This window comes from Dromiciops gliroides, chromosome 4 (genome assembly GCF_019393635.1).
Source record: "Dromiciops gliroides isolate mDroGli1 chromosome 4, mDroGli1.pri, whole genome shotgun sequence".
In the NCBI taxonomy this organism is placed as follows: Eukaryota; Metazoa; Chordata; class Mammalia; order Microbiotheria; family Microbiotheriidae; genus Dromiciops; species Dromiciops gliroides.
In genome coordinates, this window is record NC_057864.1 from 382,655,802 (window position 1) to 382,903,596 (window position 247,795).

Here is a 247,795-nt window from a genome sequence, read left to right on the forward strand (position 1 = left end):
ATGCTGCCTCATTATTTCCTACCATGAAACCTTTGCCCTCATAAGGTTAGTTTTCTCATGGTCTTATTCATATGTTATAACCATTCTTACCTTCTGATCTTTTCCCACCATTTTGAATGTACTCCTCCTGCCTAACTATATACCCTGTCCCATTTTCTAGGCTTTACAACACCAAGTGCCATGAAGTTAAAAGGAAGTTGCATATCAATCAAGGCCTCAACAGACATACCTCTCTCTCTCTCTATATATATATATATATTTAGTGAGGCAATTGGGGTTAAGTGACTTGCCCAGGGTCACACAGCTAGTAAGTGTTAAGTGTCTGAGGCCAGATTTGAACTCAGGTACTCCTGACTCCAGGGCCAGTGCTCTATCCACTGCGCCACCTAGCTGCCCCTAGACATACCTATATTAATAAGAAAGTGATAGAAGAGGCTTCAGTTAGCAACCATTATAGATATTATACACAAGGCTGTTCATAATTCCAGGGCCCCAGGGGCAGCTAGGTGGCACAGTAGATAAAGCACCGGCCCTGGATTCAGGAGGACCTGAGTTCAAATCCAGCCTCAAACACTTGACACTTACTAGCTGTGTGACCCTGGGCAAGTCACTTAACCCTCATTGCCCTGCCAATAATAATAATAATAATAATAATAATAATTCCTGGCCCCTGGTAAGACTCTACGTATAAATATAGTCAGCATGATCTACAGGTATTAGTGGCCTGCAAGCTCAATATAAATCAATATCTTGACTTGCCAACCCCAAAGGCTAATGTGGCCTTGGGCTGCATTGAGAAAGGCATCACTTCCTACCATACTGTAGACTGGTTAGACTACAGCTGCAGTATTGTTTTCAGTTCTGTGTATCACACTTGAAGAAAACTCTTGATAAATTGGAGAATATGAAGAAGAAGGCAACCAGAATGGTGAAAGACCTGGAGTTCCTATCAGTCAGAAGAACTACAGATGTTTAGCCTGTAAAAGAGAGTACTCAGGAGGCTGGATATGATAGCTCCTTTCAAGTAACTGAAGGCCCATCATGGAGAAGATAGATCAGGCTACTAGTATTTGGCTCAGAGGGTAGAAGTAGGGGCAATGAGTGGAATTTTCTCAGAGTCAAATTTATGCTTGATTTCAGAAAAAAACAAGAGAAAACCAAACCCCAACAACCCAACTTTCTAGCCATTAGAGTTATCCAAAAGTGTAAGGAGATCCTATCACTTGAGAGTCTTCCCTCCAATTCTTTTAACCAGCTCCAAGTCTCCAAGGAAGACCTGAGTTCAAATCTGGCCTCAGACACTTACTAGCTGTGTGACCCTGGGCAAGTCACTTAACCCTATTTGACTCAGTTTCCTCATATGTAAAATGAGCCAGAGAAGGAAATGACAAATTACTCCAGTATCTTTCCCAAGAAAACCCAAATAGGGTCATGAAGAGTCAAATATTACTGAAACATCACTTAAGTGATTGCTAAATGTTTGTTGAATTGAATTCACCTAGGACTGAGGAGTGGTGAGATGAACATGGTCAAAGAACAAAGATTCTAAGATGATAGCTAAATGGTTACATTTTTAAAAAGTGGCTGGCCAGGCTGAAAAAAAGCAAATGAAGCCAGTAGGGGGAATCTTAGACTGGGAGAAATGATGGGATCAATGAGGACAAAGAGAACTCTGAAGCATGGTAGTCTGAGCCTATTTAGTAAAGAGTCAAACAATGTTCCATCACTCAGTAGCCTCTGAGGCTATCACTATATTACAATGCAGTGTGATAATTGATGAGAGGCAGAGATGGCATGGTATGCAGAATGCCAGCCTTGGGTTCAGAAAAACCTGGGTTAAGACTTGCTTCTGATCCATCATAGTTACATTTCCTTAGACTTCTCACTGCCTCAGGGAGCATTCTAAGATTATAAATTATAGAGGAGTTGCAGATCTTCATTAAGGGAAGGAGTTTTCTTTCGGGGGGGGGGGGGCAATGAGGGTTAAGTGACTTGCCCAGGGTCACACAGCTAGTAAGTGTCAAATGTCTGAAGCCACATTTGAACTCAGGTGCTCCTGAATTCAGGGTGATGCTTTATCCACTGCACCACCTCGCTGTCCCGATGGAAGGAGTTTTCACATAGGATGTTTCCCTGCACTAATGAAACCTTGAGTCTAAACCCAAAAAAGATGATTGATATTCATAATATAAACTCCAAATCATCTAGAAAAAAGTTAAATGTTCGAGTAGTGTCCACTGTTAGGAATGCAGGTAGTTGTAATGCATTTCAGAAAAATTTACATCCAACATGGTAGAAAGAAAACTTTAATTTACTTCTCAAAAGGGATAACTTTCAGTAATCAGAAAAATGTATTTATGAGAAATATTTCCTAATGATGCTGAATAAATTAGGTGCCACAATAATATTACTGGGAAAATAAGAACAATAGATTTGTGCTTTGAATCATTAAATATGGTTTCATACTTTAGTTCACAAGCAAAATGAAATGAATACAACTGTTTTCTCCTGAAAAAAATTCCTACATATATGCATATATATTATATGTGTGTGTGTGTGCACGCACGTATGTATGTGTATTCAGAGAGAGAGAGAGAGAGAGAGAGAGAGATTTTGAGGAAACTGGATGACTAAGTGGATAGTGTTGGACTTGAAGGCAGGAAGACCAGAATTTGAATCTTGGCTCAAACAGCAGTTATGTATCTCAGCCTCATTTTCATCATCTGTAAAGCTGGAATAATAATAGAACCTACTTCACAAGATTACTACGGTCAAATGAACTAAACACATGTAAAGTTCTTTTCAAACTTTACTATGTAAAGGAACTATTATTATCTTAGAATTGTGCATGGCTGGATTGACATTTGGCATGGCGAGCTCTTCATGGGCTGGCTAATTGCCACCTAGATACTCAACTGAGGTGCATTTCAAATATCCCTGAAATATTCTCAGTATGTAATTAAATTACACATAGAAAAGAAAAGACAGAGCCCCAGGGGGAAAATAAATAAATAAACAAACAGATGAATGAATGAACAAATAAATAAATCAATAAATGGATGAATGGATGAATAAATAAATAAATGAATGAATAATTAAATAAATAAATAGATAAAGATCAGCAATTACATTTAAGCCAGCACTCAACAACACAGAATACAGTAAGTGCTTAATACATGCTTGTTGACTTGTTGGTTTGAATTTCTTCTCAGTTTCATCATGTGTGCAAAAATAGAGCTTGTAGTCCTGCAGTAGTTTCACAATTCACAGAACTGTGAGAAATAAGCAATGTTTGGAAGCATTTTGAAGATGAAAGGAACATTATTTAAATGCATCCATTATTCTGAAAGGAGAGAATTATTTGCTTCCTACTACTGCATTCAAGCCCTATTTGGTTGAGTTTTGTTCTGTTCTGCAGATCTCCCCAAATGTGCTTCAGGTTTTTACTTAGAGCACTATGAACAATTTCCTTAGAGTTTCTGGGCCAAAGTACATATTTGTTAGTATAAAAAAGGGCTTTGTTTATAGAAAGTAAAGTCTGTGACACAAACTGACACAAGCCAGGAAATTCAAAAGTTAAAGTTGGCGCTTGGTTCTGAATGTACAACCCAGTTCTCCTGGTCTCCCACAAAGTCTGTACTAAGGACAATGTCGGCTCTTGTTTTTACCTGCCTGGTTTTTTTCAGTGGGTGTCACAGCCTTAATGTTCTTTGTAAACATTTTTCTTTTTATTTTCTTAATTTTTAAAAGTAGACCACACCAGTGATGACTGTGGAATGTGTATTTCTTGAAAAAATGAAATGGCTTCATCCACTGAGACTCATTCTGTAAATATTATTCTAGATTTATAGAACTAAAATCATATTTAAATTCCGTAAAGAAAGCCTTCTGAAACCTATTCATTACCTGTATCATGCCTTTCTCTTTTTAGAGACCAAGGTTGATGGTTTCTCATTTCCTTCTTCTTTTCAAGCCTTAGTTCAAGTATCACCTTGTATATGAAGCCTTTCCCAAGTCTCCCAGATTCTGGAGCCCTTTCCCCCAAATCATAATGCATCTTTGAGGTGTGATAGCATACTCTCCCAGCTACTGAGGACACTGGGGCTGCCATAGATCTCTTGAGCTTTGGAGTTCTGATCTACAGTGGGTTCTGCTGACTGAGTGCTGGCACGCAGTTCAGAATCCGTGTGATAAACTCAAGGGAACAGGAAGCCAACCAGGTTGCCTGAAGAAAGATGTATTAGTCTAAGTCAAAAACAGAGTGGGTCAAAGCTCCCAAGCCAATCAATAGTGCGTGCTTGCACTTCCAGCCTGAGCAAGAAGATATGGAGACCCAATCAAAAAATAAATCATGTTTTAGGGTGGTGTAGTAGATGGAGTGCCAGGCTTGGAGTCAGGGAAATGAATCTTCCTGAGTTCAAATCTGGTCTCAGACACTTAACTAGCCGTGTGACTCAGGACAAGTCACTTAACCCTGTTTGCCTCAGTTTTCTCATCTATAAAATGAGTTGGAGAAGGAAATGGCAAGCCATTCCAGTATCTTTGGCAAGAAAACCTCAAACAGGGTCATGAAAAGTCAGACACAAGTGAACAACCAAGACAATATATTTTACATATACCTGTGCAGGTATCCGTTGTTTCCCCCGACTTGATTTAAACACCTTACATACAGTCTATTTCATTTTTGTCTTTGTATCTCCAGCACCTAGCACAGTTCTAGCCAGTCAATAAACATTTATTAAGTATATACGAAGTATATACTTATTTAAGTATATATTATATGCTTAATATATAATTTATCATAACTATATATTATATATTACTATATACCATCAACATAATACTATTGTATTGTATTATATTATTAATATATTGTATAAAATAGATAATATATACTTAATTAAGTATATATTAAATATATAAATTTACTAACTATATACCAAGCACCACGCCAAGCTCCAAGGATACAAATAAGAAAAGCTGAAGGAAGGCAATATACAAAAGAATCCTCAAAGAGGGAAGGGGGTGGTAGAGAGAAGGTGCTTAGAACTGGGTCTTGGTGAAGTCCAGTCCATGGAGTTCAGCTGGTAGGAAATGAAGAGCTGGCTGCTCCAGGAGCCTTCTTTAAATGGAGGCTTTGGGAGGAGTCCTTTGCTCCACCCTCTAGCCCTCTGATCAGAGGGGCAGAAGGTCCTAAAGAGATGTTAGGACCAGAACTGATGTGTTCTCATGGGATGATGAGTTTAATGATGAAGAAGATTTCTGGGAGCATGATGGTGATAGAGTTCAAGTCCAAGGAATGCAGTTTGTGAGAAATGAGGGGTTGTCTAGTCTGTGAGACCTCTTTAAATATAGGCTTTGGCACATGATAGATGATGAATAAATATTAATTGATTGGTAGATGTCTAATGTAGATGGATAATATCATAAAATGTGAGAGCTGAGAGGATGCTTAAAGATCCTTTGTTTACTCCCTTGATTTTTCATACAAGGGAATTCTCTTATTACCATAGACTCTTCTAAACATATTTGTATTAGTTATTCTTATGTTAATCTTGCATTGCTGTGTGTTTGTATAAAGACTACAATGCGTTAAAAAATTTTTTTTTAAATTTAAGATAAACTGGCAAAGCATGCCTACAGTAATATGATCACTTTAAGACAATTTAAAATTCAGATCTAAATCCCAGCCCTTCATCTACTATTAGTTTGCTGTGTGACTTTGGGTAAGGCACTTAAATGTCTCAGGGCCTCAGTTTTCTCATCTGTAAAATGAAGGGTTTGAACTAAATTATCTCTAAAGTCTCACACAATCTTAACAATTAGTTATTTTGATGTGGAGAAAGAAGACTTAAAAATTTCATTTTTAAAAAATTTAGGTCTATTGCTTTTGCATATTACTAACATTAGGACATTAGTATAGCAAATATTTAGTAATAATAATAATATCTGGCATTTGTCTAGTGCTTTAAAGTTTGCAAACCCTTTACATGTGTTATCTCAGTTGATCTTCACAACAACTCTGTGAGACAGGTGAGAGGGAAGGAAATAAGCATTTATATAGCACCTCTTATGGGCTAGACATTGTGCACAGTGCTAAGTGCTTTTTTTTTCCTTATTTGAGATAATGAGATTATTATTGTTGTTGTTCAGTTGTATTTGATTCTTTGTGACCCCATTTGGGGTTTTCTTGGCAAAGACACTGAACTGGCTTGCATTTCCTTCTCCAGCTCATTTTACAGATGAGGAAACTGAGGGAAACAGGTTTATGTGACTTCCCTGGAGTTACACAACTAGTAAGAATCTGGAGCCAGGTTTGAACTCAGGAAAATGAGTCTTCCTGACTCCACTATTCACTGTGCCACCTAGCTGCCCCTGTACATATATCGTGGACAATTAATACATTTTTGTTGAATTGTAGAAAGATTGAATGGGTCACTTTTGAGATTTAAGGATTTATTGCTCTAACCTATGTATAACTCTTAATAAAAATAATTTCAGGACTATTAATTATTAGACTTAATTATCTATTTAACAGTGAAAACTCACCTTTTAATTCTCCCTGGAAACAGTCTTTCCCATAGGAGTTAAATCATTTTCCTTAAAACTTGAGGTTTGGGGGAACAAAATTTGTGGATTTTGGTGATGGGAGCACTCTTACACAGACCCTGCCTACAAAATCAGAATATATAGTTCATATTACATTTTTACTTATTTAAAAATAAGTTTTGTTTATGCCTTTTTTAAGTCATAATCATTTCCAGGTAACTACCACCTTCCACTAACAATGAACCTTTTCCATATGACAGAAAAAAACAACTAAACAATAAGTGATAAACATTACAGTGAGCAGGTTCCATTGCATATATAGCATTCAGTCCTTATGATGCCCCATTTCTTAATTGATGATAATATTTTCTCAAAGTTTAGTTTCTTTTTCTTCTTTTTATTTGCATTCCTGTAGTCATACATGTCATTTTTAGTTCTGTCTACTTCACTCTACATTACTTCATAGAAGTCTTCCTGTATTTTTTCATTTTTATCATTTCTTACTGCAAAATTATAGCTATAATATTCTTAGACTTTGGTTCAACCATTTTTCCAATCAATGGTCATCAACTTTGTTTCTAATTTTCTGGAATCATTAAAATAGCTACAATGGCTATTTTGGTTTTTATAGTGCCTTCCTTTAAGAAGGTTACACTATAGAAAGCCTGGATTCATTTCAGTGTATTTTCTCCTTTACTCCGTAAAGGGTCTTTAAGGTTGAGCCTTCAGCCCTCTTCTCATAACTTTCATCACCTTTGAAGAGCTCCTTTCTCTCACAGCTCTAACAATCACTTCTATTACAGTGACACTGAATTTATATTTTTAGTCCTGGTGTCTTTTTCCAGGCTCTAACTATCTACTGGATATTTCCATTTGGAGTTGCTGCCATTATCTTAATATATCTAAAACTAGTCTCATTGCCAACTGTGGGGACCAATTTTTAATTGGTGAGTGTTAGCTAAGTGGCTCACCGCAATATTGGGGCAAGGAAGGAGAAAGACAGCCTCCCTCAAAACAGAGCAGGATTTATTTAACAAGAATAAACTTAAAAAAACACAAACAGGATCAGTAGGATTAAGGGAAAGGAAATAAAACGGGGAAAGGGAAATTATACAACCTGAACAACACCACCGCCCAGGAATCAGCTGAGAACACACAGCAGCATCCTGTTGTCTTCCAGCTTCAAGCTAGAATGGTGGAAAAACTCCCTTCTTCCCAGCAGACCCCAGGCTGACCACACACAGCCCCCAGCAAATTGGCTGGCCACTCTGACAGTCACATGACTGCCCTCACTAGGCTTCCAATCATTATAATTTTGCCAGGCACGTGTAGGCATTGTTGAGTGGTGATGATGTGAGGAGCCAGCGCCATGGCAATGGCTGCAACCAGTGGGTGAAGCACAGTGCCATTTGCAGAGCCCCAGAGGCCAGTGCGTGTGCCGAGGTTTTTTTTTTTTTAATTCTAGCCAAAAGATGGGGTCATAAAAACCTCAAATAACAATTCTTTACACTTCATTTAAACCAGGTTCCCTGTCCTGGTTGGGCTTTGAGTGTTAAGGTATACATTTTAGCATATATTTTGTCATTTATCAAACATGTGACCCTGAACAAGACACTTAGCCTTTGGAAGCCTGTTTTCTCATATAGTAAAATGGGTTAATAAGTCCTATCATACTTACGTCACAGAATGATTATGAGAATCGAGTTTATTTTCAATAGTGCTGACATTTATATAGTGCTTTAAGGTTTACAAAGCACGATGAGAAAATAGTTATAAAATGCTTTCTAACTTTAAAGTACTATATAAGTGTTATGTACTGTTCCTATCCTTGAATCTTCCCTCTTCCCCAATCCCAACATCAGTCACCAAATCCAATACATTCTTCCTCATAATGTGCTTTGCATGCACTTCTTCATTTCCACTGAGAGAATGTAATTATTGTGATGGCAATTCCATTGAATCTGATACTTCCCGGAGTCTTAAGTACTGTCTACATTTACAGAAAAAAGTATCCCTCACCGGGCTTGATTATAACAAAGTAAAGTAGCATATATGCTTCAGTTATAAATTGACAAGGGGGATAAATCAATCTTCAATCTGAAAAGAGCATTCAGAATTCCAGTTCTACTTCAATGATGGTGTCTTTCCATTTCCTTTGAACAGAGTGGCTTAGTGAGTAGGAGGCTAGTTTAGTGAATAGAATCAGGGACAACTGGGTCTAAGTCCTGCCTCTGAAATTTTTTAGCTATGGTGACCATGAATAAGTTATTGAAACTCTCAGAGTCTCAGGCAATGTTCTTAGAGTCTCATAAATTATCCACTGGCTACCTCCCTCCCCAACGCCATCCCTGTCCCAACACACTGATAAAATCACAGATTTTAACAATACATTTCTTTTTCAAAGCACTGAAATTTTAGGAATGGCCTGGGCCTTCCTTGACCCACAGACATTGAAAAATGTAATCATAACACTGTAATAATAAGGAAAAATTTTGTATTATTTTCAAAATCAATTAACTACACTGTTAGTAAAACTGAGAATTGGTTCAACCATTATGAAAACAATATGAAATTATATCAGAAGTCATATTGTTCATACACTGGCTAGGCATATAAGGAGATAAAAGTCAGAAAGATCTCATATATTTTAAAATATTTTCAGCAGCACTTTTTGTGGTAGCAAAGAATGGAAAGCAAAAATAGGCTTCCATTGATTGCAAAATGACTGGAAAAAATTGTGGTACATAAATGGAATGGAATATTTTTGTGCCGTGAGAAACAAAGAACATGAAGAATTTGGAGAAACCGTGGAAGACTTGTATGAACTTAGGCAGAGTGAAGTAAGCAAAATTGGAAGAACAATCTAAACAGTCACTACAATGATGGAAAGGAAAACAACACTGAAAAGATCAATGGAAATACTGACTAGTCTTGACTCCCCAGAACCACTGGGTAGTGTGTCTACCTTCTCTCTACAGGGAGATAGTGGGTAGTTTGAATGGAATGACTTAGAGTCATACCACATGCCAAATGTGTTGGTTTGTTTTGTTCAGTTGTACTTTGTTACAAGGGAGAGAAGTAGTTATTTGGAATTGATAATGATGTAAGAAAGAAAAAAGGCATCAGGAAAACATTTATTTTTAAAAACCAGGAAGGAAATAAGTACTTCTGTGTTAAGCACTATGCTAAGCACTTTTTAAAAAAAGAAATATTTTTTTAAAAAAGAAACATTTTTATTTAAAGTTTTAAGTTCCAAATTCTATCCCTCTGTCCCCTAAGCTATCAGATATAGGTTATACATGTGCAATGATGTAAAACATTTCCATATTGGTCATGAAGACTCAAATAAAAGAAAAAAATGAAAGTAAGAAAGTAAAAAGCATGCTTCAGTCCATGTTCAATCAATAGCAGTTCTTTCTGTAGAGGTAGATAGTATGTTTCATCATTAGTCTTTTGGGATTGTCTTGGATCATTGTATTGCTGAGAATAGTTGAGTCATTCGCCGTTTTTCAATGAACAATATTGCTGTTATGGTGTACAATGATCTCCTGGTTCTGCTAAGCACTCTTTAAAAATATATATTATATGATTTTCACAACAACTCTGGGAGATGGGTGCTTTATAGTTGAGCAAACTGAGGCAGATAGTGATTAAGTGACTTGCCCAGGGTCACATAGCTAGTAAGTTCCTGAGACCGAATTTGAACTCTTATCTTCCTGACTATAGGCCCAGCTCTCTAGCCACTGTGCTACCTAATTAGCCAGAAAGCAGAAACATTTCAACTATGTAATTCAGAGCCCTGGGTACTTTCACAGCTTGGACCATAGCACAGCTGAAGAGAACATGTTATAGCTCATTTGAAGATAGCCACTCCATAGAAAAGGATTCAAGATTCATCCTACTTTGCTACTGTCCTGGACTGAGAGCTTCAATAATTTCAATTACTTAGGTAGGAAGTAGGGGAAAAGCAATAGATTCAGAGTCAAATAACCTAAGAATAAATACAGGCTTTGTCATTTACTAACCCTGTGTCCTTGGATAGGTCAAATATTTTATTTCTTTGGCTGTTGATTTTCTTGTCTATTAAAAAATAATGGCATCAGCCCTGGAGTCAGGAGGACCTGAGTTCAAATCCAACCTCAGGCACTTAACACTAGCTGTGTGACCCTGGGCAAGTCACTTAACCCCAATTGCCTCCAAAAAAAAAAAGAAAAGAAAAATAATAATGGGGGGGGGGCAGCTAGGTGGCACAGTGGATAAAACACTGGCCCTGGATTCAGGAGGACCTGAGTTCAAATCCGACCTCAGACACTTGACACTTACTAGTTGTGTGACCCTGGGCAAGTCACTTAACCCTTATTGCCCAGCCCCCCCCAAAAAAATAAATAATGAAACAAAGGGATTTAAAATCAGGGATCTCTACGGTACTTTCTAGCATTAAACCTGTCCTCTAATGACTTGAAAAGTCATGATTTTGGGGGGAGACAAAGAAATTGGCCCAGTGATTAATTGGTATTGGGGTATAATTTTACCATGATGTGCAGATTTTAAAAAAATACATTTATTTCACCTTCCCAAGTTGAGTGGGCAGATTTGGGGGTGGAGAATAAAAATAAACTGACACACAAAGCTATTTGGAAATGCGACATTCATCCTTTCTATGTGGTAATAAGCAAGATATTTTCATAACTTAGAGCTCTGTTTAGAGAAGTAAATGCCATTCCAACAGCCTAGGGTCCAGAAGGGAGGAAGATCCTTTCTCTTAGAGGGTTTTTTTTTATTGGGGAGAGGGGTTGCTTTATAGGTTTGGGGAGTTTTCCCCCTGGAGGTGGGGAAAGGAATTCAGAAATCCAATCCAATTATAGTTGCTGTCTGTGTTAAATTCACTCCACTAAATATGTAACATTGGGAAGTATAGAGACATTTATGTCATAACTTGATTTCAGTTTTATTTGTGTAGGGGAGAGGGGAGGGGGAGCATGTTTTATTTTACCTAGTCAAAAAAAGATATCCCTCAGAGGTGGACTTCTCCTGCTGTCCTTATAAAAAAAAGGACCAGAACCTAAAGCTTTTTGGTTTGAAATGCTTTGAGCTGCCCATTTAAAAAATTTTTCTTTTCATTTTCACTGTTTTAAAAATACAATTTAGAGGAAAGGCATATGGTATTCATTTCTCCCTGGTGCTTGGCCATCCAAATGTGAGTTGGTTTTTGAAACTCTGGGATATTCATAAACAGAACTTTGCAAAATCCTGTTATCACTTTGGTGTGGTTTCAGGTAAATGGTTTACATATTATATTTGTATATATGTATATATACATATATAATATAGATGTTATGTAGATATATTTCCTGTTTTGATTTGCCTGAACTTTAAAAGTTTTTGCATTGTTTCAGGGTTAATTTTCAAGAAGGCCCCCAAGGTCAAAGTAGAATGCTGAGAATTTCACCTGGTTTTGTGTTAAAACAGGACAAAGCCACACAATTACATAGTCTTCCTTCCCTCTTCCTCCCCCTCCCCCTTCAAGTCCCAGCCAAACTGTGTGGTGCCCCAGATTTATTTGAAACTTAGCAGGGTACTGCATTGTTATTAGAGGAGGTTCCCATGAGATAAGGGCTGGCAGAATTGAGGTGGCAGCTGGACTACAAAGACATTTTTACATCGTTTTTCCCCCAGTGGTACAGACCAGGAGTTCATCTTTCTGGAGTAAAGGTTAGCAAACTTTTAACTCCTCACTGTCTTTGACTTTAAGGACAAAGAAAGACTGTGGCCTTCTCTCCTCACATCTTCAGCAGCTGGAAGAAATGGTATAGGAAATGTGATCAAAATGACTGTTTAACAATTCAATTCCCAAGCATTTATTAAGCACCTACTGAATCAGTCCAGCACTATGTTAAGCATTGGGGACACCAAAGGTAAAAATGAGGCTGTCCGTGTCCTCTAGGAATTTAACAATAAGTGGGCATAAGTGGAAATAACAAGACACATATTAGTATAGTATATAGAAGGCAATTTAGGGGAGGGGTGGCCCTAGCAGCTGGGGGAATCCGGAGGGCCTTGTGTAGTAAAAGGCGGTCTTGAAGAGGGAGTAAATTCCAGCCAGAGAGAGCAGCCTAACTAAGCAAAGTCTCAAGACAGGAGATACTGTATATGATAAGTAGCAAGAAAAACAGTTTGCCTAGAATCATAGCATGCGTAAAGGGAGTAAACTATAGTAAGTCTAGAAAGGTCAGATTGTAAAAGGCTTTGAATCCCAAAGGAGGGGGCAGCTAGGTGGTGCAGTGGATAAAGCACTGGCCCTGGATTCAGGAGGACCTGAGTTCAAATCTGGCCTCAGATACTTGACACTTAGTAGCTGTTTGACCCTGGGCAAGTCACTTAACCCTCATTGCCCTGCAAAAGAAATGAGAGAGAGAGAGAGAGAGAGAAAGAGAGAGAGAGAGAGAATCCCAAAGGAGTTATTATTTGATCCTAGAGGCAACAGGAAATCACTGGAACTTCTTGAGTAGAAGGATGACATAGACCTGAAGCTTAGAAAGGTCACCCCTTCTTCACATTGACTATATGTCTAAGTGTCCTCAGTATATTCTATATGAATGTTGTGGAAATGGAAGTGTAGTTGCCTTGAGGACCAGCTTCTCCATGCTCATAATTTTCTAGGCATATTGACTCCAAATATACACTGTGACCCAGGGTGGTGATCAGCCCCCTTTAGTATGATTCATGAGACATTTAAAAGATTATGAATCTAATTTTATTTGGACCATGGACCATTTTTTACTAAATTCTGTTTTAAAATGAATCATAGAATCAATGACATCATCCTTCGAAACTTGTCTTTTTACATACAACACTTAATCTTTTGCCTCTGTAACTTTGCATTAGCTGTCCTCCATGCCTGAAATGTACTTCTCTGCTGCTCCTCAGAATCCCTATTTTCCTTGGAGGCTCAGCTCAAGGGCTACTTCCTACCTGAAGCCTTTTCTTGATTCCCTCCAGCTACTGGGAATTTTGCCCCCAAATCATCTTATATATACACATACACACATACATATGTATGTGTGTATATATATAAATTCATTTATATGTGTATACATATACATATATACATATACATACATACATACAGAGAGAGAGACACAGAGACAGGGGGGGCGGGTATCTCCCCTGGCTAGTCTGTAAGCTCCTGTAGAATTAGAATTGATTCACTTTTGTCTCTTTATCCCTAGCAGTGCCTGAGACACAATTGGCACTTAATAAATGCTCGTTGATTGGTTGAATGACTTTGATTGATAGAGTGGCATGACATAGTGGGTAGAATGCTGGGTTTAACTTCAGGAAGACATGAATTAACATCCTGCCTCAGGTACTTACTAGCTGAGTGAACCTGGGCAAGTCTTTTAACCTGAGTGAACCTCAGTTCCTCAGTTTTCTTCATCTGTAAAATTAGTATGGTAGTACCTACCGTATAATTTCCAAGTGAGATAATAAATGTAAAATGCTTTGAAAACTTTAAAGAATTATTTTATAGTATATAGGCATATTTAATATAGTATATAGACTTTATATATATATACATATATATATATTATATTGGGCTAATTCTTCTCTTAAGGTACCTGCAGAAGCTATTCCCTCATCTTCCCTTGGCAACCAATAAAAGTCTCATATCTCTTTGGGTAAAGAGGTAAAGTCCAGGATAATGCACCCTCTACAATTTAAGGGTTTGAGAAATAAGGTAGATGGACTAGGGAATGTCTGAGGTAATTTCCACTTATACCAGTATATATTTTAAAGTTTTATGATTGTCTCCTTGGCAGCAGGCATTGAGGAAATCCAATTTATTCAAGAGACATTTTCAAAGTAGCTACAGTGTACCAAGTACTAGAGGAGATGCAAAGTTCAAATCAGAACTGGTCCTTGCCTTCATGAAGCTTGCAAGAAATGATATTGAAAACTGGTACAATAACCAAAGAGCCTGAATGGTATAACAATAATAATGATAATGATAATACTTACAACCAGAGAGAGAGAGAGAGAAGACAGTTGAAGACAGCCTTGGGCGGGGGGGGGGGGTCATCCACAGTTAGTACTCATGATATAGATAAAAATCCAGCAAAAGGGACTGAGAAAAAGTAGATAATTAATAAGAGAATCAAGAGAGAGAAGAGTCATGACAATTCATAAAGGAGAGAGAATCCAAAAGGGAAAAGTAGTCAACAGTGTCGAATACTGAGGAGAGATCTTTCAAACAAAGTTCTCAGTGACCTCTTAACAGCCAGATCTAACGACCCTTTTTGTGGGGAGAGAGTTTTTGTTGGATGATGAGGTCAAAAGTCAAATTGCATCCAATATTTTAAAATCTTTGTTATGATTAAGTATTGACATGGCAGAGGAGATGCTAAGTTTAGATAAGACATGGTTCCTCTGAGTTTACAGTCTAATAGGGTGAAAAGACACAGTTAACTATCATAAACAATATTCCTGCTAAGTGTATTAGGATGATAGAAAATGAGGTCATTTTAAAGGTCTGATGGGAAAGGTCCTTACCAACATGTAGGATCAGGGAAGTATTCATAAAGAAGATGTCATCTTTGGTGTACTTTAATGGGTGGGTAGGAATTCAGTAGGTAAATATGAGGAGAGAGGGCATTGCATGCATTAAGAAATGAAAGTGGGTTGGCATAAGATATGTTGGGGGTAGAGAGTATTTGGATGGAGGATAGAGTGTGTGGAGAGGATTATGGAATGAAGTTGGAAAGGAGAAAGAGTGGCATTTGTTTGTGGAGTGACATGATCAGATCTATGTACAAGAAAGACTTTGGCAAAATGAATGGATTTGAGGGAAAAGGTAGCAGAATTCATTTAAATAGTAATTACTCACACAATATTTTAAAGCCTACAAGTTATCTACAAATATTATCTTATTTGAGCCTCACAAAAACTCTGTAAGATAAGTGCTAATATTATCTCCACTTCATAGATAAGGAGACTGAGTCTGGAAAGTTAAGTGACTTGTCCTACAGCTGGCTGATGAATATCCAGGGTCCACCTGACTCTAAGTACAGCTCTTTATCCAGTATGCCACTTAGCTCATCAATAAGTTTTTACTAAGTCCCTATCATGTACTAGGCCACATATGGGAAAACTTGTTAGGAGATCATTACAATAGTCCCAGCAGGTAGAAATGAGAGTTTGTTTAAGGTTGTGAGTGTGAGAATAGAGAGGAGAAATATGCAAGATATGTTTCAGTGGGAAAATTATTAGCATTTGGTAACTGATTGGGTATGGGAGGTAAGGGAGAGGGAGTTATCAAAGATAGCCCCAAAGTTTTGAACTCAAATAATTTATGGTACAGTACTATCAGTCACATATTCTTTCCTTCACCCTCTTCCCCACCCCACCCCAAAGGGCTAGGATATTGCCAACTGTCTCTGAAGATTCTGAGGGGAACAGAATTTGCATCACCTTGGAAACAGCAGAGCATATTTGTGTATTGTAGTTCAAGTAATACCAAAAAAACTGTCTGCTATTCAGCCTAAATTTTCCTTTTAGTGATATTTTTAAAATAGTGTCTCAAAGAAAATGAATCTCTGTCATTTTGAGTTACATCAAGTATAACTGGAAAATAGTCCCATATTGGCAAAGTAATGAACTAAATGGTAAGGGGATAGATTAGATAACCTGAACATTAATCCATCGAAGCTAGTTCCTTCTCTGTAAGTTTTCCCTTTACATGTGTGACTCTTCTACCAGATATTTTGGGCTATTGGGGTGGAAATTAGCAAAGATTGGTACAAATTGTGTATGTAAACAGGTTGAGGCTTCTACTAGCCTTTTTCCAGGAGCTGAGTAGGCTCTACTGCGTGGGGTCCTAAGCTGAAATGTTGGAGTCTCTTCTCTTGTGTCCTATGAGGCTGTTTACTCACAGACTGTGCTGCCAAGAAGAGGAAAACATCCAAGGAGAAGCATATTGTGAAGGAGCCAGAAATAGCACAGTGTGCTCTTCAATGATAAGAATACTAAATGCTGAGATAATAAAAATACATATTAAAAACATATAAGGACTCCCGTTCAGATTGCATCTGAAGGGCTCCTTGTAATGTGATACTTATCTACCACTGAATGAGCAGTCTACAGTTTGAAGCATCACAGACCTCACAGGCAAGTGCCATTTGGGAAGAAGCACCTAACAATGAATCAAAGCATCTTGCATCTGAGTTTGTACCTTGTCATGCTTGTATTTCCATCTTCCTGCTCTAAACACTCTCTCTCCGTAACATCCCCTTTATGATAAGAGGAAGATAGACAACTTGGCCTCATGATTAAAGTCAGTCAGTCAACAAACATAGTGCCTACTATGTGTCAGGTGCTCTGCTAAGCTATGGGGATACAGAAATAAAAATGAAACCTTGGCGGGTTGAATATAGAATACAAATAACATAACATAATATAATATAATTTAAAATTAAATAGCTTGGCAGGTTCAGCCAGGTGGTTTTATTCATTTTGTTTTCCATAAACTCTTTTTTTGTGGGGGGCAATGAGGGTTAAATGACTTGCCCAGGGTCACACAGCTAGTAAGTGTCAAGTGTCTGAAGACAGATTTGAATTCAGGTCCTCCTGAATCCAGGGCCAGCACTTTATCCACTGCACCACCTAGCTGTCCCCTTCCATAAACTATTGAAAGTACTTTATCAATGCTCTTTGGTCTAAATAAGGGGGAAAGAAACTCTAATTTTCTTCATGAAGTGGCAAGTAAAATTCAACAAAGGTAAACTGAGGAATGGTTCTCTGAGCATAATGTCATTTTATTAACAGGGATGCTACCTGGCAATAAAAAGATCAATGGCTTGCCTCCATTTATGCCAAAGACCCAGAATTGGTGGTACAATTCATTTTTATAAGCATAGAACAAAGAACAGAAGAGAAATCATATAATTGCTTATGGGATTGGCAACATTATGGAGGTGAGGGATCATGATTAGTTACATTAAGGGAAGGGGTTTGTATACATGTGGTACCCAGACCATCCCTCTCTGCCTTGAAAGAGTGCTTTATGAGTTTATGGCATCCAGCTGCATTTCAAGGCTACTAATAGTAAACCAGAAGTAGCAGACTCACAGGCTTCTGGGAATAAGATAAGACCACCTTTATTTGGCAAGGATGAGGTTAAGATGGGACACGGTCAGCTCATTTGCTACCAAGGATAATGCATCAAATGCCTTGGAGTTCCTCAGGAGCTAAAGCTATGAGGGATAACAAGCTTCCTTTGCACAAAGTGATTTGCAAGGAGTGCTGAGAGGGAACAATTTCCTTAGAATTAAAATGTTTCATGAAAGTACTGAACTTCTAAACTTTAGCTCAGTTTTTCTTTAACAAAAACTGATCAATGGGAAAGCTAAACTTTTGGCATCTAACTCTGAAAGAAAGAGACCCAACTTTGGAGTTTATGAACTTCTTCACTCAGAGAAGAGGTTTAAGATTATTACATAGAATAGAGAATATGGTTACAGAATAGAATCAATTACAGAGTGAAACAGAACATAAAATACAAGATCAATAACTAATTCTCAAAAAACTTAATTCTCTCAGTGAGGACACCTTACCAATTGAAAATGATACAAAATGCCCTTCAAACAATTCTCAAAATAAAATAAGATATGATGCCTTGTGTATGCCGTGGAAAGAGTGTTGGATTCAAGGTCAGAAGACCTGGGTTTGAATCCTGATTCTCCTGTTCGGTACCTGTGTGACTTGGGGCAAGCCATATTGCCTGCTCATCTCTAAAATTAGAAAGTTGGGGGGGCGGCTAGGTGGCGCAGTGGATAAGCACCGGCCCTGGATTCAGGAGTACCTGAGTTCAAATCCGGCCTCAGACACTTGACAATTACTAGCTGTGTGACCCTGGGCAAGTCACTTAACCCCCATTGCCCCACCAAAACAAACAAACAAACAAACAAAAACAAAATTAGAAAGTTAGACTAGATGACTATTAAGTCCTTTTCAGCTTTAAATCTATAATCTTATGATCCTATTTTGTGAACATCAGGATGAGATGCAATAATAACTGTTGAAGTGGCACTTTAATTGGATGTGGCCTTATGTTTTGAATAGCAACGGCATCAGGTCCAAAGTACTATCAGAATGCGGCTAATCGAACCTTTTCATTTTCCTCTTTTAATCTATCGAAGGTGGAGGATGAAGATTTGGAATAGGATGCAAGCAACTCCCTAAATTCGTATCAGTTTAATCGTAATTTCAAACTTGAAAAGCATACCAGTTAAAATCTAATTTATCTATAAATAATGATGAACCTATTTTACATACTTAAAAGACAATATTCCCTACTTTATCTTAACACCCTGCCCTTAGTTCCATTATGTGAATTGTATAAATCTATATGTTTGAAGAATAGGTCAAATCACAGATGCCAAGTGATGTACAAATGACCAAATGAGTTTTTCCCTGTGACCGAGGAGATTAGTATACATTCTAATTAGACCTTCTTGATCACTCATTTTTCTCCTCTCTGTTTTCTCCTATTCCTCCTTTCCTCCTTGACTCAGATGATGACCTAGGTATCCTCATTACCAAAACTAACCCCTCCACCTTTATCCTTGATCCCATCTCCTCCCTTTTTCTCCAGGGCCCTTCTCTAAGTACTATCCCCTTTGATTCATCTTCAACTTCTCTCTGTCTAGTTCAGAATCTCTGAGTTAAAAAGGATCTCATCCACTATCTACTCCAACCTGTATCTAAATAGGAGTCCCTTCTACAACTTTATCCACAAGTGGTCATCCAGTCTTTGCTTGAAAACAGCTTGTGTAGGGAAACCAACCACTTCCCAAAACAATCTTTCTCACTTTTGAATACTTCCCGTCTTGCAAAAGACATCAAGTTTATCTTATTTTAAGAAACCTTCTCTTGACTAATACTCCTAGTACATGTATTGTACCAGTCACTGTGTTAGGCACTAGGGATAAAGACAAAAAACATAGTTGTCTCTGGCTTAAGGAGCTTACATTCTACTGAGAGAAAACATGTACGCAAATATGTGCATGTTCGGCTACATATATTCATACACATTTATGTTTATATGTGTACATACATATAGATGTATGTGAATATATGTTAATTTTCAGGGGGTGGACACTAGCATCTCATGAGAAAGGAAGAGTGGTCAGGAAAGGCTTCATGTAAAAGGTGGAGACTGAGGTGTAGGTGAGGAAGGAGTGCTCTCCCAGGAAGGGGAGATAGCAGGGCAAAGGCAGAAAGATGGAAGATAGAATGTCATAGGTGAAAAACAGAAAGACTGGCTGGATTGTAGAATATGGGGAGGTGAGTAATGTGTGAGTGATAAGGCTGGAAAGGCAGGTTGTGGCCAAGTGATGAAGGATTTTAAATGCCAAACAAATTGATTTATACTTGATCTTAGGGGCAAATGGAAACTCTTGGAGTTAGGGGAATCATGCAGTCAGACCTTTGTTATTGTTCAGTAGTTCAGTAGTGTGTGACCCCTTTTCGGGGGTTTTCTTGGCAAAGACACTGGAGTGAATTACCATTTCCTTCTCTGGACCTACATTTTAGGAAAATCACTCTTGACTGTTGTTTGGAGGATGAACTAGAGAGGGGCAAGACTTCAGGCAAGGAGTCCATTTATTACTTATAATTGTCCAGGAAAGCAGTGATAAGGACCTGAACTAGAATGATGTGTATGTGGAGAGAAGGAGGCAGATGCAAGATATGTTGTGGAATTAAGAATTAAGAATGACAAATTATAGCAATTTATTTGATATATGAGGAGTGAGGAGTAGAAGATAATGCCAGGGTAACTACCCTGGGTGACTGGAAAGATGGTGATACCCTCAACAGAAAATGGGAAATTCAGAAGAGTAGTGGGTCTGGGGGAAAAGATAATGAGGTCTGTTTTGAATGTGTTGAATTTTGCTTACTATTTCTAATCATCCTTGCCAATTTGTTGGGTGTGAGGTGAAATCTCAAAATTATCCTAATTTGTTTTTTTGTTTTGTTTTGTTTTGTTTTTTGGGTGAGGCATTTGGAGTTAAGTGACTTGCCCAGCGTCACACAGCTAGTAAGTATTAAGTGTCTGAGGCTGGATTTGAACTCAGGTCCTCCTGAATCCAGGGCTGGTGCTCTATCCACTGCACCACCTAGCTGCCCCATAATTTGTATTTTTTTATACTGATTTAGAGCATAGCTGGAAGTTGTCCTTACTGGATAGGCCACTCTGATTGTTGATCCCTCTCCCTACCCCCTCCCACTTTGCTCCCTGTCTTTGTCTCTTTCCTCCCTTTCCCCTTTCCCTTCCTTTGGCTCTACCCATTCCCTATCCCCTTCTTTCCCCAGTTTTCTCTCCTTTCCCCCTCCCTCTCTTCTTATACACACACAATTATTTCTTTCCACCTCCCCTTTCTTCCTTCCCACTCTTTCCCTTCCCTTCTCTCCTCTCCTCTCCTCTCCTCTCCTCTCCTCTCCTCTTCTCTTCTCTCTCTCTCTCTCTCCCCCGCCCACCTCCCATTTTCTAATTGTGTGTACACACAATCATTTTTCTAATTTTTATTACGGTTATTTGTAGATATGTCTCATCTCCTTTAATAGATTGTAAGCTAATTGAGAGCAGGAACTCTATCTCCTTAGGGCTTAACACAGTGCCCCATGTATACTGGAATTTTAATCAACATCCTCTGAATTGATTCTCTAGAGATATGTATGCATATTTATATGTATAAAATTTCTGATGAGAAAGGTTATGGCAATAATTTCTCTGTAAATGAATCATATGTGAAAATTTCATTTCATATTGTTTTAAGAGAAGGATATACACTAGGTAAAATAAAATATAATTCCTTTGCCTAATAAAAACTAATAATGCAGCTTTTTATTATGCTTATTAATATATTAGAAATCAAAAACAACAAAAAAGATCTCTTGGAATAATATCTTTGAATCAAATAATCCTGCGCACAGTAATTTTTTATTACAAATGATTCTTACATCATTTAATCATTGCCTTAAAATGACCCAAATTGTATATATTTGCATTGTAATACTGTATTTTTTCTCTACTTTTGACACCATCCCCGCTCCTTGCTATTAGTGGGTTCACAAAGCATAAAAGTTTCATAAAACCTGAGAGTCAGATAAACCCAAGAGTCAGCTTTGGCACTTAACCATGGACTTGTTCCTATGATTGGTTACCCATTTCGTGTGTGTCCATCTAATATCCCTAAGTGTTTTTAAGCCTTTGAAAAGGAAGGGAAGTGAAAGCTTAGGCTTTCCTTGTTTCTGCCATAGTTCTTAGAATAATCAGAACACTACAGAAGACATTCAAATAATGAGAATCTAAGCCCACAATTGAGCCATATCAAGATCAAATAAACTTGCACACAGATATCTAGATCTGTGTTGTGTGCTTTCTGAGAGTGATGTCATCTTAGAAATGTGAGATCTCTATAAAAACCTCCACTCTTAACATCTGCCCTGAAAGGCAGAAAGAGAAAGAGAGATAAAAGTGAGTGATCTCTGAGGCCCCTTGAAGCCCTGCAATTAATTCTGTAAAGTGATTATGTAAAGGACTGTGGACAAGATTGGCTCTGGCAATTGGTTAACTAATTGATAACTAGTTGTAAATCCTTCTTATCTTGAAATGCTTATCACAAAATATGAAAATAAATTAAATGATAATAAATCAGAAATCCAAACATCTGATAATTAACATTAGGATTTAGAGGGTTGGGGAATCTCAGTTCTGATTTTATAAGGGGGAAAGTCCCCTCCCCTCTAAAGAAAATTACAAAAGTGCTTTTGGCCAATATTTATAAATATTGGCAAATAAATATGTTGGTATTTTTTTAACTAATAGGAAATATACATTTAAGTTATAACTTCATAGAGCCCTAGTAAAGGCTGACAATAGTACCTACTTTTGGTGTTTAAAGCTTTATACAGTGTAGGTCCAAACTATCTTTTCTGGCTAATGACACATTATTCCCTGTATGTCATATTCCATCTCCCACCTCAGGGCCTCTATATATTTTGGTTTCTGTGCCTGAAATGTTCTTCCTTGTTATTTCTACCTCCTGGAATTCCTGACTCTTTTCAATGTTCAGCCCAAGTATCTCCTTATTTTTAAAAGCCTTTCTTGGTGCCACTCGTTATTACGGTTCCATCTCCATCTTCTGAAATATTTGTATTTATTTCTGTCTTCTATAGCTTACATTTGCTTATCTGTGTACAGTGTTATTTACTGATGAACAGAATACAGTTGCTGGAAGGCATACTCTCATTTTTGTCCCTGCACAGTGCCCTAAATGTAGCAAGCACCTAAGAAATGCTTCTTGACTTGAATTGCTATTATATAGCCTAGAGACACTTCCTGGTTCATGTACTACTTTTGGAAAATAGATTTATTAAAACCTTTTGTATTTGCACCAGGCCTTGCCTAATATACCTGCAAGGTGACATCTTCCATTCCCACAATCTCCCACCAAGCAGTTAAAGCAGTTCAGCAAAACCAATAGCTTTCCATTTACTGCTTTTCAAAAGTATTGTCTTAAGAAGCTACAAAATCTATTCAAAGGCTGAATTAAAGTGATTATAGTTTTGCCATTGTTTAGATGAATTTCCATTGAATTTATTGCTCTTGTTGGAACAATGAAATGCACAGATCTTAAATTTTCTGTTCAATTTTTAAAAATTGTCTTTTGTATTGCACAGAATTTGAGAGTTGGAAAGGACCTTAATGACTGGCTAGTCCAACCCAGACAAAAAAGAATCCCCATTATAGCATACTTGATGGTGGTCATCCAGCTTATCAATGTGTTTTGTAAACTGTGACTCCCAGAAATGAACATAATATTTAAAATGGGCTAGAGTACAACAAGACTATCATTTTCCTATTCCTGAAAGTGATATCTTTTTAATGCAGTCCAAGATTTCATGAGGATTGTTTTGGTGACTCATTGCAACCTCACATTGAACTTAAGGGGCACTAAAACCCATAGATTTTATTCATGACACATGCTCTCTAACTATGCTATCTTATACTTGTGAAGTTGATATTTTCATGCTTAAGTATAAGGTTTTACATTTATCCCTATTGAATATCATCTTATTAGATTTAACTCGGTGATCTTTTTGGATCTTGACAATTATTCAGTGCTTTAATTCTCTGTTCTACCTTTGTGTCATCTGTATATTTGGTGAGCATGCCATTTATGCCTTTATATGTCATTGGTAATAATATTAAACAGCACATAGCCAAGCACACATCCCTAGGACACTGGAGACCTCATGTCATGTTAACATTGAACCATTAAAACCTACTCCTTGAATCAGGCCATTGAACTAGTTTTGACTCCATCTACTTGTAATTTCTTCTAGTTCACATCTCCTCAAGAATAATATGAGATGTTTTACCAAAAGCTTTGCTAAGAGGTTTTTTTTTTCCCATAGAAGAGGAAGTGGGAGGAAAGAAATTTTTTTTGTCTAGTGAGAAAAGAAAATCATATTTTTTAAAACCTTGATAAAATCTAGGGTATGCTAAATCTACAACATTTATGATCCATTATTTTAATAATCTGGTCAAAAAAGGAAATGAAGTTAGTTGGGCATGACATGCTCTGGATGAATTCATGCTGGTCTTTGTAATTACCACTTCCTTTTAAAGAAATTTGCCATGCATCTTTTTAGTGAATTGTTCTATAATTTTCCAAAGAATCATAGTCAAACTAAATGACCTATGAAAAAATGAATGAAAAAGCATTTAGCACTTACTCTGTGCATAGCACTGAGCTATGTTCTGGGAAAACAAATTTTAAAAGCAAGACAGTTCCTGCTTTCAAGGAACTTCCATTCAGTAGAGTAAAATAGCACTTTGAAAAAGGTTTTTGCTGAAAGTTAGATGGAAAGACCCAGTGATCCTGAGAGAGTAATGGCAAACCAGTAATGACAATGTACCTGACTAATGTAATTTCCATTAATTAAAACCATATTATTTTGAATCATGTGACACAGCCTTGGCCTTTTTTTTAGTGAGAACTTTCTTTTCTGGATCTTTAGTAACTGTAGCAATTGAGGAGGTGGGGGCTTCAGCCCACCTGCAGGGGCAGATTACTGAGTTTATAGATTCTGATCCCCCCTTTTTAAAGCAGAACGATAGTTTCCCTTCTTCCATTTTGTGGTAACTTATTTTCTATGGTCTTTTGAATATCATTAACAGTGGCTCAGTCATCATATCTTCTAATTCTTTCAGTACCAGAGGATATAGAGCATCCAGACCATATGACCAAGGACAACTGGGCTCTCTCTTACTACCTCCTTACTGATCCTGGGTATCACCTCTCTGTTGGTCATTTTTGTTCTGTATTTCCAGTGTAAACAGCATTCTCCTTTGCAGAGAAAACAAAAGCAAAACCAGAATTAAGCAACTGCCTTCTTTCTTTTGTTCTCTATCATCATCTTACTCCCAAACAAAGGTCCTATCCCTTTTTAAGATCACCCTTTGTCTTGTAATATAGATTTACAAAAAAACCTTTTAATATATCTATTTTAAAATATATTTAAGATACATTTATTTATGTAGTATATACACACAGTGAATTTGAAGGGTAGCCAATACCATTTCATGAGCAAACCCTTGGTGCCAGGTGTTACTCATGCTGTTGATCAGCTCGTGTTCATTATATTCTAAGTGTTCACAACAAATGAACCTGATGACATTATGGCTAAGCCAGTAAAATGTTGTATCTGTCTGTCTTTTCCACTGGAGAATGAAGCTTGGATTGATGCCCAAGAGTTAAAAGTCAAATAGCTTTTGCACTGTAGGTATGGCCCCGGTGAAAGTACAGCTGGGAATTTTAAAGGATTGTAATTGAGGCTATGGGCAGCAACTCCCTGACTCTTTTGCATACCAAAAATAACTCATTCTGGATTTAGCTGGTAAATGCTTCAATCACTACAGCAAAAAGGAAACCCAGCTTTGTCAAATGTGTTTTGCATAAAGGTGAGCAGCATGGCATTAAGAAATTTAAAACACTGTCACTATAGTTTCAAAGTTTTCCTACTCGATGGAGAGACAGAAAAAGTAAAGACTTTGTAAGAGTCACAGAAGTTGAAATCTAATGAAGTCTAGCAGATCTTTGTTCATAATGATGATGATTAACCTTTTCTCTGGGTTCTTTTTAAGCAACAATCATGGTAATAGGATTTAGCATGTAGCACCTTTCTTTCAACAAAGTCAAAATATAGTCTTAGATATTCCATTTGTTCTTTTGGTGGGGGGGCGGGGGCGGGGCATGAGGGTTAAGTGACTTGCCTAGAGAGTCACACAGCTATTAAGTGTCAAGTGTCTGAGGCCAAATTTGAACTCAGGTACTCCTGAATCCAGGGCCGGTGCTTTATCCACTGCATCACCTAGCTGCCCCCTCCATTTGTTCTTAATATTTCTCTAAGATGGGGAGGACAAATATTTCCTTTTTATAGAGAAACTGAGGAACAGTTTCTTGATAGATGGTATATGGTGGCATCATATCACATTATTATTTTTTGAAAATACACATAGAGCAGTTGAAAATTATTATCCTATATTATGGTAAAATGGAAACAGTGCTGGATTTGGAATTTGGGGATCTGAGTTTGAATTTGGTGAGTCCCAGGAGAGTAAAATGACTTGCTCCAAATCATACAGATTATAAATGACAGGATCTGAATATTGGAATATTGGAAGGGGCTCCTTCCAATTCAAAACCTTTGATCTTGTTATTTTCAAGGGTTTTTTTTCTCCAGATATATATCAGTTACCCATCACACCTCCCTTTTCCCACTTAAACAGCGGTTTTACAGATGTGTATGCATCTACTTCAGGGTATTCCTTTTTTTCAGATCCATTGTCAAGTACATTTGAAACCACTGAATGCTTTTTTGCCTAATTCTACCTAGTATTTTTAATTTAAAATTTCAAAAGCTATCCAACTATTTGCCAAAGAGGGTGAAGAATTTAATTTTTGCTAGTGTTGACATGGCTCGAGTCTTGAAGGAAAGTGCTCATTTTGGTTTTTCCCTTTCTGTTCTTACTTAATCAGGTCAGCATGAAAGAAAAATGTGTTAGACCAGTTTAAACCTGGGTCTGGTTACAACAGTTTTACAAATAGTTGCTGGTTTGCTTTTTTGTGAAGGCCACCACGAAACATGACCATTTACCAAGCAAATGTGACAAAGCTTTTTTTTTTTTTTTTTTTTTTTTTGCGGGGTAATGGGGGTTAAAGTGACTTGCTCAGGGTCACACAGCTAGTAAGTGTCAAGTGTCTGAGGCCAGATTTGAACTCAGGTACTCCTGAATCCAGGGCCGGTGCTTTATCCACTGCGCCACCTAGCCGCCCCCAACAAAGCTTTTAAAAAGTGTTAAGTCTTGATTCTTCTCAGCAATACAAGATAGTTCCAAAGGACTCATGATGGAAAAGGCTCTCCAAATCCAGAAAAAAAGAACTGTGGAATATAGATGCCGATTGAACCACTGTATTTCTTTTGTTTTTGGTGCTATTTTTCTTCTTTGATGTTACTTCTTTTTGCTCTGATTCTTCTCTTATGACATGACTAATGCAGAAATTTGTTTAATGTTATTGTACATATATAACCTATATCAGATTACTTGCTGTCTTGGGGAGGGGGGGGGAGGAAGAGAAGGAGGGAAAAAATTGAAACCAGTAATCTTATAAAAACAAATGTTGAAAACTATCTCTACATGTAACTGGAAAATAATAAAATTCTTTCATAATTTAAAAAAAGTATTAAGTCTAATATCACTCTAGTACAATTTTTATAAAGATAGTGTGGGACAGTGAAAAGGGCACTGGATTAAGAGCTATTTACTTGAATAATCAAATCTTTGAGTTGAAAGGTATTTTTGAGATCATTTTGACCAACTTTAGTCAAGTCTCTTTACCTCTCTGAAAGTTAGTCTCATTATTTGTAAAATAGTTATAAAATCTTCCCTGACCACCTCGCAAGATTACTGTGAAAATCAAATGGATTTGAAAATGATTCAGAAACTGCAAAGTGATATAAAATGTATTTACAATTATCATCAGCATCATCTCCACAGCAGGACCTGTACCTATTATAGATTGTACCTTCATACTGCAGCTATGAGAGATACAGTAGCATCTTCCTCCAATGCTTTTGTTATTATTATAATGAAATGTAGAGTGATTGTGATTATCAAACTTTTAATATTCTTTAAGTTACTTCTTTCTCTTATCGCCCATATCTACATTACCTGCTCATCAGAAGTGCAACATAATGTGCCGAGATTCCACATTGGGGGAGAGGAGATATTAAATGTAGTCAGAACTTTCCCCCTTGCTTGTTCTACTTTAGAAATGGTCAAGTTCTCATCCATTCAATAAGGATTTATTAAGTGCTTATTACATATGAATGACACTATGTCACCACAAAGAATTATGAGATTCTTCTCTGTGATATCACAGAGTAATAAGGAGTTTTTTTTAGTAAGTAGCAGAATGGTACAAACACTTGACCCCTCCCTACTTCTGATTTGTCTTTTTAATTAGACTTACCAAGGTTTAGTTGAGGAAAGGAGAGGGACAAGCAAAGAATGAGACTATATCAGAGAGAAGAAATAAAAGGGCTGTCTGGTAATGAGGAATTAAATAAAGCTCTTAGGTGGAACAGACTGTGACTAGGAAGAGAAAGGGGACATTATTGACTGTTTATGTGCCCATAGGGGAAAGAGACTATTGCTCAGTTTTTTTTCAAACTCGAGATGCTGAGATGGATTAAGCATAGGAATCACAAGATAATACATTCACCTTAGAAGCCAGGTCAGGGGGCAGCTAGGTGGCACAGTGGATGGAGCAACGGCCCTGGAGTCAGGAGTACCTGAGTTCAAATCCGGCCTCAGACACTTAACACTTACTAGCTGTGCGACCCTAGGTAAGTCACTTAACCCCAAATTGCCTCACTAAAAACAAACAAACAAAAAACAAACAAACAAAAAAGAAGCCAGGTCAAGTAAGTGACTTGCCTAGAGTCACAGTTGATAAGTGTTTGTGGTAAATATTGCTCTAAGGCCTGCTAGGTTTGGTAAGGAAGTAACCTTGGGTTCTCCAAGAATATGCCTACAGAGTACAAGCTCTGACAAATTTTACCAAGTAGGGTAAAAGGAAGGGAATATGTCTTTCCTCTCAACAACTACTCCTAACTGAGGTTAGGGAAGTTTATCACCTGAGGAGCAACTCTTATAGGTTGAAGTTTTTCAGCTGCAGCAACTTGCGTAGATGGAATACTCAGTCAGGCACAAAGGGGTTGCAACCTGTATTGGGAGGGAGGGAGTACTCATGCCAAAGAAACCCCAGATATTTCTAAATATTATAAAACCATTGGAATGATCCTGTCAGAAAATGGAGATATCTACTGGTGCGCCTTATGGAATGTAGTAATGGGATTCTGAAATAGTTCCGATAAATAATGAGTGGTGCCTGAGCCAGACAAAGTATTCCCGGATTTCAGTATGCTTTTCATAATAGCAATATTTCATCATTTCTAAGCAAACCCAGTAGGTCCTGGGGAATAGCAAGAATATTTGATAAGAAACATGATACTTTAGACTCTGGATTCATTTTAGAAGTAAAACAAAGGCTATTTATAGATGTTTCTCACTTTGAGTTAGTCTCATTTTAGATAGCAGGTGTGTCTTGCTTAAGAAAAAATGGAAAAATACCTAACTTTTGAAAAAATATTAGGAGGCAAGTCTTTGCTTTATAAACGGATCTACCCTAGAATTCCCCTCTCTAGTTTCTTAGATTTAAAACATTATCAGGGCAGCTAGGCGGCACAGTGGATAGAGCACCGGCCCTGGAGTCAGGAGTACCTGAGTTAAAATCCGGCCTCAGACACTTAACACTTACTAGGTCTGTGACCCTGGGCAAGTCACTTAACCCTCATTGCCACAAAAAAATAAATAGATAAATGAATGAATGAATAAAACATTATCAGTTTCATACACAGCTTTCCAGGAAGACATCTTCTACTAGGTAAATTAGACCCCTTTTAGTGAGTTAAGTTCTTTCAAGTAGTTTCAGTATTCTTGTTGAATTAAACTGTTACCAAAATAATAATTAGTTTGTATAATTTATTCTGCTTGGAAATGAAAATTTAGTATTTTGTAATTTCTTGTGACAGATGTTCTCTATCCCACATGACTGGCAGAAAGAGCGAGTCCTGAACTTGGAGAGGGAACACCTGGGATTGAGTCCCAGAATCATAGACTTTCAGCTTTAGAGGGGATCTTAAGTATCCAATCTGTACCTGAACAGCAATTCACTCTCTGGTGTCTCTGACAAATGCTTCTCCATGTGGGCTTTGAGGAGATTTTTGTTATTGTTTCCTCATTCTCATCTCAGCTAGTGGCTAAGTGGATAGAGCACTGGTCTTAGAGTTAGGAAGTCCTTAGGTCAAAGTCAGCCTCTGTGACCCTGAGCAAATCACTTAACCTCTGTTTGCCTCGGTTCCTAAACTGTAAAATGGGTATAATAAAGGTACCTACTTCACAGGGTTATTGTGAGAATCAAATAAGATAATATTAGTAAAGGTGGACTGTACCTGGCATATGGTAGGCACTACATAAATACTTATTCTCCTCCCCTTCCCTTATTTGGTGGAATTCAGGTAGAAAAAGTCTTGGGACATGTCACAATCTAACAATTATGCTTTTAATAATAATAATAATAATAATAGCCAGCATTTAAATAGTTCTCTAAGATTTGGAAAACATTTTATCTATGTTGTCCCATTTCATCCTAACATCAACCCTTTGAGGTAGGTCCTATTATTATTCCCATTTTTACAGGTGAAGAAACTGAGGCTGAACTAGGTTAAATGACTTCCCCAATATCACACAGCTAGTTCACGACTAAGGCAGAATTTGAACTCAAATCTTCCAGATTCTATGTCCAACATTCTATTCATTGCACCATCTATTTCTATCATGATTAAGGTTCATCAGACTATTGTACAGGTGAATTAAATGGCTGCTTTTTGTGCCTGAATAAAAGTACTGGGATGTAAGTTCATCTTCACTCAGCTCACTGAAATCATATTCTAGACAATTCTCGTAGCAGCAGGAATACTTTATTTTATTTCCACTTAGTTCTGATTTCTTGATTTCTGTATTTTGAGAGTTTTTCATCACATATAGTTTTAAATTATGATTATTTCATATGGTGACATTTATTTTTAAAATGTGTTCTTAAATCCTTATGGGTAAGTGTTTATTTGGGACATTATGAGCAATAGTTTTGTCTCTAATAAATAATTAGGTGGTTCCAGTATATTTTGTTGAAATTTTAAGGATATTTGGGGGCTGGTCTTTATGGTACAGGCATTTGCTATTTTTTAATAAGGGAGAGTGAGCTCCTGATGTTTGATTGTGGCTACCTGATTGTGTCTTTCTAGATATTCAGTAGATGCAAAAGTTTTGCTACCTGCAGTGGCAAGTGTCGTTGTCTACCATTTCCTTGCAAAATCTGCCTAGATCCATAAGTTTGGGTTCCTTAAGGATGTAATTTCTGGTAGCAATGACCCAGTCTTATATCATTATCACAAACCTCTCCATATGTATGTACATGGATCTGCAAGACTCAGCCACTTGTTTAATGATCCTTTGTCCAAGTGTTGTTGAGTTCAATATATATGTTGACCATTAGAATCAATGTCACTGGGGCAGCTAGGTAGCTCAGTGGATAGAGCACTGGCCCTGGATTCAGGAGGAGCTGAGTTCAAATCTGGATTCAGACACTTAACAAGTACTAGCTGTGTGACCCTGGGCAAGTCACTTAACCCTCATTGCCCTGTAAAACCAAAACAAAACAAAAAAACTGTAATGAGTTGCCTTGGGAAACAGTGTTTTTCCCAACATTTGAAGTCTTTGTTGTTGTTTTTGTTGTCGTTTAGTTGTTTTTTAGTTATGTCTGACTCTTCATGACCTCATTTGAGGTTTTCTTGGCAAAGATACTGGAGTGGTTTGCCATTTCCTTCTCCTGCTCATTTTACAGATGAGGAAACTGAGGCAAACAAAATTAAGTGACTTGCATGGGGTCACACAGCTAGTTAGTATCTGAGGCCAGATTTGAACTCATGAAGATTAGTCTTTTTGATTCCAGGCCCGGTATTCTATCCACTGTGCTTTGAGGAGACACTGAATGGCTACTTATTAAGGAAGTTATAAATAGATTACTGTTCAAGAACAGATTAAATTAAATTACCTCTAAGGAGCACTCTAATTTTGAGGATCTGTTACTATGATCACAGCCAAAATGTATGAAGTCTGGTCTTTGATATCCATTGCACTCTGAAAGAACTCAGTTGAGAATATCATGATCTATTAGATGACTCTGACTTTCGCCTACGACCTCGACTAATTACAATTCCCTTGAGGTTGAGATGCCAAGAAGGGTCTATGAGATCTATCCAGAGATGATAGATGCTTTCCAGATGATCCTTGGGCTGGGAGATGAGTTTGGGGATTTGTCTTGTAGTTTTGATTTGCTTGAGGAAAGGGAATGATTTTACCAAGGGGTTTCCACTTTTACTAGTCTCTTGGGTTGCAAGAATTGGGAATCAGGGATATATGTTTCCATATATGTCCACAGCTCTCTAGGGAGATCCCTGTCTACCATTTAAAAATCTGAGACTCAAATCTCTCAAATTCTCCCTAGAAGTCCTCTACCCATATCAAGGGGTCCTTATTCATACTGTTATGAAGTGTAGTGTTCTCTCAGCCAAATCAAGTGTCAATTGACCCACAAGTAGGCAACACAACACTGTCTCTGGGTGGTCCTTCAGGATAATCCTGGTGTTACCTACAAAAGCAAAGAGAGTCCCTGTTCTCAAGGAGCTAACATTCAACCAGGCAGAGATAACACACATAGGGGACTGGTGGCAAGGTAGGGGCACTTGGGTCAGAAAAGTTACAGAGATGGTGAGTGAGACTATAGGGGATTCAATTAACATGGATTAACATACTTTTTCCAGAGTTGATTTAATCATGATTTTTAATTGGAAGTGCATGGACAGATTATGTTGCCAGCAGCAAAGTCAGGTAAGGCTGTGAAGCAGATGGCAGAGAGGAAGAAATGAAATAAAGCATGGCTGGAGACCACCTGAAATTGGTGGGGCAAGTGAAGGCAGTCACCAATCAAGACAGCGGAGCCCAGGATATGATGTATTTTTGAAAGAAAAAAAATGTAGCTCTATATTGAAAACCACAACATTGATTATGGGCCTCACTTAGATTTTTATATAAGCATTGGGAAACTGGAAGAGGTAGAACTACATCCAGACCAATATGGTAGCTAACTACCTAGTAACTAACTAACCAGGCCTGGTCTCTGTACTTTTAGAACTTAGTCTTGTAGGGTCTATACAACACGACACAAAGAAGTTTAATGTTATTTTTTATTATTTGGAGGTTTTTTGGAGTGATCGTGTTGTGAGTTCCGAGAGCTTACTCTTAATATTATTTTTTTAAATGTAATAGTCATCATGGAGAACCAAATATATGACTTTTCAAGGTCCTCTCAGTTCTGAAAGTGCAAATTATGATATAATATAGTAGAAAAAGCACTGGACTGTAATCAGAAGACTTGTGCATTCATTGTGTGACCTTGGGGGGGTGAGTCTTTCAATTTTTCTGGGCTTCATTTTCATTATCCATGAAATGGGAATAATAGTAATCTACTTTGGAGGAGTGTTGTGGGGAATCAAATGAGATATGTGAATATATAACTACGAATGTGCTTTTAACATTTCACAGTGTTGTAATAAACAAAAGGCATGCTATTATTATTTCACTTCTCCTTTAAGAAAGCATTATAGTTCCTAATCCAATAATAATTTCAGAAAGCATTTTCATATATTCAGGTTAAACCAATATTAATTAATTTAATTTTATGCTCTTATTTGTAATTACATATTCTTATACTAGGCTAGATTCAATTCAGTTCAGTAAACATTTATTAAATACCTATTACAAGCAAAGCACTGTCATTGCTGAACTTAGCCATATTTATTTAATCATTATATTCCTGTCATTTTTTTCCATGTTCCCCTCTTGCATCATCATTATAATAATTTGCATTTATATTATACTTTTGTTGTTAAAGTACTTTTACATTTTTTTTTGTTTCATGGGTTGCCATGGCCAAAAAAAATTTCTTTTCAACCCAAAAGAACATCAGAATAATACTCAATACAAGTATTACCATCTCCATTGGTAGGTGGGGAAACTGGGATTTGAAAAGTTCTAGGAATCTGTCTCTAGCTTATCCTTCCAGGCTTATTAAGCAGTATTCTACTTTACACGTGCTATCTTCCCATTAAACTGACCTATTTTCTGATTCCCATATGTGACTTTGCATCTACTGCCTTCATGCTTTCCCACAAGCTGTCCTTTAGGCCTGGAATACACTTTTGCATCACCTTTCTTCCTAGAATCCCTAGTTTTCTTCAAAGCTTAAGTGCCAAGCTGGGTGGCACAGTGAGTAGAGCTCCTGGCCTAGAGTTAGGAAAACTAATCTTCCTGAGTTCAAATCTGGCCTCAAACACTTATTAGCTGTGTGACCCTGAGCAATTCACTTAACCGTGTTTGCTTTAGTTTCCTCATCTCTAAAATGAGCTGGAGAAGGAAATGGCAAACCACTTCAGTATCTTTGCCCAGAAAACCACAAAAGGGGTCACAAGCTTTAGACATGACTGAAAAATGACTAAACAACAATATTTCCTGAACACCTACTATGAGCCAGCATTGTGCCAGGACCTGAGGATACCAAAAAAAAAAAAAATCCTTGCCCTCAAAAAGCTTACATTCTATCAGGAAAGATGGCATGTATACGTATAAGTCTAAATGAGATATGTATGAAAGAACATCACTTGCAACTGGGGGCATCAGAAAAGGTCTTGTCGCATAAGGTGGCATTTGGTACGGAACTATGAAGGAAACTAAGGGTTCTAGGAGAGGAGAGAAGGAGAGAATACATTCCAGTCATAGTGGACAACTCACATAGGGTCACAAAGCCAAGGGATAGGCTGTCCTCCTCTAGGAATATCAAAAGGCCAGTTTGGCTGGACCATATAGTACGTGAAGGGGAGTAGTATATAATAAACTTGTAAAGGTAGGTTGGAGTCAGGTTGTAAATATACACAGGCAATTCTCTTAAACCATAAATTTGGCCTTGGCAGAGAGAAATCTCTTCATCCTAGAGTTCCTTATGAAATTTCAGGTTTAGCCTTTACGCCTATTATTAAGGAGTTGTTATTATCCATGTTTTTGAATTGAAAGTAGTCTTGCTTAGAATGTACTTTGACATTCTGAAAAACAATCAAGTCTTACCTTCCAGGATAACAGATTACCAGGGTTGCATGAATAAAAGATAATCCTCAGACCTCAATCAAATGTGTAGTTTTAAACTCCTCCACCAATAATAATCTAGAATTAGAAGCCAGGGTTCCTAACTTCAAGTCTGATGTAATACACCCTATGTTTCCTCTCACAATGCTTTTTTTTTTCCAAAACTACAAGTTTATAAATTTTTTTTTCCTTTTCCCAGCTGAACTTTGGGAAGAGTTGGTTTTGTTTGTTTGTTTGTTTTGCAGGGCAGTGAGGGTTAAGTGACTTGCCTAGGGTCACATAGCTAATAAGTGTCAGGTATTTGAGGTCAGATTTGAACTCAGGTCCTCCTGAATCCAGGGCCAGTGCTTTATCCACTGCACCACCTAGCTGCCCCTCAGAGGTTCTAATTGGTACTAACATGACCCAAAGGAGTACAACAAAATGGAAAAGCCAGAGATCAGATAACTGGGTTATATTAAGATCTAGAAGAGTAGGGTGGAATAGATGACAGAGAGCTAACCATTGTATCAGGATAAACCTAGGTTCAAATTCTCTGACACACCCTAGCTATGTGACCCTGAGTAATTCACTTAACCGTTCTAAGCCTCAAGTAACTCTCTATGACCAGAAATTTCAGACTAGGGGTCAATTTGTATTGGTGGAGTTTCTTCATTGATATTTCCCTATATCTTTGGTCTCTAAATATTTCTGATTGTCCACCACCATTAGGGATACAACCTTAATATTTACTTATTTATAAATTGTATGCATGTACAACTATGCTAATAATTATGGATATTAAGAAACTTACACAAAAATTAAAGTTTAAAAGGATGAGATAAAGATGAAATAATATTTGATCCTAGAGTCAGGAGGGAGCCACTGGCATTTATTGACTAGGGCAGTGACATGGTCAGACCTGCACTTTAGGAAAATCACTTTGGCATCTACCCAGCTGCCATGGTTAGGATGTAATTGCCCTCAGAGACTTGTACACAGCTGAGAAGGGAGAAAGTTGGGAAGTTACACAGCTGGGGGAAGGGATGAAGTGGAGAAATGGTGATGGATTAGGTTAGGTGTGGTTGACCACACCACCATTGGTTGTTGTTTGTCCTTCCGTGATTCTTGAAGAGGACCATGACATCGATGTCATGACTTGCAGTGAATTGGATTAAGTGAGACGGGGCTGTTCAAAGTCACCTGCCTCACTCTTTCCTCTGGAGCCATCTGGGTACAGTGGCAAGATATAGGTCAAGAAGACTGGAAATGTCCCGACTACCATTGGCTGTTGCTGCTACTGCTGTTATTGTTGTTGTTGGTGGTGGTGGTGGTTCTTTGTACTTGAAGAGGACCGTGACATTGGGATGATGTCATGACTTGCACTGAATTGGATATAAGTGAAAGAGGACTCTGCAAGGTCACTAACCTCACTCTCCAGAGCCATCTAAGTCCAGTGGTAAGCTAAATTTCAGGATGACTGGAGAGGGCCCCAATATTTAAGGCAATTGGGGTTAAGTGACTTGCCCAGGGTTACACAGCTAGTAAGTGTCTACCTTCATTGATGATGACATGAGACCTATCTTTTTTTTGTTTTGTTTTGTTTTTTGTTTGTTTTTGCAGGCAATGGGGGTTAAGTGACTTGCCCAGGGTCACACAGCTAGTAAGTGTCAAGTATCTGAGGTTGGATTTGAACTCCTGAATCCAGGTACTCCTGAATCCAGGGCCAGTGCTTTAACCACTGCGCCATCTAGCTGCCCTGAGACTTATCGTTTCATTTTTTAGTCATGTTCATGACCCTTTTGGGGGTTTTCTTGGCAAAGGTACTGGAGGACTTTGCCATTTTCTTCTCTAGCTCATTTGACAGATGAGGAAACTGAGGCAAATGGGGTTAAGTGTCACACAGCTACTAAGTGTCTGAGGTTAGAAGATTAGTCTTGGGGCAGCTAGGTGGCGCAGTGGATAGAGCATCGGCCCTGGAGTCAGGAGTACCTGAGTTCAAATCCGGCCTCAGACACTTAACACTTACTAGCTGTGTGACCCTAGGCAAGTCACTTAACCCCAATTGCCTCACCAAAAAAAAAAAGATTAGTCTTCCTGACTCCAGGCCCAGGATTCTATCCATTGCACCACCTTTGTGTCCTATCTTCTCATCCTCCAATTAGTTGATTTCAGGTCCTATAGTTTGAAGGTCACTACTGTTCTCCAAGGGCACCCATATCCCACTCTGGAGAACACTTTCTTATGCCAATAAAATTATTCATACAATCTAAGTTCTAGACATCAATTCCTAAATCATTTGGGAAACTACCATAAACTATGAGTATAATAATGCATTCAATATGTTATTGTTATTTCAAAGAAACAAGTAAATTAACCTTTTGCCAAGGCACATTGTAAGGAAAATAATCTGTAGGAACTTTATTGATATTGTAATCCTTCTATGCCTTCTCATTGCGTGTGATTCTACTTCATATTCTCCCATAAATCCTTTGCAGAAGATTTTCCTCCAATATGTTCAAGATCTTTCTTTTAACATTTTGTGGATATTAGCATAGCACCGGAGAAGGAAATGGCAAACCCTCCAGCATCTTTGCCAAGAAAAGCCCAAATGGGGTCACAAAGAGTCATGCATGACTGAAAGGACTGAACAACAAAAATGCAGCATTTGGCCTATCCATCTGGAATCCACAACCAGTTCATGAGAGATCTAAATTCTTTTCTGATCCTTCATAGGTTCCTAGATTTAGAGCTGGGAAGGACAATACAGGCCATATAATCCAAACTCCTCATATTTCAGATGTGGAATCAGAGACCCAGAGAAATGATTTGTCCAAGGTCACACAATTAACGGTAGATCTGCAGTCAGAACCCAGGTTCCCTATCTCCAAAAGCCAGGGTTCTTTCCATTGTGCCATGTTGCTCCCCAGGGAGAATGTGGGGGATACTTAATATCCTGTCACTTCTTTGCATAAATCATTGTTCATAATACATTGCAGATTCCTTGTGTCACCACAGGTCTCTCCATTGCCCTTTGGGTCACTGTTACTTTGATTCTTCAGAGATGCTTCATGATTCATAGCCAGATAGCATCATCAAAAATAATACTGTTGTTAAAAAGATGATATTTTGTGTTAGCGAGCAGCCTCAACTCTGAGATGTAATTATTTTAAGACAGGCCTCTCCTGGGCATGTGACACAAACTTCTCCTTAAATAGCCTTTTTGGAAGAAGTCAAAGTGTTTTTAAAATTATTTATCCAGTAGAGGATTACTAGATTTACTATAGGAAACATTGGACCTGGCCCAAATGGGCTTATTTTTAGGACTGTGAGGAAGACCTTGTAATAACCAGGTATTCAAAGTAAATTAGAAAGAAAAGAAGATCATTAAAGGGTTGTTTTTTTAATATACAGAAAAGAACAAAGGGAAGGCCATAAAAAGTCATGAGCAAGCAGTACAGCTTTGGAAATTACAAATTGAATTTAGTTGGCATGGTGGATAGAGTACTAGCCCTGGAGCCAGGAAGACCTGAGTTCAAATCTGGACACAGACACTTATTAGCTATATGACCCTGGGCAAGTCACTTAACCCTTGTTTGCTTCAGTTTCCTCATCTGTAAAATGTGGATAATAATAACAAAACCTACCTCCCAGGTTTGTTGTGGGAATCAAACAAGATAATATTTATAAAGCACTTAGCACAGTGCCAGACACACATATAAACATTAGCCATTATTATTGTTGTTATTATGCATTTTTAAAAAGTAAATTGTAGGGGGGTGGCTAGGTGGCACAGTGGATAAAGCACCAGCCCTGGATTCAGGAGTTCCTGAGTTCAAATTCAGCCTCAGACACTTGACACTTACTAGCTGTGTGACCCTGGGCAATTCACTTAACCCCCATTGCCCCGCAAAAACGAACAAACAAACAAACAAACAGTAAATTGTAGTTAATAGAAATTTGTAGTTTCATGTGTAATCCTCCTCTGTGAGAATGTGTGATTGGGGGTATTAATTTTAATTTTTTATCATAAAAGGATTTTATTATTTTCCCATTATATGTAAAAATAGTTTTTTTGTTTGTTGTTTGTTTTTTTTGGTGAGGCAATTGGGATTAAGTGACTTGCTCAGGGTCACTCAGCTAGTAAGTATCAAGTGTCCGAAGCCAGATTTGAACTCAGGTACTCCTGACTTCAGAGCCAGTAATCTATCCACTGTGCCACCTAGCTGCCCCTAAAAATAGTTTTCAATATTTGTTTTCATAAGATTTTTTTTTTTTAGTGAGGCAATTGAGGTTAAGTGACTTGCCCAGGGTCACACAGCTAGTAAGTGTGTGTTAAGTGTCTGAGGCTGGATTTGAACTCAGGTACTCCTGACTCCAGGGCCGGTGCTCTATCCACTGCGCCACCTAGCTGCCCCCATAAGATTTTTAGTTCAAATTTTTCTCCCTTCCTCCCTTCCCTCCCCCCTCCCCAAGACAGAAAGCAATCTGATATGTAATCACATTAAACATTTCTCTGCATTATTCATGTTGTGAAAAAAGAATCAGGACACAAGGGGAAAACCTCAAAAAAGAAAAGCAAAAAAGTAGAAACAGTATGATTCAATCTGCATTCAGAATCCACAGTTCTTTTTTCTGGATATGGAGAACATTTTCCATCATGAGTTCTTTGGAATTGTCTTGGATCATTGCACTGCTGAGAAGAGCCAAGTCTATCACAGTTGATCATCACACAATGTTGCCATTACTATGTACAATGTTCTCCTGTTTCTGCTCACTTCACTCAGCATCAGTTCACTTAAGTCTTCTCAGGTTTTTCTGAAATTTTCCATGCTAATCATTTCTTACAACACAATAGTATTCCATTACATTCATATACCACAACTTGTTCAGCCATTCCCCAGTTGATGGGCATTCCCTTGTTTTCCAGTATTAAATTTTTTTTAAATTTAAGTTTCAAAGCAAAATAATTAGTGGTTCAGTTCATAGAATGCCTAGATTAATAATGAGAACATATATAGATGTGATTCTGTCTTGAACTAATGGATCAAGTTATTGGTTCAGATTTTTGCTTTTAAAAATAACAGAATGGCAACACATTGGTTTGAAATTCACTTTAAAAAAAAAATGTTATTCAGGGCAGCTAGGTGACACTTACTAGCTGTGTGAGCCTGGGCAAGTCACTTAACCCCCATTTCCCTGCAAGAAAAAAAATGTTATTCAAGGTTTAGCAGATTCATGTAATTTGTTCTACTTTTTAGTTCATGGCTTGGTTTTGTTCTACTACCTAAGTATAACAGCTGTTTCATTTTTACCCTTCTCGAGTTTTTAAGGCAGGGTCTTTGTTGGGCTTGCAAAACAGCATATGTGCTAAGGGTAAGTAAGGATGTGTATGGTGGGAGGAGGTAAGAGGGGCAGAAATATTAAAAGTTGAAACCCTATTATTCACTGAACGTTACAATGTGTGGTGTTCATACATATTTTAAAGACATATTTTAGTTCTAACAGTACAGTAGGTTTTATGCTTTTTTTCAGTACATGGAAGCTTCCCATCCCACCTCAAACCTCCAAATATCTTTAATCCAGACCTTTGTAGCACTGTTTGATTTACAATGAATGTTTTGTATGCAAGCTACAATTTGGTGTTCCATTCCCATGACGCACTTTATATTAAATAGAGAATTAGAAAGAAGCAATATCTTACAGTGTGTTTTCCTTTTGTCTAAGACCCTGTGACGTGTAAATGAGACAAAGCAAAACAAAAATAACTTGATAACCAAGCGTCTGCTTGCTGGATATCAAAAGAGATTAGGAGGCAGCAAGAGTGCAGATCAAAGAAGGAGCAACTGCCTACATGCGTTTTCCTTTTTCTCATTAATTCAAAAATAACTCACTAACATTCTCACTGCAAAAGGGCAACACAGAAGTAAGGAATCATCTCGTATTCTTCAAGATATTAAACAGAAAATGTTCCCATTGCATTACAAAGTAAACAACAAAAGCCAGCTAACTTCTTTGTTCAAAGATGCTTAAAATACTTGCTCTGTTTTTGTACAATGCAGACATATATCCTGGAAGGACCTATTTTAATGGCACATCACCAGACCTAAGTAGCCTTTTGGCAGAGTTTGACTTCAACATTAGAGTCATGGACATTGTGAGTTCAGAGAGATTTAGGAACTAAATAAGAAATGTGTCTATTTGTAGGAGTTTTTTTTAATTGTGATGACTAGCTGGTCTTTTCAGATTTCATTTGGTGGAACCAACTTCATATCAATAGAATGGCCTCTCTTGTGAAACCAGTTCACATGCTTGTTGGCAGATGGGTTTCTCATAAGTGGTGAGAAACTTTGGGTTAATATATGAAAAGGATTTTTTTTTTACCTAAGTATGTATGTGTGTGTATATACACATACATACACACACATTCTTCATTCCTGGTCATAGTGGATCAATTTTATTTGAAAATGATACTAGAGGGGGCAGCTAGGTGGCGCAGTGGATAGAGCACCAGCCCTGGAGTCAGGAGTACCTGAGTTCAAATCCGGCCTCAGACACTTAACACTTACTAGCTGTGTGACCCTGGGCAAGTCACTTAACCCCAATTGCCTCACTAAAAAAAAACTTAAAAAAAAATGATTCTAGAAATCTGTAAGTATATATGTAAATTATTCCTAGCCATTTCTTTCTTTAGTTAAAGAATGGCCATGGAACCAGACATCATGGTGTGGTTTAAAAAAAAAAAAGGCAACACCTAGAATCTGGAAACCTGGAAAGTACTGGACTTGGAGTCTAGAGACCTGAGTTCAAACCCTGCCAATTAACTGTGTGACCATGTACTGATCACTTAACCCCTTCATGTTCAAGTATTTCATAGGCACATAGACCTAGAGCTGGAAAACACCTTAGAGGTCATATAATCCAACCATCATTTTACAGGTGAAGAAACTGAGATCCAGGAAGATGGAGAGACAGAATTTTAATTCAGCTCCTGTTACTCCAAGTTTATCACTCTTCCCACTGGTCTGTCAGGTAGAAGAAGGATTAGACTTGATCTGATTGACCCCACAGAAGGAACCAAGAGTAATAGGTAAAAATTAAAAAGTGGCAAATGGGGCAGCTAGGTGGCACAGTGGATAAAGCACCGGCCCTGGATTCAGGAGGACCTGAGTTCAAATATGGCCTCAGACACTCAACACCAGCTATTTGACCCTGGGCAAGTCACTTAACCCTCATTGCCCCACTAAAAAAAAAAAAAAAAGTGGCAAATGTAGGCTTGATATAAGCCCAGCACATAGCACAGTGCCTGATACATTTTGTTCAGTCATTTTTCAGTCATCTCCTACTCTTCGTGATCCCATTTGAGGTTTTCTTGGCAAGGATGCTGGAGTAGTTTACTATTTCCTTCTCCAGCTCATTTTACAGAGGAGAAAACTGAGGCAAACAGGATTAAGTCAATTGCCCAGGGTTTTTGATAAGTGTTTATTGACTGACTGACTGACTGACAGATATCAGGACCAACTTGCTAACAGAATCACGATAAAAGCAGCTGTTGTAACATGACCACCTTAGAAAGTAGTAGGTTTTCCCTTACTGATGGATGGTCTTCAAACAGTTTGCTGGGAATATTATAACAGGTACTCCTTTTGGGGGGTATGCCTGCTGGGATCCCTTCAAACCCTCTAAAATTCAGTGGCTCTGAGCCATAAGTTTTATCATATGCACAATGGGAAGATGAATCTTTAGAGGAAGTAGGTAACTTCGCTGGATTGGAAAGGAAGTGCTTTATAAGCCTCAGGGGAATTTGAGTAGCTTTTGTAATTATATTTATATTGCATCAATAGCATAGTATAATGGCTAGAGGGCAGGGCATGGACATAGGAAACCTGGGTTCAAATCTTACCCTGATAGTCATTAGCTGTGTAACCCTAAGACAAATTATTTAACCTTTGTGAACTCCAGGGCAAGTACCTCCTTAGCTTTATCTAATAGCTAACATTAACCAGCATTTATATAAGGTTTAGGGCAGGTGGGTAGCACAGTAGATAGAGTGCTGGGTCTGGAGTCAGGAAGACTCATCTCCCTTACACACTTACACAACTGAAAACGACTGAGTAATAACAAATACAAGTCTTGCAAAGTATTTTACAAATACTGTCTCATTTTTATCTTCACAAAAGCTATGGGAGGAATGTACAAATATTAATTTTATAGATGAAGAAACTGAAACACAGATTAATTGACTTACCCAGGGTCACATAGCTAGTGAACTGAGGGACTGATTTGAACTCCCAGGTCCATTGCATCTGTCCACTGTGCCACCTAGTGCCTAAGAACAGCAAGGACAATGTTAAAGTAGGGTCCAGCAAATTAAGTCAACTCAAGCATCAATTAAGCACTTACCATGTTCCAGGAACCTTGCTAGGAACTGAAATTAAGATTTTTCTCATATGTACCTGCTGTTTCATGAACCTGGCACTTAATAAATGCTTGTGGATTGATTACAGGCTTAGGGATAATTCTTTAACTTAATGCTAAACCAAAAGGTTGTGCCTATCAGACAAATGTTATAAAGACTTATTAGAGTTGTTTTTCCTGTTTTAGAGTCTTCAAGAAATTTTTTTTTGAGGGCAGAATTTTGTGATTATAGTTTCAAAGTGGGAAATACCTCTTTTTACTCTGGACCAAATGCTCACCTCCTCCAGTACAGAAATTCAGAACTTTTGCATGACACTGAAGTGCATAGAACAGTCTCCCTTTGAGCTTTAGCATGTTTTGGTTGTTGGGTTGTTGTTTTTCCTGGAGTGTGGTTGATCCAGCTATACTAAGTTACCAGACTGGCCGAACCTGTCATTCTTAAATGACCCTCCTATAGCTGAAACTATGCTCACCCTTGTGTTTTGAAACATGCCCAAGGGTGCCTCAATAAGGCACTGAAGTGTTCTAAGTACCTGGAAATCACCTCCCAAAGGGAGCTGACAACACTTGTGTTTCATAGGGCCCATCCCTCTTCATAATCCTGGAAGATTATTGCTTGGGGGCAGGGGGAGGGGAGAGTAGAATCTGTTCCTTTATTTATTAGTGGAAAGTGAGAGAAGGGCTTTTGAAAAGAGAAACTCCTCACTTTTCAAAATATCAAGGAGAAAATTGTCATTGCTTTCAATTTACTTTGATAAAAAAAAAAAAAAGATCTTTGTGGACTGTGATTTTATTGGTGTAAGGAGTCCCAGATGATGAGCCTCCTGAAATTCCCTTTGCCAATATGGATAGGCATACAAATTGACATACAAATTATAGTTTTAGAGAGTTGCCTGAGCCAGTAGGAGGTCAAGTGACTTGTCCAAGGTCACACAGCTAGTAGATATCTGGAAAAGCTGTTCTCCACTAGCCCTTGTTGTTTCTCCAATTCCAAGTGTAAGGGTTAACAATAAAACAAAGTAAACAAATCAGGACCAATTTGATAGGTTATTTGGGGATGGGGAATGAGGTCTCATAATCAAATGGAAAATTACCATAGCCTACCTGACCATTAATGGTTATTTTTAGATGATTAAAGCATGCATATCTTCTAAGCCTCTCTACAGCATAAGCCATAAGCAAATTTTAACAACATAGCATAAACCCCTGAAGAACATCGGCACTATCTATCAAAATTAAATAATTCCTAGTCATTTCTAGAATGACGAGTGATGGACTTCTATGAAAAGGTCTAACTGAAGAGATCAGATGTATCTCGTTGTTGTTTGCTGGTCACTCGTTTCTGACTCTTTGTGACCCCATTTGCGGTTTTCTTTGAAAAGATAGGGGGAGGGCAGCTAGATGGCGCAGTGGATAAAGCACCGGCCCTGGATTCAGGAGTACCTGAGTTCAAATCCGGCCTTAGACACTTAACACTTACTAGCTGTGTGACCCTGGGCAAGTCACTTAACCCCAATTGCCTCACCAAAAAACAAAAAAAAAGAAAAGAAAAGATAGGGGGAGAGCTTTGCCATTTCCTTCTCCAGCTCATTTTACATAAGTGAATTCCCCAGGCTCACACAGCTAGTAAGTGTCTGAGGTTGGATTGGAACTCAGGAAGATGAGTCTTCCTGACTCCAGGCCCTGAACTCTATCCACTACACCACCTAGCTGCCTCATATGTCTTCTAGAGGAATGTAAGGGTAAAGTAATGACTTCCTCCTGGAATTTCTCAAAGGATTTTTTTCTATTTAGACATCTTTGTACTTATAGGTTACTTGTACTATAGTTAATTGTATACATGTATGTCTTATCTCCCTCCTCTACGTGATTTTCAGTTTCTTGAAGACAGGGACTGTGATCTTCATCTTTGTCTTCCCCATAGCACAATCATAGGCATTTAATAAATGTTTGTTAAAGTGGTATGAATTAAATGTCTCATAAGCTTCTCCTGGCTTTCTTCTTTCAGGTCCAAAATTTTGACAATTACAATTATGAACTTGTCTTGCATTTTCGTTTCCTAACTTCATGAGGCATAGGGGACGATAGATCTCCCTTTTAATTCAAGAAGCATTTTTGAAATGTTTAACATTTGCTAGGCAGGGTTCTAAGCACTGAGGATCCAAAGACAACAATTAAAACAGTCTCTGCCTTCAAGGAACTTCCACTTTCTTGGGGGAAAATAGCATATGCACAGATAAGGTCCAATGGATCCCTTCCTATAAGAACCTGACTGCTAAGGAATGACATTTAGCCTGGTTTACCAGTGACCCCACCTGCTACAATAGAGGCACGTGCAATTGGACTTTGGCAGTCAATTAAGCACTTATTAAAAGTGCCTGGGGGCAGCTAGGTGGTGCAGTGGATAGAGCACCAGCCCTGGATTCAGGAGGACCTGAGTTCAGGTCTGGCCTCAGACATTTAACACTTACTAGCTGTGTGACCCTGGGCAAGTCACTTAACCCCAATTGCCCTGCAAAACAAAAAACAAAAAAGTGCCTGCTATGCTCTGTATTAAGTGCTGGGAATACAAAGAAAAGCAAAACAATTGTCTCTGATTTCTAGGAGATGCCATTCTAAAGGAAGAGAGAGCATGAAAACAACTATGTACGAACAAGACGTATACAGGATAAATTATACTCATCAAAGGCAAGGCCCTAGGAATTAAGAGGGATCAGGAAAGGCTTCTCATAGAAGATGGGATTTTAGCTGAGATTGAAAGGAATCCGAGGAATCTAGGAGGTGGAGATATATGCAACAGTCACTGTAACAGGGGATGCCTTAGTGAATGGGAGTTTTGGTCAGTTTTTTCAATTGACTGAACTTCAGGCTGCATGATTGGCATGTGAAAGAGCCTTGAGGGAGGGAGAAGAGATCATTAATTCTTGGGCACTGGCTGTTGTTCTTGTTGGTCTGAGTCCCGGACAGCACAGGGTTAGATAATTAAAGACTCCCCTTTGGGGTCAGAAGCAATGAAGGAATTTTACAAATACTTCCCACTATATACAAGTGTTAGTGGGTCACATTAGTACCCATGAGAGATAACATATGATCAACAAATTGGCTATAGGCAATTCAAGAATAGCAGAGGTTGGGGAATGAGTCCATGGCTACTTTGGACATTGGGGTGGAAATGCCATGTTAGCTGGGCACATGACCATATGATCCCCCTAACTAAGAATAAGGAGGCTATTCCTACCCAGTTGTGTTCTTTGCACAGTTGGAGCACCCAGTTAACCAACGGTCCTCAATCTGTTCCCAACTGACAAAATGGCCCTCTTTCATCTCAGGGCAAGAGATTTGTTCCTGCTAACCAGTAGCTGGCATTGTCATGTATCTCATTGCCCAAGTCATGTATCCAACTTCCCAAAAGTCATGTCTGTGACAAATATACCTTGGAAAGGATGAGGGGAAAGGTTTTCCAATATAATCATTTCTGGGATCCAATCTCCAAATGAAGACTTACTGGATACAAAAGGACTGTTTTTGGTCATAGTCCCGGCTGATCTTCTCTTGATCTTCCTTATTCCTTTCCCAGCACACAGTTGTCCTATCCTTAAGGTCTTTTCCCCCTCAGAAGGCTCCCTGAGAAGTACCTCAGGTCTCCCTCAATTCCTTTCCTATGGAATGATTTAGAATAAATAAATCCTTCGCAGAAAAGGCCTGATAGACTAAGGGGTTGTCTTGTTGGGAGGTACCTGACTTTCTAATAGCATGGGGGAAATGACACTGTCATTATATAACTGTGGAAAATATGTATTTACTTGAAAGAAAGGGGATTCTTGTAACTGATGTTATGGTCATTTTCAGTCACTGGATGGGGATGAGGAAGAGTCCTTATTTAGCCCCTTGTAGATGAGGAGGTCAGCCCCACCACAGGAACCTCTAAGGGGCTAAAGATTTTCTATCATTCCCTTGTTGTGGTTTTCAGGTAGAATGATGTTTTTGTATGCAGGTCAGGGAATACCAAGTGGATGGTGGTATTTGAAGAATCTTGGTATCAACTTCAAGTCCTGGAATGGGTTGCATGCAAGAGGCTTCTGACCTCTTAACCATTTCACTTTGGATGACCCTGATGCATAATGAAGAATTTTTGAATGGGCCAAAGACAATCATTTTTACTATGGCCCTGATGTTCCTGGTGCTGCTCTGGCTAACTGAATTACCGATAGAGCCTTGCATTGGGAGACCCACTCTGAACTTCAAAGATGTGGTATCTCCTACCACATGGACTACTAGATTGTTGAGATTTTTTAGACCTTCTAAAGCAGGGAGGAAAAATCTAAGATTTCTCCTTTTGCCCTCCACATTTTTTCTTTCCTTTTTGACTCTTAGGGGAGTAGTATTTTTTTTTTCTTTTTCTTTTTCCTTTAAGACTTACTATGCCAGGAATGCCCAGTAAAGTCCCTGAAAGCAGCAGTTAAATTATTGAAGGTCCTCTGTAAGGACCTTAGGACTTTGCCCCCATAAGGGAGTTATTCAGTTCCTTCATTTCCAGGGTTCCTTCCTTTCCTAGAATCCCACTTAATTTTAGAATAACAGAACAAATGTCCTCCCATTCTTAGATGTGTTTATGATAAAATAGCATTCTTCTTTGTTATTCTAATACTTAATGGTTAACATTTCTTTAGTGTCCACAGTGGGTAAGTATTGTAAAGAACTTTTAAAAGAGATGTTTTTAGTAAGTGTCTAAGTATTTTGTCACCAGTTTCTTTTTTCTTATGAGTAAAAGGCACAAGCTATAGGATTATTCTGCTTTTGCTCTTTTTTTGTTTTGTTTTGTTTTTTGTGTGGGGTTTTTTGGTAAGGCAATTGGGGTTAAGTGACTTGCCCAAGGTCACACAGATAGTAAGTGTCAAGTGTCTGAGGCTGGATTTGAACTCAGGTCCTCCTGACTCCAGGGACTGTGCTCGGTGCTCTGTCCACTGCGTCACCTAACTGCCCCTCTGCTTTTGCTCTTAACCAGCTCTTAATTTATTCTAGAACATATCTAGATGGCCTGTTGCTTGTAGGAGCAATTTCTAAATTGCTTCTCAGGTTTTCAAGGGAGGGATTTCAAGAGTGCATTAGTCCAACTTCCATCTAGTCTACTACCTCATTTTACAGATGAGGAAACAGACGTCCAGAGAGATGGTCAATTGCAACAAGATTCTATTCCTGGTACTTAATAAATGTTTTTGAATTGATGGACTTTGAGTTTCAAGTATCTATGAATTAATCAATCATCAGGCATCTCATGCCTCTCTAATCCATCCACCGCTCAGCTACCAAAGTGGTGTTTTCTAAGATGTCAGTCTGATCATGTCACCACTGTTTCAGTGAGCTCTAGTGGTCCCCAAGTACTTCTAGAATCAAATATAAAATTTTCTGTTTTGTACTTAAAGTCCTTCTCAACCTGGCCCCTTCCTCCCCTTCCAGTCTCTCTATATTTTATTCCCTTCTCCATCTCTGCTGTTAAACTGCCCAACTGCTAGTTCCTCACACATGACATTGCCTCTCTTATCTCCGTGTCTTTCCATTGGCTGATCAAATGAGATATTTGTAAAGTGTTTAGCACTGTGCCTGGCACACCGTAGGTGCCATATTCCCTTTCCCCTTCCTTGCCCTTGAGGCAACTGGTGGGTGGCCCAGTATGTAGAGAGCTGAGTCTAAAGTCAAAAATTGGGTTCAAATTTGGCTTTAGACACTTCCTAACTGTGTGATTTGGGGCAAGTCACCTCAATTTGCATCAGTTTCCTCAACTCTAAAATGGGGATAATAATATCACCTATCTCATAGCATTGTTGTGAGGATCAAATGAGATAATATTTGTAATAAAATACTTAGCACCAGTGCTTTGTGCATAATAGATGGTATATAAATAAATGCTTATTCCCTTTTCCATGTCTGCCTATGCCTGGAATTCACTCTAGCTTTGCTTGTACCTCTTAGTTTCTCTGCTTTGCTTTAAGACATTTCAAATCTCAGTTTCTACAGGAAAACTTTCTTTCCCCTCTCCCATCTGCCAGACCTTCCCCTCTAAATTACTCCTTCATGTTTATCTTGAAAGTGCCTATCTATATACATGTTTTCACTGTATTATTTCTCCCCCATCCCTTCCCAGAGAGCTATCCTTTAGAGTAGGAAGAAAGGAAGAAAGAAAATAAAAACAGTTCCACAAAAGTAAACAACATATCAAAAAGTCTGACATCATATGAATTATCCCATACCCATGGTCCTTCACCCCCACATAAGGTCAAGGGAGGTATCTTCTTACATTGCTTCTTTGGGGCCAAGCTGAGTCATTTTATCATTTCTTGGCATTATTTTGATTATTTACTGTTGTGTCCTTTCCATTTATGTTGTTGGAGTCTGGATGCTCACTTCACTTTTCACTTTCCATCAGTTCACAGAAAGCTTCCCATGCTTCTCAGTACTTATCATCTTCATTGTTTCCTATAGCACAGTAATATTTCACTAAGCTTATATACCAGGATACATATAGCTATTTCCTAATTGATCAGTATCTATTTAATTTCCAGTTCTTTGGTGCCACAAAAAGTGCTGCTGAGGAAGAGTTGCAAAGTAAAAGGTTATCAACTATTGCCTAACCTATAGTGTAACAACAACAATAAAGCCCAGCTTGACTCCTGGCAATGTAATTATTACCCATGCTGAGAATTTTCATTAATAAGTTTAAGAGCTATCATAAAACTTAGAAAAAAAAAACTCTTCCAAGAAAAAAGCTGAACCTATCTGCTTCTGAGACCTTCCCCAAGCAAAGGAAATAGTATTCTTCTGAGCCTTTGCATTGCTTCAGCCGATAGACATTTTCACTGCCTTTGTCTAATTAGCAAAGTGACTAAGCTGGGCTTTTCTCTGTGGGGCATAAAAACATATCTGTCAATATTTGTGAGTACCTGGTTTTTTGTTTGGTTGGTTTTTTTGTCTCCCCACCCTATAGATTTCTCCTGTATTCAGCTCCTATTACAGAGCATTAGACTGTCAGCAATCTGACCCAGTGGGCTGCTAATTCCCGCTAATGCTGGTATGTAAGGCCAGTCTCACGTTTCTTGATAAACTTTTAAGTTAAAAAAAAAAAAAGATCTGTAGCCAATTTGCCATAAAGCATGACATTTAAACCCAGGGGCTGAAATCCTCCCTGACCTCCTACCTCCCCAATTCTCTCCTGGTGACCAAAATACTTTTGGAAGCTGAAGCTGCCACACTTTGAGAACCTTTGTCTAATCTGGCTTATCATTAGGTCTACTACATTTGTAGTTTTCGCAGCTTTGTGATGAAGCCAGGAATTTTTCTCTGATCCACTGGCTTCAGGGAGGAGGATTTGTGAGTCTTTGGTAGGCACAGTTAGTTCCTTCTCAGGATCATCCATTTTATTTTCTTCCAGATTGAGGCTGGAGGCGATCTGGCAGACAAAAGAAAAGCACCATGTGCTCTCAGCAGCAGGCCCATCCTTTGCCTCTGAAAGACACCATTGGCAAGTTGCCCAGTTGCAGGAGAGCTGTACCTAATTTACATCTCATATAACAGACTGTCACCTTAATACTGGAGGAGTTCTCAAAGGGGTCCCAGACCTAGCAAGCTCTTGCATGATCATGTTCAATCAATCAGTAAGCATTTTTTGAACTACTATGTGCTGGGCACTGTGCTAGGCATGTGGAATACTCATACAAAAAAGGAAATAAGTTCCACTTTCCAAGAGGTTGCATTCTATTTGATTCTTATTTATTTATTTATTTTTGGCGGGGCAATGAGGGTTAAGTGACTTGCCCAGGATCACACAGCTAATAAGAGTCAAGTGTCTGAGTTCAAATTTGAACTCAGGTCCTCCTGAATCCAGGGCTAGTGCTTTATCCACTGTGCCACCTAGCTTCCCCCTACATTCTATTTGAGGGAGATATTTCAACCCCCCGCCCCAGAAAGAAGATCAGAAAGTCATTTTAGGACACTCTCATCTATGTTTAGACCCCAACGGTGCTGGCTCCTGGGTTTTGGTACATTTTTTTAATGTCATCAACGGGTCTTTTTTTTCTATCCTCAAGGGTTTCAGGTGATCATTGCCATCCTTCCCTTAGTCTTGAGTTCTCTTTACATTTCTCAAGGTGTCTCACCCCATCTTCTTGCCTGGCCTGGGGAGACTGATCCCTCAGCCAGGAATTCTTGCCGTTATCATTATAGATTACGGAATTGGCTATCATCAGAATGCTCAGATTTATTGTAATGCCCTTTGGCACTGCTAAATGATACCATAATGGCATGAAAGAATTAATGTGGCATCCCTAAGTGCCTATCTTACTTTTAGAGAGCAGCCTATGTACCAGAAGAAGCTGACTTTAGAATTGTTATTAATAGTAATTGCAACAGCGATTCCAACTGATGGGAAGCCTAATAGATAGAGCTCAATAAGGGTCCACAGCACAGTTCTTTATCTGTGACTTTAGCCTCATGTCTACATCTGCATTTATAATACATATTCCTATTAATATTTTACCTGCATTTGGCACAAAATAATTCTTTTATAGCAGCTCAAATTTATTCAATTATAATCAGGATACAAATGTACCTTCCTTACTTTATTGAATACCATATTAACTCACATAACTCCCCCTGTATCTTTCCCCATGGTATTTTTACTCACCTAGCAAGAAACAAGGGATGAGTTATGTGAACGTTTAGAGAACTGCCCAACATTACACTGATGTCAGGGACAAAATGAATTGAAATTTAGATACCCCAACACTTTTCAAATCTTTTGTCCCATTCAGCATTCCTGAAAGGTGGTGCTTAAAGGGAAAAAACTCTTAATAGAGAATCTCAATGGAATGTATAGTGATTTGGGAGTTTGGGAGATGAGGGGAAGGAATATGGAGATTATTGAAAGGTGCTATTTACATTTAGGACTTCCTTTCCTTTCAAGTTTCATGATTACTTCTTCTTTCCCTAATCTCTGGACTGGTTGTTATAGAATCCCCCATGGAGAGGGAAGTTCATTATAGCTTAAAAGCCCCTGTTCCTTAATCGAGCCTATCCATGCTAATCAGGACACCTGGGTTTTGGTCCTTGTTAAGCCTCTAACTAGCTCTGTGATCATCCTTGACCAAAGACATTGCTTCATCTGTAGACTAAGGGACTCAGACTGGATGATCTCTGAGGTTCTTTCCAGCTCTAAAATGATGTGGTTTTTGTGATTTAATAATCTATTATCTAATTATTATAATTTAATCTAAACTAATATCAATTTTTGTTTAGAATTAATGCCAAGTGATCTGGGATTTAGCTTCTATACTCCATCTTTTTGATCTTTTAAAAATATTAGATACATTTGCTCATATCCACTCTTTTGTCACTATTCCTTGTGTCCAAGATTTTTAAGAGATTGAAAATCCTTTTCAATGATTTGCCCAAGTCTAGGCTATGCTCCTTACAGCTTTTGTTGCTGTTCTGTCATGTCTGATGCTTTGTGATCCCATTTGAAGTTTTCTTGGCAAAGATCCTGGATTTGCCATGTCCTTATCCAGCTTATTTTACAGATAAAGAAACTGAGGCAAACAGGGTTAAGTGACTTGACCAGGGTCACACAGCTAGTAAGTGTCTGAGGCCAGATTTGAGCATAAGAAGATGAATCTTTCTCATTCACACTGCACACTGAAACACTTAACTGCCTCCCTGGAGCTCTACCTTTCCTTAATTTGTCGTTTGTTAGCTAGTCTTCAGTGTGTCCCTGAGCTCCTGATGCAGTTGCTGCCATCATTCTCTGCTGCTCCAATGACACTATTATTAATGTCATTGGGAACTCCAGATCTTTCAGTCTGTCAAAGTTCACTGGGATATCATCTGGTCAATTGAGGGAGGGAAGGGAAAGAGACAGATACCTCATTGGCCTGGACCTTTGTTGGTTCTGGTGGAACTCATGATGAACTCCCACAGTTGGTTTCTCTTTCTTTTTCCCTCAAATAATCCTCTCTCAGAGGTTTGACTAGAGTTTCTCCACCACTAGTCTGTGGTTGGAATTGATGATTCTGAATTGCCTAACTGTGTGATCCACAGCCCCAGGGGTGTCTGATTTTTTCAGCCAATCACAAGATATTCCCTATGTAGTATCCTTTATCTTTATCCAATGACTGATGCACTTTACTCTTTCCTAATTCAGGACTTTTTTATATCTAGTTTACAGTTTTGATTTATTAAATAGAGAAGTTTTCTGGACTTATATTAATTGAAATGTAATTAGAAACCAAATCCTTTATATTATAATCATATACATACAAAAATCACTAAAAGGAAGGGAAACTATGAAAAACTGAAGGTTAAGGAAAATAGACAATAAAATATTTCTCATAGTACAGAAGTGTGGGACAACAAGGACAAAATATTCAAGTCAACAAGCATTTATTAAGCACTTATTAGTGTCAAGCATTGTACTATAGAATAGTAGAGCCAAAAAGAACCAAAAAAAATGGAAAACAAAAAGGAAAGAGAATTGTTGCCTTCAAGAAGCTTACAGTTTAATGAAGGAAAGGCTACACATAAAAGGAAGCTGAAATATTCCAGTGGGGAGAGAAGGTACCAACTTGAGAGCCTGGTCAAGAAAAAAAGTCTTGGGGAGTCAGTAGGAGAAACTGGAGAGGAATGAAGAAGTGAACAGGACTAACTTGGACCCTTTCTAAAAATGGGTGTTCCAAGAAGAACTGACCAATCACAGGAATAAGCTGCAGGAGGAGAAGGCGACAGGGAAAGAGATATTCCAATGAGAGAAAGCTACTGAGAAATGGCAATGTTGGATTATAGAATCAAGATTCAAAGGAATCTTGTAGGGTTGGAAAAATTAGTTGAATCTAGTAAAATGAAATCTGATAGGTTTAATTGTGAGGTCCTGATCTGAAGCTCAAGAAATCAACTGCCAGAGTTCAGGACAGAGGAGAAGTGACGTGAGAACAGTTTAACTTGACCCCAAGCTGAATATGAGCCCACAAGGTGATATATAGCTCCTTAAAAAGCTAAGGTGGGGCAGCTAGGTGGCACAGTGGATAAAGCACTGGCCCTGGATTCGGGAAGACCTGAGTTCAAATCCAGCCTCAGACCCTTGACACTTATTAGTTGTGTGACCCTGGGCAAGTCACTTAACCCTCATTGCCCTGCAAAAAAAACCAAAACAAAAACTAAGGTAAATTCAGACCATATCAATGGAATTATAGTGTCTAGTACCTGAAAGTTGATGTTCATTCAGCAAACATTTATTAAGCACCTTTTGTTTTACACTGGGCCTGTTTCTGGAGGTAGTATCCAGTTTATATGTATCCACACCTGGAGTATTATGTTCAAATTTCAGTGGCACTTTTTAAGAGCCATATTTACCAAATAAAGGGCATCCCAAGCAAAATAACCAGGATGTTCAAAGGACTAGACACACTTAATGTCATAAGATGAATGTTTGAAGGTGCTAAAGAATTTTATCATAGAGATGAATATTGAGAAATCATATAGTAGTTGTCTTCCCTTTTTTGGAGGGGGGGGGAGGGCTGTCATATAAAAGAGACTCAGTGAGAAATGAAGAAAGGATTCCTACACTGGGTAATAAGAACAGGTGATCCCTTCCAACTCTGTGGATAAAAGCCAGCACTCGAGGCTCTGTCAATAAGTAGCTGAATTATTGGGGGCAAGTTACTTCACTTCCCAGAGTCTAAGGCAAAGGGAAAGCTGTCACGTATGTCAACATGTTCACAGAAGCAATGTTATTCTACCAAAGAATACAAAATGAAGTGGTTGTCCATTGATTGGGAAGTAGATAAACCAAATTATGATCTATATATGTAATGGAATATTGTTGTAGAATTTCAGTCATGTCTAACTCTTTGTGGCCCCATTTGGGGTTTTCTTGGCAAAGATACTGGAGTGATTTTGACATTTCCTTCTCCAACTCATTTTACAGATGAAGGAACTGAGGCAAACAGGGTTAAGTGACTTGATCAGGGTCACATAGCTAGTAAGTGTCTGAGGTAAGATTTGAACTTAGAAGAAGAGTCTTCCCAGCACTCTATCCACTGTGCCACCCTGCTGTCACAATGGAATATTACTGTGCCACAAAAAAACCCCCACAAAAACCAAAACCATGAATATGAAGAATTGTGAGAAACATGAGGAAACCTGTATAAACTTTTGAAGAGTGAAGTAAGCAGAATCAGGAACACAATATATAAAATGACTAAAATAGCATAAATGGACAATGAAGCAAGTACTGTATAATTTTAATGACCAAACAGCCCTATTAATAAATGAGAAAATGTGCCTCCTTCCTGATTCCATTAGACATGTTTCTGTTTTAGTTGGTTTTGCTTAACTGTTTTTCTTTGTCACAAGAGAAAGTCTATTAAGGATATATTCTGGACATATCAATTCTGGGAGTGTAATCATTGAAGAGAAAAGAATAAGAGTATATCCAGAAATTGATATAAAACAAAAGGTATCAAGAAAACTTTATTTAAAAAATAAAACAAGCAGGATTGGAAGTGCTACCAAACTGGAAAGGCTTCAGGTATGGTTCCAGAAAGAAAAACAATCCCTCTGTCAGAGGATCAATATGTTGGTCACTGGATGATGGATTTGGGGGGAAGAGGAAGCAATCCATGAAACATTAAAATTAGAATTTCTTATAATCTTTACTTTTTAATGCCAGAATAGTTAATGTACTCTCATGAATTACCTAGTTTATTCTCATGGAATAGCTTTGTCCTGGGAGAATCTATCCAGGTATCCCTTCAAAGTAAAAAGGTTCAACACTGTAGAGCTTCCATACTGGGTGCTGGGTAATTTTGAGAGGTAACATGGTATAGTGAATAAAAGTCAGGAAGATCTGAGTTCAAATCTCACCTCAAATACTGACTAGCTTTATGACTCTGGCAAGTCACTTAACCTCTGTATCATAGTTTCCTCATCTGTAAAATGAGGGAGTTGATCCTTACTGCTCTAAATCTATGATGCTACATTCCTTCAGAGTATAATTGGGTCATGTGAACTTTGTCCTTTTGATCCCAGGCTCAAACATCCATGTTAAATGTCTTTATGTGTTATTGTGGCCAATTTGTCCTGTGGACTAATAAAGGAATCTGTAATATAATAATTTATATAGCTTATAATTTATAATTTATAGACTACCTATAAATATAAATAAATATGGTGTATACACACCATACACATATTGTACTAATCCTTTCCTACTGAGAAACTATGATGTAAAGTCAGGGAGACCTGCTTCTGAGAGCATATTAGCTATGTGGTCACAGGCAAGTGACTTAACCTAAGTGCACCAGCCTGAAACTACAAGTTATAGATTGCATTACTGGAAAGAATTTCTACCCTAGAAGTTCCCTACACTCATAAGGTCAAAGACCTAGACCAATTTTTTTTAAGAAAAAAAATATTTGAAAGAACTTGATGGCCTAAATGGATGAGAACAAACCCATATTTTAAGTACAAATGCACCAGAAACAAATCATAAATAAGGGTCCTTAAAAACATTCCATGACCTATGTCACATCAGCAGGATTGTTTTACTTAGAGCCGTAATTCCAACCTTTTAAAGTTTAGGGTAAAACAATTACATTGTATTCATGTACCATTTCTTAGTAGCAGCTCTTTCTTTGTTTTTTTTTTTTCTTTCTTTTTTTTTTAATGAGGCAATTGGGGTTAAGTGACTTGGCCAGGGTCACACAGCTAGTAAGTATTAAGTGTCTGAGGCTGGATTTGAACTCAGGTCCTCCTGAATCCAGGTCCCGTGCTTTATCCACTGTGCCGCCTAGCTGCCCAAGGCATAATTGAAGGAATAGAAAAGCACACGCGCACACACACACGCGCACACACACACACACACACACACACACACACACACACACACCACACACTCCAGATACAGAGAGGCAGTCATGCAAAGCTGGAAGCAGCTTCAAGAAATAGGACTTCGGGGCAGCTAGATGGCACAGTGGTTAAAGTGCTAGCCCTGGATTCAGGAGTACCTGAGTTCAAATCTGGCCTCAGACACTTGACACTTACTAGCTGTATGACCCTGGGCAAGTCACTTAACCCCCATTGCCCCACCAAAAACAAAAACAAAGAAATAGGACTTCAAGTAGCATAGAAGAGAGCCCTAACCTGGGCAGTAGAATGTCAACCTATGGAGAGGAACAGACCTTGGGAGGCCTACCCAGAAAAGGCACTGTGCCCAGGGGAGAAGACTTTAGTAAGAGAGAGACTATTGAAGTTCTTCCGGCAGTTTGTGAGTTTTGCATTGTCTTGATCCCATGTGTGCCTCACTTGTTCAGTTGTGTCCAACTCTTTGTGACCCCATTCGGGGTTTTCTTGGCAAAGATACTGGAGTGGTTTGCCATTTCCTTCTCCAGCTCATTTTATAGATAAGGACACTCAGCCAAACAGTATTAAGTGAGTTGTTCAGGGTCACACAGCTGGTAAGTGTGTCTGAGGCCAGATTTGAACTCCGGAAGACTCATTTTGCTGACTCCAGGCTGGGCATTATATCCGTTTCTCCACATAGCTGCCTGTACTTCAAATTTGTGCCTACTCTTTCCACAGTCACTGTGTGTTTTTATGGGATGATATACTCCAGGTTTACAGAGAGATTATTTTATGGATACTATTTTTACGTACCATTTGAGTAAAAGCCTTTTATTGAGGGCAAACTGCTCCTCCTGACTGCTTGTTAATGGGAAGAACACTCACCAAGGGCCATTGAAGTACAGTAGAAGGAGTAGGTACCCACAGGGTCCTCTAAAGCCCAATATAGCAGTTGCCCCTCTAGGTACCAGATCCTTGAGTGTGAATGTTGATTGAGGGAGTAGCCCAGAGGAGATGCTGCATTGGTATAGATATATCATGATTCATACTCCAACTCCTGTTCCATTATTTTAATCTGTTTTCCTTTTTTTGATGATTCGGTGATTTTTCAGCCTATTTATCCAACTGATCTGCATTATATGCAGATCTACTTTTCAATATATTTTTATTTCATTAAACATTTCTAATTATGTGTAAAAATTTTCCTTTAACATTGATTTTAAATATTTTGAGTTTCAAGTTCTCTCCCTTTTGCTCAACCCTCCCCCCTCCTTGAGAAGGCAAAAACAATTTGATATTAATTATACCTTTGAAGTCATGCAAAACATATTTCCATATTATCCATGTTGCAAAAGAAAACACAGGCAAAAAAAGGAAAAGAAAGTTTTAAAAAGTACGCTTTGACTTACATTCAGAGTTCATCTCTTCTCTCTCTGGAGGTAGATAGCACTTTTCATCATGGGTTCTTTGGAATTCTCTTAGATCATTGTATCAATCAGAGTACCTAAGTCGTTCACAGTTGATCATCCTTAAAATATTGCTGTTACTGTGTAGAGTGTTCTTCTGGTTCTGCTCACTTTACTTTGTATGAATTTATATGTCTTCCCAGGTTTTTCTGAAACCATCCCCTCTTTATTTCTTATGCCACAATAGTATGTATTCCATCACAATCATATTCCACAAGTTCTTCTGTCATTTCCCAATTGAAGGGCTTCTCCTCAATTTCCAATTCTTTGCCATCACAAAAAGAGCTCCGCAGTTCCATTTTCAGCAAAAGGAATTCTGCTGTTGGTTGCCTATATGTTTTTTTAAGTATTCTATTACATTTTCCAAATGGGTCACTTTCTTCATATTTCCTCTCAAATTTTTTCAGCATCTTTTGATTCTGGCTTAGGCTTCTGTGATTTAAAAAAAAAAATTCTTCAAATTCTTCTGTATGATGTTTTATTTTCATATCAGTGTTAAATCTTTCTTAATTTTAAAAAATGTGTTATATTTTTATTTGAGGATGTCTCTTGGGATTTTTTACATTGTTTCTTTTTCCATCTGCATTGCCTCTGGTGAGTTAGATGATTCATTTTTTCCATAATATTTTTTGTGCCTTTACCTTGCTCATTTTTAACCCTTTTTTCTTTTTGGTGTTTTGTTTTAGTTCTTTGAAGTGTATATATATATATATATATATATATATATATATGGAGCCCAACTCCAGTGAAAACTCTCATTTTACCATGTTGAGTGGGAAGGACTCATTAATATTAATTAAAATGAAGACTATACATTTTTAAAATAAATCTATGAATATTTATTGCATTCTTCCTCTTCACCTAGAAATGGGCTACTTAACTAACACTTGTGGGACTTATATGAAAAGCACACTCCTTGCTTTCAAGGAGTTTATAACCTTGGTGGTGGAGAGACAAAAGTAGCACACATGAAACAAGAAAAGACTATGTGACAAAGTGCTTGATTGTATGCCCCAGCCAGGAAGTTTCAAGGATTTCAGAAATTTACCAAGGTCACAGACTTAACCACAAGGAGACTTCTTCATTGAGCACCTACTACAATTCTCTCATTTATAGTGATGGAAATTGAAGCTAAAAGAGGTGAAATGACAGATCTGGAATTTGAAACTAAGATACTTTGATCTTAAATTCATCACTCTTTCCATTGTACCGAGATTCATGGGAGAAAGTTAATGAAAATGTGGAAGTTGAAGTGGACTTTGGGGATTTGGACAAAGGAGAATTTCAACAGGAGTAGAGAAAGGTGGTTATTGGACAAAAAAAAACTTGCAACATCTTAGATTTGGAAGGAACCTTAGAAACCATCTTCTACTTCCTAATCCAGAGGTCCTTCAATTGCCTCCTCAACTGGTCATTCAGCATCCAATTGAAAACCTTCACTGAAAATTTTACTTCTAAGGCAACTTTTCACTTTGGGGCAGTTATGATTATTAAGAATTTTTTCCAGGGGCAGCTAGGTGGCACAGTGGATAGAGCACTGGCCCTGGATTCAGGAGGACCTGAGTTCAATTCCAGCCTCAGACACTTAACACTTAACTAGCTGTGTGACCCTGGGTAAGTCACTTAACCCCAATTGCCTCACCAATAAATAAATAAATAAATAATTTTTTCCTTAAGTCAACTTCCATCTCTTTGTAAGTTCAACCTTTTCTACCTAGTCTAACCCTGAGTTGGTCCAAGTGGCCATGTTCTACCTGGGTTTGTGTAAAGGAATTATTTGACATGCCCACCACAAAGGTTGAATGTAGCCTACATTTCTCACTGAGTCCCTATTCCCACCCTATCCCACAGAGCTATCCCCTATAATAGAGGTTTAAAAAAAAAAAAGAGGAAGAAAATAAAATTTTCAACAAAACTGATTATCACATCAAACAAATCTGACATTAAATGCAGTGTTCTATATGCATTATCTTTCCCTAAACACCAACCTGTGAAAAGAAATAGGAGGAGTGCATTTTCTCACTTATCTTCTTTGCTAAAAATTCTTAGCTCTGGAGTATGTAGCAGATTTGTCAAACCATTAGAACTCTGAAACTTTCAGATCAAAAATCAGATTCGAGTGGATCAATGTATAGTCTCATTATATATTGTCACTGAGGAGGAAGTATCCATGAGGGTGACATCATAGAATCTAAGTTGAAATGGACCTCTGGGGTCATCTAGCTCAGCCTGTAGAAACCTGAGATGTCCTTCTATCATATATCTTATAAGAGGTCATCCATGATGGAATACTATTGTTCTATAAGAAATGATGAGCAGGATGCTCTCAGGAAAATCTGGAAAGAATTATATGAACTGATACAAAATGAAATGAGAAGAACCAAGGGATATATGGTAATAATATTCTATGATGGTCAATGTAGCTCTTCTCAGCAATACAGTGATCCAAGACAACTCTGAAGGATTTATGATGAAAAATGCTACCCATCTCCAGAAAAAATAACTGATCAGAGTCTGAATGAAAATCAAAGCATACTTTTTCTTTATTTTTCTTGGGTTTTTATGTGTTTTCTTTTACAGCATGATTATCATGGAAATATGTTTTGCATAACTGGATATGTATAACCTATATCAAATTGCTTGCCATCTCAATGGAGGGGTAGGAAGGGAAGGAGAGAATTTGGAATTAAAAAAAAATTTTAAATGAAGGTTAAAATTGTTTTTACATGTAATTGGGGGAAACAATAACATATTACTTTTTTTTTTTTTTGCTGGGCAATGGGGTTAAGTGACTTGCCCAGGGTCACACAGCTAGTAAGTCAAGTGTCTGAGGCTGGATTTGAACTCAGGTAGCCTGAATCCAAGGCCGGTTCTTTATCCACTGTGCCACCTAGCCGCCCCAACATATTACATTTTTAAAAGTTTTTTTTTAAAAAGCCATCCAGCATTTGGGGGCAGTTAGGTGGCACAGTGGATAGAGCACCAGCCCTGGAGTCAGGAGTACATGAGTTCAAATCCGGCCTCAGACACTTAACACTTACTAGCTGTGTGACCCTGGGCAAGTCACTTAACCCCAATTGCCTCACTAAAAAAAAAAAGCCATCCAGCATTTGTTTGAAAATCTCAAGCAGGAGGTGAGGGAGGGTCCAAAAAGGGGATGTCCATTATATCTTAAGATATCTCATTTCCCTTTTCTGATAGTTCTGTTAGGAAATTTTTCCTGACTTCAAGCCAAAATTTATTTCTCTGCAGCTTTCATTTAATGTTCCTATTTCTGCCTTCCGGAGCTAAGGAGAACAAGTATAATCCTTCTTCCACATATCATTGTTCAGTGGTTCAGCTTTGTCCAACTCTTCATGACCTCATTTGGAATTTTCTTGGGAAAGATGTTGGTGTGGTTTGCCATTTCCTTCTCCATTTTACAAATTAGGAAACTGAGGCATATAGGGTTAAGTGAGTTGCCCAGGGTCACACAGCTAGTAAGTGTCTGAGGCCAAATTTGAATTCAGGTCTTCCTAACTCCCAGCCCAGCAGTGTACCCACTATGCCACCTAGCTGTCCTTCCACGTGACAGACCTTCAAAGACTTATATGGTGATAGAGTCAACTTGTGTAAGTTACACATTCCAGGCCCTTCACCATCCTGTTTGTCCTCCTCTGGGAATTCTCCAGCTTGATAATGTATGTCCTAAAATGTGGTTCCCAGAATTAGATGCAAAACTCCAAATGGGATTTTACTAAGCCAGAGTGCAGCAGAACTATCACCAATTTAGTCTTGGACACTATACCTCTCAATGCAACCTAAACTTTTAATCTAAGGGTAGGGCTAAATGTTTATCAAGGTAAAGGTATATGAGGTGTTCAGGAAGGACTAGCACCTCTGGTGTGAGGGCTTGCTGACTCCTTTTTAGGGCTGCCCATCCATCTTCGGTGTCCCCCTGTCACCCAACTCTCACCTGTGGTATGCACAGTGGCTATACCCCAGTAAAACTGCCTTAACAGATGGGCTAAAGTGGGTTAAGGGTAACCAGCAGGTCTCAAGCTTGTTCATGTGTTAAGAGATATCTACCTCAATCGTGTGAAGACTTCCCCTGGCAGAATGGGTGCATAAGAATAATTTCTTGCAATGGCTGTGAAGGCGGCTGAAGCAGTTTTTATGGTGCTTGGTGCTTGGAGTTTGGAACTTAGAGCTTGGTCAGACATTGAAGACACCAAGATCAACCACTGCATCTTAGGCCATTGACAGTCACCCTGACTTTTGTCCTGCCGCTGAACTTTGATGATTCTGGAAGAGAGAGTGAGGCTGATGGTTTTGTGCAACTCTGCCTCATTTAAGTCCAATTCAGGTGTGAGTCACCTGTGATATCATTGATCCTCTGAAAACAAATCAAGGTTGTATAGGTAGTGGCAGAGCTGGGTTTTGATTAGTTAAATTTTAGTTTATTAGCTTCAGTTCGGTATTCTAACCCGTTGATTTATTTTTGAATCCTGTCATCCAGTGTGTTTAACTATCCCTCCTAGTCTGTCATCATAATTGGGGGGGGGGGTGTGAAGCAATTGGGGTTAAGTGACTTGCCCAGGGTCACACAGCTAGTAAGTGTCAAGTGTCTGAGGTCGGATTTGAACTCAGGTCCTCCTGAATCCAGGGCCGGTGCTTTATCCACCTAGTTGCCCCCATAATTTTGATTAGGAAGTTATCTGTGCCTTTATCCAAGTCATTAATAAAAATATTAAACAGTGTAGGACTAAAAAGATGTAAAGTTCATTCTACTGGTCATTCCACTATGCCATTCCACTGGTAATCTCATTCTGAGTTGACATCAAATCATTCATGATGACTCTTGGGTTTTGTCATTCATGTAGTTCTGAATCCCTCATCTACTTGTATTATCATTTAGTCTACATCTCTCCACTTTTTCCATAAGAATAACATAAGAGTTTTTGTTAAATGGTTTATCCTTATCTAGATAAACTGTAGCCTTCACCTGATCTAACAGTCCAATTACCTTGTCAAAAAAGAAAGACATCTGACATGACATACTCAGGATGAATCACAGTGCTCAATGCTTCCTTTTTTGGGGTGGGGAGGGCGGGATGTTCACTAACCAGCCCTTTAATAATTCATCCTAGAATTTTGTCCAGAATTAAAGCCAAGCTCTTTGACTTGTAGTTTATACACTATATTCTCTGACCTTTTTTTTTTTAATTGGGACATTTGTCTCACTCAATCAATAAACATTTATTAAGTGTGTAATGTTTCAGGTACAGTGCTAAGCACTTAGGGATACAAAACAACAACAACACACAAACAAAAGCAAAATCTAGTTCCTTTCCTCAAGGAGCTTACAATCTAGTGGGGAGACAACATATAAACAAATATATTCAAAGCAAGCAATATAAAGGATAAATAGGAAATAATTAATTGAGGAATGGCACTAGGATTCCTGTAAAAGGTGGGATTTTAATTGGGAACCAGGACCAGTAGGCAGAGTGAGAACAGAGAGCTTTACAGGCACAGGGGACAGCCAAAGAAAATGCCTTGAGCCAAGATATGGAGTTTATTCCAATTCTGTGATATCTTCCTGTTCTCTGTAACTTTTGCTCAGTGATCACCCTGGGATGTATTTGATTTCCCACTTCATTATGTTTCTATAGATTAGACTTGGAAGCAACCTTAGGAATGATCTATTTTGTTTCTGAGAATATGCAAATGAGGCCAGGAGAAGTAATGCAACTTCCCCAATGTTCCTCATGGCTTTGGTTTCTGTGTTGGGCTCCATCACAGTTGAACAGTCTTCTTGGCACAGTATTTGATTGGAAGCCTGAGAGTTAGAAAGGTAATGAATAGAAAATATTAACTATGAAAGCTTTATCATCTTGGTGTGGATAACAAAACTAGTAGCTAAGTATTTACATATCACTTTGAGGTTTATAAAGCACTTTACATATATTATCTCATTGGATCCTTGCAACAATGCTCGGAGGTAGATGCTTTTATTTATCTCCTTTACGACAAATAAAGAAAGTGAGGCTTAGAAAGGTTAAGTGAATTGCCTTTTTAGTATTTGAGGCAGAATTCAAACTCATGTATTCCTGACTCTAGGTCTATTTCTCTATCTACTGGGCCAACTAGGTTGCCTATTTGTAGTGGCAACAGTCCAAGGCCATTTGGGGGTATTCATTTCTTTTATTTCCTTCTTCTTTTTTTTTTTTTTGTGGGGCAATGAGGGTTAAGTGACTTGCTCAGGGTCACACAGCTATTAAGTGTCAAGTGTCTGAGGCCTGATTTGAACTCAGGTTCTCCTGAATCCAGGGCCAGTGTTTTATCCACTGCACCACCTAGCTGCCCCGGGGTGTTCATTTCTTTATTTGTGTGACAATATGCTTTCTTCTTAAATAAATTGTCTTAATAAAATTCTAAATTAGAACTCTTGCAAGCTAACTCCCCTTTGCACTCCCTCCTTCCCCACCTGTTTGGAAAATTTGTCAACTTTCCCTAATTGAGAATTAATCTGTGGTTAATGTAATACAGTCAGTGTTCTAAAACTTCTGCAATGTGCATACCTTTCTCTAGAAAGAAGTATAATTTGGAGGTTATTCTTTAAGTTTGAATCTAAGTTTCCTAATAGCTGAGTTTGTATTCAGTAACTAACTTTGTGGTTTGATTTACCGTTAAAAAAAGTCATGAGTAGAAAAAATAAAGAACAGCTGAACTGAAATCAATTAGAAAGGAGAAACTAGTGATTATGTTTGTGGTTCCCTTTGGTATTATACCCATAGCAGTGTACTACAACTGAGAAACATTAAGGATAGATGTTTACTCTGGGGGAAAGTGAAATAAGCAATGTGTATGAACTTTACATCTGTTTTTAGTCATAGTATATGGAATTATTGGAGCATTGTATTTTTAAATAATACTGAGAACTAGATCTGCATGATTTTCTCTGAAGTCAGGAAAAACAATCTTTCCTTTCCTGGCAATGCTGTGTTAGTTCCTCTAACTTCTGGCTAATTCTGTTCCTTATCTTAGCAATTATCTTCAGTTGCTTTCCTAATAATTTTGTCACCAAACAAAGAAAAACATTTCTCTGTGGATTATGATAGTGACTTTTTAATTATTTGTATCAAAGGAAATCGTTTCATTGATTACTTAATATAGAGGATAATCTATTTGTACAGGGTGGGTCAAAAGTCATGACAGGGTCTGATGTTTTAATAACTTTTTGAAAATTATTTTTCTTTATTTCCCATGTATTTCCTACATATACTATATATGATGCCATGGTATCGTAAATTAAAAATAAAGAGGTTATTAAATATTGAAACCTCTTGGTGACTGTGATTTTTGGCCCACCCTGTATTTGTCTTTGGATTACATTATAAGATCTGGTACTATCTCAGGTGGATGGAGGGGAAGGAGAGTGGTATTCTGAACTTGGAGTCAGAAGATGGGTTCAAATCTCAGTTCAGCCACTAAATCATCTCTATGACAATTGTCAAGTCACCTCATCTTTCAGATCATCAGTTTCCTCATCTATAAAATGGAGGCATTGGGTGAATAATCTCCAAAATCCCTTCTAGCTGTAATATTCCATGATTCTGGTTTGTTTTTTTATAAAACATTTCTCTTAGGAGGTATGTTATACATGGGCTAATGTTATTTAGTAGTTTGCATTCTTTCAATACACACTAGGAAATTATGGCATGGTAATGAATAGTGGAAGGGGAATCATCAAAGATTACTTACATGGGAAAACTTCCAAATAATTAGCAATAACCAAGTGTAAGATGAGCTATCTTGGCAAATAAGTAAGTTTTCCATCAGCTGTTGTTCTTGTTCAGTCATGCCCAACTCTTTGTGACCCCATGGACTATATAGCAAGCCAGTACTAAGTCCATGGGATTTTCTTGGCAAAGATACCAGAGCAGTTTGCCATTACCTTCTCCAGTTGATTAAGGTAAAAAGAGGTTAAATGACTTGCCCAGGGTCACACAACTATTAAGTGTCTGAGGCCAGATTTGAACTTAGGCCTTCCTACTCCTAGTCCAGCATTCTATCCACTGAGCCACCTAGCTGCCTCTTTTCCATTAATGAAGGTCTTCAAGAATTTGCTAGGAATATTATGGAGGTGATTTTTGTTCAGGTACAAATTGGACTAGGATAACTTCACAGGTCCTTTCTAATTGTGATATTCCCATAATCCTTGGGACTAAATTGGGTCTGGAGTTTGATGTAGCCTTAGCACTACACTTTGTTAACCTCCAGAGGACACATTGGTCTTCCTGGTTTGAGTTTCTACTTCAGTAAATGCCTCACGGTAGATGACATGCTGCTACTTAAATGGTAAAATCCCCTGAGAGCCTTCAGACCTATATTACTGATGATATCTAGCTTCACACAGTTATGTGTGCATGGTAGGTGCCCTTTAAATACTGAATGATGAGTAAAGATGGGAAACAACAGAACAGCTTCGCCCGGAGATTTCAGAGAAGGAGAGCTAATTCTTGAGTAGAAGCTTTGTCTAAAAGACAAAAAGTACAAATAACACCAGTCTCTGAAGACAGGGCTTGTTGTCACAGTAAAAGGACAAGTGGATGAGCACTTGTCAAAGTCCAGGGAAGAAGTTTCTGACCAGTATGGGTTGGCTCAGTGACCTTGGTGGTCTCTTCACATCCTTAATTTGTGATTCTGAAAATAGCTCAGTATTAGTCAAAGAGCACCAGGCCAACTGCTAGGAAGCCTGAGTTTCTGTTTCCTTTCCTGTAACATGTTCTGACATTTCCTCAAAGGTGAACACCTCCTATAGACATCCAAATGAAAAATCGAAGTTTTGCTTTTTTATTTGAATCTTCAGTGCTTTGCACAACTCCCTACACCAAATGAGTACTTAATAAATGCTTGTTGACTGATTCCTAAGACCATTCCGTGTAAGTTATAGTGAAACCCTTAAAGTATATATGTAACAGAAAAATAAAAGTTTTGTGGGCGTTAACCTAGGTAAGTTTTACCTAAACAATCCATTCCCCTACAGCCTGAAGAATAGACCATCAGAATAACATGGAGAGTCTAGTGGAGGCAAAGAAGATAAGAGAATGGAAGCTTTACTTCCCTTGCTACTTAGAGTATAACCCCAGAATGATAGATGTGTCCATGTGTTTGTATATGAAAATGTAATAATCTGTTCAAGGAGTTTTAGGAATATAGTGATCCCTTCCACATCACAACTTTTCCCACTGTGGTTTTGATATATCTCAGGTTGGCAAAAGAAATTAAATGGGAATTTTAGCAGAGTTTTGCAGAAGCCACGGAACACAGCAGATGATTCAGAAAAAGTTTAAAAACTCAGAAATGCATAAAGTATATGTATAGTATTGTATTATATCAGTTGTTAAGGGCTAAAATTCTAGCTAGTCTGTCTAAAATATCTAATGAATGGTCGCCAATAAATTATAAGCTTTAGCAAGAATTAGATTTTTAAGCATTTATTAAGGAGAATAAGAATTTGGTAAAGAGAGAAGAAAAGGCCTACCTTCATCTATCTATTAAAGGGAGAGCGCATTTCTAGCTCCCTTCTCTGCCGGAGTCCTCAAGAAAAAGCGCAAGTCAGAGTGCCTGGCTCCCCCTTCTTCCTCCCACCAGCAAACATCAGTTCCTGACGCCAAAGAAAAGACGCATGGTCTTGCCCTCAGAGACATTCACCTCATGGCACAGCTTTTCTACAGCAAGTCTCCAGCAGGTGGTGCCATTCCATTCGTTACACAATATATTTTCTCTTTTAATACCATGATAATTCAGACCTCTTCTCTGGCACGAAGGGCGGGCCAAAAAATTTTACATGGATTTTCCAGAGCACAGGAGACTGTCCCTGACCCCCTAGATGTGAAAGGGATAACTGTAGTTAGACAGTTTCTAGTATTGTTAGGCATAACTGGGTATTTATTGAGCTGGATTATGATTGCATATTGGTCTTTTTTTTTTTTTTGGTGGGGCAATGAGGGTTAAGTGACTTGCCCAGGGTCACACAGCTAGTAGGTGTCAAGTGTCTGAGGTCGGATCTGAACTCAGATCCTCCTGACTGCACCTAGCTGCCCCAACATATTGGTCTTTTCAACATACCTTATACAGTATTGATATTGTCCTTGAATTCAGACAGTAATTAATCAAGCAATAAGCATGTATTAAATGCCTACTGTGTACCAGGCACTTTGTTAAGCGCTGGAGATACCAAGACAAAAATCAGACAGTCCCAGTATCACAAAATATCAAACTTGGCAGGGATCCCAGAGGCTATCTGGTTCAACCCATACCTATACACCATATCTAGCCCTTTCCCAACAGAACATAAGAATGCATAAGGGAAATAAAACTATTACAACCTGGACCCAGGAGTTTACTCTTGGTAAACTCTTGGTAAAGCCCTCTTAATCCATGTTTTACTTTCTAATTTAGATATTATTTGCACTTCAGATACAACTTCCCTCCTCTAGCCCTTTCAGCTCTGAGATATCTTCCTAGCTTTTGGTCTTGATTTATTCAAACCTGAATTCTGACTCCCTAGCTACTCAGGAATACCTTACTTGCAATTATTTCCTCCCCTCCATTCTCCGCCCCACCCATCCCACACCTATACCCAAATCCCAAACTGGGCAGAGTTCATTGATCACCACAGACTCTATGGAATTGTCACTATTAATTAATAGAAGCTCTTGGTTGGCTCTAAATTTGAGTCCTACTCAATACCCAAGGGCAGAACTGTGATTATAACTCTGCACTGAATATAACATATTCCTTCTGTTTTCAATTTCTTCTTATAAATAGAGAACTAGTAATCATGGGCAGTAATTATTAAGGCAATGTTTCCTTCCAGGTATTTCCCTCATATTTATATCAATAGGAAAATGCACTCAGTTTTATAGTTGTTAGCACAGTTTAGATACCATGAATGAGTGATATATTTTGCCAAAGAAATGAGGATCCATTATTCCAAATTAAGGATGAGGGTGAAAAATGTTGTTTTCAGCAAAAGAATATTCTAGAATGTGATCATAAAATTTAGAGCTTGAAAGGTCCTTGAGAAATTATGTGTTCTAATCCCATAATTTTTGGGGGGGGTGGGGGGGAGCAGGGCAGTGAGGATTAAGTGACTTGCCCAGGATCACACAGCTAGTAAGTGTCAAGTGTCTGAGGTCGCATTTGAACTCAGGTCCTCCTGAATCCAGGGCCGGTGCTTTATCCACTGCACCACCTAGCTGTCCCTAATCCCATAATTTTTACAGATGGAGAAATGGAGGCCCAGTGAGGTAAAGTAATGTGGTTATGATCAAAGTCTCCCAGCTTCACTGCTCACTTTCTAGACTTTTCTAATTCCTCAAAATCACCCCTTTTAGCCTGGAGATGCCTCTCAACCACTCTGAGCCCTCTTTTCTGACTGATCAGTTCTTGGCCCAGACCACTATTTCTTGAGGTGTCCAACACCATGCTTCCTTCACTCCTAGCTCTACTCCTTACTTTCTCTGAACTTTTCCGTTTCATGCATAACAGCTTTTCTCTTCCTCAACTTCTTCCCCCATGACCAGATTTCTTTTATGTATTATTTTCACCCATTGATATGTAACTTCCTTGAGGACAGGGACTGACTTTTTTTGCTTGCATTTATATCTCTAGTGTTTGGAACAATTTTTGGTTCATAGTGTTATGGGGGAAATTGGTGGGGGGCTTGGGGTAGGGGTTCTTAGGAATTCCTCTTTAAAGAATTACATACATCCTCTTCCACACAGATCTAATTAGAATAAAATAATATTTTATTTAGTTGCTAAAGAAAGGAAACCAAGAGAGAAGTCCTTGGACTTCTTCACATGGGGAGAAAGCATGGCAAAGAGGCATGGCTCTCTGAGATACCTATCTCATTGAGCAGGAGACAGGCAAATGCCTTTATAGAGGACCAGTGGTGGTCCAAAGGGGTGATCATCTGACTGTGAAAAGTTCTCTTATTGGGGGAGGACTGTCCCCCACTGGTGGTGGCTGGGCTCTGATCTCTCAAGCCATCTCTGTCCCCCTCATGCCACAAAAGCAGCAGCCACACCTAATCTTATCTCCCTGAGGGGTGGGGGAGACTGGAATGAAGGGTGGTGGTCCTGGAGCTAACTCAGTCCAGATGGGGTGCCACTCATTTCTTTAGGTGTGTCTGTCCTTTGGTTTAGTTTCTCAACAAGAAGGTTCCTTAATTTCCCCCAGAAAACTTCTTAGATACCCAGGGTCCCATAACAATAGCAACAAGTGTTCTATCATGTACCTAAACATCTGTCTGTCTCTTGATCATTTATCTAGTTATATCTATTCATTCACTATTTACCTCACTTTCCTCAACTGTAAAATGGGGATAATAATACCACCTACCTCTCAGGGTTGTCATGAGGATCAAATTATGCAGTAATATTTTTGAAATGCTTAGTATAGTGTCTGGCACATAGTAGGTGCTATATAAGTGCTAGCTATTATTATTAAATAGATATTGTCATCTATTTAATAATATCTATTTATCTATTATTGTTAAATAGATGCTATTGTTAATATCTATATATCACGCAGATAACAAGGATCAGAGCCAGGATTCAAACCTACTACCTGCTGGGAGCTTTGTTTTCTCATCTATTCTTCACATTGTTCTGTTCAATCATTAAGTGTCATCACCCCCACTAGACAGAAACATTCAGGGATACTCATAGGTTAATCGACCTTCTAATCATTCCAGTACAACAAAGCAGCAAACAAAAAACTCCAGGACAAAAACAAACCCAACAGTGGAAGACTCCAAACTGGAAGTAGGCTTTTATTCAAAGTACTTACACAAATTAAGAGAACAATGAGAGGAAAAAGCCAGTCTTACAGGTTTATTTCCTGTGCTAACACTTGTGGAATGTAGTATTTCTCTTCTATGGGGAGTTCAAAGACTCCTGTTAGAGAAAAAAAATGTTTTCTTTTGTCCGCTTCACCACCTTGGCTAGGTATGGGTGTGTGCTGACGATCAAATATTCGTTGGGCATAAACTGACAGCTCCCATTTGTTGTCTTCAGGTTTATCTAAATTAAATGGATATTATAATGAAATTCCAGTGAGCAGAGTGTGTACATCAAGAACAAATTCACAAATTCAAATGGAAAAAATATATTTTACCAGCTTGGCTTGGCAGAAGAGATATGAGAAAACACTTCGCCCCATTTCTTTGCAGAGATAGGGGAGTTTGGAGCATTGCATATCATGTCAGCTTTTTGCAATGTATTGATCAGTGTGCTGGATTTTATTTCCTTTTCCTCTCCCTCCCCTCCGCCTCGGGGCAATGGGGGTTAAGTGATTTGCCCAGGGTCACACAGCTGGTAAATGTCAAATGTCTGAGACTGGATTTCAACTTTTTCCTCTTTTTTAAAAAACTAGGTTATAGGGGGCAGCTAGGTGGTGCAATGAATAAATCACTGGCCCTGGATTCAGGAGGACCTGAGTTCAAATGTGACATCAGACACTTGACAGTTACTAGCTCTGTGACCCTGGGACTCATTTAACCCTCATTGCTCCACCAAACAAACAAATAAACAAACAAACAAGCAAACAAAAAAACCTGGGTTATAAAGGATGGCCTTCTGGGAGGGGAAAAGATACAAGGGGAAACAATGTTAAAACAAATGATACTAAAAAACAAATGATACTGACAAAAATTTGTTTTTTAAAAAGTATGTTGGTGGGGGCAGCTAGGTGGCGCAGTGGATAAAGCACCGGCCCTGGATTCAGGAGGACTGGAGTTCAAATCCAGCCTCAGACACTTGACACTTACTAGCTGTGTGACCCTGGGTGAGTCACTTAACCCCCATTGCCCCACAAAAAAAAGAAAGAAAGAAAAAGTATGTTGGGGGGCAGGTAGGTGGCACAGTGGATAAAGCACTAGACCTGAATTCAGGAGGACCTGAGTTCAAATCCGACTTCAGACACTTGACACTTACTAGCTGTGTGACCCTGGGCAAGTTACTTAACCCTCATTGCCATGCCCCCCCCCCAAAAAAAAGTATGTTGTAGCAAAATAGAATTAATTTTTTTTTAGAGTATGACTCTTCCAGAAGAATATAAGTTCCTTGAAAAAAAGAGCTATTTTATTTTTAACATTGAATCACCAGCACCCTACCCATAGGCCCTTAAATAAAGTGTGTTGAATTAAATTTGATCAGAACAGGAATTTCCTTAAAATTCAATTCCATAATTATGTGTTAGGGGCCTACCATATACAGGGCACCTTGTATGTGTGTATGAATACTAACCCTTCCCCTCCCCTCCCCCCCCAAAAAAATAGTGTCTGCCATCTAGCAATTTACAATTGATATAAACTGATATATGAGATAATCAAGAATCTTTGAAACACTTCCACTTCTCTGCACCTAGATCGTAGTGCATTGCATATGGTAGGCTACAAAGATTAAGAAATATGTGCTCCTGCCATCCATATGCTGAAGTCTTCCATATGCTACTCTTTGTAAATAAAATTGTGCTGATTACATCAAGCCCCAGAGTGCTATAGAACCTCTTAAATAAGATCCACAATGAGATAATATGAGATATTTGTGAAGAGCTTACTCCAGGACCTGGCAGGTAGTAGGCATTTAATAAATGATAGTTCTGTCCCCTCCCACCCACCACCTCTCAATCACTCAAGAATTGTCTATCACCCCACATAGGGAAAAACCAAGTGCATGAAGAATGCCTATTGTTTAGTTCAGGGCTTCTTAAACTTTTCCCACTCGCAACCCCTTTTCACCTGAGAAATTTTTATATGACCCCAGGTATATAGGTAGAGAAAATAGAAAGACATAACTTTTTACTGTTGCCAAATTTTTTGTGACCCCCACATTCAGTTATGCAACTCCATATTGGGTCACAACCCACAGTTTAAGAAGCTATATGGATAGATAGATGGATGGATGGATAGATAGATAGATAGATAGATAGATAGATAGATAGATAGATAGATAGATAGATAGATAGATAGATGGATGGATAGATAGGTGGATGGATGGATAGATAGGTGGATGGATGGATAGATAGTCAACTAATAGAGCTTGTTTAACACAAAAATATCTCTTCAATGGACACTGCAACAGGACAATGAGCTGTGCCCATAACTGAACAGGTGGAGGAGAATGTGCCAATTTGCTTTTGGAAAAATGAAAAGTTCTTTTAATGATCCCAACATTGTCCCTGAAACAAAGGCCTATCTTTGTAATACCAATATTCTTCCAGTCATGTTCCATGGGTGTGAGTCATAGAGTGCTATGATATGTGAAGAAGTGAAGTTGAGGATCCACCCAAACAGCAATAGAGAGGGAAATGGTGGGCTTGAGCAGACTTCAGCACATCACAAACAGGACTGAATGCTGCTGAAGTGAGGTAAAGGATATAATCAACAAAATGTATGACCAAAAAAGAGCATGTATTCATCAATCTCTGGTACTTTTGAGCCCTTGGCAGCACAGCCTCTTCATGTGTCTAAAGCTCTTGGTGGCTCTGGACCTTGTAGTATTATTAGTGCTCCACAAATCAGAGACCTCATAGTTATCCATCTGAGCAGTGCAGAACTGAAGACCTATATAAATCAGCAAGAGCAAGCATTATGTGCATACTATGGGTCAAGTGCTGTGCTAAGGACTGGGGATACAAAGAAAGGAAAAAACAGACTACCCTCAAATAACCCACAATCTAAAGAAGGAGAAAACATGTCAACAACTATGTACATTAAAGAGTTATACAAGCTGTGTGACCCTGGGCAAGTCATTTAACCCCTGTTGCCCCACTTAAAAAAAAAAAGAGTTATACAGAATAAATTGGAGAAAATCTTAATAATCTAACATGGGGGGGGGCACAGAAAAGGCTTCTTTGAGATTTTTGCTGAGACTTGAAGAAAGCAAATCCCTGGAAATACAAAAAAAAAAAAAAGAGGCAAAACACAATCTCTGTCCTCGAAGAACTCCCAGTGTAATGGGGAGATGACAAGCAGAGAAATATGTATAAACAAACTATATACAGGATAGAAAGGAAATAATTAAGAGAGTGAAGGCATTAGAATTAATATTTGGGGGCGGCTAGGTGGCGCAGTGGATAGAGCACCAGCCCTGCAGTTCAAATCCTGCCTCAGACACTTAACACTTACTAGCTGTGTGACCCTGGGCAAGTCACTTAACTCCAATTGCCCCACAAAAAAACAAAACAAAAACAACAACTACAACAAAAAAAGAATTGATATTTGTTTGGCTGTTGTTGTTGCTGCTGCTGCTGTTGGTTCTCCTTTGTTTCTTGAAGATGACCATGATATCAGGAGGTTATGTCATGACTTGCAGTGAAATGCATTTAAGTGAGGCAGGGCTGTGCAAAATCACCAGCCTCACTCTTTCCTCCAGAGTCATTTGGGTCCAGTGGTAAGATATACATCAAGAAGACTGGTTAAAGCACCAGCCCTGGATTCAGGAGGACCTGAGTTCAAATCCGGCCTCAGACACTTAACACTTACTAGCTGTGTGACCCTGGGCAAGTCACTTATCCCCAATTGCCTCACCAAAAAAACCCCAAAATAAATAAATAAAATAATTTAAAAAAAAAAAGACTGGGAATTGAGAAAGGTTTCCTTTAAAAGATGGGATTTTGCAGTTTATGCAATAATTGTAGAGCAGATAAAAGGAAGCTCATTACTACCTTACTGTGTGTTGTATCCCTGGAATTTAACAAAGCTCCTGGTGTATGATAGACTCCAAATAAGTGCTTATTGACTAACTTATTAGACAAGTCCCTTAGTGATTCTAAGGTAAGCTCTCTAAGACTGGAAAGTTGTAAAAAAGCTGCTGAGTTTTTTACCTAGATGAAATCACAGATCCAGGTCCTGTCCCCTTCCCTGCCCCCCACTATTAAATCAAATAAGTGGGAATTAGTGGGAATAGGAAGCACTTTCAATCTTTTTGGTGCAGTGTTGGAATTGTCAGGTGCTCTGAAATGTAGCCCTTTGCCCAGAAGGAGGCGCCTGTCATGTACATAGGTTGAAATTGAAATAGGATTGCCCAGTCTGGAACTCACATCTGGGCTAATTCCTTGATTTCAAGAAAAATTGCCAGAGGATCTTAAGTCTGAACTTGCCAAAGCAAAGTGAAGTGAATAATTGATCAAACTTTTCAAAGTTGATCATATTGATAGACAACCTGAAAACTCAAAAGGAAAAAAAATGCCTTTGTCTCAAAAGGAGGCAGGTTGTTTTGGTCTGAATTAGCTAGATAAATTTGGCTTATCTTTTCACTTTGCTTAATATACATATAGCCAAGGGGAAAAAAATCAGAGAAAGTATTTCTGAAGTCTGAGCCATGCTTGGCAAAACAAAACAGAGACCTTTTTCACTTTGATCAACAGAAATGTTAGGCAAAATTAGGGTTTTATTTATGGACTATTTTTCTCTTTGTATTTTTTTGTATTTATATAACTTTCTTAATAGCTTAAATCAAGAAAAACATATGATATATTAATAATATAATATTGGATTCAGGAGGACCTGAGTTCAAATCCAACCTCAGACACTTGACACTTACTAGCTGTGTGACCCTGGGCAAGTCATTTAACCCCAATTGCCTCACCAAATAATAATAATAATAATAAATACAATATGATAAAATATAATAAACATATAATATATAGTCTTATGGTGCTAGACAACTACTAATGTATACTGTATTTTTCATGTATATAGTCTCTCTTAACCACAGAGCTTATCACATATTTTTAAGAGATTCATTCTTCTTTCTATTTAGTAGTGGGAAGATGCTCTCTACCTAATCAAATATCACAATGAAAATCATGGACAGGTATAGAACTCCATTCATCATTGTAGCTGTTAAGTCAGGTTCCCATTTTAAGATACATGATTCTGCCCAGTTTTTTTTTTTCTTTTCTTCAAGTATTTTCTTGTATTCTTTTTTTTTGGGGGGGGGCAGGGCAGTGAGGGTTAAGAGACTTGCCCAAGGTCACACAGGTAGTAAGTGTCAAGTGTCTGAGGACAGATTTGAACTCGGGTTCTCCTAAATCCAGGGTTGACACTTTATCCACCGTGCCACCTAGCTTCCCTTCTTGTATTCTTTCAAATGAAAAAATATTGGAAATTTTATTGAACATCAACCTAAAAAATGAACTATGTTTGTTGTTTAATCATGATTGACTGTGATCCCATTGGGGGTTTTCTTGGCAAAAACGTTGGAATAGTTTGCCATTTTCTTCTCCAGCTCATTTTACAGATGAGGAGACTGAGGCAAAGAGAGTTAAGTGACTTTCCCAGGGACACTGAGCTAGTAAGTATCTAAGGCCAGATTTGAACTCAGGAAGAAGGTATCTACTGCATCACCCAACTGCCCAATAGTGTTGTTGTTGTTGTTTAGTCATGTCCAACTCTTTGTGACCCCTGTGGACCATATTGTCCATAAAGTTTTCTTGGCAAAGAAACTGGACTAATATACCATTTCCTTCTCTAGTGAATTGAGGCAAACAGGTTAAATGACTTGCCCAGGGTCACATAGCTAGTTAAGTTTCTGAGGCCAGATTTTTAACTCAGGTCTTCCTGACTCTAGACCCAGAAATCTATCTACTACTGTGCAACCTGAACTTTGCTTAATAACTGACTTTCTTCACAATATTTCAGTCTCTTCAATTCCCATCATAATTCTTCGTTCTTTCAGTCTAGTTTACTTTTCTTTATATATGTAGTTAGTACATCATTCTGCTAATTCTTTTTTTGCTTAATATTATTTCATAAAGTTTTTTTAAAAAATTATTTGTATTTCTCCTGCTTATCAATCTTCATTGCATTATAACATTCAATTACATTATCATGCCACAATTTTTTAAAAACCATTCACTTATTGTTGGATTTTTAACTTATTGCCAGGGTGGTGTTGTTTTTTAAATTACATACAATGCTGGTATAAAATTATTTGAAAGTAGCTTTCTTTTCTCACAGAATATTTTAAAGCACCTTAAATCTTTCTTCCATAGTTGTTGTTGTTTGTGCTTCATTCTGGAAGGGGACCATGACATTAGGGTGATGTCATGACTTGCACTGAATTGGATTTTTAAGTGAGGGAGGGCTATGCAAGGTCACCAACATCACTCTCTCCTCCAGAGCCAGTGGACTAGAGATGTCCCCAGATGTTTAAGGCAATTAGGGTTAAGTGACTTGCCCAAGGCCACACAGCTAGTAAGTGTCTGAGATGATATTTGAACTCAGGTCCTCCCAACTTCAGGGCTAGTACTCTACCCACTCTGCCACTTAGCTGCCCCAGCAATGTGGTATGATGGCAAGAACAATGCAAGTCAGGAGAGACTTGAGTTTCTGTCCTGACTCTGCTGTGAGATTCCAGGCAAGTCATTTACCCTCTCTGAGCCTCGATTTCCTAGTCTGTAATGTGGCGTTCATTATACTTGCACTACTGACTTCAGAGGATTATTTTTTCAAGGAAATGCTTTGTAAAACTCTTCAATATTTTAGAAGTGTAAATTATTCTTAGTCCCTCATTAGTGTACTAGAGAAGTAGCAAAGATTTCAATTTTAGGTGCTGAAAACTGAGTTACTTCTTAGTTTCAAATAGTCTCTCCCAGCCCCAATCATATTCGCTCCAATCCTGACTTAGATACTTGATGGTTACTCCCTAAACAAGGCAGTTTTTTTTTCAGCATATTTAAAGGGAAATACTTTTTTCTTTAATGGGAAAAACACCGCCAGAAAAAAAAGGGGGAATTCCTTAACCTCTCTGTAATATTGCATAAGGAATAGAGGAGGGGGCACAATGGGTGATAAAGGGAGACACCAAGGGTTATAAGAACTTTAGGGGGAAAAAACCCCCATATCTAGTTAAACTTAAGTACCATGACTAAGTACTTTAATTTCTTTTCATTCAAGCCTTATAGGATCAGTTAACATGGAACCCTTTGTGTTAAAGGGGAGGGTCTTGGTCTGTGAGCAAACTCTGGTCTAGTTGTACCAGCTAGGGACTCCCTCCCTACGACCTTTGACCTCGGGTAATCTGCATAGAGGAATGACAGGCATTCAGTGGAACAGGAACAGCGGAGCTGGGTTGCAACAGGAGGTGGACTTTCAGACCAGCGAGAGAGGCCGGCGGGAGGTGCCGGGGGAAGTTCAGACCAGAAAGCGCGTTACGGGAAAGGTGAAATGAACCTTTGGAAGCCCATCGGGGAAAGAATTCATGACCAAAGGACCAAGAGAGCTGCATGATTGTTGGCTCCCGGCCCGCTAACGTGCAGAAATGGGCCAGACCTCGGTCTCCACGCTGTCTGAGCAACGTTCTAGTGGTGAGTAGAGGGAGAATCCTCGTTCCTCCAGCTGTCTGTCCGGCGGGGCTGGCCACAGCCAGATGCAGCTCTCTCTCTCTTCCTCCTCTCTTTCTTACAAATGGTTTTGTTTTCTTGCACTTGAGCAAATGTAAAATTGAGGGCAACGACACCACTTCACCAGGCTGATTTTCCTCTGACCTATTAAATCTCATCCGTGAGCCTTTTTGGGAAGCTATCCTGAATTCTTTGTCAAAGAAAAGTAGAATGCCTTTGGGGGGGGTTATAGCCGATTTTTTTGCCTTAAAGGTACAGGCTCCCTTTTTGGAGAAAGATGCCTTTTTCTATTGGGTATTTGAGTTGCTTCTGAACATAGTTTGATTTGGGTAAAACAGAAATGAACTCATTCATACAAAAGCATGGAGAAAACCCAGACGTTTTAAAGTTCTTTTCCGTGACAAACTTAGGAAGCAAGAAAAACCTATTCGTGGTTTAGTGTGCAATCTAGCAACATAGCAATCCACCGCTGAATTCTTCCCCCTTTTTTTTTTAAACTGTGTCGACTTATTAGGCTTCTTCATTTAAGATAGTAATGCTGTTGATTGCCTTTCCTCATTGTAACTGAAAGTTCAACTTTTAAGTAGCCAGCCGTAACTAGTTGCTCCTTTTAAAACTTGGAACTGCTTCATTTGTGGTGTTGTTTTGTCATACACGTTAGCTTCAAGACCTAAACAACAACAACAACAAAAGTCTCATCGCTTTTATTGCTAAGGGTTAGAGTAGATTTCTTAGACTTTTCCAGTGTATTTTTGGGTTGTAAAAAGAGTGAGCGTTCTCTGCGTGTGTATGTGTGTTTTAAACAAAAAAGGGAAGGAAGGCACATCTGGCATTTCCCCAGCTGTGTAGGGATAAACAACTTCGTGGTTAGACAATGAGAAAACAAATAAATGAGAGGGTTTTAAAAAATATATATTTTTATGCTTAATACCCTAGAACTGCTGGGAAACTTATCTGATAACTTAGAATAAATATACTTGAATAATGTAATTTTTTTTTAAAGACAGACTTGAGCAGACTTGACCAAGGGACAAGGCACAGATTCCTAAATCAATACCAGTAAGACTTATAATCTGTTTGCCCAATTGTAGAAATTTTTTTTCTACTTAACATTCTTTTCTGTGTGGAGTTGTTTATATCCCTGAAGGCAAAGCTTAGTTCTCTGAAGTATTGTAAACTTTTATATGAGGCTTATTTTGGTGCCAAAGGAATGATGAGTTTTCTGCAAAGAAGAAAGTAAGATTTTAAAAATCACAGTTTCCTTATTAGTTGTTCAGTTTTAATGGTATGTGGCATCAAAGAAGTCTCACTTTGACCTTGTGACTTTTGTTTACTACACCTTTGATTCTTACAAATAAGCCACTTAGTATGGTGACTTCCTTTGTTCAATTGAAAGCATTCTGACTTTTACTTGTGCCTTGAAAACCAGGGTAATACAATGTTTTCTTTTTTTTTCATCTCCTCCAATATAGAAATCTTTAATTAAATCAGTGCTTTAAAATAGGTTTACTGTGTTCTCTGGATCTCCTGAAACATAAAATACACAGATCTTTAAAATAACAGAATTCTTAATAAAAATTGATGATAAAACCAATATTTCAAAGGTTCTGAAGTTTCAGTGGTGTATTTCCTTTATCAAGAGATGCAGATTTCACTCCTCTATGATTTTGGTATATGGTGTTCAAGAATCTTTTTAGCCCAGAAATATATATAACTTTCTGGGCTGCCTGGTGAGGAACCTATCCGGAATTAACTACACTGGTCCTAGCTAGACACCTAGTGTATCTATCACAGGGCTACTATTCTAGGCCTGCCAGATTTGCCTTCTTCAGGAATACTTTGAAATATGCTGTCACCTTCATTTTAGGTCACGATGTGTCATCAAAGTAGGTAGGACCTTACTGGGAGAGTATGTCAAAAGATCACACAATTTGCAAATAAATAGAAATAATTGTTTCTTCTGAATGACTCCCAGGAAAATAAATAATTTCTGTCTGCATTTCAAGTCTGCATTTATAAAAGCATTTACACATATTTACAGATAGATTGGCACTGATTGTCAGGCATTCTGAGTTAAAATCATGTTCAATAAGCAATGATACTCATTTCTGAAGTCACAGGCATGCAGGGGTAGAGTCATCATCTCGTTTCACACAATTTCTTCAAGATCAGTTTTGCATTATTTGTTTTCCCTGTAACTTTGCAATGCTATCCTGAATGAAAATGGCTTTAGGCCAGCTATCTGCTATGTATCATAACTTGTATATACCATATCCGTGTCAGAGGCAGCTGGTGGCATAGTTGATAGAGAACTGCTACTAGGAATCAAGACCTGAGTTCAAATCTAGCCTAAGACACTTGGTAGCTGTGAGACTGAGGGCAAGTAAATTTACCTCTATCTGCCTCAGTTTCCTCACCTGTGAAATGGGGTGAAGATCAGATGAGTAACATATGTAAAGCTAAGTATGTTAGCACAGTGTCAGGCACAGAGTGTGTTCTATATAAATATTCATTTCCTTCCCAGTGTATTTTCTTCATTCTTTGTTGGCTATTTGGCAGAGTTGTGAGGACCGAGTGAAATAATATTTGTAAAATAAAGTACTTAGTACAGTGTCTGCACATAGTAGGCATTATGTAAATGCTCATTTCCTTCCCTCTTTCCAGTGTGTTTTCTTCATTCCTTATTTGCTGTCTGGCTGTGGAATTAGCAGAACATTCACTTTGGAACCAGGCACCTGTGCATTTTTAAGCCCTTTAATGTCTAGTAGGGATTACAAATACAAAGAAGAGCCTTATCTTTTACAGCTTGTTTGCACATGGTTGAGTACTGTCTCCCCAATTAGACTGTGAGCTTCTTGAGAGCAGGGACTGTTTTTGTTTTGTTTTTCCCTTCCTCTGTTTGTATCCCCAGACCTTAGCATTCAAAGTACCTGGCACACAGTAGGTACTTAATCAATGCTTGTTAACTGTACTGGACTTTTTCACTTAGCTCACCGGGAAATTTATTTTAGTGCTCCAGAGTTGATGGGACACTTAAAATTTTAAAAAGCCCATTGTACCTTCTGTTACCGAATCTGGAATTCAGTAGAGGTGTTATAGGTCACTTGTCTGCTTTCTGCTCTTTACTCTGAACTCCATTGCCACACTCTAATGTTTGAGGTGAGGCAAGACAGCTTTTTGGATTGAGCACTGGGCCCAGAGTCTGGAAGACCTGAGTTCAAATCCAGCCTCAGACACTTATTAGCTGTGTTACCCTGGGCAAGTCACTTAATTTCTGCTTGCCTCAGTTTCCTCAACTCTAAAATGGGACTAGTTCCCAATGTGGTTGTGAAGATCAAGTGAAAGAATATTTGTAAAGCAATTATGACAGTACCTAGTAAATAGTAGGCACTATTTAAATGCCTATTCCCTTCCCCTTATCTCATAGAGTTATTGTGAAAATCAAATGAGATAGTATACAAACTGTTGGTAAAATGTAAAGAGCTGGGCAGCTAGGTGTCGAGGTGGATAAAGCACCGGCCCTGGTTCAGGAGGACCTGAGTTCAAATGCGACCTCAGACACTTGACACTTACTAGCTGTGTGACCCTGGGCAAGTCACTTAACCCTCACTGCCCTGCAAAAAAAATAAATAAAATAAAAAATTAAAGAGCCGTTTAAATGTTAGTTGTAGTTATTATTGTCATCTTCAGATTTGCTCTAAATCTATGATTCTTTGAAAGGACTTTTTCAACCCCCACTCTTCCTTCTTTTTTTTTTTTTTTACGGGCAATGGGGTTAAGTGACTTGCCCAGGGTCACACAGCTAGTAAGTGTTAAGTGTCTGAGGCCGGATTTGAACTCAGGAACTCCTGAATCCAGGGCCGGTGCTTTATCCACTTTGCCACCTAACTTCGACACCTAACCGCCCCCATTCTTCCTTCTTTTGAAATCCCCCTTCCTTTTCTTCAAGGTCTAACTCATATTATTCCACTTCTTGACAAATCCTGCTTCCTCTCCCTTCCCGTTGGAAATTACCTTTCTACTTCCTCACATTTTTCATAACTCTTTATATCTCCCCTTTGCATTTATTTCTAATTTGTCTTATAGGGATTAATATGGGCACTTTGTTTTATCTTATTAGAGGATAAACTCTTTAAGGACAGAGGCTGTGCCTTAGGTAATTATAATAACAATAATAATAGCTAACATTCATATATCACCTTATGGTTTGCTAAATACTCTACAACTATCTCATTTGGTCTTCTTCAGAACCTTGAGGTGCTATTATTACCTCATTTTTCAGATGAGAAAAGTGAGGCAGTCAGGAGTTGAATGATTTGCCCTGGATCACACAGCTAGTAAATATCTAAAGCTAGATTTGATCTCCAGTCTTCTTAACTCCAGGCCCAGGGCTCTACCCACTGAACCATCTAGCTACCCCTAGATATAATATAAATCTAGAAATATTTGCCATTCCATGCACACCATTTGTTTTACTCTGGTGGGGAATCACATCTTTCTGCTTGACTCTGCGTTGTTCCCTCTGAGTGTTAGAAATGCATATTCAGAGTGCATAATCTAGCATAATTTGAAAACACAGGCCAAATAGAAATCAGTGAATGAACAGTCATTTATTAAGCACTAACTGTGTGCCAGATACTTTGCTAGGCACTGGGGATATACCAAGAAGAAACATGAAAATAGTCCTGGTCAGAAAGCTTAGATTCTAGCCTGGATATACATATATAGTTAGAATAGATATAAATTGGGGGCAGCTAGGTGGCGCAGTGGATAGAGAACCGGCCCTGGGTTCAGGAGGACCTGAGTTCAAATGCAACCTCAGACACATGACACTAGCTGTGTGACCCTGGGCAAGTCACTTAACCTTCATTGCCCTGCAAACAAAATGAAAAAACCAAGAATAGATATAAATTGATTTTGGAAAGGAGGCAATGATGTGGGATGGGGTTAGAACAGGCCTTGTGTTGAAAGTGGGAGTTTGAATAGAACTTCGAAGGAAACTAGGAATTTTAAGAGAGAGAGGTAAGAAAGAGCTGTGTTCCAGGCAAGGGGACTGACTGCCTGTGCAAAGCCACAAAGATAGAAGATTTAGTATGGGAAGGCCAACTTGCCTGAATTGTAGAGTGAGTGTATTGGTGATAAGAATAAAAATGTAAGTTGGGACCAGGTTGTAAAAGGCTTTAAATGTGAAACAGAGTAATTTATTGAACGTAACTAGGAAATCACTAAATTTTATTGAATAAGATGAGAGTGACATGGTCAGATTTGACTTCAGGAAAATCAATTTGGCAGCTGTCGGGGAGGATGGATGGGAGAGGGAAGAAACTCTGATATGGGCAGAACACATAGGAGCCTATTGAAATAGTCCAGGAAGAACGTGCTGAAGGTGGTACTCATTACCTCTTTGTTCACAGGGTGAGTGGAGAGAAGTGGATATATTGGGAAGTTATTGTAGAGATAGAAATGACAACATTTGGCAGCTGAGTGGATATGTGGAGGGAGGGTGACCTGGAGGTTGTGAGAACCAGGGGGTCTGGAAGTATTGTGCCTTGAAGAAAAGTAGGGAAGGCCAGGATAAGGTCAGGCTAGGGCGGGGAGGGGTAAGAATATGTGGAGGAAGATAACAAGTTCTGTTTTGGATATGCAACTGAAGTGATATTTAGCAGAGGATCATAGAGATTTATACCTGGAAGGGACCTTAAAGGTCTCCTAATTTACAAAAGAGGAAACTGAGGACAAGGAATGTTAATTGACATACTCACAGACACACAGTTTGTAGTGACAACAACAGGATTCGAACTTAGATGCTCTGTCTCCAGAGTCAGTGTTTCTTCCACATTATCACCAAATCTCCAGTGGGATTGTATTGACAATAAACAATACAGCTATTTGTATTCTGTGGCAGGTAGGTGGCTTGAGTTGATAGAATGTTGGGTCTGGAGTCAGGAAGACCTGAGTTCAAATCTGGCCTCAGACCCTTACTAGCTCTGTGACCCTGGGCAAGCCACTGCAGTATCTTTGCCAAGAAAATCCCCAATGGGATCACAAAAGAATCAGACATGACTGAACAGTGTATGTAGTCTACACATAGTCAGCCTCTTAGATTCATTGGATAACTGGGCTAATGACCAAGTTTCTGACATTAATTAAGCTATATGACTGGGGCAAATCACTTGATATCTGTGATCCTTACCTTCCTCATATCCTTATCTTTCCTCATATTGTCCCCCTATTGGGGACACTAAGACTTATGCTATCTGTCTCACAGAGTGGTGAGTAAAGTACTCTGTAAACATTGAAGCACAACATAAATGAGTCTTCTGGTTGGCTGCCCTGCCTCAATTGTCTCCCTACTCCAGAACACCCTCTACTCAGCTGTCAAATTCATCTTCCTAAAGCCCAGGTCTCATTAGGTCAGCCCTTCTATGCAGTAAATTCCAGGGGCTCCCTGTCACCTCCAACACGATCTAACATAAAATCTTCTGTTTTGTGTAGAAAGCCCTTTATAAACTGCCCCCTCCTACTTTTACAACCTTCTTACACTTTTAGTCTGTCCCCCCTCCCGCCCCCCCCCCCCCCATTCTTTGTGATCCAGCATCACTCAGTTCTTGAGCATTTTACCTAGCTATCCTCCGTGCTCAGAATTCTCCTCCTCTTCATCCTTAGATTCCTTCAAGTACTGGCTAAAATCTCACCTTCTATAAGGAACCTTCCTGATCTCCCTTAATGCTTGTGCCTTTCCTCTGTTGATTTTCTTCAGTTGATCCTTGTTTTTATGTAGTTGTTAGCATATTGTCTTCTCCATTAGACTGTGAGTTCCTTGACAGTGGGAACTATTGCTTACCTTTTTTTTTTTAAGTTCAATTTTATTTTGTTTCCAGGTCTGAATTCTTTCCCTCCCAATATCCCAGCCCCCCCTCCCCACCTTTGAGAAATCGAGAAAAGCAAAACTGATTACAAATGTGTATAGTTAAGCAAAATTCATTCCCATATTGTCCATATTCCTATAGGAATATAGTTATACATATATGTATGTGTGTCTATATGTAGGTATAGATGTATCTATCATAGAGTAGATATAGATCTATGACAGAGCTACATATATTTTTGTCTATACAGCTATATCTTAAACTACATTCTGTGAGTTCATCATCGCTATCTGAAGGTGATTATTTTTGCTTATATCCTTAGTGCTTAGTATAATCCCTGCCACATAGTAGATGTTTAGTTAATGCTTGTTGACCAACTTACAGAACTACTAGACTATGTTAAAATGTATGATCATTTTTCTTTTTCTTTACTCTTTTTTTTTTTTAGCGAGGCAATTGGGGTTAAATGACTTGCCCAGGGTCACACAGCTAGTAAGTGTCAAGTGTCTGAGGACAAATTTAAACTCAGGTCCTCCTGAATCCAGGGCTGGTGCTTTATCCACTGTGCCACCTAACTGCCCCTGCCTTTTTTCTTCATCTCCATGTTTAACAGAATAGTGTTTTAAGATTTGCAGAGTACTTTATACACATTGTCTCATTTGATCCTCACAACCACCCTGTCAGGTAGATGCTATCATTAGACCTGTTTAATAAATGCTTATTGGTCGATGAACTGATCTTACCACTACGTTGAGGGTAAACAAAGCCAATATCCTTCTTTTACATAAGAGGAAATAGAAGTAAAATGAGTTTTCCAGGTCACACCCAATTAGTGATAGAGCCTAGAACCTTCATAATTCAGAAATCTTGGTCAGAAACATCTATTCCCAGCTGGTGATTTTTTTAAAAATCCATTAATCTTCTTAGACAATTGTCTGTTAGTTGGAGTTTTTTCAAAGTCACAAATTGTCTTTCTTTTAAATCTGTGAAAACCCGTTGGTCAGTGAATAACCTTACAGAATAACATCATATCCTGCAAGCAAATTGTGTATATTCTCTGACATACGTATACTTTGATAGAATCCTAAATCTTAGGGATGAAAGGGCTTATCAGTTTTGTTCATTTTTCCTGTGTAGGCAAAAAAGATTTTGGGGACTTACTAGTTAAGTATTTGGATGTGTACTATTTGGTGTCTTATAGTGTGTTTTTGTTTTTGATGTTTTAAACAAAAGAAAAGAGGAAAGTAAGTTCTTGAGAATGTGAGATATTCCCAACTGTCACTTCAGCTAGACATGACAGCAGGTACCAAGTCTACTTACCACTTGAATATCACTGTTGTTTGCCAGCTATCTATTTCCATATTTATTTTATCTTTTTCTTTTGTCTTCATGGAGAAAACAATAGAGTTGTCTTGAAATTAGAATGCTGGGGGCAGCCAGGTGGCACAGTGGATAGAGTACCAGCCCTGAATTCAGGAGTACCTGAGTTCTAATCCGGCCTCAGATAATTGACAGTTACTAGCTGTGTGACCCTGGGCAAGTCACTTAACCCTAATTGCCTCACCAAAAAAAAAAAAAAAAGAAAAGAAAAGAAATTAGAATGCTTTGAATCCATCCTTATCTGAAGCATGAATCCTCTTTATGGCATGCCTGACAAGTAGTTAGCCAGCCCCTGCTTGAGGACCACTAGCAGCAAGGAGTTCACTGTTTCCCTAAAGTAGCCCATTCCACTTTTGGATCACTCTGATTGTTAGAAAGTTCTTCCTTGCAATGAGCCAAAATCAACTTCCTTATAACCTTCATCCCTTGGTCCTAGTTTTGTCTTTTGTGTCCAGGAAGAACAATCATTTTATTCAATAAGTATCTCTTAAGCTCCACGACATGTGTGTGTGTGTTTGTGTTGGAGCTCCAGAGAGAAAATGAAAAAGCACGGAGTGCCCCTGAAGAGCAAGACCAAGTTAGAGGTAATAGCAGTAATCTAAAGAACACTGGTTTTGGAGTTAAAGTACTTGGGTTCAAATGTCAACACTGTCACTTATTGCCTGTTCCAACTTAGGCATGTCAGTGTTTCTCTGGGCATCTGTTTCCTCATCAGGAAAATTAAGGAGTTGAAATCAGATGATCACCAAGGCCCTTTGCTCCTCTAGATCCTATGATGTTCTATTGACTAAGGCCTGATTTAGGGTGGGGCAATGGGAATAGAAAGGAGAGGACAAGTGGAAGAAATATTTCTGGAGTAGAAACTGTTAAATCACAAACTGGATGTCAGACATGAAGGGAAAGGAAAATTTAAGCATGTCACAAGTGTTTAAAGGCTAGTTGATTCCAGGAATGCTTCTACCATCAACAAAAATGAGGAAGTTAATAGAGGAAGATTTTAGAGAGAAGATATTAAGGTCATTTGGGGGACATTAAGAGTTTGAGAAACCAGTGGACATTCAGGGGAAAATAAGTAGGCATTTGGAGATGTGGGACTGAAGCTCAGGAAAGAGTTCAGAGCTGGATATAAGGACTGGGAAGATATCTTCTTAGGAGTGATAACTGATGCCAGGAAAGTTGCTTGGAAAGAGTTTGTAAGAAGGGAGATAACATACTTAGGGGGTAGGAGGAACAAAGACCAATAAAATGGCTTAATAATTGATCTTTGTATGAAAAAAAACTTGATCTTTGTAGATAGTAGGAAAAGTTGATGGGAAAGTGATGAAATAAATCAGTAGAGAGCAATATCACAAGTGTGTAGCAAAGCAGAACAGTAAGAATCTCAGACTGTTGCTTCTGAATTCCATGACTCTTTTGCTATGTACACTACAATGTATTTCATTGCGTTTTGTAGTATGGAGAGCATGTGCTGCCAAAGGCAAGGGCTTTACCTGGAAAGATCAGAATTTGCTGAGGACTCAAATGGTGAAAGTGGAATTGGGGTACGGGAAAAACTTTTTCACTTGATTCTACTAAATCAACAAGCATTGTATTAAGCTCTATTATGCCAGTCTTGGCTAAGCATTTGGGATACAAAGGAAAAGTGAAAATAGTCCCTGCCCTCAAGGAACTTACATTCTAAGGAGGGAAGCAAGATACATAGATAAGCTGCAAAGTAGATCCTAGGTAACTTTAGAAGGTAAGGTACTAGCAGATGGGGGAACCAAGAGAGGCTTACTGTAGAAAGTTATACATGATGAGAGAGAGAGAGAGCGCGCGGACGAGAGCGCCAGCGTAAGCGCTAGAGCTAGCTCTTGACCTCTTCCAATTTTTATCCTTTTTTGATAGAAGGTGGGTCATTATACATTGGTTAGGATCATTTAATTCCTCTGGTTGACATAACTTGAGGTCTAAATTAAAATTAACCTCTACTTAAATTAAAATGACATCAGAGAGAAGACCCTCGCTCAAATTAGTTAAGGCAAAGTCCATTATCTAGTTGTGGTCCTTCATTGAACCAGACAAAAGAGTCTGTCTCCATTTCCTTTCTTCCCTTGGGTTTGTCTCAGATCAAGGAGAACTGGACTTGGGCGGGGGTGGGGGTGGGGGGAGGACTGAGCTCTGGGTCCCCCAAGAAATCCATCATTAACAATTATTATCTCACACATGGGAACTATGGTTCTGCCAAATGTTAGGGAGCCATCAAGCTTTCCACTTTCTACTTTATCTAGATGTTTAGCTTTGTGTCAGGCCATGCAGACATTCACTGGCTATTTCTGTAAACTTGCCTATCTGTTTATTTTCATTTTAAAGATTATTTCATTCATGTAAATTCCCAGAAAGCCATGAAACTTTCTCGTTTATTCTCCTGACCCTTAATTATAGTTTGGATGGGAGTTGGGGGGGGGCGGGGCAGTGCAATGTTGGGTGGCAAATAAGAGTGGTACTGACATTTGAGTAATGACATTTTATTAAGATCAGTTAGATGAATGAATTAATGGGGGAAAGGCACTTATTAAGTACTTTACTATATGCTGGTGATAAAACTGCAAAGGAGAGGAGAGACTGGCTCTTTCCATTGCTATTGTTACAAGGGAGTTTAAAAAGGAAAGGTATCCATTGGCCCCATCCAATCCCAGTATTATTTTTTTGTTTTTGTTTTTGTTTTTTTTCAGTGAGGCAATTGGGGTTAAGTGACTTGCCCAGTGTCACACAGCTAGTAAGTGTTAAGTGTCTGAGGCCGGATTTGAACTCAGGTACTCCTGACTCCAAGGCTGGTGCTCTATCCACTGCACCACCTAGCTGCCCTCAATCCCAGTATTATTTAAAGACCTTGAAGATCATTCTCTACTAACTCTGAGTCCACATTTCTTTTGTACCAATAGGACAGTGTGCCTATTTTTAAGCAGCTAGGTGGTACAGTGTTTAGAGTTCAGGACTTGGAGTCAGGAAGACCTGAATTCAAACATTTCCTGGCTGTGTGACCCTCAGCAAATCACTTAACCCTGTTTCATCATTTGTAAAACAAGAATAATAACAGGTCCTACCACCTAGAGTTGTGAGGATCAATTAAAGGAAAATATGTAAAGTGCTTTGTAAACCTTAAAGTGCTATACAAATGCTAGCTATTAAACTTTTCTAGAGTGGAGAGATTTGCTGTGCATGCAGACAAATATATCTGTCCTCATTTGATTTAAGTTATTTGGTTTAGGAATAGGTTCTAATTCAATTCAACAGAGTGCCTCCTATGTGCAAGGGAAAGATTGGAAGGCCCAGATATGAAGTGTCCTAAAAGTCAAACAAGATTTTGATCCAAGATATAATACGGAGGAGCCACTGGAGTTTATTGGAGGGGGTGGGGGTAGGGAGGGAAGGCACATGGTCAGACCTGTGGTTTAGGAAGGTCCCTTTGGCCATGGAAAAAAAGATGGGATCTAGAGTACATAAAGGTAGAGCAATTAGTCTTGGCAGGAAGAACTGTCACTTCATTAGAGACCAGTAAAGGAGAAGAGAGAGTTCACAGATTAGTGAAGGGTGGATTATAGTGGGGGAGAGATTTGAGGAGGGGATAACCATGTGCAGACTCTTGCTGTAGTCCGAGTGAGAGAGAAGGGATGATGTGAGTGGAGACTAGGAGACCTAGGAAGAATGTTGTGAAGGTAGGAATGACAAGATTTTGCCCCAGATTGAAACCATTCCCAGGTCCTGCTCTGAACCTTTAAATCTACTCTCCTTTCCTTTGGGATTTAGCTCAAGATTAATAGTCATTTTGAAAAAAAATGTTTTTAATTGCAGGAAAAATGTTATTGACTGATAACAAGTTAGTACCGTCCCCTCCTAGGAATGTTTGCATTTTACTCTGCTGCCTAATCCTGAGGAATGTCAATCCCCTGTAGGAATTTCAAGCACCTTTTGAGGGAGCTGTTGTTGGGAGTGCCTTCCCCAGGCTTTCAGTAGTGGCTGCCTATGTTTAAAGCTGGCCTCACCACTTAGCTTGTGCATATACAGTATAAAGGATAGTTTTAAAAACATTCTGTTTCTTAGTAGTAGATCAAGTTAGGTAGCAGTAAATCTGGAGATGAGTTCTAGTTCATGTATAGGCATTAAAATGTAGGAGATCTATGATAATTCTATTTGACATTTGTAGGCTAACTCACCTCATGATGAGGTTACAGTGAATTTAAGAGTAGTCAGTAAATTTAAATTACGTGTTTGTGCGTTATTGACTTGCATAATTTTTCTAATGTTTTATCAGATGCCTTTACTGATGTGCCTAATAGTCATCAGGCAAACTACTGGAATGTTGTCAGTTTCTTGTTTCTACTTCTGGCTCAGGACACCAGAGTGGTGGGTCAGTTTTGAATTTTAAAATACTTCAATTTGGGGGCGGCTAGGTGGCGCAGTGTTAAAGCACCGGCCCTGGATTCAGGAGTTCCTGAGTTCAAATCCGGCCTCAGACACTTGAAACTTACTGGCTCTGTGACCCTGGGCAAGTCACTTAACCCCCATTGCCCCACAAAAATTTTAAATAAATAAATAAATAAATATTTAAAATACTTCAATTTAGGGGCGGCTAGGTGGCGCAGTGGATAGAGTACCGGCCCTGGATTCAGGAGTTCCTGAGTTCAAATTCGGCCTCAGACACTTGACACTTACTAGCTGTGTGACCCTGGGCAAGTCACTTAACCCCCATTGCCCTGCAAAAAAAACAAAAACAAAAAACCCCTTCAACTTAAGGACCTCAAACTTCTGGAAAAATGACTCATATTTTTAATACCAATATTCTCCTGGTGGTATATGTCTGTGGGACATAGCCTACAATTAGTCTTTGAGGAAGTAAAAAATTATACAGATGGTAGAATCAGGGCTAATAAGGTAACAAGCGAAAATTCTGACTTCCTTGACTGAAGAATGAGGGGAGGCATGTCTCTCTTTGTATCCTTGGAGCTAAGCACTATACTTATTATTGTAATCAGTAGATAGATCAATGCTTGTTTATTTGACATCTTGGGGTCCTTGAAGTTGGTTTTTTTTGTTTTGTTTTGTTTTGTTTTTAGTGAGGCAATTGGGGTTAAGCGACTTGCCCAGGGTCACACAGCTAGTAAGTGTTAAGCGTCTGAGGCCGCATTTGAACTCAGGTACTCCTGACTCCAGGGCCGGTGCTCTATCCACTGCACCTCCTAGCTGCCCCTGAAGTTGGGTTTTAAAAAAGTGTTTTGATCATATTTCAAAATAATTGCTTTCCTTTTTAATTCTGTCTTTTATTTTGTGCTTTTAAAAACATTCTGAGAAAGGGTCTATAACTCAAAGGGGACCACCAAAGGGGTCTGTGACTCAAAAAAAGGTTAAGAACAACTAGGCTAAAAGGAATGAGATACCAATGCAAAGGCTATAATATGTAATATATAATATGTATATATACTGTATTAGTTGCAAAGTAAAGTGTTATTTGAAATCAGAGAGACGTTCTAACCCTATTTAGACATAGCAAAATCAGAAGAGGAAGATGGCTTGGGGAAAACAATAAACTCTGTTTTGAGTGTATTTGAATTGTCAGTGGTATCTCCAAGTGGAACTTATAAGTCAGTAGGATGTGGGGGGGGGTCTGAAATTCAGAAGACTAGTCAGTAGTCAGGGCTGATGATAATGATTATGGAGAAGGGCTAGTTGAAGTAGAAATGAAACTGCCAAGGAAGAGAATGTAGGGACAAGGGCCAAGTTCAGGTTATTGGGGCAACACTTACATTTAGCAAGAATGAAGATGACATGCCAGTAAAAGAGGCAAAAGAGGAAAAATTGGAGAGTGATATCTGAAATCATCTGGTGAGAAGGGGTGGTCTAAAGTATTAACCCATATAGTGGTTGAATAAGATCAATCAATCAATCGAGATTTATTAAATCCTTACTATTTGCCAGGCACTGTGCTGATCCCCAGGGATATAAAAAGAGGCAAAAAAACCAGTCCTTGCCCTCAAGGAGTTTATAATCTAAAGGATCGGGACGAAAAGGGGCCATTAGATTGGGTTGTTATCAAGTTACCAGGAATTTAGAGATAGCTATGTCCATAGACTAGTAGGGGGAGGGGAGAACTAGCTAGATTGGAAAGAGAGTGAATTGTAAGGATATTGAAGCCTGAGGACTACACACGTTCCTCCAGAAGTTTAGAAATGAATGGAAAAAGAGAAATGAGATAATTCCTGATTGAGGTAGAATCATAGGATCATAATTTTAGAGTTACAGCTCTAGACCTTAATGGTTACCTGGTCCAGCTCCTTCACTTTACAAAGGAAGAAAGTGAAGTTCTTAGAATTTGATTCATTCAAGGTGACAGTGGCAATAGGTCACCAAGGCAGGATTTGAATCTCAAACCTGTTGTTCTAGGTGGGCTGTGGATAGAATGCTCGAATTCAAATGAGGTCTCAGCTATTTACTACCTTCATAGCCTTGGACAAGTCCCTTAACTTCTGTCTGCCTCAGTTTCCTCACCAGTAAAATGCAGATGTTAATAACACCTGTCTCCCATGGTTGTTGTAAGAATTAAATAAGATAAAATTTGTAAAGCAGTTCCTGGCACATAGTAACTGTGCCATAAATGTTTGTTCTTACCCTCCCCTTTTAATTATACTGCCCTGCCACTTAGACCAATTTTTTTTTAAATTAGGGAACCCTGAATTTATTTGTAGGCATAGGAACAAACCAGTTGGCAATAGAAAGATTAAAGTTGCTTGAAAGAATCATGAATTCTACCTGGAGCTATAAATTTGGTAATACCAATTAATTTCTCCAGGATAGTCATACTGTAAGGATATGAATTCCCATTTAAATTTTTTGGGGGGGGTAGGGCAGTAAGGGTTAAGTGACTTGCCTAGGGTCACACAGCTAGTGTCAGGTGTCTGAGGCCCTATTTGAACTCAGGTCCTCCTGAATCCAGGGCTGGTGCTTTATCTACTTACTGCGCCACCTAGCTGCTTTTTTTTTTAAATGAATTCCCATTTTAAAGGAAACTTCCTGAATCAGTCAACCTTGCAGGTTACCTGCCTCTCAAATAAAGCAGGTCAGTTTGGCTTCAATTGAAATTTTACTCTTGTTACTAATGTGTATCTTCCCCTAACTTGAACTGGAAGTAACAAAAAATGCCTCGGATGTATTACCCAGCTATGTCACTGTTGTCTTTCATGTTGAAATATTCCTGTTCAAAAAATACCATTTCAACAGGATCAAAAACCAAATGCTTTTTTGTCATCCACTTTGTTCATGTCATAAACTCCTTTCCTAGCGGGTCTATGATCTGGTCCATTGTGATACAACTTGGAAATCAAAGCCTTCTGAGAACAGTGGTATTATTATTTATGGAGAAGGACCAGCTCCTTGGTTTTGTCATAGTGTGTGGGGAGAGGACTTGGGGAGCACTCCCTATGGACTTTCGCTAAGAGCGCTGCATGTTAATTAACTCCAGCCAGAAATGGAGCCAAAGAAATGGGGACTAAATGAAAACTGGCGTCTGTGTTTTGTAATGTGGGAGTGGGAGGAAAGTTTAAGAAAATAATTGAAATTTAGCAAAATACATGAAAGGGGGGCTGGAACCCTTGCCCTTTTGAGTTCTGAAAAGAAGCAGTCATTTGTTTTTTTAAAAAAATCTCTTTTGAAATGTTCCCTTTTGGAAAATTGTTAGCCTTTTATTTCCTTTTCAATTTGTACTTTCTGGGGTCCTTCCCTTTAAGCTTTGAACTCTATTTGCAGTGCCCAGCACAGTGTGACATAAATTCCATTTAATTTTAATTAAGGTCTTGAAAGAACCATTGCTGAAAGGTATTTCTCAGTTTCCTGCTCGGAGCAAGTTAGACCCTAAGGCCTTCCTCTGAGTCAGATAGACTGACCCTCTGTTGTACTCCTCCTTCTCGAATGAAAATGAGTTCTTTAAGTGCAGTTTACCTTGTCAGCAGGATATCAAACCAGAATAATGTAATAAAATGGTTTAGGATTGGTACTGCCAATTCAGTCTATTTAAAGAAAATATCTTGGATTATAAAAATAATATTTTTTCCCTACTGTGCAGTTAACTTTTAAGATGGGTTTCATAGAGCAATGTTCTCCAAAGTTAAGACTGGGGGACAAAACAAAGACCTGAACCCAAAGATTGTTTGATTAAACGGTGGGCAATTGAGGTCCATTCTCATGTGATAGTCAATCTGGGGTTTTGTCTTGATCATATTAACTCTTATTACCAACTACTTCCCCCTCTTCGATTCCCTCCTTTGGCTTTTCAAGCTCACTACCTCCCCTCCAAACCCCCAGTGAAAAGTTAATTTATCACCACTCACTGTAGCTTCACAAGTGCCATTGAGAACATTTCTGCTGTCCAGATCACTTAATGGTTTTAGCAGGTGCCCCTCAGAGGGTGGGCTCTGCTCTTAGGAGAGAGTTCTGTCTCCCATTTCGTTTTGGATGGGACAGAGTAACTCACAGGAGATGAGCAGGCATGTTTGGACTTTGATCTGGATTGAAGATCAATTGAAATCAGTCTGGAATACAGATATCTTATACTACATTATATTATCTTTCTCCCAAACTCATTCCTTTCCCCGATTTCCAAAGCCTATCCCTTTCATTTTTCAAATGAGGAAAATAAAGGCTCATGGTCATTTAGACTTTGTGGCAACCAGGTAGAACAGTGGATAGAACTCTGGTCCTGTAGTCAGGAAGACCTGAATTCAAATCTGGCCTCAGACACTTACTACCAATATAGTTTTGGTCAAGTAACTTAACCTCTGTCTCCATTTCCTCAACGGTAAAATGGGAATCCAAACATCACTTATCTTGTAGGGTTATTGTGAGGATCAAATTACATATAAGTTCTACAGCTCTTAGCAGAGTGCCTGGCACATAGTTGGTGCTTAATAAATACTTATTTCCCACTCCTCCCTTTTCTCCTACCACTATCAATGGCACAATTATCCTTCCAGTTACCCAGATTTTCATCTCTGGGGCATTTTTGATTTGAGGCAGTGTGGTGTACAGGAAATAGCACTAACTTGAGAATTGGAGGACTTGCGTTCAAATTCCACTTCAGACACGACTATCCATATGACCTTGGGCAAGACACTTAACCTACTTGAGCCTCTGTTTTCTCACCTGTAAAATGAAGGAGTTGGACCAGAGAGCTTCAGAGGTCCCTTCCACCTGTAGAACCTTGTTCTTGTGCTCTTCATTTCCCCATATTCCATATTCACTGCAGTTGTCCCATCTTTTTGTTTCTGTTTTCAGATCCCTCACATCTCTTCCCTTTTCTCTACTCACATAGCCACCATCTTGTTTTCTTCCCTTTTTTTTGCTTTGGGCCAAATTTAAGCCCTGTCTTTTATATCATAACAAAAGTCTTGATAACTACCTAGTTAACCCTCCATAGAAATAGCCCAGAACTGAAGATGATACTTTTGCCCTACAAAACATGCCCAGAATTCTTTCATTTCAACATTATTGCCAAAGTAACTAAACATAATCAAACATCTCATAGGTCTATTTCTGAAAGAAATAGAACAGTCTCAGGGAGCTGTATACTACATATCATTATAAAGTCAAGCTTGGACAATTAATTAATTTTTTTCTCCAGATAATATCACATCCTTTTTTTCATTCATTAAACAACCTCTGATACTTGCAAATTCTGTGATCTTGAATAAGTCCTTCAATTGTTTCTTCTTCTGTGAACTCATTTTCTCCTCTGCTATAGTTCTGCAGAGAAGGCAGTATGGTATAGAGGGTAGAATCTGGGTTTGGATTTGTAGGGCCTAGATTTAAATGCTGATTCTCCTACTAAGTTCGTGTGACCTTGGGCAAGTCACTTAAGCCTCTAGATTCCTCTTCTGTAAAATGAGGGTTGTGGTCTATATGACTTTTTTTTTTTAGAACCAGATTTCATTAACTTTTTATTTATTTATTTGATGAGGCAATTGGGGTTAAGTGACTTGCCCAGGGTCACACAGCTAGTAATTGTCAAGTGTCTGAGGCTGGATTTGAACTTAGGTCCTCCTGAATCCAGGGTCGGTGCTCTATCAACTGTCTATATGACTTTTAAGGTGTTTTTCCCACCATGTTGCACTCCTCTAGACTCAATCCTGTCCCAGAAACCTGTATATTCTAGATCTCTTCAGCCCTGGAACTCACACATGGAAGTACCCTCTGCCTCTGATTAGAGGGTTCCTCCCAGAACTTCTCAAGTGGCTTCCCATAGCAGCTATCTATCTCTTAATTTCCCATCAGTCTGCCTTCCTCCAGACTTTTCTAACAGGCCACATACTTTTCTCTATTGCACCCTCAAACTCCTTTCAGCTTCCTTTTATGTGTTGTCTTCCCCATTAGAATTTTTGTTTGTTTGGTTTTTTTGGTGAGGCAATTGGGGTTAAGTGACTTGCCTAGGGTCACACAGCTAGTAAGTGTTAAGTGTCTGAAGCTGGATTTGAACTCAGGTCATCCTGAATCCAGGGCCGGTACTCTATCCACTGTGCCACCTAGCTGCCCCCCCCCCATTAGAATTTAAGCTCCTTGAGGGCAGGGACTGTCATTTTGCTAGTATTTGTATTCCCAGTCCTTAGCATAGTACCTGGCACATAGTAAATGCTCAATAAATGTTTGTTGACTTGCTGACTTTCTAGCTCTGAACCTGACAGGGTTATTGTAAGGTTCAAATCAGATAAGGTATGTAAAGTGCTTTATAAATGTTGTTTATTGTTGTTTAGTCATTTCAGTCATGTCTGTCTCTTCATGACCCTATTTGAGGTTTTCTTGGCAAAGATACTGGAATGGTTTGCCATTTTCTTTTCCAGCTTTTTTTTTTTTTTAAACAGATGAGGAAACAGGGTTGAGTGATTTGCCCAGGGTTACAAAGCTAGTAAGTGTTTGAGGCCATATTTGAGCTTGTGAAGATGGGTCTCTCTGACTTCAGGCCCGGCACTATATTCACCACACCACCTAGATACCAACTGTTATTACTAAAGTATCTGCCCTGGACTGAGACAGATAAAATAATTGAGATTGTCTCTGACTTTATGGAACTTATAATGTTTCGGGGAACATATACAAAAATATGCAGTAGTATAAATTCACTTCAGTGATGATAGTACAAAGTAGACTGTGATAAAAGCATAATTTAGAGGCACTAAAAGTGCATTAAACCATAGAAAAATGAAAATTTATATTTTGTCTTAAATTTCTAAATAGATAACTAGTAGCTTAATGATTAAAACAGTAATCTGATTGAATAGGAGCCTAGGAACTATGGAGATGCCAGGTAAAGGGTTAAAATCCTTAGCCCTAGTCCCAACTCTGTCCCTAATTGTCTGGGTATAGTAATATCTGCCACCTGATAGTGTTTACAAAGCTCATGGAGATCCTTGGAGAGGGAGATTCTCTATTGGTAGAAATGTTTTTGTTCTTAAATGTCACTTCATAGTCTTCTTTTTCTGTGCCTCATTCTTCTTGTACTGTATGCTTTCATTGTCTTGGATGTGTTTAATGTCAAGCAGAGTGACATATCCCTTCACAAAGAGCTGCTAAAATAAGAACGAAAATGAATAGGAAGATGCTAAAGAAAGATCTTGTTAGAACACCTGTCAAACAAAGAGGGAGTAAATGTAATCCTGCCAGAAAATAAAGCAACCACTTTATGTCATGTTGGTAGCTTAGCCATATTTCACAAAAGACAGAACAAACATTTAGCATCACATTAGCCTCACTGTGCAACACTCCAGTATTACTTTTTTCTAACTCACGTACTTCTTACTATAACATGTGAAAAGGAGCATGGTATACTGTAAAAGACCACTGGACATGGATTTAGGGAGAGCTTGGTTTTAATTGTAGCTCTTGCTCTTAATATGTTAGATAAGTTATTCTAGGGGGCACAGTGTATAGAGCACTGGTCCAGGAGTCAGGAGGACCTGAATTCAAATCTCATCTCAGACACTTACTTGCTGTGTGACCCTAGGCAAATTAACCCCAATTGTCTTAAACATCCAGAGCCATCTCCAGTTGTCCTGATATATATCTTGCCACTGAACCCAGATGGTTCTGGAGGAGAGAGTAAGGTTGGTGACCTTACACAGCCCTCCCTCACTTAAATCCAATTCAGTGCAAGTCATGACATCACCTCAAGGTTATTATCAAGGATAAACAACAACAATAACAATTGCCACAATGGGAAAACATGGTTGCCAAGGGCAATACTTGTTTTGCATATAAACTCAGTTGTGAAATCTTATAAAGAATAAATTATTAGGTACCATATCATCTGATAAAGCAGAGGAAAGCAATGGAACTTAAAAAGGATTTTAGAAATTCTTAGAAAGTGCATCAATATTACTTACACCCCCTTAAGGAGGGGGGATGGGCATCAATAAAAAATTAAAAAGAGGGGATATTACAGTATCAATGAGACTGTCATTAAATAAGTAGGTTCTTTAACTTTTTATCCCTTCCTCCCCAAAAAAAGAAAAATGAAAAATTTTTGTGGACCTGTGATTTCATTAATTTGGACATTTCCTTCAGTGATGTAGATTGTGAGGACAATATGCTGGAGATGATGGGAGGGGATAAAAACAAAAGTATGTGGAGAAGAGTTGACCTTGCCAAGAAGTATCACCTTTTCCAGAGTATAGTAAGGGAGGAGAGATAGTTGGGACTGATGTCAGGAGAATGTGAGAGAAAAAAAGAGAAAAAGATGGAGTTTGTGGTGAAGAGTATTAATTTTTTTCAATGAAATGTGGGATAGGTACTCAGTTGAGATGGTAGAATAAGGAAGTTCTTTGAGAAGTAGTCTGAGAAAAGGCTTGGAACAGCTGCTGTGGAGAATGAAATAGGGAATAAATTAAGGAACAGGAGGTGAATTGCTTCAACCCAGTTGAGATTAGATAACATAAATTTTTAGTGGATCTGATCAATATTGTTTCATTATTAGGAAAATAATAAATGTTGGAGAAGCTGTGGAAAAATTAGAACACTAATGTATTGTTGGTGGAGCTACAAACTGATCCAACCATTTTGGAGAGCAGTTTGGAACTATGTCCAAAGGGCTATAAAGCTTTGCATACCCTTTGACCCAGCAATACCACTTTTAGGTCTTTTCCCCAAAGAGATCATAAAAAGGGAAAAAGACCCACATGTACAAAAATATTTACAGCTGCTCTTTTTGTGGTGGCAAGGAATTGGAAATTGAAGGGTTGCCCATCAATTGGGGAATGGCTGAACAAGTCATGGTATATGAATGTAATGGAATACTATTGTGCTGTAAGAAACGATGAGCAGGCAGATTTCAGAGAAACCTGGAAGGACATGTATGGATTGATGATGAGTGAGATGAGCAGAACCAGGAGAACATTGTATACAGTATCAACAACATTGTGTGTTGATTAACTGTGATAGACTTGATTCTTCTCAGCAATACAATGGTCCAAGATAGTTCCAAAGGACTCATGATGGAAAATGCTCTCCAAATCCAGAAAAAAAAAAAAAAGAACTCTTGAATCTAGATGAAGATCAAACCATACTATTTCTATTGTTTTTGTTGTTGTTGTTTTTCCTTTTTGCTCTGATTCTTTCATAACATGTCTAATGCAGAAATATGTTTCTTGTGATCGTACATATATAACCTATACCAGATTACTTGCTGACTTGGGGAGGGGGGAGGGAAGGGAAGGAGGGAGAAAAATTTGAAACTAGAAATCTTATAAAAACAAATGTTGAAAACTAAAAAAAATATATTGATTCATAATTTCCTCAAACTCTATTTATTAACAAATATGTAGGAGATGTTGCTGAGGACAAAGGAGAATGGTGGTTTGGCAGGGTTGGGGTTTTCCCAAGCCATGTTTGAAGATTAGACAAAGGAGTAAGGGATTCAAATGGAAGATAGTGTAAAGTTGAACTGGTTCACTTAAAACATCAAGATTGAGAAGGGAGGAAGCAGCTAGGTGGCACAGTGGATAAAGCACCGGCCCTGGATTCAGGAGGACATGAGTTCAAATCTGGCCTCAGACACTTGACACTTACTAGCTGTGTGACCCTGGGCAAGTCACTTAACCCTCATTGCCCCTCCAGAAAAAAAAATGGAAAAAAAAAAAAGATTGAGAAGGGAGTAGAACATAGGGAATAATGGCTTGGGAAAGGTATGGAGAGACTCCTAGTGAAAATCACCTTAGTTTATCACTTAACATCTGGACTAATGCAATAACTGGCTTTTTAATACAATTAAGAGTGATATAGCACAAAGAGGGATATAGTGATAAAATTATTATGACCCAGTAAGGATATTTTGGAGTTCTTAAAGATACATCTAGGTCGGGACATGACCATTCGACTGTGTAGCTAAGAGTAGAAGAGTAGATATAGGGAATTGACCAGATAGAAGAACTTGGAAGTTAGGGTATTGATAGAATATCTTGTTGAATATAGGAGCTGGGTTGGAGAGGGAGATGGTGAGCCAGGCACTGAAATTGCTAAGAAAGGAGGAAGGATATCCTAAAGGAGTCAGTAGGTAATGGCTACTAGGATCTGAATTGGGTAATACATTTGGATAGAATGAATCTCAAAGGAAGGGTATTTGCTGGATGATAGCAGTAGAGGGAAAGAAAGTCTGGAAGTGGTCATGGAGAGTAACAAGTATTTCCAGTCCCTAACTAAAACCAGTAAGTTGTACGGTATGTAAGAAGATGAAAATTCATGCAGGAAAGGATGGCCCTGGATAAGGTATCATCTGGTGAAGCCAGGTTGAAATCTTTGCCAGAAGATGGAAGGAATAACAAAGGAAGAGGTCTAAAATGAAAGGGAGTTTATTAATTATGGAGGCGGAGTTTCAGAAGATGGAATGGAGTAGGCAGTCAGATGAGGAGTCAGACATGGTTGGGGAGAAGAGTTGGGGTAGATGAGACTAGAGAAGGTGGTCTGTTCTTTGACAGTTAGGGGTTCAGTACCACTTGAATGAGGATTTGGAGAGGGTGGGAATATGCTAGTCATTGGGAAATGAGTCTGGGCCAAGTATCATTGATGCAAATTGCTGATAGAGGCAGGCAATTAGAAGGTTCTAGGGCTCTATGGGGCCCATTGAAAAAGAAGGTGATCTGGAAGCCTGGCCTCCCTGAGTTAGATTGACTTTCCTTAAAGTAAGAAGTCTGTCACCTATTTAAGGCATTTAGGTGATCATTAGATGAGCTTAGTCCTCATGAAGTTGAAAATCATGCCATATAAGATTAAATAAAGGTATCCTAAATATGAATTCAAGTGAGTAGATTTCAATTGCCTCCATTAAATAGCTGTTTTAGAAGAACTCATTAATTCAAAAATTCTACATCCTGAGGCTTGGAATGAAGATTTATTTTCTTATCCAGCACAGAATACAGATATGAGTTTAATTCATTACTGATTTTGCAGTGTTTCTTCAGATCTATTTTCATTGTTTACCCTAGTCCTAAGATTAGGCAGAAAGAGCAGAAAGTTTTTGGTGGAACTTAAAAATAAACAGAGGTCCCTTTTATTGTGATTTCAGGGCTAGATGAATAGATAAACTTTGGAATAAGAAAAACTCTGATTGGTCGTTTTTAGTTGAATTGGATGAAAAGGTGCCCATAATCCTGTCTGTGAGTCTGGGGTCAATGGAGTCATGAAATGAATTTCTCCCTGCAGGTTTTGACATGGGCCTATTTGGAAACAGTAGATCAATGTAACTTCCTGTGTTTGGCAGCTGTAGCAACACATCCAGTGTAGGGCAGGTTTTCAGAAAACAAAAGCAAAACCTGTAACATAGTTATTTGCCATCATTTTTTGCAACTAAAAGCTAGCTAAGAATAACTAGCATTTGTAGAATAGTTTGCGAAGCACTTTACAAATATCTCATGTGATAATAACTAGGCTGGCATTATCGTGATTCACTAAGTGGTTTTGTTATAAACATTTCATGGATTATAGATTTATAACTGGAAGGGATGTTAGAGATTATCTATTCCACCCCCTAATTTATAAATAAAGAAACTGAAGCTCAAAGAGTAGATATGTGTCCCAAGGTCACAGGGGGAATATTCAGCAAATCGGGATTTAAACCCAAAGCCTTCTGGCTCCAGTCCAGAGGGCTTTTATGTTTTCTCTCGAATGGGATCAGATTTTACAAGGTGTGAGGGAATAAAGTCTAGCTTACTGTATGAACACTTTTAAATTTAACAATCATTTACTAAGTATCTTCCCAGCACTATCTTGTGGGCCAAGGTGGAGAGGGGGAAGAGATATTCATTTCTGATGAGAGGTACTTATTGCCTTCTCCTGAAACTTATTCTAAGTAAGGAGATAAGACCCCAAACCTGAGAACTAGGATAGACAATAATACATGAAAGTTGTTCAAAACAAAGGCCATTGAAGTTCATGTGAATGCCATTCATCTCAATGGTCTACCATGAATGAAAAAAGCATTTATTAAGTGCTTATTATGGACCAAGTCACTGTGTTATACAAGTAGAAAAGAAACACTAGGCTTTCCTGTTCTCAAAAAGCTCCTACTATAATTGGGGGTTATAAAACAAAGGAAATTCACCTGCAAGGCAAATGGGAAGACCTAGAAAATTCAGTGTGTACTGGTAAAAGAATGCTAAGATTCTGAGTCCCTTAAGTTACTTAAGGAGTTAAATGACAGGGCAGAAAAACTTTCAGGTCGATTGCCGGGCAGGTGGTAAGACCTGGAGGCTCTTGGAAGGCAGTAGCAGGGCAGGTGGTGAGGCCTAGTCTTCCGGCTCATCAGAAGGTATGGATTTGACTCCTATTCCATTCAAACCCTGTGAACAGTTAAGTAGCTCAAGGGAGAAGGCAGCTCCCATGATGGGTCTTAGGACTGCCTGGAGAAGGGGGAATTAAAGAGGAGGAAGGTTTCTTGATTGTGGTGGTGGATTTTCCCAGCTTTTCCTGATCAATTCTGGGACAGCTTGACTAGGGAAGGGGATGGTGGGGTAGGGCAAGGAGATTAGGGCACCACTGGCCTGACCTCCCTGTAGTCCCAGATGGATTCCATTTACCTCAAGATCTCTTTCTAGACCCTTTCTTAACATTTCAAGGATAGATATAGAATTGTCATTGCAGTCTGCCTACCATCATCTTTTGCCTATATTTCACAGAGTATGGAATTGACTCTGAGCTATCAAAGACGATGCCAGTGAAGCTATGTATGCCTTTATGTTCCTAAGGCCTTGCACATTGTGGGCACTTAATAAATCCTTGTTAAATTGATTTACTAAGCTGGAAAGACTTCAAGTACAGGTCCAATGGTAGACTGAATGCCTATCATCCCAGAACTAATTTAGCTAAGTTAGGAGAGGCTTTAATGGAGCAGGGGAAATAAATGCTTTGATCATTACATCTCTTGAAAGAGATTATCTCTTCCCCACATGGAATTTTTATTTCCTGTCTCCATGTCTTTGAACTGTCTGTCTCCCATGCCTAGAATGCACTCCCTCTTCGCCTCCACTTTTTGGAAACTTTAAGACTTGTCTCACCAGGCATTAAAGAGGCAGGAATGATGAAAGAGTACACTCCAGACCTAGGGAACAGCCAGCCAGTGCAAAGGCATGGAGATGGTATATGGAACTTTGTTAGGAATAGCAAGAAATCTAGTTTTATTCTGCAGTAGAGTGTTTGGGAGGTGGTAATGGGTAATTAATGGTGGTAATTTCCAGGCAAGAAAGGTAACAGCTTGTGAAGGGATTTAAGCACCAAACAGGAATTTATTTATTTTTGCTCCTTAAAGTAATAGGAGACTACTTTGTTTATTAAACAGGGTATTAATGTGGCTAGACTGGGAGCTTTAGAGAAATCACTTTGGCAACTGTGAGGAAGATGGATAGGAGTAGGGAAAATCAAGTAGGAGACTTGAATGGTGTAGGCAAGTGATGAGGAGGGCTTGAAGGGTGGTGGTAACCGTGTGATTAGAAAGAAGAAGATCTATGGGAGGGCTGTCATGGAGTTAGAAGCTATAAGATGCCCCCCCCCTCCCCCCCCCCCATGGGTATGTGAAACAGCATGGACTCTTAACTCTTAGAAAATTTATTTGATCTATTTAATTGGCTTCATTTTTTTCTTTATTTTATGTTTATTTACTTATTTATTTTTAGTGGAAGGTTGGTGGTTTCATAGTACTCAGAAGTACTATGGCATCCCTGAGAGAGACTCTAAGCAGGATTCTTTTTCTCAAGAGATGGAGATTTCTAGCACAGCAAGATTGCAGGCTTTTAAAAATAATATTTTCTTTTCCCCCAATTATATGTAAAAACAATTTCTAATATTCTAATACTTTTTATGTTTCAAGTTCCAAATTCTATCCCTACCTCCCTTCCCCCGCTCCCTGAGGTAGTAAGCAATCTGATATAGGTTATACATGTGCAATCATGTAAAACATTTTCATATTAGTCATTTTGTGGAAAAAAACTTGAACTAAATTTTTTTTAAAAGAGAAAGAAAGTGAAAAATAGTATGCTTCTGTCTGCATTCAGATGCCATCAGTTCTTTCTCTGGAGGCGGATAGCATTTTTCATCGTAAGTCTTTTGGGATTGTCACCAAGACTGTATTTTTACAGAGAACAATTTAGTGCTTTCCTGAGCATATGGCTTGCCTTTCCATCTATACTTTGTCTTTCAATCAACTTATTAGCTATTAATCTATTGTTTTTTAATTTTTATTTAGTTTTATTTTTTTGCGGGTCCATGAGGGTTAAGTAACTTGCCCAGGGTCACACAGCTAGTAAGCGTCAAGGGTCTGAGACTGGATTTGACTCAGGTCCTCCTGAATCCAGCGCCAGTGCTTTATCCACTGCACCACCTAGCTGCCCCCTAATCTATTGTTTTTATTGAGCTATCTCCTCAATCTACATATCTAACTGTCATCTTTCTCCTGACCTCCATTCCTGGGTCTCCAGGTACCTACTGGACTTTTTCACTTGGATGTTACCAGAGCAACTCACCATAACACCCTCTCCCCTTTTAACTTCCCTATTTTTGTTGAAGTCATTCTATTTTTCCAGTTACTCAGGTTCACAAAGTAGGATTCATCATCCACTCTTCAATCTTGTTCACGCCAACCCATTTCCAATCTGTTGCCAAGCCTTCTTCTTCATTCCACCTCCTAAACATCTCGGGTATGTTTTCTCTTTGTCTACTCTCACCACAACCACCGTAGTCCACCATCTCTCACCTTGAAATTTGCAGTAGTTTCCTTGCATATAATCTGTCCCTCTCCAATCCATTTCCACAAAGCTGACAAATTGCTATGCCTAAAGCACAGGTCTGACCATGCCACTTCCCCGCTCAAGCCATTTCAGTGACTCCCTAATTCATTGAAGAATAAAATACAGACTTTTCTATTTGGTATTTAAAGCCCTTCACAATCTGGCTCCAGATTACAAATCACTACACTACAATCACAAACTCTACATTCCAGCTGTACCAGTGTTCTTATTATACCCTGTGCACAACATTCCAGACACTCTCCCTCCTATCCTCATTCCTTTGCACAGGCTGTGATGCTGAATGCTCTTCCTCTTTACCTTTGCTACTTGGAACACCAATATATTCTTTCAAGAAGCCTTTTCTTATTTTTCCATTAATTAGAATCCATCAACCCTTCATTGTACATTTATATTGTGTACAGTCTGTATTTACTTATTTGGGAATATGTTGTATTCCCAAGGAGATTGTAAGCTCCATGAGGGCAGGAATTATCACTTTTGTACCTGTATTCCTGGAACCTGGGATAGTACACATATAGTAGATTATTTTTTTTTTTAAGTGAGGCAATTGGGGTTAAGTGACTTGCCCAGGGTCACACAGCTAGTAAGTGTTAAGTGTCTGAAGCTGGATTTGAACTCAGGTACTCCTGAATCCAGGGCCGGTGCTCTATCTACTGCGCCACCTAGCTGCCCCCGTATAATAGATTCTTAATAAATGCTTATTAATTATTTGATAGATATCCATAGATGGCCACCAAGCCTTTTTTAATATGACTTTATCTTTTGAAAAGGAATAGAGAACAAAGGGGACAGTAGATCTTACAAGGCAGCATGACTCAGTGGAAAGATCCTTGGTTCAGAAGATGTATGTTTAAAATCCATATCTAAGGGCAGCTAGGTGGCACAGTGGATAGAGCATCGGCCCTGGATTCAGGAGGACCTGAGCTCAAATCCAACCTCAGACACTTGACACTTACTAGCTTGTGTGACCCTGGGCAAGTCGCTTAACCCTCATTGCCCTGCAAAAAAAAAAAAATCCCATATCTAATACTTATTATTTCCCTGGCTATGATTCATCTCCCTCCTACTTTTCAACTCTTTTTGATGTGTTGTCTTCCTTCATTAGAATGTAAGCTCCTTGAAGCAGGGACTTCTTTCTTTTTGCTTGTATTTGTAATCCCCAGTTTAGCACAGTGCCTGGCTTAGTACCTGGCACACAGTAGGTATTTAATAAAGGCATGTTCCCGTGCCTTTTATCCTGATTGATTGACTTGGATATTTATTGAGCTAACACAGTTGCTGTCACAGTACAGAACATTCAAAAAATAGTTTGCCTCCTCCCTGAAGCTTACAGTTGTACATTCCATCCATTCATATTGCCCTTTTTTAGTCCTAGTTTATCAGATTTCGGATCCTCTGTTGAAAGATGTCTTATTAGTGCAAAATATTATTTGTCATCACTTTTGGGACTGACAGCAGGAGAGAAGTTCCACTGAGATTGGAACAATTGTTTGCTTCTGTTGGCAGGCTTGTGGAATGATTGCTAATAAATGAGGGGTGCTGCATCAAGTATTTGGATATCTTCTCCACCAGGACTAAAGTTAAGCCCCTCTGAATCATAAAAGGAAGCATCAATTTCATGCTACATGAGCTTAAGATTCTCTTGTCCCTCATTACTGTAATCAGTCACTCAGTAAACATTTATTAAGTGCCTACTATGTTCCAGGCACTGGCTAAGTAAGCACTGGAATAGAAAGAAAGAGTGATCCTTTAGGTAATATAATACCAGGGAGCAGAGAAAGAATTTGGCTTACGGTTAAAGATCTTATACTATTCAGCTTCTGGCTTCTGCCATTTAACCAAACTCCTACTATGCTATCCCCATTGCAGAGGAAGAGAGGATGAAGGATAGAATTTCAGATCTTAATTGAAAATATTTAGAGCTAGGATTGAAGATGGAAATATGAAGGGAATGTAGACTTGAGCAGCTACGTGGTGAAGTGGATAGAGTGCAGGGCCCTTGAGTCAGGAGGACCTGAATTCAAAGACAGCCTCAGACACTTACTATCTGTGTGACCCTGGGCAAGTCACTTAATTCAGCCTCAGATTCCTCATCTATAAAATGAGCTGGAGAAGTAAATGTCAAACCACTCCAGTTTCTTTGCCAAGAACACCCCAAATAGAGTCACAAAGAGTCAGACAAGACTGAAAAATGACCGAACAACAATTGAAACAATAGACTTGTTTGTCTGAAATGCAATTTGTGAAGGATGGTGATGATGTAATCATCTTGGTAAGATAACCTGGAGCCAGATTTTGAAGGGCTTGAATAAAAAACAAAGTTTGTGTTGTATTCCTCAAGGCAATGGAGAGCCACTGAAATTGCTTGAGCTGGGAAGTAAAGTGGTCAGACCTATGCTTTAGGCACAGCAATTTGTCAGCTTTGTGGAAGATGGATTGGAGAGGAGAAAGATCAATTATAATAGCTGATATTTATATGACTCTTACAATGTGCCAGCAACTGGGCTACGTACTTCACAATTATTATCTTCATTTGACCCATACAACAACCCTGGAGTTGTGTTATTATTTTTCCCATTTTTCAGATGAGGAAACTAAGGCAAAAAGAGGTTAAGTGATTTGACCAGGGTCACATAGCTAGTAAGTATCTGAGGCCAGATTTGAATTCAGGTCTTTCTGACTTCAGCCCCAGGACTTTATCCAGGTGCATCACATAACTGCCCCAGACTAGATGTAGGGAGAGATCATTACAATAGATCAAGGTAAGAGATGATAATAATCTGTACTAAGGTAGTTGTGATGTGAGTAGATGAGAAAAGATGCAAGAGATGTTCAGAAGGTGGAATCAGGAAGTCTTGATAACTGGTTAGATATGGGTGGTATTTGAGTAAGAGCAAAGAACAAAGAATGACTCCTAGTTTGTGAACCTGCGTGACTAGAACTTCAGCAGTGATCTCAGTGGAAATAAGGAAGTTAAGATATATGGGAAAGTGTATAGGTGAGAGACAATTAGTTTGAGAAATCTTGAAGGTGGCAAAAAAAAATATTGAGGAATAGATGAATAAATTAGGGTATATGAATGTGATGGAATACTATTGTGCTGTAAGGAATAAGGAAATAGATGATTTCAAAGATACATGAAAGACTTAGGAACTGATAGGGGGATAAACAGAACAGAAAAAACAATTTATACTATAACATCAATATTATCAAAATGAATTATTCTGAAAACATTTATAAAATGATGAAAGAATGAAGTGAAAAGATCCAGGAGAACAATTTGTACGAAGACAATGCTGTAAAGAAAAACAACCTTGAAAGCTTAAGAATTTTAGTCAATATAGTGACTGTGATTTTAGGGGACTGATGACAAAACAGGTGAAGAATAAGACATATGCATTTTTGTGTCAGCCAAGGAGGGAATTTGTTTGCTTGAGCATGCATATTTGTTACAAGGAATTGTTTTTCTTTCTCTTTTTTTCCCCAATGAGTTGGGGGTGGGGAAGGAGAGAAAATAGATTTCTGTTAATTAGAAAAACAATTTAATAAAAAAAAATAGGTGGGTGGTGCTAGAGATGTGGAATGTTGCATCTACTTTCAGAGGTCACTATATATTAGTTTTGATTAATTAGCTTTCTTGTTAAGAGAACTTTCATGGAGTTGGGGTAACCTTGAAAATGTTTGTAATTTAAAAACAAAATATATTAATAAAACTTAAAAAAAAAAGAAATATGGAGAAAGGAAGGCATTAAAAACAATTGCTTTCCCTAGCCTTCTTCTATTGGGTAGAAACAGAACTTATTCCAAATATAAGTTATATTAAATCTCTTTCTGTCCCTGAGGGACATGATGACATTATACTTGTTATTCCTGCTACAGGGAGGCTGAGGCTGATCGATCCCTTGAGCTCGGGAGTTCTGAGCTTCAGTACATTAAGCCAATGGATATGGTGTTCTCACTTAGTCCTATATCAATAGGATAAGGCCATAAGATGGAGGAGAGGAAATGTGGTGGTTGTTGGAGTGGGGGGGGGGCACCAGGGTATCTAAGGAGGGGTGAAAAAACCCAGGTCTGAAATGGAACAAGCCAAAGCTCTCATGCCAATAATTTTTACACTACACTGCTTTAGGTAGGTTTCCATCCTTTACTCCATCTTCCACTCAAATTCTCACTCACTCCATCTATCCAATAATTTCCTTAATATTATCATTTCTATCTCCATTTACATGGCTTGCGTATGTTCCCTTCTTTCATTTATAAAAGGTACTACCCTAGTTCAGATCCTTGTTTAGTTAACCTTGCACTTCAACTACTGCAGTAGCCTTCTAATTGGTCTCCATTGCTCAAGTCTCTTACCATTCCCATTCATTTTCTATATAGTTGCCAAAGTGACTTTCTTTGTATGTGAGTGTTACCATGTCTCCTTACTTAATGAACTCTAGTGGTTCCCTATTATTTCTTTTTTGTTTTGTTTTGTTTGTTTTGTGGGGCAATGACAGTTAAGTGACTTGCCCAGGGTCATACAGCTAGTAAATGTCAAGTGTCTGAGGCTAGATTTGAACTCAGGACCTCCTGAATCCAGGGCTGGTGCTTTATCCTCTGTGCCCTTATTATTTCTAAGGTCAAATGTAACCAAGAGACATCACTGAGTTAGCCTCAATAAGACTTGGCAATTGATTTGATATGGGGCAGAAGGGAGAGTAACAGATGATTCTGAGCTAGCAAATCTGGGTAATTAGAAAGACTGAGTTGCTCTGGATAGAAATAGGGAAATTTGGAAGCTGAATGGAAGTAGGATAATAAATTCCATTTTGTACATGCTAAGTTTGAGGTCCTTACTAGACCTCTATGTAGAGGTTTCAGGCAGGCACTTGGCAAAGTACTTGACGCCATTGTGAAATACTGTATCAAAACATTTCCAACCCACATAATTTTCTCTCTGGAGTTAAGAAGCCACAGAGAGGAGGAAGTCTTCTGTTCTTGGTACTCATTCATCTACTTATACTCACCTTGAAACAAGTAGTTGAGTAGCTATTACCAAGGCTGAGTTATTAGGATGCTACTTTTGTGAGAAATTTTTCCTTTTTCTAGGATCAACTCAACTTTCCCACCCCTAGGAACTGGCTAGTATTGAAAAAAATGTAATCCAACTTATACAAGAAAGGAATTTTGGAATCTGCTGTTGGCTTGATTGTGACCTAATTGGATTTAGAAACTTCCTGTGTGGTATACATAACCAAGTCATGCCAGTACAACTTGTTCTCTTGAATGCTTACATGACACACATGTCATTCTAAAGAAAGGAACCAAAATAAAACCTCTCTCAAGGGGGATAACCTTAAAGAAGGGCAGGAGAAATAATACAAACCAGTATGAAAAAACCCATACAGTAGTGTTTAAAACGTTCAGCTAACCGGCCAATAAAAATTTATTAAGCACTTACTAGATGTCAGGCACTGTGATAAACCTCAGGGGTACAAAGAAAAAGCAAAAACAGGCCTCTCCTTCACATACTAGTGGGGGAAACAATATGTCAATAATAAGCTCATGCAAGTTACATACAGAATACATGAAAGGCTTTCTTACAGGTGAAGACTCTAGTTCTTGAAGGGACTGGGAAAGACCTCCTACAAGATGTGGAATTTGAGCTGAGTCTTGAAGGAAGCCTTGGAAGTCAAGAGGTTAAAATAAAGAAGGGAACACATTCCAAGTCTAGGGAAAAGCCATTCCAAAGGTAGATGGAGTATCATGTGCAAGGACCAGCAGGAGGTCAGTGTGGATGTATCTTCCTTAGCAAGTTATTGCCTTTATTGCCTTTTACGAGTGTAGATGAAGAGTGAACTCCAACTTGGCCATCAATGGAAAGGGAAGCCAGATGCCCCTCACCCCCAGCATGGCTCCAGATGAGGGTGGAGAAAGGAATCTCCAGTCAATCTGGCCCAGACTCGTTGGCATGAGATTTGGTTGGGGCCCAGACATTCATGCAGGGAAGCCCACAATGGCCTGGATGCTTGAGTCTTAGACGTAGGCCACCAGGAAAAAAGCCTGGAAAGTGTTCTATGACAGAGTGCCTGACTTGTAACAGAAGTCTTGGCTTTAGATCTTGACTCTGACACTTATTAGCTTATGACCATGGGCAAATCCTTTAATGTCTTAGAGCCTTAGTTTCCTCATCTGTAAAATAGGGTGATAATAATGATATTATCTAAATCATAGGGTTGTTTTGAGGCACAATTAAATTCTCTTTCTCTTTATATATATGAATATATACATATATACTTATATATACTTTTCAGGATATAAAGGCACTATAAATGTTCATTGTTTGTGATGTAATTGTTTATCACTAACAGATTAATTTTCATGAAGTAGATTGTCATATATAAAGCCTAAAGAGGCACAGCTCATGTACCAAATAGCATGGCAGAAATGTCTCTAACACAGAGCATGTGTTCAAATGATTTTTTTTTTTTTGACGGGGCAATGAGGGTTAAGTGAGTGCCCCAGCGTCACACAGCTAGTAAGTATTAAGTGTCTAAGCTAGATTTTGAACTCAGGTACTCCTGAATATAGGGCCAGTGCCTTATCCACTGTACCACCTAGCTGTACCCAAATGATTTTTAACCATATAAAATCCATCTGCACTTACAGGAAAAATAAAGTGTCTCTATTACCTACTCCTTCCTACTCCTTAGTGAGTAATTTCCAACTTTCTGATTTGACCCCATTCTCTCTTCTTTCTATATTTGTGAATGATCTCATCTAGTCCCCTAGTTTCTCTTTGACTTCTATATAGATGACTTCTGTTAAGGGCTAAAATCTAGCTAGTCTGTCTAAAATATCTAATGATGGTCGCCAATAAATTATAAGCTTTAGCAAGAGTTAGGCTTTTAAGCATTTATTAAGGAGAATAAGAATTTGGTAAAGAGAGAGAGAAAGGCCTACATTCATCTATCTATTAAAGGGAGAGAGTATTCCCAGATCCGCTCTCCATCAGAGTCCACAGGAAAGAGAGAGAATTAGAGCCCCAGGCGCCCCCTTCTTCCTCCCACCAGCAAAGTCACCTGATGCCAAGAAAAGACGCATGGTCTTGCCCTCAAAGACCTTCACCTCATAGCAGAGCTGTTCTACAGTAAGTCTCCAGCAGGTGGCGTCATTCCAATCGTTAACACTTCTAAACCTAAATTTCCATGCCTGACATGTATCCCAAGGTTTTGTGCCACATTGCCCATCAAGTATCAGCCTGATTGGATGGTCTCTGTCAGCACTTCAAAGTCAGTTTAGCTATATCTGAACTACTGCTCTTCCTCCCCAAACCAGCATTTTCTTCTGGCTTCACTATTTCTATTTATTCAATTTAAAAAATATTTATTAAATACCTGCTCTCTGTGAAATTACTGGGCTAAGTGGGCTCTGGGTAATGTAAAGATGACTATGACATTCATATCTTACATTTCAGTTGTGGGAATAAGATATAGACATATATCTGGCCAAGATAGAACGTATAAATGTGTAGAAGTGGAGGCAGCTAGATGGCGCAGTGGTAAAGCAACCGGTCCTGGATTCAGGAGGACCTGAGTTCAAATCCGGCCTCAGACACTTGACACTTACTAGCTATGTGACCCTGGGCAAGTCACTTAACCCTCATTGCCCTGCAAAAAAAAAAAAAGCAAAGAAAAAAAAAATGTGTAGAAGTACATGATAGATTCCTAGAGGGAAAGATCACCTCTGTTCAGAGTAATTTGAGAGTATTTCATGGTAAGAGAATATTTAGCTGGGTCTGGAAGGATGGAAAGTTAGGAAGCTTTTTTCTAATAACCAAAGCTAGAAATAATGGTGCTATCTTTGAATTCTCACTTCAAATTCAATATGTTGCTGTATCTTCTTGATACATTGTTTGGTGAGGGGTCATTGGGGGGTCTTTAGGGGTTTTTTGGTAAATAGTATTTCATTTTTTTCTAATTACATGTTAAAGATAGTTTTCAACAGTCTTTTTTTTGGGTGGGCGGGGCAATGAGGGTTAAGTGACTTGCCCAGGATCACACAACTGGTAAGTATCAAGTGTCTGAGGCCAGATTTGAACTCAGGTCCTCCTGAATCCAGGGCTGGTGCTTTATCCACTGTGCCACCTCCAACATTCATTTTTATAAAATTTTGAGTGCCTAATTTTTCTCCCTCCTTCCCTTCCTCTCCATCCCCAAGACTTCCTTTATGATGTCACTCATATCCATTCCATTGCCATCACTCAAGTTCATGCCCTTAATAAATCACAGATTCATTGATTTAATCAAGGAATGAATTTTAGGAGGGCATATAATCCAAACCTCCCATTTTGTAACTAAAACTGAGTCCCAGAAAAGTTAAATGACTTATGCAAATGAGATAATATTTGTAAAGCGTTTAGTACAATGACTACACATAGTCATTACTTAATAAATGCTTACTGCCTTCCCATTTCCCAAGGTCATGCAGGTAAGCAAGCAGGAGAACCAAGATTTAAGCCCAGTGCCTCTGATTTTAAATCATATTTAGACTGCTGAAATAGCTTCCACATTTATCTCTGCCTGCAGGCTCTTTCTTCCTATTTGGTCTACTCTACACATTACTATCAATTAATTTTCCTAAAATACAGGCTTTATCATATTGCTCTCCTGCTCAGAAACTTCAGTGGTTCCCCATTGCCTGTTATGTAAAGTTCACATGCCATTACTTAATTTGACATTCAAGCACCTTCATAATTTGGCTACAACCTACCTTGCTAGCTATATCATCAGGCACTTTGGGGGTGGGGTGGGGCAGGAGGTGGCAGATAATGAATTTTTTTATTTAAAGTTTTGAGTTCCAAATTCTATCCCTCCTTCCTTCCCTCCCCTCTCCCTTCCCTGAGCAGTAAGCAATTAGATATAAGCTATACTTGGGCAATTATGTAAAACATTACCAAATTAGTCACTTTGTACAAGAAAACTCGAATAAAAGAAAAAAAATTAAAGAGTGAAAATAGCATGCTTCAGTCTGTGTTCAATCAATATCAGTTCTTTCTTTGGAGGTGGATAGTGTGCTTCATCATTAGTCCTTTGGGATTGTCTTGGATCATTTTATTGCTGAGAATAGTTGTCATTCACAGTTCTTCATCAAACAATGTTGCTGTCACTGTGCACAATGTTCTCTTGGTTCTGCTCACTTCACTATGCATCAGTTCATATAAGTCTTTCCAGGCCTTTCTGAAGTTATCCTGCTTGTCATTTCTTATAGCACAATAATATTCCATCACTATCATTTACCACAGCTTGTTCAGCCATTCCCTAATTGATGGGCATCCTTTTGATTTCCAATTCTTAGCCACCACAAAAAGAGCATCAACGGGCACTTTTTTTTTTTTTTTGGTGAGGCAATTGGGTTAAGTGACTTGCCCAGGGTCACACAGCTAGTAAGTGTTAAGTGTCTGAGGCCGTATTTGAACTCAGGTCCTCCTGAATCCAGGGCCAGTGCTTTATCCACTGCACCACCTAGCTGCCCCAACAGGCACTTTTTACACCATTCTCAACTCTGTAGAGCCTGCCAGTCAATGTTAGTGCTCCCCTGGTCTAGCCTTCAAGAAACTAAAGTAATTTGAAGGTATCAGAGTAAGTATTTATCACATGCTTCATTTTTATTGTAGTTGTTAATGTATAGTTTTATCTCCCCTACTATCCAATAAACCTCTTCTGTTGCAGGAAAGAGAATACTTGAAGTACCTTCTTCAAAGGGTTGTTGTAAGGAAAGCTCTTTGTATATTCATAAAGTATTATTTAAATGTGAGTTATTATTCTTCCTTTATGTATTATATATAACACATTAATCTTGTTTGTAAGAGTTTTTCATTCATTAGATGAATGAGAAAATCAAATCAGTCAATCAGATCAATCAAGTTCAGACTTTCTGTTCTTAGTTTTCATGTCTCTTCATAATCCAGCATGCACTTGGCCAATATCACTTTCTACTGTTGCTCAATACCTACCTTCTATTCTTTTTTTTTTTTTTTTTTGGTGAGGCATTTGGAGTTAAGTGACTTGCCCAGGGTCACACAGCTAGTAAGTGTCAAATGTCTGAGGCTGGATTTGAACTCAGGTCCTCCTGAATCCAGGGCCAGTGCTCTATCCACTGCACCACCTAGCTGCCCCCTCCCTTCTATTCTTGTTAGTTCAATCTCCTCATTGTTTTCTCCACATATCATACTCATTCCTTCTTCAGAGATTTTTAGAGTGTCATCAGAGCATTTTCTATCTGGTGTTATTTCTGACATATTTTTCCGGGTCATAGCCTAAGCATCTCAAGATGCATCTCTTTCATGAAGCCCACTTTGAACATTTCTCATCAGTATTCTAGATGCCTAGTATTTGTACTGTATGATTAATTATGCAGTCTTGTTACGTATTTATGACTTGTTTCCCTAGATGTTAAATTCTTCTATGCAGTGGGCTGTCACTATGTGTTCTGCTTCATTTTTACCCATGTAATGTCTTACTCAGTGCTAGGAACATAGTGCTTAGTGGATAGTCAGAAAATACTCCAGCATCCACCAGGTTGATTTCATAAAGTTCCTCTCAACCTGCTCTGAGTTTCAGCCCAAACTAGCCTCCTTGCTGTTCCTTGTACACCAAATTCCATCTCTGGCCTTGGTTTCTTTGCACAGGCTATACCCTTGGCCTGGGATGTCCTATCTCTTGGAATCATAAGCTTCCTTTAAGACTTGTGTTAATTGCCATGTCTTTCACAAGTTTTCCTGACCTTTTCGTGTTTTTAGGGCTCTTTCCATGCCATGTAATTACTATATATTTATTTTAATTTACTTATCTGTATGTATATACATTGTTTTTCTTTCAGTAGAATGTCAGGTCCTTAAGGCAAGGTCAATTTTAGTTTTAGTTTTGGTATTCCCAGTAGATAGCACAGTTCCTTTGACATAGCAGTCACTTAGTAAATGTTTGTTGAATTGATTTTAGTTCATTGGATTGCAGAATTGGAAGGGACACTACAGATTATCAAGTCTAGTCTTTTCATTTCATTTATGAGGAAACTGAGGCATCAAGTAAAAAATTATAGTAAAATGTATTATTTTATTTTAGCTTCTGGGCCAAGTGAACTCTGGCAGCTTAAATTGAGTTGCTCATATGGGACATGGGTACCTTTTTTTTTTTTTTTAAAACACTTTCTTCACTGGCCAATAGTATACCCTTGAGTAATCAGATTAAGTTAAAGTAAATTTCTCCACATGTTGAAGAAATAGGAAGTCCACTCTGGCCAGGATTAGTGGTGTAAGTTTGAGAGTTATGAATGTTTATTTACTCTACTCGAAATGATTCTGTATAGAGTACTCTCTGAGCTGACATTTACAAAGTTGGGGTGAGAGCTCTGTTCTGTGGGGGTCAAATTTGATATGGGGAGAGTTAATTAAGTGGCTCGCCATAATATTGGGGTCCTGGAAATAATGAGGGACCTCTAGATCCAAAGCTCCCTCCCCTCCAAACTGCCTATTTAGATATTTCTCCCAGGCCAATAAGAAAGGAGCCTAACAGCCTCTTTTCCACAAATGAATCAGGTTTTTTTTTAATGGGAATAAAATAAACAGCAAAGGTGAAATTAATAAAATCAAAGACAAGGGAATAGGGAAAAAGAAATATGAGTAATCCCCCCTAACTCTAACCTAAGTCTATACAATCCCCAAACTTACTTCCAGTTCAGCTAAGTCAAACAAGCAGGGCTCCTATGTTAACTCACCACCTGGGGTAGCTTCAATGGGAAACAGCTTTGCAGTTAGGGCCCTCAGGACAAAATTTTCTGCCCACTCCTGCAGCTCACACCACCCGACAGAGAGTGTGCTCCCCTCAGCAAGCGTTTACTCTCCTTCCCCCAAAGGGGAGGTCCTTCAACCTTGATCGGAGAGTGGTTTCTCCTGCTGACATCAGCAGCATAGTCACTCAGGCCAGGTGTGGCCCATCCCAATCAGTCTGCCAAATTCCATTATCTTACCACAGTTATTATTTTATATTTCATTGGATCTTGGGTTATTATTTGAAATTTCATTGGATTTTGGATTTCATCAATGGAAGCAGAACCTACAATAGTATAGATTTTCAATGTACCCATGCTTTCTCATCCTGTGTGACTTATCCATGTCCTTCCATAACTCCTCCATGGGGTATATACTCAATGTGTTGAAGACATTCTTCTACATCTTTTGAAATTTCTTAGATACCAGTGGAGTCTGCAGGCTATCCATCAGTTATCTGTCCCTCTTATTATTACAAGAATGACCCACCTTCTTTTCTCATCTTTTATTTCTCTGATGATATCCTTGATACCCTTCTCCTGTGTAGTTGTTTATGGTTAATATGCAACAACCTGTTCATACCTGATACATACTTCTCCCTTGCCTTTTGTGTAATCCAGAGCTTTCACTCTTCTGAGACTATGGTAGTCAATGGTTCATAGTCATCCAGAATCACCTGAAGAATACTGATTTTTTTAAAAAATTGGGTCTTTGTTTTAAGAAAGAATCTTAGGATTATAAAAGTTTTACAAAGGAAATCTATCCCCCTCTCCTCCTATTCAATTCTGAATCCAGTTGTCTATTTGCAATATCTGTCTAAAATGTATATGCTGGGGCAGCTAGGTGGCGCAGTGGATAGAGCATCAGCCCTGGAGTCAGGAGTACCTGAGTTCAAATCCTGCCTCAGACACTTAACACTTACTAGCTGTGTGACCCTGGGCAAGTCACTTAAGCCCAATTGCCTCACTAAAAAATTTTTTTTAAAAATGTATATACTGGACTTACTCTCTTGATTACTTGTGTCCTGACATATCAGAACTAAACAGTCTTCTTTCACTTGCTTTTTCCTGTGTGGATTGCTTGACCGAACTCTTTGAGTGATTATGGCTTATTAATGAGCATCTGCAGCATTCTGATGCTTAATTCAGTCAACCAGATATGATTTGCATGCAGGGATGGATATATATATCCCTGTTTTATCCCCTGGTTGATATGAATAATCCAATATTATTGGACATTGTTTCTATTATTACATCTTTCAAGAAATCATGTTTGGTCTTGATATATGTGTGGGAAATAACCTGTTGGAGAAGAACCTTTAAGGTTGTGGCTTGCTCAACCTAATTAAATACTGTTTTATAGTCAACAAATAGTAAGCACAGTAGAGTCTTGTATCCTCTATGCTTTTTAGGCAGTTGTGGCAGTATACAGATGTGGTCTGTTGTGATGTTGCTTGTGAATGTCTGCTTGTTCTCATTTCATAATTTCATCAAGGAGGCTTCCATACATAGATGTGTAGATTATTCTTCTAAATAACATTATGGAGATGGAGAATGAAGGTTTATCAATTGACGGTTCATTTTATTTATTTATTTATTGCTTACCTTTTTTCAAAGTAAGGTTCTATACTTTCCCAAGTACATGGTATCCTCTTCTCTTTCAGAATCAATTATAGGTTCTTCTGTAGGTCCTAACTTTAGTACAGCTATTGTTCTATATCTTTATTTTCTTTAATACCATTTCTGCATACTGAGATAGAGTCCAAATGTGGTGACTCCACTGTTGTCAGTGCAGAAATCTTCATAGCATTTCCAACCCACCCCCATTTTTTCTTATGTGTTTTTCTCCCAGTTTTTATCCTTAAAGGCCCTTTGGATGCTCTGGCTTGGCCAACTAGATTTAGGTCTCTTGCCAAGCCTTTTGGTAAACTTGTTTTTTCAAACCCTTTAGTGCATCTCACTGTTTTATGAGGTGACAGTGTTCATGATGATCTTCCACCATCCATTTTTGTAAAATATTTCAAACAAGTTTGTATTTTAAACTGACATCGCCCTTGGCTGACTTACCATGTATGCAAAAATTTTAATACATAATTTTTTTTCTAAATGAAATCTTTGTATGCTGCTTATTTTTAAGGGATTTTATGTGATTTTAAAGATATGCTTGTCTAGTGTTATAGCATAATCATAGAATTTTAGAACTGAAATGTACCTCCAAGATTTTTTTTTTTGGTCCAATCTCCTCGAATTTGACAAATGAAGGAAAAAGGCATAGCTAGGTAAAATGTTTTACCCAAGATCACAAAGCTACTTAGTAGCAGAGCTGGGACTTAAGCCCACTTCTCTGGCTCCCAACCCACAATTTATTTATTTTTTCAAATTCTGAACTTAACAAACACCAAATAAAATAAGCATTTCTACATGTAAAGAGCACAGAGAAAGAAGATTGCACATAAAACTGCAAATCCCACTTGCCACAATAAGGGTTAAAGAGCCTAGCATTGGGGCAAACCACCATTCCCTTTTGACATCTACAGCTTTTTGTTCTCCAGGACTCTCTGACCTGCAAGCAGGCATAGCCCCTGTGAGTGTGAAGTCTGCCTCCTTCTCCCAGGGTTTCCCATTCATCCACTGTCCCCTTCTGCTATCTGAAGCAACCGTGGGTCTGTATTTAATGTATGAATCCAGTACCCATGCTGCTAAATTCATCCTCTGTGGGAGATTTTTTTCACAGCTCTGTCCCAGGTGGACATTACCATTTAGCCACCTACTTAAAATCACATGTTTTTTCCCCCAGTTGGTTTTATTTCAAAGCCGAAAAAATCTAACAGCTTATGATGATTTCCTGAAGTTAAATCTCCAAGCACGCGACAAAGAAAAGCATGCTAATTCATTATTTTGATGTGGTTGAATTGCAGGTCTTTTTCATTGGCAGTTTTCCGACTAGAGATTCTTTGAATTTTTCTCTCCTCCACCCCATTCCCTCTACCCCTAGGAAGAGAGAAGAACTCAAGAGAGGAGACAGGAAGTGAGGAAAAAAAAAAGGGGGAACCCCCTCCCCCCACTGAAATATTGTTTCTTTTCTTGCTGTTTTTTCACTTTCCCTGGCAAACTTGTTACTCTTAAGTACAGCAGCACATCCATCCCCTGGCACATTGTGGGAGGAACTTGGATACTAGAAGCTTGGGCTGCTTCTGTTTACATTAAAAGCAGCTTTCCTATTTGCAGCAACTCTTTTTTGACTCAGACAGCCCAAATTCCATTAAATTCCAGAAACGAGCAACTTCATTTTGTCTGAGAAATGTCCTGTAGCAAGTTCATGTGATATTGTTCTTGTTGGTAAATCTGGAGAACATGCAGCTGCACAAACATACTGATTCTGTGAGACTGGAGGCCAAGAGTTTAACCTCTGGAATCTCCTGTCACTCCACAAGGGTGGATAGAAGCCTTTGTAGACCTAAGGATGTCTTAAGTAACATTTCCCTTTGGGGCATAAGATTAAGGAAGATGGATAAACCAAGAAACTGGTAATAATCTCAAGCATCAGAGATTAAAATCATAATTAAGCCTGGCTGTAAAAGAGATTCTGTTGCAATAGCTATAATCCCTATAAAGAAAACAACACAAATGCCTATCTCTCTGAGGTCCTTTTGGGATAATGTAAAGAGTATAAGGCTTGGAGGATTGGGGTTCAAATACCAACTCAGAATCTTCAAGAGGTAAAGTGACTGTTAGTAGGAATTTCTTCATCTCCACATCAAGGGAAATGGACTAGATGAGCTCTCGGGTCCTCTTACATTCTAATGTGATGACAGGGACTATGTTTTTGCTTTTCTTTGTATTCCTAGCATTTAGCATAGTCCCTGGCACGCAGTAAGCATTTAATAAATGCTTTGTTGGCTGGCTGATTTCCATCTCCAAATCTGTGATGCTAAGACTAGATATATAGAGAGCTAGAATGAAGATAACTAAGGTATCACTAAGATGCCAGTTGCACAGGGCAACATGTTGTATAAAAACAACAACAAAATGTTGGCATAAATTTTTGCCTCAAGACTTAAAGAATAGGATTGGACCAGGCAGAGAAATGTAATTCATTATTCCACTGATCCCATTATTATTCCTTAGGGTTTTTGTACCCTACTCACCTTCCAAGTGGAAGTTTTCTTCCTCCCGTTTTGAGAGGCAGCTTGATGTGGTAGACAGAATACTGGACCTAGAGTTAGGAAGACCTAAGTTTGAATCCTGCTTCAGATTGTGACTGCCTGCCTCAGATCCTGACTGCTTCCGTGATCCTGAGCTAATCACTTCAATGTCCTCATCTATAAAATGGGGATAATAATATTGTCTACCTTATAGGGTTTCTGTGAGGATCAAATGAAATATAAGGCAACAAGCATTTATTAAGTGCTTACTATCTTCTAGGTACTATGCTAAGTGATGGAAATAAAAATGCAAGCCCTTTGCAAACCTTAAAATACCATGTAAATGTTGACTATTATTGTTATTAAGTATGAGGAGTTGAGACCCCAAGTCTCAAATCAGTTATTCAGCAAGCATTGATTAAACACTTACTATGTACTTGGCACCATGCACAAAGGAAAAGGAATAATATTAGAATGTTAAAGGAACTGAAAGAACTTTGGAAATCATTTGGTCCAACGCCTTCATTTTGCATATCAGGAGACAGAGGTCCAGATAGGAAAAATCAACCCAAGATCACCTAGTCAATTAGCAGCAGAGTCAGGGCTAGAAGTCAAGGTGCTTAGCTCCTTGTCCAGCACTTTCTTCACAATACCATGTTGCCTAATTTAGATTGTATAGAAGGTGAGCCAATTAACTCATTCAAACAAAAAACAAAACAAACAAAAAATGCTCTCTTTGGGGCTTTAATAATCTGTGCTGGGGAAGGGATGGGAACAAGCATTCATTAAGTGCCTACCACTTACGTTGATCATAAAAAGAGTATTTTACTGCCAAAGCCACTCTTTACTGAGCCCTCTGATAGGTGGTTTAACTCTACAGCTATTTGGGTAGCTAAGGTGGTGCAACAGATTGATTGCCAGGTAGGAAGTCAAGAAGACTTCTTTTGTGAGTTCAAATTTAACCTCAGGTACTTTCTAACTGTGTGACCCTGGTAAGTCATTTAACTCTATTTGTTTGTCTCAGTTTCCTTATATGTAAAAATGAGCTGGAGAAGGAAATGGCAAACCATGCTAGTATCTTTGCCAAGAAAATCCCAAATGGGGCCATGAAGTGGGACTGCTCTGAACAACAATAATTAGTGCTATTTAAAAGATACAGATGGGGAGGCTAGGTGGCGCAGTGGATAAAGCACCGGCCCTGGATTCAGGAGTACCTGAGTTCAAATCTAGCCTCAGACACTTGATACTTACTAGCTGTGTGACCCTGGGCAAGTCACTTAACCCCCATTGCCCCGCAAAAACAAAACAAAACAAAAAAATAATAAAAGATACAGATGGATCAATATACATTTTTTTTCAGAAATGCATCTACTTATTAAAAATTATCAACTACAAATGGAAACAGGGTTGGTGTAGGAGAAAGAATATTTAGTTAGGAGGTAGACAATCTGGTACCAGTCTTGGGTTTGACACTCACTAGCTCTGTGAGTCCTTTGTCCTCCTGAGATTCATTTTATTCTTCTGTAAAGTGATGGGGTTGAACCAGATGACCTCTTAGCTCTCAATTCTAAGTGTTCTACAATTAATAGCCCATCCTTGAATATGGAGCAAACACTGTAAATAGCACTTTGAGGAAGGGCTTTCAGAGGATGTATGATTCTGTTCTAGCTTCTATTGAACTGCATATTATCTATCTTAGATTATGATCCAAGACTGAGTCCCCTGATATGCAGAACATGTTCATATGTGGCCATACTGGGAAAAAATAGTGTCAGCTAGGTGGCACAGTGGGTAGAACACTGACCCTGGAGTCAGGAGGACCTGAGTTCAAATCTGGCTGCAGGACATTTATTAGCTGTGTGACCTTGAGCAAATCACTTAATTCCTCAAAAAGAAGAGAAAAGACAGAAAATAGTAATCATTGCAGCCTCCCTTAGAATAACCTTGCAGAGGAAAGGTCATTCTCTAAGTTAGCCATCTTCCTTTTATGTACAGTGGGAACTCATTCATTCTTGGTCAGGTCCGCTTCATAAACAGAAAGTACAAAAGCTCACGTAGAAATAGTGAAACCAGGGACACAGGTCTCCATCCTTCCTTTTGTTCCCTAAATTGTACTTAAACAGTTCTACCTCTTGAGAATGACATTCAGTCTTACATATGCCAGAGTATTTATAGCAGCACTTTTTATGGAAACAGAATTACTGTCTATTGATTGAGGAATGGCTGACTAAGTTATAATATATGAATATAATGGATTACTGTACTGTAGGAAGCAATAATGTGAGGAATCAAGAGAAACATGGGAAGACATTTGAACCACAGCAGGGAACAGGCAATGTACACAATGATTGGAATAAGAGACAAGTCCTCAGATTCTGCTCATTTCACTTTGTATCCATTTATACAATTTTTTCCCATCATAAGCATTCTTTTTTTGTGTGCAATAAAATTTTATCAATCCATATCCCGCAATTGGTTAATCCATTCTACAACTGATGAGTACTTATTCTTTCTATTCCTTGGCTATAACAAAACTTACTCATTTCTCAGCCCCTTGTAATCTGAATGGCTTTCATTGGGGTACCTTTTTTGTTGTTGTTTTTTTTTTTGGTGAGGCAGTTGGGGTTAAGTGACTTGCCCAGGGTCACACAGCTAGTAAGTGTCAACGGTCTGAGGCCAGATTTGAACTCAGGTCCTCCTGAATCCAAGGCCGGTGCTCTATCCACTCGGCCACCTAGCTGCCCCAAAGTACTTTTCTAATGATCCATTTGTAACTAAATCCAATGGCCTTTCCCTTTACATCCTTATTTTTCAATTTCCTATTAGTATTTGATACTGTTGATCTCTTTTCTGTACCCCTTCCCCTCTACCATATCGATATCCTTTCTTCCCTTGGCTTCTATAACTGTACTTTTTTGTTTGTTTGTTTGTTTGTTCTGTTTTGTTTTCCAATGCAACCAACATTTATTTTATTTTTCCCAGTTACATGTAAGGGTAGTTGTCAACATTTATTTTCATAAGATTTAGAGTTCCAAATTTTTCTTCCTCCCTCCCTTTCCTCCCCCCTCCAAAAGACAGCAACCAATCTGATATAGGTTATATACGTACAATGCACAAATGCTCTTTTTATCAGTTCTTTCTATGGGAGTGGATAGTATGCTTCATCATTAGTCCCTTGGGACTGTCTTGTATCATGGTATTGCTGAGAGTAGTTAAGTCATTCACAATTGCTCATTGAACAATACTACTGTCACTTATGCACAATGTCCTCCCAGTTCTGCTCATTTTACTATACACTAGTTCATATGAGTCTTTCTGGGTTTTTCTGGGATCATCCTGTTTGTCTTTCCTATAGCACAATACCATTCCACTATGATCATATACCACAGCTTCTTCAGTCATTCCTCAATTGATGGACATTCCCTTGATTCCCAATTCTTAGTCACCACAAAGAGTTGCTATAAATATTTTTTTACAATTTCCCCCCTTTTCTCTTTTCACGATTACTATTGTTAACTATTTCCATCCATCCTTTTTTTTTTTTTTGTGGGACAGTGAGGGTTAAGTGACTTGCCCAGGGTCACACAGCTAGTAAGTGTCAAGTGTCTGAGGCCAGATTTAAACTCAGGTCCTCCTGAATCCAGGGCCGGTGCTTTATCCACTACGCCACCTAGCTGCCCCCATGTTTCCCTCCATCCTGTTCCCTTCCCCATGATATTTACTCTATTATCTATTTTCTTTCACCCTATCCCTCTTCAAAAGGAATTTGCTTCTGTCTGTACCTTCCCCAATCTGCCCTCTTTCTTTTGCCCCTTTCTCTTGGGTCTTTGAGCCAGTTCTGATGAGTGTTAGGCTCATTTACTGACCAGATTAAATAGATTATGCCACCCAATTGGGGGTGTGTGTTAATCCCTCCTTGAGGCAACTCTGATGAGATGAAGGTCTTTGAGCCTGTTCTGATGAGTATAAAGTTGATTTACTGCTCTGCTCCTCCCAGATCTTTGGGGGGGGGGGGGGGCCCCGGGGCGCCCCCCCCCCACTCCATAAGCTCTTTTCCTGTTTCTTGCATGTGGGATTTCACCCTATGCTACCTCTGCCCTTCCCCTTCCCCCAGTGCATTCCTCTCACCCCTCAATTTTACCCTAAAGATGTCATCATGGGGCAACTAGGTGACATAGTGGACAAAGCATGCACCCCAGACCCAAGGACACCCCAGCCAAAACCCGGCCTCAAACATAAGGCAGTCACCCACTGCACAACCCCAGGTATGTCCCCCAACTCCAATGGCTGGGATCCCCCTGAGAAGCTTTAGATATAGGGGCCCTGACATTGACATCTTCCTCTGAGGGTGCACCTAGATCTTCCTTGTCACTAAAGAAACTTTCTATGGTCCTCACCTTTCTGTCTGCTCATCTTACCTTTCTTTTACTTGACTTTTAGCTCCTTAAAGTGGAGCACTGTTTCAAGGCTACACTATCCCAAGCTTCAGGAGGTCCCAGGGGGTATGATTTAAGGAGGAGCAGTTCTTCACTCACCTGGCCTGTTCCCTGGTCTGTAGATGACCCTAGACCAACTTGCTAATCAACCAGCTTTGTGTGCTGTGGTTGTCAGCTCCAATGAGCCTGTGCCCCTCCCCAACCTGGGCCACTGCTACTTAAGCTACCTCCTGGTTCTCAGCAGGGGTGAAAAACCCAAGTTCTGCCACAGCACCAGCAGAGACCTTGTAATATCTCCCCCCTGCCAAGGGCTCAGCCCTCTCACCAGACTGTGAGCTTAGTTCCAGATGACACTGGCACTGACGCTGATTCAGAGGCTCTGGGGGTCTCCTTCTCTGGTGAAGCCTTCCTGGGACTGGATCTGTGTCAGGGTGACTGTGGGATTGAGCTCCACTCCTGTCTCTGCCCAGCAGCTCCCTCCTTCTGACCTTCTTAGCCATCCTTGGTTGGAAAATGATCTCAGCACATTCTTCTGTGGATTTTGCTGCTCCAGAGATTGTCCTATGTCATTATTTGGATGTTTTTTGGAGCAGTCATGTCATGAGTTGAGAGCTCACTGCCTTTCCTTCTATAACTGTACTTTAATCGTTATTCACCATCTCAATTCCATCTTTCTTGCCCCTTGAATTTAAGTGACCTTCTAGATTTTGACTTTGGTCGCTTTTATTTTTCTCACTATATTTTCTCCATTGGTGATCTTACTTACTTTTATGAGTTCATTTATGACCTCCATGCAGGTGACTCTCAATTCTGTATGGTATTCCATCTCTGCCTCTATGACTTTTTTTTTTAATGGTGTGTACTTCTTCTTTTTTTTAAATTAATAAAGTATTTTTTTTCCCATTACATGTAAAGATAGTTCTCAACTTTTATTTATACAAGCTTTCTAATTTCAGATTTTTCTCCCTCCCCCCTCCCCTAGACAGCAGGTAATCTGATATAGGTTATATATATATATATATATATATATATATATATACATAATAACATTAAACATATTTCTGCATTAGTCATGTTATAAGAGAAAAATCAGAGCAATGACAAAAAACCTCAAAATAGAAAAACAGCAGCACCAAAACCAAAAGAAATAGTATGGTTCATTCAGCATCTATACTACACAGTTCTATTTTTTTTTCCCCTGGATTTGGAGATCCTCTTCTATCATGAGTTCCCTGGAACTCTTCTGTACCATTGCATTGGTGAGAAGAATATAGTCCATCACACTAGATCAACACTCAATGTTGATGATACTGTGTACAATGTTCTTCTGGTTCTGCTCTTCTCACTCATCATCAGTCCATGTAAGACCTTCCAGGTTTCTCTGAACTCTTCTTGCTCATCGTTTCTTACAGCACAATAGTATTCCATTGTATTCATATATCACAACTTGTCCAGCCATTCCCCAATTGATGGGCATCCCCTCAACTTCCAATTCCTTGCCACCACATAAAGAGCAGCTATAAATATTTTTGTACATGTGGGTCAGCTTTATCGCCCTTTGGGTATAATTCCAAATTGCTCTCCAGAATGGTTGGATCAGTTCACAGCTCCACCAACAATGCATTAGTGTTCCAATTTTTCCACAGCTTCTCCAACATTTATTATTTTCCTTTTTTGTAATTTTAGCCAATCTAATAGGTGTTAGGTGGTACCTCAGAGTTGTTTTAATTTGCATCTCTAGTCATTAGAGATTTAGAGCATTTTTTCATATGGGAATAGATAGCTTCGGTTTCTTCATCAGAAAACTGCCTGTTCATATCCTTTGACCATTTCTCAATTGGGAATGACTTGGATTCTTATAAATTTGATTTAATTCCCTATATATTTAGAAATGAGACCTTTATCAGAAGTACTGGCCACAAAAATTGTTTCCCAGCTTTCCGCCTCCCTTCTAATTTTGGATGCATTGCTGCCTCTATGACTTTTCATTGTCTGCCCTCTCTCTCTCTCTCCACCCCATACTTAAAATATATTCCTTCCCCCCCACCTCTCTTTTAATCCCCAGTTTCCTTTAAGGCTCAGTTCAAGTGATACCTGCTACGGGACACTTCTGGCTGAACAGGCAATTTTCAAAAGAAGGAATCAAAGCTATAGTCATATGAAAAAAATGCTCTAAGTCACTATTGATTAGAGAAAGGTAAATTAAAACCACTCTGAGGTACTATCTCACATCTGTCAGAAATGGAAAATGCTGGAGGAGATAAGGGAAAACAGACACAGTAATGAACTATTGGAATAGTGAAGTGGTCCAACCATTTCAGGAAACAGTCTAGAACTATACCCAAGAATTATAAAACTGTTTGATGCAGTAATACCACTATTGTATCCCACTATTGTATTGTCTTTATCTCAAAGAGATCAAAGGAAAAGGAAAAGGACCTATATGCACAAAAATATTTATGGCAGCTCTTTTTGTAGTGGCAAAGAATTAGAAATTAAGGGGATACTCATCAATTGGAATGGCTGAACAAATTTTGGTATATGATTGTGATGCTATTTTCTTATAAGAAATGACAAATGCTATTTCAATCATTTGTTGTTATTGTTAGCGTTGTATTCTCTCTCTTTGAGAGTATATAGTCTATATTGTCTAGCTTTTGCATAAAGCAGGTTTGTGTCAAATGTCCACTGACATGAAATAAACCTTTAGATCTTTACATTGATTCAGCTGTGGTTCAGACATCCTCACTTCCCTTTCTCAGAAAAGTCAGAGTTCAGCTTAGCTTATCAGTACCTCGAACCTTTGTGAAGGGAGGTATGATAAAAATTGATATAGAGAAAACTGAAAATCCACTGAGTATTTGGGATGTCCTGGGGAAGGATGCTTTATAAATAGAATCATAGAATGCTAGAGCTGGAAAGGACCTTGTCCCAAGCTGTTCCAGCCAATTTAGAGACTTAGAGATTTTCAAAGATGATACAGACTGAGACACATTTATTATCTTTTGCCTCAGAGTTGGTGGCCCCTAATGAGATCGTCAAAGGCACAAGGGCAAGGAAGAAGGGACTGGGAACAAAAGATAAATCTGGAACATGATCACCAGAGAATCAAGGAAGGATACAGCTATGTATCTGTCAACAGAGGCAACAGGATGTATCCTCTATTGAGCCAACAGAGGAGTATTGGCCCATCCCCAGACTTTAGGCATGATGATTCTCAGCCTATGACAGGAAGAGGAAAGTGATTGAACCTGGGAAAATCACATACCTCCAGACCCAGAACTCAGATTACACCAAGCTCTCCTTATTCCTCCCCATTTAATATGGGAATACCTGGGTCTCATCCTATACAACAAAGCGGATCAATAATATGGAAGAGAGCCATGAATTCCATAGGAATGTTTGTAGTCTCACATAGGCATGTTTGTTTAGTTTCCCTTTTTTTTTTGTCGGGAAAATGAGGGTTGAGTGACTTGCCCAGGGTTACACAGCTAGTAAGTGTCAAGTGTCTTGAGATTTGAACTCAGGTGCTCCTGAATCTAGGGCCAGTGCTTTATCCACTGGACTACCTAGCTGCTCCCTAGTTTTACACTTTGATGTCACATTGAGGGTGGTGGTTTCCCAGTTTAGAAGATTCTAAACACAAAAGGTTACAGAAAAGGAGCAAGGGTAGGGTGGGGTAGGCATTCCAGGCAGAACAGTATGTCCATCTAAAGCAAAAGACAGCCTGCCATGGGGGCGGCTAGGTGGCGCAGTGGATAAAGCACCAGCCCTGGATTCAGGAGTACCTGAGTTCAAATCTGGCCTCAGACACTTGACACTTACCAGCTGTGTGACCCTAGGCAAGTCACTTAACCCCCATTGCCCCACAAAAATATATATATAATATATATATATATATATAAAAGACAGTCTGCCACAAGGAAAGTTAGTGAAAGCAAAGTTTAAGAGATCATTTAATCTAGTCTAGTCTCCTCACTTTATGAGGAAACTGAGTCCCTCACAGTTTAGTGACTTTTCTAAAATCACAGAACTATTAAGTAGAGGAGTCACAGCAAGAACACAGGTCTCCTGCCTCTCAGTCCATCAATCAGTCTTTCCACTACACATGATTCATTTATTTTTTAGTTCTCTCACACTCAATAGAGCTCAAAATTTCCCTCAGCTTAGGAGGGGAAATCTTAAAGGCAACTCCAATTTCATTCTCTACTGTTATCTGAGATATGAGTATGTCTAGGTGGATTCTAGACCTATTTTTAATAAATAGTTTTTATTTTTCATTAGTTTGTACTTGATACACCCATTAAAATGAACATCTCCTTATGCAAAGAACCAAAAAATGTTTGTGAAACCTGGAATCTCAAACAGCATGATTTAAAAAAAATTTTTTTTAAAAAGCAAGTGCTTGAAATCATAAAAGTTTGCAGTTGATTTGCCCTCCTTGTTATTTTTTATTGTTCAATCAGATATACAAATTGTTATCTGAACTCAACCCACTTCAGTGAGGGAGGCATCTCAGAAATTCATTGGGTAACAGGGGCAAGCTAGCTTGAGATAAGAGATTTCCTGTGCACAATTAGCACACAAATAATGAATCATTATTTATGTTTCAAAATGTTTACATGTTATGAATAAAAAAAATTATCTCAAGTAAGTATGAAAAAGAAAATTCCAATGAGCAGACAAGCATTTAGGACTTAAAAATGGAACGCACTTTAGAAATGATCTAATTATGACCTCCTCATTTTGTAGATGAAACTGGGGGCATGGAGGTAAAGAAACTTGCCTAAAATGAAAGAGCTAATAAATAACAGGGTCAGAATTCAAATCCAGGTCTTCAGATTTCAAATTTTAGGGTTCTTTCCCCTATGCTACCTTGTATTGATGACCTGTCATCTTAAAAAAAATGTTGACCAGTGACTAGGAACTCAGGTGAACTTGATGACAACTTTCCTCCCTGCCCAACTGGGGTGTAGTTAGGGATCTTATCCCTATAGGAATGATGAATTTATTAGACTTATAATTAATATATTTGTAGAAGAAAACATTTTAGTGGTTTTATTTTAAAATAACATTTTATTGGCATCTTGTTTTTTGTCACAATTATTTCTGGTTACTTCCCTTCTTTCACCAAATCTTCCTTGTGACAAAGAAAAAGAGTCAAGCAAATACAAAAGACTGGGTGACCTTGTCTGACAATGAATGCAGTATTGCATATCCATCATCCCTCATGTCTTTACCATAGGGAAGTATGTTTCCTCCCCTCTTATCTCTTGCCAAAATTGGTTTTAATGTAAAGTTTTGTCTGGCAGAAAGATTTGAGGATCATAGGTAATTGTGGCTGTGAGAATATCCTGAAGAAATAATAGATCTTAAATGGAAGGCAGAGACACTGTTTTTACTCTATTCAGAAAGAGGGAACTAACTGCACCCTCCTCCAAAGTCCAGATTTGAAATTATTGTTTTTCCAACTGTAGCCATTTAACTAATGGTACTGAGCATGGTTTCTTTTCAGTTCTTATTTATTTATTTTTTGTGTGTGAGGCAGTTGGGGTTAAGTGACTTGCCCAGGGTCACACAGCTAGTAATTGTTAAGTGTCTGAGGCCGCATTTGAACTCAGGTCCTTCTGAATCCAGGGCTGGTGCTCTATCCACTATGCCACCTAGCTGCCCCCTTTTTAGTTTTAATTAATGGAATGGCTAATAATGAATGGTTCAGAAAATAAAAAGATTTATGCATAAGGTATACATGTTGTTGTTGTTTGTCCTTCGTTCTTTTATTTTGTTTTATTTTATTTTATTTTTTTAGTGAGGCAATTGGGGTTAAGTGACTTGCCCAGGGTCACACAGCTGGTAAATGTTAAGTGTCTGAGGCTGGATTTGAACTCAGGTGCTCCTGACCTCGGGGCCGGTGCTCTATCCACTGCATCACCTAGCTGCCCCTGTCCTTCATTCTTGAAGAGGACCATGACATTGAGAAGTGATGTCATGATTTGCAGCGAATTAGATTTAAGTGAGGGAGGGCTATGCAAAGTCACCAGCCTTACTCTCTCCTCCAGAGCCATATAAATCCAGTGGCAAGATATATATCAGGATGACTGGAGATAGCCAGGATGCAGTTAGGAGACCTTGGCCTTTTTAAGCTAAGGCCTAAAGCATTGCCCAAGTAGGGATTAAGGCTAGGTAATAAAAGAGACAGAGTGGCCTTCTTTACCTAGTCAAAACAAAAGGAAGGAGGGAGAGAGAAGAAGGAAGGAAGGAAGCAAGGTTGGTTCATAGGTTCTGGTTCTGACCAGAATTACAAGTGCACAATAAATGAAGACAACAGTGGTTAATTTTCAGGAGAAATTATTCTTATGGACTTAAGACTTTGAAAAGTCAGATATTTCCACCACACCCTATTACCTTCATTCTTAGTTCTTCATTCAGGAGCTTATTTTGTTTACTTTTGATTTTTCCCTTCAGGGAAAGCTGAGATTTAAATTACTGATGGGTGGTTTGGGGCAGAAAGTGAATTTCTAAGGGGGGTTGTATCATGGGTGGGAAATTGAGGATTCTTTAGAGAATATTTTTTTTTCAGTTTCTTTTTCTGTTTGTTTTTTGCCAGGCAATGAGGGTTAAGTGACTTGCCTAGGGTCACACAGCTAGTAAGTATCAAGTGTCTGAGGCCAGATTTGAACTCAGGTCCTCCTGAATCCAGGGCTGGTGCTTTATCCACTGTGCCACATAGCTGCCCCCACTTTCTTTCTTTCTTTCTTTTTAAGATAATAAACACTTTTATTTATAGTTTTGGGTTCCAATTTTTATCCCTCTTCCCCTTCCTCCTCCCTGAGGTGGCAAACAGTCATATATGGGTTATACATATATCATTATGTAAAAAATTGCCATATTTGTAATTTTGTTAAAAAATGAAAGAAAGTGAAAAATAGTATGCTTTAGTCTGTTCCATCAATATCAGTTCTTTCTTTGGAGGTGGATAGTATGTTTCATCAATAGTCCTTTGGGATTGTCTTGGATCATTGTCTTGTTGAGAAAAGTCAAGTCATTCATAGTTCTTCATCAAAGAATATTGCTGTCTCTGTGTATAATGTTCTCTTGGTTCTGCTCCCTTCACAATACATCATTTTTAGAGAATAATTGATGATAATTTCTTTATACTCAGGCATCAAATACTTCCAGTGAACTCTTCTCCTAATGTGGTATGATAGAAAAATGCACTGTCTCTGGAGTCTAAGGTTGAAATCTTGTCACTGACCCTCACTTTGTGATCTTGGGCAAATAACTCTATTTCCTTGGGTCTCAGATTTTTCATCTTTAAAATGAGAGGATTGGACTACCTGTTTCACCAAGTTTGCTCTGTGACAGGTTAATCCTTCAATGAGAACAGAGCACAGTGATTCCAAGCAAAGGATAAGGCTGCTCACATTCCGATTGGATTTGTATTATGTAGTATTTATACCTGTTCCAGAAAATTGTTAGGACAGGATGAATATGTATGTGAGGATGAGAAGAGCTGTGACATGAGGAAGAACTTCCAAATAATTGGAGCTGTTGAAAATTGGGATGGGCTTTCACTGGAAGTGAGTGGTTCTCTCACCTTGCTTGAAGGAGAACAAGCTGAATTTCAGCTGGAGCATAGGATATATGAAGGGAAATAGTGGAAAATAAGTCTGGGAAGCTGGTTTAAAGTCAGTAGGCTACTTTCCCTAATGATATGTGTGTGTGTGTGTGTGTGTGTGTGTGTGTGTGTATGTACATGCTCTATGAGCAAAGCAGAATTGAAGAAGCTCAAAAGAAATGGAAGATGTGCAGATTTAGAGAATCCAACCCAAATGTTTCCATGGACTATTTGTGCCTGACCTGTGGTAGAGCATTCTGAGCTCATATTGGTCTGAATAGCACAGTCAGATACACTGTAACTTGACTCCAACATAGTAATATCATTTTGGTCCTTTTCGAGAATGAAGGACAACAACCAACTACATATATATGTATGTGTGTATGTATGTATAGATGCATGCATGCATGTGTGTGTATGAATGTGTATATAGAAGGGCAGTTAGGTGGTGGCACAGTAAATAGAGTGCCAGGCCTGGAGTTAGGAAGACTCATTTTCCTGAGTTCTAATCTGGCCTCAGATACTTCCTAGCTGTGTGACCCTAGGCAAGTCACTTAACCCTATTTGCCTATTTCCTCATCTGTAAAATGAGCTGGAGAAGGAAATGGCAAAGCACTCCAGTATCTCCAAGAAAACCCAAATGGGGTCACAAAGAGTTGGAAATGACTGAAACGACTAAATAGCAATAACAACATCTATGTATAATATCCTTCCCCTGCCCTGCAAATAACAATCATTTATATTCTTTCCCTCCAACTTCCCTTTCAACAACTGACCAAGAAAAAGGAAAAGAAAACTCTAATAACAAATATTAAGCCAAATGATTGGTTTGTAGAATAGGAAGTTTTTTTCTTCTGGAAAACATTATAGCCAGGGCAAAGCAACTCTCATTTGATATTAAAATTAGTGAATCAGAATATGATTTCTTGAAATGAGAAGAGGCAAATGGGTTGACCTTTTGTTTTATTTCAGTTCTGATTTGCTTTTTTTTTTTTTTTCCTTCCTTTTTTACAGTTGATGGGCTGGATAAAGCTTCCATTGCAAACTCAGATGGACCCACTACAGGTTCCCAGACACCTCCTTTCAAGAGAAAGGGTAAATTCTCTTCTATAGGCAAGATCTTTAAACCTTGGAAATGGAGAAAAAAGAAGACCAGTGACAAATTTAGAGAGACCTCAGCAGGTATGAGTTTCATAACTTCAGTAGATGGAGATTAAAAAATTATAAATTTTTGAAAACTGTTTGAAACAAAGCCTTTGTCAAATAGGGGAGAGGCATAACTGGATCCATTGTTGATGGGGTGATTGAGAGGGAACTCTCTCAAGACTCTCATTCTGCTCTTTTCCTCATTTTATATTTATAGCATATTCTGTTGTATAAATATATACTTTCAGGTTTGTGTAGAGAACGTTTGTATCTGAGAAGAGAGAGAGATGAAACTGTGGACAACAGGGAAGTCACAATGTCAAGACTACTATAATCTATTTACCTGAACAGTAGCTGATGGTGATGTTGCCTAAGTTAAATTTTGAAATTGGAAAGCAAATGTGTTCACTTGTTTTGTATGCAAGTTTAATGTGGGCATACATTATTTGTCATGCTTTAATATTTAGTAAACTGCCTTCTCACAATTGATACAAATTGAGGCATCAATTAACATGGACTCTCCATGGTGTTAAGACCCAACTGTTGACTAAATCTGTGGTTAGGAGTCTTTTATTTGATGAGTTGTGAAATAAATCCCTATTACATGCCAGATGCTTCCCTAAATGCTAGGATACAGAGCCAAAAAGTGAACTAGAACCTACCCATTCACACAGAGAGGATATAGCAAGAGAAAGAAAGGAAGGGGACCCAGGACAGACCACAGAGGTCTTCAGTATCCAGGGAGGCAAGGAATGTATGATGATCCGTGAGTGGGTCTGGGCAGATAGGAGGAGAACAAGGAGAGAGAATAGTTTCATGAAAACCTAGGGAGGAAAAAGTATCCAAGAAGAGGCAGGCATGCATGCAGGAAGCAAGCAGTTCTTAAATGCCTTTTATGTGCCAGGCACGGTGAACAGTGTCAAATACTGAAATGGTCAAGGCTGAGGTTTGAGACTAGATCACTGGATTTGGCAATTGAGAGACCACTGGTAATTATGGAGAGCAGTTTCAACAAAATGGTAAGATCGGGAGCCCTGAACCATGCGATTAGTGCCTTCTATATAGGTGATGATACTGACAGTCATCAGTGGTTCTATCAGTGCTTTTAAATATATTTTATACTTAATTTTATATATTCTGATAACATCCTTCTGATTTAGGGAAAGAAGTCCCCTTTTCTCCATTCTGTCATAACTGAGATCCATTACACAACAACTGACTATCCCCCTCCCCCCCCCAAGCTTGCTTTGACAGCTTGGTATCAGATTAAAAACATGTACAAATCAATATCAGTCCCATTATACCTGTTAATTTTGGGGGGTGGGGTGGGGGGGGGAATCAGGGTTAAGTGATTTGCCCAGAATTACACAGCTAGTAAGCAAATGAGGTCGGATTTGAACTCATGTCTTCCTGATTCCAGGGCCAATACTCTATCCACTGTGTCACCTAGCTGCTTCTATACCTGTTAACTTTCAATAAAATAGGTGAAGCCATTGTAACATGATTTGACTATGAGTAACTTTGTACTTATTCTACCACATGTCCAACAACTTGCTGACCTTGAGTAGTAGTACAACCTGGCACTATGAGTGACTGTGTGGGCCTAAAAAGAACACATCCAGGGAAAGTAGGGACATGAGCTGTCTTTTAGATCCACAGCTGTGGAACAGAAAACATACACCATGCCTAGCTAAGGTGAAAGGGACAGAGAGCAAAGAGGAAGGCACCCTGGGGAACCCTCAGACTCTGAGGCATTTGCAGCTGTATAAATAATCATAATAAAAAACATTAACATGCAAGAAGAGAGATTACTCTAGGAAAACATTAAAACAACAAAGCTATTGGGCTTTATTTTTTCCAGTGGCAAGTTGTTCTCTTGTACAGAAGTCAACATGGTGCAACCAATAGGTGCAATGAAGACAAACCAGGCGAAAGAAGGATTAGTAATTTCCATACATATACTTTTTCTCTTCAGCCCTTTCCTGGCAACTGTTCTGTGTTTTCTCTCTCTCTCTCTCTCTCTCTCTCTCTCTCTCTCTCTCTCTCTCTCTCTCTCTCTCTCTCTCTCTCGTAGTAGTAGTAGTAGTAGTAGTAGTAGCAGTAGTAGTAGTAGTAGTAGTAATTCACATTTATGTAGCATTTTAAGATTCTCAAAGCATGTTCTTCACAGCATACCTATGCATTATGGAAGTGCAAATAGTATTATTCCTATTGTGCTATTGTGCATATGAAGAAACAGACTCAGAGAGGTTAAATGATCTGCCTGTGGTCCTTGAGCTAATCATCATCTCCTAACCAGTCCCTTTTCCTTATCTCTTCTTGTCACTCATATAAGCCGCATTTCCACTGCTACTGCTGTTCAAGGAAAAACTATTATTCTGTGTACTGTGAAATCTGCTTTGTGTTTATGATGCAAAGCACTGTGTCACATGTTGTGTCATTGTGTCACATGTTGATTAGGACCCAGAGTAGGGAAGCTAACTAAAGTGAGCCATTCGGGGCAGTTAGATGGCGCAGTGGTTAAAGCGCTGGCCCTGGATTCAGGAGTACCCGAGTTCAAATCCAGCCTCAGACACTTAACACTTACTAGCTGTGTAACCCTGGGCAAGTCACTTAACCCCCATTGCCCCACAAAAACAAAAACAGACAAAAAAAATAAAGTGAGCCATCCAACAATCTGTTTGCTCCCTATTTTTTTCTTTCACCTGAGGGTTTTATAGGAATGGAAGGGAGTAAGCATTTATATTGCATATACTATGTTCCAGAAACTCTGAAAAGCACTTTTTATAAATAGCTCATTTGATCCTCACAACAACCTGTGAGATAGGTACTGTTATTCACTTTATGACTGAGGATACTAAAGCAGATGGAAGTTAAGTGACTTGCCTATGGTCACACAGCTATTAAATGTCAGAGACTGGATCTTCCTGACTCCAGATCTGGTTCTGTATCCAAATGCACCTCCAGTTGCCTCAGCTGCTCGCATCAGAAGGATATTTGTGTGGTCCTCACTCACCTAGTTCTTAAATGCTGCTAAATTAAGTTAAGAACCTAGGGAGTAGGGGGCGGCTAGGTGGCACAGTGGATAAAGCACTGGCCCTGGATTCAGGAGTACCTGAGTTCAAATCCGACCTCAGACACTTGACACTTACCAGCTGTGTGACCCTGGGCAAGTCACTTAACCCCCATTGCCCCACAAAAAAAAAAAAAAAAAGAACCTAGGGAGTATAATTAAATGTTGCATTAATCAACCTTTTTGATTTTTGCTTCAAAATTACTCTGGAACATGTTTGTGTGCATTTTATATCATATTCCTCTGTATACATTTTTCTAAACACACTTTAAAAGCTACTAACATTGTATGTGTTACAAATAAGTTGTAACATTATAAGTTACAAATGTCCTACTGCCCAGTGATTCCATTGTATGTATTTAACTTTTGAACTACTAGTGAGTGTAGCTGATTGTGCTTAGTTAATTGTAAAACAAAAAGCATATTGTGCATCATTATTCAGTTTTTCTCAGATGCATGTGTCAGATCTATAGAGATATCAATGGGCTTGACAATAAATGAAAAGAAAATCTTTTTTCTTTCTTTTTTTAAACATTTTATCTTTAGGATCATAGATTCATAACTGGAGGATCTCCTACATACCATCTAGTACAACCCTCCTCATTGTATGGGCCAAGGGAATTAAGCATCAGAGGATTACTTTTGCTCAAGGCCTTCTGCTACAAAGCCAGTGCTTTCTCCATGGTGCCATAATTATTAATATTTTATTAAAATTTAATAATTTATTAATATTTTCTTTCTTTTCTTTTCTTTTTTTTTGTGGGGCAATGAGGGTTAAGTGACTTGCCACAGCTAGTGAGTGTCAAGTGTCTGAGGTCGGATTTGAACTCAGGTCCTCCTGAATCCAGGGCTGGTACTTTATCCACTGTGCTACCTAGCTGCCCCATGATGCCATAATTATTACTAAGTGCCCACTATGTGCCTGGCTCTTTACAAATATGATCTCATTTCATCTTCACATACCATCCCGTGAGGTAGGTGCTATCATCTCCACTTTGTAGTTGAAGAAACTGAGACAGGCAGAAGGTATGTGACTTGCCCAAGGTTACACAACTATTAAATGTCTAAGGTCATACTTGAATTTGGGTCTTCTTGATGTCAGGCCCAGATTTCTATACACCAGCTGCCTTTGTAAAGGTAAATTAAATTAAAGCCATGATATCTCCCACACAGGGCAGCTAAGTGACACAGTGGATAGAGCAGCAGGTCTGGAGTAGTCAGGAAGACTCATCTTCCTGAATTAAAATTTGACCTTAGATACTTCCTAGCTGTGTGACCCTGGACAAGTCACTTAACCTTGTTTGCCTCAGTTTCCTCAACTGTAAAATGAGCTCGAAAAGTAAATGGCAAACCACTCCGGTATCTTTGCCAAGAAAATTCCAAATGGAGTCACAAACAGTTGGACACAACTGAAATGACTGAACAACAACAAATCTCTCATGCAGACTGTAAGCATGTGTGTGTTCAGATATCTCCTCAACTGGGACCATGGACTCATTATACTCAGTCTGGTATCATGTGATGGTGTAGGAAGGGCTCTGAGAGTCTATGAAGTCACCATATGACTAAGAGTGTGTAAATATTTTTATTTATATTAATTCAGATGTTGACGTGCTGTACATCCATCTGTTAGAGGCTGCATTTCATCCAGTGTGTTTTTAATTATTAAAAATATCCCACATTCACTAACCTTGTTACAAAACTGTTCCTCTCCAAAGCTGTTGCCAGCCCTGTGGTTTCTGAGAGCTCACATAACTTTTCTACACACCACCCTTAAGCAAAAGGAGCAGGAAATCCAGGAAGGAATTGAACACTGCAGCTTAAACATTTTGTTATGACTTCCTTTCTTACATCCAAACTCATGGCTTGATTTAGATGAGCAAACAAGACAGAGGTCAGAAAGCCACCTCCCCTTTTTCAAAGCTGGATATAACCTACTCATTTTGCTTTTATTTTCATGGGGGAGGAGAGGCAGGTGTTGAAGTGTGCTACCCTCCTCACGGATACACTTGCAGCTTAGAAAAAAGTATTCTTATGAACTGGATGGATTCCAAAAATTCATTTGACGTCAGTTATTTGGTCCTTGTGCTTTTCCCATGGAAACCATGTTATAAATGGTGGCCAGGTTTTCAGGCCAGACAAGAAAAGTCTTTTAATCCAAAAATGTAGCTGAATTGGCTTGCTCTATGATGACATTTTCTTTTCTCTTATATCTTATTAGATATTATCAGTGACCAATTGTTGTTAATAGTTTACAATTATTCTTTTCCAGCTATTTTTTTCATATTATTTGATGACTTATCTACTGGGGAATTATTTTTAGTTTCATACAGTTCCGTTCAAGAAGGCAAATCTTTTATTTTATTGATTATTTTTTTAAAAATTTCATTTCCTAATACCACTGCTGAATAGAACCATACCTTGAAATGAAATACAGCTAAACAAAGCACACTAAGACATTGATTGTATCTGGCAGAATGAGCCTCATTCCAAACTGTTTGGCTGCTGAGAAGCAAGAGGCCTGATGCCCCATCAGTCCTCTGGAGACAAGACTGGTCAGTACCTTGACCCGAGTTCTGATGACTTTTAGTGTTGACTTTTTTTAATGATTATTATTGTGGTCACTATGTAAATAGATCTTTTGGTCCTGTTTAGTTCACTCTTCATCACTTAATATCATCATTCAAAAAAACATTTATTAAGTACTTACAGTACTATATACAAAGCGGTCTACTGGGTGCTGAGGATTACATGACAAAAGTGAAACTAATCTTTCTCCCTGAGTTGCATACAATCTAACAGAAGATGACAATGTATACATATATGAACGTGTATTTGTGTTCACATGTGTGCATATACACACATATGTACACAGAGAGAATATTGTAGGGAAGGTTTTGGCATCTGGAGTGATCAGGAAAGTCTTCATGAAGAAAGTGGCTGAGCTGAAAGGACTTGAAAGTAGGTTTTTCTGAGTCAGAAACAGGGAGAGCCTCTATTTAAGACACAGAGGCAAGAGATAGAGTGTCACAAATGAGAAATAAGTCCAGTTTGCCTGGACTGTAATGTGGACAAAGAGGAATAACGTGTAATAAGGCTAGCTTGGTAGGCTGGAGCCAGGTTGTAAAGGGCTTTGAATGCCAGAAAGAACATTTCATCCTAGATGGTAATAGGGATCCTACAGATTATAGGGAGCCAGTGGAGTTGATTGAGCATGAGAGTGGCATGGTCAGACCTGCATTTTATGAAAATCACTTTAGCAACTCTGTAGAGGTTGGGCTGAACAGGAGACAGACTTGAGGGAGGGAGAACAGTCAGGGGTCATTATAGGAGGTAAGTGATGAGGGCCTGAAATGTAGTAATAGTCATGTGAGTAGAGAGAAAGGGACAGATGCGAGCAATGCTGTTGTAAAATGACATGGTTTGATTGGATATTTGGAGTTAGATATGTGGGGTGAGTGAGGAGTTGAGGGTAACACCAAGATTGGAAACGTGGATGATCATAAAGATTGTGGTGCCCTCAAAAGAAATAGGGAGGGGGGGCAGCTAGGTGGAGCAGTGGATAAAGCACCGGCCCTGGATTCAGGAGGACCTGAGTTCAAATCCGGCCTCATACACTTGACACTTACTAGCTGTGTGACCCTGGGCAAGTCACTTAACCCTCATTGCCTTCCAAAAAAAAAAAAAAGAAAGAAAGAAATAGGGAGGCTTGAAAGGGATGAGGGAATGGGTTTAGGGGAAAGATAATGAGTTCTGTTTGGGGCATGTTAAGTTTTAGATGCCTTAAAGGACATCTGGTTGGAAACATTTGTGCTGGGTGACAAGAGATACTAGGGCTGGTTATCTAGATCTTTAAGTCATTAGCCCATTCATATCATGACACATGATACATTATAAATTTAGGTGTTCATAATTTGGAGACTGCTTATTTTAAAGAAAATTTTTATAATAGGATATTCCTTTTGCCATTTTTCTTTAAACGTTAGTTGAGTAGGAGGCTGAAGGACCTACCATAAACTCTGTCAAGGGTTGAAAACTGGCAGTAAGGCAGAAATATGTTCAAATGTGATGAATATAATAGCTAGGTGGGGAGGGGAAGTAGTTACCTTGTTCTATAGTGAAGAACCAGAAATAGCTATATAAGAATGGCAAATAACTGTTAATCATTGACATAGGGCATTAAGGTCTGCAAAGCATTTTATATATATTTGTATTTCTTGAGCCTCACAACTGTTAGAGTAAATGCTATAGATACTACTATTCATATTTTACAGAAAAGGAAGTTCATCTTGAGAGATGTCAGAGACTTCCCTTACTTAATAAGTTTCTGAAGTGGGATTCAAATCCAGGTATCCTGACTATTAATTATGCCATGCTGCTGCAATAACTCGACCAGAAAATGGCCAAACGGATTATACAGTACCCTACAGGAAAAACAAACAAACAATAAAAAGGGAAATGCATTTATTTTATTGGATTCAGCCAGTTCCCTGGGAGTGTTTTTTTTTTATTGAATTCAGTCTAGCCAAGTCAATGTGTGAGATTATGTGGGTGTGAGAGATGGTGAGCTCTTTATCCTCCTATTTATTATAGAATGATGACAGCACTAAAAACTGATTGATTGCTTGTCAATTTCCAAGAAGGGACATCAAATCCAGTAAAAAGAAAGTGTACTTCCCTGTTGCATATTCTCACATTGTGTTGTATTTTATTTTTGTTTCATTCAATATCATGTGGGTAGGACAGTAAAAAAAAATAGCCCTGTTTTATTACCTTTTCCCTTAAGGGATATTTATCCATTGTAGAAATAAATGCACATTTCTGAGAATCAGTAATCTAATGGATGTTGTCCTTTGTTTTTTTCCTCTTTATTTACCATGTTTTCAGTGAACAGTTTTATAAAAATTAGCACACAAGGAAATTAGCTTTCAATCAAAAACTTAAAGAGCCAACCAGCCCCATTAATGGGCAAACTAACAATATTTAGGAAATATAGAATGTTGGAGGTGGAAATGACTTCAAAAGTTATATAGTTTCAGGGGCAGATAGGTGGTGTAGTGGATAGAGCACCGGCCCTGGAGTCAGGAGTACCTGAGTTCAAATCCAGCCTCAGACACTTAACACTTACTAGCTGTGTGACCTTGGGCAAGTCACTTAATCCCAATTGCCTCACTTAAAAAAAAAAAAGTTGTATAGTTCAGTCTTCTTGTTTTGCAGATGAGAAATTCAAAATTCTGGGAAATAAAGGGACTTTCTCAAGGGGAGAGGTAGTGCAAATACACAGACTGATGATGGAATACCATAAATGAAAATAACATGGCCTGGAATCAGAAATCTCATCTTCCTGAATTCAAATCTGGCCTTAGATTCTTCCTATCTGTGTGACCCTGGGCAAGTCACTTAACCATGTATGCTCAGTTCCTCATCAGTAAAATGAGCTGGAGAAGAAAATGGTGAACCACTTCAGCATCTTTGCCAATAAAACCCCAAATGGGGTCACAAAGAGTCGGACACAATGGAAATGACTGAACAACAACAAAGTGCCTACTATGTGCAAGGATTGTACTAACCTCAGGGGATACAAAGACAAAAATGAAACCGCCCCTGCTCTCAAGGAGCTAATGTTATAGGGGGGTGAGAAGGGTGGAGATAAAAGATATTAAGGTAGACATGGCAATCTTGGTTGTAGTAGTAGAGAAATCCTAGCAGCTCAAGGGGAACAGAAAGGTCTCCTGTAAAAGGTGGCATTTTAGCTAAATCTTGAAGGAGCAGGAGTTTCTGAGAGGTAGAGCCGAGGAGGGAGTGTTTATCATACATAAAAGACAGTTTTACAAGTCACAGGAATAGTAGGTGAAATTTTGGTATGTAAGGAAGAGATAGAAAGCCAGTTTAGCTAAACTATAGAATGCTTAAACAGAAATAATGTATTTACACTATAAGAGTTGGAGCCAGTTGTAAAAGGCTTTAAATACTACATAGAAGAGTTTTCATTTATCCTATATATAATAGGAGCCAATGGAGTTTACTGAGCAGCTGAATGACCAGTAAGTTTAGGAAATAATCACTTTCACAACTGTGTGGAAGATGATTAGAAAAGAGAGAGACCTGAGGCAAGGAAACTAATCGAGAAGCTATTAGAAGTCTAGTTCAGTGGTTTCCAAATTAGGCAGAGGGTTGGGAAAGGGGTAGTATGGCATGACCCTAGGGAATACTTGTTTAATCAGAGGGTCAGAGATTGGGAACACAGGTTGCATCTCACCTTCCCAGCAGCACTCCATCATGGAACTTTTCTCCTACACAACTGGACCACTCCCTTCATTCATTATGCCCCAATCCGCCACTTCACATCTCCTATGGCTATGAAAATTCCCAACATTTTCTCCTTCTCTACTAGACATTGCAATAGTCATGCACACATACTATAACTGTTAAGGTAAAAGTTTCCTTCGGTGTCCTATCCATCCTCCCTACAACACCTTGTGATGGCTTACAGTAGGTGATTCTCACTCTGGACAGATAAGAGCCTACCTTCCCTACACACATTTCATTTTGGGGAGGATAGAGTGAATTGTGTAACATAAACAGACATGGGTGGGTTATGATCTGCTTTGCAGATTCTCATTACATTATCTTTTCCCAGACCTATTCTGTATTCCCCTCTTTCTATTGATGGTATCTTCATTCTTTTAGTCACCCAGTTTCACAGCTTTGATTCGTATCCCCAGCACTTAGCACAGAACCTGACACATAGCAAACAATAGATTCTGGTTTACTGATGGAATCCTTACTTTCACTCTTACACCATGTAGCCAATCAGTTGCCAACTATTATGGTTTCTAATCCATGGTGTCTCTCATATCTGTTTCTTTTACACTCAAACATCCACCACTTTCATTCAGGCACTTGTCAACTCTGGACTGTATTATTACCATAGCCTCTGAATGGTTCTCCCTTCCTCAAAATGTGTCTCGTAAACAATCGATCCTCCATATAGCTGCCAAAATGATTTCCCCCCAAATCACAAATCTGACCATGTTACTTTACTACTCAAACTCCCAGTGGCTTCCCAATGCCTCTTGGATCAAATATCAAACCATCACTATGATCCATTTCAAATTCTTTTTTGTGTAACTTTTTCAATCTATTGACATTTTAGGACATCATACAATTTCTTTAAAAATAACTATTTTAAGGGAGTCCTCAATTTTTTTTTAACTGATAAAAGAATGATTAAAAGTTTGGAAAACTCTGGACTAGGTGAGTGGCAATGAGTGTTTGAGTTAGGGTTGTGGCTATGTGGTTGGAGAGAGAAAGAGAAATAAATCAGAAAGTTGTTAGGGATGCAGATTTGACAGGATTTGGCACCAGATATGTATATGTGAGCTGAGGAAAGGTGAGGATCTCAAAGATTACTGACTGGAGGGTTCCAAACCCTAGTAAGTAGAAGGATAATGGTGCACCCCTGACAGAAGTAGAGATCAAGTGGTTTTGAATATGTAGAGAGAAGAGAGCCCCGAATAGAGCCTTGATGCATACCCACAGTTAAAGGGTAACAAAGTAAAAGCAGCAAACTTGCAGTTGGAAGAGAACAGCATCATGAAAACCCAAACAGGAAGGAGTATCTAGGAAGTTGGGGTGGTCATCAGTTTCAAAATGCTGTAGAGAGGTCAAAGATCAGGCCTGAGAAAAGGTCATTCAAATAAGCAATTAAATATTCTTGGTAACTAGAGAGTAGTTTCAGGTGAGGGATGTTGTCTGAGGGCAAATTGCAGAGGAACTGAGGAGTGAAAAAAAGGAGTGGAAGCAACTAGTATAGACATTTTTTTTTTTCCCTCAGGTATTTGGCTGTAAGTAGGAAAATATTGAAGATGAGAGGAGTGGAGGATTTGGAGGCAATCTCCCACAAGATATGGGAGCAGATGGGATCAAAAGTACAAATAGAGGGATTGAGCTTCAGTGGAGGATGCAGAATGCTATTTTTAAAAAATTGTTATAAAATTTATTTCTGAACAAACCTATTTCTTTCCTTTTTTTTTTAGTTTTTTTTAGAACAAACCCATTTCTAATAATTTAGGATGATCCTTTATTTCCTTTGTGTTTGAGAAAATATTTATTTTATTTATTCTGAGCTTTGGATATATATGTATATATGTATGTGTGTGTGTGTGATATGTATATGTGTATGTATATATATATATAGCCCTGGTAAATGCCTGACTCCTTTCTAAAGGCTCTAACATTTTCAAAGGAAGAATAAATTCATACAGGGGAAGTCAACTTAGATAAGCAAGAATGAAAAATCATTTTTCACTGAGAAGACCATGGAAACATTCTCATGTGAATGACTAGTGATACTGATTTTGTTGACTCTAATTTTTTGAGTAAAAATGTGTGATTTGTTCTTTCCTTTTCTTCATAAATTGACAGAAAGGGAGGCCAGGAAGGAAAGAAACTGTTTTCCTCTGATGTGAGTGGCATAACACCAGGAGAAACTTGGTTTGTTTTATTTTGCTAAGTGAAAATCTGAGTTCCTTGCTTGGATGGATGGTAATAATTCTAATTCCCTTTTCCTCTAAAGCATGCTACCATCATAGATCCTACATAGATCTGTGATCCATTGAGCATCATAGATCCCATAGCAGTTCTGTCTCAGATGTAGGTTAGGGGACTCGTGTCAGGAAAAGCCATTATTTTATTTCCTTTGTATATCGTTTCCCTTTGTTTTGTTTTGTTTTGTTTTGTTTTTCTTCATCCTGTGGTGAGAATCCGGTCTTTATCGAGGCGAGCTAAGTCCTGGAAAATGACTCTTTGGCTTACTGATCTTCCTGGTTTATTTCCCACTTGGAATGCAAATTATTCTCTTAATTCAAGTTGACTTCTTTTGTGTACATCAGGAGGAGTTTGGACATCTGGGCTTATAAAACCATTTGTTCTCTGATTTCTCTTGCCATTTCCCAAACTCAGACGCTCCATATTCTACAATTGAGTCTCATTAGCTGTCTTTTCTAAATTCATATTAGCCTTAATTTTTCTCTCTAAGAAAAAAGCATATTTTCAGTATGTTTCATAAAGGCCAGGACTATTCCCAGGTTGCAGGAGGGTTGATAGGTAGGAAGGGGAATGTAATACCTGAAATCTATAAAACACAATTCCTGCCCTGGATAAACATATGATATAGTTGAATAAACAAGATGAAGATACATGGAATGACTAGAGAATGTGGTTTTTTTCCTAGTAAAATTATATTTTAAAAACCTCCTCAGATTTTTTTTCCATCTCTAATATTGTAGTGGTAGGTGTTAGACATTTATATAGTACTTCATGTTCCAAAACGTTTTTCAGGTTTTAAAAATAAATAAATGTTAAGTGTAATAAGGGCAAAGTATTAGTGGCTTTAAGTGAGATTGACTTGTTAGTTAACTTCTGTTTTTAAATCTGATATTTGATGTATTGTTCTGGAATGAATCCTTTCTCTGTGGGGAGTCACTCTCTGCCTGATGCTGCATTCTCAGTTCCAGTCCTACTCTTTTGAGTACTCCATTGTTGCCCTTTAGGAAAAGATCTCTTCATCTGCCTTTAGTTAGCACTTTCAGAGACGTGGAGGATTCTCCACTGTTGATTCTTATGAAACCAGGCAGGAAGAGAAGAACCCAATTTAAATAGAACTTGTAGCTTTTTGTTTCATTTTTTTTTATAGCTAATTGGGCCCCCTCTTCTTAGCTACTGGCTAGTGGTCCATTGGAAAACCAAATAATGAGTACCTGGTGACACCTGAGTACCTGGTGACATTTGAAGGGTTATCAGCTGCCAGATCCAAAAGAATGAGATTCTGTTAGAAAATTGGCCAAGGGGTGGTGGTGGGTTTTAAAATAAGAATACGGTTGTGAAAGGACGTGCAGATCTGTGTTAACTTTAGTTTCAGCTGCTAACTATATTAGCTCTTAACCTATTTCACATCTGCTAGAGAATGGAAAAAAAGAAATCAGCACCAAACAGACCTTCCCCCCACTCCCAACTTAACAAAATAGAACTATTTCTGTACCAGATTTTCCTTCTTGCTATTTCCTAAGCCAACGGAAGTGGGAAGATTATACTGTTTATGTAAAAAAAATTTTCTACCTTTCATTTCCTCATGTTCATGTTAGTTAGATGAACTTCCCTTCAATTTAAATGCAGTTTCTGAACATAAAAGCCATAGCTAGACTGGATTGTGAGATGCTGCTTTAATGCTAATAGATAGCATAGCTCCAAAATTGCAGATGGCTTGGTATTCTAGTGTTTGAGCTGCAGAAGGAATAATAAATCAATGCTTGAAAAAGATGATGGTCAGCTCAGCATATCTTGACCTTAACATATGTGTGTGTATCTATGTGTGTGTGTGTGGTGTGGTGTCTGTATGAGTGTGTTTGTCTTTAGTGCATGAAACATTCCTGAAAAAGGTGAGTGTTAAACAATGTTGTTGTTGTTTTTAATGGCTTTTTTAACAATATTTAAGTAGAATCGCTACTTTTTTCTTAATTATATTACATCCTCTAGCTCCATTACTATGTGATAAATTTGGACACTGATATATAATAAAATTAGGCCTAAGGATACTAATATTCATTCGATGATATTTTTTGCTTTTGTTTATTCCTTCTGTGGGGGTTAGGGCAATGAGGGTTAATGACTTTGCTGCAGGGTCACAACAGCTAGCAAGTGTCAAGTGTCTGAGGTCAAATTTGAACTCAGGTCCTCCTGAATCCAGAGCCAGTGCTTTATCCAATGCACCCCTAGCTGCCCTCTGTGTCAGAGGTTCTTAACCTTTTTTGTGTGTGTCATAAATCCATCTGGTAGAGCTGGTTAAGGCCATGGATCCCTTCTCAGAAGAATGTTTTTAACAAATTGACAGAAACATTTAAATTTCATTTAGAGGTTAGTAAAAATTAAAATGTCCTTTTTTTCCTATCTAAATTCAGGGTTCTCCTGAAATCTCTTCTTGGTCCCCAGGTTAAGAACCTGATCTATGTATATTTACTTCTCCCACAAAATCCCTAAAAGAAAAAGTTGGGTGTATGAATAATCACAGAATGATAGAAAATAGTCCATATGATATTGTTATGATTTTTAAATGATTTACAGTTATGAAAATACCATTTTGAAATATACTTCAGTATAGCTACCATCCCTTGTTTCATTGCTACAGACATCCATTTCCTGATGCAGATCACCAACTTTTACATGCCCATGGCAATGGTCTTTGTGAACTGTTGTTTCAATTCTTCTCCTGGTGAATATGCTTCTTTTAAACTTTGCTTGGGGGCAGCTGGGTGGCCCAGTGGATAAAGTGCTGGCCCGGATTCACGGAGGACCCGAATTCAAATTTGACCTGGTGTGACCCTGGGCAAGTCACTTAGCCTCATTGCCCTGCAAAAAACCCCGAAAAAACATCCCAAAAAAAACCAAGAATAAACTTTGCTGGGCTGGTACTAAGATAATAAACCTACAATCTACCCTTCAAGAGTATGCTTGAAGCCCCTTAAGCCTCGTAGGGACACCTAAAGCTTGAGTTCTACCTGTATAAACTTGACCACTTTCCAGTTTCAATGCCATAATACAGGGAAGCAATTGGAAGAGGACTTTGCCTGGAGGATTGAAAGTTAAAACAACAAGTGATTCCAAGTGTGTTCTTATTTTGCCAATTTATCAAATGAGCAATGTATAGTACAAAGATATTTTGTCTTTCAAATTAAAATCCCAAACTTTCTATTCACAGAATTCTATTATCAGTGGTTATTTTAGGACTCAATGAACATTCTTCTTTTAATGATTATTTTCTTATAACTACCCATTGTAATTTTTATTCCTAGATTTAGGACATAAGCATAGACACTACATGCAAGTTGTATGTATCCAGTGGCATGTAAAATCACCCCCCTATGTTGATCAAGTATATCAAAGGGAATTGGCACTAAGGCAAACAGTGTGCTGGAAGGTTGGTCTATGTAGCAGGGAGTTAGCTGGTTCAGTGGATAGAGTACTAGACCTGGAATCAGGAAAACTCACCTTCGTGAGTTCAAATCTGCCCTCAGACACTTACTAACTGTGTGACCCTGGGCAAGTCATTTAACCCTCTTTGTTTCCAGTTTCTTCTCTGTAAATTGAGCTGGAGGAGGAGAATGGCAAACTATTTCAGTATACTTGCCAAGAGAAATCTCTTGGACAGTATGGTCCACTGGGTCATGAAGAGTCAGACACATTTGAACAACTGAACAACAACATGGAGCAGGAGAGAATAGGATCTATGTGGGTTGTTTGCTTCTGGATCTGCATATTACTTCCTGACGTTGACCTTCATAAAGACAGGTGATGACATGGGAGAATCTTAAAGACTCAGGAAAAGATGGAATTTGTAATTGGAGGGCAGTGGTACAGTAAGCATTGAACTGTGAAAAGGAAACAGGGTCAGGGAAGCAAGGGCAGTGTCAAAGAAGAAGGTTAATTACTGGGGCCAAAAAGGTAAAAGCCACTGGGAAAAATACAAATTCCCAAAAAAGGCCAGATAATTTCTGCAGCATTCAAGAAAAGGGAAAACAATGTAGATAAAGCTGGAATTATCCGTAGTAATAATAATAATAATACAATAATAATAGCTAGTATTTACATAGCTGTTTAAGGTTTAAGTGTTATATTGCAAAAGCACCCAGAGCAACCCTATGAGATAAGCAGTATAGGGTTGTTTTGTTTTGTTTTTATAGTTGAGATTAAATGACTTGTCCTGGGTCACACAGCCAGGAATGTCAAAAATTGGGATTTGAATTCAGGTCTTGCTAACTCCTTGTCCAGCATTCTTTTCACTCCTTAATGCTGTTTCTATTAAGAGGATCTTTCTTGGTAAACAGTACTAATGAAAAGCATAAACAAGATTTTTTGGAAGATGCTTAAGATGCTTAAAGAGAGAAATCATTTTAAAACATCATTAAGTACTTAATTTGTGTTACTGTATTTATATGAAAATATTAAAATAACCTTAAAATGTTATGATTCACCTTTTTCACCAGTTTATATTGGCTTCTCTCTCCATTTCCCCATTAGTTTGAATTAGTGAGATTTTAGTGTATAGTGCTTAATCATTTAATTAGGGGATAAAAACTTCAAAGGCCTAAGAAGTAGGCTTAGAATACTGAGTGTATTTAGCTTTTAAATCACTAAGTTAGGTCTCTCAACTCCTAGATTAACAGAAAATATATTTTTAAAAAAACCGGGGCGGCTAGGTGGCATAGTGGATAGAGCACCGGCCCTGGATTCAGGAGTACCTGAGTTCAAATCCGGCCTCAGACACTTGAAACTTGCTGGCTGTGTGACCCTGGGCAAGTCACTTAACCCCCATTGCCCTGCAAAAAAAAAAAAAACACCAACTAGATGCAATAGGCAGTTATAGCATATCTAATTCGATAAGTGGAAAGATCTCATTTCAGGACAATTATTTATATTATTTCAGCAATTTTTATAGTACAATCAGTTTGTAACTTTTATTTTCATTTGCTATTTGACTAATGCTAGTCATTGATTCGGGGCAGCTAGGTAGTACAATGAATAGAGTGCTGGGTTTGGAATCAGGAAGACTTGTCCTCATGAGTTTGAATTCAGCCTTAGAAACTTTCACTAGCTCTCTGACCTTGGGCAAGTCACTTAAACCTGTTTGCCTCAGTTTTCTCATTTGTAAAATGAACTGAAGAAGGAAATGGCAATCCACTCTAGTATCTCATTGCCAAGAAAACCCCAAATAGGCTCACAAAAGAGTTGTACATGACTGAAATGACTCAACAATCACAATAAAAGTCATTGATACAGTGAGGGTCTTTTCATTTCATTTCCACTAAGTAAATAGCTGTGTTGGCAATATTTAAGACATGATATATGCCCTTAATGAGTTTATAATCCAATGGTAAGTAGCATGGTAAGATGGAGAGAGTTCTAGGACTCTCCCAACCAAGTCTGAGGACTTGGGTTCAAGTCCCACCTCTTAATTGTTACCATGTGTTTCTTAGGCAGAACATATTATCACCACTGGCTTCATTTACCTCACCTATAATAATGAAGATCTTGGGCCTGATGGCTTCTGAGATCCTTTCAGTTTCTTATCAAAATATCCTGATTTTGAAGTCAGAAGACATGAGTTTAAATACCACCTTTGACATTTATTATCCCTGTGACCTTGAGCAAGGCAGTAACCTCTCTCAGCCTTAGTTACTCATATAAAAAAAGGAAAGGGTTTGATGCTATGATCTCGAAGTTCCCTTCTAGCTTAGGTCCTGTGATCCTAGAAATGTTTGTAATAACACATCCATAGAGCTTCTGGGGAGAGGGGGCATGAGAAGCAACAGGGCGATAGTGCTGGCTTTGAAGCCAGAGGGATCCTGCTTCAATTACTGCCTCTGACATATACTAGCTATGTGGCCCTGGACAAGTAACTTAAATTCTGTTGCCTCAGTTTCTTCAACTGTAAAATGGGGATGATAATAGCACCTACCTCTCAAGATTGTAGTGACATAATATTTGTAAAGCACTTAGCACGATGCTCAGCACATAGTAAATGCTATAGAAATATTAGCTAGTGTTATTAGGCAATTCTCTAAGACCAAAAGTTTCAGAGAAGGTACCAGCCTGCATAGGTAGAGGTGAGTTTCCTTTCCATTAATGAAACCTCAGGTCTAGTTTAAGGTTTTTGCACTTTACCTAAAGAACAATCCTCTAAGGTAGAAGGTACAAGTATTACTAAGCTTATTTCACAGATAAGGAAATTGAGGCACATTGCTAATCAGTGTTAGAGTTGGGAATCAGCCCAAATCTTCCATTGCCACGTCCAGTGTCCTTTCACTATCTGCTGTTTATTATCTGTGGCTTGAGCTGAATTAGGATGGATTCCTGAGTGCAGCTTTTCCCAGGAGACATCAGTGATATAGTTTATTCTTTCCATCTAGAATATGGCAGGGGAAGGGAGGGGATGTATTTATCGCTCTGGCAAGGGTGATTTGGGGCTTTTCCTTTTTTTTCCCCATTTTGTTTATTTATTTGTTTTTAATTTAGAATTTTCCCAAGTTACATGTAAAAAAAAAAAGGAAAAAAAGCCTATTTTTTCACATTGATTTTTTAAAACTTTGTCTTTTAAATTTTCTTCCTCCCTCTTCAACCTTTCCTTAGCAAATCAAGCAATTCAATTAAGTCATACATGTGCAGTCATGCAAAACATCTTCACATTAGTCAAGTTGTGAAAGAAAATAGACAAAATAACTTTAGAAAGAGGAACTAAAATTTATACTTCAGTCTGTATTCAGATACCATCAGTTCTTTCTCCGTTGATGGTTTGCATTTTTCATATGTCCTTCTGATAGCATCCTGCTGATCATTTTTTTCACAGTTACTATTGCTAACTATTACCCTCCATCCTATTCCTTCCCCTTGATATTTACTGTTTTCTACTTTAACCCTATCCCTCCTCAAAAATGTTTGCTTTTTACTACCCTCTCCCCTATCTGCCCTCCCTTCCTTCACCTCTCCCCCTCTTATCCCCTTCCCCTCCCACTTTCCCTCAGGGCAAAATATATTACTATACCCACTTGATTGTGTACATTATTCCCTCTTTGGGCCAATTCTGATGAGAGTAAGGCTCACTCACTTTCCTACCCCTTCCCCATCTTCCCCTCCAATCCATAAGCTTTTTCTTGTTTCTTTTATGTGAGCTACTTTACCACCTTACACTTCTCCCTTTCCCTTTCTTCCAGTGCATTCCTTTTACCCCTTAACTTTATTTTAAAGATGTCATCATGGGTCAGCTAGGTGACACAGAGGACAAAGTACCAGCCCTGGATCCAGGAGTCCCCGAGCCCAAATCCAGCCCCAGAGTGATTTAAGGCTTTGTTTTTTTAACTGCTAGCTTACCTCTGCTCTCACAATATTTCAGTTCTACTCTTTCTTCATGAGGCTCCATTTGAATAGATGAAATTTTTCATTTCAACTGGATGAGACACAGAACCTGTAAGAGCCAGAAAGTAGGAAGGAAGTTGGGCAGTCTTAAGCATAGGTCCTATATGCTGGTTTGCAATAAATTGTCCTGGTTTCAGCATGTTCTTGGTATCTGAAATTGAAGGTTTTGTTTGTTGTCTTAGTCTTTGGGTCTGTATCACATGAAAGGGTTGAGAGAGGTATTGTTGAGTTTGTCTACCATGGAAATACCTGATTCCTTTCTAGAAGAGGGAGTATAATTTCTGCTATTGCTCCTCTTTGCAAGGTACTGTACCACCTTTTCTACCCACCCCCCTCCCCCCAGCTTCAAGGAGTTGAAATAGCTTTTGCTTCAAACTGTAATTTCAAGAAGTTTATAAACAGCCTTGTTATTCTGACTGATATTTAAAATTTTTAATTTTCTTTACTTTTTTCTTATATTTTAAGTTCTGAACTGTCTCCTTCCCTCCCCATCCTGCATTAGAAGAGGCCACTGTTTCTCCCCCCCCTTTCTCTCTCTCTCTCTTCTCTCTCTCTCTCTCTCTCTCTCTCTCTCACAACACACACACACAGAGCCATACTATGCATACTTATGGTTTATCAGTTCTTTCTCTGGAGGTGGATAGCTTCTTCCTTCATAGGTCCTTTATAGTTGATTTGATATTTATAATTACTCAGATAGCTTTGTTTGTTCACAGTGATTCTTTGAACAATATTGCTGTTACTGTATCCAATGTTTTCTTGGTTCGGCTCATTTCACTCTTCATTATTACCTACAAGTATTTCCATATTTAAAAAAATCAACCTGCCTCATCATTTCTTACAGCACAGTATTATACATCTCAATCCATATACCACAATAGCCAATCCCCAATGGTGGGCATCCCTCAATTTCAGTTCTTTGCTACCACGCAGATAACTGCTATAAAATATTTTAGAACACTTAGGTTCTTTTTCTTTTATCCTTATCACCTTGGGAAGCAGACCTAATAGCGGTATTGCTAGGTCAAAGAGTATACAGAATTTTATAACTCATTAGGCATAATTCCATATTACTCTCCAAAATGACTGGATAAATTAACAGTTCTACCAAAAGTGTATAGTGTCCCAATTTTTCCACATCCCCTCCAACATCTGTCATTTCCTCCTTTGATCATTTTAGCCAATCTGATAGCTGTGAGGTAATATTTTAAAGTTGTTTTAATTTGCATTTCTCTAATCGATAATGATTTAGAGCAGTGTTTCATATGACTATATATAGCTTTGATTTCTTCATCCTAAAACTGCCTGCCTGTTCATATCCTTTAACCATTTATCAATTGGGAAATGACTCATTCTTATAAATCTGACAAAGTTCTCTATATATTTGAGATTTGAGACATTTATCCAAGAACTATTTATAAAATTTTCCCACAATTATCTGCTTTCCTTTTAATCTTAGCTACATTGGTTTTATTTGTACAAAACCTTTTTAATTTAATATAATCAAAATTATCTATTTTACATCTCACAATGCTCTCTCTTGTTTACTCATAAATTCTTCTACCCATAAGTCTGATTGGTAATATGTTCCATGTTCTTTTGATTTACTTATATCTAGATTATGCATCCATTTTGACCTTAACTTGGCAAATGGTATAAGATAGTGATCTATTTCTGCTGTCTTGCTTTTCCATTTTCCCAGCATTTTTTTTTTTACAAAATAGTGTATTAGGATAAGATCCTAAAAGCTTAAATTTTTACGTTTATCAAACAAAAGATTACCATAATCATTTACTACTGTGTATTGTTTGTATGCTCTGTTCCACTGATTCACCTGTGCCTGGCATCTTGAAAGAAGGTGTTGGCTACCACTCCATTTCTGTCAGGAAAGTTGGGATCTTGAAATGTCATTTAGAATGGGGTCATTGGGAAAAGAAAATTGCAGAGGAAGATTCTTGATAGGTAGCAATCTAAGCAATTCCAGAGATCTCTTCCCATCCACTTGAAAGTCCTGCCGGAAGGACCCAGATTATCAGATTATCTTTGTGCCTTTACCCCCTGACTTCCACTGGAGATAAGTAAGAAATTTGTTAAAAACAAACACAAGAAACAGATCCCAGCTTATTTCTGGATCAGGAGAGTTGTTGGTTTTGTATCAGTGTTTTGAGATTCTTGGACTCTTTTAGAAACTTAAAAAAATTATAGTTTATTATTCAATCCAGTGGCATTTTTTTCCCTAGAAACAATTATCTTGGGGGGGGGGATTTTCAATAAGCCAATTCCTTAAACTTCTGCTCTGGCATGATTAAGGCATCAAAGAGACAAAGAAAAGCCATTTTCTTAGGATAGTTTCAGAATAAGACAAATTGTTTTCTCAGTTTCTGCCATAGCTTCACAATATAGACCCTGGAGACTCAGATAACATGACGTATCTATTTAATTTTCCGCTGTTTGTTCTCTGTTATGTTTAATCATTAAACACTAGTTGGAAGTTGGGGGTTATAAATTCCCTTTCCTAAACCAGATGTCAGCAGGAGTGACTTGATGCCCAGGCATAGCTATCTCAATAGAGACTTCAAAAGAAGTATGTATTCCTGGCCTTGAATGGCCTGAAGAAGACCTGGGGCCACACATCCCTGACTGGTCTAACATTTATGAGACCCTAGAAGATGCTGTCTTTTCTTACTCCTCCTTCTTCCCAAAGATTTATTATCTATTAAATACCTAATTTTGCAGTACAATCCACTAAGATGCTGTATACAAAGAGAATTCAGAGGCAGGGACTAACCCGTGGAAAAATTTAGAATCTCACCCCTTAGGTGAGGAAATGGTAAAGTCCTACCAGAAATCCACTCATAGAACACAGATTATACCTGTTAACCACAAAGTGATAAGAGTTAAATCCTTTGAGGGGAGGTCCTTCAGGACTTTTTATTTGTCTTTAGCAAAGACAGGTGGTACAATGGAGAGAGCCTTGGGCCTGGAGTCAGAAAGACTTGAGTTCTAATGTGACTCTGAGCTGTGTGACCCTGGGCAAGACATTTAACCTCTGGTTGCCTTAATTTCCTCAACTTTAAAATGGGGATAATAATAGTACCTGTTTTGAGGATAGAACGACATCTTATTTGTAAAGTGAGCAAGTGCTACATAAATGTATGGGGCAGCTAGGTGGCACAGTGGATAGAGCACTGGGCTTGGAGTCAGGAAGACCTGAGTTCAAATGTGGACTCAAACCCTCACTAGCTGTGTGACCCTGGGCAAGTCACTGAACCTTGTTTGCCTCAGTTTCCTCATCTGTAAAATGAGCTGGAGAAGGAAATGGCAAACCACTCCAGTGTCTTTGCCAAGAAAACTCCAAATGGGATCATGCAGAGTCAGACACAACTGAAACAACTGAACAACAACACCAAATGTAAATGTGTATTCCTTTCCCCTCCCTTCCCTTTGTATACTTAATACTTGATACTGTGGTCTTTTTTTCTGTAAATGGTAAAAACAAACTCTTCTGATTACTAAATCCTACCTGTTCCCACTAATGCCCTTATCATGTATGTTCTCAATTCATGTGCAAGTTAAGCCTTATAAAGATTTTAAATAGCTTGGAAAGTAGGCATATTAGTTGGTAATTGTTGAGGTTTGCTAGGTCACCTTTCTAAATATTAATAAAGTCTGAGATTTTTGCATGCAGGTTTCTTCCCCTTGTTTAGATATCTTACAAAACGATCCCATGGTTCCTTCCCAACTCACCTGTTAGCACATTTCTCCTCTATGAATACTTGGTCTAATTCAGATGCTTTTTTAACTTTTATCCTCTTCACTCCTATTTCCTCTTTCTTCAATGGCACTTTTGAGACAATTGCCAGAGTCCAGCTGTAGTTTTGGCACTACTTGATGGTGAAAATGATTTACCATCATAAAATTTGCACACCTTTTCTTTTTTTCCTCTCCATTTTCTTTTCTTCCATTTTTGTCCATTAAAAATACCTGGGGGGGCAGCTAGATGGCACAGTGGATGAAGCACTGGCCCTGAATTCAGGGGGATCTGAGTTCAGATCCGGCCTCAGACACTTGACACTTACTAGCTGTGTGACCCTGGGCAAGTCACTTAACTTTCATTGCCCTGAAAAAAAAAAGAAAAAAAAATCTGAAAAATCATAGAGTTAGCAAGGAACTTTGAAATCAATGATTAGAAAGTAAACATTTAAGTTAAATTAGAAATCTGTTGTTTTATCAATGAGGATTTAAGAATTTGAAGGACAGAGATTATAAGTGACTTGCCCAGGGTCACACAGCTATTAAGTGTCTGAAGTAGGATTCATACATTTAAACATACACCAGGGAAAAGTGGATTTGCTTGATGAATTAACGAATGATCTATGTATAATTGAAGAAACTACATTCATATAGTGGAGGAAAGCTTGTCTCCCCTAAAAGCCCTACAGGACACATGGCTAGCTCCCTCCCAGACAAAAAGAGGTAGAACAAACCCTTTTTTTTTTTTTTTTTTTTGGTGGGGCAATGCGGGTTAAGTGATTTGCCCAGGGTCACACAGCTAGTAAGTGTCAAGTGTCTGAGTCTGGATTTGAACTCAGGTCCTCCTGAATCCAGGGCCAGTGCTTTATCCACTTCGCCACCTAGCTGCCCCCCAAAACAGTTTACTGTTGGTAAAAACTTTGAAGTTACAGGGTGCCTGATGTTATAGCATAGGATCAAGCTTCTTGTGTGGGTCACTAACAGGTTTTACAGCTTGTGAAACTACAGGGTTAACATGCCATTCTTTCCCCCCAAATGACCAATGCCTGTGCTCCACAAACAACCCAGGTACCTATTTAAATAGGAGGCAAATATTTTAAAAGATGAAGCACCAGATACAGAGGTGATTGTAGTCATGTAAGAAGGATGGTTGGAATTTCTTGCCACAGTAGCACATTTTCTGGGCCCTGTCTCCCAAAGCCCAATCTCTGTGGCTCCTGTACTTAGTCATCCACATTGTATGTAAAAGACCTATCAGCAAACAGTCCAAACAAATGGCAAATGTTAATTTCCTATCAGTGACTATTTCCAGGAGGTACAGAGAAGGAGCAAAAGCTGTAGTTTTGATTTTTTGGCTGAAAACCCATGCCACTTCAAAGCTCCTAAGTGAGTATGCAGAGAGGAAAGGGGGTGGGCAGCTTGTGGGGTAGCAGGTTTTAACTGAGATTAAGATAGGATTAAAGCAACAGAAAACCAAAAACTAAATAAAAATCCTCTGGAGCCCGCTTTGGAAAAACTGAAACAAAAAAAACCTGGAAGTTTTCCAGGGTCTTATATTACTTTTTTAAGGGAAAGGATGGAGGTTTTTTAGAGGGCCTAAGGCAGAAAGCTACTTACTGAATGGCCCCAATTCATTCTCCGATTTTAAAGGAGGCAAAAATTCTCTTTCATTTTGGGCAAGGGGAAGAAACGGCATGGCTAGTGTCTTACTTGTGGATGGGCAAGGGTATGTGCTAATGCATAGCAGTGCTTAATAGTCTTCTTTAGTTTACAGTAGTTACTTTCAGTTTATAATCACAGGAAGAGATGACCTCTGGGCCCAAGAGCTAGACTTGGCTTAGAACTTGTAGACACATTTCAGTGATATTCTCTAGGGAACTCTGCATAGTCTTTCTTCATATGATCTGTAAACTTAATGATCCTCTTTGAACGAACAACTACTGAGGGACCAGTGGAGTTTCACAGCAACTCATGTGTCATAATTCTCTTCGTTCTTTTGCAGATAAATTATGAACCATTTCCCAAATCTGGCCCTGGTATATTGGTTCAGGGCTTTCCCCTTTGACTAGGGTTGGAAGGAACTAATAGGATCCTTCTAACCAGCAACATCTTTTTCATTTCTAAGTAAAGTACTTGTGAAATGAGGTGTGTGGGTGAAAACAACTCTAACAGCTATATGTTACTAACATTGAAACCTATATAGGATAGCCGTTATCACTTGAGATTGTTTTTGCCCCCTGTGTATCTATATAAACTGCTGTTATTACCAGGGCATGCTCTTACAAGTATATTTACTCAGAAGTTAAAGCAATAGAGAGATATATACATGTATATAGGTACCTATTACAGGTGAGTTCTACAAAAGGTAATCTGAGGGGCAGGTAGGTAGTGCAGTTGATAGAGTACTGGCCCTAGATTCAGGAGGACCTGAGTTCAAATCCGACCTCAGACACTTGACACTTACTAGCTGTGTGACCCTGGGCAAGTCACTTAACCCCCATTGCCTCACCAAAAAAAAAAAGTAATCTGGGTCTGCCACGTGATAATCATTATCTCTAGAAAAATTGATGTCAAAGAGTCACAACTATAACATCAGAGACGCTCCCCGATATAAACATAAAGTTTGTCTATGCTACTGCAGGGACTGAGCCCTATGGAGCATAAATTTTTCCCTGAGTCACTTTATTCTCCTTTCTTCACTTCAGGAGTATAAGAGCTTAAAGTGTTCTTTTGTGATGTGTTTCCTTCTGGTGGAGAATGAGCTCTGAGATCTGAGTCCTAAGGGACTGAGTCCTAAGTGTTTGGAGGCAGAATGCTGGGTGATGGGATTAGACTGGAATCTAGAACTCTTAGGATCTGAGAGGTCCTACAGTATGAGGACTGGTGGGTGGGTGGGTGGGTGGGGTCTCAGGGTCTACAAGAGAGGACAAATGGAAATCTAGTTTTTTACTTTCTCAGGCTTTCTATGTGCACCTGCCTGTTGACACTGCTGTGTTGGACACTACCTCCCACATTCCAAACTCCCCCTTAACTTCATCTGTCAATTTAGTCTCAATCACTGTCACACAAGAGTGAAGAGGATAAAGAGGATTCCCCTGCATCTCTTCCTACATGTATAATATTTATACATCTTCAGCAAAAACATGCAGCAAATAAATATACACTTTCTTCTATACTGTGGGTTAGATTTTGGGAGCTAGCCTAGGAACTTAATGTAGGCATTTCCCATGTGTTACTATGGATGTGATTTCATGATTTTTCTGGACCCATATAGAATTATCTACTATAAAGTATGTAAGAGAAGGGCCTAGGAAAACTCCCGTTCTTCTAGGTAATTAGATGAACTATCTTCAGGTAAGTATTTTTGTGACTATATATGTTTCCAAATTACTTAAAGTTTGGGTTACTATAAGTATATTTTACAAAAGTATAATCTATATGTACTGTACACATGTATTTTCTATTATAAGTCATTACATAAGAAGTTATGAAATGATCTTTTGTTTTTGTATCCATAATAAAAACAAATAAAAAAATGTCCAGATTCTTTCCCCAGAGTCTCTCTAAAACAAAAAAGTTCTGATTCCACTCTTATGGCAAGAGAATATCAGGCTGGAGCAGTGTTTTCATTCTAGTTCAATCACATAGACCTCTCTGATTGGATGACAGGAAATAACTGCAAGGTTTGCACCTCTGTGGAAACAGATGCACTTGCACTTTGGGGGACCCTGATCAGTGTGCTTTACATAATTATTGTAACTCGTTCATGATTCAATTCTTAACTGTGCTTATTCTCTTTATAAGTGTTAGAAAGGAAGATATCCACAAGACAAAGTAGAGAGGAGCTGATAAGAAGGGGAGTGCTTAAGGAATTGCCTGATCAAGGTGAGGAAATTAACACCATAAATTTAAAATATTGTCGTCCTGAACTCTTTGATGCTTTCTTTCATTTCTGCGAATATGACATCTACACTAGCCACAGCCAACAAGTTAAAGAGGGACTCAATAAATCAGTTACTCGGCCAGTCAATAGACATTGATTAAGTACCTACTATGTGCCAGGCACTGTGCTAACAAAAAGATGACTCTTGCATCAAACCAATCACACCTGACCTGTTTGGAAAAAACAGACATTCATAAGAGGTGTGAAACTGAATCAGTGACTGTCACGTTTTAGTCTAAATTCAGATATCTTCAAAGCTCTCCCTGGAGGGGAAGAGGCATTCAGAAGGGCCACATTTCCTTTAACTTCTTTCATTTTCTTCCTGAATCAACTAACATTCTGCAAAAAGAAAATTCAGTGGCTTGGGATATTGAGTCTCATTTGGTTCAATTGTTTCTTCTAGCTGCCAAATAGAGACAGTCAGGTAAAGGAATGAACAATTCCCTTCTGTCCTATTCTACATGCATGTAACCCAAATTCTGTGTTCCAGACAAACCAATGCAGCATGAACAAGAATGGAAACAGACTTTAACTTCTCAGTTAAACACTTTTATTCTCCTTTGTTTTCTAAACTCATTTTCCCAGATCTGTTTTCTCTTGATGCATTTGCTCAACTGATATATTCTTTTCTCTTACCCATTCACTAACATTTGTTATTTCTAAGTACTTTTCTCTTTTATGTAAAGTGCTTTGCAACCCTTAACCGACTTATATACAGATTAGCTCTGACTATTGCTATTTTAACCACCTTCTTTATTCTTTCCACCAAGAGAGCTCTTATTCGTGAGACAGAAACTAAGTTAAAAATTAAAAGGGCAGTTAGGTGGTGCAGTGGATAGAGTGCTGGGCTTGGAATTAAGGAGACTCATTTTTACGAGTTCAAATCTAGCCTCAGACACTTAACCAGCTGTGTGACCACAGGGCAAGTCATTGAACCCTGTTTGCCTCAATTTCCTCATCTGTAAAATGAGCTGGAGAAGGAAATGGCCAACCACTCCAGTGTCTTTGCTAAGAAAACTCCCAAAGGGGTCATGAAGAGTAAGGACATGACTGAAACAACTCAACAACAATTACCAAAGTCAGAAGTGCAAAAGTATTTTTTGTTGCTTCTCCAAGCAGACTGTAGTGAATTTTTCTTCCATTATAACCATGAGGAATTTTTAATGGTAGTGCTGGTTCATCTAATCTCACTTTCTTCCTTGTTTCCTAACTACTGCCATAGTGCATCCTCCTTAATGTACTTTATTAAAGAAGGATTATCACATATTTTTAGTGTTTCATAATCATAGTATTCCTTCATCTATTAAACACATTCCATCTGAGGCACATATTTTTTCTGAGAAGCCAATTGAACAGAGATGCTACGACCTTTTTAAGGCTGTAGTGATTAATAATCATAGTAGGAGGGGGCAGCTAGGTGGCGCAGTGGATAGAGCACTGGCTCTGGAGTCAGGAGCACCTGAGTTCAAATCTGGCCTCAGACACTTAACACTTACTAGCTGTGTGACCCTGGGCAAGTCACTTAACCCCAATTGCCTCACTAAAAAAAATAAATAAATAAATAATCATAGTAGGAGAGCTGAAAAGGAAAAAACCAGATCCCAGTTGTATACTCTTAAGCCTTTATTCAAAAGAGATGATAAGCATATTTTGAATAAAATATTTTCTCAGAATTCTCATGACATTATCATTTTTTCATTTGAACATCTGCCCTACCAAGCCTTTTGTTAACTATAGTTATGAATTAATCCACTTCACCACTAACTTCTTAGTAGCTTTCAAGCTATGTTTTCTCCCATTATATCCTACAGCATCAGTCAGGGGCAAACCAAGCCATCCTGAAATAGCAAGGGTAGGAGGTGTTCCTCTAGCATTTTTTTTTTAAAAAGCATCCTTCACTAGACTGTATTCAGAGTGACTTTTGTGATCTTTTTGGAGGCGTTGGGAAAGGGGAGGTATTTTCAGAGTGCAAATTAAGAATCCATTTTATAATGTCAACTCTGAGCTATTAATTTTATCTGCAAAGTCAAAACATCTTTCTTTTCTTTGTGCCTTTTTAAAAATTTATAAACCTCTCAGAGGAAGAGAAAAATTAGCAAATTTACTGTTTAAAGAATAGTCACCCTATGTGGGTAAAGATTAGAAAGGCCAAATCTTTTTCTTTTTGTCAGAAGAGTAGCAGACGGATGGGGAGAGAACTGACATCTTGTCAAAAACAGAATTTCAAATGATCGGTATAAAATTGTGCTTAGTATACCTTTGGTTCTTTTGTTCTCCCCTGTCTATGGTGACACTCACCTGATAAGACTAAGACCTCTTGGACCAACTCATACTTATTTCCCAGAAAGTTTTCTTTGTTTTGCTTTTTCCTTTTAACTTTTGTAGCTGAATATTAACAAACATAAAAGGAATTAACACCTAAAAAAATCATAAGCTGATGTGAGAACAGCCTGAGAAATTGCTGAAGTTTACTTTAAACTTCTCTTCTATGAATATACACTCAGGAACATATATTCTATAAAAGATTACCTCATTCCTCAAGGCTCCCTATGGTGACTGGAACAAGCATCAGCCTTCCAGTTTTCAGCCAAGTGCTTGAGAAAGTAGTTTTCTGTCATCCCTCCAACAATAATTATCTTGAGAGTTTCAATCTGTTTTTAGCTCTAGCCAGAGACTGTGAACTGTTCTTTGCTTGGTTAATAGCCTCTTCTTTTCAATGATGAAGACTATTTCCCTTACCTTTGTTTTCTTGGCCTTCAGTACCACTAGATATTATGAGGAAAGTTTGCCCTCCTATAGAGGTTGTGGGGCAAGTATTTTTAAAAATCCCCTTTGCTAAAATTGGTCTTCTTAGGTGCTATTTCTTGGTGCTTCAGCTTGGGGATTTCTTTAGAGGAAAATTCTTCCACAAACTCTAAAAAGTTTAATCGACAATCATCTCCTTTCAAAAATCTTTAAGGTGGTCTCAGTCCTCTATCTTTAATGGTTTTCTTCCTTGTACACTGGGTATACTTAGGTGTGATTTTTAATTCCTTGAATAAATAGTTCTCATCTTAAATATGCTTCTCTCCCCTCACCGCTAATTTATGGTATGGTGTCAAGATTTAACCTAAGCTTATACACACTTGAGTTGATAATTTTCAGTTTCCTATGGATACTAATCCTTTTCTAAGATTTGCCCTGTGACACTATCAACTCCTCAACCAAGACTTTTACTTTCTTTTATCTGGAAGTTCCTTTACAACTGATTCTTTGTCACCTTCAAATTGCAGCATAGTTAAAAAACAACTTTTCCTTTTCTCAACTCCTCATTTTTCTTGTATCTGTAAAATTACTTCAGTAACTCCTTATTTCAAGTTCTATAAGGCTTTCGTTTTTTTTAAAGGGTGTGAGTTTAGTTTATACATTCTTATCATATGCAATAATTTTTAATTTCTCAGTTAAAATAAAACACTTTTAACAATCCCTACTCTAATATTTCATTGTGGTATGGAACTGACCCTGGATTCTTAAAAACTATCCCAGCTACACACAAGCTCTGTCTGTTTGACCAGACTGGAATGATGTTGAATATGAATGCAGAAATGGAGTCTGTATACTGTCTGAAAAGACCAGTCTATTATGAGACAGAGGGGTTCTTTACTGGAAAATAATGGAGTTTTGTTTTGTTTTTTATAGTCTTTAGTCAAGCTTTAGTCTTGTGTGGCCTTCTTGTCCTTCCCCAGGACATTGGGAAAGTGGCATATAAAGGGGGATAGAAAATACTAAGAATCACACAGTTCTTTGATCTATTACAAACATTAAACATTGGTTCTCTTTTCTAACAATCTGTGTGCAGGAACTAATTAGTTGTCTCACCACTGGAGAATTGACATTCTTGATTTAAATTCAATAAGACATAGAGAAGTTACAGCTAAATGAATGAAAGTTGGGCTTACAACTTCTCTACAAGAGAAGTCAGTGATGGACTTGCGAAGAGTGATTTTATTATGTGCCCCAAAGATTCCCATCTCCCTTTTTGTAGTGCTTCTGTTGAGTTAGGAGATAAACCATCAGGAAGATATTTCTAGCTTTTGTACTATTATCCATTGCAGAGAAAGATGTAGAGAAATTCTGTGAATCATTTGATAGGATGTAACAAATCAAGTCAATATATACCTTGATATTTGGCAACTTCAATTGTAAGATGGCAGAGACACAGCAAACAGTATACTAGAAAATGTCTTGCGACTGAGAAACTAAAGATCAAGGCTGATAGTGTACTCAGAATATCTCTTGTATAATTTGAATCAGAAGGCTCAAGAATAAGAATCAGCTCTGTGCAAAGACAGATGTCAGTTGATTAAAGGTCAAAATAATACTAGACTTGAAGAAAGGATATTGATTTTGCATGTGGTTATAGCAGTTCCAAACCAAATTATATAAACATTTGACCGAAAAAATCGGAAATAAGTAAAATTAAAGAGATTGACCGTCACTATTTCTTTAAAGAGTTTGATAGATGCAAAACAGTTGCTACAAAAGGAAGCCAGAAGGACCCAGAAACCACATAAGCCAGCAAATACTTGGGTTTTTGCCAAATAAAGATACGCATCAATCTATTATGGTATAAACAAAGTGAAATGAAAGAAACTTGTTAATATTTCTAGAGTGATATATTACCAAGAACAAGACTGGAACCCCACATTCAGAGTCTTTCATAGACATCCCCTTTGTATTGTGGACATGGTAGATGTAATAGTGCACCTGGTATCCATGCTTGAAGTGACACTTTTAATAATATGAAAGGATCGATTTTTATGCTATGTAAAAACATGAACTTGAAAACAAAAGATCATATGTACTTTCACCCCAAAAGAGACATCAAGAAGGACATGAGCAACTACCTACCCCATATGTGCCCTACATTCCCACCTCTACTAATCTTTATGAAATTCTTCTTTGCACATAGAGGATATGCCTAAATGAAAATATGAGAAGGGAACAGGCTGGTTTTCACACGAGACTTTATAGCAAATCATACTTTCTCAGTTACAATTGATTGCTTATTGATTTAAAAAAAAAACATTGAACTTAATGATAACAAAACCAACATAATGGACACCAAAGAAAGCATAAAAATGGAAATATGCTCAATGAAACATCATAGAATCATAATTTTACAGCAGGTAGGAACCCCTAGAGACTATGTAGTCCAACTCCCTTATTTTCCAGATGAGAAAATGAGGCCCAGATAGGATGGAGTGACTTGCCTATGGTCACACAGATTAAAAAATGGCAGAGGGGGCAGCTAGGTGGCGCAATGATAAGGCACTAGCCTTGGATTTCAGGAGGACCTGAGTTCAAACCCAGCCTCAGACACTTACTAGCTGTGTGACCCTGGGCAAGTCACTTAAACCCCATTGCCCTGCAAAAAAAAATAAAAATGGCAGAGGTAGGATCCGAACATAGACCTTCTAATTCCAGATGCTGACAAATGGCATGGGAGATGTCCTATACAAATTCCAAATAGAAGGAATCCTTATGAATACCCCAAATTCTCCAAATACTCCTATGCAAATGGCATAAAATTAATTAAAATCAAGACTGAGTATACTTCAAACCTTCTTTTTTGGTTTCTGTAATCAATTGAAAGAGATAAGGTTGTGCAACCACATTGGGAAAACAAATTGGATGAAAAATAAATTATTGCCCAAACTTCAGTTGAAGAGGAAGCCCATCAAGATAGCACATCATTACTTATACTTGGAGCAGGTGCTACAGATGATCATATCAGGGTTGACTGATTAGATCATGGGGTTTGAGTTCCCTTTTTTGGTTAGTCTATCTACATTAAGGGTCTTTCCTTCCTTTCCTTTCCTTCCTTCCTTCCTTCCTTCCTTCCTTCCTTCCTTCCTTCCAACAGGAGGAAGAGGAAATTAGGCTGAGCTTTTTTTTTTTTTTAATTGGGATGCTTTCAATTATTCCAAACTATTTTCTGCTGTATAAGCCAATCTTTTAACACTATCCTGCCCCCTCATAGTATATGACTGCAAATTCATAGAACACTAAAGTCTCAAGAAGAATTAAAACTAACTGAACCATAACCCAGAAAGTAGATGGAGAAACATATGGGCAAATGATGGTAGTTCACAGAATATCACCAAGATGACTTGTATAAAAGTGTGGACACAAAAGACATCTTCAGGATCTCTATGAATGTTAAAAGGAAATGGGCTGGTCCCAATAATGGTAGTGAGTGATGGGAGTTTTTGCAAGCTGAGTGTTCTACTGGCATATAAAAGTTAATATCTTTTCATTTCATTGAGCCTTTATGTCACATTGTGAACCACTAATTTCCTTTGCCAAGATATCTTAATTTTGCCCCATTTTTAATTTCTAAATTTAAATATCAGTTACATAACTATGAAGGAATCTGAAGTATGGTTTGAATGTAAGATATGTAAAGTTCAATAAATGCTTTTTATATATATTTATATATATATATATATACTAACCCAAGGCAAAGAAAAAAGAAAAGTAAAATCAAGTTATTGCATATAAGTGAATTACTTTCTGGAGCTGCCCTTAAAACAGAAAGTTTTTAAGCCAACACATATTTGAGGGATATTTTTCTCTCCACATTTGAATTTTTCATTCTTTGTCACTTATCTTGAGTCTAGATGAAAATATTTCTTTGTGTCTGCTTCATTAAAGATTAAGGATCCAGATTGAAATCTTATTTCTGCTTTTTGCCCTCTCAATCATTTTTTTCAGTTTTTCAACACTTAACTTGAATAAAATTTATATTACAATTCTGTTTCATTTAATTGTTATTCTGGCCTCCAATTATGTGTACTTAAAAGTTACATATTGAATAATAATCGTCTTCATTTCTGTTTTTTCACTTGTGGTATGATTACCCAATTATAATATTCATTTTCATTTAATGAAATCTCATTCCCATTTTTATCAAGAAGACCAATTATTATACTTGTTTGTGGCACAGTAGCCTAATAGTTTATAATGAGAGTTTATTAATCACTGTTTTAGTACAGATTATTTCTAAAGTGGGGAGTATATAAATTAGAGTAAACAACAGCCATAGGAGATTAATGTTCATTAGCTTCTTCACATTTTATTCATAAAAGCCATTAATAATTTCCTTTTTAAAAGGAACAAAATACTCTATAAAAGATGTTTTTTCTTAAAATTAGAAGTCAAACTTTGCTTTTTCCTTAGGAAAAATTGGTTCCCCCTCCCCCATTCTGCACTCCCTGTTTCTGTACTTCCTGCAGACTCCTGATCAGCTTGAGCCCTGCTGTAAGCTCAGAACTCCTGAGCTCAGCCAGTCCCTTAGCCTTATTCCTAGGCAGCAAGGATTACAGGTGCGTGCCACCACTACTGATGGGCATGAATCCTTAACCTTTTTTTGTGTCATGGATCCTTTGGCCTCTCTCCCCCCCCTCCCCCCCCCCCCCCCGTCTCCTTTATAGACCTTTTCTCAGAATAATGTTTTTCAATTCATAAAGTACATTGAGTTACAAAGGAAACCAATTATATTGAAAGATAGTTATCAAAATATATTTTTGAGTTTGTAAGTCAGGTTTGTTATGTCACCTTTTTGACAAAACTCCTGAGATCTTTTATTTTGGCTTATTTCCCCAAGTTCTTTCTTCAGTGGCTATTTTATAAGATTTGAGTTGAAGTGCCTATCTATATTGTACAGAGCATTATCACACCCAAATGAAACATTCAAATGTAGCGTTTCTACCTCCTAATTTTTCTAATAGAATTAGAACACCAGCTATTTCCATTAAAAAACTAGGTGAGTTCCTAAAAAAAATCTCATTAATTACAAGAAATCTACAAGACAAAGGCTATAAGAATCATCTTAGTCCATCTACTTCCATCTTTTCAAAGTGTTTGTAAATGTTGTAGAGTATTTCTGTATTTAACTCTGAACTAGTACATGGTAGATTAGTGGTCTAGTCTTGCTTAGAATATATTCATATAGCTCAGAAGTTATTTTCATCTTACAGGAGAAGAAATTCAGGTAGACATACTATAACATATCCAGGAAATCATTAATAAATATAGATCTATAACCTAAATCTTCTAACTTTGAAGTCAGGCCTTCTTCAACAGGAAAGATGCCCATTCTTGTAATTAGATTTATAGCTTTCATTTTCAATGGAACTTTAAAATTCCCTTGATACATACACACATACCTAGTGTTTTTAAATGGTTATATCTCTTTGGGGACTTTTTGGTTCTTCTTGTACACCAGCAGTGGAGCTAAGAAATCAAAGATCTAATCTCTCAAAGTATGCAAGCTGCAAATTACTCTTTGACACTCATGACAAGACCTATTCTAAACAATTTAGCAGCAATGCTTAGACTGTAAATCCTGGGTGAAGGACTTGGCTTGCAGATTGCCATTCTATTCTGGATGGTTCCTTTGGTTTCCACCTGAAAGTGATGTGAAAAGTTGATTGATATCTACCTGAATCGCTTTTGTTCATTTCAATTTTGTGTGTTTTTCTTTCTTTTTTTTTTTACTTTGTTGAATGACAGGCAGTTTTGATTAATCTTATTCTTTTCTTAAATGTGCTAAGCTACTAAATTGAACAGCAGGAGGAAGCCTTATAGGCTGTTCATACTGATATGCTATGCCAGTAGGAAATGTTAAGAGTGCACTTTGAATTTTCATGTTACACAAAGATCAATTTTGAATCATCAATTTTTTGTTTTTTAAAAACTGGATGTTTTCTCCACATTTCCTTAAAATTAATCCCACAAACCCTTTCCTCTAAGTCAGCGTTTGTAATGTTGGGTCAATTGAATTTCTTTTTTTGCATTTTGATATTGCATTTGAATATAATTTATTTCTTTTGTTATTCTACTCATTTTATTTTAATTTTATTTGTTTAAAATCATTATTCCAAAAGATATCCATAGGATCACCAGAGTGCCAATAGGACCCTGACACAAAAAATATTAAGAACCCCTGCCCTAAATTATTTCAATTCTTTAACAGATCCATAATTTACTTGGTGTGAAGATTCTGTCAATACAGATATGCAGGGGCAGCTAGATGGCCACAGTGGATAGAGCACCAGCCCCTGGAGTCAGGAGTACCTGAGTTCAAATCGGCCTCAGACACTTAAACACTTCTAGCTGTGTGAACCCTGGGCAAGTCACTTTACCCAAACTGCCTCACTAAAAAAAAAAATACAGATATGCAGTCACCTCTCTCCCTCCTCCCTCTGTCTATCTCTGCCTCTCTGTCTCCTCTGTTTAGTTGCTATGGACAAAAAAATAACATTGTGATGACTTAGTGACCAACTTTTTTGTCATGATCTCCTGACACTTGCCTAGACTTTTCCATCCTCTTGCCTCTCACTAAACCTCTCCAGCTTGGTAGGAATTGTTACAGCTTGTACTCAGACGGTGTAGTCTTCAAGAATCCAGGGTTCCTTCCATACCACACTGAAATACTGATGTAGAATTTTAGATCACACAAATAATTGTGTTGGTGTGCAAGGCTGTCAGAAAAAGAATTCTAATAGATTGAAGAAAGTCCTGTTGGAAAATGTTCATGTTTTCCCACTGATAATTTGTCTGCCATCTCCTCTTGCTATTGATGTATTTGCATTTGTGTTGTGTGTTTTAATGTTGATTAAAATATGTTTACTGCATTTTTCAGGTTATTGTTTTCACCCTTCCATTTCTGAGTGAAATAACTTCCTAAATGATAGACATTAAAATACCTAATCTGGAAGGAGCCTCATTCTCCAAAAATGTTTATAAATAGGATATTTCCCAAATGATTTATAATGGCTTAGATATCATCTTTCTAAGAGCTATGATTCTATAGCTTTTCTTCCATTGCCTCAACTCTTTAGTAAGACCTAATAAAATAGTACAGATTTTTCTCTTTTTAGAGGACTTTAAAACTCCCCAAGTTCTATAATATTACACCAAACATGGGAAAAGCCGATTCTTGAGAAAGCTGTCAAGTTAGACAACTAGGTGTTTCTTTCCCCATTTTAGATGGAGATGTAACTGTAAACTTTGAAAATTCAAACGGGCACATGATCCCCATCGGAGAGGAGGCCACTCAAGAGGAAAATGTAGTAAAGTCTGAAGAAGGTAATGGCTCTTTGTCTGAAAAAGCAACAACTGTGGAAGAAAAAGCAGAAGATAAGAAAGGTAAACTAAAAAGAAACTCAAGTCCTTTTTCTTCAATACCGCTCAATACTGAGCACTAAGTTTTAGGTTATGGGTATTGCCTCCTAAGGTCAGTAGTGGCTCTTGATGCGAGAGCTGCCTAATACCTAAATAGAGAGAAGATATCTAGAGTTTAAGTAAAAGAACCCTCATTTAGCACATGAAGAACCTCCGCACATAGTTCCCTATATTTCAAAACAAATGGCAACCTATCTTACCCAAGACAAAGTTCAGCATAATTTAGTTTCTTTACCCACCATCAGCGTCCTTAAAATAAGCCTAGTTTTGGGCATGTTTGCTGCTACTTTGTGCCCTTTATTCTAGAAGGTTAGTAAATCTTTTTTTAAAAAAGTCTGATAATATCATCTGAAGTGGTGCTTTGTACACCAACCTTTAAGTGTAAGCTTGGAGGCATAAATACATATTTACACTTACATAGCACCCAGAAAATACATAAAGCAATTTGTTCTGCTTTCTCAAGTAATTACAGTCTCTGTTGTTTCCATCGTCTTAGATCTGCCAATCCTGAACTAGAAATCTAGTGGGTGATGCTTTGTTGTGAGCCTGAGTGAGTCCTGACACTCCTCAGCATGGGGCTGCTCAGAACAACAGATTGCTTGCCCTCCATTTTGGAAGGCCTATCAGCCTTCTTCAAACTGTTCTCTGGGGGCTAAGTGGCAGCAACATGCCAAATGAAGCTTGGGCCAGAGTTGCTCTATAGCAGTTTCAAGAACTGAGCCCCTAGGTTGTCAACTACTTCACTCAAATGCCTGCTCCTGCGGCCCTTGTGTCCCTTTACCGTCTTCCAAATATATCCTCTTGAGATAAGGTGAAAAGAGCAAAAGAAGCAGAAAACAGTGTCTAGATCTAAGGCCTTAAAAAATCTCCTTACTTTATAAACTCCTCTCAAAATAGGCTTTCCAAATCAAAGGGAAGTCTCAGTATTCCCCATCCAAGTCTAAACTTTACCTTTAAAACATAGAGGAAGGGTCTGTGACTTTGTGGAAAATGAATTACTTCATTTCACCCTCATGGATCAAGGTCAGTTTTCGCAGTACCTTTCAGATAATCTTAGGATCAGAATATGAGACTTTCAGAAATATTTTTAGTGATAAAAGACAGTGGAGCCCCAAGAGTTAAAAGTCTAAGGTAAACAGTTGATAGAATTCTCCCAATTGAAATATGTAGCAGCATGTTATTTTTTTAAAAGTCCAATTGTCGTGTGCTACCAAACTGTTACACTTCAAATCCATCTGTGACTTGTCTACTGAGAGATAATTTTCACATTCATGAAGCATTTCCTTCATTACATAACAATGTCATCTTTAATGCTTACAGGGTTGTTGTGTGGTGTCAGCAGTCCAACTGGCTTGTCTTCAAAGGAAGCTTTTCCTTTATCTCAATATAATGAAAAGTTGCTGACAGCGTTGTGTAAATTAGATTTCTGCAGCCTTGATATTGGTGGGGAGGGGGGGATAGTTCCTACACTTCATAGGTAGATAGAAGGATGTTTGGTTATTTCTTATTACCTATATTGTAGTTGAGTCAATTTTGACCCTCAGAGAGACCAAGATTGCATCCTAAACTTGGTTAGTTTGTATACCAAAAGCTAGAATCCTGAATAAATTGGTGAACTATGAAAAAGAAAATGAGGGTCATTCTTTTTACACTTTGAACACTAATTAAAAAAAAAAAACTCACCTCCATAAAGTCTTAATTTACTCCATGTTTTGGGGCAATCAGCACTGAGCTTCCTTTCAGCTTAAGCGAGGTTTCTCCAGAGTATGATTTATCTGCTATAGATGGTATTAGATTCACGCAACTTGTGCTTTAAAGCCCTGGAAATTATTTACATATTGTTTGTGTGTGTTGTGTGTGTGTGTGTGTGTGTGTGTATATATATTATATACTATATACATATATATACAGACACAGACACACTCACATATATACATAAATTTCTAGATATAAATATCTCATTTGAAATATTAAAGCATCACTGTCAAGTAGGAAAAGAAGAGTTCATTCTTTTATGAATTGACTGGATGGATTGTTTTTACTTCTTCTAGGGAGGGATGCCCTCTGGATGCCTTCACTTGGAGGCTTTCAATCCACATGAAGCTATTTCACATGTACATTGTAGCACTTTAATATTTCTAATTTCCACATTGGAGTATTCTGTTATGTCAGAAAAACTGCTAGAGCAGCAGTTCTTAAACTTTGTTTTTGTCGAGATCCCCTTTGTCAACCGGTGAACTTTGGACTCAGTATTTTATTGTTAAATGCATAAACATAAAATATATAGGATTACAAAGAAAACCATTATATCAAAATGTGGGGTATCAAAAAAAAGATCAAATTCCTGGCCCCTAGGTTAATAAACCCTGTTCTATAGAGTTACATGGGGCAGGTGGGGTCATGTAGGTCCTTTTGGATGGCAGGCGAGGTGTTCTAGAGTACTTTGATTAACACTGGCTTGGTCTCTAAACACGCTTCAGTCCACTACCATTTTTCTCAACATATTCATTTTTAAATTGTTTTAAGTAGAGGAAAAAATGGTATACAAACTACTGAGCAAAATGTTGGGCTTTATATAACAGGAATCCGAAATGATTTACTTCTCCTCAAGGCTTATTGATATTTTGAAGAAGTCTCAGTATGGAAAAGGGGAGGACTTGTCTTCCATATACTTTTGCTTATCAGTAGCCGTGCTCATAGCTACAGGTTGTGGGACCCTTATACCTTATGTTGAAATGATGAAATTTCAGAAAACTAGTTTGTATGATGTCACTAGATCTGTGTGACTATAGAATAAGGCAATAAGCTTTTATTTGTTTTCAGAAAGAAGATTGACTTTCCTCTTTAAGTTAGTAGGCAACAACTTTTTAGTCAGTGAACAATATTTTCTAGACACTCACTCTAGTCCATTACATTTGTTTCTTCTCAGACTATCCCTTGATGGGATATAAAAGAAATAGAAAACTGGCCCTTCTCCTCTTAAAAAACAAACAAACCACATTACACATGCAAAAATACTTAAGACAATGACAGTGCCAGTATAAACATACAAGTGAATGTAGTAAAAGCTGAGCAGATAACTGTGTGTTGACCCACTGTAAAAGAGTACAGTCACAGACTTCACTTCTGATGAGCCTATGGGGACTTTCAACATTGGCTAACCTAGGGTAGTTTGTTTACTTTTTTCCTAGTGGGGATTGTGATTCCCAGATGCTAAAGAGCAAGTGGTCTCCTTGTTCCCAAACTATGAAGTCTACTTTCTTGAGGATATGACGTTAAGAAATTGCCTCTGGCGATGAACAGAGATCCCAGGAGGGGAAAGATCAAGGTTTTAAATACATAACATATGTTATGAAATTCAGCATTAAGCAAGTGTGGCATCAGCATCATCATTGTCACGAATAACAAAAAGTTTGGTGTGTACTTTTCACAACCTAAGCACATGTGTGAGGCACCACCCTTGGCTGTCTGGATAAGTGGGATATTGCCCACAGGCTCTGTCCTCCAATTCAGCAGCATTTATCAAGCTCCTGCCTATGTCCCCCATGCCCAGAATTAGGTACTGAAGAAATGATAAGATAAATAAAGCGATTTCTGTCTTCAAGAAGCCTTACTGAGGAAAAGCAAGTGTATAGAGAGGTAAATACAAATTATATACAAGATATGAATATATAAGAAATGGAGTGGAGTCCTAACAACTGCCTTAACTAATCCAGGAGATATAATTCATAAATAGGAAGACAATAATACCAACTTACCCAATTCTTTCCACATAGCCAGTCCATGGAATAAGTGTTAGAATAGTTTAAAGGAAGGAATGATCACCACGAGTTGGTGCAATCAGTGAAAGCTAGCTTGGGCCTACCTTTAAAATATTAACTGATGGGGCAGCTAGGTGAGGCAGTGGATAAGGCACCAGCCCTGGACTCAGGAGGACCTAAGTTCAAATCCAGCCTCAGACACTTGAAACTTACTAGCTGTGTGACCCTGGGCAAGTCACTTAATCCTCATTGCCCCACAAAAAAAAAAAAAGTGTTGGAAAATATTAACTGAGTGCCTTTGGTGTCCAGAGCACTCTAAGATGCTCTTGTGTGAATGGAGTTGGTGGATGGGGGATGGGGTGGGACAGGGGCCACTGGTGCCAAAGAAATAAAAATCATAGGTCCTGTTATTGAGATCCTTATCATGGATAAAAAAAACATGAATTCCCACACCACATTCGACAATATATTCATATTAAACAAAATTCTCTTTATTAAAAAATCATTTTCTGTTATTAACAGTCATTGAAAGTCAGAACCTGTGAAGGCATTGTGTCCTAACAATAGGTTTGTCTTTTATTAGATTTCATTGTAAAATAAATCCTGTTTAGCCCTCTGGTTCAACTCTTAACAAATTTTAATATTATAAACAGTTAATGCTAAGGAAAAACCTAGTGAGTAACCCAAAAGCAGTTTGAAGAATTCATTTTCAGGGACTCCGTTTTCAGTACCAAAAGACTGATCTCCTTTCCATTTAGATTCCATTAATGCATTTCCAGAGGTTGTTATTTTTAAATGTTGTCTTTTTTGTCTGTGCATCTTGCCCCACTGTCATCCCTAAATGGTCTTAGTCTGCAAAACAATCAAGTTTGGAGACCAAGCTCTCTGTTACTATGCCTGACTGTTTTCCCAAAAAGTCAGAGGAGGTTATTCTGAAACTGGGGGGCGAGGTAGAGGCCTCCAGTGCCAGGGGCATATGTGGAAGTCCTGAAAGTAAAGAGCTGTTTATTCTTAACAGTGCAGTGCCAAATCTAATATAGAGTGTGGAGTCTGCCATTCCTTAGGGAGTTATTGATTTTTGACACAGCTCTTTGTACTGGAGACCATGATGAGACTAAGCACAAATCATTTTTAGGTACATCTGGCTGGTGTTCTCCCCAGCAGATGGAAATGCCTCCAGGAAAGTCCTTGGTGGTACAAGCAAAAGGCTTGTTGCAAATCAAAGGGCAGTGAGATCACAAGCCATAACAAGAAGAGGGGTCATTGGGACAGCTAGGTGGGACAGTAGATAAAGCACTGGCCCTGGATTCAGGAAGACCTGAGTTCACATCCGGCCTCAGACACTTGACACTTACTAGCTGTGTGACCCTGGGTAAGTCACTTAACCCTCATTGTCCCACCAAAAAAAAAGAAGAAGAGGGTCATTGCTGCTGCTGTGGAGTGCTTATTCTAAATTCCCAGCTCCTGCCAAGACTGGCATTATTATCATCAAATCCATGTGCACACCAAGCATTGTCATTTTTATTTCATAGAGTTCTGACAAAATATTTTCCATGCACAAAGAGTTTTCAGTCCATAGTTCTGTATTGTCACTGCTTTCTTTTGTCTATTAGGAAAAATACATTTTCAGGACTTTTGCCATTATATATTTCTTTCTCAACAAACATTTACTGGCATAGCTATTCTCATGTAGGGACAAGTGAAATATTGTGATGATAAAAGAAGAGGTCTTCATTCTGAAAACAGTTGGAAACCACTGGTCTGTAGCATCAAGATGTTTAGGGGTTTTTTTTTGGTGAGGCAGTTGGGGTTAAATGACTTGCCCAGGGTCACACAGCTAGTACATTTCAAGTGTCTGAGGCTGAATTTGAACTTAGGTCTTCCTGACTCCAGGGCCGGTGCTCTATCCACTTCACCACCTAGCTGCCCCTGGGGTAGCATTGTTGATAAAATTCAAAATAACTTGAATGTGAAAATACTCCCTGCATCAATCACTACCACTTTGGATGATAAAGTTTAGACCTAATCTTGTCATAAGAGCTTATATAAACCCTCACAGTAACGTGATGGGAGAAATTTGGTAAGTAGATGGCTTCCCTACCACTGTTTTATCCAGAGAGAAATTGAAGTACCCAAGGGATGAACTATAGTTTTCTTTGTCTTCTAAGTCTTTGCTTTTGTCCCATACATTGCCTGTTATAGAAAAATAAAACAACACCAAACCAAAAAACGACTTTCTGGCTCCCAAAGGCCAAACACCACCATCTAGCTGCCATCATCCGTCTTGTTCATTGTTTTTATGTGACCTGTGTCTGTATCAGTCTGCTTCTGTTCACTTTCTCATTTGTAGAAAACCACTCTGAAACACCGGCACACCCAGTTCCAGCTCCTCCTAAGCCCAAGCCTAAACCTAAACCCAAAAAAGCAGCTGCACCTCCAAAAGGGGTTCCTGCTGTACAGGCGAGCCACAGGGGTGATGAAGCGCCACCCAGTAAAAAAACCACCAAGGCTCCTGGTAAGCAGCCCCCCATCCCTCCACCCAAGCCGACGAGCCGAGGGGCCAACCGAGAGGTCGGTGAGTACTGCCCCATTTTTGGTGTGGATGGTGTACATGCATGCCTGGCTCTCAGGCAGGTCTTGGGTGCTTGGCCCTTTTAATTGTCTTCTTTAAAGGTAGTGGACTGGTACATTTAAGCAAAGTGACAGTGAATCCAATTTTTTTTCTTTTGCACGAAGTAATAAATCTGTCATTTTCTTGAAACTGAAATATTCTTTGTTCTCCAGACTAGGAGATGTAAACTAATCTATTGAGTTTGCCTAATTACCAGTCCCTTACACTTAAATTCTGAGCTAGAAGGTATGTGGTTTGCTTGTCTTTTCTTTGAAAATATTTTCATTTCTTCCATGAAAACATGACCCACACGGTATAATCTTATTAATTTTACTATCTCAAAATAATGAAATTAAAAATCCCATGATATGCACAAACCCTCTCTGTGCTCTTTTTTGAGTTCCATATAGTTCAAATTTTCTCATTTAAAAAGCATTCTAGTCTTACTTGCTACCCTATTTTTTTTTTCTGTGTCCCAAGAATATGGACACTATACCACTTCCCAAGAGATAACACTTTGCCATTAGTTAGGTTTTGGATATAAACAGTCAACACATTTACTTTTAGTTTTAAGTTGCCTGTGAATATTTTAGTAGAGCATAATGAATTTCATGTACCCAGTATTCAACTCTTCCTTCAAGTAGAGATGTGTTTAATACAAGGTGAAGTCCACACCCTTCTTTTAAAAAAAATTATGTATATATGTGTATGTGTATTTATATGTACACATAAATACATATAGACACACATACACATGTCTATATGTGTGTGTATATATACATCTAGCCCTTAGAGCAAATAACTGTAGCTTTTCCCATGATAAATAAAAAATCTCCATGTGCTACATCATACATTAAATTCCTTAAAAATATTAGAAATCTCTTCAACTAATTATTGGCTTTTTTCATTGGAAGAATCAGGATTTGTTTTTTTTTCCCCTATTTCTCATAAATACACTTTCTAACCCCAATGCTTTAAATCCCTGCAAACTACTTATACAAATGAATGATTCCTTTTATTTCTTTGTGTGATTTTTGTTGGTTTGCCTCCGTCTCTCTCTGTTTCTATTTCTCTCTCTGATGCTTTCTGTGTCTCCCTGTCTCTCTCCCTTCTGTATCTTCACACACTTCCCCACCCCAGTCCCAACCCCCAGGTTCAATGGCTTGTCTCATTCTCTTCTAATAAACTCTAAGGATGAAATGTCTCAATCTGGCTTGTCTGACAGGCCTTAGGAAGCACTGAATGCTCCATGGAAGGCCTTTCTTCTGGGACCTTGAAGGTGTGAAGGTTCCCATGTTTTTGTGTGTATTTTCCAGACTGACTTACTAACCCTGGTGGTGGTGGTGGCAGTGTTTGAAGTAAGATGGGTGGGATACCAAGAGGACCCCAAACTCCAGTTTTCTTACTCTCCAAGTATTTAGTGACCCATCCCATTCTTTTATTACCTCTGCAAAGCTTACCTTTATCCCACCTCAGAAAAGATTTGTTTAAAGAAATTCATTAGTGTGAATATTGTGTCTTGTTTAAGCTATTTGACAAAAAAAAAATTGTTGTGTATTCTAAATTGGTATCAATACAGTAATTCTGCCACTTACCTTTTCTCTCCTTCCTCCCCCATTTCAAGCACAGTCTGTGAATGATTAGAAATCTCCCTGCAATAAGTTGGTATTTCATGGAAGGGAAAAGATATTTGCTTTCATGAAGTTTCTAGCCCAACTGATAAAGAAGAGAGAGAGGTTTTGAGTTGTTCTTAATACCTAACTTCAGAACTTCTTTATATGCTTAAAATGGCCTTCCCAGGGAAGTAAGTGCTCCAGCCATTTAGCCACTTCCTACCAAAAGTGACTGATGATCCTTTAATGTGCATAAGCACTTGGTTATGCCAGGAGTGATAACAGAGTAGCTATCTTGAGGTTTTATTGAAGGAAACCAACGGGCCAACCCTGGGGACCGTCCTCGACTTTTGAAATGTTATTGATGCAGGTTTATTTAAGGTTCTGCAGGTGTTTCATTTGCACCCTATTCAGGCTTTCTGACAAAATCATTTTAATTTGTGTAGAGGGTAATGGGTGTGACCGACCCTCCAGAAAATGTAGTTGAATTCTAGCTCCTGCTTTTCAGTCCCATGCTATTGTTATCTTGTGTACCTGTAGCTTGGGGCATGAAGAAGGTGATGAGAATTGCTGTGTGACATTACTTTTATGTATAACTTATGGGTTTCCAAATTATCTGCTTTACCATTAAGCACTCGAGGTTCTAATCCATGATCTCTCAGCTGCCTAGCAAATGAAGGAAAGCAAAAATTTCCCCTAGGTTTTGTATTACTCTCAGAATTGTACAACTTTACCAGCAACTGTAGTGTTCCTGAGGGAATTGGGGTTTTTTTCCTTTTTTTTTTTCCTTCATGACTTCATAGGGGTTAACTGAACCAACATTGCTTTCATATTTCACAGTGAGGAAAGTAAAACACCTATTTCTATTTTTAATAAGATCAATAATTCTTATTTCACCAATTAGAAATCTGTCATAATTAGAGCTAGCCTGGGATGATCTTGTCTTTGTTCCCCTTAGGAAGAAAGAGTTTTCTAAGTAAATGAATATTGCAGAGATTTTGTAGGGTCATGTTTTACCTATTAAAAAAATTATAGTAAATTGAAAACACCTGAGTCAAAAAATCCAAAATAACCTTAATTTGTGAAGCTTTGGGGGTTTTATTGCCTTGACAAAATTTAATGGGAAAACACTTTTAAATGCTAAAATATGATTTAAATAGAAGGCATTATTATTGTTGTCTACATACAGTATTCCTGTTAAATGTCATTAAAGCAACCCCAATCTTTTTTTAAAAGATGTGGAGAGACTAGGGAGGGCATTTCTATTTATGGTATAAATCTGAGAGTAACAAAACATCAATAGTATATTCTATAATCCAACTTTTTCAACAGTTGGCACTGGATTTCACCTACCAAGGTGTCTGAATATAATGAAATTGTCTAAAAGAGGGTGGGGGTGTTGGTTTTGCTCTTCATGCTGTGATCACCTCCATAGTTTTCTATAGTAAGAGTAATGGCCAGCATTTATATAGCATTTCAGTCTTGCATTTTACAAAGTCTTCACAAACAGCCTTGGGAGGTAGGTACTATTATTAGCTCCATTTTTACAGATGAGGGAACTGAGGCAAACAGAGGTTAAGTAACTTCTCCAGGTAGTAAGTGTCTGAGGAAGGATTTGTACACCTAGCTGCCTATACTAATTTAGAACAGGTGAGTTCCTACTTATTGGTGCAGGAAAAGGCTTACCTATAGAGTCCCTTTGCATGAGGGCAAAGTCAGATAAGACACTTACTAATAGATTTGTGCTCATCCCAAGGAACAAGTAGAAACATGTAAAGTTGCAGCAGAAGATATTTGGGGGGCGGGGTACAGCTAGGTGGCACAGTGGATAAAGCACTGGCCCTGGATTCAGGAGGACCTGAGTTCAAATCTGGCCTCAAGACACTTGACACTAGCTTTATGACCCTGGGCAAGTCACTTAACCCTCCTTGTCCTGCAAATATATATATATATATATATATGTGTGTGTGTGTGTGTGTGTGTGTGTGTGTGTGTGCATATATATATATGTGTATATATATACACATATATACACATATATATACATATATATATTTGTGGGAATAACTTACAGATTATAATGGTTTTAAGACACAAATGTATTATGTAGGAGCTAATGGAGTTTTCTATGTAGAATAAAAGGAAGGAATTGGGTGAAGGCCAATTTTTCCAGGAACACTTCAAATAAATCAGTCTTAACCAGAGGCAGGAAAATAGGACTTATACAATCCTAATGTAATCCTCTCCATTATTATTATTATATTACCAACTAGATACTTTGGAAAAGAAGAATAAAAAAGTGACATTTTCTGGAAGGCATGAAAATGGAAGAAAGAGTCCAGTTACTTCAGCCATCAAAGTGTTTGCAATTTATGTCATCAGAAACCAAGAAAGAAAAGATTTCTCCTTTTCATAGTTAGGGCATGAATATGAAATCTCTATTCTCCCTCAGATAAGGCAATAGGCTTCCATATATTCTTTATATGTACCCCTTGCAGAAAAAATGTATTTTTTTAATGGGTACCAACTGTTATGCTGATCAGAATCATAGGGACAGCTAACTTGTTGTACTACTTTATGGGAGTATACTCACTACCTGTGCTGGCTTTTTAAGTAGTCTTGCATTTTATTTATTTATTTTTTAAAGTGAGGCAATTGGGGTCAAGTGACTTGCCCAGGGTCACACAGCTAGTAAGTGTTAAGTGTCGGAGGCCGGATTTGAACTCAGGTCCTCCTGACTCCAGGGCTGGTGCTCTATCCACTGCGCCACCTCGCTGCCCCAGTCTTGCATTTTAAATAAATTTTTCCCGAGCATCAATGGGAACTACAGTTCAGGCACTTTACTGGCAAGCTATCTTGAAGAAAAAGTTAATCCCAAATTTCTTTCTTTTTTTAGCTAGTTCCTCTCACTTGAAAAAAACAACTGTATCCAAGTCATCCTCTTCACCATCAACTTCTACCACCTCATCTCGTTGCAAAGCTTCCAAGGAGCCAACTTCCAGCAAAACAGCTGCAGCAGGGACTTCCCGGGGCAAGAAGAAAGCAGGCAAACAGTCATCCTCCCGCCCACCTCCAGAGAGAGCTGTTTCTGCCACATCCAACCTCAAGGGAGAGCCTTTAGAAAGCAGGGTAGACAATCTGAAGTCAGAGGAGCCTCCCCTCCTTTCAGAAGAGCAGAATACAGACCTACAGAATAAGTCAGCAGTCCCTCCTCCACCTGTAGCACCACCTCCTCCTCCACCAGCTTCTCCTCTTCCTCCGGAAAATCAGTGCATGAATGCATCTGATATTCCCGCTGTCACACTTAGCAATGGGGCTGGCCTACCCGTCTCTGCCTTAGACTCGAGTCATCTTAAGACAGAAGAGTTGACAGACAGAACCACTCTTCCTTCAGATCCCAGCTTGGGTGTTAACAGAGAGAACACAAAATGGTAGGTTTGTAGTACAATCCGTAACATCTTTTGTATAGCTCTATACTGAGAAACAGAAAACCAATTCTGTTTAAATTGAATTGAGTCCAAGAATTTAATCTAGTTAATGTCAGGAATCTATGAGATGTGTACACAAATGATGATAACATCAATTAAGGCTAGGGAGGAACAGAATGGCTGTAACAGGTTATAGTAGATATTATCATCATCGTAAATTCTGATAATAGCTAACATTTATTTAGTGCTAACTATTGCATTGTACACATATTTACTGAGACATTATAATGGCTGACATACAGGGTGTTCTAAAAGTCTTAGTGTAGTTTTAAGCTATTAAAACTTAAAACTAAAAAAAAAACCAACCCTTAAAATGGCACTAAAACTTTTGGGATGCTCTGTGTGCATATAAACACACTTAAAAATTATAGGATTTTAGAGTTGGAAAGGACTTTAGAAATGAACCAGTTTAAACCTGTCATCTTACAGATGAGGAAACTAAAGGCCAAACACAGGACATAATTTGCCCAAGGTCATTAAGGTAATGTTTTATATTTATTAAGAACATCAAATATATTTATCTATAAGCTCAGTTTTATCTTCCCATATGATAAGTAGGATGAATACTATTGTCTTTTAAAAATAATGACTATAGGGGGCAGCTAGGGTGGCGCAGTGGATAAAGCAGTGCCCTGGATTCAGGAGGACCTGAGGTTCAAATCTGGCTTAGACACTTGACACTTACTAACTGTGTGACCCGGGCAAGTCACTTAATTCTCATTGCCCTGCAAAAAAGAAAAAAAGAAAAATAATGACTATTGATATAGAGACCAGTTTTGGGTAAGCATATTATTATTTTATTAATTTTATACCAGTAAAGAAATTGACCACCTGTCTCTGTAACTTCTCATGGTCTCAGGTCGCATGGTAGAGAAAAACAGGGGAGAGGGGCTTCAGCATGGCAGTTAGCTCAAGCAGGAGAAAAGCTCCCCAAAACACATTCTGTCTCAAGGAGAGTTCAGAAGACCCATGAGCCAGAGAGCCAAGAGCACACACCAAGTCTCTAAAACCCAAAAGGGCTTTAATGGCGTCTCCTGAAGGTTTTTATCCTCTTTAGATAGAGGTGGCTCATTATACATTGGTCAAAGCTAATTGGTTAGCATCATTCAATTCCATGGGTTGACATGATTTGACGGTGGTCCACATTAAAATGAACTCTTCAGATGACATCAAGGAAAAGTTGCTTAAGGCAAAGTTTAGCATTATCTAGGTGTGGTTGATCCCATCAGTCCTTCTCTGAGCTAGACAAAAGAGTCTGTCCCCATTTCTTTTGTTTCCTTGGGGTTTGTCCCCAGATGAGATTTGATGAAGTTTCTCTAGAACTGGACTTTCTGGAGTGGGGGAGAAGGGGGGAGCAAAGCACTGAGAACTAATCTCTGAGTCCCCCAAGAAATCCAATATTAATAATTATTTTCTCACACTGTGGACTTTATTTTCTATTAAAAAACTGAAGTTTAGTGAATTTATGTCATAGACCTGCTGACATATGTACATACCCCGATGCTGTGCTTCTGGGTCTACTCCTTACCCATTTGGAAGCTATTGGTGGCTCTCATTCTAGAGAGTTTTTTTCATTACTAAATTAGAATTATTCCTTGGGGATTGGCACTAAGACTCAGAGCACACATAGTCTAGCCACAATGGCAAGAATGCTGACCCTACATGACTCCTTAATTCTTTCCCTCTTCGTTCTCTGGGTGACAAACTCTCCAGGGATCCATACTTGAAAACCTCCAAAAATTTGCTCACTGCCCAGAACATCATAATACATGCTTACTTTCTTTCTCTTGACTTTTATCTGGGCAAATTGATTTCTAATAACTAATTCATACCACTAATCATTCCACCTCCAAGCACAAGCAATAATTCTCAATCCAGAAAAATTCTTTGTCAACCTCCATCCCCACCCCCTACCCAGTCACCAGTTTTCTTAAAGAATTCTGACCCTCCTCCCTTTATAGCCTTTGGGTAGGATATAGTCACTACTGATAGCATCAAGCTTTCTTCATATCAATCACAAGATGCTTACCTCTTCCAGGTTAAGTGGTAAGTGACCTAGTGTAATGGTTATATAACTGGCCAGAACTAGAAATGTCTTCTCATTCCAAATCCGCAATACTTCTTTTTCTTTTTTTTCTCTCTTTTTTTTTTTGTGGACAAAGAGGGTTAAGTGACTTGCCCAGGGTCACACAGCTAGTAAATGTCAAGTGTCCTGAGGCCAGATTTGAATTCAGGTCCTCCTGAATCCAGGGCCAAGGCTTTATCCACTGCACCACCTAGCTTCCCCCAATATTTCTTTTTCTTATCAAATTGATAGCCCCTTGGTAGAAAAAAATTCATTTAGGATGGACTTAAAAAGAAAAGAACATAATTATAAAACAGTAGGAAATATTTTTGGGGGATTAAAGAATTGGTCAAAAAAATCTTTTTCAATTGCAGGATAAATAATCATGGGATAATTAGAGAAATAAGAAAAAAATGTTGAATTTCCAAAGGAATAAATTCATGCTAACAGGTAGTGCTGAAAGGAGTGGAGCATTACAACTATACACAGGGAGTGACTTGTTATGGAAAAATATAACAGAAAATGATTTTGGTGTCATAGTGGTTTGTTAGCTGAATGTGAGTGAACTAAATTATCTTTGTTGAAAAGCTGAATGTGTGGTCAGACTGTGTTTATAGGCTTAAGTGAAGTTTGGTATCAAAATATTCACCGTTTGACTGAGGTCTGATAAAAAGAGATAGATTTCAAGATTTTAGTTCATATCAAAAACAGCGAGTAGATTTCATTTGGAAACTATGAAATCACTTTCCTTAATTCCTATTTGGCAACATAGGACCTCTGCATTAAAAGATAACACTACAAAGGAGTGATCACTCAATGGACAATGATTTTATTAAGGCCTGCTAAGTGCTGGAGATATACAGACCAAAAATGAAACAATCCCAACTTTCAAGGATTTTAAATTCTAATGGAGGAAATGAAATGTAACACCATAAAATGTGTGGGCAAAATATATGCAAGAGAAATGTATATGTGGTACTGATTAGTGGCAAATGTAGAAGTTCATTTGAGGTATCCATATGGGCTGTAGGGATCGAAAGAATCTGAGATTGGAAGTAGAAAGTGAACAATAAGTAAGATAATTAGATTGGGGGGGGCGGGGCAGGGGCAGGAACATTCCAGTCACTGAAAAGCCTGAGCAAGAGATGTAGAGGCAGAGAATCCATGCAAAGAGCAACATGCTGGGGAGTCAAGAAGCCTTGGGATCTCTCAAGTATTTGGTTCTGCCCATTGGAAAATCAGTTCAACAAGTCCTTAAGTGTTTACTACATAAACTATTTCTTAATTCCAACCCCTCTGAGCCTTAGTTTGCTCATCTGTCAGAAAAGGAGGGTGCATTAGATCATTTATAAGGTTACTCTCCAGTCTAAAGTCCTGTGCTCCAGGAGTAAGTAATTGAGGTCTTGTTGAAGCAGAGAATTTGTACAGAGGAATGTTGTCATTGTTTGTTCAGTTGTGTCCAACTCTTCAATGACCCTGTATGGGGTTTTTTTGTTTGTTTGGGTTTTTGTTTTTTAGGGGCATTAGTGGGTTAAGTGACTTGCCCAGGGTCACACAGCTAGTAAGTGTCAAGTGTCTGAGGCCTGATTTGAACTCAGGTACTCCTGAATCCAAGGCCAGTGCTTATTCACTGTGCCACCTAGCTGCCCCATGTATAGGGTTTCTTGACAAAGATAATGGAGTTGGTTTGCCATTTCCTTTTCCAGATCATTTTACAGATGAGGAAATTGAGGCAAGATGGGGTTAAGTGATTTGCCTGGGGCCACACAGATAGTAAGTGTCTCAAGGCCATATTTGAACTCAGGAAGGATGTTTTCCTAATTCCAGCCCAGTACTCTATCCACTGAGCCACCCAGCTGCTCATATAGAGGAGTACTGGGAGATAAAATGAGAAAGATAGGGGCCAAATTGGGGAGATTTCTTGGTTGAGTTGCCAAGTTAAGAAATACATTCTGTATCCTGTATTTTTATGAATGATTTGGTAAGCAAAGAGACAGAACAATAGATGAACCTGATTGAGACTTACCTTATTTCCCTGAATCAGAGGTAACTACAAAATATAGTATGGTACTCTATTTATATCTAACGAACTTCATATTATAACCAAGCCAACCATTTTCAGTGTTTAAAAACCTTTTTTGCTTTCCTATTTTTTCTCCCTTTTGGCTCATCAAAAAAATTATTTCCCGGGGGGGGGGGCAGTGATTTTGAAATGGAATGGACCTAAAAGTGATCCAATACAACCACAGAAAACTGAAGATCATTGAGTTCAGTGATTTGCCCAAAAAATATGTAAACAAACAACAGAGCTGTCATTTTAAATTAGCTCATCTGATTCCATATTAGTTGGTCAATAAGCATTTATTAAGTTGTATACTATATGCCAAGAAGTGGGCTAAGCTCTGAGGATTCACAGAAAGGCAAAATAGAAGTCACTTGCCTTAAGGAGCTTGCAATTTAATGGGGTAGACCACAAACAGATATATACAAACAAGCTATTATAGGATAAATAGGAAGTAATTAAGAAAGAGAAGACATTAGAATTAAGAAGGATTGGGAAAGGCTTCCTATAGAAAGTGAAATTTGAGCAAGGACTGGAGAGAAAGCCAGGAGAAGGCAGAGATGAGGAATGAGAACATTCCAGACATGAGGAACAGCCAACCAGAAAAAAAATACCCAAGCCAAGAGATGGTGCATCTTATTCATGAAACAGCAAGAAGGCCAGCCAGTGTCACTAGATCAAAAGAGTACATGTTCGAGAGTGAGGTGTAAAGAAGAGGGCAGCTGGGCAGCACAGTGGATAGAGTGGCATGCTGTAATAAGAAAGACTCATCTTCCTGAGTTCAAATCTGCCTCAGACACTTACTAGCTCAGTGACCACTGGACAGATCACTTTACCCTGTTTGTCTCTGTTCTTCATCTTTGCCAAGAAAATCCCAAAATGGGGTCAAAAAGAGTTGGATGTGACTGAAATGATTGAACAGAAGGTGTAAGAAAACTGGAAAGATGGGGAGACTAGATTGTTAAAGTACTGTTGGAATACAAATAGATGACTTTGTATTTAGCCTAGGGTTAATAATAAAGCCTCTGGAGGTGTTTGAGTGGGGGCGGGGGTGTATGTGACATGGTCAGACTTGCACTTTAGAAAAATCAGCTTGGCAACTGAATGGAAGTTGACTGGAATGGGGAGAGACTGTCAGACAAACAACCCACCAGGGGGCGTTGCAGTAGTCCATGTGTGAGGTGATAAGGGCCTGCATCAGGGTGGCAGTAGCATCAGAAGGGAGAAGGGATGCAGTCAGGAGATGTTATAAAAGATTAAATCAACAGGCTTTGACAGTGAATTGTAGATAGCGGGGTGGAGAGACAGTGAGGAGGTGAAGGTGACATCTAAGTTTGCGAGCCCTAGGTGAATGGGAGATAGTGGGGTTTTGTTTTGTTTTTTTGCAGGGGCATTGAGGGTTAAGTGACTTGCCCAGTGTCACACAGGTAGTAAGTGTCAAGTGTCTGAGGCTGGATTTAAACTCAGGTCCTCCTGAATCCAGAGTTGATGCTCTATCCACTGGGCCACCTAGCTGTCCCAAGTGGGAGATAGTATTATTGCCCTCTACAGTAATAAAAAAGTTTGGAAGCAGGGCAGGTCTTAGGGTGAAAAGATGATGAGGGTCTGTTTTGGAGCATATTAAGTTTTAAGATATCTACTAGACATAAAATTCAGGATATCTGAAAGGTAGTTGGAGATATAGGGCTGATTAAGTAGATTTGAGAATTATCAGCACAGAGATAATAATTAAATTCTATGCTCTTTCCTCCACACTGGGCTGCTTTTGTTCCATTTTATCCTAAGCAAATTGTTTTACTTTGAACTGGGCTAAAAAAATCAGATATGGACAGGGTCTCAATTTTTCAGTTACTAATAATACAATTTGCACATTATCCAGATAGGGACTTGCTACTTTTCTCCTTTGTTTTGTTTTTTGTTTTTCGTGTTTTGGATTTTTTTTGCAGGGCAATGAGGTTAAGTGACTTGCCAGGGTCGACACAGCTATAAGTGCCAAGTGGTATGAGGCCAGATTTGAACTCAAGTCCTCCTGAACCAGGGCTCGTGCTTTTCCCCACTGTGCCACTTAGCTGCCCCTTTTCCTTTGTTTTTAGTCTTTTGGGCACCATCACCAGAAGGTGCACAGGGCGAGAGAAAAGGATAGAAATAAAGATGGACCATAATTGCAGTGATACAGAGAAGTCCTGCATGGGGAAAACCATTTCTAACCAATGCTTGTTGGCACCTTCTCTGTGATTTATAGTCTTAGAGAATTACCAAGAGTCACAGAGAAGACTTGCCTCAGTGTTACAACAGCCATGTTTGTCAGAAAGCAGGACTTGCCCATGGTCCATCTCCCTGGTTCTAAAGCCAGCTCTCTATTCATTATACCATACTACCAGTCCTTTCGTCTTTCATGCATCATCCCTCCATCATTTCTTTTTGTTATATGTGGCCTTTCTGACAAGACATTGGACTTGAGTTATTTTTACCTATAACAGCACTAAAAAATATAAAGATTTTGTGATGCCTATATGTTTCTTTTATCTTTGCTGCTTTCTCCTCCATTAGTATGGTTAGGGGATTTTGTTGCTGTTCAATTGTCGTTTCAGGTTGTGTCTGACTTTGTGCCCCCCCCCCCTTTAGGGTTTTTTTGGCCTAGATACTGCAGTGGTTTGCCATTTCCTTCTCAGGAAACTGAGACAAACAGGTGTTAATGACTTCCCCCGGGGTCATATAGCTAGTGTAGGCCAAATTTGAACTCAGGTCTTCCTCACTCCAGGCTCAGTGCTCTAGCCAATGAGCCATACTTAGCCACTTAGCTTTGAAAAATATACAAAAGTTAAGGACTTGAATTCTATTTTTACCTATAAGAAAAACTAAAAATGTAAAGGATTTTGTAATACTTATGGGTTTCTTTGATCTTTGCTGTTTTTAATCCTCCATTAGTATTGATTATGGGATTAAATTTTACCATAGCTAATATTTAGCCTGAGTAAGAAAGAAAACGTGATATAGCCCAAACATAGAGACTCCAGATAATTAAAACAGGGTTTGAAGTTTGAGAAATTAGACTGTGTACTTTTATTATTATTATTATTATTATTATTATTATTATTATTATTAGACTATGTACCTCTTACTTAAAAATAGCAACTTGACCGAGTTAACACATTATCAGAAGCACCTAATCTTCCCTGTGAAGCTCATAGGCAAATAGATTTACAGCTCTCCTTCACTCTGGGAGAATCTGTCTCGAGTCTGGCTTCTTGACTCTAAGCCTGTTTGTATTTCTCGTGTTTCAAAGACTATGCCCAAAAGCAATTTCTATTCTTTATAGGTAGCGTTTAAGAAAGATGTGCTACTAGGGGAGCAGAAGGCAAAGGGGATGACAACACTGCTCTTCAGCTGAAATATTTGAAAGATGATTTCTCAAAAGATGGTGGCCATCTGTTCTCTAGAACCACTGAGGATGCAATCAGAACAGGGCTTAGCTGTGAGATTCGAGATGTAGGCTCATGGTAACAAAGAATTTCCCAACTGTGAAGGTTACTATAATAGAGAATGCTAGATTTTAAAAATAAAATTGTCACACTGGGAGCTTCATTTCAAAGGTTTTGGTTAGATTTAGTCTTTGCAAAGACAAATGGAATGAACTATGGAATTTCTCAAGTTCCCTTCTGGTCATAGGAACATTAACTATCAGAGTTTGAAGGTTCTGGGGTTGAACATTCTAGGGTCCCAGTACAATGGTCCAGATGTGGATTGAAGCTCCATTCTAAGCAAAATTGTATCTTGTATTTTGTGTCATGCTGTATCCATCGAGGTACTGGGGGGGCTGCCCTGCCTGAAGATTTTAATAGTGTTTGACTGAGATTAGTTGTTTATGGTAACAAAAGTTGGGAAGGACCTTTTTCCTCGTTGATTGCAAGCTTTTTGAGGGCGGGATTATCTTCTGTCTCTTTCTGTATCCCCAGTTCTTAGCATATTGCCTGGCACGCAGTATGTTGTTGTTGAGTGTTTCAGTTGTGTCCACTCTTGTGACACCATTTTGGGGTTTTGGCAAAGATGCCAAAGTGGTTTGCCATTTCCTTCTCCAGCTCATTTTACAAACGAGAACTGAGGCAAACAAGGTCACACAGCTAATAAGCTTCTGAGGCCAGATTTGAACTCAAAAAGATGAGTCTTCCTGACTCCAAGCCCAGTGCTCTATCCACTGTGCCACCTAGCTGCCTGGCATATAGTAAGTGTCCAATAAATGTCTGTTGATTGATTACTATATCAGATGGGCCTCCAATTGGGATAAAAATGTCAGCAGGCTTGACAGTGGGTAAATTTGTTATAAAAAAAATACCAGTCCAATTTATTTAATTAGGTCATGTGTCTTTAGGCAGTTATGGTACCTTCTCTGGATATCACTTTCTTCATGTATAAAATTGAAGAAAGTTGCACTAGAGGATCCATAAGGTTTCTTCCAACTCTAATTAGTATTCTGAGTTTGAGAGGTTAGTTGCTACCTTATGAATCCAGGCCTTAACAGTACTACAAATCTATTTGTCATATTCTGGCTGGCAGGGGTCTTGTCTGGCTCTTGTAGCTGCCTTAAATTCTGAGGTGATGATATTCAGGAATGGTAGATGTATTCCATAAATATCTCAAAACATTGAATATTTCATGTGTCACTTGTAATTGTGAATTAAAACCAATTTGTCCCCTTTAAAGCTTAGTTCCAACTGGAGGCCTACAGGATGGGTTTATAAGGCACTGACTCCACAAAGCTTTGGGTTTATAGATCATAAGCAAGGGTGTGATAGCTGTTAAATTGTAGTCCAGCAGACAAGCCAGGCAGAGTTAGGAAACTTTCCCATTTCTGTCAGTTTCTTGCTTTGCCTTGGGGCAGGATCCTTTAACTTCTTTGAGACTTGGTGTTTATCTATAAAAAAGAAATAATGAATGACTGCCCACCAACCTCATAGAACTGAGGTTTGTGGAAAACAATGTACTTCAGAGTGCTTTGAAAACTTGATAAAACCAAATACATTCTAAAAAGTTTTTTTTAATTTATTATCATTGTTCAGCTTATGACTGACAAGAAAAAATATTGATCTCTATTGATCAAAAAAAGAGGTGTGTGCAGAAGCAATGGGGCATATAGGGGAAGGAATGCTGGCTTTGGGGTCAAAGGACCTGGCTGTGCTACTAACACTGAGGTGATGTAGGACAGATCTCATTTCCATTTCCTTCTCTACAAAAGGAGATGAATGGTCCAGATAATTGCTAAGATTCTCCAAACTTTTACTGTATTTCCCTGTGAAATATTAAAATGTAGAATTTTCCTTACCTGCATCCTACCAACAGGGCAATCTATTAATCAGCACATCCTTCACTTCATTGTGGCTTCAGCTGTAAACAATTTCAACATAGCTACAATGGTCTATGGCCATAGTGAACAGAGTGGGGAACTTGAAGTTAGGGAGAACCACGTTCAAATACTGACTAGGCTTCCTTGCTGGGTCACTCTGGATCAGTCTTTACATCTCAGAATCTCCATTTCCTCAACTGTAAAGAGAAGTAATAGCACTTTGGATCAATATAGCAACCTTACCTCTAAAGAGCTGATTTAATTTTCATATCAATCTTCTCAGTTCCTATCACTAGGTCCTAGTGAGGTAAGCAGGGACCCTTTTCTACAAATGCAGTGCAGTGATTCTGGAAAGAGACAGGGCTGATAAAAAAAAGGTCAGAGTTAAAGATCCTTTTCTGCTTCTAGAAACCTTAGCAAATTCACGTTTCTTTGAACCTCAGTTTCCTTATAAAATAGAAATTATATTTGCACTATCTACTTCAAAGAATGCATTATGTAAATGTGAGTTTCCTGAGGGGGAGGGGGGGGAGCTGTCTGGCTATAACTTTCCTCATGTATAAAATGAAAAGGTTCTATTAAGTCATGTCTAAATGACCCTTCTTCCTCTAACATTCTATGGATTCCTCAGGAATCTGAGGCATGGAGGCGCTACAAAATTTGTCCATGGTCACACTGGTCTTGTAGAAACAGACTTAGAAACCAAGGTGTAGTAAATCCCAGTCAGTCGGTTTTCCTCTTGAATCACACTGATATAGAGGTTTATTTTTCAAAATTTAATTTCACCCCATTTATGTCATTTCTATTTACCACATTTACATAATCACGAGAATGCTAGAGCTAGGAGGGGACCTTAGAGATGATCAAATCAACCCGTCCCCTTTTAGAAATAAGAACACCAAAGAAATGGTTTGTTTCACAAATATAGCTTTTTTTTTCCTTCTGCAATTAGTGTTTGTTTGCATTAGCTTGTATTAGCCCTCTGATGTGACTTAAGTTCCAATAGTGTTCATATGGGCATATTCTCATTGCATTAGCATCTTGCCCTATGACTTGTGGAGGGAAGGAAATTGTGCATTTCTGTGATCTGGGGTGGGATGGTATGTATCATTCTTGCTATAACCAGATTTTTTGTGCTTCTGAATAGTTTTGACAACCAAAGAAGAGCTGATGAAGGATGCACCACGGCTAATGATTCCTGTTTGATGGAGAGTCTTCTGAATCTCTCAGCAGCACAGAGGTTGAGGTTCAAAGAGGAGAACCAAGCTAGATGATTCTGATTCAGATGGGCCTATTCTGTACACTGATGATGATGACGACGACGAGTGATGAAGATGACAGTGGTGAAAGTAAGAATATCTTTTTGAAGCAGATTTTTATTCATATCCCTCTTTTTTAAGTCATGTAAATATTGCTTCTGTATCCTTCCCCCTTTGCTCCTCCCAGAAAACTATTCCTTATAAACAAAGAAGGAGGAAAGAGAAAAATATATATATATATAGCTAAACAGATCAATGTATTGAAAAAAATCTGACAGTCTATGCAGTGTTCCACACCTGTGGCCTACCCCCCCGACTCCACCTCCACCTCTGCAAAGGAGTAGAGGGAGGTGCCTTTTCATGTCTCTTGAAAGTAGGTTTCTTATGAGTTGAGAAGGATTTTCCAAAAACAAAAGACAACTCATTAAGGAGCACACAATTTGTTTTATTTTTCTTGTCCCCTTTCAAATGAAAGACATTTATTTTGATGGCTTTATTTTGTTCTCAGACCTTCTTGAGGGCTGCTCCCTCAGGGAAGAGGGATTGTAATTCATACCTCAGTCCTCGTGTGTCTGTGTATGTCTTGTGTTTGTAATAAAGAATATCTATCTATCTGGACCCCTTTTCACTGTGATCCAAGATCACCATCATACTGGTCATTCCTGAATGGAAGACTTCCATGCCCAGTTTACTTTTTTGTTTGTTTTGGTGGCTAAAGGTCTCACAACTTTTAGAAGACCAGGCTGTGGAGTCACTCAGTCTTGTTATGAGACTAATTCATAGCTAGCTTCATAGTTCATAAAAATAAATTATTCCAAAACTAAAACATTAAACAGCTGTTTAGCAGATTCCTTCTAGTTTGTAGTAGGCAAAATGCAGCACTATTATCTTCCCCCACTAGAATTAATTGTCATCTTTTGAGGTAATACCTTTCAGGTAGTCAGTGCTGCTGGGTCATTCCAGGTATACAGTGGTGTGCAGCAGGGTGCTTTAGGTTTAGTAACTTGATTGCTATTTTTCTGAAGGAGGAGAGAGGGAGGAAGAAGAGAATGAGCTCTTAAGGGGTACAGGTGAGTGCATTTGCTTCTAAAGATTTGAGAAGGAAAGATAGTCACACTTTAAGACCTCTATGGCACTCAAACAGCAAAATAAACTTGGAAATATGTTCATAAGGATAAAATTCCTTGACGTTTTTATCCCCTAAGTTCCCTGACATATTTTAGGTTTTTTATGATGTTCTCCAGTCTTACTCAGTACAAACTAGGTTGAGTTTACCACTCTTGATGTTAATTAATTACAGTTATGTTAGGAAGGGGGTCTGGTCTTTGAATGTGTTGAAAGAGCCTTTGCTGAGTATTTGTGTGTAACCTGAGTACAAATGGTTTAAAAGTCTCTCTCTCTTTATTGACTCTTTCCAATCCCAAGGTGCTTTGGCAAGTAAAATACGTCGCAGGGACACTCTTGCCATCAAACTTGGCAACAGACCATCTAAGAAAGAACTGGAAGACAAGAACATCTTGCAGAGAACCTCTGAAGAGGGAGAGGCAGGAAATTAGACACAGATTGGAACAAAGCTTGTCAGGTAACTTGAAGTCTGAATGGAATGCTGAGTGCTTCACACAATTAGAGCACTTCCATCTCACCGAAACCCTACGCCAAACCAACTAAATACCCACTTAATTCAGCAAACATTTTAAATTTGCTTGATTTTTGGTTGTATTTTTGTTGTGTTTTTTTTTTTTGGCGGGACAATGAGGGTTAAGTGACTTGCCCAGGGTCACATAGCTAGTAAGTATCATGTGTCCTGAGGCTGAATTTGAACTCAGGTCCTCCTGAATTCAGGGCTTGTGCTTTATCCACAGTACCACCTAGCTGCCCCCTTAAATTCACTTTATTGAAGAAATGAGGGCAGCTAGGTGGCACAGTGGGATAGAGTGGACAGGCTTGGAATCTTCCTGAGTTCAAATGTGGCCTCTGATACTTAATAGCTGTGTTGACCCTGCTTGCCTCAGTTTGTAAAAATGACTCATTTGGGGGCAGCTAGATGCACAGTGGGATAGAGCACCCAGCCCTGGATTCAGGAGGACCTCAGTTCAAATCCAACCTCAGACACTTGACACTTACTAGCTGTGTGACCCTGGGCAAGTCACTTAACCCCCATTGCCCTGCAAAAAAAAAAAAATGACTCATTTGTAAAATGAACTGGAGAAAGAAGTGACAAATCACTCCAGAGCATCTTTACCAAGAAAATCCCAAAATGGGGTCATTGAGAGTTGGGTACGACTGAAACAACTGAATAATCGAAAATTGAAGAAATTAATTCCAAAAGTTTTGAAGCACTTTAGATAATATTCTGTGTTGTGAAGTTAGTTATTTTGGGGGAATGACCACTTAAAAGAATATTATTGCACTTTGATATAAGCCATTCAGTGTCCTTACAGGTCATTAAGATGCTGTGTGCTATATAAGCATGGTGATGTGGGGTTCTAGTCTCTTAGCTCTAGTCCAAGGCCTATAACCATATACTGCTTATCTAAATTCTCCTTTTAATTTCAAATATAAGAAATTATCTGTCCTGGCCTTCCTAACCCCAAAGCATCATGTCCCGTTCCTGCCATTGGAGTGTCTGAGTTCCTATGGAATGAGGCACTATATACAGCCCAGAGGTAGTGATGTCATTAATCTATAGTTCTTATTTCCTAGCACAGTCATGATCCCTGAAAAATCCTACACGCCCTGTCCTCTGTCAGTAGAAGCATATTATAAACAGATGAAAGGTAACCTTCCAGGATTTATGTGATGAATGTTTGGAAGGTGAAGAGGAATTCATTTCCTTGCACAGAATTCAAGAAATTCTCTTTGTGACTGCTGAGTAACCCCAGGGTTGCACAACTGAGGCCAGGTGTTTTTGCAGGCATCCTCAAAGAGGAAATGTGGCCCCTCTAAAGACTCCCTTATGTCTGGCCCAAGGATAAAAGTGTCAGGATCTGATGGTTTTCATTGGCTGCCCACTCAGGAAGAAGAATGTCTTCCTTGAACCCAGAATAAATTTCTAAAAGAAAATCTTAAAAGAGAGATGGAAGATCTTTCCCCCAGAGTTTAGAAATAGCCCATTAGGTGCATCTTTTTTTTTTTTAACCCACACTGGTGGCTTTTGTTGAAGATAATCTACTTCATACATTACCCATGTCCTTGTCTTTCCTTTTCTATTTCCTGTTTCTGGTTCCCTGTAGGTTGGTTACTTGTCACTCATTAGTACCTTTTCCCTGATAGGGTGGCCAAGAACAGAAAACAAGATGAGAATAATTGAATACCATAGCTTAAAAAATACTTTGTGTAATCCTTCCATTTTTACAGATGGGAAAAATAAGTCACAAGAGGGGCCTGCCCATGGTCACACAGCAAGTTGGTAGCAGAGCCAAAGTCAGAACCTAGGTCTGGACTCATAAAGTGTCTGTTGACCCCATGTTAAGAACCTCTTATTTTGGTCATGAAAGAAAGATCTCAGAAGGATTCTTTAAGTGAACTAACAAGCCTCTTTCTGGATTAGAGAAGTTTTGCTGCACTTTCTGACCCTACCCCTGGAGTGAGTGAAATACTGAAAATGATGGGTGTGAGAAAATTACTTCTAAAGTTATTGATCCCACTCACCAGTCAGTTAATCAGTCAGGAAACATTTATTAAGTGCCTACTATATGCCAGGCAGTATGCTGAGTAGTGGACATATAACATATAAAAAGAGGCAAACAACAGTTCCTGCCCTCAAGGGGCTCATAATCAAATGGGGGAGACAACATATAATAAATACAAACAAAGCAATTTATATGCAGGATAGATGGGAAATAATTAAAGGAGGTGAGTTAACGGAATTAAGAGGGATTAGGAGAGGCTTCCTATAGAAGATCAGGTGTTACTTGAGACTTGAAGAAGCCAGGGAAACTGGTAGGTAAAGATAAGGATGAAGGGTATTCTAAGCATGGCGGACAGCCAGAGAAAATCCCCCAGGCAACTACTCTTTGCTATTTTATATATACATGTGTGTGCGTGTGTGTGTGTGTGTGTGTGTTTTATAATATGTAATCTTTATATCCTTGTTGCTGCCTTGTTAGAACATAAGCTATTCCTTGAGAATAAAGGTATTCATTATATTTGTGCCTAGTACAGTGCCTGTAACATGGCAAACACTTAATAAATACTTGTTGATTAACTAATGGTTAATAGCTTGAGTCTTCTAATGTAGGTAGATTTTTTCCCACTGGATTTTAAACATCTTCATTAAAATATATAACTTATTTTTATTTCATTGTATTTTACTTCTACAAATGAGGGGTACTTATTTATAAATTCTAGCATATTCAATTTTGTAGGCGATTAAGCCAGAGGCCAACGAGTGAAGAGCTAGAGCAAAGAAATATCCTAAAACGTAAGTATTCCTTGTTCTTAAATTTCTTCCATAATCTCCAAGGGTGTCCCCTTCTCAATGGGAAATCTTAATTGTAAATCACTGATTAACAATGAAATGGCTTTTTTGAATCATTAATATTCAATTCCTTATACACAAATAAAGAAGGATCTGTAATTTAATTCACATATAGAGAACTCCTAGCATGAGAACTCCCTTCTTCATCAACACAGATCACAACACATCTCTTCCTGAGTAGATAAATCGTATATCATAAGAAAATAAATTTCAAGCTAGAAGAGACTTTGGAAGGAAGCCTTCAAGTCCAATCCCCTTATTTTTTGCATGAGAAAACTGAGAGTAGAGAGGTAAATGAATTGCTCAAAGTCATAAACGCAGTAAGTGTGGGAATTGGAATTCAAACCCAGATTCTTTGATTGTAAATGCCTCACTCTTTTGACCATGCTATGGTGTCTCTCTCACTTGTTGATGGACACAAAGTTAAGAAGTGTTATAGGCAGGATTTGAACCTAGGTCTTCTTGACTCTAAGCCCAGACATCTATCAAGTTACACTGCCTCATTTTCCTTATGTAACCCAATTTATATTTCTTGCTATTTGTATTTCACATTATAAAAATAAGGCCTTCTCTGCTACAGAGTGAATTTCAGGCTTTTACCATAACCCATGACTCATTTATCCAAAAATAATTAAATATATGGCTATGTATTCTTGCTCACTGAACCTCCCCATAAGTCAAAATTGATTGACTTCTCCAAAAAATAAAAATAGAAAGATATCCTATCTTTAAAAAAAAAGTCAAACAAATTATACCTTTCTGTATCGTAGTTAATGGTATAGTTTGTTACACTGAAACAAATTTTTCAAACAAATAATTAGGTTTAGTTTGAATAATGATGAAAGCAATTCTTTCTTCCCTTTTTTAATGATTTCTCTGTTTCCCTGGAGGAATGTTCATGATTTCTCAGAACTTGGTACTCCTCTTATTTACTTTACCCTTTCTTTGGGGGCCATTTTTCTCCACATTGGAGTAGTGTGTTGATATCAGTGTTTATTTATTTTCTGTGTGGGGGGGGGGATGTAAAAATAGTAGAGAAGCACTTTTCATTCTACCATATTAGATCAGCAGAGTTAGATCAATAGTAGTGAGCTCTACAGTGGACATTTTTTTTTTTTGGTGAGGCATTTGGGGTTAAGTGACTTGCCCAGGGTCACACAACTAGTAAGTGTCAAGCATCTAAGGCTGGATTTGGACTCAGGTCCTCCTGACTCCAGGGCCAGTGTTCTATCTACTGCACCATCTAGCTGCCCCTGCAGTGGAAATGTTTTAATGGATTATTCCCATTCTAGTTACATTTTGCATTTCTAAAAAAAAAAAATTTATTATATTTATTTTTTTTTCTGGCAGGGCAGTGAGGGTTAAATGACTTGCCCAGGGTCACACAGCTATAAGTATCAAGTGTCTGAGGCCAGATTTGAACTCAGGTCCTCCCGAATCCAGGGCCAGTGCTTTATCCACTGAGACACCTAGCTGCCCCCTCATTTTGCATTTCATTAACTGACTTTTCCAAAGGTTTTGTAGCATGTGAAATTTCAAAGAGCTGAGATGGGCAAACTGCCTGATTGTCACTTTAATGGTAATGAATCACTGGCATTGTGGAAAAATCCCTTCAGACATGGGGTTTAAGAGTTATGTTGGCTAAACTACTCTCCAATATGAGATGTCTTCTTTCCAGTGCCATTTCCCAGTATATTTACTTCACAGCTAGCATTAGTGTGACTAACCAACAAACATATATAAATCATGAGAATGGGTGTCCTTTATTCATTCTCTTGTATTTTTTGCATGTTATTCCTTATTTTTTAAGGTGGAGGGCAGGGAGAAGAACTCTTTTCTATTTGGCATAGAATACAACATTGTTCATGAAAATCAACTCTCCATTACTGTGTACAAGAGCTAGTTTCAGAAACGGGGGGAAATAGAAAAGAAAAAAAATTATTTCTAAAGGATTATAGTTCATTTTCCCCCCCCTAAGGAGGACATGAGACAGGATCTAATCCTGACTAACATTTAAATAAGGTCAAAGATTGGAAGTTCCTATAAGACAGGAAGTATGTCTAGTTGAATTGACTCCCACATCACTTAAAGGATGCTAAAGAAATAGAAAGAAGATGGTCATGGGAAGGCCCTTACCATGGCAGACAATCCTATCTCCCTTTCTCTCTCTCTCTCTCTCTCTCTCTCTCTCTCTCTCTCTCTCTCTCTCTCTCTCTCTCTCTCTTTCTCTCTCTCCCCCCTCATTAGTTTCATTGTTTGTGAATATTCATATGTTCTATTGCATATTCTCATGCACTGCACCTTCCTCAGCTGTGGCGACAGTCTTATAATACAGCTGTTCCCTTGTTATACTGCCTTTGATATGCCATAATTTCCTGGATGTCAGAGGAAGGGAGTAATTTCCTAATTAGGGTTTGAGTTTGCTACCAACCTTCTCCTAATTTCCTTCTTTAAAGTCATCTAAGTATGTTGTTTATTCTGGATCCAAAGAATTGTTTTCAAGCATGGCAGGAGAGACATTAATAACCTATAGTTTCTAGAAATAATGCTGTAGGGAAAATGAAAAGAGAGTCTAGAGAATCATTTCTGACATTTATTATTTCAGTTGGTCAACAAGAGAATGTGCCAAAGCCCCCATTGTATTTCCGTGATTTGTGAGCCTATTAAATCTGTCCAGGTTCCCTGGCCTTGCCCTGGTACAAAGTAGCAGCCTGGAAAGTCCTACTTAGCCCAATGACCATGTACAATACTAATTGTTATTGTAAATTATCTTCCAAGGAAAGACTGTTTTAACTGGGTCACCTATGCTTGGTATCCTGGGAAATAGGTTTCACCAGCCAATAAATGTTTTGACCAGTTCCACTAATGATCACAGCATATCAGTCCTCTAGTGGAGTCATCAGATTCTAACAAATGTAAAGAGCTTAACTCCAGACAATAGGATTTTTATTTCATGATAAGATTTCTAAGGTTATACACTATATGACTTTTTACTTAGTTTCTGTCAGAATTGCTGTAGATGTTTATCTAGGCTTGGTTCAAGGTCACACAGCCTTTTATTCAGTGGGATTAGGGAGTGAGATATTTCCACTTAACCTTACTTCAAGTGCAAAAACTTGATTATTAAATTTAAATCACTTTAAGGAAATCTAAGATATAATTACATATTCCCCACCTTCTGATATAGAGTATATAAATATACATAATTTTTCTTGTTCTTGATGACTAGCATAATGAACATTAGTTATCATGGCATAGTGATACCCTCCAAAACTACTGAGGTTTGTTCAAGTGTTTCCCCTTACTGCCATTGGTCCCAGATTATGCAGTTTATATGCATGTGCCTATTTTTTATATCTATTATATGACCTCCTTTGTGATGCTGCCAGTAATCATTTTATTGATGCTCAGTGTTCTCTGATCTGGGACCCTCTTTTCCCTCTCACTTCCAATTTGCTCCTTCTATTCTGTTAAGAGTTAGGAAAGATGGAGCAGCTAGGTGGCGCAGTGGATAGAGCACCAGCCCTGGATTCAGAGGACCTGAGTTCAAATCCAGCCTCAGACACTTAACACTTACTAGCTGTGTGACCCTGGGCAAGTCACTTAACCCCAATTGCCTCATCAAAAAAAAAAAAAAAGTTAGGAAAGATGAGACCTGTTCATTGACAAGAAGGACAGCTAGGTGGCACACTGGATAGAGTGCCAGACCTGGAGTTACAAAGATTCATCTTCATAAGTTCAAAAATAGCCTCAGACACTTAACCAGCTGTGTGACCACGGGGCAAGTCACTAACTCTGTTAGCCTCAGTTTCCTCATCTGTAAAATGAGCTGGAGAAGGAAATAGTAAACCACTCTAATATCTTTGCCAAGAAAACCTCAAATGGTGTCACAAAGACTCAGGCACAAGTTTAACAACGAAATAACAACAACAAAATCCCATAATCAGTACTAATGGAGGAGAAAAACTGCAAAGGTTAAAGAAACACATAGAGATCACAAAATCTTTTACATTTTTAGTGTTTCTTATAGGTAAAAATAAGAACTCAAGTCCTTTATTTTAATATATTTTTCCAAATGTCTTGTCAGAAAGGCCAAAGGAAACAAAATGAAATGATGCAAGGACGATACATGAAATTATGAAAGGAAGCAGTGTGGTATAATGAATAGAGAGAGCAGATTTTATAACCAGGGACACAGATCATGGTTCAAATTCCACTTCTGACACATACTGGCTGTGTAACCTTGGGCAAATCACTTACCATCTCAGCACTCTAGGCAATTCTCTAAGACTATTGTTGACTATTACAAGAATGTCTAAAATGAGAGTAAAGAGACTCATTGTAGCTATTTCTTCCGACATTCCCAAACTGAAAAAGCTCTTTAGCAAAGCCAATCAGCTCTTCAAATGCCATTTTGAAGATGAGTGGTAAGCATACAGTAGGAGTCATAACCCCTTATAATCCCAAATATTATCCCTCATTATTATATCATCATTTATTTCAAAGACATCCAGAAGGTAGCTTTCCTGAGGTTTATGTACTTGAATCTTGTCCAGAACAGTTATGAACTTTGCAAGCTTCACAGACTCAAGTGACCAGGAACCTCAAAACAAAGTAGAAAAGATGGGCTGCAGCTTGAGAAGCTGTATCCTAAGATGATTTTAAGCTTTTTATTTATATTTTATTCACCTTTTCATGGTGTGATGGGGGTACCTAAGTCTCTATTTTGTTGCAGTGGCAACTTAAGTAATTTTAAAGGATTACAACTGTGAGGTCCTTTTTTTGTGTGTTTTGTATCCCAGAAACTGTTCGAATCAATCTCTTCTTTCCAACGCCATGCTGCAAGGAATGCAAATGGAACTTTTCATTTCAAATGAAGAAAAAAAAAATTACTAGGCCATTGAAATCTTGTGTATTTTTTTTTCCACAAAGAAAAACCTCTTTTGACTATTTCTGGCCTGTTAAATTAATAACTAAAGATCATGGCATTCCTCTGCTGATATCCTTAGAACAAATTCATCAAGCTTCTGGGGTAGTGTGGCATAATAAGTAGAGAGTGGTCTCAAATCTAGGAGGACCCAGATTCAAGTCCTTCCTCTGGGACATAGTATCCGTGTGACCCTGAGCAAAACACTTAATCTGTCAGTGTTGCATCCAATTCTCAAATATTATAAATTGCAGAGAAGGTGCTGACCTTTATTGGCAAAGGTTTCTTTACCTAGGAGTTCTCTATACCAGTGGAATTACAGATTGGCACTTAACCCCTTTCTGCCTTAGTCTCCTCCACAAAATACCACAAGTAAAACTAACTTGCTAGGGAGGTTTCCTTAAGTGCCTACAGCTTTTGGACCAAATGTATCGTGTCTGCTATGGAGGACAGTTCCCATGATGTCTATATCTCTTGGTAGTAAGTCACTGTTCACAGGGTTTGTCACCATCTTTTTCATAAAACTGTCTTCTGAATTATTCGTGATGGATGTCGAAAGTTTCTGTCCTTGTTAATAAAGGAATAGCCTTGCTAGGAAATTAAAGTATGAGCCATCTGGAAGAAATCAAGTGAGAAAGAAAGAAAGAAAGAAAGAAAGAAAGAAAGAAAGAAAGAAAGAAAGAAAGAAAGAAAGAAAGAAGGAAGGAAGGAAGGAAGGAAGGAAGGAAGGAAGGAAGGAAGGAAGGAAGGAAGGAAGGAAGGAAGGAAGGAAAGAAGGAAGGAAGGAAGGGGCACTAGAAAATAATTTTTTAAAATAAATTTTAAGAATTAAAACTAACTTTTTGCAAAAAGTGTTTTTGTATGGCTTAATACCTTATTAGGGCAAGGTTCAAACAAGCCAGTTAATGTTTTTTCCTTCCCTATTCTGTTTCCTCCACTCCTCTTAGAAGTAGATTTCTACAAATATACAAAAATCAGTTTCTGATGACAAATGATAATTTTCAGATGATTCAGCTGTGTTTAGCTAAAGCGTCTAAATGAGTCACATGGTTACTGCAATTGCCTCACTGAAGATCAGCAATCACCACAGGTTGTATAATTTGGATGAAAGATTTGGATAATTAACAGATTCTCTTTACAGTCATAGTGATTTTTGGTTTTTTCTATTCAAAACTGATTTTGTTTTATTTACCTAGGTTTGGTGGCTTGGGAGTATATGAGGGGGGTAGTTAACTAACTTTTACTTTATCTTTGACAATTAACTCTATTCCTTACTGTAAAGTAAATTTATAAGCCACTTTGGCAAAAAGAATTTATTCATATTCACAGTGCTTGAGGGTGGAAGGTCCTATTTTTACTGGAAAGAGACAGGAGGGATTTCATCCCCACTAAGAACTCCTTCCATCAATGCATATTACTACTGGTTCTACAAATTATGATCTCAGTGAGTTGCCTGGGTTACTGAGAAATTAAATGATCTGCCCAGGGTCATACAATATGACATACATATGTCAGAGATGGGATGGGGACCTAAGTTGTCTTGGGTTCTCTAGTAAGCCACAGCTACCTCTTCCTGTTGTTATCATTTCCAGTAGCAACAAATAGCTGATCTTCTTGGTCAAAGGTATCAGACTCATGGCCTACTCCCCAGTGCTACTTAATTTAAGCAGATTAAAATATGATTGGGGTAATTGTTAAACAATTACAAATTCAATAGAATCTAGATAACCTTAATATGTGTTTTCCAATATGTGGCCTGCAGAGTTTGCCACCACTGTTCTAGACTCTTATTGGATCTAGGCCAGCCAGGTGGCGCCATGGTGCATAGAGTGCCAGTCCTGGAGATAGGAAGACACCCTCCTGAGTTCAAACATGGCCTCAGACACTTGCTAGCTGTATAACCTGGGCAAATCTCTTAACCCTGTTTGTCTCAGTTTCCTCATCTCTAAAATGAACTGGAGAAGGAAATGGCAAAGTACTTCAGCATCTTTGCTGGGAAAACCTCATATGGGGTCACAATGAATTGGATACAACTAAAAAAAAAAAACTGAACACAAACTTAAACTATTTTTCCCTTATGCCATTTTCATCAGAGATTTTATACAAAATCATACAATTCAAGAATTAGAAGAAAGCTAGCTATCTAGTATAACCCATATATGAAAGGAATATCCACTAGATTATACCCAATATATAATATAGCTTCTGCTTGAAGACATTCAAGAATAGGGAAGCTACTTCTTGTGGAAGTGCATTCTGCTTTTGCTTAGTTATAATTGCTAGGAAGATTTTTCTTTTATTGACCCTAAACTTGCATCTTTACACCTTCCACCCATTGTCTCTAGATTTGCTTTCAGGGAGAAACAGATTAAGTCTAAACCATCCTCTGCATTGACAAACCTTTGGAAACTTGAAGGACTCTATCATATCTCTCCTAAGTATTCTTTTTTCTATACTGAACATGCCCAGTTTCTTTAATTGATTCTCATTTACCATTACCTCATAGACCTCAGTTTGTCCTAGTAGGGTGGTTGGGTTTTGTTTGTTTGTTTTTTGGTGAGGCAATTGGGGTTAAGTGACTTGCCCAGGGTCACACAGCCAGTAAGTGTTAAGTGTCTGAGGCCAGATTTGAATTCAGGTACTCCTGACTCCAGGGACAATGCTCTCTAGCTGCCCCAAGGTGGTTGTTTTTACTAAGAACATTTTTTTAAAAACAAGATCATTTCAGAATAGGTTATTTTAATTTAGTGGAATAAGAAATATGACCCATAAGTGTTTCCATAAGAAGAAATTTAACCTTTTATCAAAGGTGTTTGGCCTCATATGGGCTACTGAATGTATTTTTTTTCATCCAGTAATAATTTCTATTTGAAATAATTTTATCTGAGTAAAGTACATCATCCAGAAGCATTTGCCCTCCCTTTAACTAACATTTTTTACAGAAATAAGTTAAAACTCTAAATATTAAATAAGAAATAATAATAATGAACCTGGCATATTAAGTAAGCAATGAGTTTTGAGCTTTGTTTAGTCACATATATCTTAAGGCCTTTTAGTCATTATTTCCTAGTAAAAAAAAGGAAAAAATAAATGCAAAGTTTCCATTAACTATTAGGCTATAGCTTGCCTATTTTATTATTAAGAATGGAAAATGTATAGGATGTTCTGATGGTTTTTGATACAAATGAATAAGCTCATAATTGGGAGATTTTCAAGGTTCTAAATTGTTCTTTCTGATACTCAAATTTTTCCCAGAGTCATAATAACTGTAAAGCTTTAAAAAGTGACAAGGAAGACATTGTACTAAGAAAAGTTGCAAACTTGCTTTGGTTTTGCTGGTGTACATTGGGGGGGGGCAGATTGTAGATCAAATTTGATTTGAAACAAAAAGTATCACATCTCACAGAAAAAAACTTATTCATGGGCCCAACCCCAGTGTAATAATCATAATAAGAGGAGGAGGAGGAATAGGAACACAATGTGTGTATAATTATGTGGTGTTTTCTAGCTCTTTTGTGGGCTATAATTCTAGCAGCAATTCCTAAATGCTAATCCTTTTTCACATCTGCTGGTCATTTACCATCATGAAATCAGGCCACCTGTTTTCCAGTGGAAAAAGCACTGATGCTGGAGTCAGAGGACTTGAAGTTGGACTTGATACCTCTGAGCTACCTTCCAACTCAAGATCTCTGAATTATCAACTAAAAGTTATTTTCATGTATTAGAAATTGCTATGAAATAGTGAAGGCAGTAATCAAGCAATGATCAAAATTACTTATCAAATGATAAATCATGGAGTTCTATAAGATTGCCCTTTCCCCCCAAATTATAGAAATTTTTTTTCCAATAATTCTACAAATCTGACCACATATTTTTAAAAGGCAGATTGTAGTTTTGCAAGTAAATAGACTATGATAGTTGATGTGCCTTTAATTGGAAAAGGCCTGGGAGAAGAAGAAAAAACTCAGTATAAAGTGAAAATCACAAGTTTACATGTAATGGCTCACCCACCTTTTGAGATCTTTTCTCCTTTGAAAATATCAGAATTGGTTATATTCTGGTTTGGGACTGAAAACAACAAATAGAGTTTGGTTTGAATGAGGACTTAGTTCAAATGTACATCTGAAATTTAGCCAGTTCTATTTATGTGTTTGTTTTAGGATTATCCTATTTGGGTTGGACCCAAGAATAAGCTTTCTTTTATAAGCTGATACTTTTTTCTTAAAAGTCATATTAGATTTACTACAAATAAGCCCTTCCTCACCCCCCCCCCAAAAAAAAACCTCCAACACCACCACCTTTTCTTAGTTTATCTGCCTCATGATTGTTTAAGACAACTACAGGAAGTTAAGAAGAGCAGAAATAGGAATAATTATTAAATAGAAATAATCAATTTGATATAGTTGGAATATAGCTTATCCTTTTCAAACCAAAATTAGTAAAACTGAGGCAAAACAAAGAGTTCTTTTTAAACAACGATAACAATAACAACAAAAACCTTGACATATTTCTTAATGATTTGTTTAAATTTAGAATTCCATCATTTCAGATTTGGAAGGGACTTAAGAGGCCTTCTATTGCAACCCACATATGTATAATAACTCTGACAAATCATCATTCATCCTTTTCTTGAAGACCTCTACTGTGGAAAAACCTATTACCTTCTGAAACACTTTTTAGATAACTTTAATTATTAGAAAGTTTATCCTGATATCAAGTCCAAATCTGCCTCTAGGCTTCATCCCATTCATTGCTTCTGGTTCTAATATCTGGAGACCAAACAAAGCAAGTCTAATCTCACTTCCCTTAAAATACTTCAAGATGGCTGTCTTAAGAATTCTCACTCAGCAAAATAACCTTAAGCTAAAATAATAAAGCACAGAAAAGAATTCGGGCAATAATAATAATAATTTTTTTTTGGTAGGGCAATGGGGGTTAAGTGACTTGCCCAGGGTCACACACCTAGTAAATGTTAAGTGTCTGAGGCCGGATTTGAACTCAGGTCTTCCTGAATCCAAGGCCGGTGCTTTATGTACTGCACCACCTAGCTGCCTCCCAATAATAATAATAATATTAGGGGCAGCTAGGTGGCGCAGTGGATGGAGCACCGGCCCTGGATTCAGGAGTACCTGGGTTCAAATCCGGCCTCAGACACTTAACACTTACTAGCTGTGTGACCCTGGGCAAGTCACTTAACCCCATTGCCCTTACCGAAAAACAAAAAAACAAACAAAAAAATAATAATAATATTAAGAGCTAGCATTTATATTGTACTCTATGGTTTGCAACGGGTTTTATAAATGTCATTTGATTCTTACAATAACTATGGCATGTATGTGCTATTATTGTCATTTTGCAGATAAAGGAACCGAGCAAGACAGAGGTTTAAATTATTTTCCCAGGGTCACAGAGCTAGCAAGTATATGAGGCTGGATTTGAACTTCTGTCTTTCTTCCTGATTCCAAATCCAGCACTCTATCCACTAAAGAAGAAATTTTCATTGTGACCATTCATTAATTAAACAAGTTTGCCTCCCTTTAGGTGGTTTAATTCAAGATCATAGTTTTCCTGGGTTGTGTTGTTTTGATTATAAACAGACACACCTTCATCATTTGTAATTATGTACAAAATACTTTTTATTTATACCACTTGATGAAGTTCCATCCTCTCACATTGCTTGGTAAAGTTCCCCTCTAAAGAAATATATTCTTTTTTTTCTTTTGAAATGTGGGGTCATTTTTCAGGGTTGAAGTAATGATGCTCTCATCTGCTTTTCTTACCCCAGTATCATCTGTTAAACCTAAATAGTCACACCTTAACTCTTTTTATACCAATAAACAGAAAAAAACGAAGAAGAAGAACAAGAAGCAAAAATGGAACTGAAACGCAGACTCAGCAGAAAGGTGATAGACATGTTACAGTACATGCCTTTATGTCTTTGTGTGTTCATGTCATGTCCCTCCTTACCACTTAGCTCCCTACTTCCTTTTTTATATATATTTCATTTTCCCCCACTTACATGTTAAAACTTTTTTTAAACTATTTTTAAAGTTTTGAGCTCCAAAGTCTATCCCTCCCCTTCCCCTCCCTAAGATGGTAAGCCATCAGAGATAGGTTATACGTGTGAAATCATGTAAAACATTTCTATGTTAGTCATTTTGTCCAAGAAGACTTGAATTTTAAAAAAGAATGAAAGAAAATTAAAAATAGCATACTTCAGTTTGTCTTCAGTCAATATCAATTCTTTCTCTAGAGGCAGATAGTATGCTTCATCCTTAGTCCTTTGGGATTGTCTTGGATCATTGTATTGCTGAGAATAGCTATTTCTTTTATTCACATATGTCACTAAGAGGATTCTATCTAAACGTTCCCAATATTTATTTAGATGACATGCTAAGATCGTTCTGTGTTTATGAGGATCTACACATATGCTCACATACCCCCACCCATATATACATACCTATATCTATCCACAAAACAAAGTGTTTTCTGTTAATTTTATATTTAGTTACTTGGTATGTTTATGCAAGAAAATGTTTTTAATGGGCTTTACCTTTTTCTTTTTCTTTTTTTTCTTTTTTTTTTGTGGGGCAATGGGGGTTAAGTAACTTGCCCAGGGTCACACAGCTAGTAAGTTCTTTAAGTGTCTGAGGCCAGATTTGAACTCAGGTACTCCTGAATCCAGGGCCAGTGCTTTATCCACTGTGCCACCTAGCTGCCCCCCTTTAATGGGCTTTAAAAATAACTTTGCTTTTCCATAGAACCAAAGTAGAATTTTATGTAAACATTTGGATTCTTGGGATTGCAAGACCATTGATAGAAGATGTGAGTGAATCATGGTATATAGTGAATAGAGCACTACATTTTGAGTTAGGAAAGCCTGGGTTCAAATCCTGCCATAGACATTTAGTAGCTGCATAATCCGGACAAGATACTTAGCCACTTTATGCCTCAGTTTCCTCATCTGTAAAGTGAAGGGGTTGAACTTCATGGCCACTGAGGACCTTTGCAGATTTTAGTTGATGGTCCTGTGATCTTTTCTACTGCATGATCTAGCTAATCTGTTTTCCCTGGTAAAGTGTATTCCCAAAATAACCAAAAAAGAAAAATTATCTCCTGGAGCTCAGGCACTTGTTATCTCTAATGCAGCAGTTCTCGTACTTTTTGGTCTCAGGACCCCTTTGTACTCTAAAAAAAAAATTATTAAGAATACCTCAAAGTACTTTCGTTTATGTAGGCTATATCTATCAGTAGACTAGTTAGAAATTTTGGTATAAATCTATTTGGAAATTATTTATTATGAAAATACTTTTTACCTCATGAACCTCCTAAAAGAACTCCTCCCACCCAAGGGGTCACCAGACCACAAATTGAGAACCTCTGCACTAATTTATAAAAATAGGATTGTGATTAAAAACCAATTTTTCTGTAAACAGAAAAATAGAAATATTTTCAAAGTAAATCATATATATTTTATATGTATATTTTTGGTATCTGTATATTACATTATAAATAATTACATTATTATCATCATCAAAACAATAATGACAAGAACATGTAGCGTTTATATCACACCTTTAGTATTATGTAGCACTTCACAGATGTTTTCTCATTTTATCTTCACAATAACCCTGTGAGGTAGGTATTATTTAATATCCCCATTTCATAGATGAGGAAACTGGCACTAACAGATTAAGTGACTTGCCTTTGGTCACATAGTTATAAGTGCCTGTAGTGGGATTAGAATTTAGGTGTTCCTAAATCTAAGTCCTTGGTTAAACAATTTGTATTATATTTGTGATCACTATCCTTTGAACTTTTCCATCATTGAGTGGGGCCCCAAGAACTTTATCATTCTTTATTAATTTTACAGAGAAATAAATCCTTCTGATGAAAATGGTGCTGCAACTGTACTTTAAGATGATTTTATCACTAAAAACCATGTATTTACTAAACACTTTCTCAATGGATTATAAATCAAAGGAAAAAAAAGTTGAAATAGAGCTAGTTCCTTGTCTGAAAAAGGACACTGCTGGCTACCAGAGTCTCTAGAGATGCCCCTTAGGGACACTTTGATGACTGATCCCTTTCTTTTGTCACCAGCTGGGCAGATAAGATAATGAGGAATGAATTATTGATGGTAGCAGCCACTTATAAATATCATACCCATATTTGGTACCATCACAGAGCCCCACTGAAGGGATTGGGTCACTACCTTCTACCAAAAAATAAATCTGATCCCTTAATTTTATAGATGACTTAACCATGAATTACCCAGGGATGTTAAATCACTTGCCTAAGGTTATATGGATAGTCCAACTAGTAATAGGAATCTGGTCTCTAGTTTCCAGGACAGTGGTTGTACTTATATCATAATACCTTCTTAGAAGAATATCAGTTCACTGCTTCTAGCCTATAAAATCATAAGAGTCAGAGCTCAGAAGTCACCTACTTCAGTGGTGTCAAACTCAAATAGAAATGGGGGCCATTAAATGGTACATAAGATCCCCATGGGCCATGAATTAACTTAGAAAACTACTTATTAACATTATCTATGTTCAATTGTATTTTTATTTGTTTTGTTAAACATTTCCTGATTACATCTGGTTCTACCATACAAGCTGCATGTTTGACATCTCAGATCTAGTCCAATGCCCATAATCTTACAGATGAGGAGACTGAACCCCAGGGAGGTTAGGTGATTTGCCTAAAATCACATAAATTGAAGGCAATAGAGAGAGGATTTGACCCAGTTTGGGCTTTCTTTCCACTACACCATACATCAAGAAAAATGTACTGCAGTAATCTTAGATAAATTCAGGCTGTGACAAGGACTTCATAAAAATGAAGGAGCAGGGGCAGCTAGGTGGCACAGTGGATAAAAGCACCGGCCCTGGATTCAGGAGTACCTGAGTTCAAATCCGGCCTCAGACACTTAACACTTACTAGCTGTGTGACCCTGGGCAAGTCACTTAACCCCAATTGCTCACTAAAAATAAATAAATAAATAAATAATAAAAAATGAAGGAGCAGCAATATGCCTGGTTCTTCCTGTTTGAAATTAGTGTTATGACTCTTAATTTAGAAACACTCAGCATATATTAGAATATATTACTTTAGTAGTAAAGTCCCTTTAAGACTTGAACAGGCCAATTTCTCCCAATTTGTCAATGTCATTTCTACTCTTTCCTCAAGTTTGGCAAATTCCAGAGAAAATTAGCAACTTTTGTTATACTAAAGAGTGGATAGATAGAGTACAATTAACATAATTTAAATTAGATTGTGATCATTTTGTTGAACCAGTGTCTCAAAGGAGAAAACTGGTTGAGTAACTGTGTTCACAAAAGTATGAAACTCCCCATTACTGTCTTTTAAACAAGTCTCTAGCTGCTCTTTCCTTCTCTCCTGTGACATTCTCCTAACTCTAGCTCCACCTAATAAGTGCAGAGTTGCTAGAGTGTCCAGCTAGTGCTGGTAGAATAGGCACAAATTATAGGTGAAGCCAGGGTAACCTTATCCTATAAAAAGTTTTGCAGTGGGTAACAACTTTGCTGGGTATTTCTTTTCCCCAGGTTTGTGTGTGGATTATGGATTTATAATAATCAAGGTTAAAAATTTTACAGGTAGAAAAAATCAATCCATTTGGAACTGATAATATAGACAAAATATTATAACATGTTAACCCCCGAAGAGACTCTAGAGATCATCTGTTTTAACCTCCTTACTTTACAGATGAGGAAACTGAGGTTCAAATGTTAAAAGACTTGCTCAGAATCACATATCCAGTGTTTTCAGGCTCCCTACTACTCCCTCTGTTGTACCCTACTTCTTGGATCCTTATTTCCAAAATATTAGATTCTTTAAAATTTTTCATGTTTTCATTCCAAGAGTTTAGTCCCTAAACTAGCCTTCTTATTTCTGATCATTATTAGCATGTCATGTATCACTAATGACAGTGAAGACAGAGGCTTCACAGAACAGGGCATTTTAGAAAAAATCATAATATAGACAGTAACCAGAAGATTTTTCTAACTCATCTACAATGATGATTTTTATAGACTCAAAAACTAGGTCATGCTGCTTTCTGGTTCTTGTTAGAGAATCCCAAGGCACTGCCTTTTTTTTTTTCCTTTCTTGATACCTGAAAAGTGACCTGTTTAACAATAACTCTGAAGTGCTCTCTGTAGACACATCATTGCCCTGTGGCTGTACACTTTTGCTGAACCTCTCCTAATTTCTTCCTCTCTTATAGCTCAGTTTGAGACCAACAGTGGCAGAGCTACAAGCGAGAAGAATTCTGCGGTTTAATGAGTACGTTGAGGTCACTGATTCTCCTGACTACGACCGCCGAGCAGACAAACCCTGGCCAGACTAACACCTGCAGATAAGGCAAGAGCAACCAGTAGATTTATCTCTGAATCTATTTTTCCTTGAAAATATCAAACTATCCCTCCATATCCTCTTTAAATTTTTCCTAAAAAACTGTCATCTGTTGCCCTGGCAATCAATCTCATTTTCCCCAGGTTGTGTATGTATTATGGATTTATAATCCATACTAGCTCTACTCTTAATTCCATACCAGCAGTTGCCAAGACCACAGTGTCCAAGGGAAAGGGACTGGACTTGAGAATTCATTGATATAGGTTATTTTTCCATGAGCATATTCTCTTTATCAGTGTAGGCATCCACCCTCTCTACAATCCAGGTCTTCCTGTGTTCAAAGTTGGCTTCTCTGGCCCCTATGTCCAATCTGCTTCTCATACCATGGCCCCCAATTGTTTTTATATGCCCAAATTTGATAAAAATTTCTGTAGTGTTATGGCTTTATCATCAAAATTTCCAAGGAACTACATTCATCCAGTGTTTTAAACTAATCTATGACTGTAAAATTGATCTTTGGGCAGTTGGTATGTTCTTTCAGCTCACTAGGAAAGCACCTTTTGCTCTGAATGGCCTATACAATTTCTCAAAGTATATATTTTGCAACCAAAAATAGCAGTAGACATTGGAACAGCATGAGTGAGTGAATTTTACCAATAGTATATAATCTTTAATCATAGATATTCATCAGAGACATGGTATAGTCTCTTGGCCAATAGATCAACTTTGTGAGCTAGAGTCCACTGAATCACCTACAAAGGATCTCTAAATGTGTCTAAAGAAATGCAACTTTCCTTTATTACTTACCCTACTTTCATTCAAGATTAAAGGGCAAAGATTTGTACTAGAGTTACCAACACATTATCCTACCCATAATACTGGGAAATAAAGAGAAATTTGTCAACAGGAAAACTGCTGATTAAATATGTTGAAAAATTCTGCCGTACACAGAGGGTTCATTGATTAGCAACACTGATGTCAATTAATTACTGTAGCAACTACACCAAAAGTACTTCTTTTTGGCCATTTGTTTTCAGGACCCTGATCTCAGTGTTTCCTAGACATCGAAACAGTAAAGGACTACTTCCATTCTTAAATATAACGAATGTATGAATCTACAAGATAAGCATGTATGTTTCTCATGATCCATGGTCTCCCTGGTATCAGTGTTCCTTGTTCTGACATACATAGTAAAGCCTTCATGCCTTCCATTTTGTCAGTGCTCTCCCATGAATCCTCCTCTGACGTAGGCCATATTTCTTAGTTCTTTACTTCGAATGATGCTTTCTAATAAGATAATTGGATTTACAACTTGAATGGAATTCAACTTTTGCATTCTACAGATGATACAACTGATGCCTGGGTAAAATGGTAACAAAGGTAGCAAGCTGCAAAGCCAGTTTATCTCTCTTGATCTGTTCATCAGTTTATCCCATATGCTTATTATGTGACTGCCCCTCCTTCTTTGTAGTCATGCAAGTTATTCTTGATATTTCCAATGTTCCTGTGTAATCCAGCATGCAGTGGAAAGAGGCCTGGAATTTCAAGCTAGAAGACCAGGATAAAATTTCCAGCTCTGCTCCTTGCTACCTATTATAACCTGGTCAAAGGGACTTCACTCAGTTGAGTCTCATTTTCATCTGGAAAATAAGGGTTGGGCAAACCAAAGAGATAATAGATTCAGTCTTTTTTTTTTTTTTTAAGTGAGGCAATTGGGTTAAGTGACTTGCCCAGGGTCACACAGCTAGTAAGTATTAAGTGTCTGAGGCCGGATTTGAACTCAGGTACTCCTGACTCCAGGGCCGGTGCTCTATCCACTGCGCCATCTAGCTGCCCCATAGATTCAGTCTTAAAAAAAGAAATGAGAAGCTGAAACTAAAAGAATCAGAAGATATACAAAAGTTGTCTACGAGTTGTGCCAGAAACAATGTAGTAAATTCCAATGACACAGTAGTTAGTTGATAAAATCAGGAAATTTCAAGCATTTACTAAGCATCTACTAAGCATTTACTAATCATCTACTATGTGACAGACACCTTGCTTAGCACTAGGTATGCAAATAAAATTTTTTAAAAAACAGTCCTTGCTCTCAAGAAGCTTACAATCTAATTGTCGAGATAACATGCAAACAATTATAGACAAACAAGATATAGGCAGGGGTAAGTTTGAGATTATCTCATAGGAATGGCAATAGAAATAATGTTGACTGGGGCAGCTAGATGGTGCAGTGGTTAAAGCGCTGGCCCTGGATTCAGGAGTACCTGAGTTCAAATCTAGCCTCAGACAATTAACACTTACTAGCTGTGTGACCCTGGGCAAGTCACTTAACCCTCATTGCCCTGCAAAAAAAAAAAAAAAAAGAAATAGTGTTGACTGAGAAAGACTTATTGTAAGAAAAAGGATTTTAGCAGAGACTAGAAGAAAGCCAAGAGGTAGAGAGGCTGAAGGAGACCATTCCAGGTCTGGGAGACAACCAGTGAAAATATTTGTAGTCTGGACATGTAGTTAGAGTGCAAGAAACAGCAAGGAAGCTGGTGTCATTAGATCACAGAGTATGTGAGGTGGAGGAAAGTGTAAGAAAACTGGAAAGGTTAGAAGGGACCAGGTTATAAAGGGCATTAAAAACCAAACAGAGGGGTTTTGTTATTTTGTTTTGTTTTGGTTTTGGATCCTGGAGGTAATGGGGAACTATTGGAATGGAATGAATGAAGCAGTGGGGAGGTGATATGGTGATACTTGAGCTTTAGGAAGACCAGTTTGACAGTTGAGTGGAAGATGGACCAGAGCAGGGAGAGAATTATTTAAGGCAGGGAAGCCAACCAGAAGGCTTTTTTAGTCCAGGAGTAAGGTGATAAGGGCCTATACCAAGGTGTTATCAGTGGCCAAAGACAGAAGAGGACATAGAAGAGAGATGTTGTGAAATTAAAAACAATAAGATTTGGCAACTGATTGGATATGAGGGGTGAGAGAGTGAAGAGTCAAGGATGACACCTTGGTTGTGACCCTGGGTGACTGGGAGGAGGAGAGTTTAAAGAGCTGAGTTTTGAACATGTTTGTCCAGTAGGCATTTGGAAATGTGAGAATGGAAGTCAGGAGAAAGGTTAGAACTAGTCAAATGGATTTGGGGATCTTCAGCATAGAGATGATAAATTGAATCCATGGTAGCTAATGAGATCACCAAGTGAAACAAAAGAGAGGGAGAGGAAAAGAGCTTTGGGGGACACCCACAACTAATGAACTAAGCCTGAATGAAGACCCATAAAAGAGTCTGAGATGGACAGACAGGTAGGTGGAGAGGTAGGAGAGAGTATTATCTCTCTTTCCTTTTTTTTTTTTTTTTTTTTTTTTTGCTGGGCAATTGGGGTTAAGTGACTTGCCCAGGGTCACACAGCTAGTAAGTGTTACATGTCTGAGGTCAGATTTGAACTCAGGTCCTCCTGAATCCAGGGTCAGTGCTCTATTCACTGTGCCACCTAGCTGCCCCTGAGACTATTATCTCAAAAAAAACATAGAGAGAAGAGAGTATCAACATTAAGAAAGTGATCAACAGTGTTAAAGGATGAAGAGGAGGAATCAAGAAGTGTGAGGACTGAGAAAAGGCCATTAATTTGGCAGTTAAGAGATCCTTGATAACTTTGGAGAAAACCGTTTCAGTGCAATGATGAGGTCCGAAGGAATGAAGGAAACACATATTTATTATGTACCTACTATGCACTAGGCTAGGTGCTAAAGGCATTACAAATATATCATGCAATCCTCACAACAACCCTGAGAGGTGAGTGCTATTATCCCAATTTTACAGTTAAGGAAACTGAGGCAACCAACAGTTAAGCAGCTTGTCTGGTATTTCACGGCCTGATTTGAATTCAGCTCTTCCTGACTACTGTCCAAGCACTCTATCCAGTGGGCCACCTAGCTGCCTCTAAACTAGACCAGAGAGTTAATACTGAACAAAAAAGAAGCAGAAGCATCAATAGTAGATGACCTTTTTAAGAAGTTTAGCCAAAAAAAGGAAAGGTATTAAATAGTAGCTAGCAGGGTTGGATGGATCAAATGAGGGTTTTTTGAAGATAGGGGATACGTAAGTGTAGTTGAAATCATTAGGGAAGCACCGAGTAGACAGGTAGAGATTGAAGATTAGTAAATGAGTAGGGATGCAATCTAGTGAAGAAAGTAAGATGGAATGGTATTAACTTGTGTAGGTTAGAGGGGTTTGCATTGGTAAAGAGAAGGGCTACTTCTTGTAAGATAGGTGAAGGAGGGGGGACAACTAGGTAGTGCAGTGGATCAAGCACCGGCCTTTGATTCAGGAGGACCTGAGTTCAAATCTGGCCTCAGATACTTGACACTTACTAGCTATGTGACCCTGGGCAAGTCACTTAACCCTCATTGCCTTGAAAAAAATAAAAATAAATAAAAATAGAAAAGACAGGTGAAGGAGAAATGAGGCAAGATATCTGAGTTATGTAAGATGAGGAGGAGGGATATATACAAAATAAATACATGGTTATAAGAGAATCAGAAAATGCCTGTTGAAAGAACTGGATAATGAAGAGAACCTTAAAGGGAGCTGTGGGATTCAGGAGGCAGAAGTGAGGTGAAAGAGCATTCCAGGAATGGGGAATAGTTTGTGAAAAATCACAGTAATGACTCATGGAATGTCCTGTGTGAATAGTCCCAAGAGGGCCAGTTTGGCTGGAGTGTAAAGTGCATGACAGAGAGCAATGGGTAACCCTATTGTAAAGCTACTATGCAGCCAGAGAGGAAATGGGTTTGGATGTGCAGTCAAAAACCCTTAGCCAATAAATGCTCTCAACAGAAATAGGAAAATCAGGAGGAGGGAAGGAAACTAATGAGTTCTGTTTTAGACACTGAATTTGAGATGCTAAGGGATGCCAAGGTGGAGATTTTAAAGCAAGTAGCTGGAGATGTGGGACCTAGAGCTCAGGAGAGAATGGAGGGCCAGATAAGTAAATTTGGGAGTTATCTGGAGACTCGAACAAGCCATACAATATTCTTCCTGTGTTTAGATTTCCTTGGGGGCAGCTAGGTGGCGCAGTGGATAAAGCACCGGCCCTGGATTCAGGAGGATCTGAGTTCAAATCCAGCCTCAGACATTTGACATTTACTAGCTGTGTGACCCTGGGCAAGTCACTTAACCCTCATTGCCCTGCCAAAAAAACAAAACAAAACAAAACAAACAAACAAACAACTAGATTTCCTCCATAACACTGGCCAACACTTTAAAGAAAAGTGTGTCTCCTCAGTTTATACTATGCTTTATATTGATACTTAGATCACTGAATGAAGTTATCTGTTATATCTTGCATTTTATCATATGAAACCATTGTTTTAGGAGAGCCCTTCCAGGCTGTGTTTTGCATCATCATGGAAAGTTGTTTTTGTTACAAAAGACCAAAAATTATATGTGGTCTGTTGCACAAGACTGTATACAAGAGCCTGCCCATGTTCATTAGCATGTTCATTATCGATATTCTTGTTTACATGGATTACAACATTCTTACAAAAATGTTATGGAGATAAGAAAGTACCCAAATGAATGGCTCATTGGTTACTCTTGTCTTCTCTGGTACTAATACTGCCAATATTTTTTTCATCCTTTGGAGTTTTTACCTCTTTGAGATACTTTGAACGATGCTATGAAAGATACTATGAATGACCCGTGACCTATGAATACCCTTAAAATTGTATTCCATCATGTTCTTCTAGTGTGTATATTTGATCAGATTCAGCTACTATGGTTACCATTTCCATTTCCTTACATAACACATTAGGTACTTAAGGTTGTGGAATCCCATGGTGGTCATTCTATTTCGATCATTGAATAAAATTGTTGGCTATAGAAATTCTTGCAGATGTGTTCCATTTCATGTCTATTTGTTGTCTGCCTCTCAGTTTCATCTATAAATATTTTTCAGATGACCTGGCTTAGCTGTTTTAAGCCTAGCTTTCTCTAGGCTTATTTTCCATTCCGCTCTTTTGTACTTTCTAAAGCGTTTCATCTCATAACCTATCATTCTCTATAGTGTTTTGAAAATAAATTTGGATTCTACCCTGGCACTGTCCTTACTTGACACCTCCCTCCTTGGCACAGAGATTAAGCGTTTCTTGGCTAAGTCCATTTCTGAGTTCTTAGAGCCCAAACATTTGTTATGTGTCAGTGAGTCTTCTCTAAGAAATGGTGATAATGAAATCTGATGCCCTTATTTTTTTCTATTTCCTATTTTTTAGGAGTCAACTGCTTTTTAAAATCGGCCAATTGAGGGTAGCTGTAATTGTGTGTGTGTGTGTGTGTGTGTGTGTGTGTGTAAAATCTTTGAGCTTCCTCTTTTAATTTTGCATTTTTGACCTTTGTTATAAGCAATCAATGGTGAACAAAGTCAGATGTTTCTGGAATGACTCAAATCTGTATCCATCCATCCCTCTCTGCCTGCCTCTCCCTTCCCCCCCAGCCATCCCTTTAAATATGCTAATTTTCATTTAGGGTTTTTAGTTTAGTTTTGATTTTTTTCAATTTGGTTTTTCATTAAGTCCAAAATTTAAAACGTATGACTCTTATTGAGGAAGGACCCATTCATCATACATAGGCATGAGGTTTCTAAGTAATCTTAAACCTTGACTTCTTTAATTTCTTAATCTCAAACAACATTTCTTTTTGGGGGGGGATAATTAATCATTTTATTAATTATGCTAGCATATAATCAATTAAAAGGGGTCAGTCACAGTCTCAAATGCTAAAGACCCTTCATGGAATCTACTCAATGCTTATATGCCCTTGGATCAAACCATATTTCCACCATAATTTTCATCTTCTTCTGTGTTTATCTTTTATATTAAAGTCATAAATTCTGTAAAGATTTTAGTGTCATTATCTGTTTTGGGTGTTTCCATGCCCAAAGAATTTATTACTAAGTGACTGACCTCATCTCCTTGTGATGAACATCTTTGTTTTTAGCTTAGGTTCATCTTTCCAATGCCCATACTCCATAGTTTTTTAGCTCATCTTACAATGTAATTTTAATTGAAAATGTAGTTGTGTTCTTAGTGAACACTTGATTGGACTTATGAAGAAATTCGATTTAAAGGATTTGTAGCTTCCAACTCTGGATCATGTCTCCGTTCTTTCTCTTTCCCTAAATTGTATCACCCACTCTACCAGATGTTCTTGCTTATCTTAGTGATCAAATCACGGTGTTTTTCTCTCTTACTACCACCTCTTTTCCAAATTCAGAACCTATATTTGTTGAGGAAGAGTGTAAACATTTGAACCTTTTTCAAAAACATTATAAAAATTGGTAAAAATAAGGAGCTAATTATTTCAGCTTATTATTCTGGAGCTATAGTTATAGATTGATAGCTATAGGGTGATGTGGGTCTATATCTATCTATCATCTCTCTATAGGTCTATACCTGTCATCTGTCTTGTAGATATTGTTGAGTGTGCATTATATTATTTTAAATATTTTTATGTAGGCAAAGTGTGGCTCACCATAAATATACTGAGTGACTTAGGTTACCTGGTCTTGTTTCTGCTAGCATGTATGTGTTGGGGGCGGGGTGGGGGGGGCATGTGAGAAAGAAAAAGAGATGGGTAGAGATAAAGAAGCTATGAAGAGTACATTTGAAAGAGAAGAAATAAAGAGGTTGGAACAGAGTTGGACCACAGTACACCATCAGGATTTGGGGTTAATCTATATAATCTATATTATAGCAATTACACAGAACTACTGCTGGGCCCAGAAATACCCTTACCTTCTCTAAGTTCCAGAGACAAAGCATTACATGCCAAACATTCCAGACAGAAGAAGGGAGAGTTCCAGAGAGCCAAGTTACTCCTTAATAATTAGTTGACATAGGGGCAGCTAGGTGGCTCAGTGGATAAAGCAGTGGCCCTGGATTCAGAAGGAAATGAGTTCAAATCTAACCTCAAACACTTGACACTTACTAGCTGTGTGACCCTGGGCAAGTCACTTAACCCTCACTTGCCCCCCCCCCAAAAAAAAGTGCTTGCATTATAGAGTCAGGGTACCTCCTAAAAAAAAAAATTAGTTGACATAGAGGCAGCTAGGTGGCACAGTGGACAGAGCACCGGCCCTGGAGTCAGGAGGACCAGAGTTCAGATCTGACCTCAGACACTTAACACTTACTAGCTGTGTGACCCTGGGCAAGTCACTTAACCCCAATTGCCTCACCAAAAAAAATGCGTTGATATCCCACCAAAAAAAGGGGGGGGGTGCAGCTAGGTGGCGCGGTGGATAAAGTACCGACTCTGGATTCAGGAGGACCTGAGTTCAAATCCAGCCTCAGACACTTGACACTTACTAGCTGTGTGACCCTAGGCAAGTCACTTAATCCTCATTGCCCCACAAAAAAATAAAAATAATTAGTTAGCATTTTTTAATCTGTTATCTCATTTGATCCTCACAGCAATATCCCTGTGAGGTAGATGCTTTTATTATCCCCATAAAACAAATAAGTAAATGGAGTTAGACAGAAGTAAATTGATTTGCCCAGGGTAACACAGTTAGTATCTGATGAAGGTTTGGAACTCCGGTCTTCCTGATTCTAAATCTAAAATGCCTACTGCTGTGTCACCTAGCTGCCTTTTAAGGTAAATTGAGTAGGCCGTTAAGGCTGGTCCTCTCCTACACAATATTTTTGCGTGCACACATGTATGTTTTCACACACACTTACCCTATCATCACCAGTGAGTACCCAATTACAAAGCTCTGAATGAGCATCTCTTTTATCAAGGGACCCAGGATTAGGGCAACTATGTCAGCAGAAGGGGACAAGTGCTAAGGACAAAATACATGGCAGATGAAAGGCTCCAACTCTAGGCATATTCCTTGGGATCTTCTCTGTTCAGATCTGATGTGGGGTAGAAGTGGAGCGCTAAGCTCCTTTCAACTACAAAACTACATGGGTTTCATACACATTTTGTGGGTATAAGTAAGCTCCACCCTTGCCACATTTTCTTTCCCCCATTCCCTACTCTTAGTGGCCTCATCTGGGACATCATGAGCCCATAGAATTTCTGTCCTTAACACCTAGAAGTCCCACTAACCAGAAAAGTTCCACATTGTAATTTGCTTAGCCTGTTGCTCAGACATTCCAACCCTGTGTTCTATAGCTCCTAAGGCTTCTGAGTTCCCAACTTTATGTTATTTAGACTTTATAACTTACAGAGCAATTATGTAGGAATTGATATTGTGTTTTCTCACTTTTCCTGGTTATATCCTCAATGTTCTCTTTTCCATTCATGACTATAAGACGAGATGGAGAAAATAAGTTTAGACTACATAATATCATTTAGAACTAAAGATGTAGCTCTGCTACTGCTATTGCAGTTGAAGGCCCAGAGTGCTGTTAAGGGCTAAAATTCTAGCTAAACTGTCTAAAATATCTAATGAGTGGTCGCCAATAAATTATAAGCTTTAGCAAGAGTTAGACTTTTAAGCATTTATTAAGGAGAATAAGAATTTGGTAAAGAGAGAGAAAGGCCTAGATTCCTATCTATTAAAGGGAGAGCACATTTCTATCTCCGCTCTCCACCAGAGTCCAAAGGAAAGAGAGCGAGACTGATCGCCAGTCTCTTCCTTCCTCCTCCCACTAGCCCGCGTCACTTCCTGACGCCAAAGAAAAGACTCCTGGTCTTGCCCTCAAAGACCTTCGCTTCATGAGCGGAACTCTTCTACAGTAAGTCTCCAACAGGTGGCGTCATTCCAATCGTTACAGTTCCCCGCTTTGTTCCCTCAAGAAACGGTACGTTTCCTTGATGAAACAGTGCTATGGGATGCTTCTAAGTTCAGTTTGGGGATATGTCAGTTTCCTCATCATTCTTGGCAGAAGCTTATTTGCCTTTGCTGAGACCCTGGGATTTAGTCAGTGACAATAAAAACAAGGAAGTTTTTAGAAAACCTAAAATTTTCCCCTAACACCAGTCTTTATGATTATCTCACTGAGAAAGGGCAGGGAGGGGGATTGTTATCTTTTCTCTGCCAGAAGACACAAGAAAGTCTATTCAAAAACACCTCTATATTTTGCCACTACACAGTTGGAAACTCAAGTCTTAAAGAAGAATCAGGAACAACTATGGGAGACTGACACCTTCAGTTGGCAAGAGGGTAAATCATCAGCTTTACTTATGTTTTTAAGGATAGTAACACTCATTCAAAATAACTTTCCAGTTGTCTCCAGCCACTTCTGTATGGAAAACGCCTATCTCTTTTGTCCTCTGGTGGCAGTTGACAACAGATATATCCATGCAGAACCAGAATGGTTTCTGAACCACCCTGAAGGGCTCTCATGAATTCAGTTTTTTCTACCACTTATTTCTTAGAGATGATGTCTAGTCAAAAGAAAAGAAACTATTTGCATCTTTGCCAGCTGGGGCTTCACTTAACTTAGTTCATCTACAGGCAATCTGGAAGAATTGTATGCTTTGGTCATGACATACCTCCTTAAGAACCCACAAAAGGGAAGAGAACCCCTTGGGTTATATAGAGCTGACTCCAGTTCAGCTAACTACCAGGCTGCTCTTCCATTGAGGACAATGAGTTTGGCCTGCTTCTGTATCATTGCTTCACTTTCTATCCCTCTGTTTTCACAGAGATATCCCCAAAACAGCTGGTAGCTTAATTTGTATTCTCACAAAGAAAAGATTAAAATTAATAGCAATGCTAAGGAGCTTCATTTGAGGGGCTTTGGGGGGACAGAGTAGAAAAGTGGTTCTGTTTATTATTTTTAAATAATCCAATGCTGATAATAAAAGAGGGAGAAATGACCACTGTGAGACTATAATACTTAATTAGCACTAGATTTTTGTGAAGCTATTGCCCAAAGGATTGAGAGATATTGTACATGAAGAATTCACTAACAGACAGGAAATGGTAGGCCATCTGGTTAAATGAAACATTGCCTGAATCTCCAAGATAATGAGCTGATCTATATCTAATAACATGGCTTTTTTTTTTTAATTTAAAAGATCTTTCCATATCCCAGTTACTTATACATATAACTTTTTATTATTCATGTAATTTATTTTCTCTTTGTTTAACATTCTTTTAATTACCTGGGGGATATGTGGTGAAGGTTGAGGCAAGAAAATGAAAAACAACCTGAAAAAGTACATATGCATGTGCACACGCATACACACACACACAGACACAGAAGTTAAATTCTCACATGTTATTGTTCAGTCATGTTCAATTCTTTATGACCCCATTTGGGGTTTTCTTGGCCAAAATTCTGGAGTGGTTTGCCATATCCTTGTCCAGCTCACTTTACAGATGAGGAAACTGAGGCAAACACGGTTAAGTGACTTGCCCAGGGTCACACAGCTAATAAGTGTCTGAGACCAGATTTGGACTTAGAAACATGAGTCTTCTTGACTCCAGGCCCAACATGGTATCCACTGGGCCACCTAGCTGCCCTGCCATATTTTCATATGCTCAAGGCAAAATAAAAGGCACAAAATAAAAGGCACAAAATAAAAGGCAGAAAACGGTCTCATTAAGTTGCTGGTTGTGAATTTAAATGAAGAGTGTAATGTATCAGAAAAGAAGCAAGAAGAGTTCCTTGGTGACATTTTTTTCGAGAACAGAAGCAGTAGGTAGCTTGAAACACGGCCTCTAACTCTCAGTAGTATTAAAGAGCAGTGTAAAAGGTATTGGGGGCAGCTAGGTGGCGCAGTGGATAGAGCACCAGGCCTGGATTCAGGCGTACCTGAGTTCAAATCAGGCCTCAGACACTTGACACTTTATAGCTGTGTGACCCTGGGCAAGTCACTTAACCCCCCATAGCCCCGCCCCCCCCAAAAAAGGTGTAAATATTGAAAAAATATGAAGGTAAATGTTAGGACCAACTCTCAAGGGAACAAAGAAAAGTTGTGACATTCAAAGAACTCGAATGATATGATGATGATATGGCTAATGCTTATATAGCACTTTAAAGTTTGCACTTTGCATATATGACCTCATTTGCTCTTCATAGCAGTCCTAGGAGGTAGATGTGTTATTATTATCCCCTGTAAGGGGAAACTGAGAATGAGAGTTGTTAAGTGACTTGCCCTGGTCACACAGCTAATCAGTGTCTGAGGTCAGATTAAACTCTGCTCTTCTTGTTTCTACATCCAACTCACTTTCTACTAAGCTGACACCATTATATAAGGTTAATATCCATAGGGTTTTTATACTGAAAGAAAAAATGACAAATACCTTTAAAAAGTAAAAACTTCATGGAGTTAATTATCTTTATTTTCTAGTTACATATAGAGATAGTTTTCAACATTTGTTTTTATAAGATTTCTAATTTCAAATTTTTCTCCTTCCCTCCCCAAGACAGCAAGCAATCTGATATGTTATATATGTACAATCACATTAAATATATTTCTGCATTAGTCATGCTGTAAAAGAAGAATTAGAGCGAAAGGGAAAAACCTCAGAAAAGAAAAACAAAAAAATAGAAATAGTATGGTTCAATCTGCATCTAGATTCCACAGTTCTTTTTTTCTGGATTTGGAGAGCATTTTCCATCATGAGTCCTTTGGAACTATCTTGGACCATTGTATTGCTGAGAAGAGTCAAGTCTATCACAGTTGATCAGCACACAATGTTGTTGATAGATAAGTATATCTTTTATATTATTCCTCAATATTACCTGCCCAGGAGGGGAGCTTATTATAGTGGAAAGATCATTGGACTGGAAGTAAAAAGACCCAGGTTTGAATTCCAGTTTCTGATATGACTTTCTTCAAGGGACCCCTATGAAGAGGTATTAGGAGTGACCGTACAGGATGCAGAGTATATACCAAAAGTAAATGTTACTGGCATGCAGGGTGGCCAAGTGCCCTTCCCATCACCACTGCTAAGCTATGTGTTACTTTATAGTTTGCCAGGGATTGGTGGAACTGAGACATTTGTAAAAGGTGCTATTAGGAGTTTGTGCACTTTAAAGATGGCGCGACCAGGGTACTACTAGCCCAAATAGCCACTTAACAGATGAATCTCAGACAAGTGGTAATCTAGTCTCTGCTTGAACACTTCCAGTGATAAGAAATGTGCTGTGAGGGTCAATGCCTGCTCTAAATCAAGAGCCAATTTACTTTGTTTTTATAATGTAGATGGTTAAACCAATGCCCTTTGCATATTTTTGTCTTTCATTGATGAGGTTTTGTTTTGTTTGGGGGCTTAATGCAACTGATACAGTTATGTAGTTACATATTACATATTACATATAAGGATAGTTTTCAACATTTGTTTACACTGGATTTTTAGTTCCAAATTTTTCTTTTCTTCCCCCCTCCCTTCCCTCCTTCCTCCCCAAGACAGAAAGCACTCTGATTATAGATTATATATGTACAGTCACATCAAACATATTTTTACATTAGTCATCTTGTGAAAGAACAATCAGAGCACAAAGGAAAAATCTCAAACAAACAAACAAAACAGTCCAAAAGTAGAAACAGTATGATTCAATCTGCATTCGTAATTTACAGTTCTTTTTTCTGGATGTTGAGAATATTTTCTATCACAAGTTCTTTGAAACTGTTTTGGATTTTTGCACTGCTAGGAAGAGCCAAGTCTATCCCCATTGTTCATCACACAATGTTGCTGTTACTGTGTACAATGTTCTCCTGGTTCTGCTCTCAGTCAGCATCAGTTCATCCAAAACTAAATTTTAAAAGGATGAGATAAAGATGAAATAATAGTTTATCAAAGAATCACTTGAAAGCCATTGAAGCTTACCTAGTAAAGGACTTTTAAGAAAGTCATTTGCAGCTGTGTGGATAATGGTTTGAACAGCAAAGAGACCACAGGCATGGGGACCAGGTGGAGGCTCTTGTAATAGTCCAAGCGAGAGATAGTAAAGAACTTAATCAGGTTGGTGGCTATGTGAATAGAAAGGAAAACAGATGCAAGAGATATTGTGGGGGCAGCCAGGTGGTACAGTGGATAGAGCACTGGCCCTGGAGTCAGGAGTACCCGAGTTCAAATCTGGCCTCAGACACTTAACACTTACTAGCTGTGTGACCCTGGGCAAGTCACTTAACCCCAATTGCCTCACTTAAAAAAAAAAACTCTTCACAAAAGAGATATTGTGGTAGGAGAAAGTATTAGATTTGGCAACTGATTAGCAATGTAGGAGAATGAGAAATTGAAGCCGATACAGAATGCTTTGAATCAGAATAACTGGAAGGATGTCTTCAGCAACAATAGGGAAGTTCAGGAGAGGGGTGGATTTGGGGTAAGAGATAATATAAAGAGGACTGAAATGCAGATCACAATTCATGCTGCCTGATCAGCCTGTGTAACTAAATCTGTCCTACACAACTTAAAAAGTGGAAGAAAGTGGTCAGGTCTCTTCCCAGTCACTGCCCCAGAGATCAGAGCCTCCACCTCTGAGGAAAACCTGTTGTTGCTAAGAGGCTTAAAGATTTGATACCTAGCTTGTAAGGAAGGAAGTTGGAAGCTTCCTTAGGTGAAGGAAGGAATGTTGGGGAATAAAGATAGCTGTAACTGTCCTGGAAACAAGTCTAGAATTGGCTATCATGGAAGAATGGAATGTTATCCATCCACCCACCAGAGGGTTGATCACATACCCCTAGGGTTCTTGCCTTGGCCTCCACTTTGTAGACCACTGCTCCAAACTATGCAAATGCATCCAGTACAGACAAAAGGTAGTCAGTATAAAAGAATGAACTAGGATTTCTTGTATATTATTTTATTAGAACCTAAGACATTCTATTGCTGTTTTTCTCTTTACAAAGAATAAATAGTACCTGATTTGACTGAGAATAAGTTACAAGAATTCTAATACAAAAATTACTTACAAAGATGGTTTTGTAAAGATACTGAAAAGTTCATTGACATAAGTAGTTTGTCTAGTAGAACACAAACCATCCCACACCCTGTCCTCCCATGCAACTCTTCTCCATATCCTTTTGTAGACCCTTCTAAGAACATTCACCCAACAGGTTGATTGAGATCTTGTTCATACTACATGACCAGTTCATCTTTTATTCTAGTCATGCATTTATTTAATGACATCCTTTATGCCATTTCTCCTGTGTAATTCTTCATTGGTGCTATGTTGCAGCCTACTAATACTCACCATGTACTTCTCCATTGCCCTTCTATTGATTCTCAATTTTTTTTTTTTGGTGAGGCAATTGGGGTTAAGTGACTTGCCCAAGGTCACACAGCTAGTGTCAAGTGTCTGAGGCCAGATTCTCAATTTTAATTCCTAACAAGAATGTAGCATTCTGCCACTGTTTAGCCATATAGCAACCAATAAAGAAATTGTTTCAGAAAGAAGCTTGAAATCATTAAAAGTACTATAGTTACCCAGAATCAATCCAGTTTGTTCTCTTCCTGTTCAATTCTGGGTCCAGTTCACTATCCATATACATTATTTTTCTAAGATATATGTACTAAGAATTCATCTTTATGGTTTGTCCTACTAACTGCATATTGTAGTATGGATAATAGGCATTTTTCAGTCACTTGTGTGTTTTTTCCTATGTAAATAGGTTGAAATGCTTTGAGAGATTATAGGTCTCTTTTAGGGGGCTCAGCTATGTTATAGTTGTTAAGGGCTAAAATTCTAGCTAAACTGTCTAAAATATTTAATGAGTGGTCGCCAATAAATTATAAGCTTTAGCAAGAGTTAGACTTTTAAGCGTTTATTAAGGAGAATAAGAATTTGGTAAAGAGAGAGAAAGGCCTAGATTCCTATCTATTAAAGGGAGAGCACATTTCTAGCTCCGCTCTCCACCAGAGTCCAAAGGAAAGAGAGTCAGACCGAGCCGCCAGTCTCTTCCTTCTTCCTCCCACTAGCCCGCGTCACTTCCTGATGCCAAAGAAAAGACTCCTGGTCTTGCCCTCAAAGACCTTCGCTTCATGAGCGGAACTCTTCTACAGTAAGTCTCCAGCAGGTGGCGTCATTCCAATCATTACATAGTACTTGATATGTTCCACATAATGTCATCCACAAAGAAAATTGTCTTCAGGTTCTTACTAGCACTAGGAAGTCTTATCTTCCATTTGAATTCTTTACTATATCCTCCATGTATGCTTTGTCAAGCATTGATTGATGTCTCAATTGATATTAATAATCAGAGAGTATTGAACAAAATTTTCTTTGTTGATTGAAAAATACTTATTATTCACATAATAGGCTAAAATTCTGTTTCTTAATATTTTGGTGACATTTTCTATTTTTAAGAACTTCCATGAGAAAATCATTTTCTGATCTTAACTAAATTGAACACAAACTTTAGTACTTCCTGCATTATTATTTTTAGCTTGACACCCACAATAGTATCATGCCAGTATTTTAATGTACAGTTAGAGTTACCCAAAAAAATCCTCTAGAATAAGTGGGGGGAGAAGTTGGAAGGAGAAAGGTTTGTGAAATTGTATGGGTATTATGTTTCTTGTTAATTTCATCTTTATGTCTGTCAAAAATAAAATTCTCTTTGCTTAGGAGTTTAATAATAAGATCCTATATCTAATGTCTCTAGGGAAAAGCTTCCTTTGTAGCCCAAAACTAGGAATCAGCATAAGTCATTGCAAGTAATTGTTAAAAATGCCCCTTAAAGGAGCTGCTAGGTGGCGCAGTGGATAGAGCACTGGCCCTAAATTCAGGAGGACCTGAGTTCAAATCCAGCCTCAGACACTTGACACTAGCTGTGTGACCCTGGGCAAGTCACTTAACCCCAATTGCCTTACCAAAAAAAAAATGCCCCTTAAAGATCACTGATTTTTTTATGCCAATTCCTGATATGTGGATGTTCATCTAAGCACTAGTATGGTAAACAACTGGTCATGTCAAGATCATGTCATTGAATATGAGGCTTGCTGGGAATTGTGTTGCCATTTATGATTTTAGCTGAAAAATGAAGAGTACTTTAATTATTGGAAACCTACTTCATTGCATAGGACCAAGGGCTATCTGAAATAGAAAGCTCAAGTCTTTCTATTTTTTGTCATTTCCCATTGAACTTCCCACAGTTGATTAAAAAAACTTCCCCTCATCTTGCTATATGTACACCTCCTCTGTTTATTATACATAACATCGGCAATAACCACCATTTATTGTGACTCTTCTGGGGAGTGCAGTATGCTGGGATAGGAACAGGGGGAGGAGTAGAAGGGGAGAATTTGGGATGGGATGGATTTTAGGGCAGCAGAGAAGAAATCAATAGAGTGGGAGAAAAGCAAAATGAGGAAATGATTGAAGGTGCAGATTTCCAGAGGACATGGAAGGGGGTGGGAGGATCGGGGTAGTGCTGGCAAGGGAAAGGGTCAGTTCTTTCTCAGAGACTAGTTCCAAGGGAGGAGATGACTGTTGAAGATATGGAGGGATTTTGAGGCGTAGCATTCAAGAGATAATGATAATAATTGTAGCTAGCATTTATAAAGCACTTTAATGTTTACAGTTTACCTTTGTTATCTCATTTAATTTTTGCCATAATTGTGCAATATAAATGTTACACATATTGTTGTTATTATCCCTGTTTTATATATAAGGAAACAGACTGAGAGTTTCACTGATTTTCCAGCATCACATAGTTAAATGGGAGTCTGAGATAGGATTTGAATCTTGAGCTTACCGATACTGAGTTTAGCATTCTAAATATGATACCATGCTGCTTCTTGAGATGAGAGATTTCACAACTGATGGCTCAAATTTCCTCAGCAAAAAAAGAGGCAACCTTATCTACGAGGAAAAGCAAAGTACAAATGGTAGTGGGAGCTTAAGGAATAGGAAGGTTTTGAACTGCCCCCATAATGGGAATGTGTGAGGAAGTTATTTGAGGAAGAATAAAAGCACTCAGGGTCCAGTTGAAGTTAAATTCATGTTATGAATGTGTAATGGATCCAGGTGGCCAAGGTACTGACTCCTTTTTTTTTTTTAGCAGGGCAGTGAGGATTAAGTGACTTGCCCAGGGTCACACAGCTAGTGTCAAGTGTCTGAGGCCAGATTTGAACTCAGGTTTTCCTGACTCCAGGGCTGGTATTCTATACACTGCGCCACCTAGCTGCCCCCAGGCACTGACTTCTTACAGTAGGATCAGGCCACTCTGGATAAGGAGCGGAGAACCTGGGATCAAAGAGGTGATCATGATACTTACTTGAACTAATAACCACAGGGAAAAGACTGAAAGGAGAAGAATGAGGCCAGAGTAGGGACTAGCATAATAGGACAGTATGGAAAGATTTCAGTTGAAATGAGGATGTAGAATAAGTGTAGTAGTACTGAGACAGTGGTAAAGATGCAAGGACAAATTATGATGAGAGAGGGGAATTTTAGAGTTCAAGGTCATGTAGATGGTTCAATTTGAAGTGATGGTGAGAGCAAATGTGTGATGATCTCAGTGTGAAGCTGTGGGAGTAAAGGAGGTTGATTTATTTGGAGGCCTAATCATTGGAGGGAATATTAACATGAATATTTACATCCTCAAATTTGAGATCAGGGGCTGGGAATGAGGAAGGGTTGTGAGCCAGTTATCGAATTCCTTGAAAAAGGAAGAAGAGGGATTTGGAGATTGTCAGATGACAGTGAGTGACAATAATTGGCAACAAGTGATAATGATGAATGGAATGGGGAAAGAAATGTATGAATGATTGCATCAAACTGAGGGTCTAGAAGTAACAGTGGAAATCAAAGACGACCATAAACTCCTATTCCTGACCTTGTGTGCTTGGAGGTATCAGAGAAGGAGCAAATAGCACTGGAGCCATATTTCCAAGAGTGCAAGGAAAAGATGTAGGATAAAGAATTCATTAACTATACAAGCAAGTAGGACACTCTTTAAATAGAACATAGTAAGTGCGTAATCAGTATATCTTGTTGAATATTATCCACCTTAGTTTTAGCAATGCCTGCTTGCTAAGCTTTCCCTCATATCACATCATGCCTGCTTTTTTATTTCATCAGGTCAGGTGTAATTCCGTGTAAACCATTTGGAATAATTGTGTTTATAAGTTGCGCAAAGGAAAAAAAAAGTTCATTTGCACAAACACCACCTTTACAGGGGACTATAAAGAATGAATTCTCACTCTGAAATGGTTCTTCCTAATTTGTCATAATTAAGTATTGGTGAAAGTTAAACTTCTTCAACTCCAGGATAACATTATGCAACAGTGAGCATAATTTTTAAAAGACTTGTTAGGCTATGTTGTGCTGAACCAAATATAGGTTTCCTACCGTAGGGATATAGTTTGTCATGTTAAATTTTTTAAAGTTAGCTTCTCTCAAAGAATATTTTGGAAGGCCTGTCAGTAAGCTGGGCTTCTGCTGCCTACAGTATTATGCTCTGTATTTCAAAACATGACCAGAACCATTCCCTACTAAAATTGGATGCTGTCATTTGCGACATTAATCTTCTCCCACTGACAGTACACCCACATTGAAATGCAAATATTTGTGCTGAGGTTCTTTAAAGAAGAAAAGAGGTATTATTCATGGCAATGGATTAATTTTTTTTCTCTCAAAGCATAATGAGAAAAAAACCTGATTTGGGGGGACAGCTGACAATAGCAACAATTCAGAATGATATTTGTTGGCAGAAAATTAGATTTAAAAGATCATTTCTGTTTCCAAAATCTGCTTTATAAGAAATGACTTTATGATATACCATAAAGGAAGTAAAATGATCAATTTTACCTAGATAATAAGAGCTGAGCATTGTGAAAGCCTAACTTAATTTAGGCAGTTGTGGCAAATATTAAAGGTATTAGTTTAAATTTTCTAAGGTAAAAATAAGTTCTGTGACAATCATCATTAATGGGATGCTTGCTGGGTTTCTGAAGCTTTTTAGACTGAGATATAGCTTATCCACCTCACTGTAGGTCAGAGAATTATTATACTAGCATAGGAACTTTTATTTCGTATGGTAAATTATTTGACTTAGAAAATCTTCAGCTTAGATTATTATCCTTCAGTAAAGGTTTTTAGTTTGTTACTTGTACCCTATGCATACACACACATGCCCTTCAAAAAATCATTCAGAAAATCTTTATTAAGTGTCTATGATGTGTCAAGCACTGTACTAGAAACAGTGATAGACGAAATAAAATAGTCCCTGTCTCCAAGGAGCTTCCATGAGAGACATGTTCATATAAAGATGTATACAAGGGGCAGCTAGGTGGCGCAGTGGATAAAGCACTGGCCTTGGATTCAGGAGGACCTGAATTCAAATCTAGCCTCAGACACTTGACACTTAACTAGCTGCATGACCCTGGGCAAGTCACTTAACCCTCATTGCCCTGCAAAAAAAAGAAAAAATGTATACAAAATATACCAGATGATTGGGGCGGGAGCCTTAAGAGCTGGAAAAATCAGGGAAGGCTTTATATAGATACTTGGGATAAATCAAGAAAGGAACCAGAGAGTCCTAAGAGGTAGAGGTGAGGAGGGGGTGCATTCTAACTATGGGAGCAGCCTTTGCAAAGGCAAGGAGAGAGGATTTGTGGTGCCATTCATGAACAACAATAAGAAGGTCAGTTTGACTAGACTTTAAAGTCCCTGGAGGAAGGAGGCTAGAAAGGTAGGTTTGGGCCATGTTGTAAAGAGCTTTAATTAGTTAACAGAATAATTTATGTTGAATCTTAGGGACAGTAGGGAGCCAAGAGAGTTTAAGTAAGGGAATAATAGCATGTTAAGCGTGCACTTTAAGAGAGCCACTTTGGCAAGTATGTAGAGGATAGAATGGACAGGGAAGAGACTTCAGATCAATTAGAAGACTTAATATAGTCTCTGCAAGAGGTGATAAGAGCCAAGGCTAGGGTGCTGGCTTTGTGAATATAGGGAAATGAGAGATGTTGTGGAGGTAGGATTTGGTAAGTGATTGGCAGTGTGGGGTGAGAGTGAGGAATTAAGGCTAACTCAGGTTGCAAGCCTAGGTGACTAGGGTGGTATTACCCTTAAGAGTAGTAGGGTTATTTAAGTATTTATTTCTTCTTCTGTTAATCTGGGTTATATGTATTTTTGTAGATATTTATCCATTTTATTTAGATTGTCAAATTTATTGGTATATAATTGGGCAAAATAGTTCCTAATAATTGTTTAAATTTCTTCCTCATTGATAATGAATTCACCCATTTTGTTTTTGATACTAGTAATTTGTTTTTCTTCTTTTTTAAATCAAACTAACCAATGGGTTATCCATTTTATTGTGTTTTTTTTTTCATAAAACATGCTTCTAGTTTCATTTATTACTTGGTTTTCTTACTCTCAATTTTTATTAATCCTTCCTTTGATTGTCAGGATTTCCTATTTGGTATTTAATTGGGGATTAAAATTTTTTTTCTAGTTTTGTGTGTGTGTATGTGTGTGTGTGTGTGTGTGTGTGTGTGTGTAATCTGAAAAAGATGCATTTATTATTTCTGCTTTTTTGCATTGTGTTCTGAGGTTTTTATGTCCTATTACATGGTCAGTTTTTGTGTAGGTGCTATGTACTGCTGAGAAAAAGTACATTCTTTTCTATGCCCATTCAGTTTTTCTAGAGATCTATCATATCTAACTTTTCCATAATTGTATTCACCTCAACTTCTTGTTTATTTTTTGGTTAGATTTATCTGGTTCTGAGAGGGAAGAGTTGAGGTCCCCACTAGTATAGTTTTATTGTCTATTTCCTCCTGTTACTCATTTAATTTCACCTTCAAAAATTTAGATGCTATAATATTTGGTGTATATATGTTTAGGATTGATATTATTTCATTGTTTATGGTACCTTTCTGCAAGATAGTTTCCTTCCTTATCTCTTTTAATTAGATCTATTTTTGCTTTAACTTTGAGATCAGGATTGCTACCCCTGCTTTCTTTGCTTCAGCTGAAGCATAATAGCTTCTGTTCCAGCCCCTTACCTTTACTCTGTGTGTCTCTGTGTTTCAAATATGTTTCTTGTAAACAACATACTGTAGAATTCTGTTTTTTTATCCATTCTACTTCCATTTAATGGGTGAGTTCATCCCAATTTGCATTTATAGTTATGGTAACTAAGGGGCAGCTAGGTAGCACAGTGGATAAAGCACTGCCCCTGGAGTCAGGGGGACCTGTGTTCAAATCTTACCTCAGACACTTACTAGCCGTGTGACCCTGGGCAAGTTACTTAACCCCAATTGCCTTAAACATCTGGGACCATCTCCAGTCATCCTGAAGCATTATCTTGCCATTGGACCCAGATAACTCTGGAGGAGAGAGTGAGGTTGGTGAACTTCTACAGCCCTCCCTCCCTTAAATCCAGTTCACTGCAAGTCATGATATCACCCTGATATCATGGTCCTCTTCAAGGACGAAGAACAAAAACCCCACACTAACTTTGTATTTCCCTTCATTCTATTTTCCCCTTGCTCATCCCTCTCTCTTTCCCCGACCCTGTCCCTCCTCACAAGTGTTTTACTTCTTATCACTGCCTACCCCAATCTTCCCTCTCTTTCATCAGTCCCCCCTGCCTCTTTTATCCCTATCCTTTTTTTTACTTCCTTATATAGTAAGATAGATTTCTGTAGCCAACTGATTGTGTATATTATTCTGTCTTTGAGCCAATTCTGATGAGAATGAGGTTTAATCTTTACCTGGCACCACCCATCCCATCTTTTCCTCCATTATAATAGTTCTTTCATGCCTCTTTCTTTTTTTGTGAGGCAATTGGGGTTAAGTGACTTGCCCAGGGTCACACAGCTAGTAAGTGTCAAGTATCTGAGGCCAGATTTGGGCTGGTGCTCTATCTGCTGCACCACCCAGCTGCCCCTCATGCCTCTTTTATGTGAGATAATTTTACTCCCATCCAATCTCCCCCCTACTTCCAATGCAGTCTTCTTTCTGACACCTTTATTATGATTTTGGGGGGGTATCATCCCATCAAAGTCACCTTATAGCCACACCTTCTATATATATATACATACCCTCTAATTGCCCTTATAGGAATAAAGTTCTTAATTTTTTTTTTGTGGGCCAATTGGGGTTAAGTAACTTGCCCAGGGTCACATAGCTACTAAGTGTCAAGTTTCTGGGGCCAGATTTGAACTCCGATCTTCCTGAATCCAGGGCCGGTGCTTTATCCACTGTGCCACCTAGCTGCCCCGAATAAAGATCTTAAGAGTTACAAATATTATCTTGCCATATAGAAATAGAAACAGTGTAACCATTTTGAATCTCTTATGTTTTCTCCTTCTTGTTTCCTTTTTACCTTTTTATGTTTCCTTCATGTCTTGTATTTGGAGATCAAATTTTTTTATTCAGCTCAGGTCTTTTAAATAGAAATGCTTGAAAATCCTCTATTTTGTTAAATATCCATTTTCCCCCTGAAGGATTATATTCAGTTTTCCTAGGTAGGTGAATCTTTGTTGTGGTCCTAACTCCCTTGCCTTACAGAATACCACATTCTAAGACCACCAGTAATTCTGACTGTAGCTCCACGATATTTGAATTGTTTCTTTTTGTCTGCTTGCAATACTTTCTTCTTGATCTCTGAGCTCTGTAACTTGGCTATGATGTTCTTGGGAGTTTTCGTTTTAGGATCTCTTTCAGGTAGTGATTGCTAAATTCTTTCAATTTCTATTTTGCCCTCTGATTCTAATATATTGGGGCAGTTTTCCTTGATAATTTTTTGAAAGATGTTGTACAGGCACTTTTTTTAATCATAACTTTCAGGTAGTCCACTAAATCCTAAATGATCCCTCCTGGATCTATTCTCTAGGTCAGTTGTTTTCCCAATTAGAAATTTCACATTTTCTTCTATTTTTTTTTTTGGTCTTTTTTTGTTTGTTTGTTTGTTTGTTTTTGCAGGGCAATGAGGGCTAAGTGACTTGCCCAGGGTCACACAGCTAGTAAGTGTTAAGTGTCTGAGGCTGAATTTTGTTAAGGGCTAAAATTCTAGCTAGTCACTTACTAGCTGTGTGACCCTGGGCAAGTCACTTAACCCCAATTGCCTCACAAAAAAAGAAAGAGGCATGAAAGAACTATTATAATGGAGGAAAAGATGGGATGGGTGGTGCCAGGTAAAGATAAGCTTTAGCAAGAATTAGGCTTTTAAGCATTTATTAAGGAGAATAAGAATTTGGTAAAGAGAGAGAGAAAGGCCTACATTCATCTATCTATTAAAGGGAGAGCACGGTTCTAGCTCCCTTCTCCGCCAGAGTCCCCAGGAAAGAGTGTGAGACCGAACGCCAGTCCCTTCCTTCTTCCTCCCACTCGCCAGCGTCACTTCCTTCCGCCCAAAGAAAAGACTCCTGGTCTTGCCCTCAAAGACCTTCGCTTTATGGGCAGAACTCTTCTACAGTAAGTCTCCAGCAGGTGGCGTCATTCCAATCATCACAATTTGAACTGGGGTACTCCTGAATCCAGGGCTGGTGCTTTATCTACTGTGCCACCTAGCTGCCCCCATTTTCTTCTATTTTAAATTTTCTTTTCTTGTATCTTGATGTCTCATGGAGTCATTAAATTCTATTTGCCCAATTCTATTTTTTAAGGAATTATTTTCTTCAGTGAGCTTTTGTACTTCCTTTTCTATCTGACCAATTCTATTTTTTTAGGGTTTACTTTCTTCAGTGAATTTTTGTATATATTTTCCCATGCTGTTGATTCTTTTTTCATGATTCTCTTGCATTACTATCATTTCTTTTCCCAGTTTTTCTACTTTTCTAATTTGTTTTTTAAGATCCTTTTTAAGCTCTTCCAGGAGTTTTTCTTGAGCCTAAGACCACATTATATTTTGCTTTGAGGCTTTACATGTAGTCATTTTAACATTGTTGTCCTCTTCTAAGTTTGTGCCTTGATCCTATTTGCTAGCATAGCAATTTTCTATAGTCAAGTTCTTTTTTGTTGTTGTTGTTGTTTTGTTATGTGAGAGTTGGGCTCTGGTCCTACACTGTCCCAAGCTTTTTTTGCTGGTGGCTCAGAGTCTTGCTGCTAATTTTCACTGAGCTTTAGGGCCTTGCTGCTGGCTTACACTGGACTGGTGACCTCTTTTCTGGCCTGTCTGTGGAGGGGGGCTTGCTGCTAGGTTACTATGGAAACAGGCACTCTGCTGGAGAGCCCCATGGGTGTGGTCTCACTTCTGGGCAGCTCCAGGGGTGGGGCCTTGCTGGTGGATTGCCCCTGGCTCAGAACCTTGCTGCAGGCCCTCTGCTGTGAGGTTGGCCATTGCAGCTCTGGGATCTAGGTCCCCTATAATCCCAGTGAGATAGACCTTTCCTGCTTATGTTAGTAAGCTGCTTCCCTGTTCCTAGATCAGTAATGAGTCAGTTTTCAAGTTGTTTGGAGGGGAATTTGGGAGGGCTCAAGGGATTTCCTTCCTCACTCTGCTATCATGGTACCAGAAATCCAGTTGAAGAATTTTTAAGGAAATAGGAGATTTAGACCTGTTTGTAGGCCACTGGTATAAGGCAGTATGTAGGTAAGAAAGGGCTGAGGATTATAGTGAGAGGGGAAATGATTGTGATCTTTTCTACTAGAAAGATTAGGGGATATGCAATTACAGGAGGTCCTGGCCTTGGTGAGAAGAAGGAACTACCTCATCAAAAACTAAAATAAAGAAGAAGAGCACAGAGGAATCATGGAAAGGAATTGTGTGATTTAAAGAGGAGAAAAAAAGCTCATTAAAAAAGGCCTCTAGGGGGCAGCTAGGTGGCGCAGTGGATAGAGCACTGGCCCTGGATTCAGGATTCCCTGAGTTCAAATCCGGCCTCAGACACTTGACACTTAACTAGCTGTGTGACTCTGGGCAAGTCACTTAGCCCCAATTGCCTCACCACCCAAAAAACAAAACAAAACAAAAAAAGCCCCTATTTTCTCAGTAAAAAAAAAAAATGCAATAAAAAAATTCAAGATAGGCAACTTCTAGATAACTATATGTGTGAGGAAGAACCTCTCTTTTTCCTATTTATTGAGTTGTTCTATTGCTTGGTTTTCCAAGTACCATATTATATATCCATTATATGCAATAAGTTCCAGAAAAAATTAGGTCTTGAGCTCTGCTATAGAATTGTGTTTTGCTGCCTGTTTGGCTTCATTTACCTTGGCAGCGATAGGTGAGGAAAATTGTAGATTAGGTGGCAGCCATATACTCACCCAATAAGATCAAACTGAGTAGAAGTTAAGAAGTACTGTTCTCCATTCTAGAGAGCAATTTGGAACTATGCCCAAAGGGCTATGTAACTGTGTATACCCTTTGACACAGTAATTCCAATAGTAGGTCTGTATCCCAAAGAGAGCATAGAAAAGGGAAAAGGACCCACATGTACAAAAATATTTATAGTTGCTCTCTTTGTGATGGCAAAGAATTGGAAATCAAGGGAATGCCCATCAATTGGGGAATGGCTAAACAAGTTGTGGTATACAAATGTAATGGAATACAATTGTGCTGTAAGAAATGATGAGCATGGGGCAACTAGGTGGTACAGTGGGTAAAGCACTGGCCCTGGATTCAGAAGGAGCTGAGTTCAAATCCAGCCTCAGACACTTGACGCTTACTAGCTGTGTGACTCTAAGCAAGTCACTTAACCCTCATTGCCCTGCAAAAAATTAATTAATTAATATTTTAAAAGAAGTGATAAGCAGGAGGATTTCAGAAAAACCTGGAAAGACTTAAGTGGACTGATGCTGAGAGAGGTGAGCAGAACCAGTAGAACATTGTACATAGTAACTGCAACATTGTGTGATCAAATGTGATAGACTTGGCTTTTCTAAGCAGTGCAATGATCTAAGACAATTCCAAAGAACTCATGATAGAAAATGTTCTCCACATCCAGAAAAAAGAACTGTGGATTCCGAATACAGATTAAGGGGGCAGCTAGGTTGGCCCTGGATTCAGAAGGACCTGAGTTCAAATCCAGCCCCTGACACTTGACACTTACTAGCTGTGTGGCCCCGGGCAAGTCATTTAATTCTCATTGTCCCAACAAAGAAAGAAACAAAGAAAGAGGGAAAGAGTACAACCAGCAACTATTAAAATTAAACAAATAAATACAATTAGTTTCTGAATGCAGATTGAACCATATTGTTTCTACTTTTTGGCTGGTTTTTTCCCCTTTTTTTGAGGTTTTTCCCCTTGTGTTCTTTTTTTTTTTTTTGCGGGGCTGTGGGGGTTAAGTGACTTGCACAGGGTCACACAGCTAGTAAGTGTCAAGTGTCTGAGGCCGGATTTGAACTCAGGTACTCCTGAATCCAGGGCCGGTACTTTATCCACTGCTCCACCTAGCTGCCCCCCAGAAATATGTTTAATGTGATATATAATCCATATCAGATTGCTTTCTGTCTTGGGGAGCAGGGAAGGAGAAAAATTTGCAACTAAAAATCTTATGAAAAACAAATGTTGGAAACTCTCCTTACATGTAACTGGAAAATACTAAAATACTTTTATGATAAAAAAAAGAGAAATAGGCAGAAGAAAAGAAAGGTCTTCTCAACACAAACTCAGACTCTGGGCTCAGGGTTAGCAAGACACTCACTCCAAGTCTCCACCATCAGAGGTCTCATTTCATATGAAATAATAAGAGAGCTCCTTGAGAGCAGGGACTCTCGTTTGCCTTTCTTTGTATCCTTAGCACTTAACATAATGCCTGGCACACAACAAGTGTTTAATAAATGTTGTTGTTGTTGTTGTTGTTGATGATATTTGACTGACAACCTGGGACCTGCTTTCTTCCTTAAATGGTCAGATGGCTAAACAGCAAACAGCTTACTGTGTAGCACATATTGGAATCTTATCCTTCTAAGCCAATTTCAATTCATTGTGAGGGAGGTTGATCTAGTACTTCCTATATGTAAGGTACCATGCAAGTTGCTCCTGGAAATGCAGAAACCATCCCTCATGAAGGGACTAGTCTAGTATCACAATTTAAATTCCTGGAAATGCAGAAACCTTCCCTCATGAAGGGATTAGTCTAGTATCACAATTTAAATTCCATTTCAGTCATTTTTTGTTTCCTCTGCTCCAATTCGTATCTAATTTTTTTAAAAAAGTTTATATTTTGGTTTTATTGATGTCCCACCATTTCTGTTTCTCCCCCAAGTACACCCAACCTTAATTCCTTTGTTTCATAATCACAGAGAGGTTTCAATCCCATTACCTTTACCTTTCTCTCTGTCTCTCTTTTTTTTTTTTTTTTTGGTGGGCAATGAGGGTTAAGTGACTTGCTTAGAGTCACACAGCTAGTAATTGTTAAGTGTCTGAGGCCGGATTTGAACTTTGGTCCTCCTGAATCCAAGGCCGGTGCTCTATCCAGTGTGCCACCTAGCTGCCCCCTAAATTCCCTTATTCTACCAGAAATTTCACAAGTAACCATCTATAGGAAATATATGCCCTCAGATGAAATGTATAGCCTAAATAAAAATTGTATTTATCTTTTTTCTCTTTTTAGGCAGCAATAAGGAAAGAGTTAAATGAATTTAAAAGTACAGAAATGGAAGTCCATGAAGAGAGTCGACAGTTTACAAGGTAGGTTGATTAAAAACTTTTTAGATTTGAGCCAGCTGTTAAAAGTTTTGAAATCCTTTTTGCCTTTTTCCAGACTCCAAGTTTAAGTCCCAGAATTATTACTTATTGCTTTAGTGGTCATTACAAACTGATTAATATGGCAGTTTGAGAGAAATGCCTATATGTTTCATTTTAAAATTTCTTGTTTTTAAGAACATTAGAATGACTATGCTACATGTATTGGAATACTAAGTTGTTTTCTTTTAGAAGAAACATGAAGTATTTTAAAATAACATGATTTTGTTCCTTTTCCTCAACTACTAATCTTCTCTTCTTTCTCTTAGTATTATTTCTTTTGTTTTTGTTTTTGTCTTTGCAGGGTAATGAGGGTTAAGTGACTTGCCCAGGGTCACACAGCTAGTAAGTGTCAGGTGTCTGAGGCTGGATTTGAACTCAGGTCCTCCAGTGCTTTATCCACTGTGCCACCTAGCTGGCCCCCTCTTAGTGTCATTTCCTAGGCTCTAGCCAGGAATCATGGCACAGAGAATATAATATGGGATGTAAAGTCAGGAAGACCTGTTTAAATCCTACCTTAGACATGTACTAGCTCTATGATTCTAAATAGATCACTTAACCTTTCTAAGCTTCAGTTTTCTTCATCTTTATAACATAATATAGATTATAAAAGCATGTACCTCATAAAGTGGCTGTGAGGATCAAATGAGTTAGTATATGCGAGATGCTTTGAAAAGCACTATGTAAACATGAACTGCTATTATTATTCTTTTTTTTTTTTTTCGGGTCAAATGGGGTTAAGTGACTTGCCCAGGGTCTAACAGCTAGTAAGTGTTAAGTGTCTGAGGCCGGATTTGAATTCAGGTCCTCCTGAATCCAGGGCTGGTGCTCTATCCACTGCACAACCTAGCTGCCCCGAACTACTATTATTATTATTGTTAATATCACCTAATCAGTTGTTATCCTGGCTGAACTATAACTTGTTATCCAGAAGAGAGTCTTGCTTAAGAATACTGTGAAGACTTTGGGGATTATGATAGCAAATCATTGGTTTCTGGCATAGTTTAGTCAGAATATGACTTCAATTTTAATGGCTCCTTAAAGGATTATTATAATCCAGCTTCTTTTCTTTTTGGCATTTGATCTTATATAATTCAAATTTAGAGCATTATAAACTCACTCACATGTACACACATACACTCTGAAGATAGACATTGGACCTGTAATTTCACTGATCTAGGGAACTCTGAATAAGGAAATTTCCTCTACCATTACATGTTGGCACCTTCTCTGCCATTTACAAGGTTAGAGAGTTGCCTAGAGTATTGACAGGTTAAGTGACTTCACCAAAGTCACACAGTTATAATAGATCAGAATAGAGCTTGAACCCAGGTGTTCCTGGCTTGAAGGTCAGATTGCTATCTATTACATTGTGCTGCATAAAAAATATGTGTGCATGGGGCAGCTAGGTGGCACAGTAGATAGAGCACTGACCCTGGAGTCAGAAGGACCTGAGTTCAAATGCCACCTCAGAGACTTGACACTTACTAGCTGTGTGACCCTGGACAAGTCAACCCCAATTGCCTCACCAAAAAAATAAAAAGCTAAAATTTAAAAAATATATGTGTGTATGCATGTGTATATACGTGTATATATACATATATATATACACACATGTGTATATATGTATATATACATATATATGCTTAGTTTTATCTAGCAGATTTATTCCCTAAAATTTGCATGTGTAGATTAAATTAATGGATCAAATCATCTAAAATGAGGCATAGTCTGCTGTTCTATAAATTCTCCATCAAACACTGCTTTTGCGAAGCAGTGAATATAACAATTATTTGTAACATAAACAATATCAAAATGTATCTATCTGCATGTAGATTCAGATTTTCTTATAATACGATTTCTTATTCATAGATTGTTAAAGCTGGAAAGGGACCTTAAGTATTATCTAATGTAAACTCATTTTATACTGAAAAAGCTGGGACCCAGGCAAGTTAAGTGACTTGCTAATGATGCTAGTTAGTGGCCTTAGATTGGAATACTGATATGTGCACTGGTAGGTCCCTATGTGGTTGTATTTGAAGTTACTGGAAAGGGTCTATGTTCAATGTGAAATAGAGTTATAACTCAAGTCATTCTGTTACTTCGAGTAATAAACCCAAGGGAATAACTTTCAGAATAACCCTGGTTTTTTTAAATATAAATTTATTTATTTAGAATTTTCCCCAAGTTACATGTAAAAACAAATTTTTACATTGATTTTTAAAAATCTTATGTTCCAAAATCTCTTCCTCCCTCCCTAAGAAATCAAGCAATTCAATATGTTATACATGTGCAGTCATGCTAAACATCTCCACGTTTTGGTTTTTTTTGGTGAGGCAATTGGGGTTAAGTGACTTGCCCAGGGTCACACAGCTAGTAAGTGTTAAGTGTCTGAGGCTAGATTTGAACTCAGGTCCTCCTGACTCCAGGGCCGTTGCTTTATCCACTGCACCACCTAGCTGCCCCTAAACATCTCCACCTTAATCTGATTGTTCAAGAAAACAGACAAAAGAGGAACTAACAAAAAAAATTATACTTCAATCTGTATTTAGATACCATCAGTTCTTTCTCTTTAGATGGATTGAATTTTTCATAAATCCTGATAGCATCCTGCTCATCACTTCTTTTGGTTACTCTTGCTAACTGTATTATCCCCGCCCCCCCCATCCTATTCCTTCCCCTTGATATTTATTCTATTTTCTATCTTATTTCACCCTATCTCTCCTCAAAAGTGTTTTGCTTTTTACTGCCCCCCCCAATCTTCCCTCTCTTCCTTCACCTCTCCCCCTTATCTCCTTCTCCTCCCAGTTTCCCACAGGTCAAGATATGTTACTATACCCACTTGAGTGTGTATGAGAATAACCCCATTTTATAGCAAGTTCTGCATCATAGCTAATGTTCTACTATGTAATTTTTCATATTGTCATATGCCCTGTTATTTTTCCTGCCAGAAACCAAGTACTCTCTGGTCTTTCCATTTTCCGTGCACTGAAGCCCTCCTTTATGTGTTGTCTTCTCCAATTAGAATGTGAGCTTCTTGATCAGGGACCATCTTGATTTTCCATTTCTATCTAGCTCTTAGCATAGTACTTGGCACATAGTAAGTGCTTAATAAATACTTTTCCATCCCATCTCTCTGTAGACAGATGTGCTATGGAAAATTAGTTCTACTTTCCACCATTTGTGATCTCTGAAAAATTGTGAAGAATGAGAGAGCATTCCCAAGATTGGAGATGGGCAAATAACCATCTCAATTTTCAGAAAAGGGAAGATGAACTCTTTTCCAATTAAAGAATGATTATCTTGACTGTGATTCCTCAATAAAATGTGTTAAAGTTATTATCATTATCATCATCATCAAAGGAAATTATTTGTGAGTACTGAAAAATGAAAATAGTGATTATTTTAAAGCCAGAATGGTTTCATTAAAACAAGTCATGCTAGACTAATTTCATTCATATTCTTGAAAGAGCTACTGCATTAATAGAAAAGGAAGTGACATAGACATAGCTTCCCTGGATTTCAGCAGTGACTGGCAATTTTTGGTGCTTTCATTGTGGTCAAGATGGAGAGTTCTAAACTAGGTGATAGTACAGTTAAGTAGTTTCAAAATTGGTTGAATGGACATTTGCAAGTTTGAAAGAGTAGTCATTAATGAGTTTATGTCAGCTTGAGAGGCAGTCTCTAATGGAATGCTTTAGGGATCAGCCACAGTCCTGTGTAGCTTAACATTTTTATTAATGACTTGCCTGGACACATTTATGCCATTCATATAAAATTTGCAGCTGGGATACTTAACATGTTAAGAAGTCAGTACTCAAAAAGATATGGACTAGTTAGAATGATGGGCTAAATCTAAGTAAGAGGAGATGTAATGGGAGTAAACATAAGATCTCTCATTTGGCCTCCACAAAACAATTTACATATGCTGTCATTTGATCTTCACAACAACACTCTGAGATAGTTATAATTATCCCCATTTTGCATATGGGGGCACTGAAGCTCAGAACTGTTAAGTGACTTGTTAACATAGCCTGATTAGGCTCTGCAAGGAGTGACTGAAGCAGAATAGTGGTCAGGTGAAGTTATAGACAAAGATAAGAGTCCACAACTTCTGCTTTCAATTTTTTCCATGACGTATAGCTAGTGAGGTCATCTAGAAGACAAGAGGCCAGGAGTGGTATTGGGGGCTTAAAGGAAGTGAAGGTTTAGAATAGCTGTTGTTTTTATCCATTGTGAACACAATAAATAGTATTAGATTTGGAGGAAGAGAAACTCAGTTTTGGCTGTCAGAAAATGATCTACAATGTGTCTTTAGGAACTTGGGGGGGGGGGGCAATGAGGGTTAAGTGACTTTCCCAGGATCACACAGCTTGTGAGTATCAAGTGTCTGAGGCCGGATTTGAACTCAGGTCCTCCTGAATTCAGGGCCCGTGCTTATCTTTGGGAATCTAATATTA

The 247,795-nt window shown here is 38.4% G+C and overlaps 1 protein-coding gene across 1 annotated transcript; it reads left to right on the forward strand.

Annotated features, from left to right (window-relative positions):
- The first annotated feature begins 78,883 nt into the window (after positions 1-78,883).
- On the forward strand, positions 78,884-243,285 carry PHACTR2 (phosphatase and actin regulator 2). The gene is given in 15 exon segments (XM_044003499.1): positions 78,884-79,113; positions 135,727-135,894; positions 162,455-162,535; positions 172,629-172,787; positions 183,705-184,239; positions 194,396-194,471; positions 194,978-195,010; positions 195,013-195,090; positions 195,092-195,113; positions 196,449-196,605; positions 199,391-199,446; positions 210,272-210,333; positions 214,683-214,794; positions 214,797-214,819; positions 243,205-243,285. Coding segments are annotated over 15 exon segments (1,689 nt in total). The 5' UTR covers positions 78,884-79,067.
- The last annotated feature ends 4,510 nt before the right edge of the window (positions 243,286-247,795 follow it).